The sequence below is a fragment of the Cibotium barometz genome, chromosome 38, assembly GCF_041138505.1.
Source record: "Cibotium barometz isolate CiBa-2024 chromosome 38, ASM4113850v1, whole genome shotgun sequence".
NCBI classification, from domain to species: domain Eukaryota; kingdom Viridiplantae; phylum Streptophyta; class Polypodiopsida; order Cyatheales; family Cibotiaceae; genus Cibotium; species Cibotium barometz.
Window position 1 is genome coordinate 10,459,827 of NC_141083.1, and position 288,358 is coordinate 10,748,184.

At 37.6% G+C, this 288,358-nt stretch overlaps 1 protein-coding gene across 2 annotated transcripts; it reads right to left on the minus strand.

Annotated features, from left to right (window-relative positions):
- Window positions 1-200,164: 200,164 nt before the first annotated feature.
- LOC147616334 (receptor-like kinase TMK3) lies at window positions 200,165-204,159 on the minus strand. Of its 2 annotated transcripts, XM_086777395.1 has the most exons (3): window positions 203,973-204,159; window positions 201,378-203,888; window positions 200,165-201,284 (listed from the first exon to the last, which is right to left on the minus strand). In XM_086777395.1, the coding sequence occupies exons 2-3, from the start codon at window positions 203,749-203,751 to the stop codon at window positions 200,755-200,757; spliced, it is 2,904 nt and encodes a 967-aa protein (XP_086633521.1). In that variant the 5' UTR covers window positions 203,752-203,888; window positions 203,973-204,159; the 3' UTR covers window positions 200,165-200,754. The 2 variants fall into 2 exon arrangements, with proteins under 2 accessions (XP_086633521.1, XP_086633522.1); XM_086777396.1 differs by lacking the exon at window positions 203,973-204,159 and having other exon boundaries at window positions 201,378-203,898.
- Between the last annotated feature and the right edge of the window lie 84,199 nt (window positions 204,160-288,358).

Sequence of the window (288,358 nt, forward strand, 5' to 3'; positions counted from 1 at the left end):
ATAGGTAATCCAATATCCAATCAATCACGTGCACATGCCCACATTCCATGCATCATTTATCATCACTTAATGCAACTTTTGAACAATCCAAGTGTCAATGTATCCACAAGATAGGCCCCATTTCCCTCATGCAAGCATTCTTTGAAGTCTTCAAGTGTTGAAGGAGGGCATTGATGCTTGTTGCTGATCTCCTGACCAAGCACTTCCCACCCTCTTACTATGTTTATATCCAAGGCAAGAGTTAGGGCCAAGTCTTCACGCCAATGCACCTAATCCCTTCTTGTACTGCTTTACCAAGTCACTCATGGCACAGTTGGTTCAATACATGCTCCCCTTGGCCTCTCCCCCATATGCCATAATACCCTCACACATCACAAGTATTCTAGGAAAAGTAATGTGTGAGTACAATGTGTAGTGTTGGTGTAGATGAATATCAATTGTAGTAGAGATGGTTACAATGAGTTTAGCATGAACTAATGCCACAATTTCATATCATTAAACCAACTTAACATGGACTCGTGCTTCCTTCCATTGTCCATAGTAGCTCCCAAACATCAAAACCACAACCAACAACCATAACTCATCCCAAATATGAGCATATTGCCATCAATTTCTTCATGCATATAAGCCTAATAGCATTCCAAGGCATCTAATTCCTAAAACAGAAGTTCAAAATGAACTTTCCAATGTGCATTAGGAATCGGTTAAAAATGATATAAGGGACCATAGCCTAAGAGTCTAGATTTTCAGAAATTTTTGGATTATGGTCCAATTAAGGTTCCTATAGGCCAATAGGATTAATCCAAGTATTGGGATGAGATAAATCCAAAGAATAAAAGAAAATACCCAAAAATGAGTAAATGCTCACATAAGATAAAGAGTTGACTAAGTATAAGGTTTATTAGTTAAAAACTATGAGATATTTTGGAATAATGATGCCTTTTTGACACCTTGGTAAGGAAAGGGGGACTCTTGAGGTAGGCACCTATCACACATGTGGATGAGTTTTTAATTCAAAAAAATTATGATATTTTTATCTCTCCTCTCTCCTAGATCAAACCAAATAAAAAAGGGAGCCAAACTGGTCCAAATCTTGTCCAAATTAAGTCAAACTGAACCTGGGAAATTCTAGAATCCAGTTGGACTTGGTTGGTGGCCTCCATCACCTATAAATAGATCCTTAGTCTTTTATAAAAAAATCTGTGAGCTATACCATGCCAATATTACATTAAAATAATGATATTTTCTATTATCCCTTAAAAATACTCTACTTTTGGAGAACTTGGAGCTTCTCTCTATCTTCAACAATCTTTGGAGATTTCTTCTCAATGTACTAAACCAATTGAATGGTTGGGGGCTTCCTTCTAAGATAAAGAAGCAAAACAAATCAAGAGGTAAGAAGTAATGGAAGCTTGTCCAAGAAGATTGCGGCGCCCACAATGGAATAACGGCGTGGTGATGCAGCGGCTTGGCGGCTACCCTTATAATAGCATTCTATCTTCAAATATAATGGTTTTACTTGATTTAGGATGCACATATTGTAAATGCCACAAGTATGCATGATAAATACTTTGGTATGGTAGATAGGCTAGTGATGTGGAAAATAAAAGTGGGCCTTCATGCTCACATGGATTTTAATTGTATTATTATTATAGTATTCACCATAAGGCTACAAGTTGGGAAGTGTGGAAGGCATGTGGAGGAGTGTGTGTAGGTGCATAATTGGGAAAGATTCTTCTAGAATGTCTACATGGAAGAGGATAATTCCACCATGTGTAAGTGGGATCTCCACCTACATGCCACTTAGACTTGGCTGTTATCTCATCACACTTTTAAAGTCAAAAAGTCTTCAATTTAATAATCAATAGAAGACTTAGCCTAAGAGGACAATTGATGGTGACATCTACCCTTATGTCTCTGAAGGGTTGAAGATTTTTATGTTGTAATTTGTAACAATGGAAGAGAGGGTGATTCTCCACCTATGAAAGGAGCCCTCCTCTTCCTTTCAAATCAATAAATGAAGCCTCCTCAATTGAGTATTTTATGTCATTGTCATTCTCTTATCTTCAAACACTCTCTTTACATGTGAATGTCTCATTTAGCATTAGCTCCTCGTGCTTAACCCAATTTTGGACCTCTTTGGTGATTCATGATAAGTGGGTAAGGAGTTATTATCTTGGTGGGCATATGACTTCTCAAGGTAGCCCTTGCCTTATTGTCACCCTCCTTTGGAGATACCAATGGTTTTAGCGGTAATGAGCATGTGGAAAGACTTTGGGGACCATAGGTAAATCTTTACGATTGTTTACTGAGCAATGTTAACCCTTACCCTCTAGCTTGAATCATGAAGGAGATGAAAGGCAAGAGGCTATGTGAAAATTGAGGTTTCATGCAAAGAGAGGGAAGTGCAGTTTTTGTGGTCTAATACCCAAATTTCAACCAGTAATTACTCATCACTCGGGTATTAGTTTCTAAAATTGATCATATGGCTAGGAAGCTCTTTATATGATCTTTCCACTAATGTAACTAATTTCTTAATCCTTTACTTCATTGATGATCAGAATTTCTCCCAAAGTTGCTAACTTTTAGGCGAATTTGGTAGTTTTATATTCTTGTAGTAAAATGCTCATAACTTTTCGCTCGGTTGCCTGTTTTCGAAAGTTTTTATATAGGCGCGAAGCTCTCTCTTCAAGCTCTACGTACCTATGTAATCCTCTTTTGTGCAGTCTATATGGATTCAAAACTATAATTCTCTGTGTATCTCTGTTTTTATAGACTTTTGACCATTATTTTTTCTTAATAATAATTAATTCCTCTTAATCTCTTATCAAAAAGCAAATCCCATGTATCTTATCCTCTTGTAAGTGATTGTTATATTCTTTTACTTTAAGATGTTCTGTCCAAATCGGCCAATTCAAAAACGGATGAACCTTACCAACACTCCCCATATGTTTTCGTTTACATAATCCTGAGTCGGAAGATTTTCTTCCAACAAAGAATTGCCCTCTTGTTTAGAGCTCCAAGACTAGCAGAAATTCTTGCTTCTCTTGAGCCTTTCATCTTTTCTTCCATGAATTATGATCTTACCTTTGATGTGTTTATCTTTATCTTAACCTAGGGAGAGAAAGGGAGGTGAGGAGGCTGTGAGGTTTCATACAAGTGTGTTTTGATTCTAAGAAGTGACCGAAGGCAAAACCCCAACTTTGTGTCACATCTTTTGGTGGAGACGGTGGGCATCGTTTTACTTAGAATTATTCTATTTTAATCTCAAGGCCCCGCATGATTAAAGAAAAGTTATTTTGAAATAAGTATGTTTCCCTTGTTGCTACTCATCTTTTGGTGCAAGATGTTCAACATTCCGGTGTTCCAAGGATCGGAAAGAGAAGACCCGGGGAGTTATCTTCAAGAGTTTAACCAAGCATGCTGCTTGACGGGTTGTTCTATGAAGGAGAGGGCAGAAATACTTCCAGATTTCTTGGAGAGTGTGGCCTTAACTTGGCATGAGGCTTTGCCAGAGGAGTCCAAGAATGATTGGGAAAGGTTGATCAAAGCAATGAAAGAGAGATTTAGGATAGTGGAGTCACCAAATGCTTTACTATTGCAATTGGATCAGATTTTCCCAAAGGAAGGAGAGTCAGTTTTTGCCTTTTCAGTGAGGTATAAAGCCTTATTCATCAAATATCAACAAGCTGCTGCTTTACATGTTGCTTCTTCTTTTTCACCTTTTATGGGAGATTCAAAGAGTTCTTTAACCATGGAGCACCTTAAGATGAGCAAGTTTATCATGGCTTTGAATCCCCGCTTGCATGGAAAAGTTCTTAGCAAAGATCCCACTAATTTTAAAGAAGCTCTTCGTATTGCTTTGAAGAAGGAGGCCACTCTTCATATTGAGTCCACATTCCAATCTTCTCCGAGTGTGCCGACCCCACCACGAGTAGAGATAGCCTCAACATCTCAGGTACAAGCTCCAGCCTTGGATCATAACATTGCAAAACTTATGGCAGAATTTGCTGATTTGAAGTTACACTTAGTCAACGCAAGGCCACCTAGGGTTCCATGAGTTGAGGATAAACCTAGGGATAGAAGAGTGTCACATGCTATGAATGTCAAAAGAAGGGGCACTATCGCACTGAGTGTCCAAAATTGAGAAAAAGAGAGGATAAAAGTTTAGCACTTTCAGAGGAAACATGCTCAGAAGAAGAAGAGGAAACATTGATGCCATTAATGGCAAAAAGGGGTCGTAAAACTAGGAGCCAAGAAGAAGAAGAACAAGAAGATAAATTTGAAGAAGAGGAGAAAAATAAGAAGAAGAAGAAGTCGTCTAGGAGAAAAATTGGACAATTTGACTTTCCTCTTGGACAAGGATCTCTTAGTTATGACCTCTTAACAGATCTTAGGGAGAAAATGGCACAAATCACATTTGGGTAGCTTTTGGCACTCTCTCTCCAAAGCTCAAAAAGGAATGGGGTAAGCTGGCTAGCACAAGGGAATCTAAGAAAAAAAAGAAGAGGGATAATGGGACTCCTATGGCTCAAAAGGTGGATATTGATGTAGGAGATGATGTGTCTGTGATTGATGTCATCATTTAGGGGAAAACAATTTCTAATGTATACATTGATGGAGGTGCATCAATCAATGTCATGAGTGAAAAAACAATGAAAGATGCCGATTTAAAGTTGTTTTCTACTAACTCTCCCTATCGCATCAAACTTGCTGATATTACTAGGGTGAAAACCTTAGGAATTTTCAAGAATTTGGGAGTGGATGTATGTGGTATTTCTGTGCCTATAACTTTCCAGGTCATTCCTACAAAGCCTGATGCTAGGGTTTACCCACCATTGATATTGAGTAGGCCATGGCTTTGCCAAGTGAAGGCAATTCAAAAGTGGGAGACAGGTGATCTTATTCTATAAGGTGATAATAAGAAGGTCCACTACAACATCAAGAGTCGTCCTCGCAAGAAAGTGGTAAAGAGGTGAACCTTCAACTTCTGAAAGTTGTAGGTCAGAGTCATCCGATGAAGAGGAGACAAGTGGTAGCTCCAAGGATTCCATCTTAGAAGGGGAGGTGGAGGGAGTTGCATTTGGTCTTTCCTTGGGAAGGGATCGAGGGGATGTTGAAGACAATGGAGCCTTGGAAGGGGAAGCTTCTTCAACCATGTTCAAGAAAGGAGATGTGGACCTCACTAGTCTTCACCAATAGAATGAACTTCTTCTTGAGATGAGTCCATAGCAGGTACTGAAATGGAGAATTACTGATGGATTTCCTAAATTTTTTGCAAACTACTTACAAGCACGCCAAGTTACCCTAGTAGAGCACAAGATTGATCTGAAGCCCCAAAGTAAGCCACTGGTACAGCGGCTAAGGCGTTTGGGAGTAGTGCAAGTGGAGGTGCTTAAGAATGAGGTAACTAATTTGCTTGAAGCTGGATAAATTTTTTCAATAGAGAATTCAGAGTGGATTTTCCCAGTTGGTCACTCCCAAAAAGGGTGGAAAATGGCGTGTATGTGTGGACTTTTGCCCTCTGAATGCATGCACAAAGAGGGATTATTATCCTCTACCCTTTCACGGATGAGATTTTGGATCAAGTTGCAGATCATGAGTTGTATTCAGTGTGTGATGGATACTCTGGATACTTTCAAATCCGGATTTGTGAAGAAGATCAAAGGAAAACCTCATTTATCACCCCCCTTGGGGGAGTGTATGCCTATAGGGTGATGCCATTTGGCTTGACCCAATGCACCAGCAACTTTTTCAACGCTTCATGAGTCAAGTATTTGCACCTTACTTGGGAAAGTTTATACGGGTCTTTTTGGATGATTTTTTGCATTTATTCAAGCCGCATGGATCACTTGGAACAATTGAGGTTGGCCTTGCAAATTATTGATGATGCAAAAGAGTGTCATAATCCTAGAAAATGCTACTTGGCACGAAGGAAGGTGGTTCTCTTGGGACATGTTATCTCAGAAGAAGGCATAGAGATGGATCCTAAGAAGGTGCAGGCAATTGTGGCCCTCCCACCACCTACCAATGTAAGGGAGAGGTAAGGAGGATTTTGGGTAAAACAAAGTATTACCAACGCTTTGTTGACATGTTCTCTGAGAAGATGTATCCTATAAATCTGTTGATAATAGACTATACAAAAGAGGATTACATAGGTACCTAGAGCTTGAAGAGAGATCTTCACACCTATATAAAAACTTTTGAAAACGGGCAACCAAGCGAAAAGTTATGAGCATTTTACTCTACAAGACTATAAAACTGCCAAATTCGCCTAAAAGTTAGCAACTTTGGGAGAAATTCTGATCATCGATGAAGTAAAGGATTAAGAAATTATTTACATGAGTGGAAAGAGCATATAAAGAGCTTCCTAGCCATATGATAAAATTTAGAAACCAATACCCGAGTGATTGAGTAATTACCGGTTGAAATTTGGGTATTAGACCACAAAAATTGCACTTCCCTCTCTTTGCATGAAACCTCAATTTTCACATAGCCTCTTGCCTTTCATCTCCTTCATGATTCAAGCTAGAGGGTAAGGGTTAACATTGCTTAGCGGACAATCATAAAGATTTACCTATGGTCCTCCCAAAGTCTTTCCACATGCTCATTATCGCTAAAACCATTGGTACCTCCAAAGGAGGGCGGCAATAAGGCAAGAGCCACCTTGAGAAGTCACAGGCCCACCAAGATAATAACTCCTTATCCCACTTATCATGAATCATCAAAGAGGTCCAAAATTGGGTTAAGCATGAGGAGCTAATGCTAAATGAGACATTCACATGTAAAGAGAGTGTTTGAATAAGGGTTTGAAGATAAGAGAATGGCAATGACAAAAAATGCTCAATTGAGGAGGCTTCATTCATTGATTTGAAAGGGAGAGGAGGGCTCCTTCTATAGGTGGAGAATCACCCTCTCTTCCATTAATACAAATTACAACATAAAAATCTTCAACCCTTTAGTGACATAAGGGTAGATGTCACCATTAATTGTCCTCTTAGGCTAAGTCTTCTATTGATTATTAAATTGAAGACTTTTTAACTTTGAAAGTGTGATGAGATAATAGCCAAGTCTAAGTGGCTTGTAGGTGGAGATCCCACTAACACATGGCGGAATTCTCCTCTTCCGTGTAGGCATTCTAGAAGAATCTTTCCCAATTATGCACCTACACACACTCCTCTTAAACCATTAACATGCTTTATTTTTAATTTCTGCACTAAATCTTCAATCAAGTCATTCCTGAAAGACCTCCCCCCATCCGTAAGGATTTCTAATGGACACCCAAATCGGGCACATATGTACTCCCTGAGAAAGGATGCCATAGTCACTGCTTTATTATTGATCATGGCCTTTGCTTTTGCCCACCTTGTTGCATTATCTATGGCCACTAATACGTAATAGTTCCCATGTGAGGAATGAGGAAAGGGGGCCCACAAAATCTAATTCCCACCTTGCAAATGGACCATATCCTGGGATAGGGTTTAAGGGTCCGGGAACCAATTGGCTGAGGCAAAGTGACCTGAACAATCATGACATAATTCCATAATCCTTTTAGATTCTTCCAGGCTCACTACCCTCCTAAGAATCTTATCCTTACCTTGCTTGTAAAGAATATCTCCTAGAATTGTGTAAGGATGAGCTTTCCTTATAAGCCTTTGCTTCTATTGAGGATTCAATCCAAGAGGGAAGTATCCTGTATCTAAATAGTGTGGAACATCTTGGAGCTCAGGCCAACCTGTATCCATTAATGCAAGAATGGCTACTTTGAAAAAAGAAGCCAAAGTTTTAGTAGCCAATTCATCAGCCTTTTGATTATCCTTCCTGTTAACATGCACAAATTTACAAAACTCAAAAGCTTCTTTTAACTCCATTTCCCTTTTATACAATTCTTGGAGATTAGGACTCCTTGCCTTATATTCTCCATTTCCCTTTTATACAATTCTTGGAGATTAGGAATCCTTGCCTTATATTCTCCTTTCATTTGTCGGATGACCAATTGCGAATCCCCTTTAACGTCTACCTCTTTAATTCCATCTTTTATGCAATCTTCTAGTCCCCAAATTAATGCATTGTACTCAGTCGCATTATTTGATATAGCCTTTAGAAATTCCCTACCCTTGGCCCATACCTCTTTTCCTTCTGGATCAAATAAAACTATCTCCCCACAGTCCCACATTGCCTGGAAGGGCTAAAGGCTCCATCAAAATGCATAGTGAAAGTAGTTGGTGGTGTCTCCAAATCTTCATATACTTCTTCCTTTGTTCCTGTTCCTTCTTCCTCTTCCTTCCTTGTTGTAAGCAAATCTGCAAGAGAGGCCCTATTGGTGTTTTTTGTAATAAAAGTGAAAGAGAATTCTTGAAGCTCACAAATCCACTTTGCAAACTTTCCTCTCCTGTAGGATTGGGTTTGTGGACAACTGTAATTCTCTATGTATCTCTATTTTTTTAGACTTTTGGCCATTATTTCTTCTTAATAATGATTAATTCCTCTTAATCTCTTATCAAAAAGCAAATCCCATGTATCTTATCCTCTTGTAAGTGATTGCTATATTCTTTTACTTTAAAATATTCCATCCAAATCGCCTAATTTGAACGGATGAACCTTACCAACACTCCCCGTATGTTTTCGTTCACATAATCCTGAGTCGGAATATTTTTTCCAACAAAGAATTGCCCTCTTGTTTTGGAGCTGCAAGACTGGCAGAAATTCTTGCTTCTCTTGAGCCTTTCATCTTTCCTTCCATGAATTATGATCTCACCTTGATGTGTTTATCTTTATCTTAACCTAGGGAGAGAAAGGGAGGTGAGGAGGCTGTGCGATTTCATACAAGTGTGTTTTGATTCTCAAAAGTTATCGAAGTCAAAACCCCAACTTTGTGTCACACTAGTTAAGCTAGAGGTTAGAAAATAGCTTTTTTATGCTTTTATGCTAGTAAAATTATAGTAAAATTATGATTTAATTCCATAAATTGGATTTAGGTATAATTATAGTTATTCTATCATAATTGTACTACAATGTCTTATTCTTTCCAAAAATATCTTAAATTATCAGTAATAGTAGGCGGAGCTATGGCCAAATTTTTAGAAATTAATTCATAGCTCATTTTTATGCATAATGTGAAAAGAGGACTTCCTACCATATTTTAGGATTGGTCATCCTATCCTTCAAAAAAATGATTTTCATCACATTCATGGAAAACTAATTTTTAGTGTTTATGCATAAATAATTAATTAAAGAAAAGAGAAATTTTTGGTAATTTTACTTTTATGATAAAAGAGTAATTCCCATGATAATGGAGATCCATGTAATTAAATGGAAAAAGAGAAATTTTGATATATTAAAATAATAAATATTTAATTTAAAGAGAAATTTTAGATAAATTTATTTTATGCATGAGAAAATTTAAATGATAAAAGAGGAATTCCCATGACATAGATCTGGTTGATTGACCTTGCTAGTCCTCAACAGATGAGTCCATGGCTCTTTTATATGGATCTGTTGGTTGATCTTGTTGATCTTCAACAGAGAGTCCATCTGGATATTTATAAGTGAATATATTTTCCAGGTACTATGAGCTAGGAACTATTGTGAAAAGGCCCCTTAGTGGACAAGTGAATATATTTTCCGAGTACTATGAGCTAGGAACTATTGAAAAGGCCCCTTAGTGGACAAGTGAATATATTTTCCGAGTACTATGAGCTAGGAACTATTGAAAAGGCCCCTTAGTGGACAAGTGGTGAGCGTTCTGGTTGCAAATGATGCCATAGGTACACCGATGAAAGAATGATTGGAAATTAGAATTCAACCCGAATGATTGGAAATTAGAATTCAATCGGATATTTTGGAAGATTATGATCAGTGATACTATGGTTTTATTAAAAGATTGTTTTAAAGATAGCTGAATTTGTGAAACAGGCAATTTCATATTAGGTGTGTAAGTGGTCTGACTATCTTGAAGTTTGCATGAAGCACCGGCTAAGGGGCCTAGGAACTCTTTTCCTTGGTACCGGGGCAAAACATAACCAAATTCCTAAATGGATCCTATCACTACAGTGGTTGGGCGGTTGGCTAGGGCAGTTGGCTAACCCATGAGGGTTAGGCTGGACTGATGGATCCCTAAAATAAGACTCAATTCTGTTATGGTACGATAGATGAAGTAAATCCCGGATAGTCTTGTTCTATGGAAAAGAATCAACGGCTATGCCTCTTGATTAGAAAAAAAAGTTTGGTCTCTATGATCCAAGTGCAAGTTTCTTCCTTGATCTGACCATGTGACTTACGGGTTCGGTCGGATTAGTTTGGTTCCTTAAGGCTCTTGACTACGTTAAAATAAAAATATCCTGGAGGAATCGCTCGTTCTTTCTGGGCATGGGAAGTTTTTCCAGGTTCAGTTTTGGAAGAACCGAGGGATTAGTCTCTTGTCGGGGTATCTGTGGGCAATGCCCCAAGTGAGAGGCTCTGCCGTGCACAAGAAGTACTACTTCCACTGCTAGTACCCCTGAATTCGTTGTGCAAAGGGGGCAGGGATCTTTCATTGGGGATAGGAATGTTGATGATTACATCATCAACTCTATGGTCAAAGCTAAGGATCCATTTCACTTTATGCAAAAAAGCATTGATGAATGCATGGAAGTTGTCCCTTGATCTCTATATTAGATAGAAAAAACCTATCATTTAGAGGCTCCACCTTTAAATTCAAGTCACTTCCCAAGTCACTTTTCAATTGTGTAGTCTGAAGAGTATCCATACTTGTCATCTTCTTCACTCCGCTCACTTTGTGACGAACTAACAATACTAGTAGAGATGAGATAAATATTTTCTTTTTATGGGGATCCTTACCTATGGTCATGTGCCCATTCACTCCAATATTCCTTTGCATGAACCTTTTCAAACTAATAAAGCTACCCATCATGTTGAGTTCAAGTAAATGTTTGAGCACCAATCTGAAGCATTTAGAGATCTAGATTTCCCTACCAAGGTGCGTGCACTAAATCTATGTGTATTGGGCAAGGCCAGTAGATTGTTCATCACATTGATAAACCATCTACTACTAGACTTTCCCAGTAAGCATTTGGAAATCGAGATCACCTTACCAAGGTGTGTGCACTTAATTTATGCTTAGTGCGCAAGGCCAGTAGATGTTTCATCACATTGATGCCTGAATTAAAGCACATTTCAAAAATTTGAAGACTTCCTTCATCTACACATTCTTGATCCAAGGTCATAGGTAGAGTGCTACAACAAAGCTCTACATGATAGAGAGGGAACTTGAGGAAGTTATACAAGATTAGATCTTACCAATGAGAACCTTGAACTCACAATGTGTGAGGACTTCGAGAAACGCAATGATACAAAAATGAAGCGATGTTTGCTGATGGGATTGAAGAAAAACACTTTGCAAAATTTGATCAAATTCTCAAATCCAGATTCTTTTGATCAATGGTTTAGAGAATGGAATATGGATTAAACTTGTATCATTTAATATTGAGAGAACATGGTTGTTGGCTTGAATACTGTAAATGTGTATGAGAATGACTTCTGCCAATGACTTTTAGCCCAAAAGTATGACTTTTAGGGATTAGGGTCTAAACTTTGGGAGAGATGGGCTAAATAGACTAAGAGAGCAGCTTGGCCCAAGCTCCATTTACATTGGCCCTAGTCTACACAAGAGAATCTAGAGTGGCCTTAGGACCAAGCTACCACACACAAAAATCTAGCTTGGCCCTAGGGCCAAGCTACCATGAACAAAGTTACATTCTCAAATTTGAAATTCAAATTTCCCCCCCAAAAATTTACTACAATGTATCTAGATACATCTCTATTTATGTGTCCTAGCTCATGACCATTCTCACACTCCACAAAAGTACAATTAGTTCTTTCATGCCTCCCTCTACCACTATTGTGATTAGCCCTAATATACTTCCTTGAGTGTAAGGTCTGACCCATCAATATAAAATTGCTCTCCCTCATCATGCATAATGCCTCTTTCTATGAGGCGGCATTAGCACATTGCGCATATATCATCATACTTCTGATGTATCAAGCAAGTTTATGCCATGGACCCCATGAATAGATAGGCCTAGTTTTCTTCCTTATGATTCTTCTTACCACATAATCCATATCCATTATTGGTTTTTTTGGTGAAGTCCTTGGAGTAATTCCTGGTGTTGTTGTAGCCCTTTTGCTTTTGCTTCATGAAATAAGTCCTATAAGATTCCTCCCCCAGCCCCTCATGATGTCTAAATTCTCCCCCTGTAGTCAAATCCCTCTTCAAAAATCTACCTGTTTTGGCCTAGAGAAAGAAAATGTTCTAGAGAGAGATTATTCAGATTTTAGATATTTTTGGATGGAAAAATATGTCTTGATATTTAAATAAGTTCCCCTGAAGCAGAAGTTCAAAAAGATTTTCAGAAGGTGCATTCGAAATAAATTATAATCTGTTCAAAAGGCCTTATCTTGGGGGTCCAGATTTTTCGAAAATTTTAAATTAAGGTTTTGAGGGGCTAATCAAATTAATCCAAATGTGTGGAGGATATAAATGGAAGAAATAAAGAAAATCCCCCCCAAAAAAGGAGTAAATACTTACATAAGATGAAGAGTTGACTAAGGACAAGGATATTAGTTAAAAAACAAGAGATATTTAGTGAAATGATGAATTTTTGACACCTCAAGATGGGGATTCCCCCTCATGAAGGAGGCCCCTACTTCACATGTGTGGTGGAGTTTAAAATTATCAAAAATTGAGATATTTCATCTCTCCTCTCTCCAAATTCAAGTCTAGTTCCAAAAAGTAAGCTAAACTGACCTAAAAATGGTCAAAAATTGACCAAAATAATCTGGAAAATTCTAGAATCAGTTTGCTTGGTTAGAGGCTCACTTTTTCCTATAAACAGAAGCCTCTCCCTTTGTTGAAGCTTAATAGTGTTTTTTGCACTATTACCAGGCTTCTCCCAAGAGCCAAAAACTGTGAATTTACTCATAATTCATTAGTTTTTCACCTTCCCTCTTCTAAAGATTGGTGGCCACTCTTGTTTCAAACAAGAGTAGATCCCTCAAACCATCAAGCCAAAGGAAAGCTCTCAAATTCTCCTTGTAAGTTGGAGATTCTTCTCTTTTCTATTTCATTTTATGGTTTTTATGATTTTTGTCTTCTCTAAAATGAATATGATGTTATGCCTCATTGAAAAAAGGCCGCAACAGTACTCAACCTGCAGCCACCTGTACGAAAAAGTGTGAAGTTGCCACCTGAATTCAGCTGTCATACAGCCCTCTCTTCTTTAGTAAAACCAACCATTCTTTATCTTAGATGAATGATTAATGGATAAAATCAAGTGTTTCATAATGTTTCTCTTAAATAAGTAGAAAATGTTTACATTAGAATGATTTAAATACTCTTAACACCATATTGGGGAATATGGGAATTTCCCACAAGTTTGGGACACGTGGTCAAAAGTTTGGATTAACCATAACTTGTACACAAGTTTGGGACACGTGGTCAAAAGTTTGGATTAACCATAACTTGTACACCACTAATCCAAAATGAGCGCTTTATAGCTCTTTAGATTCCATTTTTCCAACGATAGGTCATATGATAGGGTTTTGAGAAACTTACAAACATGTTATCCATGTTCCCTTTTTTAAGTATTCATAAATGGGAATTGAGAAATTTCCAAATTCACTAATATGGTGTTTCTTGGTGAAATTCTAATTAATTTTAGAGAGTTAAAAATTGAAAAATGGTCAGCCCATACAAAGGAGATTATGGTAAAATTTTCTAAAATTGTGTAAAATAAGTTTTACTTTTTTTATTCAAAAAGAGTAATTCTCATCGTATATGTATTCTTAAAGTGTTAATTTTCATCCTAGGTATAGAAAAATGCATACTAAAAATATTTTATTAAAAAAGTGTTACTTTCTTTAGAATTAAATTCTATGCATAGAAGGAATCACATTTTCTAAAATTGTGTAAAATAAGTTTTACTTTTTTTATTCAAAAAGAGTAATTCCCATCGTATATGTATTCTTAAAGTGTTAATTTTCATATATGCATAGAAGGAAGCATATTTTCTAAAATTGTGTAAAATAAGTTTTACTTTTTTTATTCAAAAAGAGTAATTCCCATCGTATATGTATTCTTAAAGTGTGTCATCCTAGGTATAGAAAAATGCATACTAAAAATATTTTATTAAAAAAATGTTACTTTCTTTAGAATTAAATTCTATGCATATAAGGAAGCATATTGAAATTGTTATTTTGATTATAAAAGTGTTATTTTCATCATAAATGATTTTTATGCATAAATGAATGCATAAAAGAAATTGTTTTATACTAAAAGAGTGATTTTCATCATAAATGATTTGTATCCATAAACATATGCATAAAAGATAATTTTTATATTAAAAGTGTGATTTTCATCATAAATGATTTTTATGCATAAATGGATGCATAAAAGAAATTCTTTTATATTAAGTAATTTTCATCATAAATGATTTGTATGCATAAACATATGCATAAAAGATAATTTTTATGTTAAAAGTGTGATTTTTATCCTAAATGATTTTTATGCATAAATGGATGCATAAAAGAAATTCTTTTATATTAAAAGAGTGATTTTCATCATAAATGATTTGTATGCATAAACATATGCATAAAAGATTTTTTTATATTAAAAGTGTGATTTTCATCGTAAATGGATTTTATGCGTAAATTAGATGCATAAAAGAAATTAGATGCATAAAAGAAATTGTTTTATTATAAAAGTGTGACTTTCATCAGAATTGAATTTATGCGTAAATTAGATGCATAAAAGAAATTGTTTTATTATAAAAGTGTGACTTTCATCAGAATTGAATTTATTCATAAATAGATGCATAAAAGAAAGTTTTTATTTTAAAAGAGTTATTTTTCATTGGATTTAGTTTTTGTGCATGGGAAGATGCATAAGAGAATTTCTTTTATTCTAAAAGTGTAATTCCTACTAAATTGGATTTATGCATGGAAAGATGCATAAAGAATTTATTTTAATCCAAAAGTGTTATTCTCATCAATTTTGATTTTATGCATAGAAAGATGCATAAAGAAATCTATTTTTATTTCAAAAGAGTTATTTTCATCAATTTTGATTTTATGCATAGAATGATGCATAAGAATGGGATTTCCACTGATGAGAGAAAAATCAAGGTCATCTTGGAATTACCCCCACTAACAAACTACAAGGGAGTGTTGATGATTCATCTACCATCATTACTAGTGATGAGGAGAGCATCTATGGTGATGTGGATGATGGTAGTGTGCATACACATGCTACGTATGATGAGGATGACTCCTATGATGCTAGTGAGCATGTGGATGACATTATCGATGTGGATGACATTGATGATATGGATGGCATCGATGCTGAGGCTACTCATGCATCTAGTAGTGAGCAGCTATTGGATACTTCATGGAGGTTCTATGGGAACCTAGTCTATGACCCTCTCTTGAGAGATGAGTGGAGTCTATGATTGTGACCTCTACGAGGGTTATATGGACAGTGATGAGCATTATGCCTTGGTACATATGGATTATGCTCAGGTAGTCATTTGTGATCTATGGACCTATGCATGGTGATGGATGCAGTGAGGATATGGATTCATGCGCTATGGAGTATGAGAGGCATTATCTTTTAATGATCATGGATGCCTATGCATTGATACAAACATAGTCTATCAAAAATTCACTATTGGACATGATGTATTCACCTATGATCTGAGTGGATGGTGCTATACAGGCTGTCATGTACCCGCATGATCCTATGCATGGGTGCATTATCTTTTTGACCCAAGGGGATATTGGATGTATCTCATTGATGGATGTGGTGCATTACATCATCCATTTGATCCAAGAGGATGCAGGATTGATATGGTCATGGTGGGTCACGCATGTCTTGGATTTCCATTCGATCCATGTATCATTATCACTAGCCTCACCTTTAACAACACCCTCCTATCCTTTCCATTTGAATCAAGTGGGCATCGTGGACATGTTTTTGATGGCGGATACATCTAGGCTATGTGTGCATGAAAGATCCCTACCCCTCTGTGGTGCAACGAATTCGGGGGGGTGCTAGGAGCAGAAGTAGCACTTCTTGCACCCCCTCACTCAGGTCCTCGCCACCACGGATATCCGGACGAGAGACTAATCCCTCGGTTCTCGAACCCTAAAAAACGTCCCTTGCCCAACAAACATAGGCGATTCCTCCAGGATATTTTATTCTAACGTAGTCAAGGTCATCACTAAACAAACTGATCTGACCGAACCCGTAAGTCTCATGGTCAGATCAAGGAAGAGACTTGCACTAGGATCATAGAGTCCAATGCTTTTTTCTCATCAAGAGGCACAATCATTGATTCTTTTCCATAGAACAAGGGTTATCCGGGATTTACTTCAACTATCGTATCTTAACAGAATTGAGTCTCATTTGAGGGATCCATCAGTCGAGCCAATCCCATGGATTAGCCAACCGCCCAACCACTATAGTGATAGGATCCATTTAGGAATTTGGTTATGTTTTGAAAAGATGCAGGGGGAAGGAAGCTTGAGCTCTTGCAAGCACACACACACTCACAAAACCCTAAAAGAGCACACAAGGTGAGAGGCTGAAAATCTTCTTCTTCTTCACACAACACTCAACACACCATATACAAAGATAAGAGTACACTAAATATGAAAGGTACTCAACCAATACATACTCGGGTTCTCTATGTTGTGAACCCAACTAAATGAGCTAGCGCTATAACTATGCCAGTCTCTAGAATGTCAGTGTCCGCCGCCTCACTAAATGAGCTTGATATCTCAACACTCCCCCTCGAGCTTTACTCCATCTCATGTACACCAAGCGAAGCCCTGAATCTACAGAGCTTCTCTGTACCCAATGCTTTGGTGAAGATGTCAGCGACCTGATCCTATGTGCTGACATAAACAAGGTCAACATCTCCTGCCAAAACCTTCTCTCTGACAAAATGGTAGTGGACCTCTATATGCTTTGTGCAAGCATGAAAAATTGGGTTCTTGGCCAACTGTATACTGCTAATGTTGTCACTGAAAATGACAACTTGTCTGATAGACCCAAATCTGCACACAAGTAGCTTTCTCAATCAAGCTACCTCACATGCTGCCATAGCAGCACCTCTGTACTCGGCCTCTATACTGGATAGAGCAACCGTAGGTTGCTTCTTGCTGCTCCAAGTCATAGCAGCACTCCCCAAAGAAAACATGAAGCCACTAGTAGATCTTCTATATCATCTGAGATACTACCAGCCCAGCATCTGTACACATATCTCTGTCCCAGTTTCATAAAATAGTCCATAATGCAAAGTAGACCTCACATACCTTAGTATGCATCTCAATGCATCCAAATGCAACTTCCGAGGAACCTGCATAAACTGACTCACCAACCCAATAGCATAGCTCAAATCTGGTCTGGTGATCGTCATGTCGATCAAGCTTCCTACTATGCGCCTACACATAGTAGGATCCTCCAAAATCTCTCCTGAATCTGCACTCAACTTGCCATTCTGATCCAATGGCACTGAAATAGGCTTATACCATACTTGGACAACATGTCCAAGCCATATTGTCTCTCCAGTAATCCAATACCATATTGTATCTCCAGTAATCCAATACCATGTGGTGACCTAATCACCTCAATGCCCAAGAAATATCTGAGCTCCCCCAGATCCTTCATCTCAAACTTCTGTCTAAGCAAGATCTTTACATTAAAGATCTCTGCATCATGGCCCCCCGTAATGATCAGGTCATCTACATAGATGACAACAAGCACAACCCCTCTATCACTGTGTCTCACATACAGCGAGAAATCTGCACTGGCTACATGAAAGCCAATAGTGACAAGATATTCAGAAATCTTGTCAGACCATGCTCTTGGTGCTTGTTTTAAGCCATACAAGGCTTTCTTCAACTTGCAAACATGCTCAGGGTGACTCACATTCTCTCATAACCAGGTGGATGCAACATATACACCTCTTCCTCTAAATCCCCATGCAAGAATGCATTCTTTACATCCATCTGATGTAAAGACCATTGCTTTGACACAGCCACCACTACTATCACAACTCTCACTGTTGCCATCTTGGCAACTGGGCTGAAAGTTTCCTCATAATCAATGCCATATGTCTGCGCATATCCTTTGGCTACCAATCTAGACTTGTACCTGCTTATGCTTCCATCACTGTTATATTTTACTTTGTACACCCACTTGCATCCACAATGGCTTTCTTGCCTTTTCTTCTCTCCCATCAATGCTCGCGCAATCTCAGCAATGTGCCTGTTTTTTCGCTCAGCAACTCCATTTTACGGAGTTCTTTTATATTAAAAGAGTGATTTTCATCATAAATGATTTGTATGCATAAACATATGCATAAAAGATATTTTTTTATATTAAAAGTGTGATTTTCATCATAAAGGATTTTTATGCATACATGGATGCATAAAAGAAATTCTTTTATATTAAAAGAGTGATTTTCATCATAAATGATTTGTATGCATAAAAGATATTTTTTTAATATTAAAAGTATGATTTTCATCATAAATAATTTTTATGCATAAATGGATGCATAAAAGAAGTTCTTTTATATTAAAAGTATTATTTTCATCATAAATGATTTTTATGCATAAATGGATGCATAAAAGAAGTTCTTTTATATTAAAAGTATGATTTTCATCAGAAATGATTTTTATGCATAAATGGATGCATAAAAGAAATTCTTTTACATTAAAAGAGTGGTTTTCATCATAAATGATTTGTATGCATAAACATATGCATAAAAGATATTTTTTATATTAAAAGTGTGATTTTCATCAGAAATGATTTTTATGCATAAATGGATGCATAAAAGAAATTCTTTTATATTAAAAGAGTGATTTTCATCATAAATAATTTGTATGCATAAACATATACATAAAAGATATTTTTGTATATTAAAAGTGTGATTTTCGTCATTAATGATTTTTATGCATAAATGGATGCATAAAAGAAATTCTTTTATATTAAAAGAGTTATTTTCATCATAAATGATTTGTATGCATAAACATATGCATAAAAGATATTTTTTGTATATTAAAAGTGTGATTTTCGTCATTAATGATTTTTATTAATAAATGGATGCATAAAAGAAATTCTTTTATATTAAAAGAGTTATTTTCATCATAAATGATTTGTATGCCATAAAAGATATTTTTTTATATTAAAAGTGTGATTTTCATCATAAATGATTTTTATGCATAAATGGATGCATAAAAGAAATTCTTTTATATTAAAAGAGTGATTTTCATCATAAATGATTTGTATGCATAAAAGATTTTTTATATATTAAAAGTGTGATTTTCATCATAAATGATTTGTATGCATAAATGTAAGCATAAAAGAAATTCTTTTATATTAAAAGAGTGATTTTTATCATAAATGATTTTTATGCGTAAATGGATGCAAAAAAGAAATTCTTTCATATTAAAAGAGTGATTTTCATCATAAATGATTTTTACGATGATAAAAGTGTGACTTTCATCAGAATTGGATTTTATGCATAAATAGATGCATATAGATTTTTTATATTTAAATAAGGGTTCTCTTTAATCCTCTGTTTGATTTCCGCAAAAATTGGAAAAATGAATAAGTAGATAATCTATGAGAGGAAATTTTACCGTTTCATATTCACTAAGATGGTAATGAGAAAATTCAAATAAACTATCGCAGTCGGAGATCGAGATAAATGATTATTTTATTCCTCATAGGAATTCATGTTTAGTTTAGAAATCTGTAAGCAAATATTCAATGAACGAAATTTAGAAAAAGAGAAATTGAAATATTACCTTTCAAGAAAGATAGTTTAGGAAGAACCTTTCCAGACTCAAACTCTGATTCAAACTATTGACCAAGACCTAATTCCTTTGTCAGTTTCAATCAACGACGATGTGCCCAGTTCAGGAAAAATACACTCAAATCACCCACCGAATCTGAATCTAAGTTAAGACTTTTGATTTTGATCTGAGGATCAAGTTAATAGAATTCTAGGAATCCTGTTTGGAATTCAGACCTGGATCTAGAAGTATTGGGATACGGATTTAAGATTTATTCATGGTATTCAAACAAAATCAAAACTAAAAACTTGCATAGAAACCGTGTTTTCTTAAAGGAGTGTCTTACGCCAGAATGCTGGAGGGAGCATTTGGCATATGTGTTTATCTAAGGGAAGTACGGTTGCAACAGCTGGCGGGGAGTGTTCAAGGGACAGCTCACGCAGCAAAAACCTGCCCAAGTCTTGACCAGCCTGGGTATGGTGAAAAATGGTGTGCTTCCGGTACGATGGGCGAGGGCCAACGAAGCGGTCCCTGAGTGAAGTGCCAGGACACCTAAGGAGGATCCTGGAGGGTTCTAACCAGGCGATGCACGGGCTCGCGATGCTTAGGACACCCATGCATATGTCGTGGAAGATGTATATATATATATATTGACGGAATGATTATTGTAATCTGTTGCTAGATCTCTTTGCTAACAAGCTAGTCCCAACGGCGGAGAGTCGAGAGTGGTACTGTTTTTGTGAAACAAGGGATTAAATGAAAATTTTGAGTTATGAAATATGTGACCATATCTGTTTTGTCAATGGATTATTTATATTAAAGTTTGAAAGAGGAGTGTGTGGGTATCTGTTTTCTAAAGCTAAAGTTAAGAAAGGCATTCAATTATGGGTGGGTGAGAACTTGTTTGGTTCTACCGATTCCAGTGGTAGGGTGGTGGCTAACCCATGGGCCGGATGGGGTTAGGCTGGAATCAGTGGAGTTTTAATAATCAAACTGAAAAATCTTAGGATTACGCTAGGGTTCGAGTAGTTAGTTAATTCCCTGATAAATTTCTCAATTGAGTGGATCAACGGCTGTGCCTGATCTTGATTAGGAAAAAAGTGTTGAATTGCTCAGATGATCAAATTATATCAGTGATAGTTTCCTTCTATCTGGTTTATTCAGGTGGAGGATAGTTTAGATTTTCATCTTGTTAGAAAAACTCGTTAAGAAAATTCAAAAAGGTGGAGTCGTCACCGCTTTCCGGGCATGGAAATTTTTTCCGATTTCGGCTTTCGGAGTGACCACCAGCCTAGTCTCATGCCCGGACATTCGTGGGCGAGGCCCCGAGTGAGATACCCTGCCCCGCGCATGAGGGGGGTGCTTTTGCTGTCAGCTACGGGAGTTCGGTGTGCGGAGGGGGCTCAGGGACCTCACAGCTGGTATCAGAGCGCTGTTGTAAATTTAAGTAACATCAGCAGAAATTGCCTAAATTTTTAATAGAAATCTGAGAAAGAAATGTTTTTTGCTTGTTAATACTATGTGAATGAACTTCAAAATTGAAAGACTCATAAATTGAATTAGAAATTTATAGATGGATACCCCGAACCTATCTGGAATTCCTGGACTCTCTGAGAGTCAGGATATGATAGCTTTTGCATTTGATCACCTCATCAACTCTTCTACGACCTGAATGAGCAGAGTGAGACTCGCTCGCCATTTTCAGAGTCTTTACTTTCCTTATCCTCTTCAGCGACGTCGGTATATGTGGTTCTGTGGAGGACGATGTATTAATGTCAGTACCAGTCAGCGTCAAAGGCTCAGGCAAAATATTTCCTTGGCCATGATTCTGATAAGGCTAGGGCTTGTTCAGCATGTTCAACTCTTTGATCATTCACCCAGGAACTTCAGAACTTCATGCCGATTTTTTAGGCTTCCTAGCCTAGAGATAGAATTACATCCCCTCTTTGTGTAATGAATCATGTGTACCATGGCATGTCTCCTTCGCAGTTTCGCTTCTTTATGCGAATACGATTGAGGCAGTGATTTTGGGAGCCGTGATGCTCTATGTTAAAAACTTTTGATAATAAATGATATTTTGCGAAAACAATTCCATTTTGTTTTCATGATTGTGAAAATGGTTGATGAAATTATCAGGGTAAATCTTGCTGTAAGATGTATGATGAAATAACTATATGTTTAAAGATAAAGTTCAAAAATTAAATAATCATAAAGCTATTGTCAAAGTTAAGCTGACAAAAATCTCGTTTTGTCAGAGTCATGAGGTGCGCAGCCCGTGCTGCAAGGCAGCCGGATCCTCTAACTGATGACAAGGAGTTAGATCCGGATGTTCGCAAAGCCCTGCACAGATCAAAGCCTGGTCCCTTCAAGGGTGAAGGGGAATAGTTAGGTGAAGTTGTAGAGAAGTGGATTGAGGCCATGGAGGAATATTTTGATGTAACTGGCTACAATGAGAGAAGCAAGATGGCTCTCGCCAGGTTAAAGATTGTTGAAACAGCCAGGGTTGCGTGGAGGAATCACTGCGAGAGACAAACCGTCTAGACTGAAATACCCAAACCTAGACCGATCTCAAGGCTTACCTCAGAAAGAGGTTTTGTCCCCCAGGCTTTCTTGAAACTAAGATGAATGAGTTCTTGGAACTAAAGCAGGAAAACCGGACAATTGAAGAGTACCATTAGGCTTTTGCCCTTCTCCTTAAATATTCCCCTCAATTGGATGAAGAGCAGCTGAACGAGGTTCATTCGAGGAATGAACGAGCCATTGGATACTTTAGTTAAGAATGCCAAACCTATCTCAATGGCCAAAGCAGTAAGAATGGCAAAGGATTTTGCCAAAGCCTTTGTAGTAAAGGTCCTGCCGAAGCCTGCACCCTCTAACTTTAAAAGATTCCAAACCTAGGGAAGTACTTCAAACTTTCCACCCCCGAAGATGCAACAAGGGGCCTGAATCAGAATCAGGATGAAGGAAGATTTCAAAGTGAAGGAAGACCCTTCCTTTAGAATACTTTCTCAGGAGACCCACCTCTTTCAAGAAATCAGAGGGATGAGCTCAGAAGTGAAAACCGATGTTTTGGATGCCAAGGTTTTGGTCACCAGTTGAAAGACTACCCAACTCCTGCCATGTCAAGGGAACATGGAAGTCAAGGACCCCAAGTTCAGAGACCAACCCCTTCATACCAGTCTGTCGTCTCGCCCAAGCAAGGGAAACCCCAGAAGAACTCTAGCTCAGCCATCTGCCTCTATCCAGAGTAACCTCAAGAGAAAGAGTTCCGCCTCAGACTACAGCAGCCAAAGCTCACAATTTCAAATGTAGTAGAAGAGAAAAGAGGGCAGATCTATGCTACAATTGAAAACCAAGAGCCTAACCGTCAGTTCTCAGTCATCCATACTCCAGCAGAGTATCAAGGTAAGCCTTTTAAGATTTTGATTGATTCAGGCAATTCTCATTCATTCATTTCCCTTGGATGCTTGCGTAAGCTAGTCTTAGAACAGAAATCAGGGAAACCTATGCAAGTTCAATTGGCCAGTGGGAAGATTCTTTTCACTCACCATGAGACAGTTCTTATCTAATTCAATCTAGATGGTAATGTGATCGACTGTCAGTTCAAAGTCTTACCTCTAGGAGTTTTTGACGGGATCCTTGGAATGGATTGGCTCCACAAAAATCAAGCTGACATACATTGTCACAATGGAACCATTTCCTTCCATGACCTTCACGCAGGGATTTAATATTCATGTGATCACAAGATTTTTTGTGATAATAACACATGTGAACAAGTTATTCACATGTTCTCATGTTACTGTTCACAAAATAACAGGTCACTTGCCATTTGGGAACCCCTTAAAAGCTTCGCTACACATGGGAATAAGCTATTCACATGTTCTCATGTTACCATCTTCACATAATAGCAGGTCAGTGGCTACCTAAGAAGATTTTTTATGCCCAACAAAGATAATTTTTTAAGGCCCTTGTGAAAGCTTTGTGAATATAACATGTGATCACAAGATTTTTTGTGTTATTAACATATGTTATTAACATGTTCACATGTTCTCGTTTACGTCAGTGAAATCCCTGCCTTCACGGGAAAAAGTTGAAGGAACTGGGGTTTTCGGATCCCCAGACCTTCAATTAGTAAAAGCTTCTAGGTTGCTAAAAGTACTGAGAAAGAAGCAGCAAATTTATGTTGTCAAAATGAACCGAGTAGACTCAAAGCTTAAGACTAAAGAACCAGAATGGTTAAATGAATTTGATGATCTATTCCCAGCAGAGCTAACTGAAATGCCTCCAATTCGGGAAGTAGATCATGTGAAAGAATTGACCCCCGGAGCCCAGCGCACGTATAAAATGCCAGTTCTCGAAGCCATCGAACTCAAGAAACAGCTTAGGCAGCTGTTAGAACAAGGGTTTGTTAGACCCACTGTTTCACCTTGGGGTGCGCCAGTTCTCTCTCAAAAAAAGAAAGATGGAATGCTTAGACTCTGTGTGGACTACAGAGGTCTAAATCAGCTGACAGTTAAGAATAAGTATCCTATTCCCAGAATTGATGAGCTTCTGAACAAGCTAAGTGGAGCCCAGATCTTCACAAAGAAAGATCTCAAATCAGGGTATTACCAGATCAGGATTAATGAGCAAGATATCCCGAAGACAGCCATCAATACTCGGTATGGGCATTATGGATTTACTGTCATGCCGTTTGGATTGACAAATGTCCCAGCTACATTCAATCACTTAATGCAAGACATTCTCAGAGAATACTTGGATGATTTTGTTCTTGTTTTCTTTGATGATAAGAGCAAATGCACTTTCTCTGTCGACCACGTTGAATACTTGGGCTTTCTGGTATCCAAAGATGGAATTTCTCCATATTTTGCAAAAGTCCAAGCAGTCATAGATTGGCCTGAACCAAAGACAGTGAAAGAAGTCAAAGGATTCTTGGGATTGACTGGTTGGTATAGAATTTTTATACCAAAGTATGCTCTCATAGCTTTCCCCCCTGACTAATCTTCTCAAGAAGAATATCCCGTTCCAATGGTCTGCCAGGTGCCAGAGTCCTTTTGATAAGCTGAAGACTGCCTTGGTAACCAAAGCCATTCTGAAGCTGCCAGATTTCTCTCTACCCTTTGAGGTAGTAAACTGATGCCAGTGGTTTTGCCCTGGGAGGTGCACTTATGCAGGAAGGTCATGCATTTATGCAAGAAGGTGCACTCATGCAGGAAGGTCATGCAATGGCCTATGAATCTCGAAAACTCAGAACACATGAGAGGAATTATGCTGTCCATGACCTGGAACTACTTTCAGTAGTATATGCCCTAAAGTTGTAGAGACATTACCTACTGGGACATAGATTCACTTTAATGACTAATCATCAGAACTTAAAGTGGATCTTCACTCAGAAGGATCTCAACATGCGCCAAAGAAGGTGGATGCAAACCCTGAAGGAATTTGATTTTGAAATCAAGTACCGCCCAAGCAAAGAAAATGTGGTAGCAGATGCCCTCAGCAGAAAAGCCTCCTTGCTTGCAATTACTGTAGTATCAAATCCCTTGATTATTGAAGCAAGAGAGAAGATCATGCAGGATAGATTCTTTGGCCCTACTGCTACCCTACTTATGCAGGAAAGCAAAACTCCATAGGAGTTGAACAGAGTTCAAGGGTACAGCCTGGATGATGGCATTATGTATTATAATCGCAGGCTCTGCATTCCCAATGATGAGGGAACCAAGGGTAAAATTCTGAATAAAGCCCATGATAGCCTTATAGCAGGACATCCAGGTTTCATCAAAACCTACATGTCTGTAAAGAAAAGCTTCTTTTGGCCTCGTCTGAAAAAAGATGTACTGAATCATGTACGTCAATGTCTGACATGCCAAAAAGTCAAAGCTAAAAGAGTTAAAATGCCTGGGAAGTTACATCCATTGGACATCCCCCAGATGAAGTGAGAATGTATCAGTATGGATTTTATTACTGGATTACCTTCAGTGTAATCAGGTTACAACTCCATTTTCGTGGTAGTTGACTAGTAAAAGAAAACTACACTGCAGTGGATGTGGCCAGAGTGTTCCTCAAAGAAATCTTCAGGTTACATGGCCTACCCAGAAGAATAGTAAGTGATCGAGATCCCAAGTTTACTTCAAGGTTCTGGACTGCATTTTTCGAAGCCGTGGGAACTTTCTTGGATCTCAGCACAGCTTATCACCCTGAGACCGATGGTCAAACTAAAAGGGTAAACCAAGTAATCGAAGATATACTTCAGTCATGCTGGCAGGGAACCCAAGAAGTGGCTAAGGTATCTGCACCTAGTTGAGTTTGCCTACAATGCTTCTTATCACCAAAGTAACGGGATGAGCCCTTTTAAAGCTCTATATGGACAAGATTGCTTAACTCCATTAACTTGGTCCAACCCATTGATTAGGGTCGAGATGTCCAAACAAATGCAGTCAATTCGTAAAGATATTAAAGCTGCCCACCAGGATCGACAGAAGCAGTATGTAAATAAGAAGAGGATAGGCAGAAAGTTTGAAGAAGCAGATATGGTCTTCATTAGAATACGGCCTAAAAGAAGTTCTGTATCTCTTGGGAAGTACAAGAAGTTATCCCCCAGATATTGTGGGCCATATCTGATTACAAAGAAAGTAGGTGACTTATCCTACGAGCTTCTTTTGCCTCCTCATCTCAAAGTTCATAATGTATTTCATGTAAGCCTTCTAAAGAAATATGTGCCAAGCCCAAATCATGTGCTTGACGATGAAATCCTAACCTCTTCAACCCAAGGGCAGATGGAACTCCAACCTGAAGAAATTCTTGATGTTCGAGAAAAGATTCTCAGAGAATTATTGGTAAAATGGAAGTTCTATCCTTTTGAAGATGCCACCTAGGAGAATGAAGCTGATCTGTTGGCGGGATTACCCCCAGTTTGCGACATGAGGACATCTCGCGTTATTCAAGTGGGAGAGAATGTAAGATTCCACCCTAGCCTCTCAAGATGTCCAGCATCTTCCCCTGTAATCAAATCCCTCTTCAGAAATATAAAAGATCTTGTTTTTACCAGTTTTGGCCTAGAGAGAAAATCTTCTAGAGAGTGGTAATTCAGTTTTGGCCTAGAGAGTTGTAATTCAGTTCTTAAATATTTTTGGATGGAAAAATATCTCTTCTTATTAAAATAAGTTCCCCCGAAAGAGCCTTATCCTAGGGGTCTAGATTTTCAAAAAAATTTAAATTAAGGTTCCTATGGACCAATAAGATTCATCCAGATGTAGGGAGGAAATAAATGGAAGAATAAAAGGAAAATCCCCCAAAAATGAGTAAATACTCACATAAGATGAAGAGTTGACTAAGGACAAGGTTAATAGTTAAAAAACAGAGATATTTAGAAGAAATGATGCATTTTTGACACCTCAGTATGGGGGAATTCCCCTCATGAAGGAGGTGCCTATTTCACATGTGTGGGAGAGTTTTAAACTCCCAAATAATGAGATATTTTTATCTCTCCTCTCCTGTTTCAACTAGATCCAAAAAGTGGACTAAACTGACCCAAAAATGGTCAAAAATTGACCAAACTGATCTGGAAAATTCTAGAATTAGTTGGCTTGGTTAGAAGCTCAGTTTTTCCTATAAATAGAAGCCTTCCCCTTTGTTAAAGCTTAATAGTATTTTTGCACTATTACCCTACTTCTCCCAAGAGCCAAAAACTGTGAATTTACTCATAATTTATTAGTTTTTGACCTTCCCTCTTCTAAAGATTGGTGGCCACTCTTGTTTCAAACAAGAGTAGATACCTCAAACCATCAAGCCAAAGGAAAATTCTCCGTGTAAGTTGGAGATTCTTCTCTTTTCTATTCATTTTATGATTTTTTTATGATTTTTGTCTTCTCTAAAATGAATATAATCTTATGCCTCATTGAAAAAAAGGCATTCCCCTCTCTTCTTTAGTAAATCCAACCATTCTTTATCCTAGATGAATGATTAATGGATAAAATCAAGTTTTTCATAATGTTTACCTTTGATAAGTAGAAAATGTTTACATTAGAATGATTTAAATACTCTTGGTGAACTTCTAATTAATTTTAGAGAGTTAAAAATTGAAAAATGTTCAGCCATACAAAGGAGGTTATGGAAAACTTTTCTAAAATTGGGAAAATAAGTTTTACTTTTTTTAATTCAAAAAGAGTAATTCCCATCGTATATGTATTCTTAAAGTGTTATTTTTCATCCTAGGTATAGAAAAATGCTTACTAAAAATATGTTATTAAAAAAAAGTGATACTTTCTTTAGAATTAAATTTTATGCATAGAAGGAAGCATATTGAAATTTTTATTTTGATCATAAAAGAGTGATTTTCATCATAAATGATTTGTATGCATAAACATATGCCTAAAAGATATTTTTATATATATTAAAAGTGTGATTTTCATCATAAATGATTTTTATGCATAAATGTATGCATAAAAGAAATTCTTTTATATTAAAAGAGTGATTTTCATCATAAATGATTTGTATGCATAAACATATGCATAAAACATATTTTTTTATATTAAAAGTGTGATTTTCATCATAAATGAGTTTTATGCATAAATGGATGCATTAAAGAAATTCCTTTATATTAAAAGAGTGATTTTCATCATAAATGATTTGTATGCATAAACATATGCATAAAAGATATTTTTTTATTAAAAGTTTGATTTTCATCATAAATGAGTTTTATGCATAAATGGATGCATAAAAGAAATTATTTTATTTTAAAAGATTGATTTTTATCATAAATGATTTGTTTGCATAAACATATGCATAAAAGATATTTTTTGTATATTAAAAGTGTGATTTTCATCATAAATTATTTTTATGCATAAATGGATGCATAAAAGAAATTCTTTTATATTAAAAGAGTGATTTTCATCATAAAAGATTTGTATGCATAAAAGATATTTTTCTTTATATTAAAAGTGTGGTTTTCATCATAAATGATTTGTATGCATAAACATATGCATAAAAGATATTTTTTATATTTAAAGCGTGATTTTCATCAGAAATGATTTTTATGCATAAATGGATGCATAAAAGAAATTCTTTTATATTAAAAGAGTGATTTTCATCATAAATGATTTGTATGCATAAACATATGCATAAAAGATATTTTTTGTATATTAAAAGTGTGATTTTTGTCATTAATGATTTTTATGCATAAATGGATGCATAAAAGAAATTCTTTTATATTAAAAGAGTTATTTTCATCATAAATAATTTGTATGCATAAACATATGCATAAAAGATATTTTTTGTATATTCAAAGTGTGATTTTTGTCATTAATGATTTTTATGCATGAATGGATGCATAAAAGAAATTCTTTTATATTAAAAGAGTTATTTTCATCATAAATGATTTGTATGCCATAAAAGATATTTTTTTTATATTAAAAGTGTGATTTTCATCATAAATGATTTTTATGCATAAATGGATGCATAAAAGAAATTCTTTTATATTAAAAGAGTGATTTTCATCATAAATGATTTGTATGCCATAAAAGATATTTTTTATATATTAAAAGTGTGATTTTCATCATAAATGATTTTTATGCATAAATGGATGCATAAAAGAAATTCTTTTATATTAAAAGAGTGATTTTCATCATAAATGATTTGTATGCATAAAAGATTTTTTTATATATTAAAAGTGTGATTTTCATCATAAACGATTTGTATGCATAAATGTAAGCATAAAAGAAATTCTTTTATATTAAAAGAGTGATTTTTATCATAAATGATTTTTATGCATAAATGGATGCATAAAAGAAATTCTTTCATATTAAAAGAGTGATTTTCATCATAAATGATTTTTACGATGATAAAAGTGTGACTTTCATCAGAATTGGATTTTATGCATAAATAGATGCATATAGAATTTTTATATTTAAATAAGGGTTCTCTTTAATCCTCTGTTTGATTTTCGCAAAAATTGGAAAAATGAATAAGTAGATAGTCTGTGAGAGGAAATTCTACCGTTTCATATTCACTAAGATGGTAATGAGAAAATTCAAATAAACTATCGCAGTCAGAGATCGAGATAAATGATTATTTTATTCCTCATAGGAATTCATGTTTAGTTTCGAAATCTGTAAGCAAATATTCAATGAACGAAACTTAGAAAAGGAGAAATTGAAATATTACCTTTCAAGAAAGATAGTTTAGGAAGAACCTTTCCAAACTCAAACTCTGATTCAGACTATTGACCAAGACCTAATTCCTTCGTCAGTTTCAATCAATGACGATGTGCCCAATTCAGGAAAAATGCACTCAAATAACCCACCGAATCTAAATCTAAGTTAAGACTTTTGATTTTGATCTAAGGATCAAGTTAACAGAATTCGAGGAATTCTGTTTGGAATTCAGACCTGGATCTAGAAGTATTGGGATACGGATTTAAGATTTATTCATGGTATTCAAACAAAATCAAAACTGAAAACTTGCATAGAAACCCTGTTTTCTTAAAGGACTGTCTTACGCCAGAATGTTGGAGGGAGCATTTGGCATACGTGTTTATCTAAGGGAAGTACGGTTGCAACAGCTATCGGGGAGTGTTCAAGGGATAGCTCAAGCGGCAAAAACCTGCCCAGGTCTTGACCAGCTTAGGTATGGCGAAAAATGGTGTGCTTCCAGTACGATGGGTGAGGGCCGACGAAGCCGTCCCTGAGTGAAGTGCCAGGACACCTAAGGAGGATCCTGGAGGGTTCTGACCAAGCGATGCACAGGCTCGCGGTGCTTAGGACACCCATGCGTATGTCGTGAAAGATATATATATATGTATGTTGACGGAATGATTATTGTAATCTGCTCTACTGTATATATATATGTATGTTGACGGAATGATTATTGTAATCTGCTCTACTGGATCTCGTTGCTGACAAGCTGGTCCCAACGGAGAGTCCAGAGTGGTACTGTTTTTGTGAAACAAGGGATTAAATGGAATTTTTGAGTTATGAAATCTGTGACCATATCTGTTTTGTCAATGGATTATTTATACTAAAGCTTTAAAGAGGAGTGTGTGCGTATCTATTTTCTAAAGCTAAAGTTAAGAAAGGCATTCAATTATGGGTGGGTGAGTACTTGTTTGGTTCTACCAATTCCAGTGGTAGGGTGGTGGCTAACCGATGGGTCGAATGGGGTTAGGCTGGAATCAGTGGAGTTTTACTTAAGATTACGCTAGGATTTGAGTAGTTAGTTAATTCCCTGATAAATTTCTCAATTGAGTGGATCAACGGCTATGCCTGATCTTGATTAGGAAAAAGGCGTTGAATTGCTCAGATGATCAAATTATATCAGTGATAGTTTCCTTCTATTTGGTTTATTCAGGTGGAGGATAGTTTAGATTTTGATCTCGTTAGGAAAACTCGTTAAGAAAATTCAAAAAGTTGGAATCGTCGCCGCTTTTTGAGCATGGGAAATTTTCTCGAATTCGGTTTTCAGAGTGACCACCAGCCTAGTCTCGTGCCCGGACATTCGTGGGCGAGGCCCCGAGTGAGAAACCCTGCCCCGCGCATGAGGGGGCTGCTTCCGCTGTCAGCTATCAGGAGTCATGTGCGGAGGGGGCAGAGGGACCTCATACCCTCCCTATTTCCATGGCCAATCTCAGCATTTTTTACGTCAGCCATGCTATGGTTTGCACAGGTGTGGTTTGAGTTAGGGTTGATGGTGGGGAGGAGCAGAGCTGGGAGGATAGTATACCATAGGCGGCCCCTGTCTGATTGGTGGGTTTAGATCTACCCCTTGTGGTCCCATGTGGTACCTAGGGTAGACTCCTTGTTGTGGGTATTGCTGATATACAAGCGGATCGTGCTAATGTGAAGGGCCTGGGTAGACCCTTTCGCCTTGATGTGATGTTCCTGGTCGTCCCACAGATGATGGACTTGGCATTGGACTTTGTACCGGTCCTTGGGCCCTAAATTGATTAGCTATACCTAAAACATGTATGGCTCTCTAGACGAGTGGTTGTGTGTGGGTTTGTTGGCTTTCGCTTTTGTCCTACTTTAGCTCTAGGGCCTAGAGACGGAATAGGCTCATTCTCTTGGGGTTTGTCCATGCCTCTCACCCTAAGTTGAGGTTCTTCTGGCTGTGTATTTCCCAAAATAAAATCATGTAGCCTTGAAGCAAGTCTGCGAATGTGTGGGAGAGGAAGAAGCTTGCTCTTGGATAGATGGTATGTCCATACACTGAAGTTCTAGCTCTTTGGTTTTGAGGTCTGGTGTCCCTTGTCCCGTGCTTGGGTGGTCTTCACTTTCACTAGTATTGTCAAAGACAAGCACCGTTTGACTCCACTTGGTATTGACTGATGGGTTTGATGTTATTATAGCGAAGGAGCTTCCTAAGAGTTTTCTTCGTCAAAGAGAGGGTTATTTCGCACTAGTCTACCTGAGGTGCATGGAAATATGGAACTGTTTTTTTTTATGGAATGGTTGTACGCTTGGGATCAAATGGACGTATGCTTTTAGAATGTAAAGGGAACAAGAATTTTCTTCTCAAGGGAGAAGGAACAGATGTTTGCACGGTTGTGCACTTTAGAGTTGAATGATGGAATGGGCGTTTACTTCTTCAGATCAGAAGGGAAAGATGCATGCAAGTGTTGAATACATATAAGAGAAAAGAGAAGGGAAAAATGCATGCAAGTGTTGAATCTGGTGATTAGCACTTGGCCAACCCTATGAGGGTTTATTTTTCTTGAGTTTAACTTCATTGTTACGGGTGAGGAAAGGCTCTCAACATGTTCTTGCAGACCACATGTCAAGGATCCCCAATGATGAATAGCCGGGGGAGTAGATGATTTACTAGATGCTGCCCTATTCCAACTATGCTTGATTCCTAAATGGGGTGAGGAAGTGGCTCATTTTTTGGCCAATGGTTTACTTGTTGATCCCCTCCTCAACAAAGACCGCGCTCGCCGCTTGATCAAAAAATCTACCCCCTACCAACTCATTGCAAGTCAACTATATAAATAGGGGAAAGATTGAATCCTTCGATGTTGTGTTCGAGAAGCTGAGTATGTCTTCCTCCTTGAACAAGCTCACTTTGCTACCTGCACTGGGGGACACTTTGTAGCGGCAAATATCACTACTCATAAGGTCCTCATGGTTGGGTTATGGTGGCCTACTTTAATGGCTAACGCTGAGTACATCAAACGATGTGATGAGTGCTAGCGTACAGCCATTCCACGCTACAAAGACTACATGCCCCTGAACCCTATAGTGTCCTTACAACCATTTGAGAAATGGGGCATAGATTTCATCGGACCTATCAATCCAGCCCAAATATACTCAAGCACATTATATAATGTTGCTACTATAAATTATTGTACTAAGTGGGTAGAAGCTCGTGCAACCCACAAAGCTGATGCTCAATCGATTGCTAAATTTCTTTATGAGTCAGTGATCACACACTTTTGCTGTCCCCTTGAGCTTGTCAGTGACAATGGAACACACTTCATTAATAAGGTAATCAAATTCCTCTTGCAAGAGTTCCTTGTCACCACACAAAAAGTACTCCCCATATTACCCCCAAGCTAATGGCCAAGCAGAAAGCACAAACAAAATCATGTGTCATTCTGACTAAAACTATGGAGGCCAACTCCAATGACTGGGAACAAAAGTTTTCGGTTGCACTTTGGTCTTATAGAACTTCATACAAGGCAGACCAACGCTATCCCTTTCAGTTTAACCTACGGTAAGCGGTCATGTTCTTAGTTTCAAGCTTACGTATTGCTATGCAAGATAAACTCGCCAAAAATGCCTTAGGCTATTGCCTTTTTGAGCTTGAAAAGCTCAACGAAACATGCCTTCTAGCTATATATAGCATGATTGTCGAGAAATTAAGGCGTAAACAATGTTTTGAACGACCAACTTGAGAATAAATACATGAATGAGGGTGACATGGTCCTCTTATTCAGTACCAAGACACACAAGAAAATGCTCAAGCTCAAAGAATTAGGACCTTTTCTAGTCACTGAGATAACACCGCAAGGCACAGTATGCATTGAAACACTTGACCAGTGTTGAGATGGCTGGTTATTTGAATGGTAGCAAACTAAAATGCTACTATGGCTCTCTCACCACAGAGGCCACCTTAAAAGTCATCCATGATTAAAAAAACAATGAAAGAAGTATCATGAGGATATGAAATGCACTGCACAAGAAGAAGGTAAGACAAGCTTAGGCAAAGACATATCATGGTTAGGCCCAAGTGGCCGAGTTAGAAGAAGAATATTGGGAGGTGAAGCCAGTATGGTTGTAGTTAGGAATGACCACCCCGACAAGCTTTGTCCAAAAATTAGCTCTTGTTGATACAGGGGCTAGTTACAATTTAATGTCTTATGAAACATGGTGTTCCCTTGGGGAACCCACACTCAAAGAGACCCCTCTTCCATTGTTACCGCTGTTGCATCATCACAGCATGTTCATTGTGTAGGCACAGTCACACTTTTATTCCACATTGGAAATAATCCCTTGGAAGGGAAGTTCTATGTAATGCCTACAGGAAAAATGTGTGAAGAAATACTACTCAGAAGGGGTTGGATGGGCCATAATCGGTGCAACATTGACTGGTATGCATGGATCGTGACCCTACAACAATTGGCTTTGGGCCAAGTTATTGTTCTCATGACAAATGAAGAACCAGCTCCCATTGCTCCCTCATGCCAAAAACTTCCCATTTCACCACCCCCTGTCATCACGTCACCTCACTCCTATCAATCCATCCCCTTAAAAAAGAGGCCGCTTCTCATTCCAACCCCATCAATGCCTCTCACACACTCCCCACTACTACCATAGATGGAAGCAACCCAATCTCACATTGCCACTTCACAAGTTGCTTCCCCCACCAAGTCACACTAACCCAACTAACATTGCTAACTTTACTAACAAAACTCCACAGGGTTAAATACCTCGCCCGCCATTGGGTACCTCTCGAAAGCTTCTTTTGCAGTGCAAGGATATTATGCGGTCGAATCAAAGTTATGGATCCCCACACGGTCTAGAGCTCCTCGTCCCAAACATCGACAACACATTCACCAATCTCAAGCCTATAGGGTACATGCCAAACACAAGCCCAAATGATCTCCATGGCATTCTAACCCTCAACCAAGCCCTCAAGTCTGTCCAAAACCAACTCCCCGGTGGATCCCCAAACCTCTCCTAATGAGCCTAGTACTTCTACAAGGGAAACCATCACATTTGGGTCCCCAAATCTCACCAACCTCAACTTCCACCCCGTGTCACTCAGTAGTCTCCCACCCTTCAATGGGAGCCCAAGATGAACACTCCCCAAGATAAAGGGAAACAAAAACTCCACAGTGACACTGAAACCCCCATGTTGCCCCGCTGAAAAAGTCAATGACTGATATACCTTCAACATCAGCAACCCCCCACCTGCAACAACAAAGTACAACAATGCCTTCATCAACTCCGTTAGCCTCAGGTACTCCCTTATCACCCACCTAAGAATCCCTTAAGGAAGTCAACCCTACCACCTCACCCTAATTGGAATCAACTAAAGTGGGCACGCGGTCAGTACAAAACCCATAATGGGGTGCTGGCAGCATAGCCTCTGTGTAAAAAACCTTCTTCGGGGTGCACCAAAAAAAAAAGAGAGAGAGAAAAAGAAGAAGAAGCCATGGGCATTCCACATTTGCCATGCCCATTCCAAGTCCCCAACGTCAACAACACATTTGCCAACCTCAAGCCTATAGGGTACAGGACAAATGCAAGCCCAAGTGCTATCCATGGTATTCTAACCCTCAACAAAGCCCTCAAGTCTATCCAGAACCAACTCCTCGGTGGATCCCCAAACCTCAACACTTCTACGACGAGGGAAACCATCACATTGGGGTCCCCAAATCTTGCCAACCTCAACTTCCACCCTGTGTCACTCATCAACAATAGTGACACTAAAACTCCCATGCTGCTATGTTGACAAATTCACTGATATACCTTTAACATCAGCAACCCCCCCACCTCTCATTTGTAAGGCTGCAACAACAAAGTACAATAATGCCCTCATCAACTCCTTCAGCCTCAGGTACTCCCTTATCACCTGCCTTAGAAGCCCTTAAGGAAGTAACCCCTACCACCTCACCTTCGCCTAATTGGTATCGACTCCTTACTATAGCAAACTGGGCACACGGTCAGTACAAAACCCACAATGGGGTGCTAGTAGCATAGCCTATGTGTACAAAACCTTCTTCAAGGTGCACCAAATAAAAAAAAGAGAGAGAGAGAAAAAAAGAAGCCACGGGCGTTCCACATTTGCCATGCCCATTCCAAGTTTGGCACGGTCGTTCCCTTCTCAGGTTTTGGAATGCCCCAGGAGGGCATCGTCTGATTCCAGCACCCTCACGACTTTTTTGAGCTCCCCCAACACCCTCTCTAGACAATCCTGACAAGTTGTAGCCATCTCCTTCGCTTTGGGCAGGGTCCTAGAGTATATGCACTAAGGAGTAAATATTACTTAGCCTAGACTGCTTATGGATTAGCATGTGGGATTAAGGATCCCAATATGCTAAGTGATTATGGCAAAAGGGAGCTTCTAAGATTCACAAAACCGAGGGTTCCTCCAGTTTGCCAGTTACAGGATGTTGCAGAGCCATCTTCAAAAAGGGCAAGTCTTCATGCACCCGAGGATATTAGTGAGCAGGTTAAGGAGTAGTAGTATATTCCTATCTCTTGTAATAATATTCTCTCTCGTGTAATGTCATGACAATTTTGCATATGATCATTTCTGAATTTGAAATGTTAATCATGGATTTATGGGTGTCCAAGTCTTCCCATTTCTTTGTTTTGTTACTCGCCATTCTACATGCTTAATATTGCATTAGCTCTCCTCCATATATCTTGTTTTCTTTCTTTATTCACAAGTTTTACTGCTTGATTAATTTGGGATGCTTTGAACTGTTTCTTCTTTTTGGCTTTGTGTACAAGCTTCCTATATGTCCACTGATGTAATTCCTTTAAATTGTTAGCTTTTTTCTGCTCCTCCACCATGTCTTGTATGATTGAAATACCCGGAGCTGCTTGATAATGTGTTTTCTCCATTCCCTGGGTTGACTATATTGATAAACTACCATACTTCTTTGCAAACCAAGGGGTGTGATGGTATATAATATGCTTCAAGAGAATAAAAGAATATATTAATTAGTATACTTTTTAATATACAATATAAAAACTAGTTCAATGCATAATCAATCTAATACCATATAGTGGGTGATGTGTTGATCCGTCCATGCATCAATCATTGATCTCTTGAACTCATCTAGCACTGTTTGAAATATCTCATGGTCCTCCTTCGTCCACACTTTGTTGTCACAGAACTTAAACATTGTGTCTAGAGATTTCCACACCTTGGCTTTCCATGTTCTTGCTTGACCATTGTCTGCATCTCGGGTATTGATGTCTTATGAAAGACCCAATGCAGAACATCAAAATTGTCTGATTCTACTTGCAATACATAAGAAACATAGGAATGTAACACCCATTAGTGTTTTTTATATGTAATTATTTTTTCACAAACATATTCGAGTCTAATAAATTTTACCTCAAATGATCTCAACGACAATATATTGTTTTTAGATTGAACACTAAACCATCTAGGATCATCTTTTAGAATAGATGTATCAAGTGCCCTGTTCATCAATGTGATGGTAACCCTTTCTAACTTTCTCTCCTTCACAATTTTAGACTGAACACTAAACCATCTAGGATCATCTTTTAGAATAGATGTATCAAGTGCCCTGTTCATCAATGTGATGGTAACCCTTTCTAACTTTCTCTCCTTCACAATTTTACACTCATCAAGCTTTAGCACAAATTTGAGGACACCATCACATTCTTTAGGAGAAACTTCAAACAACTGAACAACATATGATTGTAAGGCCTCCAAGTCATAGAAAATATTAATCCATATAAAAGAGCCATGGACTCATCCGTTGAGGGACCAGCAAGGTCAATCAACCGAATCCAGGCCCGAATTTAGAAAAAAACTCTTACTTCTTGTTCCAATATCTTCCACGACGCACGTGTGGGTATCTTCAACAATCCAGAGCCGAGCACTGTATGGTCAGCTCCCTCTAGGATCCTTCGCAAGTCACCTAGCGCTTCACTCATAGACCGCTTCCTTGGTCCCTCATCCACTGTACCAGAAGCGCACCATTTAAATCGAACCGAGGCTGGTCAAGACCTCGATTGACCTTGCTACACGAGCTCCATTGACTCTCCGTCAGCTGTTACAACTTTATCAGATTAGGTCTCCACAACCTCATTCACAAGACGGTCAAAATGCTTCCCCAGCATTCTTGACATAAAACAGTCATTTTAAAAACAGGTCATAAATATAGTTTCTATAGAAAACTCTTGTCTTTCCACATTGTCCACATCAATCCACCTGAATTAGGTCACATCCATTTCATATGTATTCTCATTCTTATCCAATCACATCATTTTCATCTCATCACATCTTTCCTCATTTATCCTCATCAGATCTCATCCACTCGCATCCACCATCATCACATCACATTCATTCACATCTCATCCATTCATAACTACCCCGATCCACATCACATCCATTTCACCTCACATCTCATTCATTCACATCTATCCCGATTCACATGACATCACATCTCATTTATTCACATCACATTCACTCATATCTATCACATTCATTCTCATCACCATCCCATCACATACATAACATCACATCACATCTATCCACATCATATCTCATTCATACACATCTCATCTCATTCATCCACATCCATCCAATCATTCACCTATATGACTACCCACATCTATTCATACATTCATATCTATCACTTCACAACCACATATATTCATGTCACATCACATCTCTTTACATCACATCGCATTCTTTCACATACACATCCACATCACATTCTTTCACATACACATCCACACCCATTCTTTCACATACATTCACATCCATTCTTTCACATACATATCCACATCCATTCTTTCACATACATCCACATCCATTCTCACATACATCCACATCCATTCTTCACATACATAACCACATCCATTTTTTCACATACACATTCGCATCCATTCTTCACATATACATTCACATACATAATCACATCCATTCTTTCACATACACATTCGCATCCATTCTTCACATATACATTCACATCCATTCTTCACTTATACATTCACATCCATTTTCATCACATATCATCCACTCATAGCCCATATCGTTCATTTACATCTTGATTCACATGACATCACATCTCATCCATTCATCACATCTATATCTGATTCACATCACATCTATTTACCTCACATCTCATCCATTCATCACATCTATATCTGATTCACATCACATCTATTTACCTCACATCTCATCACCTCTATTCACATCACATCCATCCATTCATTCACACCTATCTGATTCTCATCACATCTCATTACATCTATTCATAGAGTTTAAACATAGAATTTAAGAGAATTCTAATTTTGATATAAAGATTCTTTATGCATCTATTTATGCATAAAAATCAACTTCAGTGGAAATAACACTTTTATAAAAAATCATTTTATGCATCTATTTATGCATAAAATCAACTTTAATGAGAATAACACTTTTGAAATAAAAATAAATCCTTTATGCATCTTTCTATGCATAAAATCAATTTTAATGAGAATAACACTTTTGAAATAAAAATAAATCCTTTATGCATCTTTCTATGCATAAAATCAATTTTAATGAGAATAAAACTTTTATAATAATAAAAATTTTCATTATGCATAGAAATTAAATTTAATGAAAATAACTATTTTATAACAAAATAATTTCCATTATGCATCTTTCTATGCATAAAAATCAATTTTAATTAGTGATATCCATGCATATTCATAGATGAATATGTACATGGAGTAATTAGAATATTTCTTTTAGAATGCACAAAAGGTGGGAATTACTCTTTTGGAATAGCATAAAAACAAACTTTCTTTTCCACAAAATTCTAGAAAATTTTGCCATAACCTCCTTTGTGTGGCTGACCATTTCTCATTTTTCTCATTCTAATTTCAGCTTAAATTAACCCAATCTAGATGTATATGACTCTAATCTACTCAATTTTTAAAAATCAAGAGAGTAAATAATAAGAAAAGTTTAATTAATCATTTAACTAATATTTCTAGGATTAAGAAAGGCTGAATTGTAAAGAAGAGAAGTAGGTGGCCTTTTCATCAAGGCATAGCATTAGAATTTACTTCAATAACCTATAAAACAAGAAAATCAAGAAAATCATAGATTTAAAATTAAAAAGGAAGAAAATTTAGCTTACATGGAGTTGTAAGCTTTCCTTTGGCTTGAGGAATTGAGGGTTCTACTCTTGTTTGAAGCAAGAGTGGCCACCAATTACTTTGGAGAGGATTAAGCCAAAAACAATTGAATTATCAAGAAATTCAATGTAAATGGCTCAAGACAGGAGTAGAGTATCAGTGCATGAACACCATTAAGCTTTTACAAAAAGGGAGAGGCTTCTATTTATAGGAAAAAGTGAGTCTCTAACCAAGCAAACTAATTCTAGAATTTTCCAGATCAGTTTGGTCAATTTTTGACTATTTTTGGGTCAGTTTAGCTTACTTTTTGGATCTAGTTGAAATAGGAGAGAGGAGAGATGAAAATATCTCATTAGTTTTTAGTTTAAAACTCCTCAACACATGTGAAATAGGTGCCTCCTTCATGAGGGGAGATCCCCACACTGAGGTGTCAAAAATGCATCATTTCCTCTAAATATCTCTTAATTTTTAACTAATAAACCTTGTATTCAGTCAACTCTTCATCTTATGTGAGCATTTACTCATTTTTGGGGGTTTTTATTTTATTCTTCAATTTATCTCCTCCCTACATTTGGATTAATCTTATTGGTCCATAGGAACCTTAATTGGACCATAATCCAAAAATTTCTAAAAACCTGGACCCTTAGGCTAAGGTCCTTTTTACCTATTTTCAATTAATTCCAATTACACATTGGAAAGTTCTTTTTGAATTTTTTTTTCAAGGGAAACCATTTTAGACACTAGGAGGATTTTTATATCCAAAAATATCTCAATTTTGAATTACCTCCCTCTAGACATTTTCTCTCTCCAGCCCAAAATAGGATAAAACAAGGTCTTTCTTTTATTTTAGAGAGGGAAATAATTATAAGATCAGAAGGGGAGGTTCTTACACCTGCACACCTCAAAAATTGGAGGGAGGAATCTTACATCCTACCCCACTTAAAAAATGTGAGATGTTCTCATCTCGCAAAATTAGAGGACAACTCTTTCCCTTAAGATCCAACTAATTCTAGGATTCCTTATAGTCTAGTGAACCCAACAAAATCCTAGGAAAAAGATCCCTTATATAGAACTCATCATCCAATAACACTTCACTCAGATCATATCATTCAAATCCTTATCACAATAATGGTCCATTAGACCGAAATTTCCATCTGAACGGTCCTTCATGGGAATTTTTAATTATACAGATGTTTAATTTGACATCCCTTAACTTGATCCAGTGGGTCAAGTGTTAACAGTAGCAATCTATTAGCACAATCCACTAATCTCATAGTAATTTGCTGAAGTCATTATCATCATTCCAGTTATGAACATCATCAGAGGGACTTGTCCCATTCACCCTCATTGTGGTTTTGCTCAGCTTATCGCTTTTCAACCAAAACTTAGGAATCATCATTTTTCAATCAAAATCCAAATCAACTCATCAGTTCTCAACCAGAGTTTTTAAAATCATATCAACCACATTCGAATTCATCATCTGCATAGCATTTTTGCTTATAATTTCAAGTCTTAGATTTACTCGTATATACTGCTAGTAAAGAGCTTCAGTTATATCCTCGGTATATACGGGTAGTCAAGGTCCTTGGAATTATAAGGTAAATGCCATCATGTCGAGGCCTCAAGTAAGTCAGGGATTCCATGCAATTGTGGTACTTCCATCTGAAGACCCAATTACTAATTTATGAATTTCAGTCTGAATATCAATTTGTATGAATTTCATCACACAATTACAACCTTTTACTGCTACTTCATAAATTTTTGACATTTTTGGCTTCTCGGTTGATCCACAGAAAGATGCATAAAGGATTTATTTTTATTTCAAAAGTGTTATTCTCATTAAAATTGATTTTATGCATAGGAAGATACATAAAGGATTTATTTTTATTTTAAAAGTGTTATTCATTAAAATTGATTTTATGCATAGAAAGATGCATAAAGGATTTATTTTTATTTCAAAAGTGTTATTCCCATTAAAGTTTATTTTATGCATAAATAGATGCATAAAAGGATTTTTTATAAAAGTGTTATTCCCACTGAAGTTGATTTTTTATGCATAAATAGATGCGTAAAGAATCTTTATATCAAAATTAGAATTCTCTTAAATTCTATGTTTCAATTCTATGAATAGATGTAATGAGATGTGATGAGAATCAGATAGGTGTGAATGAATGGATGGATGGATATGATGTGAATAGAGGTGATGAGATGTGAGGTGAATAGACGTGATGAGATGTGATGTGAATCAGATAGATGTGAATGAATGGATGAGATGTGATGTCATGTGAATCAGGATGTAAATGAATGATATGGGATATGAGTGGATGATATGTGATGTGTCACACTTTCACACATGCATACAAACACACCCAGAATACCAGACCCAAGAGCATGAACAAGACTTATATTTCAGAACAGATCTTCATTTCTACAGAGTTGGATATCCAAGATATCCTCAGAACCATCCTCTTCTAATATCCACTCATAATCTACACACTCCCCTTCATCTATGTAAAGGATCTCTGGGGTTGCCCAGTCTTTCATCAAAGCTGTAAACTCCATCTTTTCCAGAAACCTGATTGCACTCTCCTGTGGCAATCCCCAATACTCCAGAAAATCCTGAGCCATTTCCCAAATCTTTCTTCACACAAACCCCTATTCTCTTTCACAAACCAAAGGAAATTTTCTTCCTCTGTGGAGGCACCAAAAAGTAATGACACGGAAGCGGTAAAGCTGTTTACGCCTTTATAGAGTGTCACACTTCCAAACACACCCAGAACACCAGACCCAAGAGCATGAACAAGACTTATATTTCAGAACAGATCTTCATTTCTACAGAGTTGGATATCCAAGATATCCTCAGAACCATCCTCTTCTAATATCCACTCACAATCTGCCCACTCCCCTTCATCTATGTAAATCACAACTGACCAATAACTTGTATCACTATCAGAGAAGACAATCTCAAACATTGAGGGATCTTCAAATTATAGTTCGTGGATATTTGAACCTAGTTCCACCACAAGATACATGACCGTAATAGACTACTTTCCAGCTTCTGGTTATCACTAGTTGTACTCCAACAAAGGAAGAAACAAAGAAAAACTCTCTGGCATCACCAGACACCAGCCACAGCTAATCAACAAAACCAACACCCCTGGCCCGAGACTCCAGGTGGTAGTAACCCACAAAAAAACCACACTCTCTCTCTCTCCCTCTCACCTCTCAATCAACTCTGCACAGCTAAACACAACAAACCCCCTTGTCATCAGACACCGTAGCAGCAATACTATCATCACTCTCCTCTTCACTGCTACATTGCTCCCATGTTATTCTGCTGCTTGAACTCCTAGCTGTCTTGTAGTTGCCGCCAGCCCTCTCTATCCCAGGCAGCCACCCTCCATAGTAAGGTCCTTCCTCTTTCTTGTTTACCTGCAGGCGGCTTCTTCTAAGTCGGCACCACACAACTCCTGTCTTACCTGCCCATAGTCGTTTTTTCTCTGGTTCGCTGCTCTATCAGCCTGCTGTCGACGTCCACGTCTCCGCTACCAGCCACTGCCGGCGTCAAAACCAACTAAAGCAACTCCTTGTTTTGCCCTCGCCAGTGCCGCACAGCCTCCAAGACAAAATAAGGCCACTCTCCTATCATCCCTTGCGCACACCAGAGGCCGCCACCACATACAGAGTACCACACTTCCTGCTTTGTTACCAGAGGCAACTCCCTCACCTCGTCGCCCACTATTGTTAATATACCAGCTCTCTCGTCGCCGCCAACAACCCAAAAACCCAACCTTCTCTCTGGCGTCCGCAGCTGTGCCAAAACCACCAACCTAACTCTCTCTCAGTTCGCCAGCAGCCTCCGCCAGTTCTCAAGCAACCCTTCCCCAAAACTCAGGCAACACCTGTAGCCAGCAGCTGCAGCCAACAACACCACCCCCAAACTCGCCTTCTTGCTGTCGATACTCCCCCACCTCTCTACTCTCCTCTCTCCTTTTTCCTTACTACCGTCGACGTTTTTTCCTTCTCCCGACTTCGCTGCCCACGTGTCCTCTTTTCCTCAACTCTTTTTGTTTTCTTCAGAGATTCTCTCTTTCACATACCATGAGGTTCTCTGCTGTTGCCATATGGCCTCCTCCACCCCTTAACGCATGTGATGAGGGGAACCTTCCAAGGTGGTATTGACGGCTGCCACCTTCCCTCATTCTCTAGAACCTCCACACCTTAATCTTTATTTTAAACTTAATTTATTTAAGGCTACTCACACTACCTTAAGTCACTTTCCATAAATACCATTCATGCCATTTATCCTTTGCCTAGATGGCATTAGCACCTCCATCCGTTATCTCATCAATACTGATGGTTATGCCTCCATTTCTCTTACTCAGCAGATTTTATCTCAAACAAAACTCAAAGCTAACCCAAACTAATTACATATTTCCTGACACTCTCAGTACTCTGCACAATATGTACACACTATCAGCCTCTATTTTTGTCCACATAACGCTTTTGCCCAATAATAATCTGGCATGCTCTTTTCATTGAGCATCGCCCTGCCACTTCACAAATGACTCTATTCTTTCTCTCAGCAACACCATTTTACTGAGGTGTATACCTATAAGTTAATTGTCTTCTTATGCCATGCTTTCTCAAGAAATGCTCAAAAGCATGTGAGGTGTATTCACCACCTCCATCTGTCCTCAAACATTTAATCCAAGAGCCATATTGCTTCTTTGCAAAAGCTTTGAAATCCATAAACTTTCCCAACACTTTACTTTTCTCTCTGAGAAAGTAAATCCATGTCATTCTGCTGAAATCATCAATAAATGTCACATAATATAAACTGCCTTTAATGGATGGGCTTTGTGGAGGACCCCATACATCGCTATGAACTATTTCAAGTGGCTTGCTACTCATGTTGCCTTCTCTAGGAAACCGCAACCTTGCCTACTTTCCAAACTGACAGGCTTCACAAACATGCATATTCCCATCATACTTGAATCTAGGCAGCCCACTAACAATGCCTCTTGTCTGCATGTTCTTTAATCTTTGTATATTCACATGTCCAATCCTTTTATGCCACATGTCAATGTCATGTACCACATTTTGGCTTTTAGAGAGCATGGCTGATTTCAACTCAGGAATCCCAGCATCCAGCTTAAGCATACTAGTTTTACGCACACCTGGTGCAAGGCTGGATAGATATGTGCCACCACATGCTAGAGTGACAGGTGTTCAGAGTGATCCACATGCATTGCGGAGATCCCAAAGGCTCAGATATCCAATTGACAGATTGACATATCGTGATTTTTCTATGCATTACGCATATATGACCTCTATGGTGAAGCATGTGGAACCTACATGCTATACAGAAGCTATTGGAAAGCATGTATGGGAGAAAGCAATGGATGTTGAGATGGATGCATTGGTTCATAATGAAACATGGGATTTGGTTACATTACCACAAGACAAAAATGTTAATGGTTGCAAATGGGTTTACAAAGTGAAATGCAAGTCAGATGGTTCCATTGAACACCATAAAGCAAGATTGGTAGCTAAGGGTTATGCACAAACCCAAGGCTTGGACTATGATGAAACATTTAGTCCGGTGGCAAAGATGGGAACACTGAGAGCAGTCATTGCTATGGCTACAGCAAATGGTTAGGAAATGGATCAAATGGATGTGAAAAATGCATTTCTAAATGGTGATCTACAAGAGGAAGTGTATATGGCACAGCCAGAAGGTTATGTACACCCAAGGTATCCCACTCATGTATGCAGATTAAGAAAGGCATTATATGGTTTGAAGCAAGCACCTCATGCTTGGAGTGATAAGATGAGCAAATATCTTATCTCCCTTGGATTTCAAGTTTCTACAGCATATTCTTCACTCTATGTGAAGAAAACAGATCATGGGATTGTTTTACTTGTCATCTATGTGGATGACTTGATTATCACAGGAGATCATGGTACAGATGTGATGCATGTCAAGAAAGCATTGAGTGGGCAGTTTGACATAAAAGACTTGGGTGAGTTGAGATACTTTCTTGGAATTGAAGTAATCAAAGACCATGCAGGTACATGGTTAGTGCAACGCCAATATGCATTGGATATGTTGGCAAAATATGGGATGACAAGGTGTAAGCCAATGAGTACACCTTTGGAGCAGAATGTAAAGTTACGGGCTGATTTTGGTGAGGAGTTGGATGATCCATCTATGTACAGAAAGATGGTTGGTAGTCTCATTTACATGACTATCACACGCCCGAATTTGAGTTATGTTGTGAGGCTGGTAAGCCAATTTATGCAGAGCCCCAGAAAATCTCATTTGGATGCAGTGAGACGCATTATGCGATATGTAAAGACCACTACACATTATGGTCTTCTTTATGAGCATGGTAAAGGCTTGAATGTACATGGCTACACTGACGCAAATTGAGCAGGTAACCTGTATGATAGGAGGTCTACTAGTGGTTATGCCTTTACACTTGGAAGTGCCATGGTGAGTTGGAGTAGCAAGAAGCAACTTACTGTTGCTTTATCTAGTATACAGAGGCTGAATACAGGGGTGCAGCCATTGCTACTTGTGAAGGAGTATGGTTAAAAGGTCTCTTGGCTGATTTGGGTGAGCCTATTGATGGGGCAAGGTTGTCATTCATTGTGACAACATGAGCAGTATACAATTGGCCAAGAATCCAGTGTTTCATGCGCGGACCAAACACATAGAGGTCCATTATCACTTTGTCAGAGAGAAGGTGCTGGATGGTACAGTGGATCTACAGTATGTGAAGACTGAAGAGCAGGTGGCTGCTGACATCTTTACTAAGCCACTTAGCAGGGAGAAGTTTGAGTACTTCCGTAAGAGTAGTGGAATGAGCTTGAGGGGGAGTGTTGAGAGCTTTGATAGCCCAAGCTCATCTACATCATCTACGCCAGTACATCATGAGCTTGAGAGGGGCTGTTGAGATTCAAGCTCGATGTCAGTGTGTGCCAGCTGTCCTATGTGCTAGCATGTTAGGTAGCAGCATGTGTGAGACATAAATGACCACGTCCAGCTAGTCATAGTGTGTGGACATTAGCTAGGGTTAGATATGTGTGGACACAACTCATAGAGTGTCTAGTGTATTATGGATTATGGCTTTATGCATTGTGTGAGAAGGGAGATGGCTTCCCTCTATGGTTAGGGTTTGCAATATACATTAGGGTTTGCTCCTGTGTGTGTGTCTCCTCTCCCTCTACCTGTTTTTCAACAGTTATGTATGTGAAGAATGTATGTGGATGTATGTGAAAGAATGGATGTGGATATGTATGTGAAAGAATGGATGTGGATGTATGTGAAAGAATGGATGTGGATATGTATGTGAAAAAATGGATGTGGATGTGTATGTAAAAGAATGTGATGTGATGTGACATGAATATATGTGGATGTGAAGTGATAGATATGAATGTATGAATAGATGTGAGTAGTCATACAGGTGAACGATTGGATGCATGTGGATGAATGAGATGAGATGTGTATGAATGAGATATGATGTGGATAGATGTGATGTGATGTTATGTATGTGATGGGATGGTGATGAGAATGAATGTGATGGATATGAGTGAATGTGATGTAAATAAGGATGTGAATAAATGAGATGTCATGTCATGTGAATCAGGATAGATGTGAATGAATGAGATGTGAGGTGAAATGGATGTGATGTGGATCGGGATAGTTATGAATGGATGAGATGTGAATGAATGTGATGTGATGAGATGTGGAGATGGGTAGATGCGAGTGGATGAGATCTGATGAGGATAAATAAGGAAAGATGTGATGAGATGAAAATGATGTGATTGGATGAGAATGAGAATACATATGAAATGGATGTGATTTAAATCAGGTGGATTGATGTGGAACAATGTGGAAAGACGCTATAGTTCAACTGTATTTATGACCTATCTTAAAATGACTGTTTTATGTCAATAATTCTAGGGAAGCATTTTGACCATCTTGTGAATGAGGTTGTGGAGACCTAATCTGATAAAGTTGCAATAGCTGATGGAGAGTCAATGAAGGACGTCTCCCGTATAGCAAGGTTGGCCGAGGTCTTGACTAGCCTTGGTTCGATTTAAATGGTGAGCTTCCGGTATGGTGGATGAGGGACCAAGGAAGCGGCCTATGAGTGAAGCGCTAGGTGACCTGCGAAGGATCCTAGAGGGTGCTGACCATACGGTGCTCGGGCTCCGGGTCGCCGAAGATACCCACACGTGCGTCGTGGAAGATATTAGAACAAGAAGTAAGAGTTGTTTTCTGAATTCGGGCATGGATCTGGTTGATTGACCTTGCTGGTCCTCAACGGATGAGTCCATGGCTCTTTTATATGGATCTATTGGTTGATCTTGCTGATCTTCAACGGAGATTCCATTTTGATTTTTGTAAGTGAAACTATTGCTGGTTACTATGAGCTAAGAACTATCAAAAAGGCCCCTAAGTGGACAGGTGGTGAGCATTCTGGTTGCCAATGATGCCATAGGTACACCGATGAAGGAAAAATTAGAAATTAGGATTCAATGGGATATTTTGGAGGATTATGATCAGTGACACTATGGTTTCATTAAATGATTATTTAAAAGACAGTTGATTCTGTGAAAAAGGCAATGGGATATTTTGGAGGATTATGATCAGTGACACTATGGTTTCATTAAATGATTATTTAAAAGACAGTTGATTCTGTGAAAAAGGCAATTTCATATTAGGTGTGTAAGTGGTGTGACTAGTTTTAAGTTTGCATGAATATCCAACTAGGGGGCTTGGGAACTCTTTTCGCTTGTACCCGGGACAAAACCTAACCAAATTTTTAAATGGATCCCATCACTGTAGTGGTTGGACCCACGGGACTGTTGGATCCCTAAAATGAGACTCAATTCTGTTATGGTACGATAGATGAAGTAAATCCCGGACAAAAATTGTTCTATGGAAAAGAATCAACGGCTGTGCCTCTCAATGAGGAAAAAAGTGTTGGTCTCTATGATCCAAGTGCAATCTTTTCCTTGATCTGACTATGGGACTTACGAGTTCGGTCAGATCAGTTCAGTTAGTTAAGGATTTTGACTACGTTAGAGTAAAATTATCTTGGAGGTATCGCCCGTGCTTTCCAGGTGAGGAAAGTTTTTCCGGGTTCGGTTTTGGAAGAACTGATGGATTAGTCTCTTGTCCGGATATCCGTGGGTGAGGCCCCGAGTGAGGGACCCTGCCTCATGTAATTTAAATCAGGATTAACCACCAAGAAAAAGTCTGAAAGAGAGCAAGATTCAAGATAAGAACAAGATTTAAACTTTATTCATTCTCGGAACTTATACAGTAAAGATAGAAGAACTCTTTACACTTCCATAAGCCTGTCCATCATATGATCACAAAAGCAGCTGAGAATAACACTTCTATAATAAAAAAAACTTCCATTATGCATCTTACTATGCATAGAAATTAAATTTAATGAAAATAACACTTTTATAACAAAATAATTTTCATTATGCATCTTTCTATGCATAAAAATCAATTTTAATTATTAATATCAGTGATATCCATGCATATTCATAGATGAATATGTACATGGAGTAATTATAATATTTCTTTTAGAATGCACAAACGGTGGGAATTACTCTTTTGGAATAGCATAAAAAACAAACTTTCTTTTCCACAAAATTCTAGAAAATTTTGCCATAACCTCCTTAGTATGGCTGACCATTTCTCATTTTTCTCATTCTAATTTCAACTTAAATTAACCCAATCTAGATGTATATGACTCTAATCTACTCAATTTTTAGAAATCAAGAGAGTAAATAATAAAAAAAGTTTAATTAATCATTTAACTAATCTTTTTAAGATTAAGAAAGGCTTAATTGTAAAGAAGAGAAGGGGGTGGCCCTGTCATCAAGGCATAGCATTAGAATTTACTTCAATCAACTATAAAGTAAGAAAATCAAGAAAACCATAGATTTAAAATTAAAAAGTAAGAAAATTTAGCGTACATGGAGTTGTAAGCTTTTCTTTGGCTTGAGGGATTGAGGGTTCTACTCTTGTTTGAAGCAAGAGTGGCCACCAATTACTTTGGAGAGGATTAAGCCAAAAACAATTGAATTATCAAGAAATTCAATGTAAATGGCTCAGGACAGGGGGAGAGCAACAGTGCATAAACACCATTAAGCTTTTACAAAAAGGGGGAGGCTTCTATATATAGGAAAAAGTGAGCCTCTAACCAAGCAAACTAATTCTAGAATTTTCCAGATCAGTTTGGTCAATTTTTGACCATTTTTGGATCAGTTTAGCTTACTTTCTGGATCTAGTTGAAATAGGAGAGAGGAGAGATGAAAATATCTCATTATTTTTTAGTTTAAAACTCCTCCACACATGTGAAATAGGTGCCTCCTTCATGAGGGGAGATCCCCACACTGAGGTGTCAAAAATGCATCATTTCCTCTAAATATCTCTTAATTTTTAACTAATAAACCTTGTACTTAGTCAACTCTTCATCATTTCCTCTAAATATCTCTTAATTTTTAACGAATAAACCTTGTACTCAATCAACTCTTCATCTTATGTGAGCATTTACTCATTTTTGGAGATTTTTCTTTTATTCTTCAATTTATCTCCTCCCTAAATTTGGATTAATCTTATTGGTCCATAGGAACCTTAATTGGACCATAATCTAAAATTTTTAAAAATTTGGACCCTTAGGCTAAGGTCCTTTTTACCTATTTTCAATTAATTCCAATTGCACATTGAAAAGTTCTTTTCGAATTTTTGTTTCAGGGGAAACCATTTTAGACACTACGAGGATTTTTATATCCAAAGATATCTCAATTTTGAATTACCTCCCTCTAGACATTTTCTCTCTCAAAGCCAAAATAGGGTAAAATAGGATCTTTCTTTTATTTCAGAGAGGGGAATAATTATAAGATCAGAAGGGGAGGTTCTTACACCTGCACACCTTAAAAGCCGAGGGAGGAATCTTACAAGTGGGTTGCTTGTCCAAAGTAACTAATATAATCTAATCTTGTGCAGCTTGGTTATATCAAATCTCTCATTCGATGTTCATAATCGTGTATATATTGTAGATTCCCTTCTTTCCTTGGTTCTTACTGCACAACATACTTCATTGGTTGATGTCTGTCCGTGGTTTAGTTCGATAAATTTCGATGTAGCTCAAATAATCCTAATGGCATACAATGAAGAGTACTTGTGACATGCAATCTCATTTATAGTCTTAGTATTGTGACCTATATTTACTATATATTTTTGATGTTACTTGTGATACTCCTAATTGCATGTTGTAGTTCACAGTGGAGTTTGATCCTTTACGATATGGAATCCAATACTTGTTACTTGGCCAATTCAGGTGAAGAATTCCATGGCACCGTGAGATAGTAAGTCCATACATTCAGTATTTACATATCGTAACAAGTTGGAGAGAGAGAGAGAGAGAGAGAGAGAAGTACTTAGAGAACTTTCAGTAATGACAACAGTATTATTTTGTGCAGATCGGTTAGAGGCCATAATCTAGGACACACTACTAGAACACACAAGGAGTGTGAGATGCAGAGTCCAGCAGCAACGGGATAGCCATAGTTGCGGTTGGAGAGTGTGCTACAATTCAAAGTTGCTGCTACATTTAGTTCTCTCGTCGTTACCTGCAAAAAATATAGGCATGCTCCTTTTTTTTAATGATATGTTACTTTCCTTCCTCATTCTTTGACGGCACATGTCTATTTTTTAGCTTTTTGTAGAATCCACAATTATCAGAATACTCCATGGATTTAGGGATATTCAAGGAAGAGGCCATTGAGCATATTATTGTCAACATTCATAGCATGCCGCCTAATATCCATGTTACGTTTGTGCCCCCTCCACCACGGCCGCAACCAGGACCACCACCACAGCAGTACCTTCGAACATAAGTCGATAGGTTTGTTGTCAAGCTTCCAGAATCTGATGAATCTGAAGATGTCAATTTGGAAGCTTCAACCTCGCAAACGACAGCAAGCTTCAGTTCGAGAAGAGCAACCACCCCAAGAGCATCCGGAAGAGTAACTACCCCAAGAGCGTCCCGAAGAGCAACCAACCCAAGAGCGTCTCGAGGAGCAAGCACCCCCTCAATGACAAGCCTCACCGCCCCAACAACAAGAATCATCCCACACACAATAGCACGCTTTGTAGGAAAAAATGAGAACATGCTATCAATGTTTTAAACATCCAATAAGAAAATGTAGAATATTTGTCTTAGTTTCTATTGCTCTAAGAAATACAAAATGTTGTCATGATTGATGTAACTATATGCTGTCATGATTGATGTAACTATATGCTGTCATGATTGATGTAACTATATGCTGTCAAAAATACATTTATCTCCATTTATCTCTATGTGATGGTCGTTTGCACCACGAAAACTTGCTGTCAAAAATACATTTATCTCTATGCGATGGTCGTTTGCACCACGAAAACTTGCTTCTGTAAGATTCCTCTCCCAACCCCTTTTTGATGTCTAGTATCTTCCCCTGTAATCAACCCCTCTTCAGAAATATAAAGACCTTGTTTCTAACTATTTTAGCTTAGAGAGAGAAAATATTCTAGAGAGAGAATATTCAGATTTTGAATATTTTTGGATAGAAAAATATCTCTTATAATTCAGATAAGTTCCCCTAAAACAGAAATTCAAAAAGAATTTTCCAATGTGCAATTGGAATTAATTGGAAATAGGTATAAAGAACCTTAGTCTAAGGGTCTAGATTTTCAGAAATCTTTAGACTATGGTCCAATTAAGGTTCCTATGGGCCAATAGCATCAATCCATGTGTAGGGAGTAGATAAATCCAATTTGTAAAAAGAAGATACCCAAAAATGAGTAAATGCTCACATAAGGTGAAGAGTTGAAAATGTACAAGGTTTATTAGTAAAAAACTATGAGCAATATTAAAAATATGAGATATTTTGGGTATCCAAAAATGAGTAAATGCTCACATAAGATGAAGAGTTGAAAATGTACAAGGTTTATTAGTAAAAAACTATGAGCAATATTAAAATGATTCCATTATGACACATATGTAAGGAAGGGGAATTCTTTAAAGGAGGTGCATATTTCACATAAGATGAAGAGTTGAAAATGTACAAGGTTTATTAGTAAAAAATTATGAGCAATATTAAAAGTATGACATATGTAAGGAAGGGGAGTTCTTTAAAGAAGGTGCATATTTCACATAAGATGAAGAGTTGAAAATGTACAAGGTTTATTAGTTAAAAAACTATGAGCAATATTAAAATGATTCCATTATGACACATATGTAAGGAAGGGGAGTTCTTTAAAGGAGGTGCATATTTCACATGCTTGAATGAGTTTTAAACTCATAAAAATTGAGATATTTCATCTCTCCTCTCTCCTCATTCAAGTTTAGTTCCAAAAAGTTAGCTTAACTGACCTAAAAATGGTCAAAAATTGACCAAACTGATTTAGAAAATTCTAGAATCAGTTTGTTTGGTTAGGAGCTCAATTTTTCCTATAAATAGAAGCCTCCCCCTTATTGAAAAATATATAGTGTTTATGCATCGTTACTCTACTCCACCTAAGCCAAGAACTGTAAATTCATTTAATAATTCACTAGTTTTTGGAGCTTCCCTCTTTCTTCAATCCCCATTAGTGGCTCCATCAACATACTTAACCAATTGATTGGTTGGGGGCCTCTACCGTGAACAAAGAATCAAGCAAGTTGTAAGAAATGGTCATACTCATGACCCATTCTCAATCCAAATCAAGCTTTTCATAAAGCTTTTCCTTAATCCAAGATTAAGCTATGCTTGAGGCCAAATTAATGGCTTTTTCTTATGCTTTTAGTTTATGTATATTGATGATTCAATCCATTATGGATTAAGGATCCAATTAGAGAATCATTTTAATTATTTCCTTAATGATAAGCTTTATCCCTTAGAAAAATTGAGATTTATCAGTCATAGCAGCGGAGCTATGGCAAAAGTTTTATAAAAATTATGCATAAAAAAATTTTCATTCAAAGCATAAAAAGAGGACTTCCTACCATATTCTAGGAATCATCATCCTAGATTAATTGAAAGAATTTCATTATAATCATGGAGAAATTAAATTTTAATATTATGCATAAAGGATAAATTTTTATATCAAAAGTGTTATTTTTACCATTTTTATTTTCATGCATAGAAGTATGCATAATGGATAAATTTTTATATCAAAAGTGTTACTTTTATCATTTTTACTTTCATGCATAGAAGTATGCATAAAGGATAAATTTTTATATCAAAAGTGTTATTTTTACCATTTTTATTTTCATGCATAGAAGAATGCATAATGGATAAATTTTTATATCAAAAGTGTTACTTTTATCATTTTTATTTCATACATAAAAGTATGCATAAAAGAAAATTTTTATATCAAAAGTGTTACTTTTATCATTTTTAATTTTCATGCATAGAAGTATGCATAAAGGAAAATTTTTGTATCAAAAGTGTTACTTTTATCATTTTTAATTTTCATACATAGAAGTATGCATAAAGGAAAAATTTTTATATCAAAAGTGTTACTTTTATCATATTGGATTTCATGCATATAGGTATGCATAAAAGATATTCTTTTTATACTAAAAGTATGATTTTCCTCATAAATGGATTTTATGCTTAACTTAGATGCATAAGAGAAATTCTTTTATTCTAAAAGTATAATTCCCTATCAAATTGAAATCATGCATAAGAAGATGCATAAAAGATTGATTTTAATTTCGAAAGTGTTAGTCTCCCTAAATGGAATTTATGTATAAATAAATGTGTAGAGAAATCTTATATCAAATAAAAGAATTCTTTTTTTTTAAAAAAAAGATATGAAATGTGATAAGATGTGATAAGAGGTGTATGAGATGTGATAAGAATTGATAAGATACGTATGGAAAGTGATAGGATGTGATAAGAGGTGTGATAAGAGGTGATAAGATGTTTATGAAATAAGTTAGGATGTGATAAGATGAATTAAGATGTGTATGGGGGGATGAGGTAAGAAGTGTATGTGAAAGGATAAGATGTATATGGGTTGTGATAGGGCGAGAATGGATGTGATGTAAAAGATTAGATGTGAAGGTATATGGGGTTATATAAATGGGAATGTGAAAATGGATGTATGTATGTGGATGTGTGGATATGGAGATGGGAGTGTGGATGTATGAACATGAAAATGGATATATGCATGAAGATGTATATGCATAGATGTAAATGTGGATGTGGATGTGGATGTATGTGAATGTGAATGTAGATGTGGATGCATGTATGTGAATGTGAATGTAGATGTGAATGTGGAATGTGGATGTATAGATGTGGATGTATGGGAATGTGGATGTGGATGTATGTGAATGAGAATGTAGATGTGAATGTGGAATGTGGATGTATAGATGTGGATGTATGGGAATGTGGATGTGGATGTATGTGAATGTGAATGTAGATGTGGATGTATAGATGTGAATGTGGAATGTGGATGTGGATGTATGTATGTATGTGGATGTAGATGTGGATGTATGGATGTGTATGTATGAATGTGGATATGGGATGTGGATGTATAAATGAGGATGTGAAAATGGAGGTAAGCATGTAGATGTGGATGCATGGATGTGAATGTGGATGTGGATGTGGATGTGGATATGGATGTGTATGTATGAATGTGGATATGGGATGTGGATGTATAAATGAGGATGTGAAAATGGAGATAAGCATGTAGATGTGGATGTATGGATGTGAATGTGGATGTGGATGTGGATGTATGGATGTGGATATGGATGTGAATATATGATATGTGATGTGAAGGAATCTGAAGTGAAGAGATGGAAAAGGAGGTGATTGGATGAGTACACATATACATGGAATGTGGAATAAGTAATGTGGATTAATGAGGGATAATGTGGAAAAATGAGAGTTAATATAGAAACTGTATTTGTAAACTGTTTGTAAATGCTGTTTGTAAATGGCTGTTTTATGTCAAGAATGCTGGGGAAGCATTTTGACCGTCTTGTGATTAAGGTCGTGGAGACCTAACTGATAAAGTTGCAACTGCTGACGGAGAGTCAATGGAGGACGTCTCGCGTAGCAAGGTCGACCGAGGTCTTGACCAGCCTCGGTTCGATTAAAATGGTGAGCTTCCGGTACGGTGGATGAGGGACCAAGGAAGCGGCCTATGAGTGAAGCGCTAGGTCACCTCCGAAGGATCCTAGAGGGTGCTGACCATACGGTGCTCGGGCTCTGGGTCGCCAAGGATACCCACGCGTGCGTCGAGGAAGATATTGGAACAAGGAGTAAGAGTTGTTTTGTGAAACCGGGCATGGATCTGGTTGACTGACCTTGCTGGTCCTCAACGGATGAGTCCATGGCTCTTTTATATGGATCTGTTGGTTGATCTTGCTGATCTTCAACGAGAGTCCATCTTGATAAGTGATTATATTGCCGAGTATTATGGGCTAGGAACTATGGAAACGGCCTCTGTGTGGACAGGTGGTGAGCGTTCTAGTTGCCAATGATGCCATAGATACTCTGATGAAGGAATGATGGGAAATTATGAATCAACTGGATAAATTGGGAGATTGTGATCAGTGGTACTATGGTTTCATTAAAGGATTGTTTTAAAGTTAGCTGATGCTAAGAAAAAGGCAATTTTCATATTGGGTGTGTAAGTGGTGTGGCTAGTTTTATGTTTGCATGAAATTCCGGCTAGGGGGCCTTGGAACTCTTTTCCTTGGTACCCGGGACAAAACCTAACCAAATTCCAAATTGGATCCCATCACTACAGTGGTTGGGCGGTTGGCTAACCCATGGGATCGGATGGGGTTAGGCTGGACTGATGGATCTGTAAACCGAGACTCAATTTCTGTTATTACGATAGATGAAGTAAGTCCCAGATAGTAATTGTTCTATGGATAGGAATCAACGGCTGTGCCTCTTGATGGGGAAAAAAGCGTTGATCCCAATGATCCAAGTGCAAGTTTCTTCCTTGATCCGACCGAGTATCTTTATAGGTGTAGTTGGATCAGCGTGATCAGTAATGATCTTGACTACGTTAGAGTAAAAAATTATCCTGGTGGAATCGCCCGTGCTTTCCGGGTAAGGGAAGTTTTTTTCGGGTTCGGTTTTTGAAAAACCGACGGATTAGTCTCTTGTCCGGATATCCGTGGACGAGGCCCGAATGTTGGGACCCCTGTCCCGTGCGAGAAGTGCTACTTCCGCTGCTAGTACTCGAATCCGTTGCTCGGTGGGAACAGGGGGATCTCACAGTTGGTATCAGAGCATTTGGTTAATAAAGATCAATTGAGAAGACAAATAGGTCAGAAAATTATCAAGAAACACAAAAAGGTTGTAATTGTGTGATATAATTCATACAATTTGATATTCAAATTGAAATTCGTAATTTGGTAATTGGGTCTTCAGATGGAAGTACCGCAATTATATAGAATCCTTGGCTTGCTTGAGGCCTAGACATGATGGTATTTACCTTATAATTCCAAGGGCCGTGACTATCCGTATATACCGAGAGTATAACTGCAGCTCTTTACTGACAGTATATACGAGTAAATCTAAGACTTGAAATTATAAGCGTTAATGCTATCTAGATGATGATTTCGAATGTGATTGATATGATTTTTAATTCTGTTTTGAGAATGGATGAATTGATTTGGATTCTGATTGAAAAATGATGATTTTTAAAAATTAGTTGAAATATAATGAAACCACAATGAGGGGGAATGGGACGAGCCCCTGTAATGATAAATGATGATAATGATTTCAACAAATCACTATGAGATTAGTGGATTGTGCTGTCAAAGTACTACTGTTAACACTTGACTCGGTATATCAAGTTAAGGGATGACAAATTGAAAACTTGCTTGACTGAAATTCCCGTAGAGGAATGTTCAGAAAGAAAAATTTTTGATCTGATGGACCATTATCGTGTTAAAGATATGAATGATATGATCTGAAATGAATTTATTTAATGATGAGTTCTATATAAGGGATATTTATCCCCGTATTCTGTTGGGTTGACCAGAATATAAGGAACCCTAGAATAAATTGGATCTTAAGAAAAAGAGTTGTCCTCTACTTGGCGAGATGAGGACATCTCGCACTTTTTTTAAGTGGGGTAGAATGTAAGATTCCTCCCCAGCCTTCGAGGCATACAGGAGTAAGAATCTCCCTTTTTGATCTTAAAATTATTCCCTCTCAAAAATAAAAGAAAGATTCTGTTTAAAAAAAGGAAGACCCTTTCCCTAGAATACTTCTCAGGAGTCACGCTGTTTTAAGGATTCAGAACAATGAGTTCAGAAGTGAAAATCGATGTTTTGGATACCAAGGTTTTGGTCTTCATTCGAGTACGGCACAAAAGAAGTTCTTTATCTATTGGGGAGTTTAAGAAGTTATCCCCCAGATATTGTGAGCCTTATCTGACTTCAAAGAAAGTAAGTGACTTAGCTTACGAGCTTCTTTTATCTCCTCATCTCAAAGTTCTTAATGCCTTCTATAGAAAATTGTGCCAAACCCAAATCATGGAAAGACGGTAAAACTTCAGTGGCAAGTTACCGTTGGCTTCTAAGTTACGCTAGCTCCTTCCTTTATATAAGTCGTAACTTTTACTTGTCGCTCACAGTAATCTTACTCCCATCGATCTCCTTTCTTCCTAATCTCCTTCATGGCTTGGCAACAAGAATTAGTTTTATCCATAATGATTCCTCACCTTCAAGACGCAAGTGAGTCTGTGAAGAAGGATTTTATAGAACAGTATGAGCGCTCACTTTTCCCTCACTTGGGAACTTCTGTAGCGCAGACCAAATGGCGGACCTATCAAGACATAACTAGGGTAACACCCTGGGGTCAGCAGCACTTCCGTAACAATGTCCGCTTGGCCATGGTTATTGAAGCTTTGGGTTTGGGTCCCCGATACTACTGCGTCATGAGATCAAGACATCCTGGGTTTTCTGAGCGGGTCTTCTTACTGGCGTGTTTTCTTCCTCATGAGAAGATATACCTTTACCCCGTTTTTGGCTTGCCTCTCAGAGGTCCTTTTGTTAGAACACCTCATACCACTGAGATAGGCGCAGCAATAACCCACAGAATCATTCCCATAGATGAGTTACCTTATACTTGTGCAGCTTGTGAGGACTGCTTTTGTGACCATATGATGGACGGGCTTATGGAAGTGTAAAGAGTTCCTCTATCTTTACTGTATAAGTTCCGAGAATGAATAAAGTTTAAATCTTGTTTGTATTTTTGAATCTTGCTCTCTTTAAGACTTATCTTGGTGGTTAATCTTGATTAAAATTTTTCTCTAAGTCTCATATTCGTGAATCTTGCGAAATTATCACAAGTTGCGAGATGAGGACATCTCGCGTTTTTTAAGTGGGGTAGAATGTAAGATTCCTCTCCCAACCCCTTTTTGATGTCTAGTATCTTCCCCTGTAATCAACCCCTCTTCAGAAATATAAAGACCTTGTTTCTAACTATTTTAGCTTAGAGAGAGAAAATATTCTAGAGAGAGAATATTCAGATTTTGAATATTTTTGGATAGAAAAATATCTCTTATAATTCAGATGAGTTCCCCTGAAACGGAAATTCAAAAAGAATTTTCCAATGTGCAATTGGAATTAATTGGAAATAGGTATAAAGAACCTTAGTCTAAGGGTCTAGATTTTCAGAAATCTTTAAACTATGGTCCAATTAAGGTTCCTATGGGCCAATAGCATCAATCCATGTGTAGGGAGTAGATAAATCCAATTTGTAAAAAGAAGATACCCAAAAATGAGTAAATGCTCACATAAGGTGAAGAGTTGAAAATGTACAAGGTTTATTAGTAAAAAACTATGAGCAATATTAAAAATATGAGATATTTTGGGTATCCAAAAATGAGTAAATGCTCACATAAGATGAAGAGTTAAAAATGTACAAGGTTTATTAGTAAAAAACTATGAGCAATATTAAAATGATTCCATTATGACACATATGTAAGGAAGGGGAATTCTTTAAAGGAGGTGCATATTTCACATAAGATGAAGAGTTGAAAATGTACAAGGTTTATTAGTAAAAAATTATGAGCAATATTAAAAGTATGACATATGTAAGGAAGGGGAGTTCTTTAAAGAAGGTGCATATTTCACATAAGATGAAGAGTTGAAAATGTACAAGGTTTATTAGTTAAAAAACTATGAGCAATATTAAAATGATTCCATTATGACACATATGTAAGGAAGGGGAGTTCTTTAAAGGAGGTGCATATTTCACATGCTTGAATGAGTTTTAAACTCATAAAAATTGAGATATTTCATCTCTCCTCTCTCCTCATTCAAGTTTAGTTCCAAAAAGTTAGCTTAACTGACCTAAAAATGGTCAAAAATTGACCAAACTGATTTAGAAAATTCTAGAATCAGTTTGTTTGGTTAGGAGCTCAATTTTTCCTACAAATAGAAGCCTCCCCCTTGTTGAAAAATATATAGTGTTTATGCATCGTTACTCTACTCCACCTAAGCCAAGAACTGTGAATTCATTTAATAATTCACTAGTTTTTGGAGCTTCCCTCTTTCTTCAATCCCCATTAGTGGCTCCATCAACATACTTAACCAATTGATTGGTTGGGGGCCTCTACCGTGAACAAAGAATCAAGCAAGTTGTAAGAAATGGTCATACTCATGACCCATTCTCAATCCAAATCAAGCTTTTCATAAAGCTTTTCCTTAACCCAAGATTAAGCTATGCTTGAGGCCAAATTAATGGCTTTTTCTTATGCTTTTAGTTTATGTATATTGATGATTCAATCCATTATGGATTAAGGATCCAATTAGAGAATCATTTTAATTATTTCCTTAATGATAAGCTTTATCCCTTAGAAAAATTGAGATTTATCAGTCATAGCAGCGGAGCTATGGCAAAATTTTTATAAAAATTATGCATAAAAAAATTTTCATTCAAAGCATAAAAAGAGGACTTCCTACCATATTCTAGGAATCATCATCCTAGATTAATTGAAAGAATTTCATTATAATCATGGAGAAATTGAATTTTAATATTATGCATAAAGGATAAATTTTTATATCAAAAGTGTTATTTTTACCATTTTTATTTTCATGCATAGAAGTATGCATAATGGATAAATTTTTATATCAAAAGTGTTACTTTTATCATTTTTACTTTCATGCATAGAAGTATGCATAAAGGATAAATTTTTATATCAAAAGTGTTATTTTTACCATTTTTATTTTCATGCATAGAAGAATGCATAATGGATAAATTTTTATATCAAAAGTGTTACTTTTATCATTTTTATTTCATACATAAAAGTATGCATAAAAGAAAATTTTTATATCAAAAGTGTTACTTTTATCATTTTTAATGTTCATGCATAGAAGTATGCATAAAGGAAAATTTTTGTATCAAAAGTGTTACTTTTATCATTTTTAATTTTCATACATAGAAGTATGCATAAAGGAAAAATTTTTATATCAAAAGTGTTACTTTTATCATATTGGATTTCATGCATATAGGTATGCATAAAAGATATTCTTTTTATACTAAAAGTATGATTTTCCTCATAAATGGATTTTATGCTTAACTTAGATGCATAAGAGAAATTCTTTTATTCTAAAAGTATAATTCCCTACCAAATTGAAATCATGCATAAGAAGATGCATAAAAGATTGATTTTAATTTCGAAAGTGTTAGTCTCCCTAAATGGAATTTATGTATAAATAAATGTGTAGAGAAATCTTATATCAAATAAAAGAATTCTTTTTTTTTTAAAAAAAGATATGAAATGTGATAAGATGTGATAAGAGGTGTATGAGATGTGATAAGAATTGATAAGATACGTATGGAAAGTGATAGGATGTGATAAGAGGTGTGATAAGAGGTGATAAGATGTTTATGAAATAAGTTAGGATGTGATAAGATGAATTAAGATGTGTATGGGGGGATGAGGTAAGAAGTGTATGTGAAAGGATAAGATGTATATGGGTTGTGATAGGGCGAGAATGGATGTGATGTAAAAGATTAGATGTGAAGGTATATGGGGTTATATAAATGGGAATGTGAAAATGGATGTATGTATGTGGATGTGTGGATATGGAGATGGGAGTGTGGATGTATGAACATGAAAATGGATATATGCATGAAGATGTATATGCATAGATGTAAATGTGGATGTGGATGTGGATGTATGTGAATGTGAATGTAGATGTGGATGCATGTATGTGAATGTGAATGTAGATGTGAATGTGGAATGTGGATGTATAGATGTGGATGTATGGGAATGTGGATGTGGATGTATGTGAATGAGAATGTAGATGTGAATGTGGAATGTGGATGTATAGATGTGGATGTATGGGAATGTGGATGTGGATGTATGTGAATGTGAATGTAGATGTGGATGTATAGATGTGAATGTGGAATGTGGATGTGGATGTATGTATGTATGTGGATGTAGATGTGGATGTATGGATGTGTATGTATGAATGTGGATATGGGATGTGGATGTATAAATGAGGATGTGAAAATGGAGGTAAGCATGTAGATGTGGATGCATGGATGTGAATGTGGATGTGGATGTGGATGTGGATATGGATGTGTATGTATGAATGTGGATATGGGATGTGGATGTATAAATGAGGATGTGAAAATGGAGATAAGCATGTAGATGTGGATGTATGGATGTGAATGTGGATGTGGATGTGGATGTATGGATGTGGATATGGATGTGAATATATGATATGTGATGTGAAGGAATCTGAAGTGAAGAGATGGAAAAGGAGGTGATTGGATGAGTACACATATACATGGAATGTGGAATAAGTAATGTGGATTAATGAGGGATAATGTGGAAAAATGAGAGTTAATATAGAAACTGTATTTGTAAACTGTTTGTAAATGCTGTTTGTAAATGGCTGTTTTATGTCAAGAATGCTGGGGAAGCATTTTGACCGTCTTGTGATTAAGGTCGTGGAGACCTAACTGATAAAGTTGCAACTGCTGACGGAGAGTCAATGGAGGACGTCTCGCGTAGCAAGGTCGACCGAGGTCTTGACCAGCCTCGGTTCGATTAAAATGGTGAGCTTCCGGTACGGTGGATGAGGGACCAAGGAAGCGGCCTATGAGTGAAGCGCTAGGTCACCTCCGAAGGATCCTAGAGGGTGCTGACCATACGGTGCTCGGGCTCTGGGTCGCCAAGGATACCCACGCGTGCGTCGAGGAAGATATTGGAACAAGGAGTAAGAGTTGTTTTGTGAAACCGGGCATGGATCTGGTTGACTGACCTTGCTGGTCCTCAACGGATGAGTCCATGGCTCTTTTATATGGATCTGTTGGTTGATCTTGCTGATCTTCAACGAGAGTCCATCTTGATAAGTGATTATATTGCCGAGTATTATGGGCTAGGAACTATGGAAACGGCCTCTGTGTGGACAGGTGGTGAGCGTTCTAGTTGCCAATGATGCCATAGATACTCTGATGAAGGAATGATGGGAAATTATGAATCAACTGGATAAATTGGGAGATTGTGATCAGTGGTACTATGGTTTCATTAAAGGATTGTTTTAAAGTTAGCTGATGCTAAGAAAAAGGCAATTTTCATATTGGGTGTGTAAGTGGTGTGGCTAGTTTTATGTTTGCATGAAATTCCGGCTAGGGGGCCTTGGAACTCTTTTCCTTGGTACCCGGGACAAAACCTAACCAAATTCCAAATTGGATCCCATCACTACAGTGGTTGGGCGGTTGGCTAACCCATGGGATCGGATGGGGTTAGGCTGGACTGATGGATCCGTAAACCGAGACTCAATTTCTGTTATTACGATAGATGAAGTAAGTCCCGGATAGTAATTGTTCTATGGATAGGAATCAACGGCTGTGCCTCTTGATGGGGAAAAAAGCGTTGATCCCAATGATCCAAGTGCAAGTTTCTTCCTTGATCCGACCGAGTATCTTTATAGGTGTAGTTGGATCAGCGTGATCAGTAATGATCTTGACTACGTTAGAGTAAAAAATTATCCTGGTGGAATCGCCCGTGCTTTCCGGGTAAGGGAAGTTTTTTTCGGGTTCGGTTTTTGAAAAACCGACGGATTAGTCTCTTGTCCGGATATCCGTGGACGAGGCCCGAATGTTGGGACCCCTGTCCCGTGCGAGAAGTGCTACTTCCGCTGCTAGTACTCGAATCCGTTGCTCGGTGGGAACAGGGGGATCTCACAGCTTCCTTGTAATGTCTTTACATTGAATGGTCCTTTCTTTTCTCCTTGGTACCTATTTCCAAAAATCAAAGTAATGTATATAAGTAATAATGATTATGGCGTAGTTTTGGAATGAATACTTTTTCGAGGTTAGATTGAATAGCATACCTTATGGCCGTTGCACTTGAACACATAATCATCAGGAACTTGTAGGTCATCCTCATTTGCCAAGTCTGTTCTCACTTGACGCAGTGAGATTTTTGACCTTATATTGAGTACTGTCAAGAGCTCATGTTCAAACCATACCTCTAATAACATCAATCGATTTTCAATGTCATCCTTCAAGTCTTGATCAATTGCTACAAGTTTTCCATTGACATAATGCCATCTTATATAATGAAAGGCCAAAATAAAATTCTGGGAGCCAAATATATTTCTACAGACAATAGTTTTCCATTGACATAATGCCATCTTATATAATCGATTTTCAATGTCATCCTTCAAGTCTTGATCAATTGCTACAAGTTTTCCATTGACATAATGCCATCTTATATAATGAAAGGCCAAAATAAAATTCTGGGAGCCAATCATATATTTACAGACAATAGATTTCCTATGGATTTTGCATAGTAACCCCATTTAATTCTTTCACATCCCCATGATTATAATGAAATTCTTTCAATTAATCTAGGATGATAATTCCTAGCATATGGTAGGAAGTCCTCTTTTTATGCTTTGAATGAAATTATTTTATGCGTAATTTTTGTAAAAATTTTGCCATAGCTCCGCTGCTATGACTGATAAATCTCAATTTTTCTAAGGGATATAGCTTATCATTAAGGAAATAATTAGAATGGTCTGTAATTGGATCATCAATCCATAATGGATTGAATCATCAATATGCATAAACTAAAAGCATAGAAAAAAGCCATCAATTTGGCCTCAAGCATAGCTTAATCTTGGATTAAGAAAAAGCTTAATGAAAAGCTTCATTTGGATTGAGAATGGGTCATGAGTATGACCATTTCTTGAGTGAGCTCAATTTTTCCTATAAATAGAAGCCTCCCCCTTGTTGAAATATAGATAGTGTTTATGCATCGTTACTCTACTCCACCTAAGCCAAGAACTGTGAATTCATTTAATAATTCACTAATTTTTGGAGCTTCCCTCTTTCTTCAATCCCCTTTAGTGGCTCCATCAACATACTTAACCAATTGATTGGTTGGGGGCCTCTACCGTGAACAAAGAATCAAGCAAATTGTAAGGTAATTAGTGAATATTGATCTTTTCTATAATTTCTCAATGTTTTTCTCTTCTCAACCCCTCTCAAGCTTGAGAAGCTTAATTGGTATGGTTTTTTAAATGCTATTGAAGTTAATTGGTGAATAGTAGTGAAGAGTTACATAATTTAATAAATGCTATTGAAGTTAATTTCCATTTATGTTTACATTCTAATGGTTTTTATGTAATTTCTCTCTCTCACTCAAGAAATGGTCATACTCATGACCCATTCTCAATCCAAATGAAGCTTTTCATAAAGCTTTTTCTTAATCCAAGATTAAGCTATGCTTGAGGCCAAATTAATGGCTTTTTTCTATGCTTTTAGTTTATGCATATTGATGATTCAATCCATTATGGATTGATGATCCAATTAGAGACCATTCTAATTATTTCCTTAATGAAAAGCTTTATCCCTTAGAAAAATTGAGATTTATCAGTCATAGCAGCGGAGCTATGGCAAAATTTTTACAAAAATTACGCATAAAATAATTTCATTCAAAGCATGAAAAGAGGACTTCCTACCATGTTCTAGGAATTATCATCCTAGATTAATTGAAAGAATTTCATTATAATCATGGAGAAATTAAATTTTTATATTATGCATAAAGAATAAGTTTTTATATCAAAAGTGTTACTTTTATCATTTTTATTTACATGCATAGAAGTATGCATAATGGATAAATTTTTATATCAAAAGTGTTACTTTTATCATTTTTATTTACATGCATAGAAGTATGCATAATGGATAAATTTTTATATCAAAAGTGTTACTTTTATCATTTTTATTTACATGCATAGAAGTATGCATAATGGATAAATTTTTATATCAAAAGTGTTACTTTTATCATTTTTATTTTCATGCATAGAAGTATGCATAATGGATAAATTTTTATATCAAAAGTGTTACTTTTAGCATATTGAATTTCATGCATAGGGATATGAAAAAAAAATGATTATTTTATTGTAAAAATGTTTTTTTAAATGATTATTTTATTGTAAAAGTGTTACTTTTATCACATTTGAAATTCTTGCATAGAGGTATGCATAAAAGATGATTATTATATTGTAAAAATGTTACTTTTATCATAATTGGATTTCATGCATAGAGTTATGCATAAAAGATATTTTTATACTAAAAGTGTGATTTTCATCATAAATAGATTTTTTGCATAAATTAGATGCATAAGAGAAATTCTTTTATTCTAAAAGTGTAATTCCTACTAAATTGAATTTATGCATAAGAAGATGCATAAAAGATTGATTTTAATTCAAAAGTATCATTCTCATCTAAATTGAATTTATGCATAAGAAGATGCATAAAAGATTGATTTTAATTCAAAAGTGTCATTCTCATCTAAAATGAATTTATGCATAGGAAGATGCATAAAAGATTGAATTTTAATTCAAAGTGTCATTCTCATTTAAAATGAATTTATGCATAGGAAGATGCATAAAAGATTGATTTTTATTTCGAAAGTGTTAGTATCCTTAAATGGAATTTATGCATAATTAGATGCGTAAAGAAATTTTATATCAAATATAAGAATTCCCTTATATTCTATAAATAGATATGGGAAGGGATAGGATGCGATAAGAGATGTATGTATGTGGATGTATGAATGTGAAAATGGATGTATGCATGAAGATGAGTGTGGATGTATGAATGTGAAAATGGATGTATGCATGAAGATGTATATGCATAGATGTGAATGTGGATGTAGATGTGGCTGTATAGATGTGAATGTGGAATGTGGATGTGGATGTATGTATGTATGTGGATGTAGATGTGGATGTATAGATGTGAATGGAAATGTGGAGGTGGATGTATGTGAATGTGGATATGGGATGTGGATGTATAAATGAGGATGTGAAAATGGAGGTAAGCATGTAGATGTGGATGTATGGGTGTGAATGTGGATGTGGATATATGATATGTGATGTGAAGGAATCTGAAGTGAAGAGATGGAAAATGATGTGATTGGATGAGTACACATATAAATGGAATGTGGAATAAGTAATGTGGATTATATGAGGGATAATGTGAATAGATGAGAGTTAATATAGAAATTGTATTTGTAAACTGTTTGTAAATGGCTGTTTTATGTCAAGAGTGCTGGGAAAGCATTTTGACCGTCTTGTGATTAAGGTCGTTGAGACCTAACTGATAAAGTTGCAACTGCTGACGGAGAGTCAATGGAGGACGTCTCGCGTAGCAAGGTCGTCCGAGGTCTTGACCAGCCTCGGTGCGATTAAAATGGTGAGCTTCCAGTACGGTGGATGAGGGGCCAAGGAAGCGGCCTATGAGTGAAGCGCTAGGTCACCTGCGAAGGATCCTAGAGGGTGCTGACCATACGGTGCTCGGGCTCTGGGTCGCCTAGGATACCCACGCGTGCGTCGAGGAAGATATTAGAACAAGGAGTAAGAGTTGTTTTCTGAAACCGGGCATGGATCTGGTTGATTGACCTTGCTGGTCTTCAATGGATGAGTCCATGGCTCTTTTTATGGATCTGTTGGTTGATCTTGCTGATCTTCAACGAGAGTCCATCTTGATTTTTATAAGTGATTATATTGCCGAGTATTATGGGCTAGGAACTATTGAAAAGGCCCCTGAGTGGATAGGTGGTGAGCGTTCTAGTTGCCAATGATGCCATAGATACTCTGATGAAGGAATGATGGTAAATTATGAATCAACCGGATAAATTGGAAGATTGTGATCAGTGCTACTATGGTTTCATTAAAGGATTGTTTTAAAGTTAGCTGATGCTAAGAAAAAGGCAATTTCATATTGGGTGTATAAGTGGTGTGGCTAGTTTTATGTTTGCATGGACTTCCGCCTAGGGGGCCTTGGAACTCTTTTCCTTGGTACTCGGGACAAAACCTAACCAAATTCCAAATTGGATCCCATCACTACAGTGGTTGGGCGGTTGGCTAACCCATGGGATTGGATGGGGTTAGGCTGGACTGATGGATCCGTAAATCGAGATTTAAATTCTATTATTACGATAGATGAAGTAAATCCCGGATAGTAAATTGTTCTATGGATAAGAATCAACGGCTGTGCCTCTTGATGGGGAAAAAAGCGTTGATCCCAATGATCCAAGTGCAAGTTTCTTCCTTGATCTGACCAAGTACCGTTAGAGGTGCAGTCGGATCGGTTTGATCAGTAATGATCTTGACTACGTTAGAGTAAAGAGTTATCCTGGTGGAATCGTCCATGCTTTCCGGGTAAGGGAAGTTTTTTCGGGTTCGGTTTTTGAAAAACCGACGGATTAGTCTCTTGTTCGGATATCCGTGGATGAGGCCCCGACGAGTGTGGGTCTCTGCCCCGCGCATGAAGTGTTACTTCCGCTGCTAGTACCCCGAATCTGTTGCTCGGTGGGAACAGGGATCTCACAAAATTTTACAAAAGGGTTAAACATGGACTCATTACTTGGATTATCTACTTTATAGAGTTTTCTCTTTTCATAGGGGTAGCATACCTCTTCATTCCAAGTCACAAAGAAAGAGAGGCTTTCTCCTATATTATTTTTCAAATATTTCACCATACACAATACATTATGTTGCATGTAACCAAATGCCTACATTGAACCAACCCAACAAGGCCTTCAAAAATTCTATGCATCCTGGTCAAATAATAATGAACATATTGCCACATTGGAGTGATGCTTGTATTTGTGACTTGTACTAGCATCGCTTTAAGAGCAATCCATTTAAATAATCCAATATTATTGTTAGCTTGGGATTCTCCAAAGACACAAAAAAAGTTGATCATTGATATTGCTTTTTGCAAGTGATTCCTTTTGATTGCCTAGTGGTGGAGTTTTTATGAAGCTTACTATTATATCCACTTCTTTGCACTCTTCATTATATTCTATACAGTTATACGTTTTGTCAATTTCTAATACTTATTATTACTAGTACTCATAAATCCATTCATTTATATAATTGTTGGTACTCACATGAATCTATTTACCTACTAAAAATGTTAGTATCTAAGGATCTAGACTAGTGACTTGAAGTAAAAGGACAAGAAGTTGGCCATACGTGCTATATGTTATGGCCTCAAGGCCACTCTCTCTACTATATGACCCTCATTAAGCTTGATTATCAAAATTCTTATATTCACTTATATTCATAAATCTCCTATCCATATGGTTTTGAGCATGTCCACTAACTTTTCGTTGTTGTTGAACTTGTATCATCCGTCTCTTTGTCTCCTTGGATGATCTTGCCTTTGAATATCATAATGAATTTCATCTTTTTGCATCTCCTTGCCTTCACACTTTTCAAGAAAGTCATTGTCTCCTTGAATATCATAATGAATTTCATCTTTTTGCATCTCCTTGCCTTCACACTTTTCAAGAAAACTAGTAGATGCATCCACATTTGAAGTGACTCAATTGCAAGTTGATTCTGTTTGATCTTGTTGTGGATCAATACACTATGGTGGCGAGTGTAGATTATCTCCACCTATTTAAGAGAATTAAACATTAACATGGCAATAAGTTAAAATCCCAACCTTGTTATATAAATATCTATTTTTAGTTAGTTTCCACCTACTATTTTTTCTTGAACTTCAAGTTTAGACAATCCTTGTGGAGTTTGTTGCAAATCACTTCCATCATTATTGAGAGCCTCCGTTTTATGTTCTTCAAATCTTTCTATGGCACAATCTTTGTGACCTACAAAAATAAATTTGATTTCAATCATATTGAAGCTTCAATTCAAGGTTGATCTCAATGAATATAACAAAGGGTGACAGCTCATGCATACAAACCATGACAGGAGAACTTAAAACAATCATAACCAAGATCAATCATAAAAAAGACATTATTATTGGCAATTATTTATGACAAAGTTACTAGAAATCTTAATCTTAGGACTCAAACTTGTTCTCGAGGCTTTGTTACAACTTTCCATATGTAGGGCGGTCACAAACTTGTGCTTGAGCTTGTGTTACGCTTTTTTAGATGTATCTCATTGCACTGAACTAAAATTTTAGCTATCAAAAAATTGGTTTGTGTCCCACCATAAAATAATCTAAATACTCAAACCAAGAAATATGCTCAAACTTTAGTTTGAGCCTCATCCTACTATGAGTTGATTTGAATTCCTTAAACCAAGATATTTGAGCTTTTTTAGATGTGTCTCATTGCACTGAACTTAAATTTGAGCTTGCCTTTGTATATGTTTTTGTTCCACCATGAAATGATTTGAATTATTGATTTGAACCAAGAAATATGCTCAATCCTAAGTTTGAGCCTCATCCTACTATGAATTAATTTGAATCTCATACAAAGAGATATGCCCAAACTTAAGTTTGAGTCTCATCCTACTATGACATATTTAATATCTATTAAAGATAAGCAAATAATACAAGATAATTCTTTTGAATCTTTCATTATAATGATACAAATTTACATTCAATGTAATCAAGGTCATGGACATAAATAAATCTAGATTTTGAAAAAATAATGGATATTTGAAGGCTCAATATGTGTATTGATTGTCATATGCTATGATTCAAATTTACACTCAAGGTAATCAAGTTCATGGACATAAATAAAACCATATTTTGAAAAGTCAATGGACACTTGAAATATCAATAGACACATTAAGGATGATGCACAAAAGATGTTTTCATACATGAAGCCAAAGGTGCTATATATCATTGAACCACATATGCAAAGATATGTTATGAAGTTATAATTTCTACTTTTGACACAAAATTATGTACATTAGGATCCACATCATTTAGCTATCCTTTCTTGTCTTCATGCACCCATACTCATCTATCACTATGCTTCCCAATGTGGATTACATCTCTATCTTTGTCATAGATGATTCAAAAACTAACTTATCTCCAGATCTTTCAAAATAATATACGCTTCCTAATGGTTTTCATTGTCTAGCTTCACAAAGAAAGTCTCCAATATGCAAACCTTGTTCTTCACTTTGCTCTTCTCCACCATCCTTTGGATTGAAAATTCCTTCTATCTCTAATAACAGGGGTGAACTGGTACATTTGCAAATAAGAACAAAAACATACCTTGCAAATCTTATAGTTTTGGCATTTTATCTCTCTCCATATCACCACTTTTTGATTGAGATGCTTCAACTCCATCATCTATATAGAAAAGATATTAGGTTGTTTATTTATTAAGTCACTACCACTTAGTGTTGATATTTATATATAAGATACATTCTAAAAACTATGATTCAATCATCCTACAAAGAATTCAACTAGGTGACTAAAAAATAGTCATCTTCATTAAAACTAGAATACATGATTTGCTCACAAAAAATAGAAGTAAAATTTTTACTATTAAGGCATCAAGATCACTCAATAGTAAAACTTCACAAAAAAACATGGTTGAGTTTGAACACATCAATGTTTCTTTTGACTATGATGAAACTTAGCAAATGAGCTTAATTACAATACAAATCCCTCAAGAAATCTAATTTAACATAGTTTAATTTAAATAGTTGTTGATTATTCTCTTCATAGATGTGCCCTTCATAAAAACACATTGCATGCATAATAGGCTCAATACCTCTTGGTGTTGATGTTGTTTCATCATTTTCTTTGCCTTCTTGGTGATCATGAGTTCCTTGATCCAATTGCTTCTTAGGTTTGAGAGTTGACTCTACCTAATCTATCTCTTGATCTCCACCTTACTAGGAAAAAAAAGACTTTAACTTGGGTACCAGTATAGATAAAAAACCTTGATAGAAAAGCATATATGACTAGCTTTACCTTTTGTTTCAGTATCTACTATGACTCAACTGTATATTCATCTTGGAATTTATTATCATCCTCATCCACATATTTTTGTTGCTCATTTGAAATTATATCATCATCTTCTAGTGCATCTATGCCTACAATGTCTTCCTCATTAAGGTTAGGAGCCTCTATTCTCTCTTGATTTTTCCTAACTTTTTCACACCACTCAGTCAGAGATGTATCTTGCTCCACTAGATTAGAGCATGTCACCTCCAATGATCCTACCTTAGCATCATCCACAGTCATGGCAATACATTTTCTTTTAAGGAGGTATTCCACAAATGCAACCCCTACAATCAATACATCAATGACATATTTATGCTCTGTGCAAATATATCCTTCAAACTTGGTTGACTGCTGCTGGTGGCAGCCTCCTATAGATATATATCCTTCAAACTTGGTTGACTGCTGGCAGCCTGTAGATAGTATTGTGGAATCTTTGATGTTTTTCATGCATCTATTGGTGAGCAGCTATACAAAGAAACATCCAGTAGGTCTTTGGCAGAGAGAGGAGTTTTCTTTTATAATGAATTTTACATGGCACCTCATAGTGTTACAGGTTATGGATCTTTAAAAGCATTACCACTACCTTCATTCGATAGTCCAGAATGGCCCATACCAATAGGAGAAACAAGTGAGTGCTTTAGATTAAAGATATACCAAGACGTGCAAAGGTGTATAAGACCAAATGTAGTAAATCGTTAGTAGGTGAAAATTGCTGTCTTTATGCCATTGCATTATTTTGTCAACTTCTTTTATGACGAGGATGTCAAAAAAACATTGTCAATGTTTATCTGTAAATCAGAGAAATGTTTGGATATCTAAATTTTTATATTATGCATAAAGAATAAGTTTTTATATCAAAAGTGTTACTTTTATCATTTTTATTTACATGCATAGAAGTATGCATAATGGATAAATTTTTATATCAAAAGTGTTACTTTTATCATTTTTATTTACATGCATAGAAGTATGCATAATGGATAAAGTTTTATATCAAAAGTGTTACTTTTATCATTTTTATTTTCATGCATAGAAGTATGCATAATGGATAAATTTTTATATCAAAAGTGTTACTTTTATCATTTTTATTTTCATGCATAGAAGTATGCATAATGGATAAATTTTTATATCAAAAGTTTTACTTTTAGCATATTGAATTTCATGCATAGGGATATGAAAAAAAATGATTATTTTATTGTAAAAATATTTTTTTAAATGATTATTTTATTATAAAAGTGTTACTTTTATCACATTTGAAATTCTTGCATAGAGGTATGCATAAAAGATAATTATTATATTGTAAAAATGTTACTTTTATCATAATTGGATTTCATGCATAGAGTTATGCATAAAAGATATTTTTATACTAAAAGTGTGATTTTCATCATAAAAAGATTTTTTGCATAAATTAGATGCATAAGAGAAATTCTTTTATTCTAAAAGTGTAATTCCTATTAAATTGAATTTATGCATAAAAGATTGATTTTAATTCAAAAGTGTCATTCTCATCTAAATTGAATTTATGTATAAGAAGATGCATAAAAGATCGATTTTAATTCAAAAGTGTCATTCTCATCTAAAATGAATTTATGCATAGGAAGATGCATAAAAGATTGAATTTTAATTCAAAGTGTCATTCTCATTTAAAATGAATTTATGCATAGGAAGATGCATAAAAGATTGATTTTTATTTCGAAAGTGTTAGTATCCTTAAATGGAATTTATGCATAATTAGATGCGTAAAGAAATTTTATATCAAATATAAGAATTCCCTTATATTCTATAAATAGATATGGGAAGGAATAGGATGCGATAAGAGATGTATGTATGAATGTGAAAATGGATGTATGCATGAAGATGAGTGTGGATGTATGAATGTGAAAATGGATGTATGCATGAAGATGTATATGCATAGATGTGAATGTGGATGTAGATGTGGCTGTATAGATGTGAATGTGGAATGTGGATGTATAGATGTGGCTGTATAGATGTGAATGTGGAATGTGGATGTGGATGTATGTATGTATGTGGATGTAGATGTGGATGTATAGATGTGAATGGAAATGTGGAGGTGGATGTATGTGAATGTGGATATGGGATGTGGATGTATAAATGAGGATGTGAAAATGGAGGTAAGCATGTAGATGTGGATATATGGGTGTGAATGTGGATGTGGATATATGATATGTGATGTGAAGGAATCTGAAGTGAAGAGATGGAAAATGATGTGATTGGATGAGTACACATATAAATGGAATGTGGAATAAGTAATGTGGATTATATGAGGGTTAATGTGGAAAAATGAGAGTTAATATAGAAATTGTATTTGCAAACTGTTTGTAAATGGCTGTTTTATGTCAAGAGTGCTGGGAAAGCATTTTGACCGTCTTGTGATTAAGGTCGTGGAGACCTAACTGATAAAGTTACAACTGCTGACGGAGAGTCAATGGAGGACGTCTCGTGTAGCAAGGTCGGCCGAGGTCTTGACCAGCCTTGGTGCGATTAAAATGGTGAGCTTCCGGTACGGTGGATGAGGGGCCAAGGAAGCGGCCTATGAGTGAAGCGCTAGGTCACCTAGGATCCTAGAGGGTGCTGACCATACGGTGCTCGGGCTCTGGGTCGCCTAGGATACCCACGCGTGCGTCGAGGAAGATATTGGAACAAGGAGTAAGAGTTGTTTTCTGAAACCGGGCATGGATCTGGTTGATTGACCTTGCTGGTCTTCAATGGATGAGTCCATGGCTCTTTTTATGGATCTATTGGTTGATCTTGCTGATCTTCAATGAGAGTCCATCTTGATTTTTATAAGTGATTATATTGCCGAGTATTATGGGCTAGGAACTATTGAAAAGGCCCCTGAGTGGACAGGTGGTGAGCGTTCTAGTTGCCAATGATGCCATAGATACTGTGATGAAGGAATGATGGTAAATTATGAATCAACCGGATAAATTGGAAGGTTGTGATCACTGCTACTATGGTTTTATTAAAGGATTGTTTTAAAGTTAGCTGATGCTAAGAAAAAGGTAATTTCATATTGGGTGTGTAAGTGGTGTGGCTAGTTTTATGTTTGCATGGACTTCCGGCTAGGGGGCCTTGGAACTCTTTTCCTTGGTACTCGGGACAATACCTAACCAAATTCCAAATTGGATCCCATCACTACAGTGGTTGCGCGGTTGGCTAACCCATGGGATTGGATGGGGTTAGGCTGGACTGATGGATCCGTAAATCGAGATTTAAATTCTATTATTACGATAGATGAAGTAAATCTCGGATAGTAAATTTGTCTATGGATAAGAATCAACGGTTGTGCCTCTTGATGGGGAAAAAAGCGTTGATCCCAATCATCCAAGTGCAAGTTTCTTCCTTGATCTGACCAAGTACCATTAGAGGTGCAGTCGGATCGGTTTGATCAGTAATGATCTTGACTACGTTAGAGTAAAGAGTTATCCTGGTGGAATCGCCCATGCTTTCCGGGTAAGGGAAGTTTTTTCGGGTTCGGTTTTTGAAAAACCAATGAGGCCCCGAGTGTGGGTCCCTGCCCCGCGCATGAAGTGCTACTTCCGCTGCTAGTACCCCGAATCTGTTGCTCGGTGGGAACAGGGATCTCACAGTTAGTATCAGAGCATTTGGTTAATAAAGATCAACTGAGAAGACAAATATGTCAAAAATTTATCAAGAAACACAAAAAGGTTGTAATTGCGTGATATAAGTCATACAATTTGATATTCAAACTAAAATTCGTAATTTGGTAATTGGGTCTTCAGATGGAAGTACCGCAATTATATAGAATCCCTGACTTGCTTAAGGCTTAGATATGATGGTATTTACCTTATAATTCCAAGGGCCGTGACTACCCGTATATACCGAGAGTATACGGCAGCTCTTTATTGACAGTATATACGAGTAAAGCTAAGACTTGAAATTATAAGCGTTAATGCTATCCAGTTGATGAATTCGAATGTGGTTGATATGATTTTTAATTCTGTTTGGGAACTGATGAATTGATTGGGATTTTGATTGAAAAATGATGATTTTTAAAATTTAGTTGAAATATAATAACCTGAGCAAAACCACAATGAGGATGAATGGGACGAGTCCCTGTAATGATAAATGATGATAATGATTTCAGCAAACCACTATGAGATTAGTGGATTGTGCTGTCAAAGTGCTACTGTTAACACTTGACTCGGTATATCAAGTTAAGGGATGACAAATTGAAAACTTGCTTGACTGAAATTCCCGTGGAGAAATGTTCAGAAAGAAAAATTTTCGATCTGATGGACCATTATCGTGTTAAAGATATGAATGACATGATCTGAAATGAATTGTTATTTAATGATGAGTTCTATATAAGGGATATTTATCCCCGTATTCTGTTGGGTTGACCAGAATATAAGGAACCCTAGAATAAATTGGATCTTAAGAAAAAGAGTTGTCCTCTACTTGGCGAGATGAGGACATCTCGCACTTTTTTAAGTGGGGTAGAATGTAAGATTCCTCCCCAGCCTTCGAGGTATACAGGAGTAAGAATCTCCCTTTTTGATCTTATAATTATTCCCTCTCAAAAATAAAAGAAAGATTCTGTTTAAAAAAAAGGAAGACCCTTTCCCTAGAATACTTCTCATCAGGAGTCACGCTGTTTTAAGGATTCAGAACAATGAGTTCAGAAGTGAAAATCGGTGTTTTGGATACCAAGGTTTTGGTTTTCATTCGAGTACGGCCCAAAAGAAGTTCTTTATCTCTTGGGGAGTATAAGAACTTATCCCCCAGATATTGTGAGCCTTATATTTGAATTCAATGAAAGTAGATGACTTAGCCTACAAGCTTCTTTTACCTCCTCATCTCAAAGTTCTTAATGTATTTCATAGAAATATGTGCCAAACCCAAATCATGGAAAGACGGTAAAACTTCAGTGGCAAGATACCGTTGGCTTCTAGGTTACGCTAACTCCTTCCTTTATATAAGTCGTAACTTTTACCTGTCGCTCACAGTAATCTTACTTCCATCGATCTCCCTTCTTCTTAATCTCCTTCATGGCTTGGCAACAGGAATTAGTTTTATCCATGATGATTTCTCACCTTCAAGACGCAAGTGAGTCTGTGAAGAAAGATTTTATTGAACAGTATGAGCGCTCACTTTTTCCTCACTTGGGAACGTCTGTAGCTCAGACCAAATGGCGGACCTATCAAGACATAACTAGGGTAACACCCTGGGGTCAGCAGCACTTTCGTAACAATGTCCGCTTGGCCATGGTTATCGAAGCCTTGGGTTTGGGTCCCCGATACTACTGCGTCATGAGATCAAGACATCTTGGGTTTTCTGAGCGGGTCTTCCTACTGACGTGTTTTCTTCCTCATGAGAAGATATGCCTTTACCCCGTTTTTCGCTTACCTCTCAGAGGTCCTTTTGTTAGATCACCTCATACCACTGAGATAGGTGCAGCAATAACCAGCAGAATTATTCCCATAGATGAGTTACCTTATACATGCGCAGCTTGTGAGTGCTGCTTTTGTGATCATATGATGGACGGGCTTATGGAAGTGTAAAGAGTTCTTCTATCTTTACTGTATAAGTTTCGAGAATGAATAAAGTTTAAATCTTGTTCTTATCTTGAATCTTGCTCTCTTTGAGACTTTTTCTTGGTGGTTAATCCTGATTTAAATTTTTCTCTAAGTCTCATAATTCGTGCATCTTGCGAAATTATCCCAGTTTGCGAGATGAGGACATCTCGCGTTTTTTAAGTGGGGTAGAATGTAAGATTCCTCCCCCAACCCCCCTTTTGATCTCTAGTATCTTCCCCAGTAATCAATCCCTCTTCAGAAATATAAAGACCTTGTTTCTAACTGTTTTAACCTAGAGAGAGAAAATATTCTAGAGAGAGTATATTCAGATTTTTAATATTTTTGGATAGAAAATTATCTTATCTTATTTAAATAAGTTCCCCTGAAACAGAAATTCAAAAAGAACTTTCCAATGTGCAATTAGAATTTATTGGAAATGGGTATAAAGGACCTTAGTCTAAGGGTCTAGATTTTCAGAAATTTTTGGATTATGGTCCAATTAAGGTTCCTATGGGCCAATAGCATCAATCCATGTGTAGGGAGGAGATAAATCCAATTTGTAAAAGAAGATACCCAAAAATGAGTAAATGCTCACATAAGATGAAGAGTTGAAAATGTACAAGGTTTATTAGTAAAAAACTATGAGCAATATTAAAATGATTCCATTATGACACATATGTAAGGAAGGAGAGTTCTTTAAAGGAGGTGCATATTTCACATAAGATGAAGAGTTGAAAATGTACAAGGTTTATTAGTAAAAAACTATGAGCAATATTAAAATGATTCCATTATGACACATATGTAAGGAAGGGAAGTTCTTTAAAGGAGGTGCATATTTCACATAAGATGAAGAGTTGAAAATGTACAAGGTTTATTAGTTAAAAAACTATGAGCAATATTAAAATGATTCCATTATGACACATATGTAAGGAAGGGGAGTTCTTTAAAGGAGGTGCATATTTCACATGCTTGAATGAGTTTTAAACTCATAAAAATTGAGATATTTCATCTCTCCTCTCTCCTCATTCAAGTCTAGTTCCAAAAAGTTAGCTTAACTGACCTAAAAAATGGTCAAATATTGACCAAACTGATTTAGAAAATTCTAGAATTAGTTTGTTTGGTTAGGAGCTCAATTTTTCCTATAAATAGAAGCCTCCCCCTTGTTGAAATATAGATAGTGTTTATGCATCGTTACTCTACTCCAAGTAAGCCAAGAACTGTGAATTCATTTAATAATTCACTAGTTTTTGGAGCTTCCCTCTTTCTTCAATCCCCTTTAGTGGCTCCATCAACATACTTAACCAATTGATTGGTTGGGGGCCTCTACCGTGAACAAAGAATCAAGCAAATTGTAAGGTAATTAGTGAATATTGATCTTTTCTATAATTTCTCAATGTTTCTCTCTTCTCAACCCCTCTCAAGCTTGAGAAGCTTAATTGGTATGGTTTTTTAAATGCTATTGAAGTTAATTGGTGAATAGTAGTGAAGAGTTACATAATTTAATAAATGCTATTGAAGTTAATTTCCATTTATGTTTAAATTCTAATGGTTTTTATGTAATTTCTCTCTCTCACTCAAGAAATGGTCATGCTCATGACCCATTCTCAATCCAAATGAAGCTTTTCATAAAGCTTTTCCTTAATCCAAGATTAAGCTATGCTTACGGCCAAATTAATGGCTTTTTTCTATGCTTTTAGTTTATGCATATTGATGATTCAATCCATTATGGATTGATGATCCAATTAGAGACCATTCTAATTATTTCCTTAATGATAAGCTTTATCCCTTAGAAAAATTGAGATTTATCAGTCATAGCAGCGGAGCTATGGCAAAATTTTTACAAAAATTACGCATAAAATAATTTCATTCAAAGCATAAAAAGAGGACTTCCTACCATATTCTAGGAATTATCATCCTAGATTAATTGAAAGAATTTCATTATAATCATGGAGAAATTAAATTTTTATATTATGCATAAAGAATAAGTTTTTATATCAAAAGTGTTACTTTTATCATTTTTTTTTACATACATAGAAGTATGCATAATGGATAAATTTTTATATCAAAAGTGTTACTTTTATCATTTTTATTTACATGCATAGAAGTATGCATAATGGATAAATTTCTATATCAAAAGTGTTACTTTTATCATTTTTATTTACATGCATAGAAGCATGCATAATGGATAAATTTTTATTTCAAAAGTGTTACTTTTATCATTTTTATTTTCATGCATAGAAGTATGCATAATGGATAAATTTTTATATCAAAAGTGTTACTTTTATCATTTTTATTTTCATGCATAGAAGTATGCATAATGGATAAATTTTTATATCAAAAGTGTTACTTTTAGCATATTGAATTTCATGCATAGGGATATGAAAAAAAATGATTATTTTATTGTAAAAATGTTTTTTTAAATGAATATTTTATTGTAAAAGTGTTACTTTTATCACATTTGAAATTCTTGCATAGAGGTATGCATAAAAGATGATTATTATATTGTAAAAATGTTACTTTTATCATAATTGGATTTCATGCATAGAGTTATGCATAAAAGATATTTTTATACTAAAAGTGTGATTTTCATCATAAATAGATTTTTTACATAAATTAGATGCATAAGAGAAATTCTTATATTCTAAAAGTGTAATTCCTACTAAATTGAATTTATGCAGAAGAAGATGCATAAAAGATTGATTTTAATTCAAAAGTGTCATTCTCATCTAAATTGAATTTATGCATAAGAAGATGCATAAAAGATTGATTTTAATTCAAAAGTGTCATTCTCATCTAAAATGAATTTATGCATAGGAAGATGCATAAAAGATTGAATTTTAATTCAAAGTGTCATTCTCATTTAAAATGAATTTATGCATAGGAAGATGCATAAAAGATTGATTTTTATTTCGAAAGTGTTAGTATCCTTAAATGGAATTTATGCATAATTAGATGCGTAAAGAAATTTTATATCAAATATAAGAATTTCCTTATATTCTATAAATAGATATGGGAAGGGATAGGATGCGATAAGAGATGTATGTATGTGGATGTATGAATGTGAAAATGGATGTATGCATGAAGATGAGTGTGGATGTATGAATGTGAAAATGGATGTATGCATGAAGATGTATATGCATAGATGTGAATGTGGATGTAGATGTGGCTGTATAGATGTGAATGTGGAATGTGGATGTGGATGTATGTATGTATGTGGATGTAGATGTGGATGTATAGATGTGAATGAAAATGTGGAGGTGGATGTATGTGAATGTGGATATGGGATGTGGATGTATAAATGAGGATGTGAAAATGGAGGTAAGCATGTAGATGTGGATGTATGGGTGTGAATGTGGATGTGGATGTGGATGTGGATATATGATATGTGATGTGAAGGAATCTGAAGTGAAGAGATGGAAAATGATGTGATTGGATGAGTACACATATAAATGGAATGTGGAATAAGTAATGTGGATTATATGAGGGATAATGTGGAAAAATGAGAGTTAATATAGAAATTGTATCTGTAAACTGTTTGTAAATGGCTGTTTTATGTCAAGAGTGCTGGGAAAGCATTTTGACCGTCTTGTGATTAAGGTCGTGGAGACCTAACTGATAAAGTTGCAACTGCTGACGGAGAGTCAATGGAGGACGTCTCGCGTAGCAAGGTCGGCCGAGGTCTTGACTAGCCTCGGTGCGATTAAAATGGTGAGCTTCCGGTACGGTGGATGAGGGGCCAAGGAAGCGGCCTATGAGTGAAGCGCTAGGTCACCTACGAAGGATCCTAGAGGGTGCTGACCATACGGTGCTCGGTCTCTGGGTCGCCTAGGATACCCACGCGTGCGTCGAGGAAGATATTGGAACAAGGAGTAAGAGTTGTTTTCTGAAACCGAGCATGGATCTGGTTGATTGACCTTGCTGGTCTTCAATGGATGAGTCCATGGCTCTTTTTATGGATCTGTTGGTTGATCTTGCTATTCTTCAACGAGAGTCCATCTTGATTTTTATAAGTGATTATATTGCCGAGTATTATGGGCTAGGAACTATTGAAAAGGCCCCTGAGTGGACAGGTGGTGAGCGTTCTAGTTGCCAATGATGCCATAGATACTCTGATGAAGGAATGATGGTAAATTATGAATCAACCGGATAAATTGGAAGATTGTGATCAGTGCTACTATGGTTTCATTAAAGGATTGTTTTAAAGTTAGCTGTGATGCTAAGAAAAAGGCAATTTCATATTGGGTGTGTAAGTGGTGTGGCTAGTTTTATGTTTGCATGGACTTCCGGCTAGGGGGCCTTGGAACTCTTTTCCTTGGTACTCGGGACAAAACCTAACCAAATTCCAAATTGTATCCCATCACTACAGTGGTTGGGCGGTTGGCTAACCCATGGGATTGGATGGGGTTAGGCTGGACTGATGGATCCGTAAATTGAGATTTAAATTCTATTATTACGATAGATGAAGTAAATCCCGGATAGTAAATTGTTCTATGGATAGGAATCAACGGCTATGCCTCTTGATGGGGAAAAAAGCGTTGATCCCAATGATCCAAGTGCAAGTTTCTTCCTTGATCTGACCAAGTACTAGTAGAGGTGCAGTCGGATCGGTTTGATCAGTAATGATCTTGACTACGTTAGAGTAAAGAGTTATCCTGGTGGAATCGCCCATGCTTTCCGGGTAAGGGAAGTTTTTTCGGGTTCGGTTTTTGAAAAATCGACGGATTAGTCTCTTGTCCGGATATCCGTGGACGAGGCCCCGAGTGTGGGTCCCTGCCCCGCGCATGAAGTGTTACTTCCGCTGCTAGTACCCCGAATCTGTTGCTCGGTGGGAACAGGGATCTCACAGTTGGTATCAGAGCATTTGGTTAATAAAGATCAACTGAGAAGATAAATGTCAAAAATTTATCAAGAAACACAAAAAGGTTGTAATTGCGTGATATAAGTCATACAATTTGATATTCAAACTAAAATTCGTAATTTGGTAATTGGGTCTTCAGATGGAAGTACCGCAATTATATAGAATCCCTGACTTGCTTGAGGCCTAGATATGATGGTATTTACCTTATAATTCCAAGGGCCGTGACTACCCGTATATACCGAGAGTATACTGCAGCTCTTTACTGATAGTATATACGAGTAAAGCTAAGACTTGAAATTATAAGCGTTAATGCTATCCAGTTGATGAATTCGAATGTGGTTGATATGATTTTTAATTCTGTTTGGGAACTGATGAATTGATTGGGATTCTGATTGAAAAATGATGATTTTTGAAATTTAGTTGAAATATAATAACCTGAGCAAAACCACAATGAGGATGAATGGGACGAGTCCCTGTAATGATAAATGATGATAATGATTTCAGCAAATCACTATGAGATTAGTGGATTGTGCTGTCAAAGTGCTACTGTTAACACTTGACTCGATATATCAAGTTAAGGGATGACAAATTGAAAACTTGCTTGACTGAAATTCCCGTGGAGGAATGTTCAGAAAGAAAAATTTTCGATCTGATGGACCATTATCATGTTAAAGATATGAATGACATGATCTGAAATGAATTGTTATTTAATGATGAGTTCTATATAAGGGATATTTATTCCCGTATTCTGTTGGGTTGACCAGAATATAAGGAACCCTAGAATAAATTGGATCTTAAGAAAAAGAGTTGTCCTCTACTTGGCGAGATGAGAACATCTCGCACTTTTTTAAGTGGGGTAGAATGTAAGATTCCTCCCCAGCCTTCGAGGTATACAGGAGTAAGAATCTCTCTTTTTGATCTTATAATTATTCCCTCTCAAAAATAAAAGAAAGATTCTGTTTTAAAAAAAGGAAGACCCTTTCCCTAGAATACTTTTCAAGAGTCACGCTGTTTTAAGGATTCAGAACAATGAGTTCAGAAGTGAAAATCGGTGTTTTGGATACCAAGGTTTTGGTTTTCATTCGAGTACGGCCCAAAAGAAGTTCTTTATCTCTTGGGGAGTATAAGAACTTATCCCCCAGATATTGTGAGCCTTATATTTGAATTCAATGAAAGTAGATGACTTAGCCTACAAGCTTCTTTTACCTCCTCATCTCAAAGTTCTTAATGTATTTCATAGAAATATGTGCCAATCCCAAATCATGGAAAGACGGTAAAACTTCAGTGGCAAGATAGCGTTGGCTTCTAGGTTACGCTAACTCCTTCCTTTATATAAGTCGTAACTTTTACCTGTCGCTCACAGTAATCTTACTTCCATCGATCTCCCTTCTTCTTAATCTCCTTCATGGCTTGGCAACAGGAATTAGTTTTATCCATGATGATTTCTCACCTTCAAGACGCAAGTGAGTCTGTGAAGAAAGATTTTATTGAACAGTATGAGCGCTCACTTTTTCCTCACTTGGGAACGTCTGTAGCTCAGACCAAATGGCGGACCTATCAAGACATAACTAGGGTAACACCCTGGGGTCAGCAGCACTTTCGTAACAATGTCCGCTTGGCCATGGTTATCGAAGCCTTGGGTTTGGGTCCCCGATACTACTGCGTCATGAGATCAAGACATCTTGGGTTTTCTGAGCGGGTCTTCTTACTGGCGTGTTTTCTTCCTCATGAGAAGATATGCCTTTACCCCGTTTTTGGCTTACCTCTCAGAGGTCCTTTTGTTAGATCACCTCATACCACTGAGATAGGTGCAGCAATAACCAGCAGAATTATTCCCATAGATGAGTTACCTTATACATGCGCAGCTTGTGAGTGCTGCTTTTGTGATCATATGATGGATGGGCTTATGGAAGTGTAAAGAGTTCTTCTATCTTTACTGTATAAGTTCCGAGAATGAATAAAGTTTAAATCTTGTTCTTATCTTGAATCTTGCTCTCTTTGAGACTTTTTCTTGGTGGTTAATCCTGATTTAAATTTTTCTCTAAGTCTCATAATTCGTGCATCTTGCGAAATTATCCCAGTTTGCGAGATGAGGACATCTCGCGTTTTTTAAGTGGGGTAGAATGTAAGATTCCTCCCCCAACCCCCCTTTTGATGTCTAGTATCTTCCCTAGTAATCAATCCCTCTTCAGAAATATAAAGACCTTGTTTCTAACTGTTTTAACCTAGAGAGAGAAAATATTCTAGAGAGAGTATATTCAGATTTTTAATATTTTTGGATAGAAAATTATCTCATCTTATTAAAATAAGTTCCCCTGAAACAGAAATTCAAAAAGAACTTTCCAATGTGCAATTAGAATTTATTGGAAATGGGTATAAAGGACCTTAGTCTAAGGGTCTAGATTTTCAAAAAATTTTAGATTATGGTCCAATTAAGGTTCCTATGGGCCAATAGCATCAATCCATGTGTAGGGAGGAGATAAATCCAATTTGTAAAAGAAGATACCCAAAAATGAGTAAATGCTCACATAAGATGAAGAGTTGAAAATGTACAAGGTTTATTAGTAAAAAACTATGAGCAATATTAAAATGATTCCATTATGACACATATGTAAGGAAGGGGAGTTCTTTAAAGGAGGTGCATATTTCACATAAGATGAAGAGTTGAAAATGTACAAGGTTTATTAGTAAAAAACTATGAGCAATATTAAAATGATTCCATTATGACACATATGTAAGGAAGGGAAGTTCTTTAAAGGAGGTGCATATTTCACATAAGATGAAGAGTTGAAAATGTACAAGGTTTATTAGTTAAAAAACTATGAGCAATATTAAAATGATTCCATTATGACACATATGTAAGGAAGGGGAGTTCTTTAAAGGAGGTGCATATTTCACATGCTTGAATGAGTTTTAAACTCATAAAAATTGAGATATTTCATCTCTCCTCTCTCCTCATTCAAGTCTAGTTCCAAAAAGTTAGCTTAACTGACCTAAAAAATGGTCAAATATTGACCAAACTGATTTAGAAAATTCTAGAATCAGTTTGTTTGGTTAGGAGCTCAATTTTTCCTATAAATAGAAGCCTCCCCCTTGTTGAAATATAGATAGTGTTTATGCATCGTTACTCTACTCCACCTAAGCCAAGAACTGTGAATTCATTTAATAATTCACTAGTTTTTGGAGCTTCCCTCTTTCTTCAATCCCCTTTAGTGGCTCCATCAACATACTTAACCAATTGATTGGTTGGGGGCCTCTACCGTGAACAAAGAATCAAGCAAATTGTAAGGTAATTAGTGAATATTGATCTTTTCTATAATTTCTCAATGTTTCTCTCTTCTCAACCCCTCTCAAGCTTGAGAAGCTTAATTGGTATGGTTTTTTAAATGCTATTGAAGTTAATTGGTGAATAGTAGTGAAGAGTTACATAATTTAATAAATGCTATTGAAGTTAATTTTCATTTATGTTTAAATTCTAATGGTTTTTATGTAATTTCTCTCTCTCACTCAAGAAATGGTCATGCTCATGACCCATTCTCAATCCAAATGAAGCTTTTCATAAAGCTTTTCCTTAATCCAAGATTAAGCTATGCTTGAGGCCGAATTAATGGCTTTTTTCTATGCTTTTAGTTTATGCATATTGATGATTCAATCCATTATGGATTGATGATCCAATTAGAGACCATTCTAATTATTTCCTTAATGATAAGCTTTATCCCTTAGAAAAATTGAGATTTATCAGTCATAGCAGCGGAGCTATGGCAAAATTTTTACAAAAATTACGCATAAAATAATTTCATTCAAAGCATAAAAAGAGGACTTCCTACCATATTCTAGGAATTATCATCCTAGATTAATTGAAAGAATTTTATTATAATCATGGAGAAATTAAATTTTTATATTATGCATAAAGAATAAGTTTTTATATCAAAAGTGTTACTTTTATCATTTTTTTTTTACATACATAGAAGTATGCATAATGGATAAATTTTTATATCAAAAGTGTTACTTTTATCATTTTTATTTATATGCATAGAAGTATGCATAATGGATAAATTTCTATATCAAAAGTGTTACTTTTATCATTTTTATTTACATGCATAGAAGCATGCATAATGGATAAATTTTTATATCAAAAGTGTTACTTTTATCATTTTTATTTTCATGCATAGAAGTATGCATAATGGATAAATTTTTATATCAAAAGTGTTACTTTTATCATTTTTATTTTCATGCATAGAAGTATGCATAATGGATAAATTTTTATATCAAAAGTGTTACTTTTAGCATATTGAATTTCATGCATAGGGATATGAAAAAAAATGATTATTTTATTATAAAAATGTTTTTTAAATGATTATTTTATTATAAAATTGTTACTTTTATCACATTTGAAATTCTTGCATAGAGGTATGCATAAAAGATGATTATTATATTGTAAAAATGTTACTTTTATCATAATTGGATTTCATGCATAGAGTTATGCATAAAAGATATTTTTATACTAAAAGTGTGATTTTCATCATAAATAGATTTTTTACATAAATTAGATGCATAAGAGAAATTCTTTTATTCTAAAAGTGTAATTCCTACTAAATTGAATTTATGCATAAGAAGATGCATAAAAGATTGATTTTAATTCAAAAGTGTCATTCTCATCTAAATTGAATTAATGCATAAGAAGATGCATAAAAGATTGATTTTAATTCAAAAGTGTCATTCTCATCTAAAATGAATTTATGCATAGGAAGATGCATAAAAGATTGAATTTTAATTCAAAGTGTCATTCTCATTTAAAATGAATTTATGCATAGGAAGATGCATAAAAGATTGATTTTTATTTCGAAAGTGTTAGTATCCTTAAATGGAATTTACGCATAATTAGATGCGTAAAGAAATTTTATATCAAATATAAGAATTCCCTTATATTCTATAAATAGATATGGGAAGGGATAGGATGCGATAAGAGATGTATGTATGTGGATGTATGAATGTGAAAATGGATGTATGCATGAAGATGAGTGTGGATGTATGAATGTGAAAATGGATGTATGCATGAAGATGTATATGCATAGATGTGAATGTGGATGTAGATGTGGCTGTATAGATGTGAATGTGGAATGTGGATGTGGATGTATGTATGTATGTGGATGTAGATGTGGATGTATAGATGTGAATGAAAATGTGGAGGTGGATGTATGTGAATGTGGATATGGGATGTGGATGTATAAATGAGGATGTGAAAATGGAGGTAAGCATGTAGATGTGGATGTATGGGTGTGAATGTGGATGTGGATGTGGATGTGGATATATGATATGTGATGTGAAGGAATCTGAAGTGAAGAGATGGAAAATGATGTGATTGGATGAGTACACATATAAATGGAATGTGGAATAAGTAATGTGGATTATATGAGGGATAATGTGGAAAAATGAGAGTTAATATAGAAATTGTATCTGTAAACTGTTTGTAAATGGCTGTTTTATGTCAAGAGTGCTGGGAAAGCATTTTGATCGTCTTGTGATTAAGGTCGTGGAGACCTAACTGATAAAGTTGCAACTGCTGAGACGGAGAGTCAATGGAGGACGTCTCGCGTAGCAAGGTCGGCCGAGGTCTTGACCAGCCTCGGTGCGATTAAAATGGTGAGCTTCCGGTACGGTGGATGAGGGGCCAAGGAAGCGGCCTATGAGTGAAGCGCTAGGTCACCTACGAAGGATCCTAGAGGGTGCTGACCATACGGTGCTCGGTCTCTGGGTCGCCTAGGATACCCACGCGTGCGTCGAGGAAGATATTGGAACAAGGAGTAAGAGTTGTTTTCTGAAACCGGGCATGGATCTGGTTGATTGACCTTGTTGGTCTTCAATGGATGAGTCCATGGCTCTTTTTATGGATCTGTTGGTTGATCTTGCTGATCTTCAACGAGAGTCCATCTTGATTTTTATAAGTGATTATATTGCCGAGTATTATGGGCTAGGAACTATTGAAAAGGCCCCTGAGTGGACAGGTGGTGAGCGTTCTAGTTGCCAATGATGCCATAGATACTCTGATGAAGGAATGATGGTAAATTATGAATCAACCGGATAAATTGGAAGATTGTGATCAGTGCTACTATGGTTTCATTAAAGGATTGTTTTAAAGTTAGCTGATGCTAAGAAAAAGGCAATTTCATATTGGGTGTGTAAGTGGTGTGGCTAGTTTTATGTTTGCATCGACTTCCGGCTAGGGGGCCTTGGAACTCTTTTCCTTGGTACTCGGGACAAAACCTAACCAAATTCCAAATTGGATCCCATCACTACAATGGTTGGGCGGTTGGCTAACCCATGGGATTGGATGGGGTTAGGCTGGACTGATGGATCCGTAAATCGAGATTTAAATTCTATTATTACGATAGATGAAGTAAATCCCGGATAGTAAATTGTTCTATGGATAAGAATCAACGGCTGTGCCTCTTGATGGGGAAAAAAGCGTTGATCCCAATGATCCAAGTGCAAGTTTCTTCCTTGATCTGACCAAGTACTCTTAGAGGTGCAGTCGAATCAGTTTGATCAGTAATGATCTTGACTACGTTAGAGTAAAGAGTTATCCTGGTGGAATCGCCCATGCTTTCCGGGTAAGGGAAGTTTTTTCGGGTTCGGTTTTTGAAAAACCGACGGATTAGTCTCTTGTCCGGATATCCGTGGACGAGGCCCCGAGTGTGGGTCCCTGCCCCGCGCATGAAGTGTTACTTCCGAATCTGTTGCTCGGTGGGAACAGGGATCTCACAGTTGGTATCAGAGCATTTGGTTAATAAAGATCAACTGAGAAGATAAATGTCAAAAATTTATCAAGAAACACAAAAAGGTTGTAATTGCGTGATATAAGTCATACAATTTGATATTCAAACTAAAATTCGTAATTTGGTAATTGGGTCTTCAGATGGAAGTACCGCAATTATATAGAATCCCTGACTTGCTTGAGGCCTAGATATGATGGTATTTACCTTATAATTCCAAGGGCCGTGACTACCCGTATATACCGAGAGTATACTGCAGCTCTTTACTGACAGTATATACGAGTAAAGCTAAGACTTGAAATTATAAGCGTTAATGCTATCCAGTTGATGAATTCGAATGTGGTTGATATGATTTTTAATTATGTTTGGGAACTGATGAATTGATTGGGATTCTGATTGAAAAATGATGATTTTTGAAATTTAGTTGAAATATAATAACCTGAGCAAAACCACAATGAGGATGAATGGGACGAGTCCCTGTAATAATAAATGATGATAATGATTTCAGCAAATCACTATGAGATTAGTGGATTGTGTTGTCAAAGTGCTACTGTTAACACTTGACTCGGTATATCAAGTTAAGGGATGACAAATTGAAAACTTGCTTGACTGAAATTCCCGTGGAGGAATGTTCAGAAAGAAAAATTTTTGATCTGATGGACCATTATCGTGTTAAAGATATGAATGACATGATCTGAAATGAATTGTTATTTAATGATGAGTTCTATATAAGGGATATTTATCCCCGTATTCTGTTGGGTTGACCAGAATATAAGGAACCCTAGAATAAATTGGATCTTAAGAAAAAGAGTTGTCCTCTACTTGGCGAGATGAGGACATCTCGCACTTTTTTAAGTGGGATAGAATGTAAGATTCCTTCCCAGCCTTCGAGGTATACATGAGTAAGAATCTCCCTTTTTGATCTTATAGTTATTCCCTCTCAAAAATAAAAGAAAGATTCTGTTTAAAAAAAAGGAAGACCCTTTCCCTAGAATACTTAAGTCTCAGGAGTCACGCTGTTTTAAGGATTCAGAACAATGAGTTCAGAAGTGAAAATCGGTGTTTTGGATACCAAGGTTTTGGTTTTCATTCGAGTACGGCCCAAAAGAAGTTCTTTATCTCTTGGGGAGTATAAGAACTTATCCCCCAGATATTGTGAGCCTTATATCTGAATTCAATGAAAGTAGATGACTTAGCCTACAAGCTTCTTTTACCTCCTCATCTCAAAGTTCTTAACGTATTTCATAGAAATATGTGCCAAACCCAAATCATGGAAAGACGGTAAAACTTCAGTGGCAAGATACCGTTGGCTTCTAGGTTACGCTAACTCCTTCCTTTATATAAGTCGTAACTTTTACCTGTCGCTCACAGTAATCTTACTTCCATCGATCTCCCTTCTTCTTAATCTCCTTCATGGCTTGGCAACAGGAATTAGTTTTATCCATGATGATTTCTCACCTTCAAGACGCAAGTGAGTCTGTGAAGAAAGATTTTATTGAACAGTATGAGCGCTCACCTTTTCCTCACTTGGGAACATCTGTAGCTCAGACCAAATGGCGGACCTATCAAGACATAACTAGGGTAACACCCTGGGGTCAGCAGCACTTTCGTAACAATGTCCGCTTGGCCATGGTTATCGAAGCCTTGGGTTTGGGTCCCCGATACTACTGCGTCATGAGATCAAGACATCTTGGGTTTTCTGAGCGGGTCTTCTTACTGGCGTGTTTTCTTCCTCATGAGAAGATATGCCTTTATCCCGTTTTTGGCTTACCTCTCAGAGGTCCTTTTGTTAGATCACCTCATACCACTGAGATAGGTGCAGCAATAACCAGCAGAATTATTCCCAAAGATGAGTTACCTTATACATGCGCAGCTTGTGAGCATAATTAGATACGTAAAGAAATTTTATATCAAATATAAGAATTTCCTTATATTCTATAAATAGATATGGGAAGGGATAGGATGCGATAAGAGATGTATGTATGTGGATGTATGAATGTGAAAATGGATGTATGCATGAAGATGAGTGTGGATGTATGAATGTGAAAATGGATGTATGCATGAAGATGTATATGCATAGATGTGAATGTGGATGTAGATGTGGCTGTATAGATGTGAATGTGGAATGTGGATGTGGATGTATGTATGTATGTGGATGTAGATGTGGATGTATAGATGTGAATGGAAATGTGGAGGTGGATGTATGTGAATGTGGATATGGGATGTGGATGTATAAATGAGGATGTGAAAATGGAGGTAAGCATGTAGATGTGGATGTATGGGTGTGAATGTGGATGTGGATGTGGATGTGGATGTGGATATATGATATGTGATGTGAAGGAATCTGAAGTGAAGAGATGGAAAATGATGTGATTGGATGAGTACACATATAAATGGAATGTGGAATAAGTAATGTGGATTATATGAGGGATAATGTGGAAAAATGAGAGTTAATATAGAAATTGTATCTGTAAACTGTTTGTAAATGGCTGTTTTATGTCAAGAGTGCTGGGAAAGCATTTTGACCATCTTGTGATTAAGGTCGTGGAGACCTAACTGATAAAGTTGCAACTGCTGACGGAGAGTCAATGGAGGACGTCTCGCGTAGCAAGGTCGGCCGAGGTCTTGACCAGCCTCGGTGCGATTAAAATGGTGAGCTTCCGGTACGGTGGATGAGGGGCCAAGGAAGCGGCCTATGAGTGAAGCGCTAGGCCACCTGCGAAGGAACCTAGAGGGTGCTGACCATACGGTGCTCGGGCTCTGGGTCGCCTAGGATACCCACGCGTGCGTCGAGGAAGATATTGGAACAAGGAGTAAGAGTTGTTTTCTGAAACCGGGCATGGATCTGGTTGATTGACCTTGCTGGTCTTCAATGGATGAGTCCATGGCTCTTTTTATGGATCTGTTGGTTGATCTTGCTGATCTTCAATGAGAGTCCATCTTGATTTTTATAAGTGATTATATTGCCGAGTATTATGGGCTAGGAACTATTGAAAAGGCCCCTAAGTGGACAGGTGGTGAGCGTTCTAGTTGCCAATGATGCCATAGATACTCTGATGAAGGAATGATGGTAAATTATGAATCAACCAGATAAATTGGAAGATTGTGATCAGTGCTACTATGGTTTCATTAAAGGATTGTTTTAAAGTTAGCTGATGCTAAGAAAAAGGCAATTTCATATTGGGTGTGTAAGTGGTGTGGCTAGTTTTATGTTTGCATGGACTTCCGGCTAGGGGGCCTTGGAACTCTTTTCCTTGGTACTCGGGACAAAACCTAACCAAATTCCAAATTGGATCCCATCACTACAGTGGTTGGGCAGTTGGCTAACCCATGGGATTGGATGGGGTTAGGCTGGACTGATGGATCCGTAAATCGAGATTTAAATTCTATTATTACGATAGATGAAGTAAATCCCGGATAGTAAATTTTTCTATGGATAGGAATCAATGGCTGTGCCTCTTGATGGGGAAAAAAGCGTTGATCCCAATGATCCAAGTGCAAGTTTCTTCCTTGATCTGACCAAGTACCGTTAGAGGTGCAGTCGGATCGGTTTGATCAGTAATGATGACTACGTTAGAGTAAAGAGTTATCCTGGTGGAATCGCCCATGCTTTCCGGGTAAGGGAAGTGTTTTCGGGTTCGGTTTTTGAAAAACCGACGGATTAGTCTCTTGTCCGGATATCCGTGGACGAGGCCCTGAGTGTGGGTCCCTGCCCCACGCATAAAGTGTTACTTCCGCTGCTAGTACCCCAAATCTGTTGCTCGGTGGGAACAGGGATCTCACAGTATTTATCCATTATGCATACTTCTATGCATGTAAATAAAAATGATAAAAGTAACACTTTTGATATAAAAATTTATCCATTATGCATACTTCTATGTATGTAAATAAAAATGATAAAAGTAACACTTTTGATATAAAAACTTATTCTTTATGCATAATATAAAAATTTAATTTCTCCATGATTATAATAAAATTCTTTCAATTAATCTAGGATGATAATTCCTAGAATATGGTAGGAAGTCCTCTTTTTATGCTTTGAATGAAATTATTTTATGCGTAATTTTTGTAAAAATTTTGCCATAGCTCCGCTGCTATGACTGATAAATCTCAATTTTTCTAAGGGATAAAGCTTATCATTAAGAAAATAATTAGAATGGTCTCTAATTGGATCATCAATCCATAATCGATTGAATCATCAATATGCATAAACTAAAAGCATAGAAAAAAGCCATTAATTTGGCCTCAAGCATAGCTTAATCTTGGATTAAGGAAAAGCTTTATGAAAAGCTTCATTTGGATTGAGAATGGGTCATGAGTATGACCATTTCTTGAGTGAGAGAGAGAAATTACATAAAAACCATTAGAATTTAAACATAAATGGAAATTAACTTCAATAGCATTTATTAAATTATGTAACTCTTCACTACTATTCACCAATTAACTTCAATAGCATTTAAAAAACCATACCAATTAAGCTTCTCAAGCTTGAGAGGGGTTGAGAAGAGAGAAACATTGAGAAATTATAGAAAAGATCAATATTCACTAATTACCTTACAATTTGCTTGATTCTTTGTTCACGGTAGAGGCCCCCAACCAATCAATTGGTTGAGTATGTTGATGGAGCCACTAAAGGGGATTGAAGAAAGAGGGAAGCTCCAAAAACTAGTGAATTATTAAATGAATTCACAGTTCTTGGCTTAGGTGGAGTAGAGTAACGATGCATAAACACTATCTATATTTCAACAAGGGGGAGGCTTCTATTTATAGGAAAAATTGAGCTCCTAACCAAAAAAACTGATTCTAGAATTTTCTAAATCAGTTTGGTCAATATTTGACCATTTTTTAGGTCAGTTAAGCTAACTTTTTGGAACTAGACTTGAATGAGGAGAGAGGAGAGATGAAATATCTCAATTTTTATGAGTTTAAAACTCATTCAAGCATGTGAAATATGCACCTCCTTTAAAGAACTCCCCTTCCTTACATATGTGTCATAATGGAATCATTTTAATATTGCTCATAGTTTTTTACTAATAAACCTTGTACATTTTCAACTCTTCATCTTATGTGAAATATGCACCTCCTTTAAAGAACTCCCCTTCCTTACATATGTGTCATAATGGAATCATTTTAATATTGCTCATAGTTTTTTACTAATAAACCTTGTACATTTTCAACTCTTCATCTTATGTGAAATATGCACCTCCTTTAAAGAACTCCCCTTCCTTACATATGTGTCATAATGGAATCATTTTAATATTGCTCATAGTTTTTTACTAATAAACCTTGTACATTTTCAACTCTTCATCTTATGTGAGCATTTACTCATTTTTGGGTATCTTCTTTTACAAATTGGATTTATCTCCTCCCTACACATGGATTGATGCTATTGGCCCATAGGAACCTTAATTGGACCATAATCCAAAAATTTCTGAAAATCTAGACCCTTAGACTAAGGTCCTTTATACCCATTTCCAATAAATTCTAATTGCACATTGGAAAGTTCTTTTTGAATTTTGTGTTTCAGGGGAACTTATTTTAATAAGATGAGATAATTTTCTATCCAAAAATATTAAAAATCTGAATATTCTCTCTCTAGAATATTTTCTCTCTCTAGGTTAAAACAGTTAGAAACAAGGTCTTTATATTTCTGAAGAGGGATTGATTACTGGGGAAGATACTAGACATCAAAAGGGGGGTTGGGGGAGGAATCTTACATTCTACCCCACTTAAAAAACGCGAGATGTCCTCATCTCGCAAACTGGGATAATTTCGCAAGATGCACGAATTATGAGACTTAGAGAAAAATTTAAATCAGGATTAACCACCAAGAAAAAGTCTCAAAGAGAGCAAGATTCAAGATAAGAACAAGATTTAAACTTTATTCATTCTCGGAACTTATACAGTAAAGATAGAAGAACTCTTTACACTTCCATAAGCCCGTCCATCATATGATCACAAAAGCAGCACTCACAAGCTGCGCATGTATAAGGTAACTCATCTATGGGAATAATTATGCTGGTTATTGCTGCACCTATCTCAGTGGTATGAGGTGATCTAACAAAAGGACCTCTAAGAGGTAAGCCAAAAACGGGGTAAAGACATATCTTCTCATGAGGAAGAAAACACGCCAGTAAGAAGACCCGCTCAGAAAACCCAAGATGTCTTGATCTCATGACGCAGTAGTATCGGGGACCCAAACCCAAGGCTTCAATAACCATGGCCAAGCGGACATTGTTACGAAAGTGCTGCTGACCCCAGGGTGTTACCCTAGTTATGTCTTGATAGGTCCGCCATTTGGTCTGAGCTACAGACGTTCCCAAGTGAGGAAAAAGTGAGTGCTCATACTGTTCAATAAAATCTTTCTTCACAGACTCACTTGTGTCTTGAAGGTGAGAAATCATCATGGATAAAACTAATTCCTGTTGCCAAGCCATGAAGGAGATTAAGAAGAAGGGAGATTGATGGAAGTAAGATTACTGTGAGCGACAGGTAAAAGTTACGACTTATATAAAGGAAGGAGTTAGCGTAACCTAGAAGCCAACGGTATCTTGCCACTGAAGTTTTACCGTCTTTCCATGATTTGGGTTTGGCACATATTTCTATGAAATACATTAAGAACTTTGAGATGAGGAGGTAAAAGAAGCTTGTAGGCTAAGTCATCTACTTTCATTGAATTCAGATATAAGGCTCACAATATCTGGGGGATAAGTTCTTCTACTCCCCAAGAGATAAAGAACTTCTTTTGGGCCGTACTCGAATGAAAACCAAAACCTTGGTATCCACCAAAACACCGATTTTCACTTATGAACTCATTGTTCTGAATCCTTAAAACAGCGTGACTCCTGAGAAGTATTCTAGGGAAAGGGTCTTCCTTTTTTTTAAACAGAATCTTTCTTTTATTTTTGAGAGGGAATAATTATAAGATCAAAAAGGGAGATTCTTACTCCTGTATACCTCGAAGGCTGGGGAGGAATCTTACATTCTACCCCACTTAAAAAAGTACGAGATGTCCTCATCTCGCCAAGTAGAGGACAACTCTTTTTCTTAAGATCCAATTTATTCTAGGGTTCCTTATATTCTGGTCAACCCAACAGAATACGAGGATAAATATCCCTTATATAGAACTCATCATTAAATAACAATTCATTTCAGATCATGTCATTCATATCTTTAACACGATAATGGTCCATCAGATCAAAAATTTTTCTTTCTGAACATTCCTCCACGGGAATTTCAGTCAAGCAAGTTTTCAATTTGTCATCCCTTAACTTAATATACCAAGTCAAGTGTTAACAGTAGCACTTTGACAGCACAATCCACTAATCTCATAGTGATTTGCTGAAATCATTATCATCATTTATCATTACAGGGACTCATCCCATTCATCCTCATTGTGGTTTTGCTCAGGTTATTATATTTCAACTAAATTTTAAAAATCATCATTTTTCAATCAGAATCCCAATCAATTCATCAGTTCCCAAACAGAATTAAAAATCATATCAACCACATTCGAATTCATCAACTGGATAGCATTAACGCTTATAATTTCAAGTCTTAGCTTTACTCGTATATACTGTCAGTAAAGAGCTGCAGTATACTCTCGGTATATACGGGTAGTCACGGCCCTTGGAATTATAAGGTAAATACCATCATATCTAGGCCTCAAGCAAGTCAGGGATTCTATATAATTGCGGTACTTCCATCTGAAGACCCAATTACCAAATTACGAATTTTAGTTTGAATATCAAATTGTATGACTTATATCACGCAATTACAACCTTTTTGTGTTTCTTGATAAATTTTTGACATATTTGTCTTCTCAGTTGATCTTTATTAACCAAATACTCTGATACCAACTGTGAGATCCCTATTCCCACCGAGCAACAGATTCGGGGTACTAGCAGCGGAAGTAACACTTCATGTGCGGGGCAGGGACCCACACTCGGGGCCTCGTCCCCGGATATCCGGACAAGAGACTAATCTGTCGGTTTTTCAAAAATCGAACCCGAAAAAACTTCCCTTACCCGGAAAGCATGGGCGATTCCACCAGGATAACTCTTTACTCTAACGTAGTCAAGATCATTACTGATCAAACCGATCCGACTGCACCTCTAACGGTACTTGGTCAGATCAAGGAAGAAACTTGCACTTGGATCATTGGGATCAACGCTTTTTTCCCCATCAAGAGGCACAGCCGTTGATTCCTATCCATAGAACAATTTACTATCCGGGATTTACTTCATCTATCGTAATAATAGAATTTAAATCTCGATTTATGGATCCATCAGTCCAGCCTAACCCCATCCAATCCCATGGGTTAGCCAACCGCCCAACCATTGTAGTGATGGGATCCAATTTGGAATTTGGTTAGGTTTTGTCCCGAGTACCAAGGAAAAGAGTTCCAAGGCCCCCTAGCCGGAAGTCCATGCAAACATAAAACTAGCCACACCACTTACACACCCAATATGAAATTGTCTTTTTCTTAGCATCAGCTAACTTTAAAACAATCCTTTAATGAAACCATAGTAGCACTGATCACAATCTTCCAATTTATCTGGTTGATTCATAATTTACCATCATTCCTTCATCAGAGTATCTATGGCATCATTGGCAACTAGAACGCTCACCACCTGTCCACTCAGGGGCCTTTTCAATAGTTCCTAGCCCATAATACTCGGCAATATAATCACTTATAAAAATCAAGATGGACTCTCGTTGAAGATCAGCAAGATCAACCAACAGATCCATAAAAAGAGCCATGGACTCATCCATTGAAGACCAGCAAGGTCAATCAACCAGATCCATGCCCGGTTTCAGAAAACAACTCTTACTCCTTGTTCCAATATCTTCCTCGACGCACGCGTGGGTATCCTAGGCGACCCAGAGACCGAGCACCGTATGGTCAGCACCCTCTAGGATCCTTCGTAGGTGACCTAGCGCTTCACTCATAGGCCGCTTCCTTGGCCCCTCATCCACCGTACCGGAAGCTCACCATTTTAATCGCACCGAGGCTGGTCAAGACCTCGGCCGACCTTGCTACGCGAGACGTCCTCCATTGACTCTCCGTCTCAGCAGTTGCAACTTTATCAGTTAGGTCTCCACGACCTTAATCACAAGACGATCAAAATGCTTTCCCAGCACTCTTGACATAAAACAGCCATTTACAAACAGTTTACAGATACAATTTCTATATTAACTCTCATTTTTCCACATTATCCCTCATATAATCCACATTACTTATTCCACATTCCATTTATATGTGTACTCATCCAATCACATCATTTTCCATCTCTTCACTTCAGATTCCTTCACATCACATATCATATATCCACATCCACATCCACATCCACATTCACACCCATACATCCACATCTACATGCTTACCTCCATTTTCACATCCTCATTTATATATCCACATCCCATATCCACATTCACATACATCCACCTCCACATTTCCATTCACATCTATACATCCACATCTACATCCGCATACATACATACATCCGCATCCACATTCCACATTCACATCTATACAGCCACATCTACATCCACATTCACATCTATGCATATACATCTTCATGCATACATCCATTTTCACATTCATACATCCACACTCATCTTCATGCATACATCCATTTTCACATTCATACATCCACATACATACATCTCTTATCGCATCCTATCCCTTCCCATATCTATTTATAGAATATAAGGGAATTCTTATATTTGATATAAAATTTCTTTACGCATCTAATTATGCATAAATTACATTTAAGGATACTAACACTTTCGAAATAAAAATCAATCTTTTATGCATCTTCCTATGCATAAATTCATTTTAAATGAGAATGACACTTTGAATTAAAATTCAATCTTTTATGCATCTTCCTATGCATAAATTCATTTTAGATGAGAATGACACTTTTGAATTAAAATCAATCTTTTATGCATCTTCTTATGCATAAATTCAATTTAGATGAGAATGACACTTTTGAATTAAAATCAATCTTTTATGCATCTTCTTATGCATAAATTCAATTTAGTAGGAATTACACTTTTAGAATAAAAGAATTTCTCTTATGCATCTAATTTATGCAAAAAATCTATTTATGATGAAAATCACACTTTTAGTATAACACAGACGTTCCCAAGTGAGGAAAAAGTGAGCGCTCATACTGTTCAATAAAATCTTTCTTCACAGACTCACTTGCGTCTTGAAGGTGAGAAATCATCATGGATAAAACTAATTCCTGTTGCCAAGCCATGAAGGAGATTAAGAAGAAGGGAGATCGATGGAAGTAAGATTACTGTGAGCGACAGGTAAAAGTTACGACTTATATAAAGGAAGGAGTTAGTGTAACCTAGAAGCCAACGGTATCTTGCCACTGACGTTTTACCGTCTTTCCATGATTTGGGTTTGGCACATATTTCTATGAAATACATTAAGAACTTTGAGATGAGGAGGTAAAAGAAGCTTGTAGGCTAAGTCATCTACTTTCATTGAATTCAGATATAAGGCTCACAATATCTGGGGGATAAGTTCTTATACTCCCCAAGAGATAAAGAACTTCTTTTGGGCCATACTCGAATGAAAACCAAAACCTTGGTATCCAAAACACCAATTTTCACTTCTGAACTCATTGTTCTGAATCCTTAAAACAGCGTGACTCCTGAGAAGTATTCTAGGGAAAGGGTCTTCCTTTTTTTTAAACAGAATCTTTCTTTTATTTTTGAGAGGGAATAATTATAAGATCAAAAAGGGAGATTCTTACTCCTGTATACCTCGAAGGCTGGGGAGGAATCTTACATTCTACCCCACTTAAAAAAGTGCGAGATGTCCTCATCTCACCAAGTAGAGGACAACTCTTTTTCTTAAGATCCAATTTATTCTAGGGTTCCTTATATTCTGGTCAACCCAACAGAATACGGGGATAAATATCCCTTATATAGAACTCATCATTAAATAACAATTCATTTCAGATCATGTCATTCATATCTTTAACACGATAATGGTCCATCAGATCGAAAATTTTTCTTTCTGAACATTCCTCCACGGGAATTTCAGTCAAGCAAGTTTTCAATTTATCATCCCTTAACTTGATATACCGAGTCAAGTGTTAACAGTAGCACTTTGACAGCACAATCCACTAATCTCATAGTGATTTGCTGAAATCATTATCATCATTTATCATTACAGGGACTCATCCCATTCATCCTCATTATGGTTTTGCTCAAGTTATTATATTTCAACTAAATTTCAAAAATCATCATTTTTCAATCAGAATCCCAATCAATTCATCAGTTCCCAAACAGAATTTAAAATCATATCAACCACATTCGAATTCATCAACTGGATAGCATTAACGATGAGGAAGACAAAGATGGGGATTTGGATTCAAAGGGGTGCCGCAAGTTTGTGGCAGATCATATAAAGGATTGTGACATGATTCTATCCAGGCTTGAAGAAGTGAATCTTACTTTATCTGGGCTGAAATCAATGTTTGGAGTTGGTGAAGTGCTAATAGTGGGACATCTTTGTAGTACTAGTGGACGCCGACCTTGTCCAGCCAAGATAGATCAGGGGATTTGGATTCAAAGGGGTGCCGCAAGTTTGTGGCAGATCATATAAAGGATTGTGACATGATTCTATCCAGGCTTGAAGAAGTGAATCTTACTTTATCTGGGCTGAAATCAATGTTTGGAGTTGGTGAAGTGCTAATAGTGGGACATCTTTGTAGTACTAGTGGACGCCGACCTTGTCCAGCCAAGATAGATGCAATACAAAGAATGAAGGAAACATGCATTAATGTTACAGAGCTGAGGAGATTTCTTGGAGCATGTGTCTTTTATGTTATTTGGATCCCACATTATGCACATGTAGCAGATCCTCTTTATCAACTTTTGAGGAAAAATCAAAAATTTCTGTGGAGTGCAGTACATATTAAAGCTATGCGGAAGCTGAAATATTTGCTCCAATCATCACCCACTTTGAGAAAGGCAGATTATGAGTGTGGCAGACCTGTGATTGTTACAGTTGATACTAGTCCTACTGGGATAGGATGGGCAGTAGGGCAAGATGATGAGGATGATCATAGGTATGTAATTAGATTTGGAGCAAAGGTATTAAGCTTTCGGCAACGGAAGTATCCACAGATCAAGAGAGAGTTATGGGGGATAGTCACTGCTCTAAAATGTGAAAAAGAATATCTTATTGGGGCATCTGTACTTGTGGAAACTGATTGCTTGCCACTTCTTGGGATGATAGCAAGTTGTACGACTCCAGATATTGCTATGCTTAGGTGGATTGCTTATATCAAGTCACTAAATCCTGAGTTTGAGCATATTGCAGGAAAAGATAATCCAGTTTGCAGATATGCTATCAAGAGCCAGGTATGAAGATGAGAAAGAGATGATTAGTGACATTGATGATGTGGGTACAAAGTTCTATACTACAGCATATGCAAAAGGGGATCATATTTGCCTATCAAATGCACTTGAGTCTTTTATTGAGGAAATATATGAAGGAGATTGGTTGCTTATTGGTCAATATTTGAGTACTCTGACAAGGCAAGAAAATTGGTCTGACTCAGAATTTAAGAGGATCCGCAAAAAAGCATATGGTTATTTCCTAAAGGATGGGTATCTCTGGAAGCATCCTAAGCAGAGGAATGCTATGCTACAGAGAGTCATATGTGATAAAGAGACTCAAGGAAAGCTTGTGAAAGAATTCCATGAGAGTCTCTGGGCTGGACATAGAAGTGTGTGGGCCACCTTTACCAAAATAAAGGAAAAATATTGGTGGAAAGGAATGTACAAGGATATTTCCCAATATGTGGAAACATGCATGGTATGCCAAATGTACTCAAATGTGCGGCATCGTGATGGCTTGCAACCAACCTACCCACCTGCCATGCACTACAAATGGGTAGTGGATCTAGTTACAATGCCTTTGGGAATTTGGCAGATGCGGTATATAGCACTTGCAAGAGAAGATTTGACAAATCAGGTAGAAGGGCGTGCTCTTAGAACAAAGAGTACGGAAACAGTATGCAAATTTCTCTTGGAAGATGTGATCTGCCGATATGGTTGTGTTGGGAAAATAACAGCTGATAGGAGTGAGCTAGATGTTGAAGAAGCAAGGGAATTCTTCTCTAGAATTGGTATCAAACTGTCCCTAACATGTGCCTACAATCCTGAGGGCAATGGAAAAAGTGAGCGAGGACATCCTCCAATCATTAAAGCTTTGGCTAAGGCATGTAGAGAAAGAATGAGAGAGTGGCCAAAGCTGCTACCATATGCCTTGTGGGCTGACCATACAACTCATAGCTCAGTGACAGGATACATGCCTGCAGAATTAATGTATGGTCAGAAGCCAGTGATGCCAGTTGAAGAAGTAATTCTAACTTGGAATGTATTGCCCTGGGTGGAAGGATTGAGCAGAGATGACCTCCTTGCATTGCGAATAAGACAGTTAGAGAGGAGGCCTGGAGATATAGAGCTTGCTAAAGCTCGCTTGAAAGATGCAAGGTTGAAAAATAAAGAAAGATTTGACAGTAGACACAGACTCCGGCCAAAACCTATTGAAGAAGGTGATTGGGTTCTAATGTATGATAGTAGTCTTGACAACCAATTCACCGTTCAAAGAAAATTTGCAAAAAGATGGTTTGGCCCTTACATTGTCAAGCATGTGCATGGAAATGCCACGTATACTCTGTGTGAGCTTGATGGAACAGAAATAAAGAATCTTGTATAGCAGGCAAAAGGGTCAAGATATTTAAAAGAAGGCATGATAGTGATCCTTTTGATTCACAGGAGACTCAGGATGAGAGGCTTGACAGTGGCAGTATGGATATGGTTGAAGAGGAAGAGGATGATCTTCCTGACAATGCAGAAGATGAAGACGACATCCAGCTATATGTAGATCTTGATGATGATTTGGCACATACCAGAGGATGTGCAGGTTTAGAGGGGGTGGATGTCGTGCCATGGCACGTCTATGGTGTGAAACCGTGCATGTGAGGCCATCAAATACACATCCAGATGCATGAGGTTATGTGCCATGACGAGTCATTATATGATGCCATGTACATATGTTCATATTGTAAATGAGGTTCAATAAGACAAGCTGAGGCTGAGCCAGATCTAGGAGTTTCTGTATATGAGTGTGGAGGGTGATGGTTCTGCTGTTACTCAGAGCCATGGGTAAGCTAGAAACATCCAGTTATATATGATGGTATGAGTGGCACGCCAAAGGGATAAGTTAATGATGTTAATGGCTTCCCATGTGCATAATGTGTGGTAGCTTTTAAATGGTATCGATTGGGTCAAATCAGTGAATACCTCTTATGGAATGCAAACATGAGGGTATCCCAATGCACAAAGGAATGTATTTATGAAGACATGGGAAAATACTTGAATGAACAATTGGGGAGTCTATAAATCACATGGCCAATATGATGATTTATACACTACGGAGGCATCAAGAGTAATAGAGATTCAATGGACATTACAGTGCCGAAGAATTTATTGAATGCCGGGGAATAAAAATTAAATGAAGTGCCTTGCATTGAGAACTTTACCTTAATGCTAAGGTTAGAAGTAATGCACTAAGGGTGGCAGCGTACGTGGAAAAGAAATATATTTCTTTTATTTGGAATTTTCTAGATAGTATGGAAGAGAAATGCGAGCGCAGCTTTTGCAAATGGAAATTTCCGCATGGATAGCTGCAAAAGGTGGTGTAAGCACGATTTCCCCGCGGGAAAAAGTGAGAAAAACCAGAGGCAGACGGCGGCGAGAACGGGAGAGAGAAAAAATTCTGCAGAAAAGGAGAACCAGTGCCCATTCGACCAGTTTTTTTTATTTCAAGAATACAAATACTGTTTGTGCCTTGTAGGTGTTAGAATTAAAGGGTAAATTGAGTATTACATGATGATATACTTTTTGGAAAAACCACTTTCAAAATCGGCGCTGAAGCGATGCTGCTCCCCGCGTTTCTCCTTTGCATAATCAGCATTGAAGCGACTTTTGAGACAAGCAAAAATAAAAAAACAAAGTGTAAAACCACTCGTGCATTCAGATAAGTTTTTTTTTCTACTACTTTATTGGATTTAGGAAAAGGGTAAGACCCATAAATCCTTGAAGGATTTGGAAATGAGAGAAGCTTGGTGAACAAGCTAATGGTTTTCTTTTAGAACTTGATGTTTTGTGGAAAAAGGTATCCTCTTAGCACATTTAAATCACGGGAAATTGGTCTTGCTTCTGCTTGATTGAATTCTGGAAGTCATGAGCATGTTATGCCATCTTTTGCTTGTGAGATGTTAGAATATTAAGGCAGGTTTTCAAGTGACTAAGAGCTTCTTGAAATGATGATTTTGATGGCACTGGATGTAAAGAATGTAACTGGTCACATGTATATTGGAAAAATTTGAAGGTTTTGTTATGCTTACATGTGAATGGTTCAAAGGATTTGGAAAAAGGAGTCAGAGAGAAAAGGAACAAACACTTGGTATGCAATTTTGTGCAATCATCAGAATGAATTCAAGGATGTATTGAGATGATTCGACACATGTATATGTCATTGAAAATGGTGATATTCAATACTCCTTGGGAAATTTTGTGCGTGAGTTTCCTTGTTAGATTTGACATTCACTCTCACAGCTAGAAGTCTCGTACTTTCCTGGCTATACCGCACACTTCACGACAACTTTGGTGAACCCGACGTGAAACTGCTGGGGTGAGAGTGTGGTGAAATATACAGGGAAGCTATGGCTGAGAATTCTGAGGGTCAGGGGGTTCATTTTGACCCCGGAGTTATGCAGATGTTTCAGATGTTTACCATGTACATGCAACAGCAACAAGCTGCTGAGAGGGGACAAATTTCCACGACCAAAGCATTACAATCAATTGTGAAAAAGGTGGATCAATTTGATGGGAAGGACATTACAAAGTACCTACGCAATTATATAAAGGAGATGGAGCTAAACAGGGTGACTGAGGAAGATATGGTTCGAAGTTTCGAGCTGGTATGTGTTCCTGAAATAAGAGAGCGCATAAGAGGATTGCAGACAGCACATGGTGGCAGAAATTGGGAGGAGTTCAAGCTTGCTTTAAAGGATGAATATTTCATGGAGGATTCTGAGCGAGTGACCAAACGAACTTTCTTGGAATGGGTCACAAAACCTAAAATGGGAATTTCTGCCACAGAATTGCTAAGAGAGTTTGAGAAGCGCTATGCCCAGCTGTCAAGGATAGAGCGTGCAACTTTGGACAGAGAAAAAACAGAGCTCTTCTTACAAGCAGCTGGGAAAGATCTCCAGGAGAAATTGGAAATCCTCCTTGAGGATAAGGATACAGAGCAGGGATTAAAGAGTAATTGGAATGATGTTGAGGATGCAGTCACTATGTTAACAAAGCGGCAGCGGAGGAGGGATAAAATGGTGATGGGCTCAGCAACCCCCATAACTGCTGTCACCCCTGAGAATCTATCTAAACCAACTGCTACAATTCCCAAGATAGATGGGCCGATGGATGAGCTTATCAAGGGTATGCGTGACTTAAAATTGAAGATGTCCAGGATGGAAGAAAAAGGTCTATGCAAAGACCTCAAAGCAAAGAAGGGTTTACATATAGATGCATATGGTGTGATGACCGAGAGCATGCAAAGAAGGATTGTGCTAGCTATAAAGAAGCTCTTAAAAATCAACTTGTGTTTTTCAAAGATGGGAAAATCCATCTTACAGAGACTGGTCTTCCATTGAGTACAAACTTTGGGAAAGGAGGGATGAAAAAGCTGGTAGAGGATATGGCTGCTAGTCATGCCATTTCTATGGTTGAGGCAGCAACCTATGGATTAAAGGTTGGTCAACTAAAGCAGGGATTTGAGAATGATGAGGATTATAAGAATGAGGATTTTTGGCCATCAACAATGGAATTAATTGCGTCAAAGAAAGTGTCAAAGCAAGCTTTGCATGAGGCAGGTGATTGTATACGTCTTGAGACTGGCTGGGAGGAGCCTGTGGATTCTTTATCCATTCATGCCTATATTGCCAAATGCCAAAATAATGAGGCACAGGTAGAGGAGAAGCGTAAAAGGGAAAATGAGGAAGGAGGGCCATCAAAAAGAGTTACACGTGGAAGTGAAAAGAAGGATCCTGGGCCATCACATATGCCTCCACAGCATAGCAGACCTCCACAGGATGTTTCAATGGAAGAAGTGCCAGCAAAAATGAAGGAGAAGGGTAAAGGGAAAAGTCCACTCTATAAGCTTCAATCTGATATTGAAGTTGCAACAGATCTCAAAAAGGTACTTGAAGAAAGGATTCTAAACAGCAGGGTGGAATTCACACTAGGGGAAGTCTTGGGGATTGCAAAGAAAGAATTTCATGATGAGATAATTGATATTATACGAAGAAAAGGGCAGTCCATAATTGAATCTATTCCATCACAAGGGGAGGCAAGCACTTCCAAGACTCATGGAGTACAGGTACAGAAAAAGGAAGAGAGAGAAAATGTGGTAGAATGTAATCACTCTGCTGATGGGGCACGACAAGTGCGCTTTGTGGAAGAGGATGATGAAAAAGAAGTTCTTACAAAGAGTCATTACTCCAGGAGCCATTGGGCAAGAGCAACCACTGAAACCCTTGTCAAGATAGGTGATTTGGAAGAGCCATATGTCGCTCTAATTGATCATGGGTCTGAAATAAATCTTATGGCTAAAAATCTCTACAACAAATGTAAGTGGCCGATGGATGTGGATCATGGGTGAATGATTAAAGCAGCTAATAACTCATCTGGAGAGCTTTATGCAGCATGTCCAAATGTAAGGGTAACTATAGGGGATGTGAAGGATGATCAGAATTTCTTTGTTCAGGAGATGTCATCGTATCCCCTTATCCTTGGGCAACCCTACATTACAGCTGTAAGGATGGAAACAAAGGTTTTGGATGATGGTTCAGCATATGCAAGAATAAGGAGTAAAGATGGCAAAAAAGCTGTTCAGTTTTTGACAGTTTGCATTAATCATGAAAGGAATCGTGAGTCTCTTCGGGCACAGTCACTCCCAAAGATAAACAGAGTTCATGAATTACAGGGAGATGAGGGATTTTGGCCAGGTGCCATTGTAAAGCGGGATTCCAATGGTACAAGGGGAAATGAGTTCTCGCAGGACTCAATCAATGTAAATAGCTTTTCAGCAAATTTTCAGGGATTCTCCAGCTATGGGTCACTGGTTTTTGTAAAAAGCAAGGATTTGAAGCGTGGCATGCAAAAACATATACAAAATGAACAAAAAAGTTTTGAGCAGTGTGGTCTTTTGGAGAAGAATGAGTTTATTTCAGGGGTGCTTGATGAGGTGTCATTTGTAGATACTATGGATGTGCTTTTTGATATGGGAAGAGCATGCTTACAGGGTGGAAATGAAATGATAGAGGTGTCATCTGTGGAGATGTATGATATAATCCAGGAATTTGAGGGGGTGGAATGTAAAAACATGAATTGTGAGATGGATGCTCATGTTGATACAAAGTACAAAACGGTTGCAAAGAAGGTGAAACCAGTTGCCTTACCCTTGCCACCAGGAAGCAAGGAGAAGATAGATGAAGCTTCTATGCAACCAAATCTTAGAGATCCGAAGAAAATTGGGCATAAATTTACTCAAGAAACTCTAAAAGAGCTGAAGATTGGTGAGAAGGATTTTCTGTTGCCAGTCGAAAGGGAATGCTTTGAGGAGATGCTTGTAAAACATGGGAAAGCCTTTGCTTTTCAGCCGCATGAGATAGGCTGTGTTGATCCAAGTGTAACAGCACCAATGGTGATCTTTACTGTTCCGCATGTGCCCTGGAACCTGCGGCCAGTTCCGGTACCAAAGGCCCTCTTGCCAAAGTTGATGGAATTACTAAAGGAAAAGATCAGGATGGGAATCTTGGAGCCTTCATGTGCCCCATATTCCAACAGATGGTTTACTGTACCAAAGAAAAATGGGACATTGCGCTTTATTCAAGACATGGAACCTGTAAACAAAGTCACAATCAGGAATGTGGGAGCAGGTCCAATTGTGGATGAGTTTGCAGAAGCATTTGCACGGAAAGCTATATACTCTATGGGTGATCTGTATTCGGGATATGATCAGCTCCAGCTGGATATACAAAGCAGGGACTTGACCACAATGAGAACTCCTTTGGGATTAGTAAGGATGTGTACCTTACCACAGGGAGCCACTAACTCAGTGGCACATATGATGAATGGAATGAACAAAGTCTTACGAGACTTCATACCACAAAAAACTATGCCATTTTTGGATGATGTGCCAATAAAGGGCTGTGATGAGAAAGACAAAGATGGGGATTTGGATTCAAAGGGGTGCCGCAAGTTTGTGGCAGATCATATAAAGGATTGTGACATGATTCTATCCAGGCTTGAAGAAGTGAATCTTACTTTATCTGGGCTGAAATCAGTGTTTGGAGTTGGTGAAGTGCTAATAGTGGGACATCTTTGTAGTACTAGTGGACGCCGACCTTGTCCAGCCAAGATAGATGCAATACAAAGAATGAAGGAAACATGCATTAATGTTACAGAGCTGAGGAGATTTCTTGGAGCATGTGTCTTTTATGTTATTTGGATCCCACATTATGCACATGTAGCAGATCCTCTTTATCAACTTTTGAGGAAAAATCAAAAATTTCTGTGGAGTGCAGTACATATTAAAGCTATGCGGAAGCTGAAATATTTGCTCCAATCACATCACCCACTTTGAGAAAGGCAGATTATGAGTGTGGCAGACCTGTGATTGTTACAGTTGATACTAGTCCTACTGGGATAGGATGGGCAGTAGGGCAAGATGATGAGGATGATCATAGGTATGTAATTAGATTTGGAGCAAAGGTATTAAGCTTTCGGCAACAACGGAAGTATCCACAGATCAAGAGAGAGTTATGGGGGATAGTCACTGCTCTAAAATGTGAAAAAGAATATCTTATTGGGGCATTTGTACTTGTGGAAACTGATTGCTTGCCACTTCTTGGGATGATAGCAAGTTGTACCACTCCAGATATTGCTATGCTTAGGTGGATTGCTTATATCAAGTCACTAAATCCTGAGTTTGAGCATATTGCGGGAAAAGATAATCCAGTTGCAGATATGCTATCAAGAGCCAGGTATGAAGATGAGAAAGAGATGATTAGTGACATTGATGATGTGGGTACAAAGTTCTATACTACAGCATATGCAAAAGGGGATCATATTTGCCTATCAAATGCACTTGAGTCTTTTATTGAGGAAATATATGAAGGAGATTGGTTGCTTATTGGTCAATATTTGAGTACTCTGACAAGGCAAGAAAATTGGTCTGACTCAGAATTTAAGAGGATCCGCAAAAAAGCATATGGTTATTTCCTAAAGGATGGGTATCTCTGGAAGCATCCTAAGCAGAGGAATGCTATGCCACAGAGAGTCATATGTGATAAAGAGACTCAAGGAAAGCTTGTGAAAGAATTCCATGAGAGTCTCTGGGCTGGACATAGAAGTGTGTGGGCCACCTTTACCAAAATAAAGGAAAAATATTGGTGGAAAGGAATGTACAAGGATATTTCCCAATATGTGAAAACATGCATGGTATGCCAAATGTACTCAAATGTGCGGCATCGTGATGGCTTGCAACCAACCTACCCACCTGCCATGCACTACAAATGGGTAGTGGATCTAGTTACAATGCCTTTGGGAATTTGGCAGATGCGGTATATAGCACTTGCAAGAGAAGATTTGACAAATCAGGTAGAAGGGCGTGCTCTTAGAACAAAGAGTACGGAAACAGTATGCAAATTTCTCTTGGAAGATGTGATCTGCCGATATGGTTGTGTTGGGAAAATAACAGCTGATAGGGGTGAGCTAGATGTTGAAGAAGCAAGGGAATTCTTCTCTAGAATTGGTATCAAACTGTCCCTAACATGTGCCTACAATCCTGAGGGCAATGGAAAAAGTGAGCGAGGACATCCTCCAATCATTAAAGCTTTGGCTAAGGCATGTAGAGAAAGAATGAGAGAGTGGCCAAAGCTGCTACCATATGCCTTGTGGGCTGACCGTACAACTCATAGCTCAGTGACAGGATACATGCCTGCAGAATTAATGTATGGTCAGAAGCCAGTGATGCCAGTTGAAGAAGTAATTCTAACTTGGAATGTATTGCCCTGGGTGGAAGGATTGAGCAGAGATGACCTCCTTGCATTGCGAATAAGACAGTTAGAGAGGAGGCCTGGAGATATAGAGCTTGCTAAAGCTCGCTTGAAAGATGCAAGGTTGAAAAATAAAGAAAGATTTGATAGTAGACACAGACTCCGGCCAAAACCTATTGAAGAAGGTGATTGGGTTCTAATGTATGATAGTAGTCTTGACAACCAATTCACCGTTCAAAGAAAATTTGCAAAAAGATGGTTTGGCCCTTACATTGTCAAGCATGTGCATGGAAATGCCACGTATACTCTGTGTGAGCTTGATGGAACAGAAATAAAGAATCTTGTAGCAGGCAAAAGGGTCAAGATATTTAAAAGAAGGCATGATAGTGATCCTTTTGATTCACAGGAGACTCAGGATGAGAGGCTTGACAGTGGCAGTATGGATATGGTTGAAGAGGAAGAGGATGATCTTCCTGACAATGCAGAAGATGAAGACGACATCCAGCTATATGTAGATCTTGATGATGATTTGGCACATACCAGAGGATGTGCAGGTTTAGAGGGGGTGGATGTCGTGCCATGGCACGTCTATGGTGTGAAACCGTGCATGTGAGGCCATCAAATACACATCCAGATGCAAGAGGTTATGTGCCATGACGAGTCATTATATGATGCCATGTACATATGTTCATATTGTAAATGAGGTTCAATAAGACAAGCTGAGGCTGAGCCAGATCTAGGAGTTTCTGTATATGAGTGTGGAGGGTGATGGTTCTGCTGTTACTCAGAGCCATGGGTAAGCTAGAAACATCCAGTTATATATGATGGTATGAGTGGCACGCCAAAGGGATAAGTTAATGATGTTAATGGCTTCCCATGTGCATAATGTGTGGTAGCTTTTAAATGGTATCGATTGGGTCAAATCAGTGAATACCTCTTATGGAATGCAAACATGAGGGTATCCCAATGCACAAAGGAATGTATTTATGAAGACATGGGAAAATACTTGAATGAACAATTGGGGAGTCTATAAATCACATGGCCAATATGATGATTTATACACTACGGAGGCATCAAGAGTAATAGAGATTCAATGGACATTACAGTGCCGAAGAATTTATTGAATGCCGGGGAATAAAAATTAAATGAAGTGCCTTGCATTGAGAACTTTACCTTAATGCTAAGGTTAGAATTAATGCACTAAGGGTGGCAGCGTACGTGGAAAAGAAATATATTTCTTTTATTTGGAATTTTCTAGATAGTATGGAAGAGAAGTGGGTATCCTAGGCGACCCAGAGCCCGAGCACCGTATGGTCAGCACCCTCTAGGATCCTTCGCAGGTGACCTAGCGCTTCACTCATAGGCCGCTTCCTTGGCCCCTCATCCACCGTACCGGAAGCTCACCATTTTAATCGCACCGAGGCTGGTCAAGACCTCGGCCGACCTTGCTACACGAGACGTCCTCCATTGACTCTCCATCAGCAGTTGCAACTTTATCAGTTAGGTCTCCACGACCTTAATCACAAGACGGTCAAAATGCTTTCCCAGCACTCTTGACATAAAACAGCCATTTACAAACAGTTTACAAATACAATTTCTATATTAACTCTCATTTTTCCACATTATCCCTCATATAATCCACGTTACTTATTCCACATTCCATTTATATGTGTACTCATCCAATCACATCATTTTCCATCTCTTCACTTCAGATTCCTTCACATCACATATCATATATCCACATCCACATCCACATCCACATTCACACCCATACATCCACATCTACATGCTTACCTCTATTTTCACATCCTCATTTATACATCCACATCGCATATCCACATTCACATCCATCCACCTCCACATTTTCATTCACATCTATACATCCACATCTACATCCACATACATACATACATCCACATCCACATTCCACATTCACATCTATACAGCCACATCTACATCCACATTCACATCTATGCATATACATCTTCATGCATACATCCATTTTCACATTCATACATCCACACTCATCTTCATGCATACATCCATTTTCACATTCATACATCCACATACATACATCTCTTATCGCATCCTATCCCTTCCCATATCTATTTATAGAATATAAGGGAATTCTTATATTTGATATAAAATTTCTTTACGCATCTAATTATGCATAAATTCCATTTAAGGATACTAACACTTTTGAAATAAAAATCAATCTTTTATGCATCTTCCTATGCATAAATTCATTTTAAATGAGAATGACACTTTGAATTAAAATTCAATCTTTTATGCATCTTCCTATGCATAAATTCATTTTAGATGAGAATGACACTTTTGAATTAAAATCAATCTTTTATGCATCTTCTTATGCATAAATTCAATTTAGATGAGAATGACACTTTTGAATTAAAATCAATCTTTTATGCATCTTCTTATGCATAAATTCAATTTAGTAGGAATTACACTTTTAGAATAAAAGAATTTCTCTTATGCATCTAATTTATGCAAAAAATCTATTTATGATGAAAATCACACTTTTAGTATAAAAATATCTTTTATGCATAACTCTATGCATGAAATCCAATTATAATAAAAGTAACATTTTTACAATATAATAATCATCTTTTATGCATACCTCTATGCAAGAATTTCAAATGTGATAAAAGTAACACTTTTACAATAAAATAATCATTTAGAAAAATATTTTTACAATAAAATAATCATTTTTTTTCATATCCCTATGCATGAAATTCAATATGCTAAAAGTAACACTTTTGATATAAAAATTAATCCATTATGCATACTTCTATGCATGAAAATAAAAATGATAAAAGTAACACTTTTGATATAAAAATTTATCCATTATGCATACTTCTATGCATGAAAATAAAAATGATAAAAGAAACACTTTTGATATAAAAATTTATCCATTATGCATACTTCTATGCATGTAAATAAAAATGATAAAAGTAACACTTTTGATATAAAAATTTATCCATTATGCATACTTCTATGCATGTAAATAAAAATGATAAAAGTAACACTTTTGATATAAAAATACATACTTCTATGTATGTAAATAAAAATGATAAAAGTAACACTTTTGATATAAAAACTTATTCTTTATGCATAATATAAAAATTTAATTTCTCCATGATTATAATGAAATTCTTTCAATTAATCTAGGATGATAATTCCTAGAATATGGTAGAAAGTCCTCTTTTTATGCTTTGAATGAAATTATTTTATGCGTAATTTTTGTAAAAATTTTACCATAGCTCCGCTGCTATGACTGATAAATCTCAATTTTTCTAAGGGATAAAGCTTATCATTAAGAAAATAATTAGAATGGTCTCTAATTGGATCATCAATCCATAATGGATTGAATCATCAATATGCATAAACTAAAAGCATAGAAAAAAGCTATTAATTTGGCCTCAAGCATAGCTTAATCTTGGATTAAGGAAAAGCTTTATGAAAAGCTTCATTTGGATTGAGAATGGGTCATGAGTATGACCATTTCTTGAGTGAGAGAGAGAAATTACATAAAAACCATTAGAATTTAAACATAAATGGAAATTAACTTCAATAGCATTTATTAAATTAACTCTTCACTACTATTCACCAATTAACTTCAATAGCATTTAAAAAACCATACCAATTAAGCTTCTCAAGCTTGAGAGGGGTTGAGCAGAGAGAAACATTGAGAAATTATAGAAAAGATCAATATTCACTAATTACCTTACAATTTGCTTGATTCTTTGTTCACGGTAGAGCCCCCAACCAATCAATTGGTTAAGTATGTTGATGGAGCCACTAAAGGGGATTGAAGAAAGAGGGAAGCTCCAAAAACTAGTGAATTATTAAATGAATTCACAGTTCTTGGCTTAGGTGGAGTAGAGTAACGATGCATAAACACTATCTATATTTCAACAAGGGGGAGGCTTCTATTTATAGGAAAAATTGAGCTCCTAACCAAACAAACTGATTCTAGAATTTTCTAAATCAGTTTGGTCAATATTTGACCATTTTTTAGGTCAGTTAAGCTAACTTTTTGGAACTAGACTTGAATGAGGAGAGAGGAGAGATGAAATATCTCAATTTTTATGAGTTTAAAACTCATTCAAGCATGTGAAATATGCACCTCCTTTAAAGAACTCCCCTTCCTTACATATGTGTCATAATGGAATCATTTTAATATTGCTCGTAGTTTTTTACTAATAAACCTTGTACATTTTCAACTCTTCATCTTATGTGAAATATGCACCTCCTTTAAAGAACTCCCCTTCCTTACATATGTGTCATAATGGAATCATTTTAATATTGCTCATAGTTTTTTACTAATAAACCTTGTACATTTTCAACTCTTCATCTTATGTGAAATATGCACCTCCTTTAAAGAACTCCCCTTCCTTACATATGTGTCATAATGGAATCATTTTAATATTGCTCATAGTTTTTTACTAATAAACCTTGTACATTTTCAACTCTTCATCTTATGTGAGCATTTACTCATTTTTTGGTATCTTCTTTTACAAATTGGATTTATCTCCTCCCTACACATGGATTGATGCTATTGGCCCATAGGAACCTTAATTGGACCATAATCCAAAAATTTCTGAAAATCTAGACCCTTAGACTAAGGTCCTTTATACCTAAGGTCTTTTACAAATTGGATTTATCTCCTCCCTACACATGGATTGATGCTATTGGCCCATAGGAACCTTAATTGGACCATAATCCAAAAATTTCTGAAAATCTAGACCCTTAGACTAAGGTCCTTTATACCCATTTCCAATAAATTCTAATTGCACATTGGAAAGTTCTTTTTGAATTTTGTGTTTCAGGGGAACTTATTTTAATAAGATGAGATAATTTTCTATCCAAAAATATTAAAAATCTGAATATTCTCTCTCTAGAATATTTTCTCTCTCTAGGTTAAAACAATTAGAAACAAGGTCTTTATATTTCTGAAGAGGGATTGATTACTGGGGAAGATACTAGACATCAAAAGGGGGGTTGGGGGAGGAATCTTACATTCTACCCCACTTAAAAAATGCGAGATGTCCTCATCTCGCAAACTGGGATAATTTCGCAAGATGCACGAATTATGAGACTTAGAGAAAAATTTAAATCAGGATTAACCACCAAGAAAAAGTCTCAAAGAGAGCAAGATTCAAGATAAGAACAAGATTTAAACTTTATTCATTCTCGGAACTTATACAGTAAAGATAGAAGAACTCTTTACACTTCCATAAGCCCGTCCATCATATGATCACAAAAGCAGCACTCACAAGCTGCGCATGTATAAGGTAACTCATCTATGGGAATAATTCTGCTGGTTATTGCTGCACCTATCTCAGTGGTATGAGGTGATCTAACAAAAGGACCTCTGAGAGGTAAGCCAAAAACGAGGTAAAGGCATATCTTCTCATGAGGAAGAAAACACGCCAGTAAGAAGACCCGCTCAGAAAACCCAAGATGTCTTGATCTCATGACGCAGTAGTATCGGGGACCCAAACCCAAGGCTTCGATAACCATGGCCAAGCGGACATTGTTACGAAAGTGCTGCTGACCCCAAGGTGTTACCCTAGTTATGTCTTGATAGGTCCGCCATTTGGTCTGAGCTACAGACGTTCCCAAGTGAGGAAAAAGTGAGCGCTCATACTGTTCAATAAAATCTTTCTTCACAGACTCACTTGCGTCTTGAAGGTGAGAAATCATCATGGATAAAACTAATTCCTGTTGCCAAGCCATGAAGGAGATTAAGAAGAAGGAAGATCGATGGAAGTAAGATTATTGTGAGTGACAGGTAAAAGTTACGACTTATATAAAAGAAGGAGTTAGCGTAACCTAGAAGCCAACGGTATCTTGCCACTGAAGTTTTACCGTCTTTCCATGATTTGGGTTTGGCACATATTTCTATGAAATACATTAAGAACTTTGAGATGAGGAGGTAAAAGAAGCTTGTAGGCTAAGTCATCTACTTTCATTGAATTCAGATATAAGGCTCACAATATCTGGGGGATAAGTTCTTATACTCCCCAAGAGATAAAGAACTTCTTTTGGGCCATACTCGAATGAAAACCAAAACCTTGGTATCCAAAACACCGATTTTCACTTCTGAACTCATTGTTCTGAATCCTTAAAACAGCGTGACTCCTCAGAAGTATTCTAGGGAAAGGGTCTTCCTTTTTTTTAAACAGAATCTTTCTTTTATTTTTGAGAGGGAATAATTATAAGATCAAAAAGGGAGATTCTTACTCCTGTATACCTTGAAGGCTGGGGAGGAATCTTACATTCTACCCCACTTAAAAAAGTGCGAGATGTCCTCATCTCGCCAAGTAGAGGACAACTCTTTTTCTTAAGATCCAATTTATTCTAGGGTTCCTTATATTCTGGTCAACCCAACAGAATACGGGGATAAATATCCCTTATATAGAACTCATCATTAAATAACAATTCATTTCAGATCATGTCATTCATATCTTTAACACGATAATGGTCCATCAGATCAAAAATTTTTCTTTCTGAACATTCCTCCACGGGAATTTCAGTCAAGCAAGTTTTCAATTTGTCATCCCTTAACTTGATATACCGAGTCAAGTGTTAACAGTAGCACTTTGATAGCAAAATCCACTAATCTCATAGTGATTTGCTGAAATCATTATCATCATTTATCATTACAGGGACTCGTCCCATTCATCCTCATTCTGGTTTTGCTCAGGTTATTATATTTCAACTAAATTTCAAAAATCATCATTTTTCAATCAGAATCCCAATCAATTCATCAGTTCCCAAACAGAATTAAAAATCATATCAACCACATTCGAATTCATCAACTGGATAGCATTAACGCTTATAATTTCAAGTCTTAGCTTTACTCGTATATACTGTCACTAAAGAGCTGCAGTATACTCTCGGTATATACGGGTAGTCACGGCCCTTGGAATTATAAGGTAAATACCATCATATCTAGGCCTCAAGCAAGTCAGGGATTCTATATAATTACGGTACTTCCATCTGAAGACCCAATTACCAAATTACGAATTTTAGTTTGAATATCAAATTGTATGACTTATATCACGCAATTACAACCTTTTTGTGTTTCTTGATAAATTTTTGGCACAGCCGTTGATTCCTATCCATAGAACAATTTACTATCCGGGATTTACTTCATCTATCGTAATAATAGAATTTAAATCTCGATTTACGGATCCATCAGTCCAGCCTAACCCCATCCAATCCCATGGGTTAGCCAACCGCCCAACCACTGTAGTGATGGGATCCAATTTGGAATTTGGTTAGGTTTTGTCCCGGGTACCAAGGAAAAGAGTTCCAAGGCCCCCTAGCGGGAAGTCCATGCAAACATAAAACTAGCCACACCACTTACACACCCAATATGAAATTGCCTTTTTCTTAGCATCAGCTAACTTTAAAACAATCCTTTAATGAAACCATAGTAGCACTGATCACAATCTTCCAATTTATCCGGTTGATTCATAATTTACCATCATTCCTTCATCAGAGTATCTATGGCATCATTGGCAACTAGAACGCTCACCACCTGTCCACTCACCAGGGGCCTTTTCAATAGTTCCTAGCCCATAATACTCGGCAATATAATCACTTATAAAAATCAAGATGGACTCTCGTTGAAGATCAGCAAGATCAACCAACAGATCCATAAAAAGAGCCATGGACTCATCCATTGAAGACCAGCAAGGTCAATCAACCAGATCCATGCCCGGTTTCAGAAAACAACTCTTACTCCTTGTTCCAATATCTTCCTCGACGCACGCGTGGGTATCCTAGGCGACCCAGAGCCCGAGCACCGTATGGTCAGCACCCTCTAGGATCCTTCGCAGGTGACCTAGTGCTTCACTCATAGGCCGCTTCCTTGGTCCCTCATCCACCGTACCGGAAGCTCACCATTTTAATCGAACCGAGGCTGGTCAAGACCTCGGTCCACCTTGCTACGCGAGACGTCCTCCATTGACTCTTCGTCAGCAGTTGCAACTTTATCAGTTAGGTCTCCACAACCTTAATCACAAGACGGTCAAAATGCTTCCCCAGCATTCTTGACATAAAACAGCCATTTACAAACAGTTTACAAATACAATTTCTATATTAACTCTCATTTTTCCACATTATCCCTCATTAATCCACATTACTTATTCCACATTCCATTTATATGTGTACTCATCCAATCACATCATTTTCCATCTCTTCACTTCAGATTCCTTCACATCACATATCTATATTCACATCCATATCCACATCCATACATCCACATCCACATCCACATTCACATCCATACATCCACATCCACATCCACATTCACATCCATACATCCATATCCACATCCATACATCCACATCCACATTCACATCCATACATCCACATCCACATCCACATTCACATCCATACATCCACATCTACATGCTTACCTCCATTTTCACATCCTCATTTATAAATCCACATCCCATATCCACATTCATAATACACATCCACATCCACATCCACATGCATACATCCACTATCACGTCCTCATTCATACATCCACATCCACATACATACATACATCCACATCCACATTCCCATTCACATCTATACATCCACATCTACATCCACATACATACATACATCCACATCCACATTCCACATTCACATCTATACAGCCACATCTACATCCACATTCACATCTATACATCCACATCTACATCCACATTCACATACATCCACATCCACCTTCCCATTCACATCTATACATCCACATCTACATCCACATACATACATACATCCACATCCACATTCCACATTCACATCTATACAGCCACATCTACATCCACATTCACATCTATGCATATACATCTTCATGCATACATCCCTTTCCACATTCATACATCCACACTCCCATCTCCACATCCACACATCCACATACATACATCCATTTCCACATTCCCATTCATATAACTCCATATGCCTTCACATCTAATCTTTTACATCACATCCATTCTCGCCCTATCACGACCCATATACATCTTATCCTATCACATACACTTATTACCTCATCCCATACACATCTTATCAAATCTTAATTCATCTTATCACCTCATAACTTATTTCATAAGCATCGTATCACCTCTTGTCACATCTTATCACCTCATAACTTATTTCATAAGCATCTTATCACCTCTTGTCACATCTTATACACCTCTTATCACATCCTATCACATCTCATATCTATTTATAGAATACAAGAGAATTCTTATATTTGATATAAGATTTCTTTACACATTTATTTATGCATAAATTCTATTTAAGGAGATTAATACTTTCGAAGTAAAAATCAATCTTTTATGCATCTTCTTATGCATAAATTCAATTTGGTAGGAATTACACTTTTAGAATAAAAGAATTTCTCTTATGCATAAAATCCATTTATGATGAAAATCACACTTTTAGTATAAAAGAATATCTTTTATGCATACCTCTATGCATGAAATCCAAATATAATAAAAGTCACACTTTTAAAATAAAATAATCAACTTTTATGCATACCTTTATGCATGAAATTTAAATATAATAAAAGTCACACTTTTATAATAAAATAATCAACTTTTATGCGTATTTCTATGCATGAAATCCAATTATGATAAAAGTAACACTTTTACAATAAAATAATCATCTTTTATGCATACATCTATGCATGAAATCCAAATATGATAAAAGTAATACTTTTATAATAAAATAATCAACTCTTATGCACACTTCTATGCATGAAATTCAATTGTGATAAAAGTAACACTTTTATAATAAAATAATCAACTTTTATGCATACCTCTATGCATGAAATCTAATTATGATAAAAGTAACACTTTTATAATAAAATAATCAACTCTTATGCATACTTCTATGCATGAAATTCAATTGTGCTAAAAGTAACACTTTAACATTAAAATAATAATCTTTTATGCATACCTCTATGCATGAAATCTAATTATGATAAAAGTAACACTTTTATGTTAAAATAATAATCCATTATGCATACCTCTATGCATGAAAATCAAATATGCATAATATAAAAATCAATTTCTCTATGAATATCTTCAATTAATCTAGGATGATAATTCCTAGAATATGGTAGGAAGTCCTCTTTTCATGCTTTGAATGAAATTATTTTATGCGTAATTTTTATAAAAATTTTGCCATAGCTCCGCTGCTATGACTGATAAATCTCAATTTTTTCTAAGGGATAAAGCTTATCATTAAGAATTAATTAGAATGATCCCTAATTGGATCAATAATCCATAATGGATTGAATCATTAATATTCATGAAATACATAAATTAAAAGCATAGCAAAAAGCCATTAATTTGACCTCAAGTATAGATTAATCTTGGATTAAGGAAAAGCTTTATGAAAAGCTTCATTTGGATTGAGAATGGGTCATGAGTATGACCATTTCTTGAGTGAGAGAGAGAAATTTCAAAAAAAACATTTGAATTAAGCATAAATAGAAATTTATGTAATTCTTAACTATCATTAATCAATTAACTTCAATAGCATTCATCAAATTATGTAACTCTTCACTACTATTCACCAATTAACTTCAATAGCATTTAAAAAACCATACCAATTAAGCTTCTCAAGCTTGAGAGGGGTTGAGAAGAGAGAAACATTGAGAAATTATAGAAAATGATCAAAATTCACTAATTACCTTACAATTTGCTTGATTCTTTGTTCACGGTAGAGGCCCCCAACCAATTAATTGGTTAAGTATGTTGATGGAGCCACCAATGGGGATTGAAGAAAGAGGGAAGCTCCAAAAACTAGTGATTTATTAAATGAATTCACAGTTCTTGGCTTAGGTGGAGTAGAGTAACGATGCATAAACACTATCTATATTTCAACAAGGGGGAGGCTTCTATTTATAGGAAAAATTGAGCTCCTAACCAAACAAACTGATTCTAGAATTTTCTAAATCAGTTTGGTCAATATTTGACCATTTTTTAGGTCAGTTAAGCTAACTTTTTGGAACTAGACTTGAATGAGGAGAGAGGAGAGATGAAATATCTCAATTTTTATGAGTTTAAAACTCATTCAAGCATGTGAAATATGCACCTCCTTTAAAGAACTCCCCTTCCTTACATATGTGTCATAATGGAATCATTTTAATATTGCTCATAGTTTTTTACTAATAAACCTTGTACATTTTCAACTCTTCATCTTATGTGAAATATGCACCTCCTTTAAAGAACTCCCCTTCCTTACATATGTGTCATAATGGAATCATTTTAATATTGCTCATAGTTTTTTACTAATAAACCTTGTACATTTTCAACTCTTCATCTTATGTGTGTAAGATTCCTCCCCCACCCCCTTTTTGATGTCTAGTATCTTCCCCTGTAATCAACCCTCTTCAGAAATATAAAGACCCTGTTGCTAACTATTTTAGCCTAGAGAGAGAAAAATTATTCTAGAGAGAGAATATTCAGATTTTGAATATTTTTGGATAGAAAAATATCTCTTATAATTCAGATGAGTTCCCCTGAAACAGAAATTCAAAAAGAATTTTCCAATGTGCAATTGGAATTAATTGGAAATAGGTATAAAGAACCTTAGTCTAAGGGTCTAGATTTTCAGAAATCTTTAGACTATGGTCCAATTAAGGTTCCTATGGGCCAATAGCATCAATCCATGTGTAGGGAAGAGATAAATCCAAATTTGTAAAAAGAAGATACCCAAAAATGAGTAAATGCTCACATAAGGTGAAGAGTTGAAAATGTACAAGGTTTATTAGTAAAAAACTATGAGCAATATTAAAAATATGAGATATTTTGGGTATCCAAAAATGAGTAAATGCTCACATAAGATGAAGAGTTGAAAATGTACAAGGTTTATTAGTAAAAAACTATGAGCAATATTAAAATGATGCCATTATGACACATATGTAAGGAAGGGGAATTCTTTAAAGGAGGTGCATATTTCACATAAGATGAAGAGTTGAAAATGTACAAGGTTTATTAGTAAAAAACTATGAGCAATATTAAAATGATTCCATTATGACACATATGTAAGGAAGGGGAATTCTTTAAAGGAGGTGCATATTTCACATGCTTGAATGAGTTTTAAACTCATAAAAATTGAGATATTTCATCTCTCCTCTCTCCTCATTCAAGTCTAGTTCCAAAAAGTTAGCTTAACTGACCTAAAAATGGTCAAATATTGACCAAACTGATTTAGAAAATTCTAGAATCAGTTTGTTTGGTTAGGAGCTCAATTTTTCCTATAAATAGAAGCCTCCCCCTTGTTGAAAAATAGTTAGTGTTTATGCATCGTTACTCTACTCCACCTAAGCCAAGAACTGTGAATTCATTTAATAATTCACTAGTTTTTGGAGCTTCCCTCTTTCTTCAATCCCCATTAGTGGCTCCATCAACATACTTAACCAATTGATTGGTTGGGGGCCTCTACCGTGAACAAAGAATCAAGCAAGTTGTAAGGTAATTAGTGAATATTCATCTTTCTATAATTTCTCAATGTTTCTCTCTTCTCAACCCCTCTCAAGCTTGAGAAGTTTAATTGGTATGGTTTTTTTAAATGCTATTGAAGTTTGAATAGTAGTGAAGAGTTACATAATTTAATAAATGCTATTGAAGTTAATTTTCATTTATGTTTAAATTCTAATGATTCTTATGTAAATTCTCTCTCTCACTCAAGAAATGGTCATACTCATGACCCATTCTCAATCCAAATCAAGCTTTTCCTTAACCCAAGATAAAGCTATGCTTGAGGCCAAATTAATGGCTTTTTCTTATGCTTTTAGTTTATGTATATTGATGATTCAATCCATTATGGATTAAGGATCCAATTAGAGAATCATTTTAATTATTTCCTTAATGATAAGCTTTATCCCTTAGAAAAATTGAGATTTATCAGTCATAGCAGCGGAGCTATGGCAAAATTTTTATAAAAATTATGCATAAAAAAATTTTCATTCAAAGCATAAAAAGAGGACTTCCTACCATATTCTAGGAATCATCATCCTAGATTAATTGAAAGAATTTCATTATAATCATGGAGAAATTAAATTTTAATATTATGCATAAAGGATAAATTTTTATATCAAAAGTGTTATTTTTACCATTTTTATTTTCATGCATAGAAGTATGCATAATGGATAAATTTTTATATCAAAAGTGTTACTTTTATCATTTTTACTTTCATGCATAGAAGTATGCATAAAGGATAAATTTTTATATCAAAAGTGTTATTTTTACCATTTTTATTTTCATGCATAGAAGTATGCATAATGGATAAATTTTTATATCAAAAGTGTTACTTTTATCATTTTTATTTCATACATAAAAGTATGCATAAAAGAAAATTTTTATATCAAAAGTGTTACTTTTATCATTTTTAATTTTCATGCATAGAAGTATGCATAAATGAAAAATTTTTATATCAAAAGTGTTACTTTTATCATATTGGATTTCATGCATATAGGTATGCATAAAAGATATTCTTTTTATACTAAAAGTATGATTTTCCTCATAAATGGATTTTATGCTTAACTTAGATGCATAAGAGAAATTCTTTTATTCTAAAAGTATAATTCCCTACCAAATTGAAATCATGCATAAGAAGATGCATAAAAGATTGATTTTAATTTCGAAAGTGTTAGTCTCCTTAAATGGAATTTATGTATAAATAAATGTGTAGAGAAATCTTATATCAAATAAAAGAATTCTCTTTTTTTTTTTTTTAAAAAGATATGAAATGTGATAAGATGTGATAAGAGGTGTATGAGATGTGATAAGAATTGATAAGATGCGTATGGAAAGTGATAGGATGTGATAAGAGGTGTGATAAGAGGTGATAAGATGCTTATGAAATAAGTTAGGATGTGATAAGATGAATTAAGATGTGTATGGGGGGATGAGGTAAGAAGTGTATGTGATAGGATAAGATGTATATGGGTTGTGATAGGGCGAGAATGGATGTGATGTAAAAGATTAGATGTGAAAGTATATGGGGTTATATAAATGGGAATGTGAAAATGGATGTATGTATGTGGATGTGTGGATATGGAGATGGGAGTGTGGATGTATGAACATGAAAATGGATATATGCATGAAGATGTATATGCATAGATGTAAATGTGGATGTAGATGTGGATGTAGATGTGAATGTGGAATGTGGATGTATAGATGTGGATGTATGGGAATGTGGATGTGGATGTATGTGAATGTGAATGTAGATGTGGATGTATAGATGTGAATGTGGAATGTGGATGTGGATGTATGTATGTATGTGGATGTAGATGTGGATGTATGGATGTGTATGTATGAATGTGGATATGGGATGTGGATGTATAAATAAGGATGTGAAAATGGAGGTAAGCATGTAGATGTGGATGCATGTATGTGAATGTGAATGTAGATGTGAATGTGGAATGTGGATGTATAGATGTGGATGTATGGGAATGTGGATGTGGATGTATGTGAATGTGAATGTAGATGTGGATGTATAGATGTGAATGTGGAATGTGGATGTGGATGTATGTATGTATGTGGATGTAGATGTGGATATATGGATGTGTATGTATGAATGTGGATATGGGATGTGGATGTATAAATGAGGATGTGAAAATGGAGATAAGCATGTAGATGTGGATGTATGGATGTGAATGTGGATGTGGATGTGGATGTATGGATGTGGATATGGATGTGAATATATTATATGTGATGTGAAGGAATCTGAAGTGAAGAGATGGAAAAGGAGGTGATTGGATGAGTACACATATACATGGAATGTGGAATAAGTAATGTGGATTAATGAGGGATAATGTGGAAAAATGAGAGTTAATATAGAAACTGTATTTGTAAACTGTTTGTAAATGCTGTTTGTAAATGGCTGTTTTATGTCAAGAATGCTGGGGAAGCATTTTGACCGTCTTGTGATTAAGGTCGTGGAGACCTAACTGATAAAGTTGCAACTGCTGACGGAGAGTCAATGGAGGACGTCTCGCGTAGCAAGGTCGACTGAGGTCTTGACCAGCCTCGGTTCGATTAAAATGGTGAGCTTCCGGTACGGTGGATGAGGGACCAAGGAAGCGGCCTATGAGTGAAGCGCTAGGTCACCTGCGAAGGATCCTAGAGGGTGCTGACCATACGGTGCTCGGGCTCTGGGTCGCCTAGGATACCCACGCGTGCGTCGAGGAAGATATTGGAACAAGGAGTAAGAGTTGTTTTGTGAAACCGGGCATGGATCTGGTTGACTGACCTTGCTGGTCCTCAACGGATGAGCCCATGGCTCTTTTATATGGATCTGTTGGTTGATCTTGCTGATCTTCAACGAGAGTCCATCTTGATAAGTGATTATATTGCCGAGTATTATGGGCTAGGAACTATGGAAACGGCCTCTGTGTGGACAGGTGGTGAGCGTTCTAGTTGCCAATGATGCCATAGATACTCTGATGAAGGAATGATGGGAAATTATGAATCAACTGGATAAATTGGGAGATTGTGATCAGTGGTACTATGGTTTCATTAAAGGATTGTTTTAAAGTTAGCTGATGCTAAGAAAAAGGCAATTTTCATATTGGGTGTGTAAGTGGTGTGGCTAGTTTTATGTTTGCATGAAATTCCGGCTAGGGGGCCTTGGAACTCTTTTCCTTGGTACCCGGGACAAAACCTAACCAAATTCCAAATTGGATCCCATCACTACAGTGGTTGGGCGGTTGGCTAACCCATGGGATCGGATGGGGTTAGGCTGGACTGATGGATCCATAAATCGAGACTCAACTTTGTTTTTACGATAGATAAAGTAAATCCCGGATAGAAATTGTTCTATGGATAGGAATCAACGGCTGTGCCTCTTGATGGGGAAAAAAGCGTTGATCCCAATGATCCAAGTGCAAGTTTCTACCTTGAATTGACCAAGTACCGTTAAAGGTGCAGTCAGATCAGTTGATCCGTAATGATCTTGACTACGTTAGAGTAAAGAGTTATCCTGGTGGAATCGCCCATGCTTTCCGAGTAAAGGAAGTTTTTCCAGTTTCGGTTTTGGACAAACCGACGGATTAGTCTCTTATCCGGATATCCGTGGGCGAGGCCCCGAGTGTGAGACCCCTACCCACGCATGATGTGCTACTTCCGCTGCTAGTACCCCGAATCCGTTGATCGGTGGGGAACAGGGATCTCACAGTTGGTATCAGAGCCGCTTTTGAAAGCTAATAAAGATAATTAAATTCTTATCTGAAATTGGTAATAAGAATTCAGAAACAGCATTTTCATAATGTATTTTCATCCCGTAAGCTTCTTTAATGAAGAAATTTTAATCAAAGAAATTATTTTTATAGATGGAAGTTCCACATTTATCTGGTATTCCCGACCTCACCCAGTCTCAAGATATGATTGCATTTGCCTTCGAGCATCTCATCTCTTCCGCTTCAACTCAAACAAGCCGAGTAAGACTTGCACGCCATTTCAAGGATTTATATTTTCCTACCCCAGTGGAGAGAATACAACATAAGTGGGTTGCAGGGCAATATGTCCACGCTCATTGCAACCGCCGTACAATGCTGTGGCAGAATCTCTCATTGACTATGATCCTGTTAAAGCTGAAAATGGTGCGTGGTGTCATTCTATATCATTCGACACCTCGAAATTTCAGACTTTCATGTCAAATTTATAGACTCCTTAGTCGATTTATCCCTAAGGAGAAAATAATAATTTCCTTTGCAGTTAGAGAACTTATGTAACAGGGCATGACTATGGCCCAGTACCGTCGTCTTATACGTCTCTCGAAGAGATTTTGAATTTTGGAGCCGAACCACTCTATGTAATTATTGCAACTTGTATATAAATATACAAATGTTTTTTTTACGGACGATCGGATAAAGAAAAATCTATTTATCAGACTTAAGTCATAGATCTCCAATAAGATCAACTGAGGAGCAAATTATGTCAAAAGTTTATCAAGACGCACTTAAAGGTTGTAATTGTTTGATATAATTCATACAAATTGTTAATTCAAATTGAAATTCGTAAATTAGTAATTGGGTCTTCAATTGGAAGTACCGCAATTGTATGGAACCCTGACTTGCTTGAGACCTAGACATGATGGTATTTACCTTATAGTTTTGAGTATCATGACTATCCGTATATACCGAGGGTATAACTGCAGCTCTTTACCGATAGTATATACGAGTAAATCTAAGACTTGAAATTATAAGCGTTAATGCTATCCAGATGATGATTTCGAATGTGGTTGATATGATTTTTAATTCTGTTTGAGAATTGATGAATTGAATTGGATTCTGATTGAAAAATGACGATTTTCGAAATTTAGTTGAAATGTAATAAGCTGAGCGAAACCACAATGAGGATGAATGGGACGAGTCCCAGTGATGATATTCATAACTGGAATGATGATAATGATTTCAGCAAATCACTATGAGATTAGTGGATTGTGCTGTCAGATTGCTACTGTTAACACTTGAGACGGTAGATTAAGTTAAGGGATGACAAATTGAGAACTTGCTTAACTAAAATTCCTGTGGAGGAATGTTCAGAAGGAAAATTTTCAGACTAATGGACCATTATCGTGTTAAAGATATGAATGATATGATCTGAATGAATTGTTATTTAATGATGAGTTCTATATAAGGGATAATTATCCCCGTATTCTGTTGGGTTGACCAGAATATAAGGAACCCCAGAATAAATTGGATCTTAAGAAAAAGAGTTGTCCTCTACCTTGCGAGATGAGGACATCTCGCACTTTTCAAGTGGGGTAGAATGTAAGATTCTCCCCCAGCCTTAGAGGTATACAGGAGTAAGAATCTCCCTTTCTGATCTTATAATTATTCTCTCTCTAAAATAAAAGAAAGATTCTGTTTAAAAAAGGAAGAACCTTTTTCCTGAATACTTCTCAAGAGTCCCACCTGTTTTAAGATTCAGAACAATGAGTTCAGAAGGAGAATCGATGTTTGGATATCAAGGTTTTGGTCTTCATTCGAGTACGGCCCAAAAGAAGTTCTTTATCTCTTGGGAAGAAGTTATCTCCCAGATATTGTGGACCAAAGAAAGTAGGTGATTTAGCTTACGAGCTTCTTTTACCTCCTCATCTCAAAGTTTGAATGCCTTCTATAGAAAAATGTGCCAAACCCAAATCATGGAAAGACGGTAAAACTTCAGTGGCAAGTTACCGTTGGCTTCTAAGTTACGCTAGCTCCTTCCTTTATATAAGTCGTAACTTTTACTTGTCGTTCACAGTAATCTTACTTCCATCGATCTCCTTTCTTTCTTAATCTCCTTCATGGCTTGGCAACAAGAATTAGTTTTATCCATGATGATTTCTCACCTTCAAGACGCAAGGGAGTCTGTGAAGAAAGATTTTATAGAGCAGTATGAGCGCTCACTTTTCCCTCACTTGGGAACTTCTGTAGTGCAGACAAAATGGCGGACCTATCAAGACATAACTAGGGTAACACCCTGGGGTCAGCAGCACTTTCGTAACAATGTCTGCTTGGCCATGGTTATTGAAGCTTTGGGTTTGGGTCCCCGATACTACTGCGTCATGAGATCAAGGCATCCTAGGTTTTCTGAGCGGGTCTTCTTACTGGCGTGTTTTCTTACTCATGAGAAGATATGCCTTTACCCCGTTTTTGGCTTGCCTATCAGAGGTCCTTTTCTTAGAACACCTCATACCACTGAGATAGGTGCAGCAATAACCCACAGAATCATTCCCATAGATGAGTTACCTTATACTTGTGCAGCTTGTGAAGACTGCTTTTGTGACCATATGATGGACGGGCTTATGGAAGTGTAAAGAGTTCCTCTATCTTTACTGTATAAGTTCCGAGAATGAATAAAGTTTAAATCTTGTTCGTATTTTGAATCTTGCTCTCTTTAAGACTTATCTTGGTGGTTAATCTTGATTAAAATTTTTCTCTAAGTCTCATATTCGTGCATCTTGCGAAATTATCCCAGTTTGCGAGATGAGGACATCTCGCATTTTTTTAAGTGGGGTAGAATGTAAGATTCCTCCCCCACCCCCTTTTTGATGTCTAGTATCTTCCCCTGTAATCAACCCTCTTCAGAAATATAAAGACCCTGTTGCTAACTATTTTAGCCTAGAGAGAGAAAAATTATTCTAGAGAGAGAATATTCAGATTTTGAATATTTTTGGATAGAAAAATATCTCTTATAATTCAGATGAGTTCCCCTGAAACAGAAATTCAAAAGAAATTTTCCAATGTGCAATTGGAATTAATTGGAAATAGGTATAAAGAACCTTAGTCTAAGGGTCTAGATTTTCAGAAATCTTTAGACTATGGTCCAATTAAGGTTCCTATGGGCCAATAGCATCAATCCATGTGTAGGGAAGAGATAAATCCAAATTTGTAAAAAGAAGATACCCAAAAATGAGTAAATGCTCACATAAGGTGAAGAGTTGAAAATGTACAAGGTTTATTAGTAAAAAACTATGAGCAATATTAAAAATATGAGATATTTTGGGTATCCAAAAATGAGTAAATGCTCACATAAGATGAAGAGTTGAAAATGTACAAGGTTTATTAGTAAAAAACTATGAGCAATATTAAAATGATGCCATTATGACACATATGTAAGGAAGGGGAATTCTTTAAAGAAGGTGCATATTTCACATAAGATGAAGAGTTGAAAATGTACAAGGTTTATTAGTAAAAAACTATGAGCAATATTAAAATGATTCCATTATGACACATATGTAAGGAAGGGGAATTCTTTAAAGGAGGTGCATATTTCACATGCTTGAATGAGTTTTAAACTCATAAAAATTGAGATATTTCATCTCTCCTCTCTCCTCATTCAAGTCTAGTTCCAAAAAGTTAGCTTAACTGACCTAAAAATGGTCAAATATTGACCAAACTGATTTAGAAAATTCTAGAATCAGTTTGTTTGGTTAGGAGCTCAATTTTTCCTATAAATAGAAGCCTCCCCCTTGTTGAAAAATAGTTAGTGTTTATGCATCGTTACTCTACTCCACCTAAGCCAAGAACTGTGAATTCATTTAATAATTCACTAGTTTTTGGAGCTTCCCTCTTTCTTCAATCCCCATTAGTGGCTCCATCAACATACTTAACCAATTGATTGGTTGGGGGCCTCTACCGTGAACAAAGAATCAAGCAAGTTGTAAGGTAATTAGTGAATATTCATCTTTCTATAATTTCTCAATGTTTCTCTCTTCTCAACCCCTCTCAAGCTTGAGAAGTTTAATTGGTATGGTTTTTTTAAATGCTATTGAAGTTTGAATAGTAGTGAAGAGTTACATAATTTAATAAATGCTATTGAAGTTAATTTTCATTTATGTTTAAATTCTAATGATTCTTATGTAAATTCTCTCTCTCACTCAAGAAATGGTCATACTCATGACCCATTCTCAATCCAAATCAAGCTTTTCCTTAACCCAAGATAAAGCTATGCTTGAGGCCAAATTAATGGCTTTTTCTTATGCTTTTAGTTTATGTATATTGATGATTCAATCCATTATGGATTAAGGATCCAATTAGAGAATCATTTTAATTATTTCCTTAATGATAAGCTTTATCCCTTAGAAAAATTGAGATTTATCAGTCATAGCAGCGGAGCTATGGCAAAATTTTTATAAAAATTATGCATAAAAAAATTTTCATTCAAAGCATAAAAAGAGGACTTCCTACCATATTCTAGGAATCATCATCCTAGATTAATTGAAAGAATTTCATTATAATCATGGAGAAATTAAATTTTAATATTATGCATAAAGGATAAATTTTTATATCAAAAGTGTTATTTTTACCATTTTTATTTTCATGCATAGAAGTATGCATAATGGATAAATTTTTATATCAAAAGTGTTACTTTTATCATTTTTACTTTCATGCATAGAAGTATGCATAAAGGATAAATTTTTATATCAAAAGTGTTATTTTTACCATTTTTATTTTCATGCATAGAAGTATGCATAATGGATAAATTTTTATATCAAAAGTGTTACTTTTATCATTTTTATTTCATACATAAAAGTATGCATAAAAGAAAATTTTTATATCAAAAGTGTTACTTTTATCATTTTTAATTTTCATGCATAGAAGTATGCATAAATGAAAAATTTTTATATCAAAAGTGTTACTTTTATCATATTGGATTTCATGCATATAGGTATGCATAAAAGATATTCTTTTTATACTAAAAGTATGATTTTCCTCATAAATGGATTTTATGCTTAACTTAGATGCATAAGAGAAATTCTTTTATTCTAAAAGTATAATTCCCTACCAAATTGAAATCATGCATAAGAAGATGCATAAAAGATTGATTTTAATTTCGAAAGTGTTAGTCTCCTTAAATGGAATTTATGTATAAATAAATGTGTAGAGAAATCTTATATCAAATAAAAGAATTCTCTTTTTTTTTAAAAAAAAAAGATATGAAATGTGATAAGATGTGATAAGAGGTGTATGAGATGTGATAAGAATTGATAAGATGCGTATGGAAAGTGATAGGATGTGATAAGAGGTGTGATAAGAGGTGATAAGATGCTTATGAAATAAGTTAGGATGTGATAAGATGAATTAAGATGTGTATGGGGGGATGAGGTAAGAAGTGTATGTGATAGGATAAGATGTATATGGGTTGTGATAGGGCGAGAATGGATGTGATGTAAAAGATTAGATGTGAAAGTATATGGGGTTATATAAATGGGAATGTGAAAATGGATGTATGTATGTGGATGTGTGGATATGGAGATGGGAGTGTGGATGTATGAACATGAAAATGGATATATGCATGAAGATGTATATGCATAGATGTAAATGTGGATGTAGATGTGGATGTAGATGTGAATGTGGAATGTGGATGTATAGATGTGGATGTATGGGAATGTGGATGTGGATGTATGTGAATGTGAATGTAGATGTGGATGTATAGATGTGAATGTGGAATGTGGATGTGGATGTATGTATGTATGTGGATGTAGATGTGGATGTATGGATGTGTATGTATGAATGTGGATATGGGATGTGGATGTATAAATAAGGATGTGAAAATGGAGGTAAGCATGTAGATGTGGATGCATGTATGTGAATGTGAATGTAGATGTGAATGTGGAATGTGGATGTATAGATGTGGATGTATGGGAATGTGGATGTGGATGTATGTGAATGTGAATGTAGATGTGGATGTATAGATGTGAATGTGGAATGTGGATGTGGATGTATGTATGTATGTGGATGTAGATGTGGATATATGGATGTGTATGTATGAATGTGGATATGGGATGTGGATGTATAAATGAGGATGTGAAAATGGAGATAAGCATGTAGATGTGGATGTATGGATGTGAATGTGGATGTGGATGTGGATGTATGGATGTGGATATGGATGTGAATATATTATATGTGATGTGAAGGAATCTGAAGTGAAGAGATGGAAAAGGAGGTGATTGGATGAGTACACATATACATGGAATGTGGAATAAGTAATGTGGATTAATGAGGGATAATGTGGAAAAATGAGAGTTAATATAGAAACTGTATTTGTAAACTGTTTGTAAATGCTGTTTGTAAATGGCTGTTTTATGTCAAGAATGCTGGGGAAGCATTTTGACCGTCTTGTGATTAAGGTCGTGGAGACCTAACTGATAAAGTTGCAACTGCTGACGGAGAGTCAATGGAGGACGTCTCGCGTAGCAAGGTCGACTGAGGTCTTGACCAGCCTCGGTTCGATTAAAATGGTGAGCTTCCGGTACGGTGGATGAGGGACCAAGGAAGCGGCCTATGAGTGAAGCGCTAGGTCACCTGCGAAGGATCCTAGAGGGTGCTGACCATACGGTGCTCGGGCTCTGGGTCGCCTAGGATACCCACGCGTGCGTCGAGGAAGATATTGGAACAAGGAGTAAGAGTTGTTTTGTGAAACCGGGCATGGATCTGGTTGACTGACCTTGCTGGTCCTCAACGGATGAGCCCATGGCTCTTTTATATGGATCTGTTGGTTGATCTTGCTGATCTTCAACGAGAGTCCATCTTGATAAGTGATTATATTGCCGAGTATTATGGGCTAGGAACTATGGAAACGGCCTCTGTGTGGACAGGTGGTGAGCGTTCTAGTTGCCAATGATGCCATAGATACTCTGATGAAGGAATGATGGGAAATTATGAATCAACTGGATAAATTGGGAGATTGTGATCAGTGGTACTATGGTTTCATTAAAGGATTGTTTTAAAGTTAGCTGATGCTAAGAAAAAGGCAATTTTCATATTGGGTGTGTAAGTGGTGTGGCTAGTTTTATGTTTGCATGAAATTCCGGCTAGGGGGCCTTGGAACTCTTTTCCTTGGTACCCGGGACAAAACCTAACCAAATTCCAAATTGGATCCCATCACTACAGTGGTTGGGCGGTTGGCTAACCCATGGGATCGGATGGGGTTAGGCTGGACTGATGGATCCATAAATCGAGACTCAACTTTGTTTTTACGATAGATAAAGTAAATCCCGGATAGAAATTGTTCTATGGATAGGAATCAACGGCTGTGCCTCTTGATGGGGAAAAAAGCGTTGATCCCAATGATCCAAGTGCAAGTTTCTACCTTGAATTGACCAAGTACCGTTAAAGGTGCAGTCAGATCAGTTGATCCGTAATGATCTTGACTACGTTAGAGTAAAGAGTTATCCTGGTGGAATCGCCCATGCTTTCCGAGTAAAGGAAGTTTTTCCAGTTTCGGTTTTGGACAAACCGACGGATTAGTCTCTTATCCGGATATCCGTGGGCGAGGCCCCGAGTGTGAGACCCCTACCCACGCATGATGTGCTACTTCCGCTGCTAGTACCCCGAATCCGTTGATCGGTGGGGAACAGGGATCTCACAGTTGGTATCAGAGCCGCTTTTGAAAGCTAATAAAGATAATTAAATTCTTATCTGAAATTGGTAATAAGAATTCAGAAACAGCATTTTCATAATGTATTTTCATCCCGTAAGCTTCTTTAATGAAGAAATTTTAATCAAAGAAATTATTTTTATAGATGGAAGTTCCACATTTATCTGGTATTCCCGACCTCACCCAGTCTCAAGATATGATTGCATTTGCCTTCGAGCATCTCATCTCTTCCGCTTCAACTCAAACAAGCCGAGTAAGACTTGCACGCCATTTCAAGGATTTATATTTTCCTACCCCAGTGGAGAGAATACAACATAAGTGGGTTGCAGGGCAATATGTCCACGCTCATTGCAACCGCCGTACAATGCTGTGGCAGAATCTCTCATTGACTATGATCCTGTTAAAGCTGAAAATGGTGCGTGGTGTCATTCTATATCATTCGACACCTCGAAATTTCAGACTTTCATGTCAAATTTATAGACTCCTTAGTCGATTTATCCCTAAGGAGAAAATAATAATTTCCTTTGCAGTTAGAGAACTTATGTAACAGGGCATGACTATGGCCCAGTACCGTCGTCTTATACGTCTCTCGAAGAGATTTTGAATTTTGGAGCCGAACCACTCTATGTAATTATTGCAACTTGTATATAAATATACAAATGTTTTTTTTACGGACGATCGGATAAAGAAAAATCTATTTATCAGACTTAAGTCATAGATCTCCAATAAGATCAACTGAGGAGCAAATTATGTCAAAAGTTTATCAAGACGCACTTAAAGGTTGTAATTGTTTGATATAATTCATACAAATTGTTAATTCAAATTGAAATTCGTAAATTAGTAATTGGGTCTTCAATTGGAAGTACCGCAATTGTATGGAACCCTGACTTGCTTGAGACCTAGACATGATGGTATTTACCTTATAGTTTTGAGTATCATGACTATCCGTATATACCGAGGGTATAACTGCAGCTCTTTACCGATAGTATATACGAGTAAATCTAAGACTTGAAATTATAAGCGTTAATGCTATCCAGATGATGATTTCGAATGTGGTTGATATGATTTTTAATTCTGTTTGAGAATTGATGAATTGAATTGGATTCTGATTGAAAAATGACGATTTTCGAAATTTAGTTGAAATGTAATAAGCTGAGCGAAACCACAATGAGGATGAATGGGACGAGTCCCAGTGATGATATTCATAACTGGAATGATGATAATGATTTCAGCAAATCACTATGAGATTAGTGGATTGTGCTGTCAGATTGCTACTGTTAACACTTGAGACGGTAGATTAAGTTAAGGGATGACAAATTGAGAACTTGCTTAACTAAAATTCCTGTGGAGGAATGTTCAGAAGGAAAATTTTCAGACTAATGGACCATTATCGTGTTAAAGATATGAATGATATGATCTGAATGAATTGTTATTTAATGATGAGTTCTATATAAGGGATAATTATCCCCGTATTCTGTTGGGTTGACCAGAATATAAGGAACCCCAGAATAAATTGGATCTTAAGAAAAAGAGTTGTCCTCTACCTTGCGAGATGAGGACATCTCGCACTTTTCAAGTGGGGTAGAATGTAAGATTCTCCCCCAGCCTTAGAGGTATACAGGAGTAAGAATCTCCCTTTCTGATCTTATAATTATTCTCTCTCTAAAATAAAAGAAAGATTCTGTTTAAAAAAGGAAGAACCTTTTTCCTGAATACTTCTCAAGAGTCCCACCTGTTTTAAGATTCAGAACAATGAGTTCAGAAGGAGAATCGATGTTTGGATATCAAGGTTTTGGTCTTCATTCGAGTACGGCCCAAAAGAAGTTCTTTATCTCTTGGGAAGAAGTTATCTCCCAGATATTGTGGACCAAAGAAAGTAGGTGATTTAGCTTACGAGCTTCTTTTACCTCCTCATCTCAAAGTTTGAATGCCTTCTATAGAAAAATGTGCCAAACCCAAATCATGGAAAGACGGTAAAACTTCAGTGGCAAGTTACCGTTGGCTTCTAAGTTACGCTAGCTCCTTCCTTTATATAAGTCGTAACTTTTACTTGTCGTTCACAGTAATCTTACTTCCATCGATCTCCTTTCTTTCTTAATCTCCTTCATGGCTTGGCAACAAGAATTAGTTTTATCCATGATGATTTCTCACCTTCAAGACGCAAGGGAGTCTGTGAAGAAAGATTTTATAGAGCAGTATGAGCGCTCACTTTTCCCTCACTTGGGAACTTCTGTAGTGCAGACAAAATGGCGGACCTATCAAGACATAACTAGGGTAACACCCTGGGGTCAGCAGCACTTTCGTAACAATGTCTGCTTGGCCATGGTTATTGAAGCTTTGGGTTTGGGTCCCCGATACTACTGCGTCATGAGATCAAGGCATCCTAGGTTTTCTGAGCGGGTCTTCTTACTGGCGTGTTTTCTTACTCATGAGAAGATATGCCTTTACCCCGTTTTTGGCTTGCCTATCAGAGGTCCTTTTCTTAGAACACCTCATACCACTGAGATAGGTGCAGCAATAACCCACAGAATCATTCCCATAGATGAGTTACCTTATACTTGTGCAGCTTGTGAAGACTGCTTTTGTGACCATATGATGGACGGGCTTATGGAAGTGTAAAGAGTTCCTCTATCTTTACTGTATAAGTTCCGAGAATGAATAAAGTTTAAATCTTGTTCGTATTTTGAATCTTGCTCTCTTTAAGACTTATCTTGGTGGTTAATCTTGATTAAAATTTTTCTCTAAGTCTCATATTCGTGCATCTTGCGAAATTATCCCAGTTTGCGAGATGAGGACATCTCGCATTTTTTTAAGTGGGGTAGAATGTAAGATTCCTCCCCCACCCCCTTTTTGATGTCTAGTATCTTCCCCTGTAATCAACCCTCTTCAGAAATATAAAGACCCTGTTGCTAACTATTTTAGCCTAGAGAGAGAAAAATTATTCTAGAGAGAGAATATTCAGATTTTGAATATTTTTGGATAGAAAAATATCTCTTATAATTCAGATGAGTTCCCCTGAAACAGAAATTCAAAAAGAATTTTCCAATGTGCAATTGGAATTAATTGGAAATAGGTATAAAGAACCTTAGTCTAAGGGTCTAGATTTTCAGAAATCTTTAGACTATGGTCCAATTAAGGTTCCTATGGGCCAATAGCATCAATCCATGTGTAGGGAAGAGATAAATCCAAATTTGTAAAAAGAAGATACCCAAAAATGAGTAAATGCTCACATAAGGTGAAGAGTTGAAAATGTACAAGGTTTATTAGTAAAAAACTATGAGCAATATTAAAAATATGAGATATTTTGGGTATCCAAAAATGAGTAAATGCTCACATAAGATGAAGAGTTGAAAATGTACAAGGTTTATTAGTAAAAAACTATGAGCAATATTAAAATGATGCCATTATGACACATATGTAAGGAAGGGGAATTCTTTAAAGGAGGTGCATATTTCACATAAGATGAAGAGTTGAAAATGTACAAGGTTTATTAGTAAAAAACTATGAGCAATATTAAAATGATTCCATTATGACACATATGTAAGGAAGGGGAATTCTTTAAAGGAGGTGCATATTTCACATGCTTGAATGAGTTTTAAACTCATAAAAATTGAGATATTTCATCTCTCCTCTCTCCTCATTCAAGTCTAGTTCCAAAAAGTTAGCTTAACTGACCTAAAAATGGTCAAATATTGACCAAACTGATTTAGAAAATTCTAGAATCAGTTTGTTTGGTTAGGAGCTCAATTTTTCCTATAAATAGAAGCCTCCCCCTTGTTGAAAAATAGTTAGTGTTTATGCATCGTTACTCTACTCCACCTAAGCCAAGAACTGTGAATTCATTTAATAATTCACTAGTTTTTGGAGCTTCCCTCTTTCTTCAATCCCCATTAGTGGCTCCATCAACATACTTAACCAATTGATTGGTTGGGGGCCTCTACCGTGAACAAAGAATCAAGCAAGTTGTAAGGTAATTAGTGAATATTCATCTTTCTATAATTTCTCAATGTTTCTCTCTTCTCAACCCCTCTCAAGCTTGAGAAGTTTAATTGGTATGGTTTTTTTAAATGCTATTGAAGTTTGAATAGTAGTGAAGAGTTACATAATTTAATAAATGCTATTGAAGTTAATTTTCATTTATGTTTAAATTCTAATGATTCTTATGTAAATTCTCTCTCTCACTCAAGAAATGGTCATACTCATGACCCATTCTCAATCCAAATCAAGCTTTTCCTTAACCCAAGATAAAGCTATGCTTGAGGCCAAATTAATGGCTTTTTCTTATGCTTTTAGTTTATGTATATTGATGATTCAATCCATTATGGATTAAGGATCCAATTAGAGAATCATTTTAATTATTTCCTTAATGATAAGCTTTATCCCTTAGAAAAATTGAGATTTATCAGTCATAGCAGCGGAGCTATGGCAAAATTTTTATAAAAATTATGCATAAAAAAATTTTCATTCAAAGCATAAAAAGAGGACTTCCTACCATATTCTAGGAATCATCATCCTAGATTAATTGAAAGAATTTCATTATAATCATGGAGAAATTAAATTTTAATATTATGCATAAAGGATAAATTTTTATATCAAAAGTGTTATTTTTACCATTTTTATTTTCATGCATAGAAGTATGCATAATGGATAAATTTTTATATCAAAAGTGTTACTTTTATCATTTTTACTTTCATGCATAGAAGTATGCATAAAGGATAAATTTTTATATCAAAAGTGTTATTTTTACCATTTTTATTTTCATGCATAGAAGTATGCATAATGGATAAATTTTTATATCAAAAGTGTTACTTTTATCATTTTTATTTCATACATAAAAGTATGCATAAAAGAAAATTTTTATATCAAAAGTGTTACTTTTATCATTTTTAATTTTCATGCATAGAAGTATGCATAAATGAAAAATTTTTATATCAAAAGTGTTACTTTTATCATATTGGATTTCATGCATATAGGTATGCATAAAAGATATTCTTTTTATACTAAAAGTATGATTTTCCTCATAAATGGATTTTATGCTTAACTTAGATGCATAAGAGAAATTCTTTTATTCTAAAAGTATAATTCCCTACCAAATTGAAATCATGCATAAGAAGATGCATAAAAGATTGATTTTAATTTCGAAAGTGTTAGTCTCCTTAAATGGAATTTATGTATAAATAAATGTGTAGAGAAATCTTATATCAAATAAAAGAATTCTCTTTTTTTTTTTTTTTTAAAGATATGAAATGTGATAAGATGTGATAAGAGGTGTATGAGATGTGATAAGAATTGATAAGATGCGTATGGAAAGTGATAGGATGTGATAAGAGGTGTGATAAGAGGTGATAAGATGCTTATGAAATAAGTTAGGATGTGATAAGATGAATTAAGATGTGTATGGGGGGATGAGGTAAGAAGTGTATGTGATAGGATAAGATGTATATGGGTTGTGATAGGGCGAGAATGGATGTGATGTAAAAGATTAGATGTGAAAGTATATGGGGTTATATAAATGGGAATGTGAAAATGGATGTATGTATGTGGATGTGTGGATATGGAGATGGGAGTGTGGATGTATGAACATGAAAATGGATATATGCATGAAGATGTATATGCATAGATGTAAATGTGGATGTAGATGTGGATGTAGATGTGAATGTGGAATGTGGATGTATAGATGTGGATGTATGGGAATGTGGATGTGGATGTATGTGAATGTGAATGTAGATGTGGATGTATAGATGTGAATGTGGAATGTGGATGTGGATGTATGTATGTATGTGGATGTAGATGTGGATGTATGGATGTGTATGTATGAATGTGGATATGGGATGTGGATGTATAAATAAGGATGTGAAAATGGAGGTAAGCATGTAGATGTGGATGCATGTATGTGAATGTGAATGTAGATGTGAATGTGGAATGTGGATGTATAGATGTGGATGTATGGGAATGTGGATGTGGATGTATGTGAATGTGAATGTAGATGTGGATGTATAGATGTGAATGTGGAATGTGGATGTGGATGTATGTATGTATGTGGATGTAGATGTGGATATATGGATGTGTATGTATGAATGTGGATATGGGATGTGGATGTATAAATGAGGATGTGAAAATGGAGATAAGCATGTAGATGTGGATGTATGGATGTGAATGTGGATGTGGATGTGGATGTATGGATGTGGATATGGATGTGAATATATGATATGTGATGTGAAGGAATCTGAAGTGAAGAGATGGAAAAGGAGGTGATTGGATGAGTACACATATACATGGAATGTGGAATAAGTAATGTGGATTAATGAGGGATAATGTGGAAAAATGAGAGTTAATATAGAAACTGTATTTGTAAACTGTTTGTAAATGCTGTTTGTAAATGGCTGTTTTATGTCAAGAATGCTGGGGAAGCATTTTGACCGTCTTGTGATTAAGGTCGTGGAGACCTAACTGATAAAGTTGCAACTGCTGACGGAGAGTCAATGGAGGACGTCTCGCGTAGCAAGGTCGACCGAGGTCTTGACCAGCCTCGGTTCGATTAAAATGGTGAGCTTCCGGTACGGTGGATGAGGGACCAAGGAAGCGGCCTATGAGTGAAGCGCTAGGTCACCTGCGAAGGATCCTAGAGGGTGCTGACCATACGGTGCTCGGGCTCTGGGTCGCCTAGGATACCCACGCGTGCGTCGAGGAAGATATTGGAACAAGGAGTAAGAGTTGTTTTGTGAAACCGGGCATGGATCTGGTTGACTGACCTTGCTGGTCCTCAACGGATGAGTCCATGGCTCTTTTATATGGATCTGTTGGTTGATCTTGCTGATCTTCAACGAGAGTCCATCTTGATAAGTGATTATATTGCCGAGTATTATGGGCTAGGAACTATGGAAACGGCCTCTGTGTGGACAGGTGGTGAGCGTTCTAGTTGCCAATGATGCCATAGATACTCTGATGAAGGAATGATGGGAAATTATGAATCAACTGGATAAATTGGGAGATTGTGATCAGTGGTACTATGGTTTCATTAAAGGATTGTTTTAAAGTTAGCTGATGCTAAGAAAAAGGCAATTTTCATATTGGGTGTGTAAGTGGTGTGGCTAGTTTTATGTTTGCATGAAATTCCGGCTAGGGGGCCTTGGAACTCTTTTCCTTGGTACCCGGGACAAAACCTAACCAAATTCCAAATTGGATCCCATCACTACAGTGGTTGGGCGGTTGGCTAACCCATGGGATCGGATGGGGTTAGGCTGGACTGATGGATCCATAAATCGAGACTCAACTTTGTTTTTACGATAGATAAAGTAAATCCCGGATAGAAATTGTTCTATGGATAGGAATCAACGGCTGTGCCTCTTGATGGGGAAAAAAGCGTTGATCCCAATGATCCAAGTGCAAGTTTCTACCTTGAATTGACCAAGTACCGTTAAAGGTGCAGTCAGATCAGTTGATCCGTAATGATCTTGACTACGTTAGAGTAAAGAGTTATCCTGGTGGAATCGCCCATGCTTTCCGAGTAAAGGAAGTTTTTCCAGTTTCGGTTTTGGACAAACCGACGGATTAGTCTCTTGTCCGGATATCCGTGGGCGAGGCCCCGAGTGTGAGACCCCTACCCACGCATGATGTGCTACTTCCGCTGCTAGTACCCCGAATCCGTTGATCGGTGGGGAACAGGGATCTCACAATATGAAATATGCACCTCCTTTAAAGAACTCCCCTTCCTTACATATGTGTCATAATGGAATCATTTTAATATTGCTCATAGTTTTTTACTAATAAACCTTGTACATTTTCAACTCTTCATCTTATGTGAGCATTTACTCATTTTTGGGTATCTTCTTTTACAAATTGGATTTATCTCCTCCCTACACATGAATTGATGCTATTGGCCCATAGGAACCTTAATTGGACCATAATCCAAAAATTTCTGAAAATCTAGACCCTTAGACTAAGGTCCTTTATACCCATTTCCAATAAATTCTAATTGCACATTGGAAAGTTCTTTTTGAATTTCTGTTTTAGGGAAACTTATTTTAATAAGATGAGATAATTTTCTATCCAAAAATATTAAAAATCTGAATATTCTCTCTCTAGAATATTTTCTCTCTCTAGGTTAAAACAGTTAGAAACAAGGTCTTTATATTTCTGAAGAGGGATTGATTACTGGGGAAGATACTAGACATCAAAAGGGGGGTTGGGAGAGGAATCTTACATTCTACCCCACTTAAAAAACGCGAGATGTCCTCATCTCGCAAACTGGGATAATTTCACAAGATGCACGAATTATGAGACTTAGAGAAAAATTTAAATCAGGATTAACCACCAAGAAAAAGTCTCAAAGAGAGCAAGATTCAAGATAAGAACAAGATTTAAACTTTATTCATTCTCGGAACTTATACAGTAAAGATAGAAGAACTCTTTACACTTCCATAAGCCCGTCCATCATATGATCACAAAAGCAGCACTCACAAGCTGCGCATGTATAAGGTAACTCATCTATGGGAATAATTCTGCTGGTTATTGCTGCACCTATCTCAGTGGTATGAGGTGATCTAACAAAAGGACCTCTGAGAGGTAAGCCAAAAACGAGGTAAAGGCATATCTTCTCATGAGGAAGAAAACACGCCAGTAAGAAGACCCGCTCAGAAAACCCAAGATGTCTTGATCTCATGACGCAGTAGTATCGGGGACCCAAACCCAAGGCTTCGATAACCATGGCCAAGCGGACATTGTTACGAAAGTGCTGCTGACCCCAGGGTGTTACCCTAGTTATGTCTTGATAGGTCTGCCATTTGGTCTGAGCTACAGACGTTCCCAAGTGAGGAAAAAGTGAGCGCTCATACTGTTCAATAAAATCTTTCTTCACAGACTCACTTCCGTCTTGAAGGTGAGAAATCATCATGGATAAAACTAATTCCTATTGCCAAGCCATGAAGGAGATTAAGAAGAAGGGAGATCTGTAAGATCCTTGTTCCCACCGAGCAACAGATTCGGGATACTAGCAGCGGAAGTAGCACTTCTCGCGCGGGACAGGGGTCCCATATTCGAGGCCTCACCCACGGATATCCGGATAAGAGACTAATCCGTCGGTTGTTCCAAAACCGAACCCGGAAAAACTTCCTTTACCGGAAAGCACGGGCGATTCCACCAGGATAATTTTTTTCTCTAACGTAGTCAAGAACATTTCTGATCGAGCTGATCCAATTGCATCTATAAGATACATGGTCAGATTAAGGAAGAACTTGCACTTGGATCATTGGGATCAACGCTTTTTTCCCCATTCAAGAGGCACAGCCGTTGATTCTTATCCATAGAACAGTTACTGTCCGGGATTTATTTTATCTATCGTAAAAACAAAAGTTTGAGTCTCGATTTACGGATCCATCAGTCCAGCCTAACCCCATCCAGTCCCATGGGTTAGCCAACCGCCCAACCACTGTAGTGATGGGATCCAATTAAGAATTTGGTTAGGTTTTGTCCCGGGTACCAAGGAAAAGAGTTCCAAGACCCCCTAGCCGGATGTTCATGCAAAATAAAACTAGTCACACCACTCACACACCCAATATGAAATTGCCTTTTTCAACCAAATTCAACCAGTTTAAAACAATCCTTTAATAAAACCATAGTATCACTGATCACAATCTTCCAATTTATCCAATTGATTCTTAATTTTCCATCATTCCTTCATCAGAGTATCTATGGCATCATTGGCAACTAGAACGCTCAGGGGCCGTTTCGATAGTTCCTAGCCCTTAATACTCGGCAATATAATCACTTATCAAGATGGACTCTCGTTGAAGATCAGCAAGATCAACCAACAGATCCATATAAGGGGCCATGGACTCATCCATTGAAGACCAGCAAGGTCAATCAACCAGATCCATGCCCGATTTCAGAAAACAACTCCAACTCTATTTCAATATCTTCCTCGACGCACGCGTGGGTATCCTAGGCGACCCAGAGCCCGAGCACCGTATGGTCAGCACCCTCTAGGATCCTTCGCAGGTGACCTAGCGCTTCACGCATAGGCCGCTTCCTTGGCCCCTCATCCACCGTACCGGAAGCTCTCCATTTTAATCGCACCGAGGCTGGTCAAGACCTCGGCCGACCTTGCTACGCGAGACGTCCTTCATTGACTCCCCGTCAGCAGTTGCAACTTTACCATCACGACCTTAATCACAAGACGGTCAAAATGCTCTCCCCAGCATTCTTGACATAAAACAATCATTTACAAACAGCATTTACAAACAGTTTACAATACAATTTCTATTTTAATTTTCATTTTTCCACATTATCCCTCATCAATCTACATTACTTATTCCATATTCCCTTTATATGTATACTCATCCCATCACATCATTTCCATCTCATCACTTCAGATTCCCTCACATCACATATCGTATATTCACATCCATACATCCACATCTATATGCGTACATTCACATCTACATGCATACATCTACATCTCTATGCATACATCCACATCCACATTCATATTCACCTCCATACATCTGCATCTATATGCATACACCCACCTCCACATTCACATCCACATCTATACATCTACATCTACATGCATACATCCACCTCTACATCCACATCTACATCTATACACCTACATCTACATGCATACATCCACATCTCCATTCACATCTACATCTATACATCTACATCTACATGCATCCATCTACCTCCACATCCACATCTACATCTATACATCTACATCTACATGCATACATCCACATCTCCATTCACATCTACATCTATACATCTACATCTACATGCATCCATCCACATCTCTATTTACATCCTCATCTATACATCTACTTCTACATGCATACATCCACATCTCCATGTATACATCCACCTCCACATTCACACTCACATCCATACATCTACATCTACATGCAAACATCCACATCTCCATGCATAATAAAATTCTTTTAATTAATCTAGGATGATAGTTCCTAGAATATGGTAGGAAGTCCTCTTTTTATGCTTTGAATGAAATTATTTTATGCGTAATTTCTATAAAAATTTTGCCATAGCTCCGCTACTATGATTGATAAGTCTCAATTTTTTTCTAAGGGATAAGGTTTATTATTAAGGAAATAATTAGAATGGTCTCTAATTGGATCATCAATCCATAATGGATTGAATCAACAATATACATAAACTAAAAGCATAGAAAAAAGCCATTAATTTGGCCTCAAGCATAGCTTAATCTTGGATTAAGGAAAAGCCTTATGAAAAGCTTCATTTGGATTGAAAAGGGTCATGAGTATGACCATTTCTTAAGTGAGAGAGAGAGAAAAACCATTAGAATTAAATATAAATAGAAATTTATGTAATTCTTTACTATCATTACTTAATTAACTTCAATAGCATTTCAAAAACCATACCAATTAAGCTTGTCAAGCTTGAGAGGGGTTGAGAAGAGAGAATCATTGAGAATTTATAGAAAAAATCAAAATTCACTATACTTATCTCATAATTTGCTTGATTCTTTGTTCACGGTAGAGGCCCCCAACCAATCAATTGGTTTAGAGCCACCAATGGGGATTTAAGAAAGAGAGAAGTGTCAAAAACTAGTGAATTATTAAAGAATTCATAGTTCTTGGCTTAGGTGGAGTAGAGTAACAATGCATAAGACACTATATCTACATAAAGAATTCATAGTTCTTGGCTTAGGTGGAGTAGAGTAACAATGCATAAGACACTATATCTACATAAAGAATTCATAGTTCTTGGCTTAGGTGGAGTAGAGTAACAATACATAAGACACTATATCTACATAAAGAATTCATAGTTCTTGGCTTAGGTGGAGTAGAGTAACAATGCATAAGACACTATATTTTTTTCAACAAGGGGAGGCTTCTATTTATAGAAAAATTTGAGCTCCTAACCAAACAAACTGATTCTAGAATTTTCCAAGTCAGTTTGGTCACTTTTTGACCATTTTTAGGTCAGTTAAGCTAACTTTTTGGAACTAGACTTGAATGAGGAGAGAGGAGAGATGAAATATCTCAATTTTTATTAGTTTAAAACTCATTCAAGCATGTGAAATATGCACCTCCTTTAAAGAACTCTCCTTCCTTACATATGTGTCATAGTTTTTTTATTAATAAACCTTGTACATTTTCAACTCTTCATCTTATGTGAAATATGCACCTCCTTTAAAGAACTCCCCTTCCTTACATATGTGTTTTTTTTACTAATAAACCTTGTACATTTTCAACTCTTCATCTTATGTGAGCATTTACTCATTTTTGGATACCCAAAATATCTCATATTTTTAATATTGCTCATAGTTTTTTACTAATAAACCTTGTACATTTTCAACTCTTCATCTTATGTGAAATATGCACCTTCTTTAAAGAACTCCTCTTCCTTACATATGTGTCATAGTTTTTTTTTTTTTTACTAATAAACCTTGTACATTTTCAACTCTTCATCTTATGTGAAATATGCACCTCCTTTAAAGAACTCCCCTTCCTTACATATGTGTTTTTTTTTCCTAATAAACCTTGTACATTTTCAACTCTTCATCTTATGTGAGCATTTACTCATTTTTGGTCACCCAAAATATCTCATATTTTTAATATTGCTCATAGTTTTTTACTAATAAACCTTGTACATTTTCAACTCTTCATCTTATGTGAAATATGCACCTTCTTTAAAGAACTCCTCTTCCTTACATATGTGTCATAGTTTTTTTTTTTTTTACTAATAAACCTTGTACATTTTCAACTCTTCATCTTATGTGAAATATGCACCTCCTTTAAAGAACTCCCCTTCCTTACATATGTGTTTTTTTTACTAATAAGCCTTGTACATTTTCAACTCTTCATCTTATGTGAGCATTTACTCATTTTTGGGTATCTTCTTTTTTTACAAATTGGATTTATCTCCTCCCTACACATGTATTGATGCTATTGGCCCATAGGAACCTTAATTGGACCATAGTCTAAAGATTTCTGAAAATCTAGACCCTTAGACTAAGGTTCTTTATACCTATTTCCAATTAATTCCAATTGCACATTGGAAAATTCTTTTTGAATTTCTGTTTCAGGGGAACTTATTTTAATAAGATGAGTTATTTTTCTATCCAAAAATATTCAAAATCTGAATATTCTCTCTCTAGAATAATTTTCTCTCTCTAGGTTAAAACAGCCACAAACAAGATCTCTTATATTTCAGAAAAGAAATTGATTACAGGGGAGTATGCTAGACATCAAAAAGAGGGTGGGGGAGGAATCTTACATTCTACCCCACTTAAAAAACGCGAGATGTCCTCATCTCGCAACTTGGGATAATTTCGCAAGATGCACGAATATGAGACTTAGAGAAAAATTTTAATCAAGATTAACCACCAAGAAAAGTCTTAAAGAGAGCAAGATTCAAAATAAGAACAAGATTTAAACTTTATTCATTCTCGAAACTTATACAGTAAAGATAGAAGAACTCTTTACACTTCCATAAGCCCGTCCATCATATGGTCACAAAAGCAGTCCTCACAAGCTGCACAAGTATAGGGTAACTCATCTATGGGAATGATTCTGCTGGTTATTGCCGCACCTATCTCAGTGGTATGAGGTGATCTAACAAAAGGACCTCTGAGAGGCAAGCCAAAAACGGGATAAAGGCATATCTTCTCATGAGGAAGAAAACACGCCAGTAAGAAGACCCGCTCAGAAAACCCTAGATGCCTTGATCTCATGACGCAGTAGTATCGGGGACCCAAACCCAAAGCTTCAATAACCATGGCCAAGCGAACATTGTTACGAAAGTGCTGCTGACCCCAGGGTGTTACCCTAGTTATGTTTTGATAGGTCCGCCATTTGGTCTGCGCTACAGAAGTTCCTAGGTGAGGAAAAAGTGAGCGCTCATACTGTTCTATAAACTCTTTCTTCACAGACTCTCTTGCGTCTTGAAGGTGAGAAATCATCATGGATAAAACTAATTCCTGTTGCCAAGCCATGAAGGAGATTAAGAAAGAAAGGAGATTGATGGGAGTAAGATTACTGTGAGCGACAAGTAAAAGTTACGACTTATATAAAGGAAGGAGCTAGTGTAACCTAGAAGCCAACGGTAACTTGCCACTGAAGTTTTACCGTCTTTCCATGATTTGAGTTTGACACATTTTTCTATAGAAGGCATTAAGAATTTTGAGATGAGGAGATAAAAGAAGCTTGTAGGCTAAGTCACCTACTTTCATTGAATTTAGAAATAAGGGTCACAATATCTGGGAGTAACTTCTTATACTCCCCAAGAGATAAAGAACTTCTTTTGGGCCGTACTCAAATGAAAGCCAAAACCTTGGTATCCAAAACACCGATTCTCACTTTTGAACTCATTGTTCTAAATCCTTAAAACAGGTGGGACTCCTGAGAAGTATTCTAGGGAAAGGGTCTTCCTTTTTTTAAACAGAAACTTTCTTTTATTTTAGAGAGGGAATAATTATGAGATCAGAAGGGAGATTCTTACTCCTATATACCTCGAAGGTTGGGGAGGAATCTTACATTCTACCCCACTTAAAAAGTACGAGATGTCCTCATCTCGCAAGGTAGAGGACAGCTCTTTTTCTTAAGATCCAATTTTATTCTGGGGTTCCTTATATTGTGGTCAACCCAACAGAACACTGGGATAAATATCCCTTATATAGAACTCATCATTAAATAACAATTCATTCAGATCATGTCATTCATATCTTTAACATGATAATGGTCCATTAGACCGAAAAGTTTCCTTTGGAACATTCCTCCACGGAAATTTCGGTCAAGCAAGTTCTCAATTTGACCTCCCTTAACTTGATCTACCGGTCAAGTATTAACAGTAGCAATCTAACAGCACAACCCACTAACCTCATAGTGATTTGCTGAATTCATTATCATCATTCTAGTTATGAATATTATCACAAGGACTCGTCCCATTCCCCCTCATTGAGGTTTCATTATATTTCAACTAATTTTTAGAAATCAACATTTTCCAATCAGCATTTTCAATCAGAATCCAAATCAATTCATCAATTCTCAAACAGAATTAAAATCATATCAATCACATTCGAAATCATCATCTAGATAGCATTAACGCTTATAATTTCAAGTCTTAGATTTACTCGTATATACTGTCAGTAAAGAGCTGCAGTATACTCTCGGTATATACGGGTAGTCATGGCCCTTGGAATTATAAGATAATTACTATCATGTCTAGGCCTCAAGCAAGTCAGGGATTCTATATAATTGCGGTACTTCCATCTGAAGACCCAATTACCAAATTACAAATTTCAGTTTGAATATCAAATTGTATGAATTATCTCACACAATTACAACCCTTTTGTGTTTCTTGATAAATTTTTGATATATTTGTCTTCTCAGTTGATCTTTATTAACCAAATGCTCTGATACCAACTGTAAGATCCCTGTTCCCACCGAGCAACAGATTCGGGATACTAGCAGCGGAAGTAGCACTTCTCGCGCGGGACAGGGGTCCCACATTCGAGGCCTCACCCACGGATATCCGGATAAGAGACTAATCCGTCGGTTGTTCCAAAACCGAACCCGAAAAAACTTCCTTTACTAGAAAGCACGGGCGATTCCACCAGGATAATTTTTTTCTCTAACGTAGTCAAGAACATTTCTGATCGAGCTGATCCAATTGCATCTGTAAGATACATGGTCAGATTAAGGAAGAACTTGCACTTGGATCATTGGGATCAACACTTTTTTTCCCATTCAAGAGGCACAGCCGTTGATTCTTATCCATAGAATAGTTACTGTCCGGGATTTATTTTATCTATCGTAAAAACAAAAGTTTGAGTCTCGATTTACGGATCCATCAGTCCAGCCTAACCCCATCCAGTCCCATGGGTTAGCCAACCGCCCAACCACTGTAGTGATGGGATCCAATTAAGAATTTGGTTAGGTTTTGTCCCGGGTACCAAGGAAAAGAGTTCCAAGGCCCCCTAGCCGGATGTTCATGCAAAATAAAACTAGTCACACCACTCACACACCCAATATGAAATTGCCTTTTTCAACCAAATTCAACCAGTTCAAAACAATCCTTTAATAAAACCATAGTATCACTGATCACAATCTTCCAATTTATCCAATTGATTCTTAATTTTCCATCATTCCTTCATCAGAGTATCTATGGCATCATTGGCAACTAGAACGCTCAGGGGCCGTTTCGATAGTTCCTAGCCCTTCATACTCGGCAATATAATCACTTATCAAGATGGACTCTCGTTGAAGATCAGCAAGATCAACCAACAGATCCATATAAGGGGCCATGGACTCATCCATTGAAGACCAGCAAGGTCAATCAACCAGATCCATGCCCGATTTCAGAAAACAACTCCAACTCTGTTCCAATATCTTCCTCGACGCACGCGTGGGTATCCTAGGCGACCCAGAGCCCGAGCACCGTATGGTCAGCACCCTCTAGGATCCTTCGCAGGTGACCTAGCGCTTCACGCATAGGCCGCTTCCTTGGCCCCTCATCCACCGTACCGGAAGCTCACCATTTTAATCGCACCGAGGCTGGTCAAGACCTCGGCCGACCTTGCTACGCGAGACGTCCTTCATTGACTCCCCGTCAGCAGTTGCAACTTTACCATCACGACCTTAATCACAAGACGGTCAAAATGCTCCCCCCAGCATTCTTGACATAAAACAATCATTTACAAACAGCATTTACAAACAGCATTTACAAACAGTTTACAATACAATTTCTATTTTAATTTTCATTTTTCCACATTATCCCTCATCAATCTACATTACTTATTCCATATTCCCTTTATATGTATACTCATCCCATCACATCATTTCCATCTCATCACTTCAGATTCCCTCACATCACATATCGTATATTCACATCCATACATCCACATCTATATGCGTACATTCACATCTACATGCATACATCTACATCTCTATGCATACATCCACATCCACATTCATATTCACCTCCATACATTTGCATCTATATGCATACACCCACCTCCACATTCACATCCACATCTATACATCTACATCTACATGCATACATCCACCTCTACATCCACATCTACATCTATACACATACATCCACCTCTACATCCACATCTACATCTATACACCTACATCTACATGCATACATCCACATCTCCATTCACATCTACATCTATACATCTACATCTACATGCGTCCATCCACCTCCACATCCACATCTACATCTACATGCATACATCCACATCTCCATTCACATCTACATCTATAAATCTACATCTACATGCATCCATCCACATCTCTATTTACATCCTCATCTATACATCTACTTCTACATGCATACATCCACATCTCCATGCATGCATCCACCTCCACATTCACACTCACATCCATACATCTACATCTACATGCAAACATCCACATCTCCATGCATAATAAAATTCTTTTAATTAATCTAGGATGATAGTTCCTAGAATATGGTAGGAAGTCCTCTTTTTATGCTTTGAATGAAATTATTTTATGCGTAATTTCTATAAAAATTTTGCCATAGCTCCGCTACTATGACTGATAAGTCTCAATTTTTTTCTAAGGGATAAGGTTTATTATTAAGGAAATAATTAGAATGGTCTCTAATTGGATCATCAATCCATAATGGTCTCTAATTGGATCATTAAGAAAATAATTAGAATGGTCTCTAATTGGATCATCAATCCATAATGGATTGAATCAACAATATACATAAACTAAAAGCATAGAAAAAAGCCATTAATTTGGCCTCAAGCATAGCTTAATCTTGGATTAAGGAAAAGTCTTATGAAAAGCTTCATTTGGATTGAAAAGGGTCATGAGTATGACCATTTCTTAAGTGAGAGAGAGAGAAAAACCATTAGAATTAAATATAAATAGAATTTTATGTAATTCTTTACTATCATTACTTAATTAACTTCAATAGCATTTCAAAAACCATACCAATTAAGCTTCTCAAGCTTGAGAGGGGTTGAGAAGAGAGAATCATTGAGAATTTATAGAAAAAATCAAAATTCACTATACTTATCTCATAATTTGCTTGATTCTTTGTTCACGGTAGAGGCCCCCAACCAATCACATTAGGACTTGTTTGGGGTCTTCTTGGGCCCTTTAATTTGCCCCAAGCCTAATGACAGTCATTAAGGAATGGTGCAATGGGAGAAGGCCATGTGGAGAAAAATGTTGGGTTTCCCTGTCCCTAATATGTAGGGGTCAAACTTGAATCATACGTTTTTTTTTTAAAGAAATTGGGCTGAAAATGCAAAATCTTTCAATAAAATCAGATTTCCCACCTTTTTTTAATAAAGACAGCTCAAACTGGCATAAATGACCCCACCTCAAAAAGTGGGCTAGGGCCAGAAACGCCCCCCCATCATTATCCCTCATTTAAAGCTACTTTTCCCTCTCCCCACTCCCTCTTCCTCTCTCTAAAACTAGCAATTCGGTTTTGAGTCTCTCTCTAACTAAAAGAATCTTTTTTGGCCTCCTCCCTCCCCATTCTGCCTTCCCCTTCCCTCCTAAAGTTAGATCTATCTTTCTGTGCCTTCTTGGCTATGGAAAGCTTGGAAAACAGTCCACTTTTTCCCCCATCAAGTCCATCCTCTCTTGCTTGCACACATTCTTCACTCTCCTCTTGCTAGCTTATACACATTCTTGACTCCTCTTGCCAGCTTATATGCTCTGCTAGCATTAGGTTGCAGAGATCTTCTTGGCTATGGAAAGCTTGGAAAACAGTCCTTTTTTCCCCATCAAGTCCATCCTCTCTTGCTTGCACACATTCTTCACTCTCCTCTTGCTAGCTTATACACATTCTTGACTCCTCTTGCCAGCTTATATGCTCTGCTAGCATTAGGTTGCAGAGATCTTCTCACACACCTACAACTTCATAGCATTTAGCTTAGTCGGTTAGCCAAGCACAATGAGTCGCCGACCTCGTTCAAGGGTGGAGTCCTTTAGCAGCAGCAACGAACAAGACGACACTGGCTTGTGGGTTACAAGCACCTTTGCAAAAGGAATGTGGGTGACGATGCGTCCAAGCACAAGGGGAGCCCACAAAGTCTCTCGCAGATACATAGGGTTAAAGTCACACCATTGGAAGGGTCGCATAGTGGATCTCAAGCAGGGGGCTGACGGAAGCAAGCAGGTGATGATCCAACACGTCTACAAGGCATCGCAACTCCGTGTTGACAATGCCAATCACAAACGCTTTCCTGCAAATTGTAAGTTTTATTTGTGCTTCTTGTTTTATGGGCTGCACTGAGACATGCTAATATCATTTCATGTTACGGAAGCTTGATTTTTTCAAGTGTGTTCTTGTAATGTTCTGTGCAGACATCTTTCCGTTGACATTTGTGGAATGGGAGCCTTTAGAGGCCCTTTCTGGAACCTTTGAGGCGCATCACTTTGAAATCGGCAAGCTACTATATACTGGTTGTTCAACATCAGAGCTTTTAGAGCGCTCAGTTTTCTTCTTTCATGCAGAGTATATTGTACCCACGTCAAGAGATGGTTCTGGGACTCTACGGAGGCTCCCTACACCAAGTCTCATGGACCATGATTGGCCAAAGCCCGACAATACTTTGGTTGCACTAACCAGACGTCGGATTGAGATTGATGTGTGCAATGCAATGAAGTGCACCTATGGGTCACATCGTGCGACTCTCACGTTCTTCATGCCTTTACATTTGTTTGTGTTTTTGTTCAAGGAGGCTGATGTTCACCGGACTCCTACAATGTGGATTGCAAAGGGAGGCACAGTAATGAGTGCCTTTTTGCCACCTTCGTGGGATTTGAAGGTTATTCAACATCAGGGTGACAAGATAAAGTGCATGGTGGTGTCGGAGAAGATGGTCGTTCGGTACCAGCTTGGAAAGCAACAACTCTCTATTATCTTTCCTTACAGACGTTGGAAGCTGACTGGAGGCGAATGGCAAGCACTCGATTCGGACATCAACGATGCAGAACAGCTTGATGTACATGTTAGCACGCAAGCTGATGTGTGGGATATCGTAGTAAATGCTGATTGGAATATGGCGAACCTAAGGGAGTACTTAGGCCTTAGGTTTGCACTGAAAGGTGACTTTTCATTTGTGATTGATAACACACCTCTACGTAAGAGGAAAGAGGCATCTTACTTTTGTAAAAGCATTCCCTTCCCCAGATGTATCCATATCAAGCAAGCTATGTAACAGATTTTGAGAGATTAATTCAAAACAATTTTGGCTACTCGCAATTTGCGTTCAATTTTGTGCACTTTTAAGTTTTGTCGCGTGTTTTTATTTTTTTGGAGGTTTTAAGTGAGTTTTTAAACATAAAAAAATTTTTAAAGACCTCTTTATAAGTCACTTTTGGCCACTTTGAGTTCATCTCCTCACTCTCGGCATCTTTGCGGTCCCCTCGCCTTCTTCGCTACTCAAGCATGGCCACCCCCGCCCAAGCTCTCCTATCTCAATTGCACAAGCTTGACCTCGATCACTTGATCGAGAAGCTTGCACCCATCTTTCAGACATCTATTGACATGGAAGGCACCGCCGAACTCCATAATGACGTGTTTGGGGCGTTCACTAGCTACATGGACACATACATGGCTGAATATTGTGTCAACTTTGAAGACGAGGGGGGAACTTGGGTGCCTGTGGATCTTATCAAGCATACCTACAAAGCGGACAAAAATTTCAGGTTTAGGCTTGCAAGATTCCTCAAAGGCCTTAGTAGCGCATATCTAAGGGAGGAGGAAGAAGATAACCTCGTAGGTCTTGGAATGGGCAACATTGGCACAAGTTTTTTGAGGTGGGACATGACTCTTGCCCTCCTGATCTTAGAGGGAACAGAGAAAAGCAAGGGAAAGAGGAAGGCCACTCCTCCAAAGAAAGCCACACCTTATCTCTTGATCAAGGAAGCTGACCCAAAGGAAGAGATTGTCACCCCAGTGCAAGAAGCATCTCTTGCACTTGTGACTCTGGCGGAAGAGCCGCAAGCTGAGGCTGTGAAACGGGACATCGAAGGGGACGATGTCATGGATGAAGTTCCAGAGCTCGAAGTGCGAACTCTACACCCCATCATAGTAGAAGGTGTAGAGTTCTTATTTTTGGATGACATCGCCCATGTCCTTGGGCTACACCAGGATGAAACTCTCTCAGTCATTGCTATGTACGCGGGCATGCGAGACACACAACAGCCGTCCAAAGATGATGACATCCACATTGACTTCAGTTCCGCAGATGTCACAAAGGTGCTTGCGCTCCCGGAAAATCATGTCTCAATAGAGTCCCTTGTGGCAGAGACTCTTGTACAAATATCCCAGTGCAAGGATTTCTACGAGAGTGTGCCAGAAACTAGCTTTGCCCCTCACAAGCCGCTTGCCATTTCGGATTCTGTCAGCCTCGGGAGCATCAATATTAGTGATGCAGACCTTGCGGATCATGATGATGCCACTGAGGTAGTACACCCAATTTCTTCCCTTCTTAATTTGTAATTTTTTGAAGTCAACTCATTCTTCTATCTACTTTGTAGACCGCAAGAGAAATGGACTGGTTCGCAAGCCGAAAGGGTGGAGCACGAAAGGAGGTGGAGGGGAAAGATGCTGCGCTATGGCACTACATCCCGAGCTTCAATGCCGAGATGCTTCGCGTAATTCACAACGACTTTTCAAATGATGCGCAAGCTGAATTTTTGAAGTGCAGAGCCCTAAGCGCCGTCCTGTCTGAAGCCCCTATAGCCCAAAATGCCCATAAATGTATTCTTGTAAATAGGGAAGCAGCTATCTATAGCTTTGGTGATAAAGGTGCAGGGTCTTTCCTAGGATTTTGTGGCCTTAGCCTTGGACAAGGCATCACTGATGCCAAAGAGATAGCCGAACGCATTGGTGACAAACCATCAGTAAAGACTCTCACCCACGAGGCTTTCACCAAGCTCATCAAGCGAGTTGGCTAGATCCAATGTAATCATTTGCCTTCTGTGAAAATCAAACAATTAATGACATCAAGATGTTTTTCGAGCTGATTTTAAGTTTTATCTTCTTGATGTGTTTATATGTTGTTGTCGTGTCCTGTCATGATGTTTCAATCAATTTTTGTGAACGCTCGTCTGTGAAAATCAAACAATTAATGACATCAAGATGTTTTCGAGCTGATTTTAAGTTTTATCTTCTTGATGTGTTTATATGTTGTTGTCGTGTCCTGTTATGATGTTTCAATCAATTTTTGCGAACGCTCGTCTGCCACCGCCCGTCCGACTTTGGCTCGACTCGACGGGCCAATTTCTCCCGCGTATGGCCCCAGAAGGGTATATCAGCTGTGCGGGGTGCGCCGGGGCCGAGGGGGGGGGCCGGTGGTCGCTCCGTGGAGCCTGTGTGCCACGGAGCGACTTTTGGCTGTTTGACCAGGTCAAACAGCCAAAAGTCGCTCCGTGGCACACAGGCTCCACGGAGCGACCACCGGCCCCCCCCCTCGGCCCCGGCGCACCCCGCACAGCTGATATACCCTTCTGGGGCCATACGCGGGAGAAATTGGCCCGTCGAGTCGAGCCAAAGTCGGACGGGCGGTGGCAGACGAGCGTTCACATGAGGTCGAATGTACATAGCGACAACAATTACATGCAAAAGACTACAATTACCTTGACAAGACAACAATCACTTGCAATAGAAAATAACTTTTTTGAAAATAGACATGGTTTTTCATTAATCAAATTGAGATTACAAAACACGGTTTGTTGCATTACAAGGCTTCCCCTATCTAGTGAAAGAGAGCTTCCTCTCCACGGATACGCCTAGCTAGATGAAGATCAGATGGCTTCAAAGTGACACGTTTTGCATGCACCATGCACAAAACCGCGTCTTGGAAAAGCGAAACCAAAATATCCTCGGCACCTTGTTGCAGAGCGCCTAGTGCCGCCGCTTGCACACGATTGACATCCCGGTGCTGGTCGTGGATAATCTCTTTGACGAGACGCCCAAAAGGTGCCTTTGGAATAATTGGTGTGCAGGTCTTTTGATATTTGCGAATTTCTCTAAGGGCAACTGTCCCTGGTCTCCACCTTTGCTTCTTCTGCGTTGTTGGGGGCGGTGGTGCTTGCGCGTGGCGAGTCCAAGCTGGCGTGTCATTTTTAAACTTCTGTCGCTGCTCTTGGAAGTTATCGGAAGGGATTTTTGAGCGTTTAGGAATGGTTTTCCCCTTCTTAGCCTTTGCAGGTGTTGGAGTTTTCTTTGTCTTTGCAGATGGAGTCTTCGGAGCTGCTCGCTGCTCTGCCTCCTTCCTTACTCGCTCCTCTTCATCTTTCCTGTCTTTTTCCTCACGAAGCCTCCGTGTGTTTGCTGCCCTGGCTTCTCGTTCAAGCTTCTGTCTCTTATTTTCTACTTCCTCAGCTGAGAGTTTTCTCTTTCCTTTACCAAGTGCACGAGCCAAGACTCTGTCTAGCATTGCATTGACAATCCTATTGCTCGGCAGGTGCTCCCTTTCTACTGTGTCTTCATTTCTCCTCTTTGTATATTCTGCTCGAAGACTTTGTATGGCCGCTTCCAAAATTGTGTCATCTTCGTATCCGGCCATTCGCAGGTCAGCAACAAATCCGTGAGCTTTTCTGTTAAGCCAATCCTCCTCCGCAGCAAAGAATGCTATTCTTCTCTTGTTGCTTGCGGCGGCCTGAGCTTCTTCTACAGCCTTCTTATCTGCCTCCGCCTTCCTAACTGCCTCGTCTTCTTCCTCCTTCTTGGCAGCCTCATCCTCCTGTGCTTTCTTTGCTGCCTCGTCCTCTTGAGTTCTGACCGTCTCTTCGGCTTCTTTTCTTGCTCTCTCAGCTGCCTCCATGTCCTCTGCTTCTTTGTGTAATCTCTTCGCTTCTTGGGCTTCTTGGGCCTCTTGGGCCTCTCGCTCAAGCCTCACACGCTCAGCTTCCAGATCCACTTGGGCTTGTGGGTAAATGTTTGGGATTGCAGTTCTATGTGCCACCGGTAAGGGCCCAAGGTCTTTGAAAATGTCATCCTGCGTATTGGAGGGAGGATCATTTGGGGGCTCCATGTGCGTGAGATATTACTGCACGAGCGAGAGAGAGAGAGAGAGCGCGCGCGAGAGAGTCAAGGGGAGAGGAAGAGAGAGAGCTCACAAGTCAAGACTTTTAAAAATGACTATAAAACTCATTGATATTTATAGGAGGCCAAAATTACAAAAAAGTCAATTTACAAAATGAACGCGCCAAAAAGTGGCGAACAAGAATTATTGGGTGGGTAACCACACATGGCCATTTCTTAGTCGACCACTGTGCCATTGCCTCGCTCTTTCACGTGCCATTGACGCATTGCACCCTTCTCTTTCGCCTTGCACCTAACACCTTCATGATTTTGCGCCTCAAAGACAAATTTCCGGCTCGCTTTTGGGCCTTTCTCCCAGTAAGTGCACGGTAAAACCAATTGAACATTTCCTGAAACGCATTGCTGCGAACCTTGCCACCACCATGACCCGTGTTCTTAAAATAGGCCGCCTTGGCTTGGTAATGTGATCGTTCCATGCCTTGGTTGCTCCAGAGTGCAAGAGACCCATATTCATCTAGAAAGAAGGAACTGTGCGCATAGAGAATATGCATGTAGTGTGTTATATGAGTTTCCCCCCAAGCATCGATCATTTCTTCTGTGAATCTGTCAATCGAAGTCTTGAATGTAGCTATCTCTGCTTCATCAAGATACGGGCGCTCAAGAAGCCTCATCATCTCATCACAAGCTTCCCACACATGTGCACGCTTCAATCCTAGTGTCGCCTCATTGCCTCGATAGGTTGTTACATCACAAATCTGCTTCCATAATTCAAAATGTGTATGGCTTTGAGCCTCACCATAGTTTGAGAGCAGGTGTCTTGCTTTTGCACCACCCATACATATCTTATTAGGGTTATCTTGGGTACTTGATGGGTTTTTGCGATCCTTAGAGAGGGTGACAGCACCTGCGTGAAGCCCCACGGATGATAAAACAACTTCAAGCTCTTGGATGCCCTGTTCTCGCCGTGACTCTGGCTCCATGTTCCAAGCATAATTGATGTGGAGCATCAACAATTTGTCCAAAATTCTAAGTCTTGCGTGCAAGGTACACACATGTACTCGCGACAGTGGAATTGAAAGAATAGGGTTCCAAGTAGCATCCTCCTTTGCGCGAGATGGTGCCTTGCTTTGATTGCAGCTCATAATTCCATTGAGCCAGACGTGCATACCCTTCCCTTTTTGTAATTGATTTGAGCCCTTTGCACTTGCCTGCTTACGACCTTTCACCTTGGTTGCTTGTTTGGCCTTCCCCACTGCGACACTTGGCATCCTTGGATGACAACAAAAGATGCATGGAAACAAAGTGTTAGCACCGCTTTTAGTTCCCAACATGCATTTGAGGGTCTTGAGATCACCACCAAGGTGCCACTCTATTTCAAAGTGACCAGTGCCAGGCACATGCAAGACTTCACCATTTGATTGCCTGTGTATCACTCCTTGAATACCTGTACGGGTGAAGTACCACCTCAGACTGTCATGGTCCTCGTGCGGAAGGGTCCATGCCGCCTGCCACCATATGTTCTTCTCAGACTGCACTCCAAAGTAATCTTGCTTGCGTCGCTTTGTGTGCAAGTTATTCTCCGCATCACCTGTTTCATCTTCGCCGTCTAAGCTCTTTCGCTTCAATGCCCTGCTCATGAGTGTCAGACTTGTACGTTCCACCCTTTGGCCCTTTACAACCTGACATTCATCCAATTTGAGGACAAATATAGCCTTTCCATCCGTCTCCTCTAATGTCATATCATAAAACTGAATCATAGCTCGTTGAAGCGCCTCCACCTCGACGTAAACATTGTTAAACTTGTTGTAAGCAAAATCTTTTGAATTTGACATTGGCATGCTACCATCCACCCATCTGTAGCCGCCTAGCAAGTCAGCAATATTGTTGTTTGCTGACTTCCTTGCCATAACTATACTGTATGGTGTTGGAAGTATAGATCGTGTCATTCCTTTGCCTCATAGACGTGCTGTGATGCAAGTATACAAAGCCCTGTATCCCTTATCACTGATACCTGCTGTGTCGCACACAGTGAGCATGTCAATGGGACTGACAATCTGCTCGAATTCCTTGAGAAAATACTTTTGAATCCTGTCACGCAACGCACCATTTACTGGATTGGTTATCATATTGATTACTTTCTGCTCTGGAATAATGTGCTCAAGGATAGACTCCTCAGTATTGGAACAACCTAATATTGCTTTAGCACATTCCCTGGACATCACATAGTTCAGAGTCAATGACATAACTATATGAAAAAGGAATGTAATGCTAGTTTTGAAGCTGTGATTACCTTGTTTGACGCACACGTCGCTTGCGAGCCCCCCCATCTTTGGAAAGAAGACTCAGAGGCTTGCGCTTTCGCTGCCTTGCATTATATCCCACGGGGAGGTGAGTGAAATGATCGACACGTCGGCGAAGGTTCCGAGTTGAGTTTCGAAGACGGAGATAGTTCTCTATAGCTCGATCCCTCCTTTCCACACCTTTATCAAGCTTCATCTTCTGCTCTGCATCCTCCTTCTCTAGATCCTTGACTCGAGCCAGCATATGTTCTTTTGTGGCCATGAAAGTTGACGCACATTCTTCCTTTTCTGCCTTGCATAATTTTAGAAGCTTCCTGAGGTGATTTTGATTTGAGAGTTCCTGCAAGTACAAAGAATAGAGCCTCTGACAGTACCCTAAGAAACCATTATAACCATCACCCAAGAAGCGTACGACCTGCGTGATATTACGAAAAGGGGGAGGTGCACCAGTCTGTGGATCAAGGGGATAAATGCTTCCATCAGTCCAAAGATCAATGGCTTTTGCACCTTGAAGTCGTAGCACCTCAGCAGGAATACATCCCTTCGTTCGATTACTTCGCATTGTGGCATACTCCTCGTCTAAGTCCACGTGCAAGCGAAACTTTGATTGCTTGTTGGTGATGTCCCGTAGAGCCATTGTACCTAGCAAATGGAGATGGAGATGTAGATGGATACAGAGATGGAAATCTGGATGGTGATGGAGATGGAGATGTAGATGGATACAGAGATGGAAATGTGGATGGTGATGGAGATGATGGAGATGGAGGATGGAGGTGGAGGATGGAAATGTGGATGGTGATGGAGGAGATGAAGATGGAGATGGTGATGGAGATGGAGATGGAGGTGGAGGAGATGCAGATGGATATAGAGAAATGGAGGCCTTGAGGAGATAGATATGGAGAGCTTGCTAGTGATGGAGATGGAGAGCTTCAGCTTGCAAGGATGTGTAGATCTGTACCTTCACAGGAGGGGATGGTGAGCTCTTCCATGAGAGCTGGTGGAGAGGATGATAGATATGGAGAGCTTGCTAGTGATGGAGATGGAGAGCTTCAGCTTGCAAGGATGTGTAGATCTGTACCTTCACAAGAGGGGATGGTGAGCTCTTCCATGAGAGCTGGTGGAGAGGATGATGGAGTAGGAGGTCCAGATCTGCAGGCCATGGCTCCTAGAGAGAGAAAAAGAAGCCCTTACCCAAGTAAAACACCCTAAACGCGTTTTAGAGAGAGAGTGTAGAGAGAGAGTGGGATCTGCAGCACCTCCAAAAAGGGAGGGAACAAAGTGACGAAAATTTTCAAACATTCTTTGTGAAAGGTACTTCACTACAAGACAAAAAGGCATTTAGGTCCATATTCCTTCCCAAGGACAGAAGATCTAATGATTAGATTACCTTTAGGCCTATTTTCTTTTTTGTAGAAAAGGAAAAATGCATTTTCAGGCCTAGGCCACTAGCTTGGTCAAAGCTTGATTAGCATTTTAAGCATTTCACTAAGTGTCCAAATAAAAGGGCCCAAGAAAACCCCAAACAAGTCCTAATGAATTGGTTTAGAGCCACCAATGGGGATTTAAGAAAGAGAGAAGTGTCAAAAACTAGTGAATTATTAAAGAATTCATAGTTCTTGGCTTAGGTGGAGTAGAGTAACAATGCATAAGACACTATATCTACATAAAGAATTCATAGTTCTTGGCTTAGGTAGAGTAGAGTAACAATGCATAAGACACTATATCTACATAAAGAATTCATAGTTCTTGGCTTAGGTGGAGTAGAGTAACAATGCATAAGACACTATATTTTTTTCAACAAGGGGAGGCTTCTATTTATAGGAAAATTTGAGCTCCTAACCAAACAAACTGATTCTAGAATTTTCCAAGTCAGTTTGGTCACTTTTTGACCATTTTTAGGTCAGTTAAGCTAACTTTTTGGAACTAGACTTGAATGAGGAGAGAGGAGAGATGAAATATCTCAATTTTTATTAGTTTAAAACTCATTCAAGCATGTGAAATATGCACCTCCTTTAAAGAACTCTTCTTCCTTACATATGTGTCATAGTTTTTTTATTAATAAACCTTGTACATTTTCAACTCTTCATCTTATGTGAAATATGCACCTCCTTTAAAGAACTCCCCTTCCTTACATATGTGTTTTTTTTACTAATCAACCTTGTACATTTTTAACTCTTCATCTTATGTGAGCATTTACTCATTTTTGGATACCCAAAATATCTCATATTTTTAATATTGCTCATAGTTTTTTACTAATAAACCTTGTACATTTTCAACTCTTCATCTTATGTGAAATATGCACCTTCTTTAAAGAACTCCTCTTCCTTACATATGTGTCATAGTTTTTTTTTTTTTTACTAATAAACCTTGTACATTTTCAACTCTTCATCTTATGTGAAATATGCACCTCCTTTAAAGAACTCCCCTTCCTTACATATGTGTTTTTTTTACTAATAAGCCTTGTACATTTTCAACTCTTCATCTTATGTGAGCATTTACTCATTTTTGGGTATCTTCTTTTTTTACAAATTGGATTTATCTCCTCCCTACACATGTATTGATGCTATTGGCCCATAGGAACCTTAATTGGACCATAGTCTAAAGATTTCTGAAAATCTAGACCCTTAGACTAAGGTTCTTTATACCTATTTCCAATTAATTCCAATTGCACATTGGAAAATTCTTTTTGAATTTCTGTTTCAGGGGAACTTATTTTAATAAGATGAGTTATTTTTCTATCCAAAAATATTCAAAATCTGAATATTCTCTCTCTAGAATAATTTTCTCTCTCTAGGTTAAAACAGCCACAAACAAGATCTCTTATATTTCAGAAAAGAAATTGATTACAGGGGAGTATGCTAGACATCAAAAAGAGGGTGGGGGAGGAATCTTACATTCTACCCCACTTAAAAAACGCGAGATGTCCTCATCTCGCAACTTGGGATAATTTCGCAAGATGCACGAATATGAGACTTAGAGAAAAATTTTAATCAAGATTAACCACCAAGAAAAGTCTTAAAGAGAGCAAGATTCAAAATAAGAACAAGATTTAAACTTTATTCATTCTCGAAACTTATACAGTAAAGATAGAAGAACTCTTTACACTTCCATAAGCCCGTCCATCATATGGTCACAAAAGCAGTCCTCACAAGCTGCACAAGTATAGGGTAACTCATCTATGGGAATGATTCTGCTGGTTATTGCCGCACCTATCTCAGTGGTATGAGGTGATCTAACAAAAGGACCTCTGAGAGGCAAGCCAAAAACGGGATAAAGGCATATCTTCTCATGAGGAAGAAAACACGCCAGTAAGAAGACCCGCTCAGAAAACCCTAGATGCCTTGATCTCATGACGCAGTAGTATCGGGGACCCAAACCCAAAGCTTCAATAACCATGGCCAAGCGAACATTGTTACGAAAGTGCTGCTGACCCCAGGGTGTTACCCTAGTTATGTTTTGATAGGTCCGCCATTTGGTCTGCGCTACAGAAGTTCCTAGGTGAGGAAAAAGTGAGCGCTCATACTGTTCTATAAACTCTTTCTTCACAGACTCTCTTGCGTCTTGAAGGTGAGAAATCATCATGGATAAAACTAATTCCTGTTGCCAAGCCATGAAGGAGATTAAGAAAGAAAGGAGATTGATGGGAGTAAGATTACTGTGAGCGACAAGTAAAAGTTACGACTTATATAAAGGAAGGAGCTAGTGTAACCTAGAAGCCAACGGTAACTTGCCACTGAAGTTTTACCGTCTTTCCATGATTTGAGTTTGACACATTTTTCTATAGAAGGCATTAAGAATTTTGAGATGAGGAGATAAAAGAAGCTTGTAGGCTAAGTCACCTACTTTCATTGAATTTAGAAATAAGGGTCACAATATCTGGGAGTAACTTCTTATACTCCCCAAGAGATAAAGAACTTCTTTTGGGCCGTACTCAAATGAAAGCCAAAACCTTGGTATCCAAAACACCGATTCTCACTTTTGAACTCATTGTTCTAAATCCTTAAAACAGGTGGGACTCCTGAGAAGTATTCTAGGGAAAGGGTCTTCCTTTTTTTAAACAGAAACTTTCTTTTATTTTAGAGAGGGAATAATTATGAGATCAGAAGGGAGATTCTTACTCCTATATACCTCGAAGGTTGGGGAGGAATCTTACATTCTACCCCACTTAAAAAGTACGAGATGTCCTCATCTCGCAAGGTAGAGGACAGCTCTTTTTCTTAAGATCCAATTTTATTCTGGGGTTCCTTATATTGTGGTCAACCCAACAGAACACTGGGATAAATATCCCTTATATAGAACTCATCATTAAATAACAATTCATTCAGATCATGTCATTCATATCTTTAACATGATAATGGTCCATTAGACCGAAAAGTTTCCTTTGGAACATTCCTCCACGGAAATTTCGGTCAAGCAAGTTCTCAATTTGACCTCCCTTAACTTGATCTACCGGTCAAGTATTAACAGTAGCAATCTAACAGCACAACCCACTAACCTCATAGTGATTTGCTGAATTCATTATCATCATTCTAGTTATGAATATCATCACAAGGACTCGTCCCATTCCCCCTCATTGAGGTTTCATTATATTTCAACTAATTTTTAGAAATCAACATTTTCCAATCAGCATTTTCAATCAGAATCCAAATCAATTCATCAATTCTCAAACAGAATTAAAATCATATCAATCACATTCGAAATCATCATCTAGATAGCATTAACGCTTATAATTTCAAGTCTTAGATTTACTCGTATATACTGTCAGTAAAGAGCTGCAGTATACTCTCGGTATATACGGGTAGTCACGGCCCTTGGAATTATAAGATAATTACTATCATGTCTAGGCCTCAAGCAAGTCAGGGATTCTATATAATTGCGGTACTTCCATCTGAAGACCCAATTACCAAATTACAAATTTCAGTTTGAATATCAAATTGTATGAATTATCTCACACAATTACAACCCTTTTGTGTTTCTTGATAAATTTTTGATATATTTGTCTTCTCAGTTGATCTTTATTAACCAAATGCTCTGATACCAACTGTAAGATCCCTGTTCCCACCGAGCAACAGATTCGGGATACTAGCAGCGGAAGTAGCACTTCTCGCGCGGGACAGGGGTCCCACATTCGAGGCCTCACCCACGGATATCCGGATAAGAGACTAATCCGTCGGTTGTTCCAAAACCGAACCCGAAAAAACTTCCTTTACTAGAAAGCACGGGCGATTCCACCAGGATAATTTTTTTCTCTAACGTAGTCAAGAACATTTCTGATCGAGCTGATCCAATTGCATCTATAAGATACATGGTCAGATTAAGGAAGAACTTGCACTTGGATCATTGGGATCAACACTTTTTTTCCCATTCAAGAGGCACAGCCGTTGATTCTTATCCATAGAATAGTTACTGTCCGGGATTTATTTTATCTATCGTAAAAACAAAAGTTTGAGTCTCGATTTACGGATCCATCAGTCCAGCCTAACCCCATCCAGTCCCATGGGTTAGCCAACCGCCCACCCACTGTAGTGATGGGATCCAATTAAGAATTTGGTTAGGTTTTGTCCCGGGTACCAAGGAAAAGAGTTCCAAGGCCCCCTAGCCGGATGTTCATGCAAAATAAAACTAGTCACACCACTCACACACCCAATATGAAATTGCCTTTTTCAACCAAATTCAACCAGTTCAAAACAATCCTTTAATAAAACCATAGTATCACTGATCACAATCTTCCAATTTATCCAATTGATTCTTAATTTTCCATCATTCCTTCATCAGAGTATCTATGGCATCATTGGCAACTAGAACGCTCAGGGGCCGTTTCGATAGTTCCTAGCCCTTCATACTCGGCAATATAATCACTTATCAAGATGGACTCTCGTTGAAGATCAGCAAGATCAACCAACAGATCCATATAAGGGGCCATGGACTCATCCATTGAAGACCAGCAAGGTCAATCAACCAGATCCATGCCCGATTTCAGAAAACAACTCCAACTCTGTTCCAATATCTTCCTCGACGCACGCGTGGGTATCCTAGGCGACCCAGAGCCCGAGCACCGTATGGTCAGCACCCTCTAGGATCCTTCGCAGGTGACCTAGCGCTTCACGCATAGGCCGCTTCCTTGGCCCCTCATCCACCGTACCGGAAGCTCACCATTTTAATCGCACCGAGGCTTGTCAAGACCTCGGCCGACCTTGCTACGCGAGACGTCCTTCATTGACTCCCCGTCAGCAGTTGCAACTTTACCATCACGACCTTAATCACAAGACGGTCAAAATGCTCCCCCCAGCATTCTTGACATAAAACAATCATTTACAAACAGCATTTACAAACAGCATTTACAAACAGTTTACAATACAATTTCTATTTTAATTTTCATTTTTCCACATTATCCCTCATCAATCTACATTACTTATTCCATATTCCCTTTATATGTATACTCATCCCATCACATCATTTCCATCTCATCACTTCAGATTCCCTCACATCACATATCGTATATTCACATCCATACATCCACATCTATATGCGTACATTCACATCTACATGCATACATCTACATCTCTATGCATACATCCACATCCACATTCATATTCACCTCCATACATCTGCATCTATATGCATACACCCACCTCCACATTCACATCCACATCTATACATCTACATCTACATGCATACATCCACCTCTACATCCACATCTACATCTATACACATACATCCACCTCTACATCCACATCTACATCTATACACCTACATCTACATGCATACATCCACATCTCCATTCACATCTACATCTATACATCTACATCTACATGCGTCCATCCACCTCCACATCCACATCTACATCTACATGCATACATCCACATCTCCATTCACATCTACATCTATAAATCTACATCTACATGCATCCATCCGCATCTCTATTTACATCCTCATCTATACATCTACTTCTACATGCATACATCCACATCTCCATGCATACATCCACCTCCACATTCACACTCACATCCATACATCTACATCTACATGCAAACATCCACATCTCCATGCATAATAAAATTCTTTTAATTAATCTAGGATGATAGTTCCTAGAATATGGTAGGAAGTCCTCTTTTTATGCTTTGAATGAAATTATTTTATGCGTAATTTCTATAAAAATTTTGCCATAGCTCCGCTACTATGACTGATAAGTCTCAATTTTTTTCTAAGGGATAAGGTTTATTATTAAGGAAATAATTAGAATGGTCTCTAATTGGATCATCAATCCATAATGGTCTCTAATTGGATCATTAAGAAAATAATTAGAATGGTCTCTAATTGGATCATCAATCCATAATGGATTGAATCAACAATATACATAAACTAAAAGCATAGAAAAAAGCCATTAATTTGGCCTCAAGCATAGCTTAATCTTGGATTAAGGAAAAGTCTTATGAAAAGCTTCATTTGGATTGAAAAGGGTCATGAGTATGACCATTTCTTAAGTGAGAGAGAGAGAAAAACCATTAGAATTAAATATAAATAGAATTTTATGTAATTCTTTACTATCATTACTTAATTAACTTCAATAGCATTTCAAAAACCATACCAATTAAGCTTCTCAAGCTTGAGAGGGGTTGAGAAGAGAGAATCATTGAGAATTTATAGAAAAAATCAAAATTCACTATACTTATCTCATAATTTGCTTGATTCTTTGTTCACGGTAGAGGCCCCCAACCAATCAATTGGTTTAGAGCCACCAATGGGGATTTAAGAAAGAGAGAAGTGTCAAAAACTAGTGAATTATTAAAGAATTCATAGTTCTTGGCTTAGGTGGAGTAGAGTAACAATGCATAAGACACTATATCTACATAAAGAATTCATAGTTCTTGGCTTAGGTAGAGTAGAGTAACAATGCATAAGACACTATATCTACATAAAGAATTCATAGTTCTTGGCTTAGGTGGAGTAGAGTAACAATGCATAAGACACTATATTTTTTTCAACAAGGGGAGGCTTCTATTTATAGGAAAATTTGAGCTCCTAACCAAACAAACTGATTCTAGAATTTTCCAAGTCAGTTTGGTCACTTTTTGACCATTTTTAGGTCAGTTAAGCTAACTTTTTGGAACTAGACTTGAATGAGGAGAGAGGAGAGATGAAATATCTCAATTTTTATTAGTTTAAAACTCATTCAAGCATGTGAAATATGCACCTCCTTTAAAGAACTCTTCTTCCTTACATATGTGTCATAGTTTTTTTATTAATAAACCTTGTACATTTTCAACTCTTCATCTTATGTGAAATATGCACCTCCTTTAAAGAACTCCCCTTCCTTACATATGTGTTTTTTTTACTAATCAACCTTGTACATTTTTAACTCTTCATCTTATGTGAGCATTTACTCATTTTTGGATACCCAAAATATCTCATATTTTTAATATTGCTCATAGTTTTTTACTAATAAACCTTGTACATTTTCAACTCTTCATCTTATGTGAAATATGCACCTTCTTTAAAGAACTCCTCTTCCTTACATATGTGTCATAGTTTTTTTTTTTTTTACTAATAAACCTTGTACATTTTCAACTCTTCATCTTATGTGAAATATGCACCTCCTTTAAAGAACTCCCCTTCCTTACATATGTGTTTTTTTTACTAATAAGCCTTGTACATTTTCAACTCTTCATCTTATGTGAGCATTTACTCATTTTTGGGTATCTTCTTTTTTTACAAATTGGATTTATCTCCTCCCTACACATGTATTGATGCTATTGGCCCATAGGAACCTTAATTGGACCATAGTCTAAAGATTTCTGAAAATCTAGACCCTTAGACTAAGGTTCTTTATACCTATTTCCAATTAATTCCAATTGCACATTGGAAAATTCTTTTTGAATTTCTGTTTCAGGGGAACTTATTTTAATAAGATGAGTTATTTTTCTATCCAAAAATATTCAAAATCTGAATATTCTCTCTCTAGAATAATTTTCTCTCTCTAGGTTAAAACAGCCACAAACAAGATCTCTTATATTTCAGAAAAGAAATTGATTACAGGGGAGTATGCTAGACATCAAAAAGAGGGTGGGGGAGGAATCTTACATTCTACCCCACTTAAAAAACGCGAGATGTCCTCATCTCGCAACTTGGGATAATTTCGCAAGATGCACGAATATGAGACTTAGAGAAAAATTTTAATCAAGATTAACCACCAAGAAAAGTCTTAAAGAGAGCAAGATTCAAAATAAGAACAAGATTTAAACTTTATTCATTCTCGAAACTTATACAGTAAAGATAGAAGAACTCTTTACACTTCCATAAGCCCGTCCATCATATGGTCACAAAAGCAGTCCTCACAAGCTGCACAAGTATAGGGTAACTCATCTATGGGAATGATTCTGCTGGTTATTGCCGCACCTATCTCAGTGGTATGAGGTGATCTAACAAAAGGACCTCTGAGAGGCAAGCCAAAAACGGGATAAAGGCATATCTTCTCATGAGGAAGAAAACACGCCAGTAAGAAGACCCGCTCAGAAAACCCTAGATGCCTTGATCTCATGACGCAGTAGTATCGGGGACCCAAACCCAAAGCTTCAATAACCATGGCCAAGCGGGCATTGTTACGAAAGTGCTGCTGACCCCAGGGTGTTACCCTAGTTATGTTTTGATAGGTCCGCCATTTGGTCTGCGCTACAGAAGTTCCTAGGTGAGGAAAAAGTGAGCGCTCATACTGTTCTATAAACTCTTTCTTCACAGACTCTCTTGCGTCTTGAAGGTGAGAAATCATCATGGATAAAACTAATTCCTGTTGCCAAGCCATGAAGGAGATTAAGAAAGAAAGGAGATTGATGGGAGTAAGATTACTGTGAGCGACAAGTAAAAGTTACGACTTATATAAAGGAAGGAGCTAGTGTAACCTAGAAGCCAACGGTAACTTGCCACTGAAGTTTTACCGTCTTTCCATGATTTGAGTTTGACACATTTTTCTATAGAAGGCATTAAGAATTTTGAGATGAGGAGATAAAAGAAGCTTGTAGGCTAAGTCACCTACTTTCATTGAATTTAGAAATAAGGGTCACAATATCTGGGAGTAACTTCTTATACTCCCCAAGAGATAAAGAACTTCTTTTGGGCCGTACTCAAATGAAAGCCAAAACCTTGGTATCCAAAACACCGATTCTCACTTTTGAACTCATTGTTCTAAATCCTTAAAACAGGTGGGACTCCTGAGAAGTATTCTAGGGAAAGGGTCTTCCTTTTTTTAAACAGAAACTTTCTTTTATTTTAGAGAGGGAATAATTATGAGATCAGAAGGGAGATTCTTACTCCTATATACCTCGAAGGTTGGGGAGGAATCTTACATTCTACCCCACTTAAAAAGTACGAGATGTCCTCATCTCGCAAGGTAGAGGACAGCTCTTTTTCTTAAGATCCAATTTTATTCTGGGGTTCCTTATATTGTGGTCAACCCAACAGAACACTGGGATAAATATCCCTTATATAGAACTCATCATTAAATAACAATTCATTCAGATCATGTCATTCATATCTTTAACATGATAATGGTCCATTAGACTGAAAAGTTTCCTTTGGAACATTCCTCCACGGAAATTTCGGTCAAGCAAGTTCTCAATTTGACCTCCCTTAACTTGATCTACCGGTCAAGTATTAACAGTAGCAATCTAACAGCACAACCCACTAACCTCATAGTGATTTGCTGAATTCATTATCATCATTCTAGTTATGAATATCATCACAAGGACTCGTCCCATTCCCCCTCATTGAGGTTTCATTATATTTCAACTAATTTTTAGAAATCAACATTTTCCAATCAGCATTTTCAATCAGAATCCAAATCAATTCATCAATTCTCAAACAGAATTAAAATCATATCAATCACATTCGAAATCATCATCTAGATAGCATTAACGCTTATAATTTCAAGTCTTAGATTTACTCGTATATACTGTCAGTAAAGAGCTGCAGTATACTCTCGGTATATACGGGTAGTCACGGCCCTTGGAATTATAAGATAATTACTATCATGTCTAGGCCTCAAGCAAGTCAGGGATTCTATATAATTGCGGTACTTCCATCTGAAGACCCAATTACCAAATTACAAATTTCAGTTTGAATATCAAATTGTATGAATTATCTCACACAATTACAACCCTTTTGTGTTTCTTGATAAATTTTTGATATATTTGTCTTCTCAGTTGATCTTTATTAACCAAATGCTCTGATACCAACTGTAAGATCCCTGTTCCCACCGAGCAACAGATTCGGGATACTAGCAGCGGAAGTAGCACTTCTCGCGCGGGACAGGGGTCCCACATTCGAGGCCTCACCCACGGATATCCGGATAAGAGACTAATCCGTCGGTTGTTCCAAAACCGAACCCGAAAAAACTTCCTTTACTAGAAAGCACGGGCGATTCCACCAGGATAATTTTTTTCTCTAACGTAGTCAAGAACATTTCTGATCGAGCTGATCCAATTGCATCTATAAGATACATGGTCAGATTAAGGAAGAACTTGCACTTGGATCATTGGGATCAACACTTTTTTTCCCATTCAAGAGGCACAGCCGTTGATTCTTATCCATAGAATAGTTACTGTCCGGGATTTATTTTATCTATCGTAAAAACAAAAGTTTGAGTCTCGATTTACGGATCCATCAGTCCAGCCTAACCCCATCCAGTCCCATGGGTTAGCCAACCGCCCAACCACTGTAGTGATGGGATCCAATTAAGAATTTGGTTAGGTTTTGTCCCGGGTACCAAGGAAAAGAGTTCCAAGGCCCCCTAGCCGGATGTTCATGCAAAATAAAACTAGTCACACCACTCACACACCCAATATGAAATTGCCTTTTTCAACCAAATTCAACCAGTTCAAAACAATCCTTTAATAAAACCATAGTATCACTGATCACAATCTTCCAATTTATCCAATTGATTCTTAATTTTCCATCATTCCTTCATCAGAGTATCTATGGCATCATTGGCAACTAGAACGCTCAGGGGCCGTTTCGATAGTTCCTAGCCCTTCATAATCGGCAATATAATCACTTATCAAGATGGACTCTCGTTGAAGATCAGCAAGATCAACCAACAGATCCATATAAGGGGCCATGGACTCATCCATTGAAGACCAGCAAGGTCAATCAACCAGATCCATGCCCGATTTCAGAAAACAACTCCAACTCTGTTCCAATATCTTCCTCGACGCACGCGTGGGTATCCTAGGCGACCCAGAGCCCGAGCACCGTATGGTCAGCACCCTCTAGGATCCTTCGCAGGTGACCTAGCGCTTCACGCATAGGCCGCTTCCTTGGCCCCTCATCAACCGTACCGGAAGCTCACCATTTTAATCGCACCGAGGCTGGTCAAGACCTCGGCCGACCTTGCTACGCGAGACGTCCTTCATTGACTCCCCGTCAGCAGTTGCAACTTTACCATCACGACCTTAATCACAAGACGGTCAAAATGCTCCCCCCAGCATTCTTGACATAAAACAATCATTTACAAACAGCATTTACAAACAGCATTTACAAACAGTTTACAATACAATTTCTATTTTAATTTTCATTTTTCCACATTATCCCTCATCAATCTACATTACTTATTCCATATTCCCTTTATATGTATACTTATCCCATCACATCATTTCCATCTCATCACTTCAGATTCCCTCACATCACATATCGTATATTCACATCCATACATCCACATCTATATGCGTACATTCACATCTACATGCATACATCTACATCTCTATGCATACATCCACATCCACATTCATATTCACCTCCATACATCTGCATCTATATGCATACACCCACCTCCACATTCACATCCACATCTATACATCTACATCTACATGCATACATCCACCTCTACATCCACATCTACATCTATACACATACATCCACCTCTACATCCACATCTACATCTATACACCTACATCTACATGCATACATCCACATCTCCATTCACATCTACATCTATACATCTACATCTACATGCGTCCATCCACCTCCACATCCACATCTACATCTACATGCATACATACACATCTCCATTCACATCTACATCTATAAATCTACATCTACATGCATCCATCCACATCTCTATTTACATCCTCATCTATACATCTACTTCTACATGCATACATCCACATCTCCATGCATACATCCACCTCCACATTCACGCTCACATCCATACATCTACATCTACATGCAAACATCCACATCTCCATGCATAATAAAATTCTTTTAATTAATCTAGGATGATAGTTCCTAGAATATGGTAGGAAGTCCTCTTTTTATGCTTTGAATGAAATTATTTTATGCGTAATTTCTATAAAAATTTTACCATAGCTCCGCTACTATGACTGATAAGTCTCAATTTTTTTCTAAGGGATAAGGTTTATTATTAAGGAAATAATTAGAATGGTCTCTAATTGGATCATCAATCCATAATGGTCTCTAATTGGATCATTAAGAAAATAATTAGAATGGTCTCTAATTGGATCATCAATCCATAATGGATTGAATCAACAATATACATAAACTAAAAGCATAGAAAAAAGCCATTAATTTGGCCTCAAGCATAGCTTAATCTTGGATTAAGGAAAAGTCTTATGAAAAGCTTCATTTGGATTGAAAAGGGTCATGAGTATGACCATTTCTTAAGTGAGAGAGAGAGAAAAACCATTAGAATTAAATATAAATAGAATTTTATGTAATTCTTTACTATCATTACTTAATTAACTTCAATAGCATTTCAAAAACCATACCAATTAAGCTTCTCAAGCTTGAGAGGGGTTGAGAAGAGAGAATCATTGAGAATTTATAGAAAAAATCAAAATTCACTATACTTATCTCATAATTTGCTTGATTCTTTGTTCACGGTAGAGGCCCCCAACCAATCAATTGGTTTAGAGCCACCAATGGGGATTTAAGAAAGAGAGAAGTGTCAAAAACTAGTGAATTATTAAAGAATTCATAGTTCTTGGCTTAGGTGGAGTAGAGTAACAATGCATAAGACACTATATCTACATAAAGAATTCATAGTTCTTGGCTTAGGTGGAGTAGAGTAACAATGCATAAGACACTATATCTACATAAAGAATTCATAGTTCTTGGCTTAGGTGGAGTAGAGTAACAATGCATAAGACACTATATTTTTTTCAACAAGGGGAGGCTTCTATTTATAGGAAAATTTGAGCTCCTAACCAAACAAACTGATTCTAGAATTTTCCAAGTCAGTTTGGTCACTTTTTGACCATTTTTAGGTCAGTTAAGCTAACTTTTTGGAACTAGACTTGAATGAGGAGAGAGGAGAGATGAAATATCTCAATTTTTATTAGTTTAAAACTCATTCAAGCATGTGAAATATGCACCTCCTTTAAAGAACTCTTCTTCCTTACATATGTGTCATAGTTTTTTTATTAATAAACCTTGTACATTTTCAACTCTTCATCTTATGTGAAATATGCACCTCCTTTAAAGAACTCCCCTTCCTTACATATGTGTTTTTTTTACTAATCAACCTTGTACATTTTTAACTCTTCATCTTATGTGAGCATTTACTCATTTTTGGATACCCAAAATATCTCATATTTTTAATATTGCTCATAGTTTTTTACTAATAAACCTTGTACATTTTCAACTCTTCATCTTATGTGAAATATGCACCTTCTTTAAAGAACTCCTCTTCCTTACATATGTGTCATAGTTTTTTTTTTTTTACTAATAAACCTTGTACATTTTCAACTCTTCATCTTATGTGAAATATGCACCTCCTTTAAAGAACTCCCCTCCCTTACATATGTGTTTTTTTTACTAATAAGCCTTGTACATTTTCAACTCTTCATCTTATGTGAGCATTTACTCATTTTTGGGTATCTTCTTTTTTTACAAATTGGATTTATCTCCTCCCTACACATGTATTGATGCTATTGGCCCATAGGAACCTTAATTGGACCATAGTCTAAAGATTTCTGAAAATCTAGACCCTTAGACTAAGGTTCTTTATACCTATTTCCAATTAATTCCAATTGCACATTGGAAAATTCTTTTTGAATTTCTGTTTCAGGGGAACTTATTTTAATAAGATGAGTTATTTTTCTATCCAAAAATATTCAAAATCTGAATATTCTCTCTCTAGAATAATTTTCTCTCTCTAGGTTAAAACAGCCACAAACAAGATCTCTTATATTTCAGAAAAGAAATTGATTACAGGGGAGTATGCTAGACATCAAAAAGAGGGTGGGGGAGGAATCTTACATTCTACCCCACTTAAAAAACGCGAGATGTCCTCATCTCGCAACTTGGGATAATTTCGCAAGATGCACGAATATGAGACTTAGAGAAAAATTTTAATCAAGATTAACCACCAAGAAAAGTCTTAAAGAGAGCAAGATTCAAAATAAGAACAAGATTTAAACTTTATTCATTCTCGAAACTTATACAGTAAAGATAGAAGAACTCTTTACACTTCCATAAGCCCGTCCATCATATAGTCACAAAAGCAGTCCTCACAAGCTGCACAAGTATAGGGTAACTCATCTATGGGAATGATTCTGCTGGTTATTGCCGCACCTATCTCAGTGGTATGAGGTGATCTAACAAAAGGACCTCTGAGAGGCAAGCCAAAAACGGGATAAAGGCATATCTTCTCATGAGGAAGAAAACACGCCAGTAAGAAGACCCGCTCAGAAAACCCTAGATGCCTTGATCTCATGACGCAGTAGTATCGGGGACCCAAACCCAAAGCTTCAATAACCATGGCCAAGCGGGCATTGTTACGAAAGTGCTGCTGACCCCAGGGTGTTACCCTAGTTATGTTTTGATAGGTCCGCCATTTGGTCTGCGCTACAGAAGTTCCTAGGTGAGGAAAAAGTGAGCGCTCATACTGTTCTATAAACTCTTTCTTCACAGACTCTCTTGCGTCTTGAAGGTGAGAAATCATCATGGATAAAACTAATTCCTGTTGCCAAGCCATGAAGGAGATTAAGAAAGAAAGGAGATTGATGGGAGTAAGATTACAGTGAGCGACAAGTAAAAGTTACGACCTATATAAAGGAAGGAGCTAGTGTAACCTAGAAGCCAACGGTAACTTGCCACTGAAGTTTTACCGTCTTTCCATGATTTGAGTTTGATACATTTTTCTATAGAAGGCATTAAGAATTTTGAGATGAGGAGATAAAAGAAGCTTGTAGGCTAAGTCACCTACTTTCATTGAATTTAGAAATAAGGGTCACAATATCTGGGAGTAACTTCTTATACTCCCCAAGAGATAAAGAACTTCTTTTGGGCCGTACTCAAATGAAAGCCAAAACCTTGGTATCCAAAACACCGATTCTCACTTTTGAACTCATTGTTCTAAATCCTTAAAACAGGTGGGACTCCTGAGAAGTATTCTAGGGAAAGGGTCTTCCTTTTTTTAAACAGAAACTTTCTTTTATTTTAGAGAGGGAATAATTATGAGATCAGAAGGGAGATTCTTAGTCCTATATACCTCGAAGGTTGGGGAGGAATCTTACATTCTACCCCACTTAAAAAGTACGAGATGTCCTCATCTCGCAAGGTAGAGGATAGCTCTTTTTCTTAAGATCTAATTTTATTCTGGGGTTCCTTATATTCTGGTCAACCCAACAGAACACTGGGATAAATATCCCTTATATAGAACTCATCATTAAATAACAATTCATTCAGATCATGTCATTCATATCTTTAACATGATAATGGTCCATTAGACCGAAAAGTTTCCTTCGGAACATTCCTCCACGGAAATTTCGGTCAAGCAAGTTCTCAATTTGACCTCCCTTAACTTGATCTACCGGTCAAGTATTAACAGTAGCAATCTAACAGCACAACCCACTAACCTCATAGTGATTTGCTGAATTCATTATCATCATTCTAGTTATGAATATCATCACAAGGACTCGTCCCATTCCCCCTCATTGAGGTTTCATTATATTTCAACTAATTTTTAGAAATCAACATTTTTCAATCAGCATTTTCAATCAGAATCCAAATCAATTCATCAATTCTCAAACAGAATTAAAATCATATCAATCACATTCGAAATCATCATCTAGATAGCATTAACGCTTATAATTTCAAGTCTTAGATTTACTCGTATATACTGTCAGTAAAGAGCTGCAGTATACTCTCGGTATATACGGGTAGTCACGGCCCTTGGAATTATAAGATAATTACTATCATGTCTAGGCCTCAAGCAAGTCAGGGATTCTATATAATTGCGGTACTTCCATCTGAAGACCCAATTACCAAATTACAAATTTCAGTTTGAATATCAAATTGTATGAATTATCTCACACAATTACAACCCTTTTGTGTTTCTTGATAAATTTTTGATATATTTGTCTTCTCAGTTGATCTTTATTAACCAAATGCTCTGATACCAACTGTAAGATCCCTGTTCCCACCGAGCAACAGATTCGGGATACTAGCAGCGGAAGTAGCACTTCTCGCGTGGGACAGGGGTCCCACATTCAAGGCCTCACCCACGGATATCCGGATAAGAGACTAATCCGTCGGTTGTTCCAAAACCGAACCCGAAAAAACTTCCTTTACCAGAAAGCACGGGCGATTCCACCAGGATAATTTTTTTCTCTAACGTAGTCAAGAACATTTCTGATCGAGCTGATCCAATTGCATCTATAAGATACATGGTCAGATTAAGGAAGAACTTGCACTTGGATCATTTGGATCAACACTTTTTTTCCCATTCAAGAGGCACAGCCGTTGATTCTTATCCATAGAACAGTTACTGTCCGGGATTTATTTTATCTATCGTAAAAACAAAAGTTTGAGTCTCGATTTACGGATCCATCAGTCCAGCCTAACCCCATCCAGTCCCATGGGTTAGCCAACCGCCCAACCACTGTAGTGATGGGATCCAATTAAGAATTTGGTTAGGTTTTGTCCCGAGTACCAAGGAAAAGAGTTCCAAGGCCCCCTAGCCTGATGTTCATGCAAAATAAAACTAGTCACACCACTCACACACCCAATATGAAATTGCCTTTTTCAACCAAATTCAACCAGTTCAAAACAATCCTTTAATAAAACCATAGTATCACTGATCACAATCTTCCAATTTATCCAATTGATTCTTAATTTTCCATCATTCCTTCATCAGAGTATCTATGGCATCATTGGCAACTAGAACGCTCAGGGGCCGTTTCGATAGTTCCTAGCCCTTCATACTCGGCAATATAATCACTTATCAAGATGGACTCTCGTTGAAGATCAGCAAGATCAACCAACAGATCCATATAAGGGGCCATGGACTCATCCATTGAAGACCAGCAAGGTCAATCAACCAGATCCATGCCCGATTTCAGAAAACAACTCCAACTCTGTTCCAATATCTTCCTCGACGCACGCGTGGGTATCCTAGGCGACCCAGAGCCCGAGCACCGTATGGTCAGCACCCTCTAGGATCCTTCGCAGGTGACCTAGCGCTTCACGCATAGGCCGCTTCCTTGGCCCCTCATCCACCGTACCGGAAGCTCACCATTTTAATCGCACCGAGGCTGGTCAAGACCTCGGCCGACCTTGCTACGCGAGACGTCCTTCATTGACTCCCCGTCAGCAGTTGCAACTTTACCATCACGACCTTAATCACAAGACGGTCAAAATGCTCCCCCCAGCATTCTTGACATAAAACAATCATTTACAAACAGCATTTACAAACAGTTTACAATACAATTTCTATTTTAATTTTCATTTTTCCACATTATCCCTCATCAATCTACATTACTTATTCCATATTCCCTTTATATGTATACTCATCCCATCACATCATTTCCATCTCATCACTTCAGATTCCCTCACATCACATATCGTATATTCACATCCATACATCCACATCTATATGCGTACATTCACATCTACATGCATACATCTACATCTCTATGCATACATCCACATCCACATTCATATTCACCTCCATACATCTGCATCTATATGCATACACCCACCTCCACATTCACATCCACATCTATACATCTACATCTACATGCATACATCCACCTCTACATCCACATCTACATCTATACACCTACATCTACATGCATACATCCACATCTCCATTCACATCTACATCTATACATCTACATCTACATGCATCCATCCACCTCCACATCCACATCTACATCTACATGCATACATCCACATCTCCATTCACATCTACATCTATACATCTACATCTACATGCATCCATCCACATCTCTATTTACATCCTCATCTATACATCTACTTCTACATGCATACATCCACATCTCCATGCATACATCCACCTCCACATTCACACTCACATCCACATCTCCATGCATAATAAAATTCTTTTAATTAATCTAGGATGATAGTTCCTAGAATATGGTAGGAAGTCCTCTTTTTATGCTTTGAATGAAATTATTTTATGCGTAATTTCTATAAAAATTTTGCCATAGCTCCGCTACTATGACTGATAAGTCTCAATTTTTTTCTAAGGGATAAGGTTTATTATTAAGGAAATAATTAGAATGGTCTCTAATTGGATCATCAATCCATAATGGTCTCTAATTGGATCATTAAGAAAATAATTAGAATGGTCTCTAATTGGATCATCAATCCATAATGGATTGAATCAACAATATACATAAGCTAAAAGCATAGAAAAAAGCCATTAATTTGGCCTCAAGCATAGCTTAATCTTGGATTAAGAAAAAGCCTTATGAAAAGCTTCATTTGGATTGAAAAGGGTCATGAGTATGACCATTTCTTAAGTGAGAGAGGGACCAAAATTGGGGAAATAATTCACTAATCAAGATTAGTGTGACTAATCAAAATGCTTTTTCTTTTGCCCTCTTCTCTATGCTTGATTTGAGAATTTTGGAGCTTCATAGTAGCTTTCTTGTACTTGGGAGTTTGATTAGGCAAAGCATGGACTTCCTTTCAAGCATTTGAGTAGAGATTTAGTGGACATTTTCTACCCATGTGGCTACTCTTTGTTGCGCTGAATTCACACTTTCCTTGGTGCTTTTTGGAGCTTCATCAAGCATGCAATGGCCAATTTATACTTACCATGGCTACTATGGTTGGCTAAGGCATAGATTTAGCTTTGTTATGAACTCTATGGGAAGCCACATATTCACGTTTTGGCCGTACGAGGCTTGGATTTGGTTACGCACATTTTTGGAGAAGATGGACCTCAATTAATCACCATTGGAGGGTCATAGTGCTTGTCTAAGCAAGTATTAAGAGTAAGCAAGCTTTTAATCTTCCTAATGCTTCAATTTCCCCTTTTCTTGCGTATTAGGGATTCCATGAAAAATCAGGGTTCTTCATCAAATCTTGGAAGAATTTCTTCAATAATCTTCCTTCTCATGTTTAGTTACATTCATATATGTGATCAATTGTTGATTGAGCATGGAATTTCATGGAGATTTTCAATTCCTTTCATTTCTTGAGTTCTTGGGAAAAATTAGAGTTTCATGAAGTGGGAGCTAGACATGTCAAGCTTCTCATGCATCATAATGCTTGACTCTTGCAAACAAATAGATCCATTTGGATTCTATGGTTCAAGATTTGGGGGTTTTCATCAAGAAGTGCTAATTTCATGCCATTGATCCTTCCTTCTTGCAAGCTAATTGTATTGTCTTGTGGTTTGGCTAATGAGCACTATAATGATGCCATTATGCATTGACAAGTTCTCATATGAGACATTGAGTAAATATTAGAGCAAAATTTTGGGATTCTTGCTTCTTGGTGCCATTTGGATACAATACATGTTATTCATGGCTATCTCCATGCAATAGCATATGATGGAATTGCATGCTCCAATCATACTCTTGAATGCCATAACCACATGCTTTAATGTGCTTGCTTGATTAATGGGAGTTATTCTATATGATGGAAACCTGAATCAATGCTTTGGAATAGCATATGGTATGCTCTTGTGAATGCTCAATATGCATGTACATGGAGGTGTTGAATGCCCACGATTTTGATATGCCTAGAGGCATAGTTATGTTTAGATTGATGCCTTGGTGGTTATTTGGTGTTGCGGAAGAGCATGGACATTTTTGGTATTGAGATCATAATAATGGCATGAGTTCATGCATTCAATTGTAAGTGATCTACACTCTCATCCATTTCTAAGCTTTCATTTGATTCTTGCATAACTAGAAAGCTAGATATGTGGTAAGGGTACCTTGGCAATAAGGAGAAGAGGCCAAGGAGAGTGTGTCTTGAGATTTTTGTGCTATGAGTGCCGTGGGAAAGTGGTACAAAAAGGGATTAGGTCTTGGTGGTGAAGATATGGCCCAAACTTGTAACCTCAGAATTCAAACTTGGGTACAAGGGCTGGAAGAGCTTGGCTAAGAGATTAGCAAGCTTCAATGCGCTTCATCTCAACAATCATCTTGTTGGTAATTACATTTGGAGCAAAGAAATGGCACATGACACAAGTTGGTAATTGCATTTGGAGCAAAGAAATGGCACAAGAGCAAAGTGGAAAAGATTGTAATTCTTTGGTATATGCATATTCCCTATGCTTGGGCATGAAATTTAGATTAAGATCTGGTAGCACTTGCCCAAAGGTCATGCCAAAATTTATTCAGAATGAAATGCCAAATGCTTATCTTGAGTCAATACATGACATTGGTAAGATCATTTGTGGGTCAAGCTTGATGCATTGGAGACTAGTGGAACAACTTTGACTACACGCAAGTAGTACAGAAAAGCTTAATTCAATCAAAAATGTTGCAGACTATTTTGAAGGGGTTTGGAGTGTTGGATAGTACTACTAAAGAGCTTTCTAACAAGCATTAGAACTCCCGAATCAGAATTTGCAAAGGCGGTGAACTTTGGTAATTTCCACCGCATTGTTTTTTGGGGCAGATTGTACAAAACCTTGGCCCAATCATAAATGCTTCGAGCTGGTGGAAAAGTGATCATTTAGCATGAAAGTACATATTAAAATCTTTCCATCAAGCCCAAGCATGCCCAATTGTTCGGAGATCGTTTAATCGATCTCAACTTAAAGCGGGTGACTTTTTCACTAGTCAACTTTGGTCAACATAGGAAGTTGACTTATCAAATCTATTTTCACACATCCTTGATCTACTCATAAAGAACATTCCAATGACCCAAAGATCATGCAGATCGGGGTTCATTTGAGTGGTGTAGTAGAAAATGGCCATGCAACACAAATCTCAAAACAGAGAGGTATGGTGCACATCCAAAGTGGGATCCAGGTTGGTAGATGCATTCTTCTCTCCATTACAAATGTGAAAAACTAAATCTCATCAAATTTGGAGTCTGTTTGAGCAAAATACAACCTATTTGATGTTTTGGCAATTTTTGACCGCATAAGGTAGAGTGCTAAACCTTAATTCAGTCAAGAGGGTTTAGGACTATTTTGAAAGAAATCATTGGGCTTCAATCCTTATCCCATAAGCTTCACAATAAGCTTTCAACCTCATGAATCAAATTTCAGAATCACAAGTTGGATCAAATCTTGTACTACCGGAGGCATACTTGAGCAATTTTGGGTCGAGTACACTATTTGGGAGTCATCGATGACTATGATAGCGAGGATGATGAAAGCTATTATGGGGATGAAGATGATTATAGTACCGATGATAATATTTGCAATGGAAGTTGTATCACACGGATGAGAAATATTGCATTGAAGAGGATACTTCCAATGGGGCTAGAGACAATAATGAAGATTCAACATGCATGGATAATGATCGATGCAATGAAGACTGTGAGTATGATCATCAAGGACATATAGAAGGTATGTATTTGATGTGGATTTTGATGCTTATGTCTATAAAAATCAAGTTGGATATGATTCTTCCTTTGTCACTCATAGCAATGATGATTGGATCCATGAAAATGAGGTTGAATCTCAACTCAATCAAGGTGGCTACGATTCTTCCTATGAGGTCACTCTTAGCAATGACGATTCGAACCCAATTGAGAGTGATCTTACAAACTCAATTGATGAGGATAGTGATGAAGAGGATTTTGATGACATGCATGCAAGAAGAAATTTTTTTACCAAGTAACCTTCTTCAAGCATATATGGTATACAAGGACAAGGCTTCTCTCAAGCAAGGCCAACCAGAGACTTTTCATTTTCAAGGGTAATGGATGGAAATACCTATCAAAGGCCTTTATCAATTGAGAGTCAAGAAAAGGACAATATGTTTTTGAAGACATAAGGATTATGGAACATTATGATGCAAAAGCAATTAAAGTGCAAGCTTTTCTTGAGTATATGGTAGCTACTCAAGTTAGTAGTTTATGGTTCAAAAGGGAAGAGCCATTTGCACAAAGATTATTTACATTCGATGGTGAAGGAGTCACTTACACGAGACTCGAGGATTGGATTTGTAATTGGGATGCCTATTTTCATGCCTTTCCTTGTGGCGATCTTGCCAAAGTGAAGAAAGTGACTTCTCATTTCAAAGGAAGAGCTAGATCTTGGTGGTTGAAGGAAATGCACGAGAATAATTAAAATTGGCAGAATTTGGCATATGTTGTTGTGCAGCCATCATCTTGGCGAATGCAAGACATGGATTTCCATTTAACTTAGGAGATTGTGTGATGATTGAGGATACGTGGCTATATCATCTTTTTGACCCAGGTGGCATCATGTTCTACAACTTGGGAGTTGGTCCATGGAGTTTTCCATTAGATCCAAGAGGCTAGGAGGACCTTTTGATATTGATATTTCTTGTGCATCGAGATTCTGAAAAGATGCAGGGGAGAAGAAAGCTTGAGCTCTTGCAAGCACACACACACTCACAAAACCCTAAAAGAGAACACACAAGGTGAGAGGCTGAAAATCTTCTTTTTCTTCACACAACACTCCACACCAGATACAAAGATAAGAGTACAAACATATGAAAAGGTACTCAACCAAATACATACTAGGGTTCTCTATAGTGTGAACCCAACTAAATGAGCTGGCGCTATAACTATGCCTGTCACACAGCCTATCATCCCACTGGCCGCATATCACCCATGATCTCACCAACCATGCCAGTGGTGCAAGTGTGGAGCCTATCCTAGGCGAGTCATCAGTGTCCACCGCCTCACTAGATGAGCTCGATATCTCAACACTCCCCCTCGAGCTCAACTCCATCTCATGTACACCAAGCGAAGCCCTAAATCTGCAGAGCTTCTCTGTCCCAGTTTCATAAAATAGTCCACAATGCAAAGTAGATCTCACATACCTCACTACGCATCGTCTCAATGCATCCAAATGCGGCTTCCACGAGGAACCTACATAAACTGACTCACCAACCCAGCAGCATAGCTCAAATCTAGCCTGGTGATCGTCATGTAGATCAAGCTTCCTACTATGTGCCTATACATAGTAGGATCTTCCAAAATCTCTCCTAAATCTGCACCTCAACTTGCCATTCTGATCCAATGGCACTGAGATAGGCTTACAACCTGTCATACCATACTTGGACAACATGTCTAAGCCATATTGTCTCTACAGTAATCTAATACCATGTGGTGACCTAATCACCTAAATGTCCAAGAAATATCTGAGCTCCCCCAGATCCTTCATCTCAAACTTTTGTCTAAGCAAGATCTTTACATCAAGGATCTCTGCATCATGGTCCCCCTCGTAATGATCAGGTCATCTACATAGATGACAACAAGCACAACCCCTCTATCACTGTGTCTCACATACAGTGAGAAATTTGCATTAGCTACATGAAATCCAATAGTGACAAGATATTTAGAAATCCTGTCAGACCATGCTCTTGGTGCTTGTTTTAAGCCATACAAGGCTTTCTTTAACCTGCAAACATGCTCGAGGTGACTCACGTCCTCATAACCAGGTGGCTGCAACATATACACCTCTTCCTGCAAATCCCCATGCATTCTTTACATCCATCTCATGTAAAGACCATTGCTTTGACATAGCCACTGTTATCACAACTCTCACTGTTGCCATCTTGGCAACTAGGCTGAAAGTTTCCTCATAATCAATGCCATATGTCTGCACATATCCTTTGGCTACCAATCTAGCCTTGTACCTGCTTATGCTTCCATCACTGGTATGTTTTACTTTGTACAGCCACTTGCAATCAATGGCTTTCTTGCCTTCAAGCAATTGCCCCCTAAGTCCCAAGTCTCATTTCCATATAGTGCATCCATCTCCTCATCCATATCTTTCTCCCAACACATATTTCCAACAGCCTCATCAATGCATGTGGGCTCTACAACCTGTATAGCTTTTGCCATGTATTGATAGTGATGTGCCACATAACCATCATAGGTAAACCTCTGCACAGGATTCTTCACTCTCCCAGATCTTCGCAGCTTTGCATTCATGGCTTCCATAGCCTTCTTTACACCAGGTGTTCTCATAGCTGGTATCCCAAGATCCTCATCAAAGGCTCATCTCTCTAAGCCACTAGACTCTCCATCAAGCATGAGAATGCCCTACAGAAATGTCAGACATACTAAGGGGGCTCAACCACTTTCTCTTTGCCTTTATGTGATGTACTAATCACATTTGCAGGACTGGTATTATGACACAACCTACCACTCCATGGTCTATCAAACTGAACCACTAGATGAGGACTCTCCTGGTCCACTCAAAGACTGTGATTACTGACTTGCTGACTTGCATTCTGTGCAACCACATTTCCACTCACATCAGCCCCAACAACAGCTTCATTTTCAGCAGCATACCAACTACTCATCTCATCAAAAAAAACATCCCTGCTTACCCTCAACTCACGTGTAGTAGGGTTATAACACCTGTATCACTTTTGCTCAAGGGAATACCCAATAAACACACATTTTTCACCTTTTGGATCCAGCTTAGTTCTCTGCTCATCTGGCACATGCACATATGCAATGCATCCAAAGACTTTCAGATGAGACAAATTAGGTTTTCTGCTAGTAAACCTCTCCTCTCTCTGGAGTTACATTATGTATGGCTGCAGTTGGAGTCTTGTTCTCATAATGTAAACTTCTATAGAAACAGCCTCAGTCCAATAGCTATGCGGCATATTCTTCTCTCCCATCATCAATGCTCGCGCAATCTTAGCAATGTACCTGTTTTTCTGCTCAGCAACTCCATTTTGCTGCGGAGTGTATGTGCATGTAAACTGTCTCTGAATACCATTCTTCTTCAAAAATTCAGAGAACTCATTTGAGAAGTACTCTCCCCCTCCATCTGACCTTAGGCACTTTACATATTTCCCTGTTTGCTTTTCAACCATAACTCTGAAATTCTGAAAATGAGTGAACACCTCACTCTTCTCCTATACCTACACTTTCCTTGTGTAGTCAAATCAATAACTTTCCTTGTGTGGTCATCAATAAATGTCACATAATACCTGCAGCCTCCCATAGACATGTCTTCGTAGGACCCCATACATTTAAATGCACAACATCTAGTACATTTCTGCTCACATTTCTGTCACCTGAAAATACATGCTTTGTTTGCTTTCCAAATTGGCATGCTTCACATATTTTCTACATACCTTCAACTTTAAACTTTGGCAGCCCTGTCACAATTCCTTTAGTCTCCATAGACTTCATTCTCTGCACATTCACATATCCAATTCTTTTATGCCAAATATCTGTGTCTGCAACAATTCTTGAACCATTTGCAAACATCGCAACACTCACTTCATGCATGTTTATATTCAATGTAAACATTCTGCCACTCTGTTGCCTTTTGCAACCAACCTACACACACTTGTCTTTAAAGTCTTCAATATAATAACCATCAGGGTTAAACCAAACCTGCAAACCTTGCTCAATCATCTAGCTAACTAAAACCAGATTCTTTGTTATGTTCGAAACATGAAGTACATCTGCAAGGAGGTGCTTCACTTTGCCATCCTGCATAGACAATGGCACATCTCCAACATGGACAATTGGATGAGCAGTATCATCCCCTATTTCCACAAAACCTAGTCTTTCAAGATTTTTCATCTAATTGAACCACTCCTCCCCATGACTTGTCATGTCGTTCGAAACCAGATTCTTTGTTATGTTCGAAACATGAAGTACATCTGCAAGGAGGTACTTCACTTTGCCATCCTGCATAGACAATGGCACATCTCCAACATGGGCAATTAGATAAGCAGTGTCATCCCCTATTTCCACAAAACCTGGTCTTTCAAGGTTTTTCATCTCCTTGAACCACTCTCCATGACTTGTCATGTGGTTCGAAGCACCTGAATCAACGTACTATACATCATCTTTATGTGCTACTTCAACATTTTCAGACATGGCATTAACGACATGCTGCATAACAAAAAACCTTTTATTATTCTCATTGTTTCTACTCTAGGATACATAGTTGTTTTGTTGCAATTTTTCATTTTGCATGTCAGCCTGCTTCTTATAACAATCTTCCTGCACATGTCCAGGGCGGCTTACCACAATAAAAGTATCCACGTATATCATTATACTACCTTTGCTAATTTCCACGACCTCTTTGACCCCCCTGCCTCTGAAATTGGCCTCTTCCACCTGCGTGCTATTGTTGTTGTTGTGAATTCTAGGATTGTTGTTGTTGTTGCTGCTGCTGGCCATAATTCTGATTACTTGTTCGACCACCTCCTTGGCCGCGTCCCCACGACCTCCTCTACCTCGTCCTCTTCCTGAACTTGTGTAGAAGGTCTGTTGCTCTGAACTGTTTTTGTTTTTTGTGAAGACTATTGGTCTTTACCCAAGCTCTTCTCTTCTATAATCAACATAGACACCAAATCTGTGAAATCAGGAATGTTTTCTCGAGTCTGAATAGACATCTTGAACGCCTTGTATTGTGGCCCGAGACCACGTAGACAGACTTCCACCTTATCATCATCAACTACTGAAACGCCAATAGATGCAAGGGATTCCACAATACCCTTGATCTTCAATGCAAAGTCATTCACGGACATACTCTTTTTCTCCACAGTATATGAAGTTTATTCTTCAACTGTATCTTTCGTGTCTTGGTATTCGTTTTATAGAGTTTTACCAAGGTGTCCCCCCCACGCCTCCTTGGAGTGGACTTGGCATCCTGTAGTATGTGCCCAATCATGGTATCATGTATACTGATAGAGTGCCAATACATAACTTTTCTGGATCCTTGGTTCCAATCCTTGAAGTCTTTTATATCTGCAGCAGTCAGATTGATCTCCGGTATCTCCGGTGCCTCTTCATGCTCACCTTCTATGTAGTCCCAGTAACCCTTTCCCACCATCAGGAAATTTGTCAACCTGAACCTCCAAGCATGGAAGTTATTCTTATCAAGCTTCTCAGCAACAATATGATTTATGCCATCATTTGACATCTTGCCAGACACACAAATTTACCAGAAACAGCACTCTGATTTATCTTGCATGAATTGATGTATTTTCTGCAGCGGTATTGTATTACACTCAAATGTCACAACCCGTGGCCTCAATGTGCATACGTACACCCAATGGCAACTGTTGACCTCCTTGCAGTGCACACACAATGTCTGCACAACCAATCTGTCTTCCTACAGTTCTTAAAACAGAGTTCTGCATAGAATCGATGACTTACTCCCGTAGTGCTCGAAATCGCCTACTTTCTGAAAAACAGAGGTCCTAACGCACCCAAAACGTGTTTTTTGCCCGAAAAATTATTGTCCAATAAGACAGTATAGTTTCCCTATAGCTTTACTCCCGCGAAGAAAGCTCCTCAATCAGAGATCGTTTGCCGATGCCTCCCGTAGAGCTCCTGACAGGGGTGTAGTCTCGCCAACACAAATAGGAAAGAGTAGATGAAGCTCTTACCCTCGTACCACTTCCTGTGCTTCTCTTGCTTTGCAGCTCAGCCCTTAGCATGAACCAGGCTCTGATACCATGAAAAGATGCAGGGGAGAAGAAAGCTTGAGCTCTTGCAAGCACACACATACTCACAAAACCCTAAAAGAGAACACACACAAGCTATTATATATGAAGATGTAGTAGTAGTAGGGAGGAGGGAGGAGGGAGAGATCTCAAGGAGTTAAGAGAGAGTTAAAAGAGATCGTTAGTAGGTGACATGTGCAGCGAAGATTGTGGGGCGAGTGGGGCTTTGCCTCACATGTGTGAGTGTATGCTGCCTCCGTACCTTATGGGGGGGTGACGGACTGCATGCATGGAGTGCGACTCAACGCAAGGTTCAAAGGAAGATGTTGGGGGTTGGGAGAACTGGGGAAACAAAGGCTTCGATGAGATGAAGAGAACGCGAGAGACTAAGGATGAGGGAAGAGATTGTAAGAAGGCTTCGTCAAAAAGGGTAGCAGATAGGATTATTGCCTAAGCTCAAAGGCCTCAAAACCAGAAGGAGAAAGGTATGTCTATAGGTCTCACACACCTGAATTGGTAAGGAGTCAAGTCGAGTTGTTTTCTTTGTGAAGCACTATTGTGTTTTTCTCTGGTAAACCTCCATCCAAAGCCGATATTGCTAGATGGCTGTAGGATGATGTTTTTCATGGTAGGATTGTCTCTCAGGTCTTCTATCTAGGTAAAGGCTTATTTAATATTCTCTTTTACCAAAGCTTAGGCTCTTTTTGAGTTGTTTGCTAGAGCACCTCTATTTATGGATCATGCATGCTATCCCATTCGATCCTTTTTTCAATGTTAATAAAAGTCTTTCTGAAGCTTGTTCCCCCATATGGGTTGAGGTGGTAGGCTTACCTCCTTGGCTTCATCCGGTGTGCTGAGTGAGATTGCTAGTGCGATTGACCTGGTTTATATCTACCAAAAGATGATATGGGAAATCATCAAGCTAACAATGTATGCATTTCATGGAACATAGCAATAGAGACTCCCAAGTCTGTTGAAGTGGATCACTTAAGCGATTTAGGCAAAATGAAATTGATGTTGAAGTTTGAGCATTTTCTTGGAGCATGTTTTAGATGTGGTGGGTTTGGGCATATAGCTAGGAGCTGTGTAAAGAGGGTTCACTTTAAATCTGAGGGTGAAAATAAGGAAAAACATGACTGGGGTAGAAAATACGACCATTGAAAAGTTCTACAAAGATAGTGGGGAAGAGGATAAAGGAAAAGGGATTCTAAGGAATGATGGTGGGGAAGAGGATAAAGGAAAAGGGATTCTAAGGAATGATGGGAATTTTGCAGGAGAGGGATGTTGGAGAAAGGTAAAAGGAAAAATGAGTGTAAGGCAAGATAAGGAGGAGGCTAGAAAGAATGTGAATAAAGGTGGGTTGGGGCTAAGGAGGGTAGTAGATACTCTGATAATTTAAGCCCATTGGTGTATTCACACCCATTTAATCCTCTAGGGGAGGAAGATAGTGGGACCTCATCGGTTCAGAAATTCAATTGGCAAAAGTGGACGAAGCTTAGAAAGAAATTCAGAAAGAAGGTGTAAGGGGAGAGTGGAGAGGAGGTATAAATGGTGACTGAAACTGCATTATCATGAGTTCTACTATCATAGTTAATGGTTGTACATGGAATGTTAAGGGGATCAAGGATAAAAAGAAGAGCGTTGCTTTTTAGGGTGATTTAGTCAAGGAATGGGGTTTGTCCATATTAGCTTTTCAGGAACATAATTTATGCGGGCCTAAAATTTTGAGAAAGGATAAGTTTAAGGATTGGGTTGTAATGTATGGGGGTGTGAATGGAGGGTTTAGTGGAGTCATGGCCATTGTTAAAAGCTGTTTAAATCCTAGCATCATAGCTAATCATCCTAATGGGAGAATTTTGGTTGTGGAAATAGTTTTGGAAGGGGAGAGAATTTAGATAATTAATACCTATGGGGCTCATAATCATAAGATGAGGAGTGGGATGTGGGGATGGATAGCTAATTTAAAATTTCAGGATCACTGCATATTTATGGGAGACTTCAATATGGTTGAGAAACAGAGGGATAGACGTGGGGGTGTTAAAACCCTAAGATCTCTCTAGATAATTGTTATGCATAAACATGCATAAATCAAGCATAAACTCAACCACCCAACCACCCCCGAGCCCAAGGGATGCACACATGAATAATAAATGAAATACATCATACCTCTACCTTGATGTCCCATACCAGGTATAACTCCAATCCAATAGCATGTAGCTAAAGTGTGAAATGGTAGATGAGTAGATATGGACCTCTACACAAGAGACCTAGCATAAGCCTCCAAGCCCTTAAGCCCCCTTGAGAGTGTGCCCCATGCCTCTACACAAGAGACCGAGCATAAGCCCCCAAGCCCCCTTGAGTGTGCCCCATGCCTCTATTATATAGGAGGGCCCTCAAGTGACTCTTGACTTTCCATTCCTCATGTGTGACCCTTGGATGCCTGACCCTAACCTTAACCCTTAAGGTTAATCCTAACCCATGCTCCACTAGAGCTTGTTCCCATGCTCTCATGCTCACAAGCCTAATGTGGGTTAGCCTCCTAGTATATAATGTGTATATAACATAGCACACATAATGTACATATAACATACTTCCCCTCTCTCAAAACATTGCACTCTTGCAATAAAAAGAAGGAGAACTGCGCTGAACAATCTCAACCGACTCCCAAGTCGAATTCTCAATTTTCTTATATTTCCACCTAATTTTAACCTCAGGGATTAGTCAACTACAAAGTTTTCTTTCCCTGAATTCAAGTACCTTATCAGGTTCATGTGGAACATAGGATAATTCATCGACTTCAACGGGTTCTTGAGGAGTAACTGTGTTATCCTCACCTCCCAGTTTCCCTTTCAATCTATTGATATGAAAGACTGGATGAACTCTAACAATTGGAGGTAGTTTCAGTTCATACGTAACCGTACCAATCCGATGTATAACTCGAAATGGACCACAATATCTAGGAGATAAATTCGACCTTTTTTTCATTGAACAAGTCTGAGAATCTTTAGGAACATTAAAATAAACTAACGCTCTTGGTTCAAAAGACCGAGATGAGCATCCCCTATCATCATAAAACCGTGCCCTATTCATGAGTACTCCTGATAGAATCCCGAGCTTCGATCAGCATTTCCTATATATCTCGCAAGAAATCCCTCGATGCATCAAGCTCGATGTCCTGAAGACCCACATCAATAGGTGCCCTGAGTTAATACCCATACATAAGTATGCACGGACTAAAACCAATAGCCGTATATTTAAAACTGTTATAGGTAAATTTCATCATTGAAATATTTTTCAATATGATGATTTTCTAGAGACATATGTATGAAGCATATACTCTACAATCTGATTCATACACTCTGTTTGCCCATCAGATTATTGCGGATGATCAGAATAATTCACATTCAAAGTAACTTTCTCGTTGTAAACCATTCGGAATAAAGTAAGAAAGCATGGCATTATAACAGCAGAAACCAGGGATTCATCGACGCCCCGACATACCCACATCTGCATATAGAATAATCGACGTCTCGAGTTACCCATATCAACATAGAGAGTCATCAACGTCTCGATGAGACACATACGTCCATCCGTAAACCTATCAGGCTGATTGTGTAAATCACCTAAAGTACGAAACTAAAGAAAAAAATACCAACAAAGAAAAAATTCAAATTTCCTTATCCGAACACAACAATATAAACTTGTTTGAACTCTAAAGAAAGAGATTTCAACAAGTGAAAATGCCGACGAGATTACCCTCATCAAAAACATGTCCAAAAAGAATAGCTAAACAATGGTAAAAAATCATGAATATATCGTTTAAAATTAATCCAAACATAAATATCCATTAATACGAGATATAATCGTATTAATAATATGCGAATAACCTGCATCTATCTAATGTCAGTACGAGAAAACGTACTTCAACATTAAATAACCCTCGAAAATATTAAATTCTCGAGAAAAAAATTATCATGATTTTTTTTAAATTTTTCCTAATTTATAAGACCTCAAAATATGATAATTTTGAATTCCACGAAACCTATCTCATGGCATTCCAAACCTATATTTTTTTCAAAAAAAAATTAGCAATTAAATTTATCAAAATACCATTGATATTTTAAAAAATATCAATTTTTAAGATTTTTAAAAATAATTTTAAAATATTTCTAATTTTTTTTTAGAATCCCATCGTTCATGAAATTTTCAATTCCGCCCGACAATTCTCAAATCCCATGAAAATTTTTAATTTTAATGAATTTTTTTAATTTTTTGGATCAAAAAATATAATTTTAAAGAAATTTGAATGGTCATGGTCGCCCAAATGGACACACCACATGCCAAACATCAACCCCACATTTTCTTGAAATTTAAAATAACCTGTCTAATTTTTCACCAATTTTCAAGAATTTTTTAAATTTTTTAAATTACCCCAAACGCATTTAGAATACAAACGATCAAAAAAATTTCAAAATTCCAACGGTTTTCTCGGAATACGGAAAGCCAAAAGTTTTGGAAAAATGAAAAGACAAAAAAAAATTGGAATGTGAAAGGTCAAAAGTTTCCAAAATATGGAAGGTCAAAAGTTTTTCCGAAATTCGAAAAGCCAAAAGGTTTCGGGAAAACAAAAAGCCAAAGGTTTTCCGGAAGTTAAAAAGCCAACAATTTTCAAGAAGAAATTTTCAAAAAAAAAATTTCTCAAATCCAACAATTTTCACTATTTTCCAGGCTTTTTCCAAGCTTTTTTGAGATAAATTCAAAAGCTTTTTTTTTTTGAAATAATAAAAAACTTATTTTTTTAAAAAATAAAAATAAGCTTTTTTTAACTTATTATCATTTTGATTTTTTCTAAGGGGGTGATTTTTTTCGCTCGACTGCAGTGCAGCCCCTCCCCCCGATCGCCTGCACGTGGACAAGTAAAAGAGAGAGGGACTCTCACTTCTCCCCTCTCCTCCCTTTCCTCTCCATTTCCATCTATCTCCTCCAATCTCTTCTCTCTCTCTCTCTCTCTCTCTCTCTCTCTCTCTCTCTCTCTCTCTCTCTGTTAAACAGAGAGATTAGCTTAATCTTTAATTAAGATTTTTAACTAAACTTTTTAATCATAATTATCATTAATTATGATTAATCATGTTTAAAAAATCATTTTCAAGAGATTTTCTTCCAAAAAAAAGAAAAAAAAATCAGATTTGAGAGACGGAGAGAGTTCCACGCACATGGGAGAGCATCTCATGCATCAACACGGTGTCTCCTACTGAATTTCAGTAGAAATTGATAGAAATTTGATCGCATTTTCGCGAAAAAAACTCGCAAAAATTGTATAAAAATATATTTTAAATCAAAAAAATGCTCAAAAATTTTTAAAAAATTTAGAAAAAATTTCTAAAATTTCTTAAAATTCAAGGAATCCATTCTAACAAAAATATCCACCATAAACTCTATGGTATTTTTGTAAAAAATTCCATTAATGCTTAATTTTAACCATAAAAAATAAAAAAAATAGCATTAACTCACGGTATTCCCCCGCAACGTCAATTCGTCCATTGAATTGTAGTTACACACGTTCCAATCACCATATCGATGATCCACATGCAATTCATCAACACAAATCAACAACATAATATTTTTATTAGTAAATATTAAAATTTACTTAAAAAATCAACAATTAAATAGAGATTGCTCTGATACCACTGTTAAAATCCTAAGATCTCTCTAGATAATTGTTATGCATAAACATGCATAAATCAGGCATAAACTCAACCACCCAACCACCCCTGAGCCCAAGGGATGCACACATGAATAATAAATGAAATACATCATACATCTACCTTGATGTCCCATACCATCAAGAGATATAACTCCAATCCAATAGCATGTAGCTAAAGTGTGAAATGGTAGATGAGTAGATATAGACCTCTACACAAGAGGCCATAGCATAAGCCTCCAAGCCTCCAAGCCCCCAAGCCCCCTTGAGTGTGTCCCATGCCCTATTATATAGGAGGACCCTCAAGTGACTCTTGACTTTCCATTCCTCATGTGTGACCCTTGGATGCCTGACCCTAACCTTAACTCTTAAAGTTAGTCCTAACCCATGCTCCACTAGAGCTTGTTCCCATGCTCTCATGCTCACAAGCCTAATGTGGGTTAGTCTCCTAGTATATGCACACATAATGTGTATATAACATAACACACATAATGTACATATAACAGGGGAGAGCATTGTTTTGATGGGACAAGGAAAGATGAAGTGGGAAGGGCTGAGAGGGAGATTAGGCCTAAGGGATGGATGGGAGATGGGTGATTGGGAATAAGATCCTAGACACACCTATTTTAGCTTGCAATACTTTGGGTCATCAACCAGATTAGATAGGGTTTTCTTTAGCCAACAAGATGTGTGGGTTCCTCATACTCAGAATATCTGTGGATTACAGTACTACATGTATGATCACATGCCCCTCAAATGGGAATGGCATATAATGGGTTAGAAAGAAGCTAAGCTAAATAAGTGTCCTACCCCCCAGGAAACTAAGGATACGCAACTTGCTTCTAAAGGATGATCTATTTGTCAATTAGACTAAAGAGGCAATAGAGAGGCTTAAAAGGAGAGGTAACATGCAAGGATCTTGGAGAACTCTTGCCAATGAAATGTAGGGTATAATTAGGGGGGTTAGGGAATTGAGAGCTAAGGAAAGAAGATAAGAAAGAAACGGATGGGATGATCTCTTAGAATCTCTGCAAAAAAAAGAGGCAGGTTGGAAAACTAACTGCTGAAGAGAGAACTTGGTATTTCAAGTATCAAGCTGGGTTAAAAGAGTGAAGATGAAAAATGAACCAGGAGAGAGGAAATTAGATATAAATGGAAAACTTTCAACAACAAAAGGAAGCCAGATGTGTACTTGTTTAAGCTGACTGAGAGGTTGAAGGGTAAAAGGAGGTGATAGATAGGGTCGTAGATGAAAATGGAGAAGAGATAAAAGTGATGAGATAGAAATGGGTGGAGCATCTGGGGGATCAACCCTCAACCTTAAGGAAGACTACTCAACCAGAAGGTTCCAAGCTGAGACCAAATTGTTAGAGCAAGTTAACAAGAGATTGTACCCTGATAGGGCTAAATGGCTGGAAAGAGATATAGAACTAGAGGAATGTTGGGATGCCCTTCTAAAGTTGGGAATAGAGAAATCTCTTGGGGATGGGATGGACTGTGCCTATGTTCTTCATTGCTTTCTAGTCTTCTTTAAAGAAATTTATATGGAGAATGTGCAAAAATGCCTTTAAAACAGGTAATCTGGAGGATAAGGGCTTAAAGAAAGGGTTGGTGACAAAATGCCTATGACGACAGATTCAATCATTGGAGACCTATTACATTGCTGACTGCTGTTATATACAAAATCTTGGCTAAAATCATTGCCATTAGAATCACCCTTGCCCTTCAGGAGATCATATATGAGAAATAGCATGGCTTTAAAAGGAAGGTCTATATATATCACAATATTTATGCTACTATGCTAGGGAGAGATATGGCCTTGAGGGATAAGCAAAAAAATGCATTCTCTTGCAACTAGACTTGGAGAAGACCTATGATAGGGTTCATTGGTTATTTGTGGCTAGAGTGATGGAAAAAATGGGATTTGGTTTCATAATGGCCTCTTGTATATACACCCTTACCTTGGGAGGAAACTCTAAACTGTTGTTGAATGGGAGGGTGTTGGGGGAGTTGAGGTAAACAGGTCAGTTAGACAGGGTTGTCCTCTTGCTCCTTTATTATTTGCTATAGCTTGTCACCCCCTGATTGTGGCCTTAGAACATGCCTCTACTGGGGGGGAGAGTAATTGGGCTAAAGTTGAGCAATGGATGAAAACTGGTCATTCAGTTAAATGGAAGGGTGTTGGGGGGTTTGAGGTAAATAGGTCAGTTAGACGGGGTTGTCCTCTTGCTCCTTTATTATCTGCTATAGCTTCTCACCCCCTGATTGTGGCTTTAAAACATGCCTCTGCTACTGCTGAGTTGAGAGTAACTAGACTAAAGTTAAGCAATGGAGAACAACTGGTCATTCAATGCTTTGCAAATGATTCTTTAATTTTTATGGGAGAGCCGATAATGACAATGTCAGATTGGCCTTAAGAATTATACAAGAGTTTGTAGATGCCTCTAGCTCAAAATGTAATATTGACAAGTCTAAATTAATCAGCCTCTGTGAGAACAATGATTTTGACTTAGAAAGATGGGGGTGTGAGGTTTTGAAGAGGGGTCAAATTGTTACGTACTTAGGGGTCCCTTTTGGAGTTGAGGTGACCAACAAACAACTAACAGGCTAGGCATTAGACAGATTCTTTTTAAAACTCAAGAAATGGGAAGGTATCAAAGTCTCCTTCCATGATAAGGTGGCTATATGCAACACTGTTTTGAATGTCTATATAATGTTCTTATGCCTAGTATTGGATTTTGGAAAAGGACATTGGCAGAAGATTGTTAAACCTATAAGAGATTTTGTATGGAGGAATGCTAGATCCAATAAAAAGGCATTGCCCTAGCTTGCTTGTTGGGACAGACTCAGCCTGCCTAAAGGTGATGGAGGGTTGGGTATTCTTCATCTCCCCTCTCATACAATTGCCAAGTTGGCTTTACTTCTACCTATAGTAGCAGAAGGAAATTTGGACAAGGATGTCAAAAGAACTAGTGGATTGCTCAACTATCTATTTTGATAGAGTCTGAAAAGGTCTAGGTTGGAAAGACAATTTGTTTTTTCATGTCCCTCTCAAGATCACAAGGTCCCTCTTCTTCAGGATGCTTTGCACAAAATGGAAAGAGATGTTGAAATTAATGGTTTGGGATGGATGTGGTAGAGCTTCAAGGAATTCTTTACTGTGTCTAGGAATCTGCTGGACTCACAAGTTTAACCCTCCCATTGCTTTACAAGACCCTAGAATAGCCAAAACTATGAACAACAAAGGACTGAGAAAATTCTCAAATTTCTCAAATAGAGCATCAGTTGGATGAAAGGAGCCTGAGTAGTTGGTAATGGAACTTGCTTTGTCTCATAGGAAAGGACAACTTGTCAAATATGTGTTGGATGAGGCACTGAAAGGTTGGACATCCATGGCAGTGGATGAATCGTATTGGGTAAGGAACTAGGCCTAGTTTAATGGATCCAAGTTGGACAGAGGTACAACCAAGGCTTTGTACTATGCATTGAGAATGAGTGAGGATAATGTCATTTATTGTAATAGAATCTGGAAAGTGAACTGGAGCTCCAATTGTAGAGAAGGAAATGAAAGGCAATATGAAATACCTACTAAATCGTAGGTCTTTCTGTGGAGAGTGTGCATGGGAGCTTTGCCTATTAGTTCTAAATTGGTGCAGAGAAATTTTACCAATGGATGCTACCCTAGATGTAAGACTGCTTTGGCAGATGGGAAGCATGCATTTTGGGATTACCCTGCTGCCATTAGGGGAACCTAGTCCAAGATTGGGAAATGGATCCATAGTAACTTAGGGGGATAGAAGGAAAATGGAGGTATTGTTAATAGGGAGATTTTGCATATCTCGATGGATGAAGCGTGGAGGTTGGAACTCGCAAAGGTTGGGTTAGCATGTTTGTGAAGTTTGAAATACAAATTTTTCTTAACGACAACATATAGTGACCCTCGATAGCCAAAAAAGGAGGTATACAAGACTTCAAGATGCATATCTCGATGGATGAAGCGTGGAGGTTGGAACTCGCAAAGGTTGGGTTAGCATGTTTGTGAAGTTTGAAGTATACATTTTTCTTAACGACAACATATAGTGACCCTCGATAGCCAAAAAAGGAGTTGTACATCCACCATCTATCATCCCCAAAAGGAAATTCTTGAATATTTTAGTGTGAGATTGTGCACGAACACTTTTGTTCCTAGGAATAGAGCCATTACAAACGGGAGCTAATTAGGATTTTTCTTCATGTTAAAAAAAAAGTTCCAATGGAATCACATTTGAAGAACTCTTAAGTAATTTCTAGTTATGAGTTTTTCTAGGTTTTAGTATTGCTTTGTAAGTGTCATTGTGAATGAAATGCATCCCTTGTAAGACAATCCATGGCCCCTTTGCCATGCTAGTTTACACATGCATTGAACGTTCAAAACTTTCGACCATAGACGTTCAAAACTTTCAAGCCTCTATGGTCGAGTTAGAAAGTTTCCGTTGCATGAATTTATTAAAGTGAGGACAGTTATCCAAAAATGAAAAGCTATGACAACAAAGATTCTAAGAGATGGAAGCCAGCGAGATAGAATAATACAGCATACAGGCCACAGCCTGTATGGTTACATAGCAACAAACAGCCTCTGGCATGGAAAGGGGGGCAGGGCGGCCTTCCCGACATACGGCCGTTATGTTCACAGTCACATGGGATGGGTCCGCCTCACGAGGCAAACATTCAAAACGACACACAGCTTCCGTGACAAAAGGCTGCAATTTTAAAAGCTTTTGGGCAAAGACCAAATGCTAAGCCCGCGCACCCCCCCCCCCAAAAAAAAACACACACACACACACACACACACACACACACACAAAAATTTACATTTTTTAAAGTACCGCTTTTGCCCGCGAAGTGTTGGCGCCAGCTTGCAGGTGTACGTCGCCAGCCCAAAAAAAAACAACATATTGCTCTTTTTCATGACCCACCTGCCAGTGGCTGCCACGCTACTTCAATCATACCACGTGGCACTTGCCACTTGGACTCCAATTCCTATCACCATGACGGACTTATCTGCCGGAGCTCATCCTTCGACGGACTTTCCTGCCGCACCTGACCTTCGACCCTAGCCTACGACAAAATTACTACCCCCGCAGCTACCTTCCGTCGCTCGACGTGAAGGACTCCGCAAAGCCAAGCGGCCTGCTTGGCATGCTCCCGTTGGTGTCGTCCAGATCGTTGTGCGAAAAGAAGGCGGACGTCGACGACGCGGACGCTCCCTCGTAAGCCTGCCATTTCTTCAGCGCCTGCGGCAGCGTCAGGTCCAGATCGATGCCGATACCCTCGTCGCCCTCAACATCCGTCGGCTTCCACTTTTCCACCAGCGGCGACAGCACGTTCACAGCATGGCTCATGTCGGGTCGGTGCCACGCCTCCCTCGTCGTGCAATGCCCCGCGAGCTCTGCCACCGATCGGATGCTCTGCAACGATTCGCCCGTCACCTCCAGTACGGGATCAATGGCACGGCAGAAGTCTTCATTCTTAGAGCTCATCCGCCGGAACCATGCGACGAGGTGGGCGCTCTCTTCCGGCTGAGTTTCGTCGAGAGCTTTCCGTCCGGTGATGAGCTCCATGAGAACGACGCCGAAGCTGAAGACGTCGGATTTGGTGGTGACGCGGCCGGTAACTGTTCCAAAAAAGAGGCGACAGAAAATACGTTCATAGAAGTCCGTTCTACGCAATCCCACGACACTAAAACAGAGCGGTGTCGGGAAAATACCTGCGTACTCCGGGGCCAGATAGCCGAACGTGCCTGCAAGCCTGGTTTCGACGGAATTTTTGTCTTCCGTCGCCAGTTTGACGAGGCCGAAGTCGGAAACTTTGGCTCTGTAATCGTCCCCCAGCAGAATGTTGGACGGCTTGAGGTCACGGTGAATGAAGCTCGCCTGGTGCGCCAACCCGTGGAGGTACTCCATGCCGCGAGCCACATCCAATGCTATGCTCAGCCGCCTCTTCAGACTTAACGGCGGAAGGCCGAGCTTCCCAAACTCAAACAAATGCTGACTGAGAGGGCCCAGCGGCATGTACTCATACACCAGTAGCCGTTCGTTCCCGTCAATGCAGTAGCCCAACAAAGCCACCAGATGCCGGTGCCGGACTTTCGTCAATACGGCAATCTCTGACTGAAACTCTTTCAGCCCCTTATTGCTCACAACAGACGCCTCCATCCTCTTGACGGCAATCTTTGTTCCGTCGTCCAGCTCCCCCTTGTACACTACGCCGAAGCCACCCTTGCCCAGCACATTCTCCTGGCTGAAATTGTTGGTCACATTGCGCAGAACTTGAATGGAAATTACCAGATTTCCCGCCTCCACCATCTGCACCCCGTCGCCGCTCTCCGTCCTGCTCTCCGTCCAGTCGGTGACCCTACTCCCCACAGTGAACTTTACCACCTCCGGATCGTCAGGCCCTCCTGCAGGATGCACCATTACTGTATTTGGGCTCTGCACCCTGCTGTATTTCTTCTTTTTCTTCACCAGAAACAGAGCCAGCATGCCCGCAAAGAAAGCTATGCACACGGCTCCGGCAATGCCTCCGGCAAGGACTCCGACAATAGAACGTTTGCGTGGCTTCTCTTGTGCCTGTTGGCCCGTCGTAGACGATGACGACGGGTCGCTTCGGGTCGGCGAACCTCCGCTTCCAATCACTCCAGCAGAGGGTGCCGTGACGGGCTGCTGCTTGTTTGTCGTTGGGGTGTTTGGAGCCAGTGCCGGTTGGAGATTTCTGCTAATGTTAGGATTGCCAGAAACATCCATATTCACGCCGGGCAGCGATGGCACGGGAGCAAAAAAATTGTTGTTCTGGAGTGACAGGCGACGGAGCGAAGTGAGGGAGGCGAGAGACGACGGAATGGTTCCGGTGAGCTTGTTGTCGTTAAGAATGAGGTTCCGCAGGGAGGTGAGATTGGCGACGGCTGGAGAGATGATACCGGAGAGGTTATGGCTAGGAAGGTTAATGGTGATGACCTTTCCAGTTGCAATGTCGCACGAGATCCCCGTCCACGAGGTGCAAGGATCGTTGCCGCCCCACGATACAGCCAAGTTGGGCGGATATCCGACACCACCCAAGAAAGCGATTAGCGCGTCCACTTCGAGCGCACAAGCGCCGCCGATCTTTTGCGAGCAGAAAAAATTCCCTGCAAAAGAAAAATTTTCCGGATTGAGGGACGGAATGCTGGGCAGCGCTCCGTCCAGATGATTGCCTTGGATGAAGAAGGAGGTGAGGGAATTGGAAGTGGCGAATGTGGCGGGGATGGGTCCGACAAGCTGGTTGTCGTTTAATCTGCACTCCTTCAGGGTAACGAGGGAGCCGAGACCTGCCGGAATGGGCCCAGAAAATGCATTCACTTGAAGCCATAGCTGCGAGAGTGTCTGCATTGTTCCGACAGGCTCAATGGTTCCGGTGAGCGGGCTAGGGCCCTGCTGATTGTTGAGCTGAAGAGAGACGAAGCTAGCTGTGGAGAAAGAGGCCGGAATAGAGCCAGAGATATAGTTGTAGGCCAGATGCACAGTCTGCAGATTGGGCAGGGCGGCGATGAAGTCTGGCAGGCTGCCAGAGAGATGGGTGGCGGTGAGGCTGAGGGTGGAGAGCTGTTGGAGATCGGCTACATCTGTTGGAAGAGACCACCCACCGGAAGATATATTCAAAGAAGAGTAATCGAGGGAGATTAAAGTGAGGGAGGTGAGGCCGTGGAAGAAATCGGAAGGGATTGTTGTGAAGGATTGGAAATCCATATACGCCGTCTGCAAGCGGGAGAGGCCGCTGAGCGATGGAAGAGGCCCGGTGAAGTTGTTCCCCTGCAGCCCAATGGCCTGCAGATTCACCATCCGGTTGAGCGACGCGGGAAGCTTGCCGACCAGCTTAGTGTTCTTCAGCTGAATTCCGATGACAGACGTCCCGTCGCATTGGATGTATTCCCACTTGCTGACGCAAGGATCATCGCCGGACCACGACGGAAGCTTGGCAATGCCGCCCACGTTCTGCAGAAGCTCTTTCAGCACGGCGAAATCCGCCGGATCCGTCGCCCCCTCCGCCACTGTTGCCAGAAGAAGCGCCAAGGCGACGACAGAGAACAGAGTAGAAGACGAGGCCATTTCCGGGCCGTGGAGGGAAGTTTGTGACGAGGATTTCTGCAGCAGACTACACCCCTGCCATAGCGAGGTCAAAGTTGGAAGCTCGTCGCTTACATCTTGCCACCAAATGCATGCAGCGGAGACCAGCAGCTATGGTGCTGAAAGAAACAAAACAACCGTAAGGACTAAGGAGTACAGAGGAAAAGAGGAGCTCTTGGCTATGGCGACAGAGGAGACCATACCGAGTGAAATGAGGAAAGCCTGCAACCGAAGAGACCATTAATTTTTTGGAGTCGAGGAACAACCCCCACTTACTGCGCTATACGCTATAAGTTATAAGCCTTGTGCAAACCTTTAGTCTAATCTTCTCCTAGTATATTCATGAGGCTTACAAGCACTATCCCTCACCTCAAAAGAGAGGAGAAGCTTAGACATGTGAGGAGGTGTCATCAATTTAAAATAAAAATGTGAGGTTTTTTAATTTCATAGAGAGAGAGAGAGCGAGCAAGAGAGAGAGTGTGTGTGTGTGTTTAGAGAGAGAGTGTGTGTGTGTGTGTGTTTAGAGAGAGAGAAAGTGTGTGTGTGTGTGTGTGTGTTTAATTGACTAACTGATAGAGAGAGAGAGCTAGCAAGAGAGAGAGAGAGAGAGTGTGTGTGTGTGTGTGTGTTTAATTGACTAACTGATAGAGAGAGCACCAATCTAATAGGGTAAGGGGGGAAGAGAGAGAAGAGAGAGAGAGAGGGCGAGAGAGAGAGAGAGAGAGAGAGAGAGAGAGAGAGAGAGAGAGTTTGATTGATTAACTGATAGAGAGACACACCAATCTAAATAGGGTAGGGGGGAAAAGAAAGAAGAAAATCTTATAATTTTTTAAAAACATATTAAACTTGATAGAGAGAGACACACCAATCTAAATAGGGTAGGGGGGAAGAGAAAGAAGAAAATCTTATAATTTTTGAAAAACATATTAAACCTTCTAAATTTCATGAAATAAAAACTAGAGAGAAACACAAATCTAAGAGATAGGGGAGAGAGACAGAGAGAAAGAAATAAATTTCTATTAACGTGTACAAAAGCCAAAATGGCTTATGAGACCAAATACATAGATGAAGACCATAAAAGTCTTATGCTGAATCTATGGTCAAAGAAAAGAAATATCAAACTAAACCAAAAACAAGCCTAGTGTAGATCAGACATGTGCCACTGAGTGGCTAGTTTTGGGCTACAAAAATTTTGAATAAGCACATTTCCATCACAAAAATTTGTGCATGTGCCTTCTTTATACACTGCCTGCTCGAACTTTGGCAAGTCTTATCCCTTTTTACTTCAACTATGTTGAGATGAACTCATTTGCTAATTCTAAATTTTGATTTATTTTCTTTTCTTTCATAATATACTTTTCTTAATCTTGTCTTTTGGAGAAGTAAGCACAGAAATAGAAACCTAGTTTTAATTATAATTGCTAATTTGTAGAACTTGTAAGAAGCCCATGCATGACAATAAGAGATGAAATGCTACCTTCACTAGGATTGCATTTAGTACTTTAGGTCACTACACCAACATGTTCACCCTAATGCAAACTTTAATATCTCAAGGAGAGGAGGTTCCTTAAGTTAATGGCTCCTTCTAATCTAATTTTATAACATATAAAGCATGTGCACGCACACGCACACGCACACACACACTATTAGAAAAATAGAAAGAAACCAGATGGCATTATGTGGCCTTTCTTCATTTCCATTTTGTTGGGCCATGGTGGGATATGTGTCTTGAAGGATGTGTGGGTAGCTTGTGAAGTAGCATATCATGGACTGATGAAGTGGCATTAAAAAAGAGGCTTCAAGAGGAAAGAGATCTTAGGAGTAGTCTTGTGAATTTGATGGCCCTTGAAATCGAAAGGCATTTTATGCTTGAAATTCGATACAGGTGCACCAACTTAGCATTATTTTGTAAAACGTGCCTTATGAGAAAATAGGCAAGGTTGGGTAGCCCAAATGCCTCTAGCAAGAACTGCTTTAATAGATATGTTCGAAACACTCCTAAACATGCTACATGAAAATGCGTACAAACATTCCCTTATCTAACTATAGTAAGGGCTAACTTAGAGACCTTCCAGGTCACCTCATCCCCTTAGGATATGGGAAAGCCGAAATAGGCACCCATATGAGTTTGGATAGGGTGGAAGCCAAACCCATGGCCATAGTTTTCTTGTGTAGTCAAGTGGTATGCTCAATTGGGTCAAATTGGACCCAACAATATACTAAGTATGGTCAATTAAAGCTTAGGCCATTGCAAGTGCCTATATATAGAGTTGTAAGGCATACTATTAATCATCTACTTTCATTGCTTGTGCATCCTTGTATCCTCTTTTTATACAACCTTTGTCTCATGAGTTTGTGTTCATACCATTGAAGCTCCTTTCACATAAGCATGTAGGTGGGAAGCAATAGAATCTTCGCAATAATATTAGTACAGTTCTCCATCACTAAATACTTGTAATTTTATGCTTACTCTTTGCCCAAGGAATAACTTGTGTTTGTGTGCATCACAATCTTTGATTTTTTACATGATATTAAAGCCATGGCACTAGGCAAGACTAGTTGTTGTGGCACAAGGTGCTAATAAGCAAAACTTTTTAACTAGTTGTTGCATAACACAAGACTGAGTTGGTAGCACAACCTCAACAATTTTCCCACCATTGTTTAGGTAGGAAGGAATGATGGATTACCCTAACAACCTCTTAACATTTAAAATCAATTCATATTATTATATGCATTATGGGACATGTCACAGTGGCAAGATCCCAAAGGAGATGGTCTAAATCGTAGTTTCTCTGGATCCTCCTCTTGTTTTGACCTAGAGAAGAAGAGTGCATACATGTCATGTTCCATTATCGCCAGTGTTATAATTATACTATCACTTTGATTTAACACAGCTTAATGCTAATAGAAGTCTAGATGGTTCTAAAAAACAAGTATGGATCTTCAACCTTGAATCGATTAGCTCTAAAATAATTGGATGGGGGAGAAGCAAGAAGGATGTAGAACCTTTATCACCACGTGGTAGCAATAGGGATCAAAGTGACCACTAAAGATCTAGCTAGCATGATGGAGCATCAGGGTCCTACCATAATCTTCTCACCTCATAAACACAATCTTCTCGCCTCATAAACACACAAGTCAATAATCCTCCTCTCATTTTTTGAGGAGTTCAATTCAATGCTACAAGAAGTTGAGTTATAGACAAGATGGGGACAAAAGCCCTATTCTTCATTTTAAGTGGGGATATTCTCGGTGGGGTACTCATAGTACCACTTTTGAGATTTTTTTATTAAATAAGTTACAAAAAATAATTCGTCATTTCATCACCATAGATTTGCTTCTAATTGGTGTAGGTCTCAAAACCTTGAGCATGAAAGCCATGTTCCTCTCTTTATCCCTTAAAAAATGGAGTATACCCATGCAACAAGATGGAATATAGATATGCAAAAACATGAATAATCCACATTAGAATTTAAAAATATACATATTAGTGTAATTCGTTTAAGGTAAGGAGAATAAAGGGATTCAACAAAAATCCAAGTTTTCAAAAGGAACCCATACCTAAATTAACACCAGCTTAATTTGCAAGCATGCCATAGAGTCGGGGAGGGGGGAAGTTTCCTCATCATGAAATTCAAAGGGTAGAAGCAATAAGAATCATTATAGCTTTACATATGAGTCATAGGTTTACTCATCAGAGGTGGTTATCTTAAAATTAACCTTTGAGGTGACAATCCACATTAACAAATGCTCCATTTACCATCTCAAAGCCATGAAAATAGAGGTTCCATGTCAAACAAAATTAATGTCGAATTAAAAAAGGGTTTTTTAATTATATACAAAACATTTATAGTTTTTTTTATAGTAGTATTTAAGACTTAATTCTAGTGGATGGACAATGGGGCCCAAAGTGTGGCCAACCATGCCAACCACCTAGTGCCTATATGGCCACATCTAAAAATTTAATAGCTTAGCCGCTTAGCACTGAGTGAGGATTCATCCACGAGAGTTTCTTTTCTGTCCCTTTTGAATGTTTAATTACTCGTGTGTTGCAAGGTTTTTGACGGCAAAATTTTGTTTTTTAAACTTCTTATTGTGTTGATGTTTCAAATTTATGACAAAAATTTAGGATTTTATATGTAGAAAATTTTTGTGTTTGTTATAAAAAATGTTTTATGTAAACTTTGTCACAAAGAAATGTAAGGTTATACAATATTTAATTTTTTATTTAACAAGAAGAGAGGTACAATCCTCACTAAACCTAAAACTATTCTACAACATTTAGATGTGGAGAGCTTCGGAGTTCAAATCATTATAATTAAGATAAATGAGAGCACATGTGGAAAGGGTTAAACCATAATACAAAGGTAGAAAGATGAGTAGATTTATGGGAATTTCAAACTCCAAAAAATGCCAAATTCATATTCCTTGATAAATGTGTCATGTAGTGGGTTTTTTCTCTTTTAACTCAATTTATTGTTTTCATGTTACAAAGTTATTTTTGGCATTGATGTGTACTTTTCTAATAGACATACTTTTGGACCCTATAAATGTGACTCTCTCTCTCTCTCTCTCTCTCTCTCTCTCTCTCTCTCTCTCTCTCTCTCACACACACACACACACACACACACACACACATGCACACATGCAAACGCACACACATGCACATGCCACACACACACACAAACGCATGCCACACACTTCACACAAACACATGCCACACACGCGCAAACACTTCCACACATGTGTGTGTTTGTGTGTATAAACACACACGTACATGCATGCATACACACACACACACACACACACTTACATACGTATATACATGTATATATACATGTGTATATGTATATATATGTACATGTATACATACATACATATGTGTGTGTGTGTGTGTGTATACACACACACACACACACACACATACATATATACATACATATGTATGCATGTGTGTGTGTGTGTGTGTGTGTGTGTTAGACAATGAACCTTAAATAAGATGAGAGAGTATGGAATAAGGGACCTAAAAATGGAGGAGGGTAGCAACCTTTGGCAATAGGTTTTAGGAGGGGTTCTTTAAAAAACAAACACTGATAGGTAGAGAGAGAGAGAGACAGAGAGACAGAGAGAGCATGCATGCATGCATGCTTCTACATTTATGTGCCCATTTTTGCAAGTGCATGCGTGCCTACACTCGTACACTTGTGAGAACGCATATGCATTGTGTGTGTGTGTGTGTGTGTGTGTGTGCAGTGAGTGAGTGTGTGTGTGTACGTGCACGTGTATGTGTCCATTTTTGTTGCAAGTGCATGCATTCCTACACTTGCATTCTTGTGAGAATGCATATGCATGGTGTGTATGTGTGTGTGTGTGTATGTGTGTGTGCGTACATGTGTGTGTGTGTGTGTGTGCGCGCGTGTGCATGTGCACGTGTATATATATTTATTTATGAATCTCTAGATAACTGATTGGGGTGGGATAAGGAATGAGGAAAAGAACCTATCTAGAAACAAACATGCTTGCCCATAAAAAAGGCCTTGCCCAAAGTATGTACCCCTTACAACATGGCTACATGGCCTCTCTATTCTTACAGTGTTCTTTTAACTATAAAATTCATATTATTTTAAAACATGTTATTTTTAATTATTGTATAATTCCTCTCTTTAAAAAATGCACAAGGACCCTTTGAGGTAGAGTTAAAGCTTGTAGTGCTCTTTACATTTTTAAGTTAGCTCATATGATAATGCTAGATCCAATTATCATCTTAGTGTATAACCCTTACTAGAAAAGACAGAGGATTTTCTTACATTTTAATTATGTTATTTTCAAAATCTACATTGTTGCCTTATTTAGTACACAACCACATCATCTCTAAAGATCCAACAAGAATCATCTCTAATGCTAGATCCAATTATCATCTTAGTGTATAACCCTTACTAGAAAAGAAAGAGGATTTTCTTACATTTTAATTATGTTATTTTTAAAATCTACATTGTTGCCTTATTTAGCACACAACCAAATCATCTCTAAAGATCCCACTAGAAAGGTCATTGTATGCTATACACAGTTCCTTTTCCCAAGCATTTCATGAGAGTTAATTTTGAGATGATTGCTTTAAACTCCACAATAATAAATAGTATCAATGTTTCCACAATAAAACCTACTCCTTAATTAATGCTTAAAAGCATGGGACCATATTTTGAAAGACACAAATCCTTGATGGACCTGTATTTCTAATACATTGGAGTGAACAAGTATATTTTATTTTCATGGCAACAAAAGGAAACCTAAAACAACAAAAAAAATCATGAAATGAAATGTATCCCTCTAAGTCAAATGCTTTATCACCATACAAAGAATAAAATATACTTTTGACAAGATAACGAACATGATGAAGTCTAAACATGCCCTCAAATTTTAAATATAATCTCTTCCAATATATAAGACTCGAAAATAACAAGAATAAGTTTCTAATCATTTCACTAAATCAGTACACAAACAACTTACACATAGTTTACATAAGAATAATCATTACATCCTAGTACCCTAATAGTCATATATGCATATCAATAAGAGTCAAAAGATCAATCATCTCATCTCTCAACACAGCTAATCTGACATGATAACTTGACCATCTCGTCACACAAGGAACAAGAAGGACCATTTGTTTCCTCCTTAGACACCCAACCTCCACACTAGGCACCACACTCACAAAGGGTTCACTTCCACCATATTCATGACCATAGTTTGGGTTTCACATTATGGTTCTTAAAGGGAAAAATTTGCATCTGACATATTTTTCTAGATCAACCAATCTAAATCATAGTCATACAATCTCATTTCCTTTCAAGACTCTCATAGTTGAATTTCTCAATTGCAAAGATTATAAATGGTCACACCACATATACCACCACCAAAGGTTAAACCAAGAAATCCATCTAATAATTAATCACACCCACTAAATATTAAAGCAATCTTAACCAAACATCAACTTACAATCACCTATGTCTAAAGAAGGAATCATAAGAATCATCTACATCTTTAACAAAGTACATCCACATTTTTAACCAAGGACACTATGGCATTTTTTTCATATCTACTTATAAATAAATAATAAAATAAAGAAAGAGTACTTATCTCTTATCTTGTCATCTTCTTTCACTCCTTATTGCTTCCATGATGTAAATATGAAAGGGATTTCTTGATGCTCCTTGTTGAGTCCTATTTTGATCCTTCTTCGCGAATTGCTTTGCTCATAACTTCTATGTCCAAAATTAGAATAAGATCTTCTAGATACTCAAATTGATTGGAATAATGATGATTACGCATGTTTATAAAAGTAGTTTCTTTTTTTGGTTGAAGCAATTTTTTAAATCGCATGGATTTTTACTATTTTGAATGAATTTATAGCCATAATAATATTTAAGTCATAATTTAGGTCATAAGTTTGTTTTTTGGGGTCTATGTGAAATTTAGGGGTCTAAATAAAATTTAGTTATCTGAGGGCTTTTTTGGGGTCTATTTAAAATTTATCGTAATGTGTGGACATGCTAATGTTAAGGATTTTCTAATAAAATCTAAAAATTAAATTCTATCAATTTCTTAAATATATCAAATTTTATGCACATTACATAAAATCAAAGGTGCATTCATTTTCTTATTTTGAAACTTAATTTTTACCAGTTGACATCTTTAATGTGGTGCTTTCTTGAATATCAACTTTTAATTGATAGTTTAACCTAAAGTTTATGTAAAGTGTATAATATTCTCATTTTAGAATGAAAACTTATTTGGAAGAACTATGTAAATTAAGATTTAAATTTATTTTACTAAGATAATCCAATGTTACACTAAGAAATATGAGCATTTAAAGTGGATTTATTGATTAAAATAAAGTAAGAACTTTAAAAATGCATTTCGATTCAAACAAAGAGAAAGATATTATTTTTTTATCAATTATATAGTAAGTTCGAGACTACATAAGTGTTAAAATATTTTATGTTATAGCCTCCTTTTTTAAGCTTTGACAAGGTGAAGAGGCTATCGGTACAAAGATGCATGGATGATCCATGAGGTGTTAAATGAATCTTTCTTATTATAAGGTTAAGTGGTTGTCGGCAAGGGACCAATCGACATCATAGGACATGGCTTGTCAGAGATAAGACTTTGGAGGGCCTTTAGGTATGATTCTTTTCAAGGCAATATGTTGGTTTTGCAAATGAGGGGTTTGGGATCTTGGCATAGGATTAGTCGTTAAAGTGTAGCAGCTACATCTTCTGTTGTCTGGCTTGGACCCTTTGAAGTAAGGAAAGTTGTTGAAGGGGTCCTTGCCTCTCATTTGTTAAATTTATGCCATAGTACTGCTTATGATTTATTAGTGTAGACATAGGACAAGTCTAAATCAATGTACTCTGCCCACATCTCAGGCTTGCCTTTCATTTGTTAAATTTATGCCATAGTACTGCTTATGATTTATTAGCTTAGACATAGGGCAAGTCTAAATCAATGTACTCTGCCCACATCTCAGGCTTGTTGAAGAGATTTGGCTGCCTCTCTTTGCTTGGGTGATTCATTAGATGGAGAGATTCTATGTAAAGGATTTTTGTTTCAATGGTTGTTATAGTCAAAGAAGAGGGTAATAGAGAGGGCAAGGAGTTGTATTCTTAATGATCTAGGAGTTTCCTACACATATGACAAGGCTTTGATGCAAGTGTTAGTGATTGTGAGTGCTAGGCGTTGATGCATGTAAGATTCCTCCCCCCAACATCCTTTTTGATGTCTAGTATCTTCCCCTGTAATCAACCCTCTTCAGAAATATAAAGACCCTGTTGCTAACTATAGCCTAGAGAGAGAAAAATTATTCTAGAGAGAGAATATTCAGATTTTGAATATTTTTGGAAAGAAAAATATCTCTTATAATTCAGATGAGTTCCCCTGAAACAGAAATTCAAAAAGAATTTTCCAATGTGCAATTGGAATTAATTGGAAATAGGTATAAAGAACCTTAGTCTAAGGGTCTAGATTTTCAGAAATCTTTAGACTATGGTTCAATTAAGGTTCCTATGGGCCAATAGCATCAATCCATGTGTAGGGAAGAGATAAATCCAAATTTGTAAAAAGAAGATACCCAAAAATGAGTAAATGCTCACATAAGATGAAGAGTTGAAAATGTACAAGGTTTATTAGTAAAAAACTATGAGCAATATTAAAATGATTCCATTATGACACATATGTAAGGAAGGAGAATTCTTTAAAGGAGGTGCATATTTCACATAAGATGAAGAGTTGAAAATGTACAAGGTTTATTAGTAAAAAACTATGAGCAATATTAAAATGATTCCATTATGACACATATGTAAGGAAGGGGAATTCTTTAAAGGAGGTGCATATTTCACATAAGATGAAGAGTTGAAAATGTACAAGGTTTATTAGTAAAAAAAACTATGAGCAATATTAAAATGATTCCATTATGACACATATGTAAGGAAGGAGAATTCTTTAAAGGAGGTGCATATTTCACATAAGATGAAGAGTTGAAAATGTACAAGGTTTATTAGTAAAAAACTATGAGCAATATTAAAATGATTCCATTATGACACATATGTAAGGAAGGGGAATTCTTTAAAGGAGGTGCATATTTCACATAAGATGAAGAGTTGAAAATGTACAAGGTTTATTAGTAAAAAAAACTATGAGCAATATTAAAATGATTCCATTATGACACATATGTAAGGAAGGGGAATTCTTTAAAGCAGGTGCATATTTCACATAAGATGAAGAGTTGAAAATGTACAAGGTTTATTAGTAAAAAAATGATTCCATTATGACACATATGTAAGGAAGGGGAGTTCTTTAAAGGAGGTGCATATTTCACATGCTTGAATGAGTTTTAAACTCATAAAAATTGAGATATTTCATCTCTCCTCTCTTCTCATTCAAGTCTAGTTCCAAAAAGTTAGCTTAACTAACCTAAAAATGGTCAAATATTGACCAAACTGATTTAGAAAATTCTAGAATCAGTTTGTTTGGTTAGGAGCTCAATTTTTCCTATAAATAGAAGCCTCCCCCTTGTTGAAAGATAGATAGTGTTTATGTATCGTTACTCTACTCCACCTAAGCCAAGAACTGTGAATTCATTTAATAATTCACTAGTTTTTGGAGCTTCCCTCTTTCTTCAATCCCCATTAGTGGCTCCATCAACATACTTAACCAATTGATTGGTTGGGGGCCTCTACCGTGAACAAAGAATCAAGCAAGTTGTAAGGTAATTAGTGAATCTTGATATTTCTATAATTTCTCAATGTTTCTCTCTTCTCAACCCCTCTCAAGCTTGAGAAGTTTAATTGGTATGATTTTTTTTAAATGCTATTGAAGTTTGAATAGTAGTGAAGAGTTACATAATTTAATAAATGCTATTGAAGTTAATTTTTATTTATGTTTAAATTCTAATGATTCTTATGTAAATTCTCTCTCTCACTCAAGAAATGGTCATACTCATGACCCGTTCTCAATCCAAATCAAGCTTTTCATAAAGCTTTTCCTTAACCCAAGATTAAGCTATGCTTGAGACCAAATTAATGGCTTTTTTCTATGCTTTTAGTTTATGTATATTGATGATTCAATCCATTATGGATTAATAATCCAATTAGAGATCATTTTAATTATTTCCTTAATGATAAGCATTATCCCTTAGAAAAATTGAGATTTATCAGTCATAGCAGCGGAGCTATGGCAAAATTTTTATAAAAATTATGCATAAAATAATCTCATTCAAAGCATAAAAAGAGGACTTCCTACCATATTCTAGGAATTATCATCCTAGATTAATTGAAAGAATTTCATTACAATCATGGAGAAATTGAATTTTAATATCATGCATAAAGGATAAGTTTTTATATCAAGTGTTATTTTTACCATTTTTATTTCATGCATAGAAGTATGCATAATGGATAAATTTTTATATCAAAAGTGTTATTTTTATCATTTTTAATTTTCATGCATAGAAGTATGCATAAAGGAAAATTTTTTATATCAAAAGTGTTACTTTTATCATTTTTAATTTTCATGCATAGAAGTATGCATAAAGGAAAAATTTTTATATCAAAAGTGTTATTTTTACCATTTTTATTTCATGCATAGAAGTATGCATAATGGATAAATTTTTATATCAAAAGTGTTACTTTTATCATTTTTAATTTTCATGCATAGAAGTATGCATAAAGGAAAATTTTTATATCAAAAGTGTTACTTTTATCATTTTTAATTTTCATGCATAGAAGTATGCATAAAGGAAAATTTTTTATATCAAAAGTGTTACTTTTATCATATTGGATTTCATGCATAGAGGTATGTATAAAAGTTGATTATTTTATTATAAAAGTGTGACTTTTATCATAATTGAATTTCATGCATAGAGGTATGCATAAAAGTTGATTATTTTATTGTAAGAGTGTTACTTTTATCATATTGGATTTCATGCATATAGGTATGCATAAAAGATATTCTTTTTATACTAAAAGTGTGATTTTCCTCATAAATGGATTTTATGCTTAACTTAGATGCATAAGAGAAATTCTTTTATTCTAAAAGTGTAATTTCCTACCAAATTGAATTTATGCATAAGAAGATGCATAAAAGATTGATTTTAATTTCGAAAGTGTTAGTCTCCTTAAATGGAATTTATGTATAAATAAATGTGTAGAGAAATCTTATATCAAATATAAGAATTCTCTTTTTAAAAAAAAAAGATATGAAATGTGATAAGATGTGATAAGAGGTGTATGAGATGTGATAAGAATTGATAAGATGCGTATGGAAAGTGATAGGATGTGATAAGAGGTGTATGAGATGTGATAAGAATTGATAAGATGCGTATGGAAAGTGATAGGATGTGATAAGAGGTGTATGAGATGTGATAAGAATTGATAAGATGCGTATGGAAAGTGATAGGATGTGATAAGAGGTGTATGAGATGTGATAAGAATTGATAAGATGCGTATGGAAAGTGATAGGATGTGAGAAGAGGTGTATGAGATGTAATAAGATGTGATAAGATATGTATGAGATGTGATAAGATTTGATAAGATGCGTATGGAAAGTGATAGGATGTGATAAGAGGTGTATGAGATATAAAAAGACGTGATAAGATGTGTATGAGATGTGATAGAATGTGTTAAGATGAGTTAGGATGTGTTAAGATGTATATGGGATGTGTTAGGACGAGAATGAATGTAATATGGTTGTATGAATGTGATGTGGATGTATACATGTAGATGTATATGTATGAATGTGAATGTTGATGTGGATGTGGATGTATGGATGTAGATACGGATGTGTATGTATGTATGTGGATGTGTATGTATGAATGAGGATGTGAAAATGGACGTATGTATGTAGATGTGGATGTATGGATGTATGTATGTAGATGTGGATGTATGTATGTAGATGTGGATGTATGGATGTGATTGTGAATGAAGAGGTGGATGTGAATGTATAGATGTAGATACGGATGTGGATGTATGTATGTGAATGTGGATGTATGAATGAGGATGTGAAAATGGATGTATGCATGTGAATGTGGATGTATGAATATGCATGTGGATGTGTGGATGCGGAAATGGAGGTATGGATGTATGAATGTAGATGTGAATGTATAGATGTGAATGGGAATGTGGATGTGGATGTATGTGAATGTGGACGTAGATGTGGATGTATAGATATGAATGGGAATGTGGATGTGGATGTATGTGAATGTGGATGTAGATATGGATATGGAATGTGAATGTGGATGTGTGTATGTATGTGGATGTAGATGTGGATATGAACGGGAATGTGGATGTGTGTGGATGTATGAATGAGGACGTGATAGTGGATGTATGTATGTGGATGTGGATGTATGGATGTGAAAATGGATGTGTATGTATGAATGTGGATATGGGATGTGGATGTATAAATGAGGATGTGAAAATGGAGGTAAACATGTAGATGTGGATGTGGATGTGGATATGGATGTGGATAGGGATGTGTATGTATGAATGTGGATATGGGATGTGGATGTATAAATGAGGATGTAAAAATGGATGTATGCATGTAGATGTGAATGTAGGGATGTGAATGTGAATGTGTATGTGAATTAATGTGTCGCCGATATGAGAAAATGGATGAGAATGAGTACACATTAAATGGAATGTGGAATAAGTAATGTGGACCTTATAAGGAGGGATAATGTGGAAAGACGAGAGTTCGATTTAGAAACTGTATTTTGTGACTGTTTGTAAATGACTGTTTTATGTCATGAATGCTGGGGAAGCATTTTGACCGTCTTGTGGATTAAGGTCATGAAGACCTAACTGTTAAAGTTGCAACTGTTGACGGAGAGTCAATGGAGGACGTCTCGCGTAGCAAGGTCGACCGAGGTCTTGACCAGCCTCGGTTCGATTTAAATGGTGAGCTTCCGGTACGGTGGATGAGGGACCAAGGAAGCGGCCTATGAGTGAAGCGCTAGGTCACCTGCGAAGGATCCTAGAGGGTGCTGACCATACGGTGCTCGGGCTCTGGGTCGCCGAAGATACCCACACGTGCGTCGTGGAAGATATTGGAACAAGGAGTAAGAGTTGTTTTCTGAAACCGGGCATGGATCTGGTTGACTGACCTTGCTGGTCCTCAACGGATGAGTCCATGGCTCTTTATATGGATCTGTCGGTTGATCTTGCTGATCTTCAACGAGAGTCCATCTTGATAAGTGATTATATTGCCGAGTATTATGGGTTAGGAACTAGGAAACGGCCCCTGTGTGGACAGGTGGTGAGCGTTCTAGTTGCCAATGATGCCATAGATACTCTGATGAAGGAATGATGGGAAATTATGAATCAATCGGATAAATTGGAAGATTGTGATCAGTGGTACTATGGTTTCATTAAAGGATTGTTTTAAAGTTAGCTAATGCTAAGAAAAGGCAATTTCATATTGGGTGTGTAAGTGGTGTGGCTAGTTTTATGTTTGCATGAACTTCCGGCTAGGGGGCCTTGGAACTCTTTTCCTTGGTACCCGGGACAAAACCTAACCAAATTCCAAATTGGATCCCATCACTACAGTGGTTGGGCGGTTGGCTAACCCATGGGATCGGATGGGGTTAGGCTGGACTGATGGATCCGTAAATCGAGACTCAAAAATTTTGTTATTACGATAGATAAAGTAAATCCCGGACAGAAATTGTTCTATGGATAGGAATCAACGGCTGTGCCTCTTGAATGGGGAAAAAAGCGTTGATCCCAATGATCCAAGTGCAAGTTTCTTCCTTGATCTGACCAAGTATCTTATAGATGCAATTGGATCAGCTCGATCAACGGCTGTGCCTCTTGAATGGGGAAAAAAGCGTTGATCCCAATGATCCAAGTGCAAGTTTCTTCCTTGATCTGACCAAGTATCTTATAGATGCAATTGGATCAGCTCGATCAGAAATGATCTTGACTACATTAGAGTAAAAAGTTACCCTGGTGGAATTGCCCGTGCTTTCCGGTAAAGAAAGTTTTTCCGGGTTTGGTTTTGGAACAACCGACGGATTAGTCTCTTATCCGGATATCCGTGGGCAAGGCCCCGAATGTGGGACCCCTGTCCCGCGCGAGAAGTGCTACTTCCGCTGCTAGTACCCCGAATCCGTTGCTCGGTGGGAACAGGGACCTCACAGTTGGTATCAGAGCATTTGGTTAACAAAGATCAACTGAGAAGACAAATATGTCAAAAATTTATCAAGGAATACAAAAAGATTATAATTATTTGATATAATTCATACAAATTGTTAATTCAAATTGAAATTCGTAAATTAGTAATTGGGTCTTCAATTGGAAGTACCGCAATTGTATGGAACCCTGACTTGCTTGAGACCTAGACATGATGGTATTTACCTTATAGTTTCGAGTATCATGACTATCCGTATATACCGAGGGTATAACTGCAGCTCTTTACCGACAGTATATACGAGTAAATCTAAGACTTGAAATTATAAGCGTTAATGCTATCCAGAGGATGATTTCGAATGTGGTTGATATGATTTTTAATTCTGTTTGAGAATTGATGAATTGATTTGGATTCTGATTGAAAAATGATGATCCCTGAAATTTGGTTGAAATGTAATAAGCTTCAATGAGTATGAATGGGATGAGTCCCTGTGATGATATTCATAACTGGAATGATGATAATGATTTCAGCAAATCACTATGAGATTAGTGGATTATGTTGTCAAATTGCTACTGTTAATACTTGAGACGGTAGATCAAGTTAAGGGGTGACAAATTGAGAACTTGCTTAACTTAAATTCCGTGAAGGAATGTTCAGAAGGAAATTTTCGGTCTAATGGACCATTATCGTGTTAAAGATATGAATGATATGATTGAATGAATTGTTATTTAATGATGAATTCTATATAAGGGATATTTATCCCCATATTCTGTTGGGTTGACCAGAATATAAGGAACCCCAGAATAAATTGGATCTTAAGAAAAAGAGTTGTCCTCTACTTTGCGAGATGAGGACATCTCGCACTTTTCAAGTGGGGTAGAATGTAAGATTCTCCCCCAGCCTTCGAGGTATACAGGAGTAAGAATCTCCCTTTCTGATCTTATAATTATTCTCTCTCTAAAATAAAAGAAAGATTCTGTTTAGAACCTTTTCCCTGAATACTTCTCAAGAATCCCACCTGTTTTAAGGATTCAGAACAATGAGTTCAGAAGTGAGAATCGATGTTTTGGATATCAAGGTTTTGGTCTTCATTGAAGTACGGCCCAAAAGAAGTTCTTTATCTCTTGGGAAGTATAAGAAGTTATCTCCCAGATATTGTGGACCAAAGAAAGTAGGTGATCTAGTTTACGAACTTTTTTTATCTCCTCATCTCAAAGTTCTGAATGCCTTCTATAGAAAAATGTGCCAAACCCAAATCATGGAAAGACGGTAAAACTTCAATGGCAAGTTACCGTTGGCTTCTAAGTTACGCTAGCTCCTTCCTTTATATAAGTCGTAACTTTTACTTGTCATTCACAGTAATCTTACTCCCATCGATCTCCTTTCTTTCTTAATCTCCTTCATGGCTTGGCAACAAGAACTAGTTTTATCCATAATGATTCCTCACCTTCAAGACGCAAGTGAGTCTATGAAGAAGGATTTTATAGAACAGTATGAGTGCTCACTTTTCCCTCACTTGGGAACTTCTGTAGCGCAGACAAAATGGTGGACCTATCAAGACATAACTAGGGTAACACCCTGGAGTCAGCAACATTTTCGTAACAATGTCCGCTTAGCCATGGTTATTGAAGCTTTGGGCTTGGGTCCGCGATACTACTGCGTCATGAGATCAAGACATCTTGGGTTTTCTGAGCGGGTCTTCTTACTGGCGTGTTTTCTTCCTCATGAGAAGATATGCCTTTACCCCGTTTTTGGCTTGCCTCTCAGAGGTCCTTTTGTTAGAACACCTCATACCACTGAGATAGGCGCAGCAATAACCCACAGAATCATTCCCATAGATGAGTTACCTTATACTTGTGCAGCTTGTGAGGACTGCTTTTGTGACCATATGATGGACGGGCTTATGGAAGTGTAAAGAGTTCCTCTATCTTTACTGTATAAGTTCTGAGAATGAATAAAGTTTAAATCTTGTTCGTATTTTGAATCTTTAAGACTTATCTTGGTGGTTAATCTTGATTAAAATTTTTCTCTAAGTCTCATATTCGTGAATCTTGCGAAATTATCAAGTTGCGAGATGAGGACATCTCGCGTTTTTTAAGTGGGGTAGAATGTAAGATTCCTCCCCCCAACACCCTTTTTGATGTCTAGTATCTTCCCCTGTAATCAACCCTCTTCAGAAATATAAAGACCTTGTTGCTAACTATAGCCTAGAGAGAGAGAAATTATTCTAGAGAGAGAATATTCAGATTTTGAATATTTTTGGATAGAAAAATATCTCTTATAATTCAGATGAGTTCCCCTGAAACAGAAATTCAAAAAGAATTTTCCAATGTGCAATTGGAATTAATTGGAAATAGGTATAAAGAACCTTAGTCTAAGGGTCTAGATTTTCAGAAATCTTTAGACTATGGTTCAATTAAGGTTCCTATGGGCCAATAGCATCAATCCATGTGTAGGGAAGAGATAAATCCAAATTTGTAAAAAGAAGATACCCAAAAATGAGTAAATGCTCACATAAGATGAAGAGTTGAAAATGTACAAGGTTTATTAGTAAAAAACTATGAGCAATATTAAAATGATTCCATTATGACACATATGTAAGGAAGGAGAATTCTTTAAAGGAGGTGCATATTTCACATAAGATAAAGAGTTGAAAATGTACAAGGTTTATTAGTAAAAAACTATGAGCAATATTAAAATGATTCCATTATGACACATATGTAAGGAAGGGGAATTCTTTAAAGGAGGTGCATATTTCACATAAGATGAAGAGTTGAAAATGTACAAGGTTTATTAGTAAAAAAAACTATGAGCAATATTAAAATGATTCCATTATGACACATATGTAAGGAAGGAGAATTCTTTAAAGGAGGTGCATATTTCACATAAGATGAAGAGTTGAAAATGTACAAGGTTTATTAGTAAAAAACTATGAGCAATATTAAAATGATTCCATTATGACACATATGTAAGGAAGGGGAATTCTTTAAAGGAGGTGCATATTTCACATAAGATGAAGAGTTGAAAATGTACAAGGTTTATTAGTAAAAAAAACTATGAGCAATATTAAAATGATTCCATTATGACACATATGTAAGGAAGGGGAATTCTTTAAAGGAGGTGCATATTTCACATAAGATGAAGAGTTGAAAATGTACAAGGTTTATTAGTAAAAAAACTATGAGCAATATTAAAATGATTCCATTATGACACATATGTAAGGAAGGGGAGTTCTTTAAAGGAGGTGCATATTTCACATGCTTGAATGAGTTTTAAACTCATAAAAATTGAGATATTTCATCTCTCCTCTCTCCTCATTCAAGTCTAGTTCCAAAAAGTTAGCTTAACTAACCTAAAAATGGTCAAATATTGACCAAACTGATTTAGAAAATTCTAGAATCAGTTTGTTTGGTTAGGAGCTCAATTTTTCCTATAAATAGAAGCCTCCTCCTTGTTGAAAGATAGATAGTGTTTATGCATCGTTACTCTACTCCACCTAAGCCAAGAACTGTGAATTCATTTAATAATTCACTAGTTTTTGGAGCTTCCCTCTTTCTTCAATCCCCATTAGTGGCTCCATCAACATACTTAACCAATTGATTGGTTGGGGGCCTCTACCGTGAACAAAGAATCAAGCAAGTTGTAAGGTAATTAGTGAATCTTGATATTTCTATAATTTCTCAATGTTTCTCTCTTCTCAACCCCTCTCAAGCTTGAGAAGTTTAATTGGTATGATTTTTTTTAAATGCTATTGAAGTTTGAATAGTAGTGAAGAGTTACATAATTTAATAAATGCTATTGAAGTTAATTTTTATTTATGTTTAAATTCTAATGATTCTTATGTAAATTCTCTCTCTCACTCAAGAAATGGTCATACTCATGACCCGTTCTCAATCCAAATCAAGCTTTTCATAAAGCTTTTCCTTAACCCAAGATTAAGCTATGCTTGAGACCAAATTAATGGCTTTTTTCTATGCTTTTAGTTTATGTATATTGATGATTCAATCCATTATGGATTAATAATCCAATTAGAGATCATTTTAATTATTTCCTTAATGATAAGCATTATCCCTTAGAAAAATTGAGATTTATCAGTCATAGCAGCGGAGCTATGGCAAAATTTTTATAAAAATTATGCATAAAATAATCTCATTCAAAGCATAAAAAAAGGACTTCCTACCATATTCTAGGAATTATCATCTTAGATTAATTGAAAGAATTTCATTACAATCATGGAGAAATTGAATTTTAATATCATGCATAAAGGATAAGTTTTTATATCAAAAGTGTTATTTTTACCATTTTTATTTCATGCATAGAAGTATGCATAATGGATAAATTTTTATATCAAAAGTGTTATTTTTATCATTTTTAATTTTCATGCATAGAAGTATGCATAAAGGAAAATTTTTTATATCAAAAGTGTTACTTTTATCATTTTTAATTTTCATGCATAGAAGTATGCATAAAGGAAAAATTTTTATATCAAAAGTGTTATTTTTACCATTTTTATTTCATGCATAGAAGTATGCATAATGGATAAATTTTTATATCAAAAGTGTTACTTTTATCATTTTTAATTTTCATGCATAGAAGTATGCATAAAGGAAAATTTTTATATCAAAAGTGTTACTTTTATCATTTTTAATTTTCATGCATAGAAGTATGCATAAAGGAAAATTTTTTATATGAAAAGTGTTACTTTTATCATATTGGATTTCATGCATAGAGGTATGTATAAAAGTTGATTATTTTATTATAAAAGTGTGACTTTTATCATAATTGAATTTCATGCATAGAGGTATGCATAAAAGTTGATTATTTTATTGTAAGAGTGTTACTTTTATCATATTGGATTTCATGCATATAGGTATGCATAAAAGATATTCTTTTTATACTAAAAGTGTGATTTTTCTCATAAATGGATTTTATGCTTAACTTAGATGCATAAGAGAAATTCTTTTATTCTAAAAGTGTAATTTCCTACCAAATTGAATTTATGCATAAGAAGATGCATAAAAGATTGATTTTAATTTCGAAAGTGTTAGTCTCCTTAAATAGAATTTATGTATAAATAAATGTGTAGAGAAATCTTATATCATATATAAGAATTCTCTTTAAAAAAAAAAAAGATATGAAATGTGATAAGATGTGATAAGAGGTGTATGAGATGTGATAAGAATTGATAAGATGCGTATGGAAAGTGATAGGATGTGATAAGAGGTGTATGAGATGTGATAAGAATTGATAAGATGCGTATGGAAAGTGATAGGATGTGATAAGAGGTGTATGAGATGTGATAAGAATTGATAAGATGCGTATGGAAAGTGATAGGATGTGATAAGAGGTGTATGAGATGTAATAAGATGTGATAAGATATGTATGAGATGTGATAAGATTTGATAAGATGCGTATGGAAAGTGATAGGATGTGATAAGAGGTGTATGAGATGTAAAAAGACGTGATAAGATGTGTATGAGATGTGATAGAATGTGTTAAGATGAGTTAGGATGTGTTAAGATGTATATGGGATGTGTTAGGACGAGAATGAATGTAATATGGTTGTATGAATGTGATGTGGATGTATACATGTAGATGTATATGTATGAATGTGAATGTTGATGTGGATGTGGATGTATGGATGTAGATACGGATGTGTATGTATGTATGTGGATGTGTATGTATGAATGAGGATGTGAAAATGGACGTATGTATGTAGATGTGGATGTATGGATGTATGTATGTAGATGTGGATGTATGTATGTAGATGTGGATGTATGGATGTGATTGTGAATGAAGAGGTGGATGTGAATGTATAGATGTAGATACGGATGTGGATGTATGTATGTGAATGTGGATGTATGAATGAGGATGTGAAAATGGATGTATGCATGTGAATGTGGATGTATGAATATGAATGTGGATGTGTGGATGCGGAAATGGAGGTATGGATGTATGAATGTAGATGTGAATGTATAGATGTGAATGGGAATGTGGATGTGGATGTATGTGAATGTGGACGTAGATGTGGATGTATAGATATGAATGGGAATGTGGATGTGGATGTATGTGAATGTGGATGTAGATATGGATATGGAATGTGAATGTGGATGTGTGTATGTATGTGGATGTAGATGTGGATATGAACGGGAATGTGGATGTGTGTGGATGTATGAATGAGGACGTGATAGTGGATGTATGTATGTGGATGTGGATGTATGGATGTGAAAATGGATGTGTATGTATGAATGTGGATATGGGATGTGGATGTATAAATGAGGATGTGAAAATGGAGGTAAACATGTAGATGTGGATGTGGATGTGGATATGGATGTGGATAGGGATGTGTATGTATGAATGTGGATATGGGATGTGGATGTATAAATGAGGATGTAAAAATGGATGTATGCATGTAGATGTGGATGTAGGGATGTGAATGTGAATGTGTATGTGAATTAATGTGTCGCCGATATGAGAAAATGGATGAGAATGAGTACACATTAAATGGAATGTGGAATAAGTAATGTGGACCTTATAAGGAGGGATAATGTGGAAAGACGAGAGTTCGATTTAGAAACTGTATTTTGTGACTGTTTGTAAATGACTGTTTTATGTCATGAATGCTGGGGAAGCATTTTGACCGTCTTGTGGATTAAGGTCATGAAGACCTAACTGTTAAAGTTGCAACTGCTGACGGAGAGTCAATGGAGGACGTCTCGCGTAGCAAGGTCGACCGAGGTCTTGACCAGCCTCGGTTCGATTTAAATGGTGAGCTTCCGGTACGGTGGATGAGGGACCAAGGAAGCGGCCTATGAGTGAAGCACTAGGTCACTTGCGAAGGATCCTAGAGGGTGCTGACCATACGGTGCTCGGGCTCTGGGTCGCTGAAGATACCCACACGTGCGTCGTGGAAGATATTGGAACAAGGAGTAAGAGTTGTTTTCTGAAACCGGGCATGGATCTGGTTGACTGACCTTGCTGGTCCTCAACGGATGAGTCCATGGCTCTTTATATGGATCTGTCGATTGATCTTGCTGATCTTCAACGAGAGTCCATCTTGATAAGTGATTATATTGCCGAGTATTATGGGTTAGGAACTAGGAAACGGCCCCTGTGTGGACAGGTGGTGAGCGTTCTAGTTGCCAATGATGCCATAGATACTCTGATGAAGGAATGATGGGAAATTATGAATCAATCGGATAAATTGGAAGATTGTGATCAGTGGTACTATGGTTTCATTAAAGGATTGTTTTAAAGTTAGCTAATGCTAAGAAAAGGCAATTTCATATTGGGTGTGTAAGTGGTGTGGCTAGTTTTATGTTTGCATGAACTTCCGGCTAGGGGGCCTTGGAACTCTTTTCCTTGGTACCCGGGACAAAACCTAACCAAATTCCAAATTGGATCCCATCACTACAGTGGTTGGGCGGTTGGCTAACCCATGGGATCGGATGGGGTTAGGCTGGACTGATGGATCCGTAAATCGAGACTCAAAAATTTTGTTATTACGATAGATAAAGTAAATCCCGGACAGAAATTGTTCTATGGATAGGAATCAACGGCTGTGCCTCTTGAATGGGGAAAAAAGCGTTGATCCCAATGATCCAAGTGCAAGTTTCTTCCTTGATCTGACCAAGTATCTTATAGATGCAATTGGATCAGCTCGATCAACGGCTGTGCCTCTTGAATGGGGAAAAAAGCGTTGATCCCAATGATCCAAGTGCAAGTTTCTTCCTTGATCTGACCAAGTATCTTATAGATGCAATTGGATCAGCTCGATCAGAAATGATCTTGACTACATTAGAGTAAAAAGTTACCCTGGTGGAATTGCCCGTGCTTTCCGGTAAAGGAAGTTTTTCCGGGTTCGGTTTTGGAACAACCGACGGATTAGTCTCTTATCCGGATATCCGTGGGCAAGGCCCCGAATGTGGGACCCTTGTCCCGCGCGAGAAGTGCTACTTCCGCTGCTAGTACCCCGAATCCGTTGCTCGGTGGGAACAGGGACCTCACAATGCAAGCTATATATGTGAAGTGTTAAGCCTTGAGTAAATAATACAAGTGTTGTGTGTGTATAGGCTATATGGGTTGATGGTGTGCCCATGTGTGTGTGCTCTCTCTTCCTGATACTTCCTCAACTAAGACCTCTGCTACTTTCTTCTTTATGCTACTTTCTTTAATGTTTGCACCATCTCACATCTGATTTCTTTGACTCTTGTTCACTATTCTTCAAGGGATTATACATGAAGAGGTTATCTTTGAAGGGACTAGTTACTAGCAAGGTTGGGTTGTTAGGTAGAATGTTAATGGCATTATGAAGAACAATTGGTTATGCTTGCAGCTTATAAAGGAATCCAAGCGATGGCGGGCCATATCATAAACCAAGCTTGCACCCCACCATAATCCCTCCATCCAAAGATATACTTAGAAGGATATCAATGACAAGGTTATGGTGTATGCAAACGTTGTAGTACTTCGGCATCTAATGAATGACATGTTTTTTATTGTCCTCATTACAAACCATCCCTTCCCCAAATATTTTTCCCTCAAAATCTATCATGTGTGCAATTGCCATATCTTCTATATAAATCTTTGAGAAGAGAAGGTTCCATCATATGTACAATACAATGGTAGGATCTCCAAAATTAGCCATGTCGAAGTAGTATTAATCCTAAATAGATTCCATGAATCCATAACATGAGCAATGTAGAACTAGACCCTCCAATCATGAAAGAAACATAATAGTCCTTATTTTTTCACATAAGAAAGTGGTTTCCATGTATCCTTATCCCCAAAAGTAAATCCAATTAAGTGTGAACATCTCTCCCATGGATGAATCCCACCACCGGGAGGATCAAATGGAAATGTATCCTTTCAAATGGAAATGTATCCTTTTGAAATGTCGTGTCATCCACAATGTGTCCATTATTCCAACCACCGGGGTCAAATGGAAATGCATCACCCTCTTTTATGGAAGAGTGATCCTCATGTGACTCTTTAACATGTGTTCCTTCATGGCAATCCTCAAACTCTTCAACTTCATGAGACTCCTTGTTGGCATCCTCTCCTCCATCCATGAGAATCATGGTGGCTACAACCTTCTTAGCTTTGCATACATATACGTGTGACCATGTCTCTTTGCACTTGAAGCATAAGCCTTTGCTTCTTAACTCATTAATCTTTGGGTCATCCATCCTTTGAGCATTGTTAAAGGTTTGAGGAGACTTTTTGGTGGAAGTATTTCCTTTCTTTGCATCATAACGAGCTTCACTCTTGGGCTGTCCACCCCTATAAATGGTAGGAAATATGGAAGAGGGTTGTATACGAAGAGAGTTTGTACCCTTATTAGAAGAAATAATTGTACCCTTGTTAGAAGAAATAATGGATGGCTTAGATGTGTCATTCATGAGTAAGTGGGTTGTGGTTTTCTGTATTTGGGCTCATAAAGCTTCGCTAACCTCATAGCCTCTTTAAGGATAGGTGGTCTTTGAGCTAACACATCCACCTTGATGGAAGAATCCAACCCATGTATAAACTTCTTCATCTTCATTTTCTCATTAATCCCTTCCACATATATGGATAACTTCATGAAGCTTTTTATATACTCGCTTACTACCAAGCCCTTTTGAGAAAGCTCATACCATTGCTCATGGTATCTATCAAGCACCAAAGGTGAGATAAAAGTCAAGTTCATCTCTCTTTTCAAATCATCCCATGAGTGTGGTACATTCCCATGCTTAACAACATGTCTCACCATTGGTGAGCATAATCTTCCGAGTGTAAGGAGGCAAATTGCACTTTATCTTGCTCACTCTTAGGATAGAGTTGAAAATAAGTGTTTAGCTTGGTGATACACTCCTCCAACTCATGCAAGGCGGAACCACCACCCTTGAACTTGGAAAGGGACACCTTATCCTTTATATCTTTGGAAGCATTAGAAGAAGGATTGTCATGATGTAGCTTACCCTTTTGCAATTGCATATAAGAGTTGGAAAGTTGAGAAAAGTCTTTGTACTCCTTAACAAAAGAAAGACTATCATGAGCTTCCACTTGTCTTTGTGCAAAAGACATGTGCTCCCAATCATGATCAGCTCCATCCTTATCCCAAATCACTCCTCATCTATCATGATGGACTGATTTTCTTTTGAATAAGATGGTATCCTCTTGGCATCTCCAATCTTGTGGTGGTTTACTATTCACTTGAGAAGTTCCGAGTTGAAACGAAGAAGGCCTCAAATCCTTAATGAAGGTTTCCTCCATCATAAATTCACATGAAAGAACCTTCATATAAGACTCTTGTATAGCTTTTTTAACTCCCTTATAACCACCATAATGAACTTTATGCAAAGGTTTCTTGCCCTCATGAACCCCACCAATTCTAACTTCTTCATGGTGTTGATTCATGGATTGACCTGACCCAATTGATCTTCAATGGCTCCCATTTTGGTAGTCATAGACTCAAACTTTGAATTTAAGGTTTGGTTGATGATATCCAATCTATCCATGAGTGGCTTAAAATCAAGTTTATTCTCAAGCAATTCCAAGAGAGTATCATTTGAAATGGCGTGCAAACTTTGAGAGGTGTGCTTATGGGCACTTTGAGAGGTGTGCTTATGGGCACTTCCCACATTAGCATCCGCTGTTCAACTCCCTTTCAAGTTTGACCCATGGATTGAGAGGCATTTTTATGAGTACTTCCCCCAACCATTTGATCTTCATAGTGCCCTGTTCCATCAACTCCTCCCTATCCATCTCCTCCATTGCCAATGATAGCTTTCTAGGTCTACCTCTCAGCTTACCGGCCATAGTAGGACTATTTTGGCAAATTTGCAATAGGATGATGAATAGGATGATGTAGGAGTGTCAGATTTGGGTGTTCTAGGGATCTATAGGAAGGTATTAGGATACGGGGTAAGCCTATGATGTCACTTTTGATTCAGTCAACCCTTTATATGTCTCTGTTTTGACTTTTCTCGCAAGTCAAATAGTGATAGTTTGGTCCACCGCTTGCACTCTAATGCTCCAAATGAGTTGAAACTTGATGGTTAAGGTATTTGGCAAGTGGATAACACAATGCTGAAGCCAAATTTATGATTTGAGACTTGGTTCAAATTTTGTCCAAACAAGGTATGCAGTAGAGAAATGGGTGTAACTCCTTAACCTAAAAACTAAACGGGGTGGTTGTGGGCTCTATGGGAAGCCCTAATGATTTGGAATAACCCCCAATATTCAATTTAGGTTCAGTCAAAAACCTCTCTGTGTGACTGAATCACACTTTTTTGAAAAGTGCAGATTATGTCAAATTGTTAATCGTCGCAAGCAAATCGATGCATGTTTACATCCCGACATATTCAAAGCATCAATATGCATCCAATTAGCAAGCAACCAACTTGCAAATCAATGCATGTTTACATCCCGGCATATTCAAAGCATCAATATGCATCCAATTAGCATCCATCCAAGGAAGGTTTTGGCATGACCTTGGTGAATTTATGAGCTAATCTCAATCACTATATCAATACCAATGTGCCCAATAATGCCAACTATGCATCCTTGCAAATCCCATTGATTATCAATTGTGTTTAAATCATTGTCACTTGTATGCATAAACCATTTCCCATTTGATTTGATGTAGCAAATCGATGGAGATATTTTGCTTGTGCCGATCTTCCAGCCAAGCCTTCTCACCCCCTTACCAAAGTTTGAAATCCAATGGCAAGAGTTGAGGCCATGTCTTGATCACCATGTACCTAATCCCCCTCCTTGCTGCTTTTCTAAAAGCACTCATGACAAGGAGAGTTCAAGCCATGCTGCCCTTGGCCTCTCCACCACCAATGCCAAGGGTACCCTCTCAACATGCTAGATTGTAGTGCTTGTTTGAAATGAACTTGTACAACTTGATTGAGAATCTGACAATGTAAAGAGAGTAGAGTGTTTGATGGCTTACAATTCCAAGCATGTACTCATGCTCATGTACATTATAACTTTAGTATGTAATCATGATTGCATTATTCTCCTTGTACAGTTTCTTCCTAAAATTCCTTTGCTCCAATGATTGCAATAGTCATCCAATCAAAGATAAACAAACAATGCCCTCACCAAGGCATAACAAATGTAAGAAGCATCAATGATTGCATACTCTTCTCTTCTTTCAATCCAATTGTTGGCTTCTTTGCATATATAAGGTAAAATGATTGGGAAAATGTGTGGGAATGATAAAAAGCAAGTAGAGGTTCAAAGCAATGCAAGCTATATACAAGGGAATGATGAGAATCCCATGATATACAAGAATTTTACTCTAAACCCTGTTTTCTCCCAAAACCCTAATGTCTTTAGCCAAATTGATCAAGAAATGCATGATTGTATATAGAGAAGATCAAGGGAACTTGGAAGAAGGATCATAGATTGAAAACTCAAGAAATCCCACCATAGACCCTAATCATAAAGCCAATTCCCAAAACCCTCTTTCTCTCAAGAAACTCTAAAATTGTGATCATTATTGCAAATCAATGATATCAGAGGGTAGAGGAGAGATAGGAGAAGAGAATTAACACCCTGGTTCTCAAAAATTTTAAGTGAAAGCTCTAATTTTCAAGAAAACCCCCAAATCATTCTAGAGGACCAAGAAACCCTAAATCTTCATTGGAATCAAACATTGAACACATGTATAGGTAGAGGAAGGTTGAAAGAGCCTCATTATGCAAGAATTTCATGAAGAAGATGATCCCAAACCCTAAATTTCCCAAGAAAATTAAAAAATGTAAGAAAATAAAAATTTCCATGAAATCCCCTACTCATGCAACAATTGATCACATATATGAATGTGCCAAGCATGAAAATAAAGATTGACAAAGAAATTTCTCCAAATTTTTATGAAGAACCCTGATTTTTTATGGAATCCCTAGTATGCAAGAGGGAAAAATTGAAGCATTAATAGAATTAGAAGCTTGCTTACCCTCAATACTTGCATTACCAAGCATTTGTCGCATTTTTTAAAGTGTCCATCTTCCTCATCAAGAAAAAAACATGGACAGCTTCATGGCCAAAATCATGTAAGCAAGAGCTTCCATAGGGCTTAATGGAAGACCCCAACCATGCCTTAAGTATCTCTATCATTTTGGAAACTCTTATGGTCAAAAGATACAAATGAGGGTCCATGAGCCCCTTTTATACTTGAGCCCCATAAACCTAAGGTATATGACCATAAACCTAAGCTAACTATTAAAACATAACTTTCTGTGCACCAGAAGAAATTTTGAGCAAGAAATCCAGCACCTTGTTTATAAAATAATGTATACCATGAGATCTCTTACTATTTCTAATGGTGGGAAACCAAAATTTTTTAAGCAAGAACTCCATCACTTTGTTCATAAAATGTGTACCATGAGATTGCTTACTATTTATGATGGGAAACCAAAATGGGTACACATTCTTATAAAAAATAAGCTTGGCAATAGATCTTACATTAGCATTTTGTGTAGCTTTATCCTCATTCCACTTTGTGAAGAAATCGATGGTGATTATTATAAGCACACCTACTAGTGATAATTGGGCTAATGGAGCCCATGAAAACTAAACCCCATTTTTCAAATGGTTGTTCCAAAATTATAGGGGTTAGGGGTATACGATCCTTTTTGAAGCATAGAGAACCTTTAGCATTCTCGTAGAGTGTTTGGAGAACTTGGCTATGTCTCCAAAAAAGAGTGTAGGCCATCATAGTCTAGCCTAGAGAAGCGTATGGGCTATCTCATGTCGCTAACAAAGTGTCCTTCACCTATGCTAGAATGCTTTCTCAAGAACAGGACAAAGATATCTTCATGTGTAAAGTCATCTTCATGTACAAAGTTATCTTCACGTACAGATTTCCTCATGATGTTGTCTTAACCCTTCTTGTGAAGCATTATCGCTATCAAGGGATAGGGGGTTTCCTTCCTAATGAGGAATGTGGATCTTTCCTTATTAATGGGACATTCAATTAGGAGTTCATTCCAACAAGTGAGCACTACCTTTGCTCCATTCTGGTACATGAACAATGAGTGCACCGAGAAGATCATCTTTCACTCCTATAGAGGGGTTCTCCATTTAGAATTTGGAAAGGTGATCACCATGGACATGCACAAATTCCTTTTGCACGGTGATGGTTTAATTAAATTCTACAAGAATGAGAAACCATCTGGTGATGCACCCTATGGTTCAAGGCGTGTTCACACCAAAAAAAGTAGTACTTGATTGTCAACAAAGAAGATAAACTTTATAGACATGAGATAATATCCATACTTTTCTACAACATACACCATGGTAAACCCTATGTAGATTAGAGTGAGATAGTTAAGTTTTCTTCATTCATTTCATATTTTTCATACATTAATGAAATTGGTAGCTTAGAGCATGCAAATTCAACCAAAAATAACTTAAAGATACTTAACCATAGCGTAACCACTTTTAATTAGAATTATGAATCTTAATCCCCCATCAAGTTCAAAAACCTCAAAAAAGCTAAACCATCTCTCGTTTGGGAGACATCACAACCCCACAAAAAAAGCCATAAGTCTAGCTAAATGTGAGCCTAGTGACATGATTTGTGACTATAGACACGTGAGCCGTGAGTCTAGATGCATGAGCAAAAATTGTGAGTCAACAGGTAGGTATACCTATATTATGTTAACTAATAAAGACTACCTTGAAGACTTATATAGGTACATACTCACTCATGTCTTTTAAGGATTTTCTTTTCATACAATTTGTATCATCTATAATTTTAAGGAGAATTTTATCCTTTATAATTATTAAAATATTAAGTATAATTATTATTAAGATATTAAGTACCATTATTACCCAATAATTGCATAACCCTGTCATAAACCTATTTCATAAAATTCTGAGATTGAATCCATAAAAATAAAATTTGTAAGTCTAGTTCATATGAAGCCATGAGCCTAGAGATGTGAGTCTATAGAGGCATGAGTCCACTAAACATGACATGAATCTAGCTCACTAGACTTATGTAGTGGTTTATACAAAAAAGGTATGAGCCTACAAACATGAGTCTAGAGCCGTTGTGCATCTATTGGCATGAGTGTCTAGAGGTGTGAGCCTAATACGTGAGCCTAGAGATAACATGACTCTAGAGATGTGAGCCTAGAGATAGCATGAGTCTATAGACACGAGTCTAAAGGCATGAGTCTAGATAGCATGAGTATATAGGCCACAAAATACCCAACATCATACAGTGCAAGTAGGAGTTCCACTTTCTATAGGAACCCATTATAGAAGCTTCTTGACCATAGAACCAAGTTTTAATTTCTCCATGTTTGGATAAAGACATGAGGAAGGGTAAAGAGCCTGTGACTAAGACTACCTCAAACCCAAGGGATCCACAAGAGGAGATTCATATGACATGTATGTTAAAAGACACAACATCTCAAGCTATGGCTATGGAAGCTTATAAGCTAAAAAGATAATGCAAAACCCTAAGCTGAGGTGGATGCTACCTAAGTACACACATAATGATGATGAAAAACTAAACTAATTAAGATTTAGACTCAAGTTTAGTTAGGGTACAAGATTGAGACTTGTACTTATAAAAAGTACACACATAATGATGAAAAACTAAACTAATTAAGCTTTAGACTCAAGTTCAATTAGGTCACAAGATTGAGACTTGTACTTATAGAAAGACTTAAAAGCTTACTTGATTTGATTTCTTGAAAGTGACCCATTTTATATGAGGTGGCTACATCTTATCTTTTGTTAGCTCATGTGGGATAATTCCTGCTTGCTCATGTGGTAGCTTGTTGGAGTTACACTCAGTCCCTACCTTCCTTGTGCTCCATGGCACTATATTTCTCAACACCCCCTCTTGGTACCATATATTTTAGGCTACTGCAAGGTGGTTGGATGTGAGGCTCACAATTCCAATACCCCCTTGGGTGCTTGATTTACTCCTCTCAGGACCCCTCTTAGTGCCAACATACCTACTTAAGGTGGTAAGGTGTGGTAGAAAACAATAGAAATGAGATGAATTGGGTGTCTACTCATGTGGTGACTCCTTTTTACATGTAAGCTAAAAAATAGGCTTGGGTAGTGAGGTTTTGTTGATGTAGCTCGTAGAATAGTCTATCGTCACATTGGGGAATCTTCTCTTTGCTTGATGAAGACTCCATGTAGTTGGCTTCTTGGTTTTTAAATCTACATTCCTCTTCTTTGAGTCCCAGCAGCTTCTTTGAATGGTCAAATTTTGGTTTATGTTTGAGTCTTAATTCATTTTGGTAATGTCCTATCCTTTCATAGGAAAAGTATTTCTTGGTGGTTTTGTTGAAGAGTGCATGTTTCATAGTTGTGCTTCCTTGCTTTAGCTCATTTTCTTCTTCAAGAACAGAGGAGACACATCCTTTAAAGGTTGGTTCTGGCAATTCTTTTGATGTAATCACCAATGCATTGTATTCTTTAGGCATGCTTTTTAAGATAATGGCTAATGCATCTTTATCTCCTATCTTGACATTTATGCCAAGATAATGGCTAATGCATCTTTATCTCCTATCTTGACATTTATGCCATCTAGTTATGCCATAATATTTTTTATGTTACTAACAAATTGTGCTAATGACTCACTGTAGTTCATTTCTAGCCCATAGAATTCAATTTTGAGATGAATTTCTTGATTTTTGGCTTTGGTCCCAAACATTTGATTCAACTCTTCCCATACATCTTTAGCATGTTCCTTGGAGTCTATGTGATGGATAAGGTGAGGCCCTAGGTGGCGGCCCGATGAGTGAAAGTGCTTGCTTATCCTTTTCTACTCACTCATCCTAGCAGGATTAGCAAGTGCATTGTCTTTAATGAGTTTTCATATCTTTTTATGCATTAAGAGGTACTTCATTTGTGGAGCCGAGGTATGGAACCCTTCCCCCAGTGATTTTTGCAACTTCCTTTATTGTGCTTTTGATGCCATTTGTGAAGGTCTTACCCAAGTTTACACTTAGGTAGTAGTGCCTAGTCGCTTACAATGCGACTAGGCACTTACAATGCGATGGTGAAAAAGTGATAAAACATGCTCATATGCTTCTCGATAATAACCCAAATGCCAAATGATAAGATTTGATACTTATACAAGGCTAATGTAGCAGCTCATTTTTTGCTAATCTCACTAATGATAGTGATTAAAAGCTATAAATAAAGATTAGTAAGCTACAAATTTTGAAGGCTTAATTGAGAAAATCAAAGATGAATTTGATTGGGCTTTTACATAGCAATGTTGCCTTGATATGAGAGGAAGTGGCCTAAGCAAAAAATTCCAGCTCAAACCTAATCAACATAAATCTACCAGACTATGGGTGGTTGGTTTTTTCATTGTTTCTCGTTGATTTATGGATAAAATGCTAGGAATTTTAAGTTGTAGACTCCTTGACCTATGATCTACCATAGAGGGAGAATGGAAATTTTTTAATTATACTGAATTTCTATAGGTTGCTAGTGATTTTGTGTGAATCCGGCTAAGAGACTTGTAAAGGGGGGTTGCCTAGAGATGGGAAAGCTTACCCTAAAGTGGCGTCACTAATGGTGAAGGGAGTGAGGAGAATGGAGCTCAAAGATTTTAGGCCACATGGGGAGTGACTGGATAACATTATGATTAGTGAGAATAATGATGAGATTAGTGATAAAATGAAGTGCTAATGAGGTTTTAAAGGATGAACTAAGCCAAAAATTGAGAAGCTCATGAGGGAAGGCCATGATGCTATGTTGAAAAATGCAACACCTCAAGCTATGGCTATGGAAGCTTATGAGCTAAAGAGATAATGTAAAACCCTAAGCTAAGATGGATATACTACCTACTTACACACATAATAATGAAAAACTAAACTAATTAATCTTTAGACTCAAGTTCAGTTAGGTTACAAAGTTGAGACTTGTACTTATAGAAAGACTTGAGAGATTGCTTGAAAGTGACCCCTTTTATATGAGGTGGGTACATCTTGGCTTTGTTAGATCATGTGGGATAATTCTTTCTTGTTCATGTGGCCTTGCTGGACTTACACTCACTCCCTACCTTCCTTATGTTCATGGTAGCTTTCTAGACTTACACTCACTCCCTACTACCTTATGCTCTAGGGCACCATATTTCTTAACAATGTCCTAAGCCTGTAGCAAGGGCCATTAAAAACCACACACCCCAATAGCAAAGGCTAGGACTACCTCAAATCCATGGGATCCACAAGAGGATATTCACATAACATGTCCTAAGTGTGTAGCCTCAAAGCTAGGCCATGTGCATGAAAAACTGCACAGCCCAACCCCATGGAGTAAGTCCTTCCAAATCATAACTAGTCCTTAAAAATAAACTTAAAAGTAGGAAAGAGTCACCATGGGTTGTTGATGAATTCTTTCCAACAATGAGTCTGATACAATTTTCTGAATAACTTCATTCAAATGTGAAAATGCTACAATACGTTTTGTTGGATATAGTGAAGATGAGGAGGTCTCAAAATCTACTTTCCATCACTATCTCAACATGAAATCTTTTTGTGGAAAGATTTTTCCTTTTTAGTACTATACAAAAGCTTGGAACAAGGTTTGCCAAACTAGACATGGAAAAAATAACCTCCTTGATCAATATTGAGTGCGGTATCCCTTTCAGGAGAGTAAAGAATGGTTTTGAACTAGGAGTAGTTAGCAAGGACCCCTTTGCCATTGTGGAAGGTTCAACTTTTGCATTACCCACCACACACAGACACCTAGTTAAGAAGGAGAAGACCATATAGAAAGCTTAAGAAGTATCTTCTCCCTATAGAGATAGATATAAATTGGCATTGCTACATTATGGCCATGGATTCATATGAGACCTACACTAGATAGTGGAAATTTGACCTAAATAAGATTATCCTTCAAGCTACTAAGAAAGTAGATAATAAAGGTGAACAAGGAACGTACAAGCTCCCAGCAAGCCAAGCTTTGCTAGATGTATGCTCAATAAAATCAAGGTTGAGACAGAGAAGGAAGCAAAACTCAAAGAGATCATTGCCTCACAAGAAGAAGATCTAAGGCAAGTGCTCGAGTACTTTAAGTCCTACAATATCAAAGTGAATCTCTTGACCATGGGTGAAGAACCTAAGCCAATGTTTATTGCCAAAGACCTTATTTTATCCAAATCATCAACTAAATCAAAGATGTCATCACCTCTTCCATCTTGTTGAAGGTGGGATAGGCTACATGTTGAAGAAGGCAATGCCTTTTGCTCTTCAATTTATGTGATAGAGAGACTATGATGTCAATTGGGTTATAGGTAGTATAGCCAAAGGACTAGATGGATTTTTGAAGTAGCCCACATGACAGCATGAACCCATTGTTTGCATAGTTTTCTCATTGCCCAAGGCAGTAGGTTTAGCAAATTATTTAGCATTCGTTACTCTCTTCTCTCTATCATTGGGTTGTGTACCACAATAAAGATCACTAGGCTTGGAAGTTTGCAACAATTGGATGCGATAGCCTTTCTCAAGGAATTTCAAAATTATTTCACTTAAAAACACACTAACAGGAAGGGAATTTCTTAGGAAGTGGTAAAACACACCATCACCTATATAAAGGCATAAATAGAGAGTCTACCACATGAATTCTAAGTACGTACAAATGGTCAAAGAAGAGCTAGACAAGTTCATCGATGCGAGATTTATGTATGAAATTGAGCACACTGAGTGGTTGTCTTTCTCAAGGAATTTCAAATAGAAATGCATTAACATGAAGGGAATTCTGTCAAAGTGGTGAAACACACCATCCTCAATGAAGGCATAAAACCATCTGAATAGGAGTCTACCACATGAATCCCAAGTATGGAAAAATGGTCAAAGAAGAGCTAGACAAGATCATTGATGTGGGATTTGTGTTTGAAACGAGTGCATTTAGTGGGTATCACCAAAAAAGTGATCATTCCCAAAAAGAACAAAAAGCTTAGAGTCTCCATTTCCAAGAAGAACAAAAATCTTAGAGTCTACATTCAGTATTAAAACCTCAAAAAGGTTAATGATACCCCATAGTTTCCAATCACTATGCCTTACCCTTTTATACCGACCACATGTTAGAAATAGTGATCATTCCCCCAAAAAGAACAAATATCTTAGAGTGTGCATTAGCCTTAAAAAGGTTAATTCCACCCCAGAGCACTATGCATTGCCTTTTACACTGACTATATATAGGAAAGTGTTCTAGAGGTGGTGGTCATAGCTTCTCAATTTACAACCAAGTGACAATTGACTAAGTTGATCAATATAAGACAATATTTTCCACGCAATGGGGAACCTACACTTATCGTGTCATGCCATTCATCTTTACAAGTGCCCTTGCCACCTTCCAATGCTTGATGTGCATAGCCTTTAAAAAGGATATCCTTTGAAAACTCTTGGAGACATTCATAATGCGTGTAATCAAAGTGATTATCTCCAAGAACGACATCTTTACAAGCCATGATAATATATGTGTGATCTTGGATTTGCCACCACCCATTAACTACAAGGGGATGCAAAGACTCATGGGGCATGCAGGGTAGTATAGAAGATTCATCTTCTTGAATGCCATATATGCTAGACCCTTGTATGAACATTAGATTGTCTTTGAATGAACATACAAATGTGAATGCGCATACAAAAACTAAAGAAGGCATTAACAAGCACACTTATCTTGAGATCACCTGATTGGGATCTAATTTTGCATATGTATACCTAGAAACATGGACTTCATATGACCTATGCTACCCATTAACTCAATAACATTAAACATAATTACACAACAATTGAGAGAGGGGGGCTATGGTAAACGTTGTAAAGAATTATAGGCATTATCTCTTGGAATAGGTCTTTTTCTATACTTCAAGATAATGCAACTTCTAGTGATTTTTAAAAGCAATGTAATCATTTCTTGGTGAATCTAGTCTCCAAATAAATTTCAATTTCCATTTCTCTCTCTATCTTGAAGTTTGTTGTTTTGATAACCAAATGTGTTATAGGTTACAAACAACTAGGTAGCTATACCTAGTTAGGTACAGCTACCTAACTAGGTATCAAGACTCATGAGAGATCAAATCCAACAGATTGGACTCCTCTAGTGGAGAAGCACTAGCTAGATATAATACACACACACACATAGATGAAGACTTCCAACCACTTATGTAGATAGTCTTTGAAAGTTATGCACATTAGCCATTGAAATGTAGCAGGGGCATTGGTTAGTTGAAAGGGCATAACCTAATAGGCAATCGTGCCTTCCATTGTCAATGTGGTCTTATATTGATCCCTAGGTGCGATAGACACTGAATTATAGCAACCATCTAAGAAGTTGGAAACCTCTTCACTAGCTACTTTTTTTAACATATTTTTGATGTATGGAAATGGGTAATGATCTTTTCATGCGACCACATTGACCTTTTTAAGGTCTGCACACACACTTGTAGCTTTCCATTTTTCTTGGCACAATGATAATGGGTGATACCCAACCAGTGTGCTAAAAATGGGCAATAACCATTATGGGGATACTTACCTTTCTTCCACGCTCGAAATCTCCATAACCTCCAAGCTTCACCAGTGTGGTACATAGCTCCAATCTTCTAAGCCTCCTTCTTGCTATCAACAAGACATTTGCTTCACCTCCTTGCAAGAACACACCTCTCTCACTCCACTCTCTACACTCTCACATAAATCATAAAGAGGCACATATACTAAGAGTAGTCAAGTATGTCGTCGCAACTCTCTCTCTCTCTCTCTCTCTCTCACACACACACACACACACACACACACACACACACACAAACACACACACACACACATGCACGCATGCACGCATGCACACACGCACACACGCACGCACGCACGCATGCACGTGCACGCACACGCACGCACGCACACACACACACACACACACACACACACACACACACACACACACACACACATAAGAGCAAAGACCAAGGAGAAGGTGAGCTCAATTAGCAAAAAGGGGGATTTTGTCTGTGTTGTCAGAAAATATCTTATATACATCTTACACTTATTTACACTTGGGCACCCAAAAAACTAACTATTTAAGCTTGATTATGATTGGATCCTCTCATAATAATTATATTTTTTATAATGCCTTTTTAGGATACTTATTGTTGACTCTCGTATGTGGTAGAGAGCACTTTTGTTAAAACACCCTACCTGATGATGTAGATTCCGTCCTAGGAACTCTATTGCGGCCTAAAGGCCTTGTCACCAAGCTTAAATCTATAATTATTGTGGCAAGCTTGAACCCTAGAGAGGGTGTGCATGTGGGTTCTGTAATGTTTATCTATCAGGTCTTCAAAGGGTACATGCATATATCCTAGTAAAACATCAAACACGATGATAGTAGTACTTTATCTGATGTTCCTCAAGATCCCTATTCATGTCAAAGAAAAGTATTGGTAGTAATGTTTCACTGCTTCTTTTCTTTTGGTCAAGGAGTACCACGATCCATTTCATGAATATGCAAGATGCCACAATTGCGAGATCGATATCCTTATTTATGCTCTCATCCAAAGCAGGAGATAATTCCATTGTTTCTTTCTTTTGGTCAAGGAGTACCATGATCAATTTCATGAATATGCAAGATGCCACCACAATTATGAGATTTGATATCCTTCTCTATGCTCTCATCCAAAGTAGGACATATTATCATTACTACTCAATGTTATCAAATTTGGCTGGAATAGTGGAAATTGTAGGCGACATGTGAATCCTTCTTTTGCTTTAGTGTAAATTCTTTTGCTATGATGGGGTGTACCTTCTTTTCACTGGCATGTATAGTGGGTCCACTTAGAGCATCCGTTGATGCCTTTTTATAGCTTTTACTATATTCTTGGACTTCTAAAAACTCATTCCGCCATTCAGGCCGTATTCTAAAAATCTTATATTTTTGGGGTTTTCATCATTGGCCTCTATTTTTGAGCAGCTTCCCCATGTGTATAAATGGGTGTTGCTTTCTCCACCTACACTAATAAAAAACTATCATCTATCTCTATTTTTGTGCAGCTTCCCCATGTGCATGAATGGGTGTAGTTCCCTCCACGACGATAGTTGTAAGCTTGTATAAATGCGACCATTTAGATTTCTAAAAGATCTTGTAATTGTAGGTTTGCTAACTTTGTGCTCACTGCTACATTCGTCCATAATGTACTCTCCCTTGACATTAACATAAGTTATTTCCATTTTGGAATTGGGGCCCTGATAGGATATGACATATATGGCATATCCCATCACTTTTACATTATCCCATAATCTGTCTTCCCTTGCCCATTTACATAAGTTCTTCCCATTTTAGTAATGGGTCCCTAAATGGATATGGCATCACATGGCACTTCTTATTGTTGAGAAAGAAGTAAGAATTGCACAGTTGGAAACAAGCACAAAGACCTCACATAATTGCACTTGAATCTAAAGAGGAGGATGAGCCATGACATATATTGAACACTCTCCCTCAATAATTAAAACTAAACGACATCTAAAAGAAATCATAAACAAGTTAGGACACTATGTTAAAAGCAACAAACAAACATGTCATGTTACTTGTCATGTTAAAGGAATGTGATGATCTCCTTCAGCTTAGATGGTGGTGCTGATGTCAACATAGTCAACAATGATTGTTGGAGGTATACTCAACACTACCTCTTAGTTAACCTTGCTGACACAAACACAACCAAACCCTTAAAGGTCTTGCAAGATGTAAAGATTAAGACTTTTGGGCTAAGTTTCCACTGGCATACATTTATGGTGACGGATTTTTAAGAAGAGGGTGATATATGATGATCCTTGGAAGGCCTTACATGAGAGAAGGAAGGCTTCATGATTGAAAAAACAATCACACTTATATATGCAAAGGTAACTAGTCCTTAAAATTAAACTCAAAAATAGGAAAGACTCCCAATGGGTCATCGATGCATTCTTGCCAAAAAAGAGTCATACAATTTTCTAAAGGACTTCATTCAAATGTCAAAATGCTACAACAAATTTTGTTGGGTAGGCCCTTGCAAAACCTAACGACTCTAAGGATTGGATTCATGTCTTGGGGCAACAATGTACAAAATCTTGGAACAAGGTTTTCCAAACTAGACATGGCAAATATAACCTCCTTGTTCAATACTGAGTGCAATAGATACCTTTTAGGAGAGTAAACAATGGCTTTCAACTAGGAGTAGCTAGTGATTCATTTAGCAAGGACCCCTCTGCCATCATGTAAGGTTCAACTTTTTCATTACCCACCACAGTCACCTCTAGTCAAGAAGGAGAAGACCATATGGAAAGCCTAAGAAGTATCTTGTCCCTATAGAGATAGATCTCACATTGGAATTGTTACATGAAGGCCATGGATTCATATGAAACCTACACTAGATAGTGGAAATCTCACCTTAAAAAGATTACCCTCTTCAAGCTCCCAAGAAAGTAGATGATAAAGATGACAAGGAACGCACGAGCTCTAAGCAAGCCATAGATGCAAGCCCAATAATATCAAGGTTGAGACAAAGAAAGAATCAAAACTCAAAGAGATCACTGCCTCACAAGAGGAAGATCTGAGGCAAGTCCTCAAGTACTTTAAGTCCTACAATATCAAATTAAATCTCCTGACCCTGTGTGAAGAACCTAAGCCAATGTTTATTGCCAAAGATCCCATTATTTCCTCTGTTAAGATTCTAGAAATGGGATTGATCATGGTGAAGGACATAGATTAAGCAACATAATTAAGGTGGATTAAACCACACTAAAAACTCCATGACTAGAGAGAGAGGGAGATTGCACACTCAACACTATTCCCTTGTATTGCATATCACAATGAACCATACAATGATATAGGCTCTCTAGCCTTATCCCACTTTACATGTCATCATCCATGTGGCAACTCCTTTTCCACTCTTTTGGTCAACTCTCACACACCATGCAATATTACATGTGGCATTCCTATCTCACCACAATATCTTGCACCTCTAGGGTGCTTTCCCACATACACACATACACACAATATCTTGCACCTCTAGGGTGCTTTCCCACATATACACAACACCACGATTACATCTCTCAACACCCCCTCTTAATCGAGGTGTTCCACAACTCACCCATCACCCATCATCCATACAATGTAGCATTGCACAAACGCAATCGCTATCTCTCAACACTCCCCCTCAATGATACATTGGAGTGTCCATCAACCAAACATGTGTGCCCGTGTCTACCATCTTAGACACCTAGTCCATTTTGAGCTGACTCATCGCTCATAGCGGAACCACTAATGAACATGGAAGTTCGGGTGGGATCCAACCCATGCGCATGCACCTCACACGTGCATCGCTCTTGCACACTTCAAGCTCGGGTACGGTTACCCTCATAATCATGAGTAAAAAAATACAATCATTTTGGCCGAATCTAGACAACGGACCCAATTTAAAAAATTATCCACGGCTTTGTTTTACAAGCCGACATTTGCCCAATTTTTCAGGACATGGAAAGAGTTTTTAAAACACCATCTACAAGTTCACTTTTGAACAAGAACTTGAACTTGTAATCCTTTAGGGATAGGATATTATCCTTTAAAAAAACATGTGACTGAGCGTGTGTGAAACAACCCTTAACAAGGCTAAGGTTTGTTTTGTTTTTTTTATTATAATATTTCTTCGAATTAACGCATGTAGCCTGCCACTCTGACATCTGCACACGCCGGCCAGCTTTCGTATTGAATGCCCGCCAGTCTTCTCCTTCGCAATTGCGGTGTCGACCATCCATGGCAACCTACTGCTTCTGCCGCCTTGCTGAGCTTCATCTTCTCACCTCATGCTGCCTTCTGTTACCCATCTTCTCTTGCTTCGTCGCATTCTGTCTCGCCGATGCATCTTCATCTACCAATTTTTGCAATGATTGCATCTATGGTGTTGGCGATGCCGCTCGCTTTCTTCTACAGTTTCCACCGGCCTCACTGCCTACTTCCTCTACGGCTTCCACCAACTTCCTTCGCCAACACTGCCTTCACAAAACCAACCTTCTTGAGGCATAATCAGCAGCATATCTTCTCTTGGCAGCTTCTCCTTGACGATGATGAAGACTCCATAGCCTTCATAATGCTGAAATCTCCATTTTCAGCTTCCTTGATGATGAGCAAGCTCTCCATGTTGCAAAACTCCATTTGCAACTCTCTTGGGCAGCTTCTATGCAACCTCCTTGTTGCAAATCTCCTCTCAAATCCTCACAAATGCAAATCTCCTCTCAAATCCTCATCACAAATGCAAATCCAAATGATAATATGAGTGTGCATAATTTTTTTCATAATAAGCTGAAAATATAATGCTTAATCAAACAAACACACAAACAAGCTAATATACATAATAAACACCATGACCAAGAGCCCATTTGGCTCTGATACCATGTTAAGATTCTAGAAATGGGATTGATCATGGTGAAGGACATAGATTAAGCAACATAATTAAGGTGGATTAAACCACACTAAAAACTCCATGACTAGAGAGAGAGGGAGATTGCACACTCAACACTATTCCCTTGTATTGCATATCACAATGAACCATACAATGATATAGGCTCTCTAGCCTTATCCCACTTTACATGTCATCATCCATGTGGCAACTCCTTTTCCACTCTTTTGGTCAACTCTCACACACCATGCAATATTACATGTGGCATTCCTATCTCACCACAATATCTTGCACCTCTAGGGTGCTTTCCCACATACACACATACACACAATATCTTGCACCTCTAGGGTGCTTTCCCACATATACACAACACCACGATTACATCTCTCAACACCCCCTCTTAATCGAGGTGTTCCACAACTCACCCATCACCCATCATCCATACAATGTAGCATTGCACAAACGCAATCGCTATCTCTCAACATCCTCCAAATCATCAATGAGATCCAAGACCTCATCACCTCTTCCATCTTGTCGAAGGTGGGATAGTCTACATGTGTTGTGGTAAAGAAGAATGTGCTGCCTTTTGCTCTTTAATTTAGGAGATAGAGAGACTACGATGCCGATTGGGTTATAGGTAGTAGCCAAAGGGTTAGCCGGCTTTGTAAGTAGTGTGCATGAGAGCATGAACCCATTGTTTTGCATGGTTTTCATTGCCCAAGGTAGTAGGTTTAGGAAATTTTTTAGCATTTATTACTTTATTTGGCCTCTACACATATAGGCTTGGTAGTTTGCAACAACAGTTGGATGAAGGAATTTTAATATGCTTTTGCTTAAAAATACACTAACATGAAGGAAATTTCTTAGAAAGTGGTAAACACACCATCACCTCTATGAAAATACATTAACATGAAGGGAATTTCTTAGAAAGTGGTAAAACACACCATCACCTCTATGAAGGTGTAAATAAAGAGTCTACCACATGAATCCCAAGTTCAAAAAAATGGTCAAAGAAGAGCTGGACAAGCTCATCATCGATGTAGGATTTATGTATGAAATTGAGCACACCGAGTGGTTGTCTTCCTCAAGGAATTTCAAAATGTTTTCACTTAGAAATGCACTAACATGAAGGGAATTCCTTAGAAGTGGTGAGATACATCCTCTCAAAACCATCCAAATAGAGAGTCTACCACATGAATCCTAAGTATGGACACATGGTCAAAGAAGAGCTAGAAAAGATCATTGATGTGGGATTTGTGTATGAAATGAGCGCATCCAATGACTGTCACCAAAATACTAGTCATTCCCAAAAATAGTGATCATTCCCAAAAAGAACAAAAAATCTTAGAGTTTGCATTCCCAAAAAGGAAAAAAAATAGTGATCATTCCCAAAAAGAACAAAAATCTTAGAGTATATGCATTCAATATTAAAACCTCATTAATGCTATCCCCATAGTTTACAATCACTATGCCTTATCCTTTTATATTGACCACAAGTTAGAAATAGCGATCATTCCCAAAAAGAACAAAAAGCTTAGAGTGTGTGTTAGCCCGAAAAAGGTTAATGCCACCCCCCACAACACTATGCCTTGCCTTTGGAAAGAGTCGCTAAAGTAGAAGCTCATAGCTTCTCAATTTACAACCAAGTGATAATTGACTAAGCTGATCAATATAAGAACATTTGCTATAGAATGGGGAACCTACACTTATTGTGTCATGCCATTTGTCTTTACAAGTGCCCTTTCCACCTTGCAATGCTTAATGTATATAGTGTGTAGCAAAAGGATCCCCTTTTAAGACTCCTCTTGATACATTCATTATGCATGCACTCAAAGTGAAAGGAGAATCTTTCTCATCTGAGGCCAGTCTTTAAGAGATATAAAAGCTACCATATCTCATTGAATCCACTCAAATCTCAATTTTAGGTTAAACACGCTGTCATCCTTGGACACATTGTCTCTAAGAATCGCATCTTCACAAGCCATGATATATCTGTGTGATCTTGGATTTGCCACCACCCTATCTGTAGGATGCCACAATTGCAGGATCTAGCATATATGGTATTCAAGAAGATGAATCTTTAATAATACCCTATGTGTCCCATGAATCTTTAATAATACCCTATCTGTAGGATGCCACAATTGCAGGATTTGGTATCCTTATATATGCTCTCATCTAAAGCAAGAGATATTTCCATTATTTCTTTTCTTTTGGTCAAGGAGTACCATGATCATATTTATGAATATGCAAGATGCCACAATTATGGGATTTGGCATCCTTCTCTATGTTCTCATTCAAATTAGGAGATATTATCATTCCGCTCATTGTTATCAAATCTGGTTGGCTCGATAGTGGAAATTATAGGAGATATGTGAAGCCTTCTTTTGCTCTACTGTAAATTATTTTTCTCTTATGGGGTGTACCTTCTTTTCATTGGCATGTATAGTGGGTCGACTTGGAGCATCCAACGACGCCTATTTATAGATTTGATTACTAACATGAATAGAACCAAACCCTTAGGGCTCCTATAAGATGGAAAGATTAAATACCTTTAGGCTAGGTTTCCACCATACATTTATGGTGGATGGATTTTTAGAGAAGAGGGTGATACATGATCTTGGAAGGTCTTACATGAGAGAAGGAAGGCTTCATTATTGAAAAACCAATAAAAATTTATATGCAAAGGTAACTAATCCTTAAAAAAAGGAAAGACTCACCATGGGTTGTTGATGCATTCTTGCCAACAATAAGTCTCATACAATTGTCTGAATCACTTCATTCAAATGTGAAAATACTACAACAAGTTTTGTTGGATAGTGAAGATGAGAACCAAGATAACAAGACACCTGTAAAGCTTGACAACTCTAAGGATTGGATTCATGTCTTGGGGAAACCATGTAAACTTTTCTACAAAATCTTGGAACAAGGTTTGCAAAACTAGACATGGCAAAAATAACCTCCTTGTTTAATACCGAGTGCAATATCCCTTTTAGGAGAGTAAACAGTGGCTTTCAACTAGGAGTAGCTAGTGATTCGTCTAGCAAGGACCCCTCTACCATCGTCGAAGGTTCAACTTTGCATTACCCACCACAGTCACCTGGTCAAGAAGGAGAAGACCATCTAGAAAGCCTAAGAAGTATCTTCTCCCTATAGAGATAGATCTCCATTCGCATTGCTACATTAAGGCCATGGATTCATATGATACCTACACCATATAGTGGAAATCTGACCTAAGCAAGATTACCCTTAAAGCTACTAAGAAAGTAGATAATAAAGATGACAAGGAACGTATGAGCTCCCAACAATCCAAGATTTGCTAGATGTAAGCTTAATAAAATCAAGGTTGAGACAGAGAAGGAATCAAAACTCAAAGAGATCATTGCCTCACAAGAGGAAAATCGGAGGCAAGAGCTCGAGTACTTTTAGTCCTCCAATATCAAAGTAAATCTCTTAAATCTAGGTGAAGAACCTAAGCCAATGTTTATTGCCAAAGATCTCATTTTATTCAAATCATCAATGATATCCAAGACCTCATCACCTCTTCCATCTTGTCAAAGGTGGGATAGGCTACATGTGTGGTGGTAAAGAAAAATGTGTGGTGAAGAACCTAAGCCAATGTTTAGTCAAATCATCAATGATATCCAAGACCTCATCACCTCTTCCATCTTTTCAAAGGTGGGATAGGCTACATGTGTGGTGGGATAGGCTACATGTGTGGTGGTAAAGAAAAATGCACTGCCTTTTGCTCTTCAATTTAGGTGATGGAGAGACTACGATGCTGATTGTGTTATAGGTAGTAGCCAAAAGACTAGTTGGCTTTATAAGTAGCCTACATGAGAGCAAGAACCCATTGTTCTACATGGTTTTCATTGCTCAAGGTAGTAGGTTTAGCAAATTATTTAGCATTCATTGCTCTCTCCTTTGTGTCATCATCCTCTGCATATATTCAGTAAAATATCATTAGGCTTGGGAGTTTGCAACAAATGGATGTGATAGCCTTTCTCAAGGAATTTCAAAATGCTTTTTCTTAAAAACACACTAACATGAAGGGAATCTCTTAGGAAGTCGTAAAACACACCATCATCTCTCTATGAAGGCATAAATAGAGAGTCTACCACATGAATCCCAAGTACGGACAAATGGTCAAAGAAGAGCTGGACAAGCTCATCAATGCAAGATTTATGTATGAAATTGAGCACACCAAGTGGTTGTCTTTCACAAAGAATTCCAAATTGTTTTTGCTTAGAAATGCACTAACGTGAAGGGAATTCCTTCAAAGTGGTGAAACCCACCATCCTCTCAATGAAGGCATAGAACCATCCGAATAGAGAGTCCACCACATGAATCCCAAGTACAAACAAATGGTCAAAGAAGAGATAGACAAGATCATCTCGCAATGTGGGTTTTGTGTATGAAGTGAGTGCATCCAATGGTTGTTGCCAAAATAGTGATAATTCCTAAAAAGAACAAAAATCTTAGTTTTCATTCCCAAAAAGAACAAAAATAGTGATCATTCCCAAAAAGAAAAAATAGCTTAGTCTTCATATAGCATTAAAACCTCAAAAAGGTTAATGCTATCTCATTGTTTGTGATCACCGTACCTTACCCTTTTATACCGACCACATGTTAGAAGTAGTGATCGTTTCTAAAAACAACAAACAGCTTAGAGTGTGCATTAGCCTCAAAAAGGCTAATGCCACCCCACAACATTATGCCTTGCCTTTTACATTGACTACATATTGGAAAGATTCGCCAAAGTAGAAGATCATAACTTCTCATTTTACAACCAAGTGACAATTGACTAAGCTAATTAATATAAGATAACATTTTCTATGGAATAGGGAACATACACTTATCTTTTCATGCCATTCCTCTTTTTAAGTGCCCTTAACAACTTCTAATGCTTGATGTGTATAGCCTACAAGAGGATATCCTTTGAAAACTACTGGGTGGAGATATTCATAATGCATGCACTCAAAGTGAAAGGAGCATCTTGCTCATCTTAGGCTAGTCTTTAAGAGATAAACTCAATCCACTCAAATATTAATTCCAGGTTAAACACGATGTCATCCTTGGAAACATTATCTCCAAGAATAACATCTTCATCCTCATCACATCTCATCCATTCACATCTACCCCGATCTACATCACATCACATCACATCCATTCACATCTACCTAGATCCACATCACATCACATGACATCCATTCACATCACATCTCATCCATTCACATCTACCCCGATCCACATCACATCCATTCACATCACATCTCATCCATTCACATCTACCTAGATCCACATCACATCAGATCACATCCATTCACATCTACCTTGATCCACATCACATCTCATCCATTCATATCTATCCCGATCCACATCACATCACATCACATCCATTCACATCACATCTCATCCATTCACATCTACCTAGATCCACATCACATCACATCCATTCACATCTACCCCGATCTACATCACATCACATCCATTCACATCATATCTCATCCATTCACATCTACCTAGATCCACATCACATCACATCTATCCACATCATATCTCATCCATTCACATCCATCCACATCTCATCATATCATTCACATCTACCCAGATCCACATCACATCACATCACATTCATTCACATATCATCATATCTCATTCTCATCCATTTACATCACATCACATCCACTCACATCGCATCACATCCATTCACATCTCATCACATCCATTCATATATCATCACATCCACTCACATCTCATCACATCATTTCACATCTCATCACATCCATTCACATATCATCACATCTTATTCTCATCCATTTACATTGCATCACATCCATTCTATTCAGTACGATTACTCTACTTTTGATACTGATAGAACTTTTCTAAGTTTTTGCCAATTGCGTGGCTTAGTTAAAGGTAACTTTTTCTCGATCCCATTAAATCGAAGTATTAGAGTGTGTTGAAGGTTTAAAAAGGAAAAATAAACCTTACCAAAATTTTATAGTAAAAACTCAAAAAGAGCATTTACGTATTGTGTTTTCATTCCTTAAGCTGCATTAATGAAGACTAATTCTAAACTTCCGTTTACTCATTGGATCCTTGATCCTCCCAGGATTCCAGATTCCCTTTTTTTGAATTAAGAATTATCCAAGTTTTCTCGATGGATATTTTCACATTCTTTCTCAAATTTCTCAAATAAGATTTATTCAATATTCTTCTTTTGAATAAAAGATTCATGGGATTTACAAAAATCAATTCTACCCATATTTCTCGATAAAAATGATAATACTCAGAATTCTACTTTTGATAAATACTCATATTTTAAATTATACCAAAAATTCCTCTTTTAACATTTAATTGTTTAGATCTCGAATATCATGGGAATCCCTCTTTTTGCATAAAAATAAATTTATCAAAAAGTACTCTTTTCTCTTAATTAAATATTTATGCATAAATACAAAAAGTATTCTTTCATGAATATGATGAAAATCATTCTTTTTGCATAAGATCTCTAATCCTAGAATATGGTAGAAATTCCTCTTTCAGCATTATGCATTAAAATAAGATATGTATTATTTTTTGAAAAATTTACCATAGCTTTGCTGTTATTACACTGATAATTCTTAATTTTTCTAAAAGAATAAAAGCTTGTAATGAAAATATGATAGAAACTTCTCTTTTAAACTTGAAATTAGATTTATGCATTCATACCATAATTATCACCATAATTAATACGTAATTATGATTAATTATCTAGATTAACCCAAATAATCATTCCTCATTTCTAAAAACTTTAGCATAACCTCCTTTCCATTTAGGATGAATTTATAGGATTTTTCATATCATAAACAAGATTAAAAGAATTAATCCTTCTTTTTTCTAGATTAAAAATCATGAAAAATAACTAATCTCTTTCTCTAGCTTGCCAAGCTTAGAGATTAGCTTAAGATAAAGAGATTATGAAATAGAATCATCCTTTTCTCAAGATCTAGCCATAGGAATGACTAATCTTTTCAAGAGAGAGATTTTCTTAAAGAAAAACATTAAAATTAAGCATAAAATTCAACATTAATCTAAATAGACATTAAGAGATTTTGGGAAAGATTGATTTGAATAAAAACCATCATTTTGAAAGCTTCTCAAGCTTGAGAGGGGTTGAGAAGAAGAAAGTCATTGAGATAATTGAAAAACCATAAAATTAGTTTTACCTCCAAGTTTGGCTTGATTCTTAATTAGTAGTGAAGTCCCCAACCAATCAATTGGTCACCAAGAGGAGAAGAGCAAACTTCAAGAGTTGTTGGGGAGAGAGAGAAGCTCCAAGCTCCCAAAAATAAGAGAAAAATTAAGGGATAATAGAAATATGATAATTTTAAGATAATACTGGCATGGTATAGCTCCCATGTGAAAATACAACGGAATGAGGGTCCACTTATAGGTGAGGGAGGCCACTAACCAAGTCCAAATGGGTTCTAGAATTTTCCAGCTTTAGTTTGACTCAATTTGGACAAGATTTGGACCAGTTTGGCTCCCTTTTTGATCTAGTTTGATCCAGGAGAGAGGAGACATAAAAATATCACATTTTTTTGAATTAAAAAACCCAACCACTCATGTGAAAAAGGTGCCTACCTCAAGAGTCTCCCTCTCCTTACCAAGGTGTCAAAAATGCATCATTTCTCCAAAATATCTCATTTTTTTATACTAATAACTCTTAATTTTTAACTAATAAACCTTGTACTCAGTCAACTCTTCATCTTATGTGAGCATTTACTCATATTTGGGTATTTTCTTTTATTCTTTGGATTTATCTCATCCCAACACTTGGATTAATTCAATTGGCCCATTGGAACCTTAATTGGACCATAATTCAAAAATTTCTAAAAATGTAGACCCTTAGGCTAAGGTCCCTTATACCATTTTCAATTAATTCCTAATGCACATTGGAAAGTTTATTTTGAACTTCTGTTTCAGGGGAATCCATTTTAGACACAAGGACAATTTTATATCCAAAGATATCTTAATTTTGAATTACTTCTCTCTAGACATTCAAAGTTGGAGGGAGGAATCTTACATCCTATCCCACTTAAAAAGGCGAGATGTCCTCATCTCATAGCTGGAGGATAATCTCTTTCAACTTAAGATCCAACTGATTATGGGGTTCCTTATAGTTTGGTCAACCCTCACAGAATCCTAGGATAAAGATTCCTTCTACAAGAAGAACATACAGGACTCATTACCAAAGAATGATTCATTACAAGAAAAACATACAGAACTCATTACCAGAGAATAATTCATTCATATTCTTAACACAATAATGGTCCATCAGACCGAAAATTCCATCTGAACATTCCCCACTGAAATTTTAGTTATGCAGGTTCTCAATTTGTCATTCCTTAATTAGACCCACTGGGTCAAAGGTCAAATAGCAACAATCTATCCTCAGCACAATCCACTAATCTCATAGTGATCTGCTGAAAGTCATAATCGTCTTCCAGTTTACTAACATTATCACTGGGATTCTCTCCATTCATTCTCATTGTGGCTTTATTCAACTTATCTTCTTTCAACCAGAATTCAGAAATCATCATCTTTCAATCAGAATTAAAATCAATTCATCAATTCTCAACCAAAATTCTAAAATCATATCAACCAGCATTCGAATTCATCATCTAGATAGCATTTTTGCTTATAATTTCAAGGTCTTAGATTTACTCGTATATATTGTCAGTAAAGAATACCCGCGGTATATACAGATAATCACGATCCTTGTTGGAACTATAAGGTAAATACCATCATATCTAGGCCTCAAGCAAGTCAAGGATTCCACACAATTGCGGTACTTCCATCTGAAGACCCAATTTCGAATTTATGAATCTTCATTAATGAATATCAATTTGTATGAATTTCATCACATAATTACAATTTTTTAGTGGTACTTCATAAAATTTTGACATTTCTTGCTTCTTGGTCGATGAACTTTAGCCAATTCGCTCTGATACTAGCTGAAAGATCCCTGTCCCCACCGCGCATCGAATTTGGGAGTGCTAGTAGCGGAAGTAGCACTTCTTGTGCAGGGGCAGAGCCTCTCACTCAAGGTCTCGCCCACACGGATATCCAGACAAGAGACTAATCCCTCGGTTCTTCCAAAATCGGACCTGGAAAAAAACTTCAGAAAGCACGGGCGATTCTCTAGGAAAATTTATTCTAACGTAGTCAAGAGCCTTAAATTTACCCATTAACATTCCAACCAAACCCACAGGTCACATGGCCGGGTCAAGGGAGGAACTTACACTTGGATCATAGAGACTAACGCCTTTTTCCTCACATCATCAAGAGACACAGCTGTTGATTCTTTTCCATAGAACAAGGATTATCCGTGATTTTACTTTAACTATCGTAACATAACAGAATTGAGTCTTATTTTAGGGATCCATCAGTCCAACCTAACCCCATCCAATCCATGGGTTAGCCAACCGCCCAAACAACCACTATATTGATAGGATCCATTTAGAAATTTGGTTATGTTTTGCCCCGAGTACTAGGGAAAAGAGTTCCCAGGCCCCCTAGCCGGCGCTTCAAGCAAAGTTCAAGATAGTCACACCACTTACACACCCAATATGAAATTACCTTTTTCACAGATTCAGTTGTCTTTAAAACAATCTTTTAATGAAACCATAGTATCACTCATCATAATCCTCCAAAATATCTAGCTTGAATTCCAATTTCCAATCATTCCTTCATCGGTGTACCTATGGCTTCATTGGCAACTAGAACGCTCACCACCTGCTCACTCATGGGCCTTTTCAATAGTTCCTAGCTTATAGTACTCGGAAATATAATCACATAAGAAGATCCAAATGGACTCTCCATTGAATATCAGCAAGATCAACCAACAAATCCATATAAAAGAGCCATGGACTCATCCGTTGAAGACCAGCAAGGCCAATCAACGAGATCCATGCCTGTGTTCTCAGAAAACAACTCCAACTCATTGTTCCATTTTCTTCCTCAACGCATGTGCGGGTATCTTCGGCAACCCAGAGCCTGCCGAACATCGTATGGTCAGCACCCTCTAGGCTCCTTCGTAGGTCACCTAGCGCTTCACTCATAGGCCGCTTCCTTGGTCCCTCATCTAACCTACCGGAAGCTCACCATTTAAATCGAACCGAGGCTGGTCAAGACCTCGGCCGACCTTGCTACGCGAGACGTCCTCCATTGACTCTCTGTTAGCTTGCAAATTTTTCACTTAGGTCGACCTCATTCACAAAATGATCAAAATGCTTCCCCATTATTCTTGGCATAAACAGTCTTTTAAAAACAAATTTCATAGACACAGTTTCTAACAAACTCTCATCTTTCCACATTGTCCACATTATTTCTCGTTATTCCACATTCTTTTACATCAATTCAGATTGCTTATTCCACATCCAGTCATATCTATTCCCATCATCCTTCATCTATTCTCATCCAATCACATCATATTACATCTTATCACATCTATCCACATCACATCACCTTCATCCATTCTCATCCAATCACATCATATTACATCTCATCACATCTATCCACATCACATCACATTCATCCGCATCACATCTCATCACATCCATTTACATTTATTCAGATCCTCATCACATCTCATCCATTCACATCTATCCTAATCCACATCACATCTCATCCATTCACATCTACCTAGATCCACATCACATCACATCCATTCACATCACATCTTATCCATTCACATCTACCCCAATCCACATCACATGCATTCACATCACATCTCATCCATTCACATCTACCCCAATCCACATCACATCCATTCACATCACATCTCATCCATTCACATCTACCTAGATCCACATCACATCACATCCATTCACATCACATCTCATCCATTCACATCTACCCCGATCCCTATCACATCACATCACATCCATTCACATCACATCTCATCCATTCACATCTACCTAGATCCACATCACATCACATCACATCTCATCCATTCACATCACATCTATCCACATCATATCTCATCCATTCACATCCATCCATATCTCATCACATCCATTCATATCTACCTAGATCCATATCACATCACATCACATATTATTCTTATCCATATCTCATCACATCCATCCATATCTCATCACATCCATTCACATATTATTCTTATCCATTCACATATCATTCACATCCATTCACATATTATTCTTATCCATTCACATATCACATCACATCCATTCACATATTATTCTTATCCATTCACATATCATTCTCATCCATTTACATCACATGACATCCATTCACATCTCATTACATCCATTCACATCTCATCACATCCATTCACATATCATCACATCCACTCACATCTCATCACATCATTTCACATCTCATCACATCTATTCACATATCATCACATCTAATTCTCATCCATTTACATCGCATCACATCTATTCTATTCAGTACGATTACTCTACTTTTGATACTGATAGAACTTTTCAAAAGTCTTTGCCAATTGCTTGGCTTAGTTAAAGGCAACTTTTTCTCGATCCCATTAAATCGAAGTATCAGAGTGTTGTCGAAGGTTTAAAAAGGGGAAATAAATCTTATCAGAATTTTATAGTAAAAACTTAGAAAGAGCATTTACGTATTGTGTTTTCATTCCTTAAGCTTCATTAATGAAGACTAATTCTAAACTTCCGTTTACTCATTAGATCCTTGATCCTCCCAAGATTCCAGATTCCCTTTTTCTGAATTAAGAATTATTCAAGTTTTCTCGATGGATATTTTCACATTCTTTCTCAAATTTCTCAAATAAGATTTATTCAATATTCTTATTTTGAATAAAAGATTCATGGGATTTATAAAAATTAGTTCTACCCATATTTCTCAATAAAAATGATAATACTTAGAATTCCACTTTTGATAGATACTCATATTTTGAATTATACCAAAAATTTCTCTTTTAACATTTAATTGTTTAGATCTCGAATATCATGGGAATCCCTCTTTTTGCATAAAAATAAATTTATCAAAAAGTACTCTTTTCTCTTAATTAAATATTTATGCATAAATACAAAAAGTATTCTTTCATGAATATGATGAAAATCATTCTTTTTGCATAAGATCTCTAATCCTAGAATATGGTAGGAATTCCTCTTTCAGCATTATGCATTAAAATAAGATATGTATTATTTTTTGAAAAATTTACCATAGCTTTGCTGCTATTACACTGATAATTCTTAATTTTTCTAAAAGAATAAAAGCTTGTAATGAAAATATGATAGAAACTTCTCTTTTAAACTTAAAATTAGATTTATGCATTCATACCATAATTATCACCATAATTAATACATAATTATGATTAATTATCTAGATTAGCCCAAATAATCATTCCTCATTTCTAAAAATTTTAGCATAACCTCCTTTCCATTTAGGTTGAATTTATAGGATTTTTCATATCATAAATAAGATTAAGAGAATTAATCCTTCTTTTTTCTAGATTAAAAATCATGAAAAATAACTAATCTCTTTCTCTAGCTTGCCAAGCTTAGAGATTAGCTTAAGATAAAGAGATTATGAAGTAGAATCATCCTTTTCTCAAGATCTAGCCATAGGAATGACTAATCTTTTCAAGAGAGAGATTTTCTTAAAGAAAAATATTAAAGTTAAGCATAAAATTCAACATTAATCTAAATAGACATTAAGAGATTTTGGGAAAGATTGATTTGAATAAAAACCATCATTTTGAAAGCTTCTCAAGCTTGAGAGGGGTTGAGAAGAAGAAAGTCATTGAGATAATTGAAAAACCATAAAATTAGTTCTATCTCCAAGTTTGGCTTGATTCTTAATTAGTAGTGAAGTCCCCAACCAATCAATTGGTCTCCAAGAGGAGAAGAGCAAACTTCAAGAGTTGTTGGAGAGAGAGAGAGAGAAGCTCCAAGCTCCCAAAAAGAAGAGAAAAATTAAGGGATAACAGAAATATGATTATTTTAAGATAATACTGGCATGGTATAGCTCCCATATGAAAATACAAAGGAATGAGGGTCTATTTATAGGTGAGGGAGGCCACTAACCAAGTCCAACTAGGTTCTAGAATTTTCTAGGTTCAGTTTGACTCAATTTGGACAAGATTTGGACCAGTTTGGCTCCTTTTTTGATCTAGTTTGATCCAGGAGAGAGGAGAAATATAAAAATCACATTTTTTTGAACTAAAAAACCCAACCACGCATGTGAAAAAGGTGCCTACCTCAAGAGTCTCCCTCTCCTTACCAAGATGTCAAAAATGCATCATTTCTCTAAAATATCTCATTTTTTACTAATAACTCTTAATTTTTAACTAATAAACCTTGTACTCAGTCAACTCTTCATCTTATGTGAGCATTTACTCATTTTTGGGTATGTTCTTTTATTCTTTGGATTTATCTCATCCCAACACTTGGATTAATTCAATTGGCCCATTGGAACCTTAATTGGACCATAATCCAAAAATTTCGAAAAATGTAGATCCTTAGGCTAAGGTCCCTTATACCATTTTCAATTAGTTCCTAATGCACATTGGAAAGTTCAAGGGAATCCATTTTAGACACTAGGAGAATTTTTATATCCAAAGATATCTCAATTTTGAATTACTTCTCTCTAGATATTTTCTCTCTCTAGGCCAAAACAAGGTAAAACAAGATCTTTCTTCTATTTCAGAGAGGGGATGATTACAAGAATAGAAGGGGAGGTTCTTACACCTTTACATCTCAAAAGCTGGAGGGAGGAATCTTACGATTCAAGAATGCACATCTTCCATTGTAGGAGTCATAAAATCGCATATAATGAATATCAAATGGCCTAACCACATCCTCACATAATAGAGCTTGTTGTTGCACTAAGAAAGTGGTTGCCATGTATCCACATCAACAAGTAAATCCACTAAAAATGTGAACAATCCTCTCATAGATGAATCCCACCACCAGGGTCAAATGGAAATGTATCCTTTTGAAATGTCTTGTCATCCAAATGTGACCATTATTCCAACCACCAAGGTCAAATGGAAAAACTATGAGTATTGTCCCTAAGATGAAGTAATCCACGCAACTATGACCACATGGATGAAATGTAAATCCAAGCCATGTAGAATCCAAAGTAATGGCTATTAACTGCCTGGATCAAATAGAGAATATAGAAATCCCATGTCGGTGACACAACTAGCCAATCCTCCTGGTGGGTTGAATGGACAACTACAATGTAGAACATCTAACCACCATGAAATAATTATGTGACCTCCTAGATCAAAAGGAAGACATAACAGTGCATCCAACAATCCGAAATACAAACCACCTTGGTATGAGAAACTCCATCATCAATGGTCATAGCACCGAATCCTCCTATCTCATAGAAACCTTTACTAATGATCACACTATGCTGTGGTGTGCCATGGCATGCCACATAATCATATATCATGCATCTTAAGTGACATAAGATTCATGTGAAAGTGAATGCTCCACTCCCATAGATCATAGGATCACGTTGGCATCCGCAAAATGTAAAGGCACATGCCTCATAACTAGCATCCCCATAAGCATGCATGTCATCCTCAAGATTGGAATGTTTACTACCAATGCACACTTCATCATTAACATGTAGAGCATGTGTAAAATCCATGTGATATTCATGATCAATAGGAGTAGAATATGTCACCTCAAGACTATCATCATCTCCATGAACAACATGTGTACTACCCATATATGTATGTTCATCAACACATGTATGGACAATCTTGTCATGAGATAATTCTCCCGTGTATGCATCATGATCCACATCTTCTAAGCCTTCATAGTCAAACAAAAGACAATCATATGTCTTTTAATCCAAACTTGAAAATGGCTCATACAATGCATTCTCATGAATCTTCCACGAATCACTCAATGTGTCACCTAATGCATGAGCATCACATGTATCATCAACAAATGATTCATCATCCCATTCGACAAATGAGTACTCATCCAAAATGTCATCAATTACCATGTACTCACAATCTCGTGGTGTCATATCATGAGCTGAAAATTCCTCAGTCAAAGCACTTATGAAAGCTGTCCAATCATACCCATTTTCAGCTTGCGTATCCCATTTAACCACCACGGATACATTGGTGACTTGTCAAGAATGATTCGGCAACAAAGTATCTTCATCTTCTTGCTGTCCATAAATTACAACAAGTGTCTAATCCACTTCAACACCCACAATGTGTGCATAAAGACCCAGAGTCATAATCTATGCAATGACCAAATGTGATAGTGAATGGAAGTCCTCTTTTGCATTTTCTCAAACCAAAATCTTGCAACATTGAGTGCATAGTAGATCTTCTATCCCCACTCAAAACAAGAGGAACACCAAGTGTAGGTATTAACAATTCACAAATATTACCCTTGTTTTTCTTGGCTTCACCTTGTAGAGATTTTAACATCAATCATTGCACATTGCCTTCTTCCAATCACTCCCTTTGAAGAAAATAATGTTTGACTATGTGCTTCATCATGTACATCAACTTGATACATGGGTATATCATTTTTATTTGTCCTACCTTGTTGCATAGAAGTCCTCAATGCACTTGTCCCCTCTTAATATCTTTGTCTCCTTGTATCCAAGAAATCTTGCCTAGAGGACATCAAGTCCTCATTTCTCCTCCACCACTAGGCATTGACAATGCATAGCTCCTTGCTTGCATTGCATCAACATCCTCTTCATCAATAACCTCATCAAATGAGAGTTGCATGTAAGTATTGACAAATTGAGCAAAGTATTTATACTCCTTCTTAATAAAAGAAAGAAATTCCATCTAATTAACATAAAGTTCCCTATGCCTTTCGGTGAATGACATATACTCCCAATCATACTCAACCACATCACCATCAACATACAACTCCTCTTCAAACATAGAAGATTGATTTCCCTTGGGATGTGAAGATACTCTTTTAGGTTCTCCAAGGTTTGGTTCCAAATGTGTAGACCAAGATGTACGTTACTTCCCATGTAATTGGGAGGGACCGGCTTGGAAAAATGTAGGCTTCATTTCCCTCATGAGAGGTCTTCTAGCCTCTACCATGAATCCACTTGAGGCATTCCTTGTAGGATTCTCATGGGGGGCCTAGCCCTTGTAAAAGCCTCTCACATAGTTTGCTTGCCTTCCTTGTGACCACCATGACAAGACTCTTGCATAGCTTGCTTGCCTTCCTTATGACCACCATGAGAAGCCTTGTGCATAGGCTACTTGCTACCATCATGCATACCACCAATTCTACCATCAATAGCATCTTCATGGTGTTGCTCCAAGTGGTGACAATAGCCCCAATCTTGGTAGTCATGAATTCAAACTTCATATTTAAGGTATGGTTAATGGCATCCAACCTCTCCATAAGTGGCTTGAAATCGAGTCTTTCCACAAGTAATTGCAAGAGGGCATCATTTGAAATGGCTTGTGCACCTTGAGATGTGTGCTTATGAGTGCCTCCTATATTTGCCTCCTCATTTGCCTCCTCTTCAATTTGCTTTGAAGCTTTCCCCATTGATGGAGAAGTGCTTTTGTGAGTGCTTATCACAATCAATTGCTCTTCAAACTCCTCCATTGCATCCATGTTGCCATGCTCCACTAATGCCTCCCCTTCCATGTCTTCCGTGACCAATGATAGCTTTCGGGGATGACCTTTTGGCTTGTCGGCCATAATGGACTATTTTGAGAAATTGTTAAAAAGTAGAGCTAGGGTTATCCGATTTGAACAAACTAAGGCTCTATGTAAAGGTAATGAGATGAAGAATACGCCTATGTGATTAGTTTAAGTTCAATCTCTGGGCCCTAATACTCTCTATTTTGGGTTTTTATGAAATAGGAATTTACCAAAAATAGGCCATAACTCCCTACTCAAAAGTTTGATTTGGACAATCTTTATCTTGTTAGGATTCTTTTGAGGAGTAATACACACCCATCAAGTTCAATCCATATGATCACTTTTGGTTTACAAACTGCCAAAACAGGGAAGCCCCATGAAAACAGGTGTAACCGCTTACCCCAATAGCTCTAAATGGTATGTCGTTTGGCTTGTTTGGAAGGTGTTAGGATGGGGAATGAAGTGTAGGTGTCCAATTTGGATCAGCCCAAAACCTCTCGGACTAAATTGCACTTTTGCAAAATCTACAAATTATGCCCAAATGTCAACCGCAAGTATCCCCTTTGCTTGCACAAATGCATTTCAGCATACCCAAAGCATCACGTGGCATCCAAGTAGCATTCTTTTAATGCATCTTGACTCACTTTTGAAAAAAATTTGCCATAACTTTGTTGCATTTACAAGCGGATCATCTCAATCCATGTTTGGAAGGTATTAGGATGGGGAATGAAGTGTAGGTGTCTAATTTGGGTCAGCCCAATTCCTCTCGGGCTGAATTGCACTTTTGCAAAATCTGCAAATTATGCCCAAATGTCAACCGCACTACAAGGGATCGGGCTCATACCCGCGCTCCTAGCCGCTAAAAATGACTTGTGAAAAAAAGTAGCGGGCCTGTGTATTAGCGCGTGTATCATCGCGGCCAGAGACATGCGTGTAAAAGCGCGTGTATAGGACTTCTCAAATGCGCTCGTACACAGGCGTATACACGCATCTTGTCAATTCAGATGCATTTAGACGCGTTGATACAAGCGTTGATACATGCGTTTTGTTAATGTAGATGCGCTTATACACGCGTATTTCTCAGTTTTGATGCGTTTATACACGCGTGTTTTACAGATTATCCGCGTATATACACGTGACTTTTAGCAATTCTGACGCGTTTATACACGCAAACAGAGAGCAAAAAAAAAAATCCAGAGAGTGCTATTTGGTGCCTGAATACTATTCCAGCATTCCAGCACCCAATAACACTCTCTGGATTTTTTTTTTTGGTGCATTAGACCATCCACGAAGAACATATGCACGAGGAAGATTAAGACAAGAACGACATGAATGCATACATTGTCAATACACGATTCAAGACAGACATGAATGTAATACTATCGATTCACGATTCAATATTACTATCAAAATTTCACACATATATACAAGGGAGTCCATATCTCGAAGTAGCCCATGGCTTCAGTTTACAAAAAAATATATACAACCACATCCTCAATATGGAATGTGATACTATAAGTCTGAGTACTACTCAGACCCAGATGATGACTCGGTGCTCCCTCCATGCTCAGATGAGCTCGGTCGGAATGTCTGATGAGTAGTGCTCACGTCTCGCTCACGTCCACCCTCTGTAGTGGCGGCGGGTGGATCATCAGCAGCTTGTGCCTGTTCAAGTAATATATAGTATATAAGTATATATATATGTAATTCAATAAACCAAAATCATTCGTTTAGAATTTTCAAGTACCTGTCGACCGTATGGTCTCATGGCCATCTCAAACTGCGTGTCCGTAATACGTCCCTCGGCTCTGAAGATGGCCCACGTGTCACGACTGCTATGCCGGCGAGCATACGCAGTATCGTGGGTTGTGGGCTTCCTCCCCGTAACCCGTCGTTGTATCATAATCAACACAATTTGTAAGATTAAAACAATTATAGAATCAATGAATTAAGTAAACAATCAAATAAAGTGGCAAGATACTTACGAACTCTGCCTCCCATGACTCAACGCCGCCAGATCCGAAATGCGAAGATCCAATGGTCTCCATCTGGATCCGTCGTGCCTCCACATGCTGCCTGCTCTTCACGTCGCCCTCTGCTCGTTTCTTTGCCTCCTTCCACTCGCGTTTATGCGCAGTGGTGGCAGGTTTCTCGGCAGGATAGCCACCCGCAGCTACATTTAGCCGGTCATCGTACGCGAGCTTTTTAAGGTGAGATCTTTTATTACTTAAGATCTCCCTTATTCGCGTCCTTCCCCATACATCCGAGAATGTAGCATGTGGGGGATTGGGGTACCGACTATGTACAGCCTCTATCACCTCCCCAACTAATTGGCTATTTTGATCTTTAAATTTAATAAAATAATTTCTATACAAGTTTGATACTACCCCACGCATGTACTCCATAACCTCCCTCCCCCTCGCATCCATCACTATCCCGCCCCTATCCGTCACATCATAGCAGATCACTCTCTCCACCTCTCTCATCTCCTCCTCTTTCGAACTGTCTCCTCTAACTCTTCTCCCTCTATCTCCTCTCTCACCGCGTGCCCTACTACCTCCCCCACCTCCCCCACCTCCCCCACCAAAGCACCCGCCACATCCTCCACTCCCACTCTTCCTACTGCTGCGGCGGGTGGAGTCACGACTGGGGGATTGTCTACGTGACGGTGGCTGTGAGCCCTGACGTGACAGTGGCTCTGAGGGAGCACGTGATGGTGGCTGTGAGGGTGTGCGTGAGTGTGTCTGGGACGAGGTATGTCTCCTCGGTGGACGTGGAAGAGGAGAAGCTGCATGCCGTCTCGTCGGACTCGTAGGCATAGACGGCACTGGAGTGCCCTGGATACTCGCGGTAGGGGTATAGACACCAGGCATGGAAGGAGGGGGATGGGCATACATATACTCTGTAAGCTCAACTGGACCAGGATGGTGCCCAAAATGATTTAGCATCTCCATCAGCCAATTGCTGTACGCAAATGGATCGGACGAAGAACCTGGAATATCCATAAAGAACCTGCAAAAATAATCCTCATGTACATCATGGGCTATCTCTTGACTCACACAAATATCATCATTCAAGTCACCTATCAGCCTGCAAACCATAGAAACAGGAAACGCAGTCTCGTGTATACACCCGTGCAGAAACGCGTGTATACACCCGTCAAAAAATGCGTGTATACATCCGTCCAGAAACGCGTGTATATCCGAGTGAACAGACTCTGCAGACAGGATGCACGCGCTTTTACACGCGTTTCTACACGCGACCTGCGCAAATTTTTTTTTGAAAGGGACCGACCTCCGACAAAGTGTCCTTATAAAAGGCCCACTGTCGCCCCTATCAGAATCGTTCACCCAAAATCGTGTGCACAGAAGCAAAAGGACGGAGACAAACCCAAAAAGCAAAGAGAAAATAACATAAACAAATCTGAGGAAGGAGACAAGGCAAAGGACAAAGTGACTCACCTCTGAAAAAGTGAGTCTTCTTTCTTGCTCGGTTTCCTCCCGTATGTGCTCCTTCTCTGCTCCCTCCTTGCACTTAGGTTTCGTTTCTCTTGGAAGAGGCAAAAACGAAAGCAGTGTTGATATGTTAGTTCAAAATCTTTATTTGGGGAAGGCGGGCTATTTTTAGTTTAAACAGATCGTCGTGTTTATAAACGCGTGTATGTTCGCGTGTATGATAATTTAGCTGTGTTTATACACGCGTTTTGCAGGAATTACCCGCGTTAATACACGCGATTTTTAGGAAATAGCTGCGTTAATACACGCGATTTTTAGGAAATAGCTGCGTTAATAAACGCAATTTTTAGGAAATAGCCGCGTTAATACACGCGATTTTTATACTTCCATTAAAAACATATTATGATTTTGTGTTTTCTGGTTTATACATAGGATGTCATCAACCTCCTCAAGCAGTTCTGGGGAAGATGAGACAATGCGTCATCGTAATCGCGATGTGTGGTTGGGACAACGGATCAAATGTATGTGTAATCGATGTCAAGGATGCATTGTACGAGCACGTCGAATTACCTTGAATCACATCTCCATGTATGGAGAATGGAATCAAATAGGTTTAGAGGTGAGTAGATGTAAATTGATGGTATTCAAATGACTCATGGTATCCAAATTAAATTAATAGAGTTATAATATATAAACTCTAATTGAAGCAGGATGCAGTACCACACCCTAACATGGTGCCCTACGCGCGACGAGAGCACGCAAAGCGTCGACGAGATGATGCTGGAGCTTCGGGATCTATTGTCAGAGATGAGTGGGAAAGGGATGACAATAGCCCTGCACCCCACGAAGTTGTGGAAGAGGAAGTGCTTGATGATATGGTGCGAAATCTTTTTAAGGATGATCCCAACAAAGGTATGGACGACGATGATATGGAACAAGAGCATCTTTACAAGGCTTCATCGACACCGGTTTTTGAAGGGTGCACATTCTCTATTTTACGTGCTTCACTTGAACTACTCAATATACAAACAGTTTATGGATGGAGCAATGCAAGTCTTGACGCATTATTGAAGTAAGCATTCTAACTTACAAATTTGAATTAGTGGTTTAAGGTTTAGGATGTGGTACTGTGCATGCACGTTGGATGTTCTTCCTAGAGCGCTTCATGAAGACCTTAAAAGACTTTGTGAGGCAAAGTGCAAGGCCTGAAGGAAGCATGGCCGAGGGTTGGTTGATACAAGAGTCTCTTGTATATATTTCAGAATTTCTTGGTCAGGTGGACAGCTCTTTGCCACGACTATGGAGCAATGAAGAGGACTTGAGGATGACCTCTATTGTGCCTCAAGGAAAAGGACAGAGTAAAGTAATTGACAGAACATTGATTGATGATCTCAATTTCAATTGTATCCTTAATAGTGATGTGATGAGCAGACGGGTTACAAGATATGAGGATGCAAAGACAAAAAGGCAAGCAGAAAGAGCTCTCTTTCGGAGGCAACATGGCTCTCGTAAGGCGTACCCTAAGCATCTAGCAACACTTCCGAATGATATCCATGTTGATTGGTTGCATGAGGAAATGGAGAGAGCAGAGAGCGACGAGGGGCTGCATATCACGGCGGAAGAATGGGAGTATGCACGAGGATGCATGTTAAAGGTACATAGAACTAATGTTTTGCATTAGTTGTAAGTGATTTGCTTTTAATATTTATTCACATTGCTTACACAAATATTACTTCTATTTTGGTCCAGTGCACTATGTTCAATGCTATATGTGAAGGCAAGCATTTTCGAACACAAAGAATTGATGAAAAGCGAAATACACAAGATTGCGGTGTCATTAGTAGCTTTGAGGGAGCTAATGGAAAAATGGATGATTATTGTGGCATAATCCAAGACATATTTAGGCTTGACTTTCGTTGCTTCTTTGTGTATGTTTTGGATGTCAAATGGCAAATGAACGTGGTGGAAAAAGGGCCTGATGCAACGATAAAACGCCATGCAAGTGGCTATGTAACTATTGACTCCATAAAGTTTTGGCAAACAAAGAAAGATAGGCTCGTATTGCCACAACAATGTGAGCAGGTATGCATTTTTTTACTAATGTGTTTCATGTATATATATATCTAAGCTCGCGTACCCCTTGACTTTTGATATGCTAATTAATTACTGTAGTATGTGTATTTGAGTAGGTTATCTATCTACCAATGGTGCATGACATTAAATGGTGGTACGTCATCCCTATTGCACCACGTTCCAAAGTGATGTATAATACATTCACTGATATGGAGCATATGGAGGATGTAACAAGTCGCAATGAAGATGATGTCAAACATGCCAATGAAGATGTTGTGATCGATGATCAAGATATAAGAGATGATCATGATAATGAGGATGAGCGTGCCATTTCTCATGATCATGAGAATGACCCTACCATTGAGGATGATGGTGATGTTGATGAGGATGATCAGGACATCGATACCGTTATCAATGGAGTACAGAATATCGATAGTGGAATAAATTTAATCGTAGCCTTACAAATTGATCAAATGGATATTGATGTTGATCGTTTGGCAAGGATGGATCTTATTGAAGATGAGATCGAACCCTAACCAATCCGTCACTGTATCGTTCTAAATTGATGACATTTCTATTGTATGTGTTGTCTTTTAATTATCATCTCATATGCATGATTTATTTTTGAATATATTTCATTGTTGTAAATGCATGTAGTGGGATTGTGTAATGATGTATACTGTAATGTACTATGAGATGGTTTAAAGAAAATAGTTCTTAATTTTGAAAAGGAATTCAGTTTTTCTTCAGTTTTTCTTTACCATGCGTGTATTAATGCGTGTATAGCAGCGTGTATTGATGCGTGTATTATTGCGTGTATATAAACGCGCTTATACACGCATTGATAAATGCAAATATACATGCGAATTTAAATGCCAAAAAACACGCGCCCGATTCTATTCAAATACATGCGCAACCATACACGCGCTCGTAATTTATCGCGTGTATGAAACGCGTGTATGGCAGCATTGTCTTATAGTGCCGCAAGAAACTTTGTTGCATTTGCAAGCAGATCTCAATCCATACAAACCTAATCCAATGCAGCCAAAAAGATCAACTATGCATCCTTGCGTAACCACATTGTGAACCATTGATTGCCATGTACATTGCTAAGTGTCCTTGAAACCATTGTGACGTGATTGGATTGAGGGAAGTCGGTGTAGAGCTTTTCAGGTAAGTCGGTATAGAGGTTTTGCTTGTCGATCTCCCGGCCAAGCCTTCTCACCCTCTTACCAAAGTTTAAAATCCAATGGCAAGAGTTGAGGCCATGTCTTCACTCCATGTACCTAATCCTCCGATGTATCACTTTTTCAAGGCACTCATGGCACACTGGATTCAAGACATTCTCCCCTTGGCCTCTCCACCAATTGCCAAGGTATCCTCACCATATAACTAGCTTTCTAATAGTGCAAGAATCAATGGAAATCATAGAAATGGATGAGATGTTGAAAGCATGGATCGAGCTCTCCTAATGACAAGACATATATCTAATGATAAACTAATATACTAATCACAATGCTAAACTAGTCTAATAACATGGCTAATCTAAGGTGGATAAAAATGAAGGAGACTCATTGTGATGAGTGTGTGCTAATTAAGTTTAGACTCAAGTTCAGTTAGGTTACAAGATGGAAACTTGTACTTATAAAAAGACTTGAGATGTTGTGCTTGTTTTCCATTACTTGAAATGTCCCCCTTTTATATAAGGAGAGTACAACTTAGCTTTTCTCTTGCATGTGGGATACTTCTCACTTGGTTCAATGTGCCTTCTCACACTCATTCCATACTTTTCTTGTGCTCCATGGCACCATATTTCTCAACACCCCCCTTGGTGCCAAATCTTTGGGCTACTCACGATGGTTGGATGTCGGTTACAAAATTTTGTTTGACTTTTTACTTTATACATTCCCCTATGTACTGTGAGCAACTTTGGCCCATGTGCTACTTTGGCACTTCCCCCCCTTAATGCTACTTTGGCTCTTAGGTGAGGGATGAATTTGTAGCTTGGGTACATCATCCCAGAGGCTAGATACAAGCACTTTTTGTAGGAAGTAGATTCTTTTACAACAAATGTTTGTTTAAGAGATGGGTAGTGAGTGGATTTTTTATTACGTGCTCATTTGGCCACTTACAAAGTATTTGAGAATTTTTGATGATGGGATGGCCAATGTTCTTGGCTCACATTGATTTTGTGAAGTCCATGAATTTTTTTTAATTTTTGTTCGATAAGTTTGGTGTTGATCTTGCCGATGATTTCCATGATGAACATGTGCCAAAGCTTTGTTTGATGACGGTTTCAATAGTGCCCATGTGAACTACCTCTTAAGGGAGGTTCTTTTACACCCAAAAAAAATGATATAACCTTTTCTCTTTTTTTTTCCTTTTTTTTTCTTTCAAGAAAGGTTTTTTTTTTCAATCTTATCCCTATGCTGCGCTGGTGGCTGCTAGTGATCGTTGGTTCTCTCTACTCACAGCGGCCGACTCCATGCTTCGTTCCCCGGCTATGCGTTGATGGAGATGAGCTGGAGATGTTATAGTAGTCGCTAGACTGCCAGCTGCTGGTACAACAATGCGCGACTACTTGGTAATGTGATGGCTGCTATGTCTAGCAAGATATGGCTGCCTGCTCGGCCTCCAATTTGCTGCTCACATGTTTTATCACAGTACTGCTCACAAGTGGCCGATGCTGCTCACAGTGCGTCAGCTGCCCTCTCCCCTTTCTTTGCTCATCTCTCACTCGTCAATAGTGCATACAGCTGCTCTCTCCTCTTTCTTTACTGATCTCTCACTCGTCAATTGTGTTGTGCACTAGCTTCCTGCCAGTTGATGTCGCACATCATTTCTTTGACTAGATGCTTTGCTTGTTGGTATCCAGCGCTTCCCTCCAGAAATGGAGAAGATGAATGCTCCTTTTCTCCACCCATACAGGTGGCAAGATTTTGAGATCTCTATGCTTACTTGTGTTGAATACTCCTCTGCTCCACCTACCACAGATGGCAAGCTTTTAAGATCTCTATGCTTACTTGCTGAGCTAGGAAGTGAGATTTTGATCTTGAAATTTACTATGAGCTATGGAGAAACTATTGTAGGTTTGTAGCTTATTAGAGCCTCTAAGTATTTCTCCTATGCTTGAGTAGTTGTTGCCAGTTTTCTTTAGAGCTGAGCTCTAATGATCTAAATCTAACTCACACACCAAAGTGAATCTCTAAACACAATATCTAATGGGGAGAAATCTAAACACTTATTTGCTAATGATCCAAGCCCTAATGTGATCTAGGAAAGAGAAGAGAAATGGAGTCTAAAGGAATTCTAAATAATTGCTAATCACTTTGTAAACTCTAATCAAATACTAATGATCTAAACCTAAGCTAGGAGAGCTAGACCTAAGCTATGATACCACATTGAAAGCATGGATCGAGCTCTCCTAATGAGAGGACATCTACCTAATGAGTGATAAACTAATCCTACACTAATCACAAAGCTAAACTAATCTAATGACATGGCTAATCTAAGGTGGATAGAAATGAAGGAGACTCATTGTGATGAGTGTGTGCTAATTAAGTGTAAACTCAAGCTCAGTTAAGTTTCAAGATGGAAACTTGTACACATAAAAAGACTTGAGATGTTGTGCTTGAATTCCATTGCTTCGAATGTCCCCCTTTTATATGAGGAGAGTAAAACTTAGCTTTTCTCTTGCATGTGGGATAATCTCACTTGGTGATGTGCCTTCTCACACTCACTCCATACTTTTCTTGTGCTCCATGGCACCATATTTCTCAACAAACAGAGAGCATAAGAGACATACCAATGGCATTTATAAAAACATGACAATCATTACAACTCATAGATCCAATAGCCTTTTGCTTGTCCCAAATGATTCCGGTCCGAAGCCCCTCACCATGGGCTTAAGAGTACAAAGAAAGGCATCTACATTGAGAAATGGCATGAGCCAAATTCATCATAATGCATCCATTATTTAATCATAAATCCCCTTTTCCAATACACATTCAATCAAGCCAATCCAATGACCATAATGTGGCTTCCATGACTTTCTTGGCAAGTTTATTAACATGTAATCAAGGCTTAATCCATGAGATTCAGGTTTCTTCAAAGAAATCCTTAATTCTTGATAATGGATTCAAGAACTCAATAAATCCACCAAATAATGCAAGAAAATGTGTAGCAATTGATAAATGATTACCATGAAGCCTCCAACTTGTGTGTTGATGAAGAAAAGCCTCTTTCTTATGTAGATTTGTGAAGCTCAATCTCTGTTTTGGCCCTCTTCAAGAAAGCTCCAAGAACTCCAAAATCATCAAGGAAATCACCAAGAATGCCTTCTTTAAGTTCCCAATAGCAATGTTAAGCTATGGAAGCCTCCATATCTTGCACCAAGTGTTGGTTGGAAGCAAAATAAACTCCTCCTCATGCAAAAGTTGCCCGCCAACTTCTATGTAACTTTGGAGATGTTGTAAAGCACACAAACTATACTCAAGATAAGGCTCTAATGCTAGCATATGGTGAGTATGATGGATCTTGAGCCCTACGAAAGCTTAAGAACACCATTTCTAGGGTTTCTTGACTCATGGGAAGAGGGAGAAAATTAAAAAAATCCAAGCTTCAAAAATACCTCAAAATGGTGCTCTATGTGTTTTGCTAAAAATGGCCCCGATCAAAGCCCCAAGGTTATGTGTGGAAATGACTACTGTCTGATGAACCCTAGCCATGGAAAACTCAGAATATGGTTATATAGCCAGTCAAAGGAACTGGAAGGCATGTGGTCTACAAGCCAACATAGGTAGAATAGACAAAAATAATTGTATATAGCTGCAAATGCGTCATCTTTAGAAACACATTGCTTTTTCATATTTTTAGTATGCATGGCCTCTAAATATGTAAAAGTACTCTAAATATGACCTCCTATCACCTAAATTTGGAATTCTATTTTTGGAGATATTTATGTCTTAATATATCTATTCTTGTCTTCTTCTTCTTTTTTTTTCCAGATTTCTGGAGCTAATATTTTTACTCTCACTTTCTTAATGTTTCTAGCCTTATATTATCTCTCTAAGTGTACTCTCTTTCTTCTTAAAATCTATATTAAAAGAGAATCATTACATGGCTTGGGAGGGATCTTACATCTTCCCCACTTCAAAGATTTGAGATGTCATCTCGCGAGCTAGGGTAATCTCTAAGTAAATCCTCCTCTCTCTCTCTCCCAAAGTGGTGTCCCCACTAGGTATTCTTTTATCTAAACATTGTTCCTAAGAGTCTCTTCTTTCATGTGTTTAGCTTATTTTGTTGAGCTCCCAAAATGTCTTCATTATGCTAAAGTTAATTAGCGTTATTATCCTAAGTTCGTGCATCCATATACACTCTCATATGATACGAATCCATTCTTTATTATCCCTAATTCTACCTTACAAATTCCTTATTCCATACCCCCATGTAATATAAAATGTAAGGGGATCAATCCTTTATGCGATCTAACCTATGATAGCAAGATGCATAACCTTAGCATCGTCTCCTAGAATACCTCTATTGATCATGTACATTACTTCACATGAATCTTGCACCAATCATCTTCTATTTACTTATAAAAACACTTGTTGAATTTGACTATCATTAACCCATCATATGTATAATCTATATAAAAATTTCTAACGTAATCTCTCGTTAATAATCTTATCATAATCTCTATAATACTTCCTAACACAATCCCTATGGTAATCTCTAGCATACTCCCTAATATATTCTTAATTAAACTTTGATTAAAGAATTAATGATCTCTAGCTTAATTCAAAACAATCACAATTTGGGCAACCACTTCCTACTTTGGATATTCTAGGCTTTGTATTGGCCTCATTCTCGCCTCTTGGATTGATATAGGCCCATCCTATTGGGTTTCCCCTTTCCATGATTTGGAAAGAGGAGGGTCCTTGGTTAGTTAGGGAAATCTTTTCTCAACGGTGGCCATGTTGTTTACACTTGAAGCATTTGTTCTCATGGAAAATCTCGTTGTGTTGTCTCATACATTTATTCTTGATGTATAGTTGAGGGAGAGCTCTTCTTTCTAATCTTGTTATCTGAAAGATTGGTCTTTCTTCTGATTTGGCCAGGGATGATCTCCATAGTAAAGGGAAATTTTTTCCTTGATGACCTTGCTGTTGGAATCTAAAACATCTTCTTTCTTGAAAAGTTCTGATGTGATGTTTACTTGAAAAATACTCGTCCGTGGACTCTATCCAAGCCTCTACTTCTTCTCCCAAATTCTTTCCTTCACCTTTGAATGATTTCGGTTGGGCTCTATGAAGGACTCCTTTAATGCCATTATCCAAGCTTTCTTGGTGAGACACTTTATCTTGCCTAAAAATATCCAAGAAGTTTGTCAGACTCAAACTCTCTTTCTGAAGGAAAGGTCTTTACTTAGTTGGTCTATATAAATTTCATGGTATTTCCTATATGATATAAGTACAACAGTTAACATGGTTAACTGCCTACTAGGACACTCTCCATTCACACTGATAAGTCTATTCATTTAAATCTATGACTCCATAAAATCTTACCTCATATATTATAGGAAGAGTAATACTCTCCTTAGATTGCTCTAATAGGCTGAAAGCAATAATTATTTGTTATCGTCAATGATTGCTAACTAACTTTACTTATATCCTTGGTCATGGGCATGTTAATCTATAATTTTCATCACAATAAAATCATGAAAGGGTAAACTTTCAAGTCTCCCTTGGTAATACTCAAGATTTTTGTTCAACTATTTATTTATTTATTTATGGTTTTGAGTCACCTTCCTTTCAAGAAACAACCTTCCTAGAATTTTGACCCTCCTATTCTTGTTGGATAAAAAAGATAAAAAGAAAATCATACAAACTTCAAAGAAGGACTAAGTGTCATCAAGAAAACAATTCCAACTTTAATATTCCCTCACCATCTACCATAAAACTATCATCCATGAAAAGTTCAAAACTATCAAATACTTATCATAGCACCACATCTGAAGGCACTCAAGATTAAACTCTTGGGAGCTTCATTTTTTGGGAATTACACATCTAGAGTTAGACCCATGTTTTCATTCGAGATAGGGTCAGGATCCTGGACAATTGTCCTAGTGTAAAGCATCCAATGATGGCATTCACACGTCAACTATTCAAACCTATGTTGGTACCTTACATAGGTCTCTCCTTAATGGAGTTATAATCTTAATAATTTACAATATAAAAATTAATGAGATATATCCTAAAAAATGTCTCTAAACAAAGTTTTGGTCTATCCTTCTAGTCGTTTAGTCATCATCACTAATTTCTCAATTAGATCACCCTACATTTTTTCTCAAAATATTTCCTCCCCAATATTATTTCTCAAATTTATTGTACAAATATCTTGTGTGTGCACCCCCAAGATACAAGCACAATTTCATAGGATCATTGTCTCAACATGTGCGGATATTCAAACCACTTCTAGGGCTAGTAGGAGATGATTGATTCATCCTCATATGATAAAAAATCACTTGTTTTAATCTCTTAATAGATAACCTTTAAATAACATATCTTAGGAACTAAGATTGGCTCTGATACCAATTGTAAGGTCCCACCTTAGCTGGGTTAAGGGGATCCTTTTGATAGGCAGCTAAGTCCCCTTGTCTTCGATTGACGACACCTCGATCTCTTGAAAATATGAGGATACGAGCAAACGGAGGGACCTAACTCTATCTTACAAGGGAAAACGTAATTATTCTAATAGGAATCTATTCCTCTGATCAAATGGCACTCAATGTGCATGATCGAGGATGGAACAAGTCTGCAGAAGCAGCAGCATAGCTGATTCATGGAAAGACAACGCCTTTTTTCTCTTTTCTTTATGAGGCACGACCACTGGCTCATTCTCCTAAAACGAAACTTGTTTGGGCCCTATTCTATTACAGATCGACTAATAATAATTATGTTGGAAAGTTACTCGACTAATAGGGTCCACCCATCCATAGGATGGTGCCGTTAGGGCATTCCATTCTCCCACTTTCCACCCAACTCACATTTCAATTTTGTTTTCTAATTAGTCCTACCATGCTGTGCAACATATATAATACACGAGAAGACATGGAGAGAAAAGAAAACATGATGAAAATTAAGGTTATTAAAATAGTATAAATGCAAACAATCATGCATGGTGTTGACTCATTAAAAAGGTTGGTGACACGTGTTAACATAAGATTTGTTTTTTCAATAGATAATCATTCGTGAATTAGATAATCATGATGTGTATAGATTTTTACTTTGGGTTATTAACAAATTTTGGTTGTTGTTACACCTTGGGGAAGTTATATGTCACAATGATTGATAGATATGAGACACTTTTTTGGGCAAGAAAAAATGGGGATATTCAGAGTGTGAAGATTGTCCTAGTTTTTCACACCAAATGATCTTTTAATTTCATGATTTTGAGGTGATTTTATTGTCACCACCTAATCACTATGAAGGGCTAAGCATGATTCATGCTTCTTTTGGAACACCTTCTTTGGGCATAAAAGACTTGAGATACTCACAGTGTAAAGATTGTCACTAGTTTGTCATGCTAAATGATCTTTTGAATTTCATGTTGTTGAGGTGATTTATGGTTCAGTTGATAAGAAAGCCATCAAAGATTCACAAAACATTCAAAGAAGCTTAGACAAGTAAACACTTTATTCATTACATGGTAAATAAGAAAGATCTCTCTTAGTTATTATTAGTCAATCTCTATTTACTAAGGTGTCTCATGTTTTTATTTTATAACATATTATATGTAATCATTTTCCATATTTTGTAAGTAAATATGGAAGCCTACCTCTTTGGTCCACTCAAGATATGGACAAGTCCCATACCAAGCCAAGACTTCATTCTTCTGACACACGGAGAGAAATGGTGGATAGATAAGAGCAAATAGTTTGTTGGAGGCATTCTAGTGGTTTTATCGCAAAATACTTTAGTAGATTAGAATAAGAGAACTAAATAAATAATATGAGGTACAAAAAATAATACAACTTGTTCATAATTAAAGCAGACAAAACACATGGCACACATCTAATGCAGCATCTAAACATTTTTCAATGGAGAGCATTCTGTCAACAATGCAAATAAAAAATGGGTCTCCACATCAGAGTTAAATAACCAGATTTCACAATAAAAAAATATCCTTCCTCAGGCTTAGCTATGGTCTCTTCTTTGTTACATAATCTTCTCTTTTTTAATGGGAGATCATTCCTTGACCTATCTTCAATCTGTGGCCTCAAAACTATGAGGTTTTTATTGTAACGAAGTAGCTTATGTTTTCCATAAGCTGGAAGCTTGCTTGGATCCTCTATTCCACATCCAAGTGTATATTGTAAGTATTATTGAATGAAAAAACTCCTGGTCCAAATCCAAATGTGTGTAGTGCTAATTCCTTCTCTAGAAACATCACTTTGTCTACATTCCACCATACTGAATATCCACCTACAAATCTAGACAATGTTTTGATGACAAATAATGACACCATTGCTAATCATTGTGGAGAATTTTGTGTGAAATACTAGGAATTATGGTTTCTTCAACCACCTTATATATATTGCCAATGATGCGTCCTTTCCAAGCCCAATTACTCTTTTGCCTTTGCCTCAACTCAAAAAGTCATCTTCAAAAACCACAAGCTATAAACAAATATGAGATTTTAATATAAACCTAATTAAACTATGAAAAAGAGACTATGAAAGGAGTACTTGATACCTTTTGATTTTCATCATTGACAAGTTTTGCATTCGTCCAAAGGTTGATGCTTCTTGAATGAGGAGTGGAAGAAGAGGAACCCCCTCGCTCCAAACTCCCCCTTTTCATGTGTTGAATATTCAATCTTCTTTGTATATCTAAAAATTCTTCCTCACTTGGAAGACCTTCTACCTCGAACTTATGAGTATCACTGTATAAGAGACATAATATACTTGCAGCATTTATAAATTCATTGTTTTTCAAATTCAAATCTAGATCCAAATACTTGTCTAGGTCCTCATCACTCAATAAACCCAGCATCATCTACCTGTAAATTTTGAGCAATTATTATTATAAGGTAGGAATCCTCTCTTATGTCAAATACATTTTGAATATCTATAGTTAACACATATTCAAATTGACCGATTCTAAATGAAGGAAGCATGGGAACAGGGACAATGCATTCTTCATCCACGTCATCACAAGTCGGATCCGCTCTTATAATTGTCTCCTCTCAAAGCCTCTTGGCATTCAGTTGTAGACTCATCTCTCTCCCTCTTGGCCTCAAGGTTTAATTTCTCTTTCTCTTCTTCATCGGAATGTTCTCTCTCCACAGGCACATCTCTTGCTACAGTGGTTTCTTCCTTTGGGATTTTATCTCCCTTTTCATCATCGTTAGAGATAACATACAAATCCGGTGTGGTAGTTAATCAACCTACAATTTATGTTGTCTAACGCCTCTATTATTTTTAAATTATTAGGTAGCTTTGCTATGATTATGTTCATCTTGCTTCTTAATTGTGCCTCTAGAATTAAGTCGTGGACATACGTCTGCTAGCCTCACAAACAAGGTTGTCTCTATCGATGGTCCTTTCAAATTCTTTCAGCTTTTCTTCAAGCAATCTTCTAAGCCCCCAAGAATACCTTGCAAATTGAACTCCATATTGAACATCTCTGAAATTTCATACATAAGATGATGCTTTTGAATCTTATGCAAGAAATCATACAGCATTTCTTGGGAAGTTTTGGCACATTGTCACCTTCCTCTAGAGGGAAAAAATGTTATGTTCTTGCCATCTGCAAATGGAGATTGAAATAAAAAATACTTTTCGTAGACAAAAGCCTCTAAGCCGTAAGACAATGCGATAAGGTAAAACATCATGGGTGAGCACCATTTTTTGTGTTGTGTGTAATGAACACTACAATATGAAAAGACAATTATAGAGACAAAAAAGTACCTAGATCATGTTGTATAGCTTCTCTATTGGGTTATAAGAGGCCACGATTTCTCCTTGGTAGATACAAACTAAAAATCATAAAAAAGAGCAAGAAATAGTGATTAACTACCTTATGGGCTAAAAGTAGGTACATGCATTAGCAAAACGGGATGTAGAAGCAAAGTGGGATGAACACTAAGCAACAATAATGAACATTTTTCACCTAGTGTACCTCACGAAGAAGCTAGAATGTATAGAGATATTTTGTTGGGAGTAGGACTACCTAGATCACATTGTATAGCTCTAGCATCAGGTAGATTTGAGGCAACAGCTTCTGTATTATAGATATGGACCAAAAAACTCAAAAAACGGTAACAAATTGAGAATGACGACTTGAATGGCTCGCTATATTTATAGATTTCTTTTTTTGGCTACTCCAGCCTCGTGTTCCCAACAGCAGCTCCGCTATGTGTTCCCAACACACCTTTCTAGGATGCCACGAGTTTAATGTTGTGTTTAATGATACACCATAAAAGGTAAGTGGAAAGAAGCTACTCGAAACATTTGGCACCTTCCTCCTACTTGCCTTTCGCAATGTATCATTAAAACTTAGAGATTGGTTGGCATTGCCCATATCTACTGATCATTTTTTGTACATTAAGAGACTTAGCTATTTTCGCTTTCTCTGGAGGATATGCTAGGAAATAGTAGGGTTGCTCTTGATGTACAAGATCAGACTCACGCAAGTAGGTTTGGCAACCAATCCTCTGATTTTTTGAACTCTGCTAGTCTTCCATATGGGAAACCCAATCAAGTACAAAAAACCTATCAAGGTAAGGCAATCACAATGCAAACCCCATAGTTTTTTATGAACTATCATTCATGTAGTCTCATTTTGAAGAATCTTTCTATCAAGTTTTAACATTTTATACCTATTATGTACCTTAAAAAACAACCAAGTTTTTTGAGCTTTGTTGGTCTTCCATATCGAAAATTGAATCAAGGTACAGCCATCTTATCAAGGTAAGACAATCACAATGCAAACTCATAGTTTTTTATGAGCTAACATTCATGCAATCACATTTTAAAGAACATTTCTATCATGTTTTTACATTTTTAACCTATTCCGTACCTCAAGAGACCACTACAATGCGAATAGACACTTAATTACACAAAGAGTTCACTTGATCGCATTGTAATGCATTATTCTATTACATTTGTACATTACATTTGTACATTTTGGCCTATGCTATAACATACAAGACTGCTATAATGTAAATAGACAATATGTTTTATAAGGAGATACCTTAATCGCATTATAAAACACTATTCTATCGTGTTTGTACATTTTGACCTATTGTGTACCACAGGACTACTACAATGTGAATACACAGTAAGTTCTACAATGTGAATACACAGTAAGTTTCACAAGGAGATACCTTGATCGCATTGTGGAGAACAATTCTATCATGTATGTATAGTTTGGCCTATTGTGTAACTCACAAGACTACAGCATAGCACACACATGTAATAAAATGAACAAGGAGCATTGTATAGCTCATGTGGAGGGTAGTATTGAGGCGGCATCCTTCCCACAGTATGAACTGAAAAGAAATAAGTTGAATACGCCTTGCATGCACCTAAAAACAAGTTGCCTTTGATGGCACAAGCCACGTGTCCCTAGCGTACCTTTTAAGGTGGCATCTGGTACATGACCCGCTGAGTTTACCAACGTTGTCAAAAAAAGGTATACTTACATGTGCTGACGTCATATTCTTGTGGTGTTTAACATCTTATCTATTCTCTATATCTCCTCTGATTCCTTGATCCTCTGATGTCCTCTACTTCTCCTCTTGGTATCTTTTGCTAACCCCATTTTTTATAAACTATCATTCGTGCAGTCGCATTTTGAAGAATTTTTCTATCAAGTTTTAACATTTTATACCTATTCTATAGCTCAGAAAACAACTAAGATTTTTTAGCTTTGCTGGTCTTCCATATGGGCAACCGAATCAAGTACAGCGAGCCTATCAAGGTAAGACAATCACAATGCAAACCCATAGTTTATTATGAACTAGCATTCATGTAGTATTGTTTTAAAGAACATTTCTATCACATTTTTACATTTTTAACCTATTCGATACCTCAAAAACCACTACAATGTGCAGACACCTAATTGTGCAAATTTACTTGATCACGTTGTAATGCACTATTCTATTGTGTTTGTACATTTTGACCTATGGTGTAACACACAAGATTGCTACAAGACGCGAATAGACAATACGTTTCACAAGGAGATACCTTGATTGCATTGTAGAGCACTATTCTATCTTGTTTGTACATTTTGACCTATTGTATACCCCACAGGACTGCTACAATGAAAATTCACAGTAACAAGGAGATAACTTGATCACATTGTGGAGAACTATTATGTCACATATGTATAGTTTAGCCTATTGTGTAACTCACAAGAATGTAGCACAACACACATATGTAATAAAATGAACAAGGAGATACCTTGATTGTGTTTTGTTGTAGAGCTCATGCAGAGGGCATTATTGAGGCGTTGTCCATCCCATGGTATGAACTGAAAGTACTACAAAAGAAATAACTTGAATACACCTTGAATGCATCTAAAAAGAAGTTACCTTCAACAGAATCGGTGGCCACGTGTTCTCGACATGCCTTTTAAGGCAGATTCGGTACATGCCCCAATGAGTTTAATGATGCCTCACACGTGCTGATGCTACATGATGTGATTTTACTTCTCATGATTTTTGGCATGTAAGTCTTCCAAAAAGCGGTGTATTCTCACGGTATTCTACATCTTATATGTTCTCTACATCTCCCACTACTACCATGCTCCTTTGTTGTCCTCTACATCTCCACCCAATATATTATGCTTCTCTTCTCAGCAATCTTCTCTACTCAAAATCTTCTCTGCCCCCTCACCTTGCCTCGAAAATTTGCTCGCCTGTGCTATTCCTGACTCGGTGCAAACTCTCTTCATCAAGTCCACGTGCTTGAGATAAGGCAAGCACAAGGCAATTCCAATCTTTTAAAGAACCCTTCTTAATGAATTCACATTGTTAAGAACTTCTATATTTACCTCACAAGATATTAGTCAATTATGGTGTTGTTGTCTACTGGTTAATAGTGTTATAATGCATTTAAGAATAGTAAACTATGGTGCTGTTGTCTAGCATTTCTATGTAATTAGTTTCCCACAATGCAAATATACATATTGAAATGCTAAGCTTTTATCTTATCGCAGTGTATTGCACTAGACCGTTGTCACTCGCCATGGTGTATGCATCGGAGGGCACTTCTTTATTTACCTTAAAAGAGTGTTTTCAACTATGGTGTTGTTGTCTAGTGATTGGTGTGACATTGTAGTAAAGAATAGTTAAAAAGTCTATTTTTGAAGTAGTAAGTTCCTCACAATGCGAAAACACATATTGTTATGCTTATCATGTTCTATTGCATTAGATGATGGTAAGTCGTTGTTCTGGCGTTCCTTAATCGATAATTCACCATAATGCAAAAGTACATATTGTTATGCTCATATTTTATCTTGTCATGGTGTATTGTATTATATCATTCACCACAACTTGAGATTTCACCACAATGCAACACGTATTTGGACCGCCTTGTTGTGTGCATGAGAAGGCATGCACCAAGAAGATTGCAAGAAAAAATAAGTTAGAAGACCCTCAAGTTAGACAAATGATGGTATTAGGTTCATGAAGGGGAAAGTCAACTGAGTTTTTGAAGGAGGGAAGGAAATGAAGGTTTAAGCAGTATGTTTATACACACAGGGAAATCAGAAGCGCACAAGCATGGCAGTGTCAAAGCTTCCATTCCAACATGTCATTAGAGAGATATGCAAGGAGTTTAAACTTGGCATGAGGTGGCAGTCCTCAGCCTTCCTCAACCTTACTATGCTTGCAGGCTGAAGATTGATATGGTAGTGCCAAAGCTTCTATTCCAGTGTATCGTCAGAGAGATATGCGAGGAGTTTAAAGTTGGCATAAGGTGGTAGTCTTTAGCCTTACTATGCTTGTAGGAGGCAGCTGAAGATTGACTTGTTGAAATTTTTTAAGATACTTACATTTTGGTAGCCCCCCATACCTATAGAGTAACCTTGTGACCGACCGATAGCGACATCCATTCTTTACACCATGTCATATGCCACTTAGATCGATGGCTTGATCCTATCTACATAAGTGACACAAAGATGCAAAAAATTTTAGAAGTTCCCCCCAGCTAGAAAACTAAAAAAAGACTCTATCAAGATAGAAGAAATTACAGCTACAAGAGTGTAAGATTCCTCCCTCCATCTTTTGAGGTGTAAAGGAGTAAGAACCTCCCCTTCTGTTCTTGAAATTATTCCCCTCTCTGGAATAAAAGAAAGATCTTGTTTTACCCTGTTTTAACCTAGAGAGAGAAAATATCTAGAGAGAGGTAATCCAAAATTGAGATATTTTTAGATATAAAAATCCTCCTAGTGTCTAAAATGGTTTACCCTGAAATAGAATTTCAAAAAGAACTTTCCAATGTGCATTTGGAATTAATTGAAAATGTGTATAAAGGACCTTAGCCTAAGGGTCAAGATTTTTAGAAATTTCTAGATTATGGTCCAATTAAGGCTCCTATGGAGACCAATTGGATAAATCCAAGTGTGGGGATGAGATAAATCCAATGAATAAAAGAAAATACCCAAAAATGAGTAAATGCCCACATAAGATGAAGAGTTGACTGAGTACAAGGTTTATTAGTTAAAAACTATGAGATATTACTAAAAAAATGAGATATTTTGGTATAATGATACATTTTTGACACCTTGGTAAGGAGGGGGGAGAATTCAAGGAGGCGCCTATTTCACACATGTGGTGGAGTTTTTAACTCAAAAAAATTGTGATATTTTGATCTCTCCTCTCTCATGGATCAAACTAAATCAAAGGGGAGCCAAACTAGGTCCAAATCTTGTCCAAATTCAGCCAAACTAAACCTAGAAAATTCTAGAACCCAGTTGGACTTGGTTCCTCACCTATAAATAGATCCTTAGTCTTTTGTAAAAAAATATGTGAACTATATCATGCCAGTATTACATTAAAATAATTATATTTTTATTATCCCTTAAAAATCCTCTACTTTTGGAGAAAGTGGAGCCTCTCTCTCTCTTCAACCATCCTTGGAGCTTTCCTTTCAACACACTAACTAACTGATTGGTTGGGGGCTTCTTCTAAGATAGAGAAGCATGCAAAAACAAGAGGTAAAGTGTAATTTTATGGTTTTTCTCTACTATTCTCAATGTTTTCACTTCTCAACCCCTCTCAAGCTTGAGAAGTTTTTAAGTTAAGTGTTTATAATGCAAATCAAGCTTTTCTTAAGAGTTGTAATGAATAATTAAGAAAAGTTTACATTTATGCTTACTCAGGATGCCTTTTATGTTTATCTCTCTCTCCCCCAAAGAATGGTCATTCCTATGACCAATTCTCTATTCAATTGATGCTTCTCATGGAGAAATTCTCAATTCACAAATCAAACTCTAGGCTTGTGAAGCTAGAGGTTAAGAAAATGGTTTTTTATACTTATATGCTAGTAAATTATAATAATCTTATGAGTTAAATCCATAAATTGGATTTAAGGTTAAAGTATAGTTATACTATCATAATTACATTACTAAGTCTTATTCTTTTCAAAAATATTAAAAATTATCAGTAATAGCAGCAGAACTATGGCAAAATTTTTAAGAAATTGATACATAATTCATTCTTATGCATAACATGAAAAGAGGACTTCCTACCATATTCTAGGATTGAATATCCTAGGCTAAAAGAATGATTTTTATCACATTTAATGGAAAACTAATTTTTAAGGTTTACATATAATTAAATAATTAAGAAAAGAGAAAATTTTGGTAATTTTATTTAAATGATAAAAGAGGAATTCCCATGACATTTGGAATTCAATCATTTAAATAGGAAGAGTGGAATTCTTAGCATATTGGAATTAATGGATATTTATTTAAATTCAAAGAGGAATTTTAGATAAATTTATTTTATGCATGAGAAATATTTAAATGATAAAAGAGGAATTCCCATGACATTTGGAATTCAATCATTTAAATAGTAAAAGTCAAATTCTTAGCACATTGGAATCAATGGATATTTTATTTTAGATAAATTTATTTTATGAGAAATATTTAAATGATAAAAGAGGAACTCCCATGACATTTGGAATTCAATCATTTAAATAGTAAAAGTGAAATTTTTGGCATATTTAATTAATGGATATTTTTATTAAAGAAAAAGAGAAATTTTAGATAAATTTATTTGATGACAAAAGAGAAATTCCCATGACATTTAGAATTCAAGCAATTAAATGTAAAAAGAAGAATTCCCATGATATTTGAGATCCAACAAATTAAATGGAAAAAAGAGAAATTTTTAGTGTAATTCAATTTATGAATATTTATCAAAAATGGAAATATGGGTAGAATTGATTTTTGTAAATCCCATGAATTCTTTTATTCAAAAGAGGAATATTGAATATAATTCATTTGAGAAATTGAGAAAGAATATGGAAATAGTCGTTGAGAAAAAGAACCTTTATCTAAGCCAAACAATTGGTGGCAGAAATTTAGAAAAAGTCCCATTATCGATATCGAAGTAGGAAAAACTACTAAATGGGAATAAGATGTGAATGGGATGGGATGCGATAGGATGTGAATGGATGTGATAAGATGTAAATGGGATGTGAATAGATGTGATAAGATGTAAAAGGGATGCGATAAGATGTGAATGGGATGTGATAGGATGTGAATAGATGTGATAAGATGTAAATGGGATGTGATAGGATGTGAATAGATGTGATAAGATGTAAATGGGATGCGATAAGATGTGAATGGGATGTGATAGGATGTGAATAGATGCGATAGGATGTGAATGGGATGTGATAGGATGTGAATAGATGTGAATAGATGTGATAAGATGTAAATGGGATGTGATAGGATGTGAATAGATGCGATAAGATGTAAATAGGATGCGATAGGATGTGAATGGATGTGATAAGATGTGAATGGGATGTGGTGTGATGAAAATGAATGTGGATGAGATATGAATGATGAGATGAGATGAAAATGAATGTGGATGAGATGTGAAGTAAATGGATGTGGATGTGAATGATGAGATGAGAGGATATGTGAAAGGGAGAGATGGGAAGTAAATGGATGTGGATGTGTATGTGAAAGAATGTGATGTAAATGGATGTGGATGTGTATGTGAAAGAGTGTGATGCAAATGGATGTAGATGTGTATGTGAAAGAATGTGATGTAACTAGATGTGGATGTGTATGTGAAAGAATGTGATGTAACTAGATGTGGATGTGTATGTGAAAGAATGTAATGTAAAGGGATGTGGATGTGAAAGTGATGTGGATGTGGATGAGATGTGATGTGTTGAAAAGAGATGTGGATGAGAATGTGATGTGGATGTGGATGAGATGTGATGTGATGTAAGGGGATGTGGATGTGGATGTGGATGAGATGTGATGTAATGTAAAGAGATGTGGATGTGAATGTGATGTGGATGTGGATGTGGATGAGATGTGATGTGATGTGAATATATGTGGATGTGAAGTGATAGATGTGAATGTATGGATAGATGTGGATAGTCGTGCATGTGAATGATTGGATGGATGTGGATGAAAGAGATGGGATGTGTATGAATGAGATATGATGTGGATGTGATGTAAAGTGGATGGAATGAATGAGATATGATGTGGATAGATGTGGACGTGACGTAATGTGGATAGAATGTATGTGATGGAATGGGGATACAATGAATGTGATGAATGTGAATGGATGTGATGTGATGTGAGTCGGGATAAGTGTGAATGGGTGAGATGTGATGTGAAATGGATGTGATGCGATATGATGTAAATTGGGATAGATGTGAATGGATGATATGTGACGTGAATGGATGTGATGTGATGTGAATCGGGATAGATGTGAATGAATGAGATGTGATGTGAAATGGATGTGATGTAAATTGGGATAGATGTGAATGGATGATATATGATGGATGATATGTGATGTGAATGGATGTGATGTGATGTGATGTGAATTGGGATAGATGTGAATGATGAGATGTGAATGAATGTGATATGATGAGATGTGGATATGGGTAGATGCGAGTGGATGAGATGTGATGAGTATAAATGTGGAAAGATGTGATGAGATGTGATTGGATGAGAATGGAAAATGATGTGATTGGATGAGAATGGAAAATGATGTGATTGGATGAGAATAGATGAAGGACGATGGGAATACCTATGATTGGACTTGGATTTAGTAATGTGGATTGATGTGGCACAACGTGGAAAGACGAGAGTTCGTTATAGAAACTGTATTTATGACCTGTTTTTAAATGACTGTTTTATGTCAAGAATGCTGGGGAAGCATTTTGATCGTCTTGTGAATGAGGTCGTGGAGACCTAAGTGATAAAGTTGCAACACAGCTGTCAACGGAGGACGTCTCGCGTAGCACGGTCGACCGAGGTCTTGACCAGCCTCGGTTTGATTTAAATGGTGAGCTTTCGGTACGGTGGATGAGGGACCAAGGAAGCGGCCTATGAGTGAAGCGCTAGGTGACCTGCGAAGGATCCTAGAGGGTACTGACCATACGGTGCTCGGGCTCTAGGTCGTCAAAGATACCCACGCATGTGTCGAGGAAGATATTGGAACAAGGAGTAAGAGTTGTTTTCTGAACTTGGGTATGGATCTGGTTGATTGACCTTGCTGGTCCTCAACGGATGAGTCCATGGCTCTTTTATATGGATCTGTTGGTTGATCTTGCTGATCTTCAACGGAGAGTCCATTTGAATTTTTATAAGTGAATATATTTCCGGGTACTATGAGCCAGGAACTATTGAAAAGGCCCCTGAGTGGACACGTGGTGAGCGTTCTGGTTGCCAATGATGCCATAGGTACACCGATGAAGGAATGATTGGAAACTAGAATTCAACCGGATATTTTGGAGGATTATGATCAGTGATACTATGATTTCATTAAAACATTGTTTTAAAATTAGCTGAATTTGTGAAACAAGCAATTTCATATTGGGTGTGTAAGTGGTGTGCTATCTTGAAGTTTGCATGAAGTGCCGGCCAGGGGGCCTAGCAACTCTTTTCCCTGGTACCCAGGACAAAACATAACCAAATTCCTAACCGGATTCTATCACTACAGTGGTTGGGCGGTTGGCTAACCTTGGCTAACCCATGGGACTGGATGGGGTTAGGCTGGATTGATGGATCCCTAAAATGAGACTCAATTCTGTTATGGTACGATAGATGAAGTAAATACCGGATAGTCCTTGTTTTATGGAAAAGAATCAACAGTTGTGCCTCTCGACGATGAGGAAAAAAAGCGTTGGTCTCTATGATCCAAGTGCAAGTCATTTCCTTGATCTGACCATGTGACTTTCGGGTTCGATCGGATCAGTTTGGTTAGTGATGACCTTGACTACGTTAGAATAAAAATATTATGGAGGAATCATGCGTGTTTTTTGGGTGAGGGAAGTTTTTCCGGGTTTGGTTTTGGAAGTATTGAGGGATTAGTCTCTTGTCCGGATATCCGTGGGCGAGGCCCCGAGTGAGAGGCTCTGCCCTGCACAAGAAGTGCTACTTCCGTTGCTAGCACCCCTGAATTTGCTACGCGGAGGGGGCAAGGATCTTTCAAAGAGAGTCTACACCACCGCCACAAGGTAAGGAGAAAAAAATCAAATATATTCTAAAACACCAGAAGGCGAGGAGGAGGGTAGAAGGAAAGAGGATCAAGACACTAGAGAGAGGAGGAGGAGAGCCCTTATTGATGAAGTAGCTATCATGGCTCACCCTATCCCCCCTTGAAACACATCTAACAAGAGATTACCTAGTGACCCGCAAACAACTGTCATTGAGGATCTTTCAAATGGTCGAGCTCGTAACCCTTGAGGTCTCCAAGCTCTACAACTTGAGAAGCAATTCCACTACGCATCCCGCGAGCGTTGTCACACTGCCGCGTTGCACTACAGGTACTCGTCCCTCCTCTCACCTCACTTTACTCACACACACTCACTATCATGCATTAGGGAGAGAGATTAGCAAGAGCAAAACTCAATTGCACAATGGGAGAGTATGTTGTATTATGAGAGAAATTCACGTATATACATGGCCATAACTGTTCACACTCACTTAAAATGTGGCCAGCCGAGCACTTTAGGCTCATAATAGGCCTAATGCTATTCCAATGACTACTCTCATAATATATCCATGAAGTACATCACTTGGGACTTCATCCTAACTTACCACACGCTCTTGAAGCGGGAATCGCTTTAA

Coding starts and splice junctions, on each gene's coding strand:
- LOC147616334 (XM_086777395.1), bottom strand. CDS start 203,751: ATGGCCTCGTCTTCTACTCTGTTCTCTGTCGTCGCCTTGGCGCTTCTT. Junction 201,285..201,377: donor TCTGGCCCCGGAGTACGCAG/GTATTTTCCCGA, acceptor TTTTTGGAACAG/TTACCGGCCGCGTCACCACC.